This window comes from Musa acuminata, chromosome BXJ2-8, assembly GCF_036884655.1.
Source record: "Musa acuminata AAA Group cultivar baxijiao chromosome BXJ2-8, Cavendish_Baxijiao_AAA, whole genome shotgun sequence".
NCBI classification, from domain to species: domain Eukaryota; kingdom Viridiplantae; phylum Streptophyta; class Magnoliopsida; order Zingiberales; family Musaceae; genus Musa; species Musa acuminata.
The window spans coordinates 4,212,635-4,424,459 of NC_088345.1; the positions used below are offsets into that span (position 1 = coordinate 4,212,635).

The 211,825-nt window shown below is 39.6% G+C and overlaps 21 protein-coding genes, 1 non-coding gene and 1 pseudogene across 59 annotated transcripts; 14 read left to right on the forward strand and 9 right to left on the reverse strand.

Moving 5' to 3' along the window:
• The first annotated feature begins 1,634 nt into the window (after positions 1 to 1,634).
• On the forward strand, positions 1,635 to 3,763 carry LOC103993706 (polygalacturonase At1g48100). Its single transcript, XM_009413877.3, has 6 exons — positions 1,635 to 2,172; positions 2,257 to 2,424; positions 2,498 to 2,542; positions 2,622 to 2,829; positions 2,912 to 2,993; positions 3,067 to 3,763. The coding sequence occupies exons 1-6, from the start codon at positions 1,771 to 1,773 to the stop codon at positions 3,566 to 3,568; spliced, it is 1,407 nt and encodes a 468-aa protein (XP_009412152.2). The 5' UTR covers positions 1,635 to 1,770; the 3' UTR covers positions 3,569 to 3,763.
• Positions 3,764 to 3,944: 181 nt separating this feature from the next.
• Positions 3,945 to 7,056, forward strand: LOC135582099 (uncharacterized). Of its 5 annotated transcripts, none has more exons than XM_065120007.1 (5): positions 3,945 to 4,081; positions 4,271 to 4,334; positions 4,418 to 4,462; positions 6,488 to 6,585; positions 6,680 to 7,056. In XM_065120007.1, the coding sequence occupies exons 2-5, from the start codon at positions 4,281 to 4,283 to the stop codon at positions 6,756 to 6,758; spliced, it is 276 nt and encodes a 91-aa protein (XP_064976079.1). In that variant the 5' UTR covers positions 3,945 to 4,081; positions 4,271 to 4,280; the 3' UTR covers positions 6,759 to 7,056. The 5 variants fall into 5 exon arrangements, with proteins under 5 accessions (XP_064976079.1, XP_064976078.1, XP_064976082.1 ...); XM_065120006.1 differs by having other exon boundaries at positions 3,970 to 4,081; positions 4,264 to 4,334; XM_065120010.1 differs by having other exon boundaries at positions 3,978 to 4,081; positions 4,180 to 4,334.
• Positions 7,057 to 8,162: 1,106 nt separating this feature from the next.
• On the reverse strand, positions 8,163 to 10,483 carry LOC103993704 (GDSL esterase/lipase At1g09390). Its single transcript, XM_009413871.3, has 5 exons — positions 10,102 to 10,483; positions 9,822 to 10,007; positions 9,578 to 9,738; positions 8,962 to 9,232; positions 8,163 to 8,693 (listed from the first exon to the last, which is right to left on the reverse strand). The coding sequence occupies exons 1-5, from the start codon at positions 10,364 to 10,366 to the stop codon at positions 8,461 to 8,463; spliced, it is 1,116 nt and encodes a 371-aa protein (XP_009412146.2). The 5' UTR covers positions 10,367 to 10,483; the 3' UTR covers positions 8,163 to 8,460.
• A 13,546-nt stretch (positions 10,484 to 24,029) lies between these two features.
• LOC103993703 (chloroplast stem-loop binding protein of 41 kDa b, chloroplastic) lies at positions 24,030 to 28,838 on the reverse strand. The gene is made up of 10 exons (XM_009413870.3): positions 28,536 to 28,838; positions 28,326 to 28,460; positions 28,119 to 28,205; positions 27,400 to 27,490; positions 27,193 to 27,247; positions 26,695 to 26,755; positions 26,388 to 26,609; positions 25,275 to 25,391; positions 25,077 to 25,166; positions 24,030 to 24,355 (listed from the first exon to the last, which is right to left on the reverse strand). The coding sequence occupies exons 1-10, from the start codon at positions 28,653 to 28,655 to the stop codon at positions 24,176 to 24,178; spliced, it is 1,158 nt and encodes a 385-aa protein (XP_009412145.2). The 5' UTR covers positions 28,656 to 28,838; the 3' UTR covers positions 24,030 to 24,175.
• A 1,449-nt stretch (positions 28,839 to 30,287) lies between these two features.
• LOC135582107 (protein PELOTA 1-like) lies at positions 30,288 to 44,965 on the forward strand. Of its 2 annotated transcripts, none has more exons than XM_065120012.1 (17): positions 30,288 to 30,427; positions 30,687 to 30,808; positions 30,936 to 31,018; positions 31,413 to 31,488; positions 32,001 to 32,075; positions 32,146 to 32,202; positions 34,807 to 34,852; positions 36,140 to 36,215; positions 37,957 to 38,032; positions 38,115 to 38,147; positions 38,279 to 38,347; positions 40,368 to 40,474; positions 42,152 to 42,224; positions 42,361 to 42,399; positions 42,806 to 42,900; positions 44,349 to 44,455; positions 44,567 to 44,965. In XM_065120012.1, the coding sequence occupies exons 2-17, from the start codon at positions 30,758 to 30,760 to the stop codon at positions 44,638 to 44,640; spliced, it is 1,137 nt and encodes a 378-aa protein (XP_064976084.1). In that variant the 5' UTR covers positions 30,288 to 30,427; positions 30,687 to 30,757; the 3' UTR covers positions 44,641 to 44,965. The 2 variants fall into 2 exon arrangements, with proteins under 2 accessions (XP_064976084.1, XP_064976085.1); XM_065120013.1 differs by having other exon boundaries at positions 30,306 to 30,427; positions 30,748 to 30,808; positions 44,567 to 44,865.
• A 1,950-nt stretch (positions 44,966 to 46,915) lies between these two features.
• On the forward strand, positions 46,916 to 53,538 carry LOC135618784 (uncharacterized). 2 transcript variants are annotated; one of them, XM_065120015.1, is made up of 7 exons: positions 46,916 to 47,093; positions 48,620 to 48,737; positions 48,823 to 50,147; positions 50,235 to 50,352; positions 50,438 to 51,762; positions 51,850 to 51,967; positions 52,053 to 53,538. In XM_065120015.1, exons 1-3 carry the CDS (start codon positions 46,983 to 46,985, stop codon positions 48,840 to 48,842), a joined length of 249 nt encoding a protein of 82 aa, XP_064976087.1. In that variant the 5' UTR covers positions 46,916 to 46,982; the 3' UTR covers positions 48,843 to 50,147; positions 50,235 to 50,352; positions 50,438 to 51,762; positions 51,850 to 51,967; positions 52,053 to 53,538. The 2 variants fall into 2 exon arrangements, with proteins under 2 accessions (XP_064976087.1, XP_064976086.1); XM_065120014.1 differs by having other exon boundaries at positions 46,919 to 47,093; positions 48,608 to 48,737.
• Positions 53,539 to 55,570: 2,032 nt separating this feature from the next.
• LOC135582116 (alkaline/neutral invertase A, mitochondrial-like) lies at positions 55,571 to 60,934 on the forward strand. Its single transcript, XM_065120016.1, has 6 exons — positions 55,571 to 56,395; positions 57,487 to 57,649; positions 57,764 to 57,975; positions 58,608 to 59,101; positions 60,135 to 60,183; positions 60,267 to 60,934. Exons 1-6 carry the CDS (start codon positions 55,718 to 55,720, stop codon positions 60,591 to 60,593), a joined length of 1,923 nt encoding a protein of 640 aa, XP_064976088.1. The 5' UTR covers positions 55,571 to 55,717; the 3' UTR covers positions 60,594 to 60,934.
• A 1,393-nt stretch (positions 60,935 to 62,327) lies between these two features.
• LOC135618786 (F-box protein At5g49610-like) lies at positions 62,328 to 66,493 on the forward strand. 2 transcript variants are annotated; one of them, XR_010489149.1, is made up of 3 exons: positions 62,328 to 63,535; positions 64,331 to 64,449; positions 65,936 to 66,493. XR_010489149.1 is itself a non-coding variant. In XM_065120018.1 (2 exons), the coding sequence occupies exon 1, from the start codon at positions 62,452 to 62,454 to the stop codon at positions 63,532 to 63,534; it is 1,083 nt and encodes a 360-aa protein (XP_064976090.1). In that variant the 5' UTR covers positions 62,328 to 62,451; the 3' UTR covers position 63,535; positions 65,936 to 66,493. The 2 variants fall into 2 exon arrangements, 1 of the variants encoding a protein (XP_064976090.1); XM_065120018.1 differs by lacking the exon at positions 64,331 to 64,449.
• A 254-nt stretch (positions 66,494 to 66,747) lies between these two features.
• Positions 66,748 to 68,674, reverse strand: LOC135618785 (probable glycerol-3-phosphate acyltransferase 3). Its single transcript, XM_065120017.1, has 2 exons — positions 67,935 to 68,674; positions 66,748 to 67,809 (listed from the first exon to the last, which is right to left on the reverse strand). Exons 1-2 carry the CDS (start codon positions 68,616 to 68,618, stop codon positions 66,916 to 66,918), a joined length of 1,578 nt encoding a protein of 525 aa, XP_064976089.1. The 5' UTR covers positions 68,619 to 68,674; the 3' UTR covers positions 66,748 to 66,915.
• Positions 68,675 to 70,958: 2,284 nt separating this feature from the next.
• Positions 70,959 to 87,584, reverse strand: LOC103993696 (protein FAR1-RELATED SEQUENCE 5). 23 transcript variants are annotated; one of them, XR_010489165.1, is made up of 8 exons: positions 87,566 to 87,584; positions 80,346 to 83,017; positions 75,906 to 76,162; positions 74,018 to 74,078; positions 73,831 to 73,931; positions 73,174 to 73,259; positions 73,005 to 73,070; positions 70,959 to 71,956 (listed from the first exon to the last, which is right to left on the reverse strand). XR_010489165.1 is itself a non-coding variant. In XM_009413856.3 (2 exons), the coding sequence occupies exon 2, from the start codon at positions 82,831 to 82,833 to the stop codon at positions 80,506 to 80,508; it is 2,328 nt and encodes a 775-aa protein (XP_009412131.2). In that variant the 5' UTR covers positions 82,834 to 83,017; positions 87,566 to 87,584; the 3' UTR covers positions 80,053 to 80,505. The 23 variants fall into 23 exon arrangements, 1 of the variants encoding a protein (XP_009412131.2); XR_010489163.1 differs by having other exon boundaries at positions 73,005 to 73,083; XR_010489164.1 differs by having other exon boundaries at positions 70,959 to 73,070.
• A 612-nt stretch (positions 87,585 to 88,196) lies between these two features.
• Positions 88,197 to 99,681, reverse strand: LOC103993695 (serine/threonine-protein kinase STY17-like). Of its 2 annotated transcripts, XM_009413855.3 has the most exons (14): positions 98,398 to 99,680; positions 96,552 to 96,966; positions 96,069 to 96,393; positions 95,769 to 95,939; positions 93,493 to 93,533; positions 92,394 to 92,462; positions 91,958 to 92,058; positions 90,963 to 91,041; positions 89,945 to 90,043; positions 89,789 to 89,857; positions 89,640 to 89,689; positions 89,461 to 89,542; positions 88,852 to 88,946; positions 88,197 to 88,748 (listed from the first exon to the last, which is right to left on the reverse strand). In XM_009413855.3, the coding sequence occupies exons 1-14, from the start codon at positions 98,820 to 98,822 to the stop codon at positions 88,586 to 88,588; spliced, it is 2,184 nt and encodes a 727-aa protein (XP_009412130.2). In that variant the 5' UTR covers positions 98,823 to 99,680; the 3' UTR covers positions 88,197 to 88,585. The 2 variants fall into 2 exon arrangements, with proteins under 2 accessions (XP_009412130.2, XP_009412129.2); XM_009413854.3 differs by having other exon boundaries at positions 95,769 to 96,393; positions 98,398 to 99,681.
• A 1,346-nt stretch (positions 99,682 to 101,027) lies between these two features.
• On the forward strand, positions 101,028 to 114,829 carry LOC103993694 (solute carrier family 40 member 2, chloroplastic). 4 transcript variants are annotated; one of them, XM_065120020.1, is made up of 18 exons: positions 101,028 to 101,531; positions 102,534 to 102,744; positions 102,911 to 102,974; positions 105,902 to 106,026; positions 106,097 to 106,186; positions 106,327 to 106,509; positions 106,607 to 106,681; positions 106,772 to 106,873; positions 106,956 to 107,064; positions 107,152 to 107,298; positions 109,956 to 110,062; positions 110,146 to 110,259; positions 110,419 to 110,717; positions 110,835 to 112,203; positions 113,666 to 113,780; positions 113,871 to 113,989; positions 114,115 to 114,415; positions 114,537 to 114,829. In XM_065120020.1, the coding sequence occupies exons 1-13, from the start codon at positions 101,371 to 101,373 to the stop codon at positions 110,710 to 110,712; spliced, it is 1,782 nt and encodes a 593-aa protein (XP_064976092.1). In that variant the 5' UTR covers positions 101,028 to 101,370; the 3' UTR covers positions 110,713 to 110,717; positions 110,835 to 112,203; positions 113,666 to 113,780; positions 113,871 to 113,989; positions 114,115 to 114,415; positions 114,537 to 114,829. The 4 variants fall into 4 exon arrangements, with proteins under 4 accessions (XP_064976092.1, XP_064976093.1, XP_009412126.2 ...); XM_065120021.1 differs by having other exon boundaries at positions 114,115 to 114,406; XM_009413851.3 differs by having other exon boundaries at positions 114,115 to 114,829.
• Positions 114,830 to 115,758: 929 nt separating this feature from the next.
• LOC135619478 (pectinesterase inhibitor 10-like) lies at positions 115,759 to 116,586 on the forward strand. The gene has a single exon (XM_065121523.1). It carries the CDS (start codon positions 115,759 to 115,761, stop codon positions 116,584 to 116,586), a length of 828 nt encoding a protein of 275 aa, XP_064977595.1.
• A 1,359-nt stretch (positions 116,587 to 117,945) lies between these two features.
• Positions 117,946 to 142,076, forward strand: LOC135618788 (vacuolar protein sorting-associated protein 51 homolog). 2 transcript variants are annotated; one of them, XM_065120024.1, is made up of 22 exons: positions 117,946 to 118,171; positions 120,688 to 120,827; positions 121,924 to 121,978; positions 122,058 to 122,165; positions 122,875 to 122,973; positions 123,100 to 123,177; positions 125,478 to 125,555; positions 127,134 to 127,313; positions 128,474 to 128,574; positions 128,711 to 128,778; positions 129,507 to 129,580; positions 130,883 to 130,949; positions 132,050 to 132,165; positions 134,314 to 134,580; positions 134,716 to 134,832; positions 137,902 to 137,973; positions 138,062 to 138,112; positions 139,381 to 139,611; positions 140,158 to 140,334; positions 141,039 to 141,216; positions 141,723 to 141,834; positions 141,922 to 142,076. In XM_065120024.1, exons 1-20 carry the CDS (start codon positions 118,001 to 118,003, stop codon positions 141,162 to 141,164), a joined length of 2,376 nt encoding a protein of 791 aa, XP_064976096.1. In that variant the 5' UTR covers positions 117,946 to 118,000; the 3' UTR covers positions 141,165 to 141,216; positions 141,723 to 141,834; positions 141,922 to 142,076. The 2 variants fall into 2 exon arrangements, with proteins under 2 accessions (XP_064976096.1, XP_064976095.1); XM_065120023.1 differs by having other exon boundaries at positions 141,723 to 142,076.
• Positions 142,077 to 142,933: 857 nt separating this feature from the next.
• On the forward strand, positions 142,934 to 149,505 carry LOC135618790 (pyrophosphate-energized vacuolar membrane proton pump-like; annotated as a pseudogene).
• A 2,337-nt stretch (positions 149,506 to 151,842) lies between these two features.
• Positions 151,843 to 156,051, forward strand: LOC135618791 (pyrophosphate-energized vacuolar membrane proton pump 1-like). The gene is made up of 8 exons (XM_065120025.1): positions 151,843 to 152,129; positions 153,263 to 153,837; positions 153,929 to 154,308; positions 154,390 to 154,476; positions 154,550 to 154,880; positions 154,964 to 155,374; positions 155,465 to 155,524; positions 155,590 to 156,051. The coding sequence occupies exons 1-8, from the start codon at positions 151,886 to 151,888 to the stop codon at positions 155,797 to 155,799; spliced, it is 2,298 nt and encodes a 765-aa protein (XP_064976097.1). The 5' UTR covers positions 151,843 to 151,885; the 3' UTR covers positions 155,800 to 156,051.
• A 1,090-nt stretch (positions 156,052 to 157,141) lies between these two features.
• Positions 157,142 to 160,256, forward strand: LOC103993689 (GTP-binding protein SAR1A). The gene is made up of 3 exons (XM_009413847.3): positions 157,142 to 157,501; positions 157,599 to 157,730; positions 159,672 to 160,256. The coding sequence occupies exons 1-3, from the start codon at positions 157,373 to 157,375 to the stop codon at positions 159,990 to 159,992; spliced, it is 582 nt and encodes a 193-aa protein (XP_009412122.1). The 5' UTR covers positions 157,142 to 157,372; the 3' UTR covers positions 159,993 to 160,256.
• Positions 160,257 to 161,260: 1,004 nt separating this feature from the next.
• On the forward strand, positions 161,261 to 163,710 carry LOC135618792 (uncharacterized). Its single transcript, XM_065120027.1, has 3 exons — positions 161,261 to 161,615; positions 161,760 to 161,979; positions 163,312 to 163,710. The coding sequence occupies exons 1-3, from the start codon at positions 161,416 to 161,418 to the stop codon at positions 163,525 to 163,527; spliced, it is 636 nt and encodes a 211-aa protein (XP_064976099.1). The 5' UTR covers positions 161,261 to 161,415; the 3' UTR covers positions 163,528 to 163,710.
• A 294-nt stretch (positions 163,711 to 164,004) lies between these two features.
• On the reverse strand, positions 164,005 to 175,680 carry LOC103993687 (uncharacterized). Of its 3 annotated transcripts, XM_065120028.1 has the most exons (8): positions 175,306 to 175,680; positions 175,138 to 175,221; positions 175,020 to 175,047; positions 174,837 to 174,919; positions 173,616 to 173,648; positions 165,715 to 165,775; positions 165,459 to 165,535; positions 164,005 to 164,482 (listed from the first exon to the last, which is right to left on the reverse strand). In XM_065120028.1, exons 1-8 carry the CDS (start codon positions 175,324 to 175,326, stop codon positions 164,462 to 164,464), a joined length of 408 nt encoding a protein of 135 aa, XP_064976100.1. In that variant the 5' UTR covers positions 175,327 to 175,680; the 3' UTR covers positions 164,005 to 164,461. The 3 variants fall into 3 exon arrangements, 1 of the variants encoding a protein (XP_064976100.1); XR_010489168.1 differs by lacking the exon at positions 164,005 to 164,482 and adding an exon at positions 166,312 to 166,441 and having other exon boundaries at positions 175,138 to 175,680; XR_010489169.1 differs by lacking the exons at positions 164,005 to 164,482; positions 175,020 to 175,047 and adding an exon at positions 166,312 to 166,441 and having other exon boundaries at positions 175,138 to 175,680.
• Positions 175,681 to 175,789: 109 nt separating this feature from the next.
• On the forward strand, positions 175,790 to 175,861 carry TRNAP-CGG (transfer RNA proline (anticodon CGG)). The gene has a single exon. It is a non-coding gene; the product is annotated as a tRNA-Pro (tRNA).
• A 5,777-nt stretch (positions 175,862 to 181,638) lies between these two features.
• Positions 181,639 to 183,186, reverse strand: LOC135618793 (uncharacterized). The gene has a single exon (XM_065120029.1). It carries the CDS (start codon positions 182,874 to 182,876, stop codon positions 181,755 to 181,757), a length of 1,122 nt encoding a protein of 373 aa, XP_064976101.1. The 5' UTR covers positions 182,877 to 183,186; the 3' UTR covers positions 181,639 to 181,754.
• Positions 183,187 to 184,658: 1,472 nt separating this feature from the next.
• LOC103994312 (uncharacterized) lies at positions 184,659 to 190,929 on the reverse strand. 2 transcript variants are annotated; one of them, XR_001979604.2, is made up of 7 exons: positions 189,792 to 190,929; positions 189,521 to 189,682; positions 187,550 to 187,591; positions 187,383 to 187,434; positions 186,440 to 186,559; positions 184,998 to 185,102; positions 184,659 to 184,903 (listed from the first exon to the last, which is right to left on the reverse strand). XR_001979604.2 is itself a non-coding variant. In XM_009414638.3 (7 exons), the coding sequence occupies exons 1-7, from the start codon at positions 190,866 to 190,868 to the stop codon at positions 184,868 to 184,870; spliced, it is 1,623 nt and encodes a 540-aa protein (XP_009412913.3). In that variant the 5' UTR covers positions 190,869 to 190,929; the 3' UTR covers positions 184,659 to 184,867. The 2 variants fall into 2 exon arrangements, 1 of the variants encoding a protein (XP_009412913.3); XM_009414638.3 differs by having other exon boundaries at positions 187,383 to 187,463.
• A 1,233-nt stretch (positions 190,930 to 192,162) lies between these two features.
• Positions 192,163 to 203,819, reverse strand: LOC135618794 (uncharacterized). Its single transcript, XM_065120030.1, has 6 exons — positions 203,168 to 203,819; positions 202,839 to 203,053; positions 193,958 to 194,192; positions 193,789 to 193,874; positions 193,558 to 193,646; positions 192,163 to 192,658 (listed from the first exon to the last, which is right to left on the reverse strand). Exons 1-6 carry the CDS (start codon positions 203,525 to 203,527, stop codon positions 192,390 to 192,392), a joined length of 1,254 nt encoding a protein of 417 aa, XP_064976102.1. The 5' UTR covers positions 203,528 to 203,819; the 3' UTR covers positions 192,163 to 192,389.
• Positions 203,820 to 211,825: the final 8,006 nt, after the last annotated feature.

A 211,825-nucleotide genomic window follows, 5' to 3' on the forward strand; every position in this document is an offset into this window, starting at 1 on the left:
ATCCACCTTGGCCCAACATTAGAACCTCGAAAACCATCTCCGATACATCAATGCTGTGTCAACCAACCCTAAGGTTGCCATGAGGGTTCCTTAGATGATCTTGCGCCTTTGAAAGAAGACGTTGATTTATGATCGATCGTACTCTAACAAGATATTTAATTATTACATAATTAGTTTGCGGTTGAAAGTAAGAATTTGTAAGAAGTATAGTTGTTCATAAGTCTTTTTTTTTCTTAAATAATCATAATGTTCTTTCTGTCATAAACTTATCTTTTGGATCTTCACATCACTTAATGGAGTTTGTGTGAATCGCCAAGAACGGTGCCGACTGGACTAGGAAAGAAGAGTCATGGAATCTCTGATGATCTGAGACGTAGGATTGCCGACATCAATCAATCCATGATTCCACATCCCAACCACACTGTTCTTGCGCCCCTCTGCTGTCCTTTTGCCTGTCCGTCATCTCGGGGCCATGTATGACGTGCCTTCACTTGATCTCGTGAACCAAAAGGCACTCTGTGAGATCAGCTTGTGTGAAGCATCATGGACGAGAATTTATTGGGAGGAGCGCGAGTGCCACAAAAGACAGGAAGCAGGAGGAGACGACGCATTCCCCCATTAGATCCGATGAGCAACCTTCAACCATGCATTAGACGCTGCAGCATCATTCAGATCTCTGCAGTGCCCGTGACGCTCCTCGACATGGTCTGCAACCCACCGTCTTCGAAATGCAACTGTTGATAGTGATACACATCGATCATCTATTCGAGCTCGGTTGTACCACAGCAGAAGAAGAAGAAGGAAGGAAGGAGGAGCAATGGCCTTGTCAGGCGACTGATCATGGTTTACGTATACTTGTTAGGAGTGTTTTGTTTGATGAGGCACGTTAGGGGAGGCTAATTAAGTAGGCTTCAACCACTCTCTCCTCCATGGGGAGTCTTGAGATGCTGCAGCCCGTGAATGCTAACTTCTGTTGTCTCCTGCTACGGCTCTCTCTCTCTCTTCTTTCTCAGCCACAAAAAGCTAAAGTACAAGGCAAAGTCACGAGCTCTCTGCCTACACCACCGCCGGCCTTTCTGCCTTGAATCCTTCTTTTCTTTCTTCTTTCTTTGATTTCCTTTCTTCTGTTCCGTTTGTTCAAATGACAGCTCTAACCTTGAGACAAGTGAACGATGTACTTCTGACTAGGTTTGAATTGGTGATCTGCAGCCACTGTTACTTCTCAAGTGTGTGTTGAACTTCTCATCCCTGCAACGATTTCTCTCTCAGCTCCATAAAATTTCTGTTCAGTGGCTGCTGGGAAGAAGAGAAGAAGGGCTACAAAGCTCTAGAATCTTCTCATCATTCTCCACAAATGTTCAGAACAGTTCATAGATCCACCAAGCAGGACCCTTTGCCTGTATGTTAAGGCATCGTTCTCATCTCCTTTACTAACACTTGCCGACCTTGCTTTTGTTTGCTTCGTTGGAAGCCAAACAAAGGATCACAGAGAGAGAGAGAGAGAGAGAGAGAGAATGTGTTTAGATTCATGTGAGGAAAGTAAAAGAGTACCAGACAATGATGCCATGATAAATAAGAGAACACCACATGGCAGTGTCTTATGTGAAGCAGCCTTGGCGCTTCATGTGCACCTCCCATCATAAGTAACACACTCCACCTCTAACTGATTCGATCAATGGACGCCAACTGCAATCCTCTTCCCCTTCTTCTTCCTCTCGTTCAGCTCAAACTAAAGTAGCCTTCTCTCTCATCTCCCCTTCTTTCATCTCTATGGCAATTGGTCATCTATCATTGTCCATGTCGATCACAGTCGCAGTTCTTCTTCTAGGCCTTCCGAACTCTGATGGAAGGTCACATTACCACAAGCACAAGAACAGTCACAAGGACCATGGGGGGAACCAGATCTCTGTGCCACCAGAGACCGCCCCTGCCGAACCACCAGGCAGTAGCAACGACGGCGGCGATAATTCGAGCTCAGAACCATGTGTCTTCGACGTGAGATCGTTCGGAGCACTTGGGGACGGATCCAGCGACGACACCCAAGCCTTCCGGGCTGCATGGAAGGCCGCGTGTGCGGCGGAGTCTAGTGTGCTCCTGGTGCCATCGGATGGTGTGTTCATGATCACCTCCACCATTTTCTCGGGCCCATGCAAGCCTGGCTTCGTTCTCCAAGTGAGCTCAGAGGAACTCACCTCGGCCTCTGTCGTTCTTCTTCTTAGATGGGATCGGTTCTTATAGCAGTGCTCTGCTGTGTAGATTGATGGAGTGCTGATGCCCCCAGACGGACCCGACTGCTGGCCGGCATCGGACAGCAAGAAGCAGTGGCTAGTCTTCTATAGAGTCGACGGCATGACTCTGAAGGGAGAAGGAATCATCGAAGGGAACGGCGAGGAATGGTGGAATCTCCCCTGCAAACCTCACCGAGTACGTCGTCCACAATCTATCTTAGTGTATTCAAAGGAAATGAGCTAAATCTGTGGATCTAATTCCATTTCAGGGACCCAAAGGAAGCACATTGCCCGGACCTTGCGACAGTCCTGCGGTAAGCACTCGATTCAGAAACTTGAGACATGTTCTTCTATTCAGCTTGTCTCATCTCATCTTCCTCCTGTTTTCTCCAGTTAATCCGGTTCTTCATGAGCTACAATCTGACCGTGAGAGGCCTGCGCGTCGAGAACAGCCCTCAGTTCCATGTCAAGTTCGACGGCTGCGAAGGGGTACACATCGAGGACCTCTCCATCAGGTCCCCTGCTCTGAGTCCCAACACCGACGGCATCCATATCGAGAACACCAAGTCCGTCGCCATCTACAATTCCGTGATAAGCAATGGTCTCGACTCCACTCGCCCCGTCCCAACCCCGCCCCCTTCTCTTCCAGAAGCACTAATCCTACTGTTTCATGATTCCCGTAGGCGACGACTGCATCTCCATCGGTCCGGGCTGTTCCAACGTCGACATAGCCAATGTTACTTGCGGGCCAAGCCATGGCATCAGGTTCAAAGCTTTCTGCAACCGGAGTAACTCTTATGATTTCGTGATCGCTGAATCTAACGCAGGTGTGACGCAGCATCGGGAGCCTCGGCGTGCACAATTCCCAGGCATGCGTGTCGAACATTACGGTGAGGAACGCGAGGATTAAGAACTCGGACAATGGGGTGCGGATCAAGACATGGCAGGGGGGGACGGGATCGGTGTCCGGCATCAGCTTCGACAACATCTACATGGAGAACGTGAGGAACTGCATCATCATCGACCAGTACTACTGCCTGACGAAGCAGTGCCTGAACCAGACGTCCGCGGTGTGGGTGACCGACGTCGCCTACGCCAACATCAAGGGGACGTACGACGTGCGGAGCCCGCCGATACACTTCGCCTGCAGCGACGCCGTCGCCTGCACCAACATCACCTTGTCCGAGGTGGAGCTCCTGCCCTACGAGGGGGTGCTGGTGGACGACCCATTCTGCTGGAACGCGTACGGGATCATGCAAACGCTCACCATTCCTCCCATGTCCTGCTTGCAGGAGGGGCAGCCACAGTCGCTGCAGGAGAACCCGGTCTTGGGTTGCTGAGAACGCCTTGTTCGAGCTACCATGAGCGATCGAGATGTGATGACAGCTCAGTCAAATTCAATTATTGAATGCTCTTCAGATGTGTTGACCATGTGGCCATGAGTCAATGCTGTGAAGACTCTCTTGTTGCCCACACAATGTTCGAGAATGGAAGAGACAACATACAGTAAAAACTGCATTGCGTTGAACTTATCACGTGTATGTTGTTAAGATGAACTGACATCTTTTGTTTTTGAACCGATATTGTTATCTCCTTTGGTTCATTTGAGTCTAATTCTCAGAATAATCTTCAGAAAATACTCAGGGAATTATATTTAATCAAGCATTTATATTTATATTTTATTGGTCCATGCACGGTTTAGATCATGGGCTATAGCCCATATAACCCATGAAGTAGGACCCGCCCGACTCGACCAACATCAAAACCGCCTTCGCCTCTCTCTCTCTCTCGCTCGGTCGCTCGCTCGCCGCCGCTTCGCGCTTGCTGGCCGACTGCGCACCAAACCATTCAAGGCAAGTCAATCCCGTCTTGTTTTCGCCAAAGCAGATCAAATTTAGGGTTTTACGATCAAATCGTAGAGGTTCAGTTGTACAATGGGTCATTTGCGTAGATTAGGGTTTCGCTCGCCTCTTGCTCGGAGTCTGTTTGATTTCAGCCGACTGTCTGTTGATCTCTCTTAGTGTGTGATTGCAAGGCTCCAGAGAAAAGGCGATGCCGTCGATTCAGACTGCACTGCCTCCCGAGCTTGCTGACAACGTGATCAGGGTAATGACACTACTGTACTTCTCGTTTGCACGGTTCGCTACATTCTTCGATTCCTTAAAATTTGTTCTTCCGATTGATTTTAGTTGTATCGAGAATGCCTGCGGAGGGCGAAATATATTGGCCATCAGGTGTGTGTTAACCCTCTTATAGTGTTTTTGTGACCAAGAACTTTGTTACTGTTTTATATGCTTGATTCTGTGTTCTGATGTCTGTCTTAATCCACCCATCTAGGTAAATCTTGCGTCCATTCTTTCTTGTCGGATCAGATGCTTATGGCATGCTATAATTTTATAACTTATTGAACCCCATCAGGTCTTGTAGTGGCAGGATTTTCTGTTATTGTATATGCCTGAATCCCATCTGCATCACCTATATACCTCTCCTATAACAATTTATCTATTTTATGCTTGTGTGGTTGCCTACTGTGTTCTTGATTGTTAAAAAAATTATTAGTTTATTTTCTATTGGGTTTAACGAAACAATGAAAGCAGTGTAGCATAATTTTTTGGCGTGAAGAGTGCCCTATTCCTCGATTTTAATTGATTATCTCTTAACTTGAGATACAAAAATTTTGATATTCCAGTGCTTTAGTTAATTTGGGCTACATACAAGAAAACAAATCTAAGGAAGTTCTGGGATATTGCTGAAGTATGGAGGGATTAAATGATAATATATTATGAAGATGACACGGGAAGTGGAAATGCAGTTAGAATTTGTGGCTGGATGGGTCATATGGCAAGACAACCCATTTTCAAAGTGCCATGGCATGTTGAACTTTTTCAGTTATTAAGGTCTACTTGTACTGCCTAGTGATATTGATCTTTTTATTCGCTTAAGATAGAAAATTGCCAACTAACATCTCCACTTAGCTAGCGTAAGTTTAGTGCATCTTGATATGGTAAGAGAGAGTGTCACTATGGATGACAGCATCCTGGGCCACACTTACAGGAAAAGTTATGTTGTTGGTTCATGGGAAGCTTGGACTTGGACACAACATGATGCAACCCAGCGGACACATCGAGTTTAGGAAATGACACAGCATTAACAGAGCATGAATAGAGTGCTTATATATGCATACATATATGTATTATTAGTTCACAAGGCTGTAGGACAGTTATCTAGCATGGCCATTGTGAGTTCTGATATATGTCCAACATGGTCACGGCTTTAGATTTGTCACATCTATTCTTCCTAGATTGGTTTATTTCACCACTTCCCAGGTACTATGTATTTCGAGTCAAGGAGACCTGCTATAATAGGTTTTATTATGGTGCTTCACATTAATGATCTCATGTTTGGTTATAGTGCTTTGCACTCTGCATTGAGAGATATGTGTCTGGCATGTCCATTAGGTGTTCTGATATGTGTTGCACAACTTTAGATTTGTAGCATCTGTGCTTTTAGGTGGTTTTTTCCATCACTTTCCAGATCCTAAATACTCTGACGTCAAGAAGCAAGTCCTAGTGTCTAGTATTAAGTATGTTTGATACTAATCATCATAATCTGATTGATAATACCACTGATGTCAACTTGATATGCTTAAAATTGCATGGCCCCAAAACACTTAATCCAAGTAAATGATTTTAGATCCATCTAGCCTATTAGCCAACACAATCCCTTTTTCTACATTCAAAGTGGAATTTATCAAGATGTCACAACTTCTTCCCAATTTAAGGCTTGTCATGCTCATCAAGATGCATGCCAATACATAGCTCAAAATCATACTGTAGTATGTGAGGTCAACCTAGTTGCGGCTCTATGTTATGTTATGAGTAGTCTTTTCCTAGTTGACCCGTCATCATATCTAATATTAAGTTTTGCTTTGACATAAATTATTGCACAGACATCATCTATCATGATCCAATCTGATGGTAATTGACCTATCAACTTGATAGGTGTAAACCACATGACGGAAAATGTTATGCCAAGTGGATGAGTTAGACTGATCTAGCTCTATGTACAATCATGCCTTATTTCCAATCCCATTTCCATCATGGGACTATCAGGGTGTCAAATTATTAGTGCATTTTGTTTGAAAGGCCTTCCGTAAATGTTGTGTATATGCTGATCCTCAGATTGTTTGAAGTTTTTGATGTTGTTGTACCGAAGTTAGCTATATCGAGGGTTTCAGATTACCTGATGCTTTCTTGCAGCGACACAACACTGAGGCTGTTGTTGGAATGGTGAGGCAGCAATTTAGGAAACACATGCACGAAACTGATCCTGAAAAAATACAGAAGCTGAAGGATGAGTAAGCTAGCTACACGAGCTTTTGGCTGTTCTTCTCTTTTATGTTCAGGACTTTGATTCATCACTTAACATTGTGAATGACAATAACTTCGCAGCGCTGCTAGGGGCCTTATCAATCACATGCTCTATGAGGCAGAAAAGATGACAGGTCATAAGTTGGCTGGTTCCAAATGATTTCCCTGATAATATATGTAATAAATCAGTGACCAATTTTGAACTAGCTGCGCTCTGTCTTATTGGCCTCATGCTGTCTTGTTCGATTAGTTTGCTGTAAAAGCACGTTTGGTGCTTAGTCCTTGTATCTCTGATTTTTGGGAGGGTTATTTTTTCAAATAGTGTTGGTGCCACTGGAAATTTGAAGTAATTCCTGTGACCCTATGTTTTTTATCCCCCATACATCAGATATACCTTTAAGAACATCTTAATCATTTTCTTTGGCTAGCTTGAATCAATTTATAATCTGAGACTCCAATGCCTGGTCTGTCATTCATTGCACTTTCAGTCCCATTTCTTTGTTCATACAACATCAAATTGGGTGTTTCCATAGAAAGAGGAATAATTACTCAAGATGATATAGATATGTGCTAAGGATACTTAAAGTGATGTTACACAAATGTTATTGATGTGAGGAGATTAAAGATCTATGAAGATTTTACTAGAAACTATTAAGTAAAGAATACAGATCTAAATAACTTAGTTTGATGAAGAATATTATTTTGCATCTGCTGAATGATGGTAAAAGATGTATAAGTTGATCCCAAATGGTTGGGGCACTGCTGGCTTGTTGGTGTTGTTATTGTTATATCCAAAAGTTCTTGCCGTCAGTTAGTGATTGCATAATGCACCTACTCTTTTGGATAACAACTTTTTAACCTGTTTGCATATACGAGACTATAAAACACTACTAGTAGGAGGTAAATACACGACAGATGCATTTGCCGTTGGTTCTGCAGCAACACCTTTGACATATCTTTCCTGTTTCACTCCATCTTCAGGGACATGTTGGAAGGAAGAATGAGGAGCAACTTTTGCTTTCCAAAGGAATTTGAAATCAGTAAGACTTCATGTCCCTTTCTTTTACCTGATACTTTGTCCTTTGTTCATTGGCTTCTGGCAGTAGATTTCGGTGTCTGGTTCTTTTGGCAACGTGAGTTCGATAAGTTACATTCTTTTATGATTTCATCACACTAGTACGTGGTTCTAAGGATGTGATTTGTAAGGAGACTTGGGGAACAAATGAACAACATAAGTTCACAACAGGATAATCTTAGAGCTAAGAACTATCAAGAAAAATACAAGGGAAACATAGTATAAAACCAGAAGAATACAAATTCAATATTATCTTATATAGATAGGATCAGTGCATCATCATGTGTCTCCAAGAACAAATCGAGTGGATTTCCTATTCTTCCAGCTTTTTGTTAAAACTGCAGCAAACCTCATAAGGCGTGCATGATAATTTAGTACTCCCAGGAATTGATGGTGCGGTTGGGAAGAAAAAGGTGATCCTTGACTGTTTACAGACAATTAAATAGTAGAAAATTGTGATGCACAGGATTTGAAATGCACCATTAAGTATAACTTTCAAGATGAACCATGTAATGTTTGAAACAATAGTGAGTGCATGTCATTCATTAAAGATACAGTTTTTGTGCCAGATGAGCAACCAAAAATGGTTCTTTTTGATGATAAACAATGAGAGTGAACTACAACCTCAACTCTCTAGACAGCAAAGATGCAAGGAAATGTCATCTATTTTGATTTGGTTTCTTTCCCTCGAGGAACGTAGGCTATAGTAATTGTTGTTCCTGGCAACATAAATTTGAACTACTAGCGATCCACTCAAGCTTAACAAGTAAATCTAAAGCATACAAAATCAAGCAGTGCAGAAGTAATCAAAGGCAAGATTGGGTTTTGAATACTTTGTTGTGAGTATTTTGGAAGCCACTATGGCATTGGCAGCCTCTGTGTAATGAACTCCATCCCAACTAATATACTTGGAACCAAGAGGGCAAACTTGGGAGCCGAAAGAACCACACTCCATTGTCTGATTGAAGTTGTATGGAGGTCCACCATAGCCGCAACATGCCATCAATGCAGTCTCAAAGCCTGCAAAAGAGAGGCAATGCAAAGTCGCAGAACTTGTCAATAAGAGGAATTTATACTGTCATATCAAGATTAACATGGTAAGATCATCTGTTCTTGTATACCATCAAGTGCATCAAAAGATAGATAAGCTTTAGAATTTACAAGAAAAATTCCAATTTACTTCCTCTCATGTTATCATCTTTAATATTCGTCTCTTATCTTCCAATTCTCATATTTGATACTGTTGAAATTTTGAAAGAAATATGAACTATGACGATAGATCGCTTACCGTATTTGGTGAAATTAGCAATGAGGTCATATTTGATAGAATAGATATCAGTATAAACAATGGTGGCATTCTTCAACTTTGAATTCAGTTCATCACAAAGTGCACTCAATTGGGCATTGAATTCCTTGGCAGCATTGTTGAAGGGAATCAGACATCCATATGGATCAAGACTGCTGTTATTTTTGTGTGGCAGAGCAAGCTTTTGAGGTAAACATCCTAAGGGGCCAGTGTTGTGTACCCAAAAGTTTTTTCCTCCATTATCATACAAATTCTGCATTCAAGAACATGAAGATTGCACTGTCTCAATGGACATGAGGAAACATAGCTGTCATTACCCACATGAGTAAATCCACAAGAACAGACTATGGACATGAAATGTAGCATCAACCAAACATTTTTGTTCAAATCTATGTTCAGGAACTGGCAAAGATAAAGGTGAACATAAGTCAATGCACTTGACATGGACATGAACAATTCCTTTATGAAAATTAGTGCATCCTAACCAAAGTTAAAATGCGAATCGATCTTAGGAATTGTTGTTGAGAAACTAGTGCAGCACATACCACAAAGAATCAGATTTATAGTGCTTCAAAGATTTGCGATACCCAAGACTTGCCTTGATAGCTTTCTTTATCTCATGGATGACGGATGGAATTTTGCGGATAACCTTAGCATAGGTTAAATTTGCAGAGAAGGCTGCTGCCAGATCGTTCTGCCCTATGTCGATAGCATACAACGCATTCTGGAATCCCTCTGCATCAGTGAGGCCCTTTGCACCTGTGACATTCACCGATGGCTAATGAGTACACGCATCGTTACACAATTGGATCACGAACGCAGGTTGACGAAGAAGATGGAACCTTGAGCAACGAGCTCCAAAGATCGCAACTTGAAACGGAGGAACTGCTGCACTTGGACGGCCAAGGAGAAGGGCACGTTGGGTGGCCGCGTACAGGAGCCGATCACCGCAAAGTTGGCTCCGTTCCTGAAGTCCGACCCCAGCGATTCCATGTACGGGCTCAGATAGCTGGACTTCAAGCTCTCGCCTGGCAACGCGCACCAATTCGATTCAATCTCCTTGCTCGTTGATTGAGCCGAAAAGGTAGCGGAAGACGGCAGAGGGAGGTGGGGGTCACTCACACAGGAAATCGATGACGAGGCGACCGTCGCAGAGGCGGCCGGAGGGGCGGTGGAAGAAGGCGCGACCCTCCTGCTGCGCGAGGAATAAGCCGAGGCCGGCGGCGAGGCCCCCAGTGTCGGAGTTGGAGTCGCCGAAGTTGAAGATTGCGGGGCGCCTGCGCAGGTGCGATTCGTGGGCAGACTCCATCGGCAATGCCGGCAGCAGCAGCAACAGTGTCAGCGGCAAAAGGCCGGTAAGAGGAGGTCGACCCGCGGCACCGCCCATCCCCGCTCCGACTCCTCCTCGGTCGCTGCTGCGAGCTTCGCTGTATCGGGATTCGCCAGTGTCTTATATCGCGTAGTACTCAGATTGGATAAGATCAAGGACACCGATAGGGTGCAGTTTTGTCGGCGTGCTCAGCCCTCTCGCTGGACGCAACTGTGTGGGGTTTGATTGTTTCACGGGTGACAGAGAGTCTGTAATCAAATCTAATTAATTTTTCTTTCCATACTTGTCATTATAATTTAAAAATATTAATTTTTTTTCCTTATTTACCATTATAATTTAGGAACTAATTATAAATATTCCAAATAAAATAAAATTATATTTGTTAAAATGTTAAATAAATATAATATTAAATAAATATTAAATTAAAAGAATTTTCCTTAAAAAGAGAGCTCATCTTCAAGCCTTCCACACCAAGAGAGATAGATTTCTTTATCTATCTTCAAAAATAATATTTTTATTTTAATTTTTTAAATTAAAAATTTATTTAATTTTTTTTAATTTTTAAATATTAAAAATTTTATCAGAGTAAAATATGTTATCTGAAGTTTTAAAGATATTCTTAAATCCCTTTTAAGATTTTAAATTTTATTGTTTGATTAGATTATGTTAAAATTATTCATATAATATTTATTTTTATATTTAAATTAAAAATATTAATTTTATTATATTATATTTTTTTAAATATATTATTATTATTATATTATTATTATAATTTATCTTTTAATTTATTTTTACGTTTTAATATATTATTATTAACAAATATATATTGTCATAATTCAAAATTAATGAGATTGGATAACATTTGAGTTGAAATAGCTCATAAGCCAAGAGGCCCAGCCAACAAGCACATCCCATTGGTCTAAACTGTAGTTCATAGGCTAACGTAGCCCAACTCAACATGGGTAATCATGTGTGACACACATGACTAGGATATGAGCTGACTCAACCTAGTGTTGTGCATGCATAGTCATGTACAATGCACATGACTAGTATATATGTTAGCCCAACCGAGTATAGTAATATGTAATTATTGGATTTGAGCATAGATATTGATTGAACTAAATCAAATTTGATTAGTCTAGATTGATTCGGGATAATTATGAATTGATTTAACTTATTCAAAGTTTATTTAACCTAAATTGAACATAATATAGTTTAAATTGTACCAGTTTATAGTGGTTTAATACCAGTTGAATGAGGATTAGAGATTGGTTCCGTTAGGTTCTAGTTAAATCAAGTTCAATTGGACTGATTAAATTATGGTTTAAGTCATTTGAGGGCTAATTGATATTATTTAACATTAATAATATTTGAAAGAAATATTTTAATATGTTATTTTATCTCGATATAAACATGACCAATATGAGATATGTTATTTTCTTACCGAGGGAAGGTAGGGCGATTCCCTTTGAGGATTAGTAGGCTGTTAAATATGGCGATTGGACGGTTCCTACATCCGCTATTGAGAGGAAAGTGTTCATACTTTGGCGGGTAAGGGATACCACTCCATCCGTTATTGGAAGTGTAATATGGGTTTGTCTTCATTCGTTGTTAGGATAACACAAACTCATCTCGTAGGATAAAGCCTCTTCATCTATTGTCAGGGGAGTACTCATTCAGGTATTCGATATATACCTATGGGATGATTGATTTTTAATCAAGTATTCATTTTCAATTAACTTATAAGGGTTCCAGCTTAGCGTAATTTTTTTTTATTTTTTATTTTCAAAGTAGCTTCCCACTAGCACTAGACCGAATTATAATAAAGAGTATACTTTCCTTTATCACTAGGTAGAGCTACTTGGATGTTTCTTAGAGTTAACATCACTATATTATTCAATAAATATTTTTAATAAATGAAGTATAATAAATGTTTACGAGTTGTGAACAAAGTGATATTTATTTATTTAACTCTGGTTGTACTTGTGGAAAGATATTATAATATTTTTTAAAAAATAGGATATGACATCTTTTTATGGTATCATAGTATTGTCTAAGGTTTGTAGATATTTGAGTCACTTGATTGATTTTGACTAATGATTGTCGTTGATCTATTATAGAAGTAATAAAGTCGATTCAAGAGAACATTGTTGTTATCGCGTTAGGTGCTCGTGGTCGCAATACTATTGGCATACGCACTTGGAGAGGTATTCAAGTAAACAGAAACTTGAAAGTTCCATGCATCATAGAGTAATTTCAGTCATCACATACACTTGTCACTAATTATGTGCCAACGTTTTCGACACCGTAGAATGCACCTCATACCCCAACACTTATTAACGCTTCGAATAATATGCATGGAGTCCTTAATGCTATTAGAGGTTATTTTAAGCATCAAGAGGAATGAGATGGAGCTCCATAGGGTGGAAATCATGCTTTCTTAATGGAGTAGAAATTCTTGAGCATAAAAGTATTGTAAATTCTCTTGAAAAGTGTTGAGTCTCTTCCTCATTGAGTTTAGATATTATACTAAGTTGGTGTGAGGTCATTTGTAAAAGACCTCAAGGGTAGTTTATCTTTGCATGTTGAAAATGTGCAAAATGACCTTAAGGTAAGAGGAATCGGGAGTAGACGTAGGTCAAGACGACTGAACTATTATAAATCGGTTTACATCCTCTTCTTACTTTCCTTATTATTACTTACTACCCTTACTCATATTTTTAGTTAAACAAATTTCGATACGAGTTTTATCAATCAAAAATTTCAAATCGAAACTTTATTTCTAAAAGTAGTTTTTTTTTATTCAATTCATTTTGAAAAGAAATAAGAGTTCTTTAGTATATACCAAGGAAGTAGGCCTTGTTAGGATCAGGAGCACTAAGAGGGGGGGGGTGGGGGTGAATTAGTGTAGCGTAAAACTTTCGACGATTAAAACTGCGTTCGTACGATAAAAGCGATTTCGATAGAAAAGTCGATTCGTAAATCACTTTAACTTGTGATCAAGCGAGATGCAGTTAAAGCGAATCTATGAAGGCAGTTTGTAGTTATGATGGAAATGAGAATGTAAGCACAAACTGAAATATGATGTTCGTACGATAAAACTGATTTACGTCTAAACGCCGATTCAGAAAATACTGAACTTTGAAACACGATCGTAAATGCGCAGAAGACAGTAAGCTATTGAGGAGGTTTGCAGTAAAAATAATATGCTCAAAGTAAAATGCAAACAAAGATTTAGAGTGGTTCGGTCAATCTTAACCTACATCCACTTTTGGCTTTCTCCACCGACGAGGTTACCGACGTTCACTAGAGGCCTTCCTTCAATAGGCGAAAGCCAACCACCCTTTTACAGTTTCACTCCTTTTGACGGGCTTAGGAGACAACCCTTACAAACTTTTCTCTCCTCTCTTGAAAGATCAAAACTTGGAAGAAAAAAGGGAGAAGAACTTCTAGACTTTACAATACTTTTGAGCTCTAAAATCACAGAGTAAGATCAAGCTTTCGGTGCCTTTGGGTTACCCTTTCATTGCTGAAAGGGTGGGGTATTTATAGGCCCCAACCCAATTTGAATTTTGAGCTCAAAACTATCATCTCCCGGAATTCCGGGGTCTGACGGTTGCACCGCCTGGCAGAGCTCGAAGACTGAGCCTCTGGGCGGTGCCACCTCCTGTCAGGGGCGGTTGCACCTCCTGCCAGAGCTTAGAGACCGAGCTCAAGCGGTGCCACCGCTTGACTGGGGCGGTTGCACTGACCAGCCAGAGCTCGGAGACCGAGCTCAGGCGGTGCCACAGTCTGACTGGGGCGGTTGCACCGCCTAGCCAGAGCTCGGAGAACGAGCTCAGGCGGCTGCACCGCCCAACCAGAGCTTGGAGACTGAGCCTTGGGCGGTGCCACCACCGACCCAGGCGGGTGCCTCTTACGCGAAGGGTTGACCATTCCTCTGAATGCTAATTTCAGATGCCAACTCCTCCGAGCGACTCCTTTTCCCTATATCTCCATGCCCGTTTTTCCCCCAAACGGTCGCGCGTGTGCTGACTACCCTCAACGCAGCCCCGCTAGATCCCCCACGTTTGCATGCCAAGTGTTTTTATGAGTACTTATCCCGCTCTGATACCATCTATCATGGACTTAGCTGGTTTTGCTTAAGTCGTGCGGTACCCTTGTGTGTCCGTCTACAAAGGTCAGCCTCCTCGAAGCCTCTCATGGTCCCTTTGGACTCACAAAAGAGAAAACGGGTTAGAGAAAACGCCTCACTCGGGATCCATAAGCAAACATTTCCGAAAACACTTCATAGACAATGCAAATTACAAACAGACTTTACAAGCTCTGAACAGTTACACAACAAAGGGTCAAAATGGTCCATATTGATCGAAAATCTCTCACAAGTGTCCACATGACATAATCTTTATTTATAAGCCTAAAGCGGCTACCAACCCAACTAAAATAAGACTATTAAGCCTTCAGCCATCCCTCTACATGCTGTGCAAAGTATGAACATACCAAAAGACACGGATATACATAAGCATTATATCAAACATCTTGTTTAGAAGTTTGTCCGTGATAATTAGTTGAAAAATCTGATCAAATATTTAGAAATTGTATTATACTATTGAAAGTCATGATTTGCTAGTAGATCTTATTTTTCTAAAGTTTCAAGATTTTGATACTAGCATACCATGCATGTGTCAATTGTTTCTAAAAAACTATTACTTTCTTACTATTAGATCAACCACCCTTTTAGTTTATTGGGATTTAAGAAAGGCTTCCTTTTATTATTTTAGCCTTGAGTGATATCCGATTATTACTAAAAGGATGTTAGGGGTACTTAGCCTTCATTTATGAAGAAGAATATAAGAAGTCAGTATTAAAAAATATCCCTATTGTATGAGATTTTCTAGATGTTTTTTTCTGATGATTTACTTGGATTGCCACCAGATACGCAGGTTGAATTTATAATTGATCTTTGTTGAATCTCGTATTTTGATGATGAAATCAATTGATATGTGTTAATGTTTTAATCTGTGTTTTGAGTGACGTAGGATGCTTCGATCAAGATGAGATAATTAAAGCAGGAAGAACCATTTTGTGCCGGAGGAATATGTCAGAAGATTGGACATCGGGCCGGTGGATCGATCGACATATCGACAAAAGGCTTCGGGTCATAGATTCAGGCATCGGGCCAAGAAGAGAAGATATTGCACAAAGGATATTCGAGTTGCGGAGTCAACTGACCGATTGGGCAATAGACCGCAAGAGAGGACGATGCGCCGAAGAATTGGATGAAGCATCGATGGACCAATGACATGCCGGACAACTTGATTAATGCTTAGTATTAATTGTCTAGATCGAAATGTGTTTTTACATGTGCAGGATTAACTACGATAACAAGGCATGAAGCAAAATGAAGTCCCGGAGTCAAGGACGTGATTATGTTGGGAGTTCGAGAGTTCATCGGAAGTCCGGACGTTCGTTAGAAGTTCTGGAGAAACCAGCCGAGAAGTCTCGGAGCTTGCTAGAGAAGCTCGTCGGAACTCGCCAAGAAGATCGTCGTGAAATCCAGGAGTTCGCTAGAAGCTCGCTGGAAGAATAGACATAGGGACTTGTTTTGCTTAGCAAATGTCTTAGGATTTCGTAGTTAGCACGTAATTGGGCTTGGATTTAAGCCAACCCAATTAGGAGCCAGCTAAGCCCATGTAAGAACTATGTTGGGCCCAATAAAAAGCCCAAACAGTGCCCCAAGAAGTCTCACTATCGTGCCCAAACAGTGCCCCAATTAGCCATACCATAGAGTATGATTATACCCTTAATGATAGATCCTGAGGCTTCGCATCTTGATAGATTAGTGTATAGACCCCCGCTTGACCTCCCTCTCTAAGTCTTGGCAATTACTATTCAGATATTTGGTGTAGAGCTCTACGTTGATATTGCTTTTGTGAATAGTCCTTTGACATGTGCCCTGGTTGTTGATAAGAAAAGCATACATGTTGTCCCATGAGGCATGAGATAGAAATATGATCAATCTTTTTACATAAATAGCATCTAATGAGAACTTAGTTACTATAAGCTCCTACTTATTGATGCCTTAATTATCTATTCTTATTTTTTTTAGGGTCCAATAGTGAAGCACCGATCACTTTTGATCTTTTGCTTATTGCAATTCATTATCCAATTTCTTTACCATTGGAGCTCGATTTAGCACTTCGAACATTTATTGGTAAAATTAATAAAGTAACGGACTTTCTAATTGAAATATATGAATATTCAAATGAATTATATGATAAGTTGATAACACAATTATATTTGGTAGGAAAGATTAAAGAAAGTTTGAAGGAAGATATATATATTTAGATGATAGCTAAAGAGAAAGCTCAAGGATCTAGACCCGAATTCCTCAAAGCTAAAGATGATTTTATTACATTTCACGATCGACTTTGTGTTCCCGAAAGTCATCAAGTAAAGATATAATTATTGGAGGAGGCTCATAGATTAAGGATTAATATTCATCACAAGACTACTAAGATGTATTAGGATTTATGCCAAAACTATATGTGGCATGGTACGAAGAGAGATACAACAGAATTTGTTTCTAAATATCTAATGTGCTAATAAGTGAAGGTAGAACATCAAGTACCTGTATGAAGATTGCAAAGAATTTTAATTCCTAAATAGAAGTGGGAGTGTGTTGGGCTGATGGCCCATATTCAGCCCATGTGGGCTTTATCAGCCCACAGCTCACACCCCCTTTTAACCTAACCCTAATTAAGATTAGGGGGGTGTGGTGGCTGCGTTTTAGAGGCAGATTAAAGCTATAAAAAGGCAGCAACGAGGCAGATCTTTGCAGCGACGAGATTCCAAAGAGAAGAAGGAGAACAAGGCAGAAGAGGAAGAGAAAGAAAGGGAAGAAGACAAGGACAACGCAGAGAGACTGTTCACAATCATCTAGCAGTGTTCTCATCTCAGGTTAGATCAAATCTACAATAGGCTCTTGCTGTGATTACTTGGGAGGTTTTAGATATTGTGGGCAGTAACGTAATCCTTGTATCCCAGTTATTCTCTTGTGGTTGTTGCTTGGGTTTTGAGCAAGAGATTGAGATTTGTATATTCATTATTCTCATAGTGGATTATCTCTAGTTTGCCCCGTGGTTTTTACCCTTCACATTGAAGGGGTTTTCCACGTATATCTTGGTGTTCTGTTTGATTGTGTTTCCATTTTATTCCGCTGCGTATTTTGGTCTTCTAGTATTTGTTCCTATACAAAGGTTATTCCTGTTTATATCCCTATCAACTGGTATCAGAGCGGGGTTTTGGTGATTTAATTTTTGTATTTGAACATGGAGGCCAGTAATATTTCTCGCATGATTAGTTTGAATGGAAATAATTGGATGATATGGAAACCAAGAATGAAAGATCTCTTGTATTGCAAAGATTTGTATGGACCTTTGCAAGGGGATAGTGCAAAACCTACAACTATGATAGATGATGAGTGGAAGAGGTTAGATCGAAAAACAATTGGATTTATTAGACAGTGGCTTGATGATAGTGTATTTCACCATGTTTCTACTGAAATTTCTGTATATTCTCTTTGGAAAAAATTAGAAAGTCTCTATGAAAAAAAAACAGCTGGCAACAAAGCTTTTTTGATCAGAAAACTTGTGAACCTAAAATATAGAGAGGGTGCTTCTATTGCTGAGCATTTGAATGAAATGCAGAGTATTACTAACCAGTTATCCTCTATGAGAATGTCTCTTGATGATGAGTTGCAGGCATTGTTACTTCTCAGTTCATTACCAGAAAGTTGGGAGACACTAGTGGTTTCCCTTAGTAATTCTGCGCCAGATGGTATTGTCACTATGAGTCAAGTAACAAGCAGTTTGTTGAATGAGGAGTTGAGAAGAAAGAGTTCGGCAACATCTCAGAATGATTCACAGGCACTTATCTCAGAGAACAGAGGAAGGTCAAAGTCTAGAAGCAGTTCACGTATGGGTAGGAGCAAGTCAAGATCAAGAAAAGATATTGTTTGCTATAACTGTGGTGAGAAAGGACATTACAAGAACCAATGTAAGCAACCTAAGAAGAACAAGAAAAAGGGAAAAGAAGCGGAGTCTACAGAGTCAAAGGATAATACTACAGTTACAGTGCAGGGTGGTGATTATTTGATTTTGTCTCCTTCTGATGATATTTTTTCTTGTGTGTGTCAGGATCTTGAGTGGGTGATTGACACAGGTGCTTCTTATCATGCTACACCACGGAGGGAGTTTTTTGCTACATACAGGTCTGGAAACTTTGGTGTTGTCAAGATGGGCAACTATGGCACAGCAGACATCATTGGCATGGGTGATATCCATTTAAAGACCAACCTTGGCTGTAAGTTGGTACTTAAGGATGTGAGGCATGTGGTTGACTTGAGGCTAAATTTAATTTCAGTTGGAAGACTAGATGATGAAGAGTATGAAAGCAGATTTCACAGAGGGCAATGGAAGCTCAGTAAGGGTTCTCTTGTTATAGCTAATGGAAAGAAATGTCATACTTTGTACAGGTTGCAGGCTAAAGCTTATGGTGAGCAGTTAAATGCTACAGAGAAAGACTTCAGTATGGAGTTGTGGCATAGGCGATTGTGACACATGAGCGAGAAGGGGCCGCAAGCTCTTTCCAAGATAGAGGTATTACCAGATCTCAGAGGTATACATCTGAACCCTTGTATTGATTGTTTGGCTGGTAAACAACATAGAGTTTCATTTGCTAGTGCTGCTTTGTCTAGAAAAATGCATGCCTTAGATCGTGTTTATACAGATGTATGTGGTCCTTTGAGGACAAAAACTCCTGGTGGATCTGTTGATGTTCTTGGTATAAGTGGTGCACTTTATTTTGTCACTTTTATAGATGATTTTTCCAGGAAAGTTTGGGCTTATGCTTTGAAGACCAAAGATCAGGTTATTAATGTCTTCAAAGAGTTTCATGCCAGGGTTGAAAGGGAGACAGAAAGGAAATTGAAATGCATAAGATCAGATAATGGTGGTGAGTATATGGGATTGTTTAATGACTATTGCAGGTCGCATGAGATCCACCATGAGATGACAGTTCCTGGTACACCTCAGCATAATGCAATTGCAGAGAGGATGAACCGCACCATCATGGAAAAGATCAGATGTATGCTTTCACAGGCCAAGCTACCCAAAAGGTTTTGGGATGAGGCTTTGAGGACTGCAGTTGATGTGATCAACTTATCACCATGTACAGCCCTAGATGGTGATGTTGCAGAGCATGTATGGTCAGGGAAAGATGTTTCCTACAGGCATTTGAGAGTGTTTGGTTGTCGTGCATTTGCACATGTTCCAGATAATGAGAGGTCCAAGCTAGATGGTAAGTCTAAAGAATGTATTTTTCTTGGTTACTCACATGATCAGTTTGGTTACAGGCTTTGGGATCCAGAAAAGCAGAAGGTGTTCAGGAGTAGAGATGTGGTCTTCTTTGAGGATCAAACCTTTGAGGATTTGAAGAAGAAGGCACCAGCCAAGACTTCTGTAGAAGGATTAGCAGATTGTGACCCAGTTATTCCTCCAGTATATCAGGGTGATGGGGGAGATGTGCAGGAAAATAGTGTAGAGCCTGATATTGATTTACCTGCAGGACATGTTGAGCAAGAAGAAGTAGGAGAGCAAGTTCCCGCAGTACCTCAATTGAGAAGATCTTCTAGACAACGTCAACCTTCCAGAAGATACTCTACAGATGAGTATGTGATGCTTACTGATGCAGGTGAACCAGAGAGTTACCAGGAAGCAGTTGAGAGTGAGCAGAAAGAGAAGTGGTTAGTTGCTATGCAGGAAGAGATGGATGCTCTTCAGAAGAACCACACTTATGATTTGGTGCTGCTACCAAATGGAATGAAGGCCTTGAAGAACAAGTGGGTTTTTAGGTTGAAGACTCAAGAATATTGTTCTCAACCAAAGTACAAAGCTAGATTGGTTGTGAAAGGCTTTGGTCAAAAGAAAGGTATTGACTTTGAAGAGATATTTTCTCCTGTTGTTAAAATGTCTTCTATTCGTGTTGCTCTTGGTATTGCTGCTAGCCAGGACTTGGAGGTTGAGCAGTTAGATGTGAAGACAGCTTTCCTTCATGGTGATTTGGAGGAGGAAATTTATATGGAGCAACCAGAAGGCTTCAAAGTCAAAGGTAAAGATAATTTTGTCTGCAAGTTGAAGAAGAGCTTGTATGGGCTAAAGCAAGCTCCAAGACAGTGGTACAGAAAGTTTGATTCATTTATGACAGAAAATGGATACAAAAGAACGGCTTCAGATCATTGTGTGTACATCAAATGGTTTGGTGAGAATTTTATTATTCTCTTACTTTATGTTGATGACATACTTATTCTTGGAAAAGATATGTCTAAAATTGACAGGTTGAAGAATGAACTGAGTGAGTCTTTTGCAATGAAGGACATGGGGCCAGCAAAGCAAATACTAGGCATGCAGATTTCTCGTGACAGGAAAAACAAGAAGATTTGGTTGTCACAGGAGAAATACATCGAGAAGGTATTGGAAAGATTTAGTATGAGCAATGCTAAGCCAGTTGGTTCTCCTCTTGCAGGTCACTTCAAGTTGTGCTCAGAACAGAGTCCGTCAAGTGATGAGGAGAAGGAGAAAATGCAAAAGGTTCCTTATGCTTCAGCAGTTGGAAGTTTAATGTATGCAATGGTATGTACGAGGCCGGACATCGCATATGCAGTGGGTGTTACTAGCAGATTTCTTGCAAATCCAGGCAAAGAGCACTGGGCAGCAGTGAAGTGGATTTTTAGATATCTCAGATGGAGCTCTAAGGTTTGTTTAAGCTTTGGAGGTGGACCACCTGCGTTAACAGGTTACACAGATGCAGATATGGCAAGAGATATAGATACGAGGAAGTCTACTTCAGGTTATGTACTTACTTTTGCAGGGGGAGCTGTGTCATGACAATCCAGGTTACAAAGGTGTATTGCTCTCTCCACCACAGAAGCAGAATATATTGCTGCTACAGAGGTATGCAAAGAAATGTTATGGATGAAAGAATTCTTACAAGAATTGGGGCTGAAACAGGAAAATTATGTGATGCATTGTGATAGCCAGAGTGTCATCCATTTGTGTAAGAATCCAATGTTTCATTCCAAGTCAAAGCATATAGATGTCAGATACCACTGGATTCGAAATGTATTTGAAGAGAAGCAGTTGCAGCTTCAGAAAATTCATACAGATGACAACGGAGCAGACATGTTGACGAAGACCTTAACAAAAGAAAGACAGGAGATATGCCGACAGTTGGTCGGTATGGCTTCACATTGAGGAGTCATGAGACAGCCTCCCTTATGGGCTGAAGGGGGAGGTTGTTGGGCTGATGGCCCATATTCAGCCCATGTGGGCTTTATCAGCCCACAGCTCACACCCCCTTTTAACCTAACCCTAATTAAGATTAGGGGGTGTGGTGGCTGCGTTTTAGAGGCAGATTAAAGCTATAAAAAGGCAGCAACGAGGCAGATCTTTGCAGCGACGAGATTCCAAAGAGAAGAAGGAGAACAAGGCAGAAGAGGAAGAGAAAGAAAGGGAAGAAGACAAGGACAACGCAGAGAGACTGTTCACAATCATCTAGCAGTGTTCTCATCTCAGGTTAGATCAAATCTACAATAGGCTCTTGCTGTGATTACTTGGGAGGTTTTAGATATTGTGGGCAGTAACGTGATCCTTGTATCCCAGTTATTCTCTTGTGGTTGTTGCTTGGGTTTTGGGCAAGAGATTGAGATTTGTATATTCATTATTCTCATAGTGGATTATCTCTAGTTTGCCCCGTGGTTTTTACCCTTCACATTGAAGGGGTTTTCCACGTATATCTTGGTGTTCTGTTTGATTGTGTTTCCATTTTATTCCGCTGCGTATTTTGGTCTTCTAGTATTTGTTCCTATACAAAGGTTATTCCTGTTTATATCCCCATCAGAGTGGGTACTATGAATTTTATGATATAACTACTTAAGACTACAAAATGATAATGGAATTTGGATAGTAATGAATTGACTTACTAAATATGCTCACTTACTTCTTGTTAAAAAGAAGTATTCATTAGATAAATTAACAATCTTATATATTAAGAAGATTATTCGATACCATGGTGTGCTAGTTAGCATTATCTCGGATAGAAGTCTAAGATTCACTTCTAAGTTTTGGAAAAATTCGTAAAAATCTTTGGGTATACAGTTAAAATTTAGTACAACTTTTCACTCCAAAACTGATGGTCAAATTGAAAGAACAATGCAAACTCTTAGAAACTCTTGAAAACTTCTTAAGAGCTTATGTCTTGGACTTTAGTAAAAGTTGAGATATGCACTTGTACATAATTAAGTTTACTTTCAATAATAATTATCACTCTAGTATACTTAATAATTTTGACTTATGATTTGATGAATAAACAAATATAATAAATATGATGTTAATTGTCAAGCCAACAGGCCAAGCCAAACCTACAGATCAACCCAGAGCCTACTAGCTAGGCCTAGTCAATAGACCAGGGTAGGCCTAGCCCGTAGACTAGCTTAGTCCATCTCAATATAGATAGTCATGTGTGATGCATATAATTAATCCACGGGGCTAATCAAACCTGGTGTGATACATGTATATGATGTGACTTAACATAGTCTAGTATTATATAGATTTGTAACATAGTCCAGTATTATATGGATTTAAACTTAGACATTGATTAAATTAAATCAGATTTGATTAATCTAGATTGATTAATCTGAATTGATTTGATTTATTCAAATCTGTTTAATTTAAATTGAACATAATCTACTCTAAATTATACTTATTTATGTTGATTCTATACCAGTTGAATGAAGTAATCTAATCGATCGCCACTGTCTAAGTGTAATAAAACCAATCAAAGTTAAATCTTTTCTAGGATAGATCGATTGCTTTCATGTACCGGACAAGTTTCTGAGCTAGAATGTGGAAAGCTCATCAAAGTTAAATATTTGAATTCGCGTGGTTGGCAGGATGAGCCGAGAGATGCAGTGCTGCTTGTTTCTGCCTACGAACAAGATCTTCCTAATGCGATGAATGCTGCTGAAATGACTGACAAGCTCGGCCTGCACTCACTTCGCCACCGCCACCGCCACCGCCATGCTTCTGATGTATGAAGTCATTGCTGAATCAATATAATCCAACTTGGAATTGGTTTTTTCATGCTGTATCAATTGTATACGTTGGCCCCTCCAGGAATATTCAGAGCACATTGTGCCACATCAGGCAGGAGAAGGATCATACGAGGTCTCGGACTGGCTGTCAAACAACGTAGCGAACAAGGTTTGATTCAACCATGCTTTAGAGTTTTGACGTCGATGGAGATGGCTTCAGTTCTCACCTTGCGCTTGCCTACTATTTTTATTTGCAGGCATAAATATGGAGAACCATTCCTCGTTCGAGCTGAAAGTGTCAAGGTGTTGTAATCCATTTATTTTTAGTTCTTGTGCTTCTAACTTTTAGCCTGCGACATCATTCCTACGTAAATTATTGTATCTGCTCTGAGATTAGGTTTTGATGATCATATTAGCATTGGTGACAGAATGGTTTATTATGCATAGCCTAAGTTTTTAAAGCTCGTTTCTAACGTTGGTTTTGATCACCCATCATGTTTTGAGACTGAAGCAGAGGAGCTGTCCCATTGGCAATCATGCAACAACGGAAATTACCAAATAACAATAGAATAAAGAAAATGAGACACGCTATGATTTCATTTTAAGTTGCAATATATTACTAAAAATTAAGAAAATAGTTTGGCACGAGCTGGGCACGATGAAGGCAGGCTTCGGACGAACTTGCTTCACAGTTCGTCTCCTTGAGGAAAAGTAATTCAGCTTTGCAGGACGAGTGACTTGCCAAGAATCATGTCGTCGGTGGTGAAGTCCGCAGGTTTCCGAAAAGTCCCTCGACCAAAGTCCAGGTTGTATGAATCTGCAAGACCCTCTACCAAGCCAAACTCCGGTGCCCAGCCGAGTTCTCTTTGTGCCTTCTCAATTGATGCAAAGAAATGCTGCAACATGGGAAAATAGTTTATCATGCTTAGAATACACTGCTCATTTCTGCACAAACATTAACTCCTTGATAAGAAAAGGTCCAAAAACATTTTTTATGTAGGAACCCAATTACAGCATTAATACGGTTAAGAATTTTATTGAAAGAATGTGGAAGCACATTCTATATGTGAAAAAAGAAAAAGATTGACAAAACTATGTTTCTATCAGCTACTTGTCCTTGCTACCAAGTTTCCTTGGTTTGGCACATAAAAGATGGGAGCATTTTTAACAAGAACTTCACTAATAGGATTTTGGTTATGTGCAATTTAAAGATTTACATATGGTTCAGCATTATACAAAAATTAAATAGTCTTAAGCATCTTTGCTTTTAAAAAATTACTCATTATGTAATCTTTTTGCTTCACCAGCTTGATCACCAACGCTTTTAATATGAATCAATACTCAACCTAGCTGTTAACTTCGATAATAGTTTCATATATCTTGTCTTTTACTCTCCAGAAATTTAGATTTGCACTATTACACTCTGTTATTGTCTTATTTTATCCTATATTTTGGAACATTTAAGTGGGACTTTTTTCTACAAATTTGTGTTTTGAAGCCCATTGTAGCCCGTTCAGTACTGATAAAGATGCAGTCCATCAGCCTTACATCCTTAAAAGAAGTGTACACTACACTGGATAAATCATAGCTCCTTAAACCATAAGGATTTAAGCTTACCTGATCGCGAAATGGAAAAGCTTTCTTTTTTCCAAAATCAAATTCCTTGGGGTTATAGTGAACAATCTCTGGCTCGGGAAACCCAGCACCCTGCAATTGAATAAACAAACAACAACAACAAAATGAACCCCTAAAGAAACCAATAAAATGAACATGTAACATCAACAGGAAATATTTAATTTCTAAGTTATCAATTACCTTAGCACATGCCCTTGCTAACCCATCAAAGGTTACATATTTAGATCCTGAGATGTTGTAGACTTGCTTGCTTGCTTTTGAATTGCCGAGAACCGTGACAAATGCCCGTGCCAGATCCTGTAATGCAGTTGCTTTATCAAAGGCTGCCAACTAGCTGACTTTGTAAATAATCATTGCCTCTAGGATAACCATACCATATTTCCGAAAAGAAGTGAATATAGCTACATAATAACCACAATGATATAATAGAACCTCGAACATCCTTTGATGAAGAACTGCTCAAAACAGAAGCAGATGCTAAATGAAGAGGCATATGGTGGCAAAAGAACCAGGGACTGATAAGTGGAACTGATACATAGGGTGAGATACAAGAACTTATTGGGTGGAGCTGACATACAAACTTCTTGCAAAAAACCACGCAATAAGCATCATGCTAAATCAAAACCATTAAAGATCGATAGCTGCATATATTTAGCTGTGGATTGGATTGAGGAGTGAGCTTGTAGCATGTGAAATCAAGAGAAGCTGCTTAAATGATGTGATCTTTGCGTGCCATATTACGGTCCCAAGCATGGAACAAGGACTTATTTAAGATCACTTTGAAATGGATAAAATAATTGAGGGAAAATCAATTAAGCAAGTACTAAAATCCAATCTTTTGAACTAAATATGCATCATTGGGTATATAATTAATAAACTAAAAAAATTGGGAAAAAGAAAACCGCGGAACCAAGAATCTTTTGGAACAATTATGTAGGGAGGCATGGATGAAGCATAAGTTTTACCAAAGGAAGAGACTGCAAAAATAGAACTGACTTCTCTAGTGGAGGATATAGCCTTCAACAAATAGGAAATGGGCTTAACCAATTAATATTGACATGGCAAAGTAACAACTCAAAACTTTGTCATTTCAATTACAACAGCAGAGAAAGCAAGCCTGCAATTTCAACCAATCAAATTTATAGGGTAAGCTGGGACAGATGCTAGATAAAGATTGAGCACTCCAGTTTTTATGGTGGCTTGGAGATGTAAAATTATCAGACTTGAAAGGTCCAATTTTTGTTGTGCATCTACAGAGAGATATAAAGTTGTTTTCTGTGCAATTTTACCAACCTTAACATGTCCAAGCTGGGTGATTTGAACCCCAGAATTGGGGACTGGAATTGGCCTTCCAGCCTTCAAACGATGGAAGAACCATTCTTCCACGGGGTTGTAATTCAAGGGTCCATATATGTAGACTGGCCGTATGGAAGTCCAGTTTACACCCCTGGAATCCAGCAAACTCTCTGTTTCAAGCTTCCCTTTGTGCCTGCTCTTTGGGTCAACTGCATCAGTCTATTAATTGCTTTCATGAGAAATTAGTGATGCCAAAATAAAAACCAGAAACTTAATTTCCATAATGTCAGGCCAAAAAAATCACCTCAAAATGTGGCAACAAATCAGATTTAAGATAAACTCCAGCAGATGAGCAATATATGAACCTGCAAAAATTTCCAACAGGCATGCCAAAGGATATAATAGGAGAATATTAAGATAAATTACCATGGTGTTTAAGAGCATACGAATTAAAAAGTAAACCAAGACCACCAATTTCATGAAAATCATGTTAGATTACAACAAATAACTAGCAATGATAAATAGTCCTTAAAGTAAAGTATTTAATGAACATTTAAGAAGAATACAAATAATGTGTTGGATATACTTTTGCTTTACAATGACATACTATTGTTTCAACATTTTACGAATCAGGAGATTTGAAAGTGTATCCAAAGACAGTAGGTTAATCAACATTGTCAAAACCATTTCACAGCATCGATTATCAACTCTACAACAATTTCACTCTTCCATTTCCCAACTTTAAGAAGAAAAATGAGAGAGAGAGAGAGAGAGAGAGAGAGAGAGAGAGAGAGAAGCTTACTGCTCTAGTTTTGGCAGTGCATCCAATATAGGCTCAACCTCAACAGCTTCACGACCTGAAATGTAGGATTAAATTAGGCTCAACCTCAAATATAGTGATGTTCATAATTCAGGTACAAGCATCTTCATCCTTCAGTCAATTATATCTTGCAATAGTACATATGATGAACAAAAGATTAGGAGAACTAAAAATTAATTGAAGGTTCACCATTAATGTCATAAATGACATCAAAGCCCTTAGCTGCAAGGCTCGTCTTCACGAATTCAAAGTCCTTTCTGTCCCCTTTCAGATGCAAGATCTGCAAGCATGGGTAGCCAAGAAGTAACATATCATAATCTAAAACTAAAACACTACACATATTATTAGGTATATAACCAATTTAGTGATAACATGGGTGCTCATAAGATTGAAACACAACATGGGAACTGGCAATACTTGTCTGATTCCACTTACACGATTTTTGATACTCACTCTCAAAGCTTATATTTGTATTGGGTCATTTCCTAATAGCTTAGACTTGGGGATTTCTGGTAACCGAATAAAACATTCATCATAGTATCAGAGAAGTTCATGAGTTCAAATCCCTCTTTCCCTGTGTTTGTTCTTTCTTTGGGCTCACACCAGATATTCCTAAACTGGTTTGCACATGAGAGGATAGGTTAAATCTTACAATTACTAAGTCTTTTCGGATTAATGTGCGTCCGGTAAAATCTTCTTCACTCACAAAAAAGACAGTATTTTCAATCATGTTACTTGAGAAAGTATTAATGAACCATAGAAAGGGCTATATTGGAATGCTAAGTTAAAGATCATCATGAAGTTCTAATATTGCATAAAAAGACTCCATCTTCATGATGCCCAACCAATGTATGCATGTATCAAGCAAATTCAAGAGATCATTTCTCCTAAAAAGATCCAAAACTTGCCTTGGATTTGAAATCCTCATAGTCCTGATCTGACTCACCAGGCAGCTGCTGGGTGATGGGTGCCTTCCCCCGAGTAAACAACGTCACCTACCAACCACAACACCTACCTTCTTCTATTACATGTCCACTGAAATAGAATAACCAAAAGAGCATCCCAGAATTGCTCTTATTGCAGGAGTCAACGTAGAATCAGCAAGAAATCAAAACCTGGTGGCCCTCTTTTACAAGGAGTCTGGACAAGAACACTCCAATGAATCTGGTGCCTCCCATGATGAGGATCTTCTTGGCACCTGATGCAGTGACCTGCAGAGCACCCTTTGGCTGCCATGTTCTCCTCCTCTTCTGCACGACATTGAAGTCGGACAACAGCTTAGCTTAAGAAGGCGTCCCCCAAATGGAAGGGAGATGGGTCCTTACTTGGAGTGAGATGCTGAGGGCCGCCCCGCTGAACTCAGAGAGAGACGAGGGGAGGAGCGGGGAGGATGAGGAGGCCCAAGGAGAGGCCTGCCTTGGTTGCATCGCCACCAGCCTAGCCATGGCCCCTTCTTAGGCGAGCGGAGTCGACGGCCTCGCGAGGTGAGCTGATGCGGGTTAAATTGGTTGCGGAGGTGTTGATGGAAGACATCGGCCGTCCACTCTCGTCCGCTGCCTCACGTTTTGGCGAGGATAAGAGACGAGCCCCCCCACCCCCGCCTTCGCTCGTGTCCACAGCTTTTGGGTGGAGAGACACCTCTAAACCTCTGATCATCTGCACATCTTTTAAAGGTCTGGTATCAACGGTTGGATGAGTAATGGGAACCCCGAGTTTTCTTTTCCACACTAAAGCCCACTGTCGTGAGATGAGACATTGCACGAGTCTTTTTGATCATCTGCACATCTTTTAAAGGTCTGGTATCAACGGTTGGATGAGCAGTGATTCGATGCAGGTACTGTTTTAAGCTCCGTGTCTCCCTCTCTTGCCCAGATACTGTGTTAAACTACTTCCAACACACAAGTAGTGTTTCTATGCTCCAATTTGATCTGCCGCAGTGTCACGGTCTTAGCTGGAATTACCTAAGACGTGAGGTACCCTTGCGGTCAAAGACGCGAACTCAGCTTGCGTTGCCTAAGTTGCGAGTCACCCTTGCGGCAAAGACGCAAACTTTGCTTACGTTGCCTAAGTCGCGCTTCACCCTTGTGATATTGCTCTGCAAGGATCAGCCCACTTGTAACCTCTCGTAGGTCCCGAAGGACCTGTAAAAGAAAAAGTTGATTAGTTCAAAAGAACGAGCAACAGACAAGTCTCGATATCTCACGAAAAGGGGAAGCTTTACAAGTAATTCAGCGAGCACCTTGCGTGCACAAGAGAAAAGAGGGAGAAGGAGAAAACAAGGACTTTAGAAGGTTGAACGAATAACTGCAAGCCCACAAACAGTCGCTCACCTGGTCTCGGGCGCGACAACAAGTTCCCGTAAAGGCCACGTGCGAACTTGTGAAAGAGAGTTCAACGCCCGGTATATAACCGAAGCCCCATCCAGCCCTGTGCCACCCGGGGGGTTCAAATGGGCTGAGATGGCTGACGTTTTGGTGAGCGGAGACAGATTTCAGAAATTAGCTTGCGGCACGTGAAAATGGAGCTGTTTTGGGGCTGTTTTGCTCAGTTCAGTGAGCGATCGCTTTGTAACGCTGCAGGTTGTTCGAACTTACATTTTTACAAGTAAAATGACCCAAAACCAAGAGAAAACATACTGTCAAGCAGCTGTACATATAGGTGTGAGTGACGAACGGTTCGTTGAACGGAGTTGTTACTAGTGCGCGATGACCGTTCGTGACAATGGTCCAAACACAATCACCCTGTTGCAGATTAATTATCCTTTAGGGCATGGATGTCTTGGTATGGAGTTTCAAGTGGACTGATTTCATATAAAGGATTTTGATGCATGACACTGAGTTTTGTCTGAACACTGATTGTTTCATGAAACACTGATTTGGACATCCCCATTTCATGAAACATAATTAATCACAATCTGCCAAATCCTTTGGTCTTTTCACAAATCTATATGGGCCGGCCCACAAATCTATATGGGCCGGTCCACAAATTTTTATGGGCCTGAAACGTTAGATCCGGCTGAAACGGGTCCAACCCGGACCCATCGAACCGGCCCATAAACCGGTGTTGAAGGACCATTAACATTGTCCGCGAGCACTGCCGTGGGACTCGATGGTTCTGCTTCCTCGCATCCACCTCGCGAGAGGGAACACGTAGCGGCTTTCTTGTATCTCAATCCGGGCTTCTTCTCCCCGATCTCCTCGTTCCCCTTCTTTGCAAGGTACTAGGGTTCCTGATCAACCCCTTGTCGCCCTCAAGGAATCCGACATTTCTTTCCCCGATCGAATTCGGCCTTGTTTTCCGTTTCCGTGTCCAATTGGTTTTCGGCGGAAAGACATCACGATTCGGGGCTGTGACTCTCTCTCTCTCTCTCTCGATAAATTCTTTGTGCTGGATGGATGTCAGATGGGTCTCTTGACTATGGTTTCGTGCATCTCTAATTGATTCTCTAAGAGCCTCGTGGTTTGTGTCACGAGCAGTGGGTTTGAGCAAATAGGAGACTGATCGAGCGCCGCTTACCTTCGTCCTCCCCTTTCGCAGTACAAGAGATATGAAGCTCGTCCGCCGCGACCTTGTCCCCAACGGCCCCGGGGGCGTTAATGTTTGTTCTTTTGTTCCTCTCTTATTCTTTCACTAGGGTCTGGAACCCTATATCTCTTTTAGAAACTGAACTTGGATTTCACCTCTAATTTTTTCGCTCTTTGTTACTGGGTTTGCGTCGTCTGCAGCTCGTCCCGGAAGAGGATGATGACATGTGGCACGCGTACAATCTGATTTCTGCAGGAGATACCGTTAAAGCTGCGACCGTCAGGTAATTTTTTCTTTCTTTTCCCTTTTTATTTTGGTTTCTTGGTCCGCTATGTGTAATGAGTATTAAGGATTGCAGCTTATTATTTTCTTGTACTTGTGTCGGTGGCTTGATCCCGTGTTTGCAAGGTTGCCAATTTCTTGTTAAACAGTAGGCTTTTCGTTGATTGTATACGTCAAATTGTTCTTGATGTGATGGGTTTTAGAGAACATTAATTGTTGTGCACCTTGAAATATTAGGTCAATTAGCATTTGAACTTATAACCTCATGCTCCAAGGGCTTACTGATCTACTTCTGTATCATACCATCTCTCATATGATTTGGTTATGCAAATAATGTTCATTCTTAGAAAGCATATTCTGGATTTGCTTGTAACCAACTTTCCACCATGTCACAGGAAGGTCATTCGAGAGATGGGTTCTGGTGAACGCAAGTCTGACCGTGTTAGGTTAAAGCTGGAAATTAAAGTTGAGGTATTATTTGGTTTATCTCTTAATCAAGCATTCAATATATCCTGTTCAAAGCTTATCCTAGATACTGTGCACAAAGTCAGCATGTGGACTGTTGGAAGGTCCCTTGATAGTATTGTGAGTGTTAGGAAAGCAACGGGCGAGTTGATGACCATGATGATGGAAGAATAAGCAGTTTTGTTGGTTCAATCTGTTGTCCTACATTTTGATTTTGAGGATTATATTTGGCATATGAGGGTGTCATCTCATAATGCATGACATCAGCATATGACGCTTCCATGTCCATGATCTCCTTGGTTTTGTATTTATTGAATTTTTTTCTTATTTGCTAATTTCTTCTGTATTTGTTGTTTTTTTTGTCAGATAAATCTTTGCATCATTTATCTTCTCTTTTGTGTACTCGCTTTTAATTTTCTCATTTCTTCTATAAAGTTCAAGTGATCCATGTTGGTTCCTTTGTTATTTGAGTTTATGAATATTTTCCCTAACTTTGAACATTGTGTTTGAATTCATAGGGCACAGATTATGATAAGGAAGGGTCAGTCTTGCGTATAAGGGGAAAGAATGTCCTCGAGAGCGAACATGTTAAGGTAAACTATCCATAATTTTTGTCTTAGTCACCAGCATTCTGGAGTCGCTAACTTGTTTGTACCATGACAGATCGGACAATTTCATACCTTAGTGATTGAGCCACATAGGCCATTTCTGCTAAAAAAGGTATAATCTGAACTATTACCATCTAAATTTTAGCTAATATTTTCTGCATAAGAATGATTAAAACTACTTGTACCTAGATCTTTCATTCTGTGATATGGTTAAGATTTGAATAACCAGTTAATTTATAATGGTCAAATTTTAATTTCTTTTGTTTCCTTTCGTAATCAAATGGGGAAAAGGAAATACAGCAATATTCCTCATGTCATTGCCCTTACTCATCAAAATAAATAGTTTAAGCTTTGTAATGTGTTTGAAATATGACATCTTGTTAACTTAAGCGCCGGTTGATGTATGGTTTAAAAAACTGGTCACAACTGCAATGCTCTGGTTGGTTCTTACTTGTCCAATAAAGCATCATTAGTAGAACCATAAGCTTGGTACTGCCTATTACTACTTCTTTATTATTGTTTTGTGTTATACCATGGTTTCATACTAGTCTAACAGGTAGTTGAAACGAGTATTGGCTTGTATTTAAGACCTTGCAACGTAGACTTCAATTACATGTAGCATATTTGGATATTTCAACTAGTTGAATTCTGGTGTAATTAGGGGTTAGTAAGATACCTACCAAGCCAATTATTTGTTTAGACTTGATAGAGTTCAAGGATTCTCATGTCTAATAGAGTTGTAGCCTGTTCCTTCTTGTTTCCTTATTTGAGTCAATTGAATAACTATACTTTAGTCCATTTTTCATTTTTTATCTAGGTTGAATTTACAGACTTATTTGTTTCAGTCCAAGAGCCAATTTGTGCGTACTGAATATTTCACTATATTCAGTCATTAACATTATTTCGCCATCTTCCAGGTACTAGTGGGACAAACTTGAATAACCGGAAATTTAGCTGATGTGTCGTTTCTGTTTTTATTACAGAAATGTCCTTGATAAAGTAGGATTAACCACCGGTTACTACACTAGTATTTGTAGGAAGGTAGAGAAGAACAGGTCATAGGACCATTATTTCTCTGTTCTCCAATATTTGTGGACTGGATTAGCGACTGGTCACTACACTATTTGAAGTATAAAATCTCTTTTTTCGATCTTTTGGTAGTGTGAGAAAACTGGCTCGACAACCATAATATTTGTAATAATTAAACATTGGGAAGATCTTTTTCTGAAGCTTTAAATTTTTGTGTTTTACTTTCATATATTAGCTGCTGGTTGTAGAACTACAAAAATGCACATTTTATTTTTAGGTCTAAAGACAAAAGAATGTATAAGAATTTATAAATCAATTGACTGTTGAATGTCCATCTGTTTTCTCTCTTCAAGTGAGAATTCAACAACCTTTCCTACTTGTTGGTGGCTATTCACCATTTGTGTGTATTGGTAAAGGCATAAAGCTTTTTGTTGGATGTCAGTTGCCCAGTTGCCATAGCACAATCCTTCTCCTTTCCACTTGACTGTTGACAGAAAGGTTCTAATATTACATGTAGATAGGTAGAATTAAATAATATAGTAGTCCTTAAATTATTTGAGGGTGTTGCCTCAACAAGTTAAAAGGCAGTGGTATCACCGTAGCTGATTCCATAAAGCTACAAATGAAGGCTTTCTTTGATTGTTGTGGGAAGCAGTGATTTAAAAAGCGCTAGGTGCCAAGGTCCAAAAGCGCCTCGCCCAGGCGCTCGTCGGAGCGAAGCGAAGTGCTAAAATATAAAAATATATAATATAATTAATAAATATAATTATTTAAAATTTTAAATAAAAATATGTTATTAAATTAAGAAAATCTAAGATATAAAATCAAAATAATATATTATTAATCTAACAAATACAAATACTATTATTAGTATATTGTTAACGGTATACAGAAGGAGAAGAAGGAAGAGGAGTGTAAGGGGGTGTTGATTGAGAAAAGAGGAAGCGGCAACGGCAGCGGGAGTGTAAGGAGGTAGCGGCAACGGCAGCGGGAGTGTAAGGAGGTAGCGGCAGCGGGAGCGGGAGCGGTGAGCAGCGATAACAGCAGCAGCAGCGAGCAGCAGCGGCGGCGAGCAACGACAGCGGCGAGCAGCGGGAGCGGCAGCGGCAACGAGCAGGGTTAGGGTTAGGCAGCGACAGCTGATATCGGTGCTTTAGTTGGTTCGATTGAACCAACTAAAGCACCGGAGACCAAACCAGACCTAAAACGCTGGTTCGGTCACCTGGTTTAACCCAGGCGCTCGCCTGAAGCGCCCAGCGCCTGGGCTCGGGCGAGCGCCCAGGCGACGCCTCTTTGAAGCGCACCGCCTGGAAGTGAAGCGAGGCGCTCGGGCCTCGCCTCGCCTCGCCCGAGCACCTTTTTAAATTACTGGTGGGAAGTCAGACATAACCATTTTATCTATATGAGTATGTTGTTTCTGTCACCTGCCTGTTATTTCTAGAGTTATAAGTCTTGCCATAATAATTAAGAGGTGGGAGAAGTATCTTGTCTTGTGAAGTTATATCGATAAAGAACGCGTCCTTTGAGTTAGTGTTGGCCATCAAGATAATGTCAATATCTTGACCTTTGCTGTATCACTTTGTATGAAAATAAACTTGTTCATCCTTTTTACATAGGGGATGATTCTGCTTATACTTTGTTTCTTTTTTATTCTTGACAGAGCAGTTGTTTTGGTTTAATAATGTAGGATATTTGGGATTCGGTGGCACTCGATATACTTCACCAAGCATGTGGTATGCTCCCTTTAAATGTATATCTCTCGCAAATAGTTTCAGAACTTTCCACTAATTTGTTGTTTGTCGTGGTTGCTTGCAAAATGTTGATAATCTGGATGTCATTTTAGTCATCCATGAATTGTTTTAAGCATATTACTCTAAATCAGATCATGGAATGTGTATTTACTACTTAGTAAACCATGGATCCTTAAACCTTGTTGTACCTATTCCTTGGTTAACGTTATTGCTTATCAAATTACTTTTGGACATGTAGTTTTAACTTTCTGAATACAAGGCAAGGAAAGGAAAATCATTGTATCTTGGAGTTTGAAAGTAGTGAATTAAGTTTGTTGAAACCTTTACTCATTGTTTATCGTATTTTCTCACATATTGTTGAGACCTTCACCATTACCTTTCCTTCCACCACCATTTCTGGGCACAGAATGTTCACAAAGCATTTCGTTGCCTTGTGAGACTAACTGTTATTTTCTTCTAATCTCTCTTAAACTGCAAGAGTAACTAAGATTCTTAGAAGAACAAATAGTGGTTCATTTCCTGATCTTGTTCATAAGTGATCTTACTTAATCTACTGCTGTTTAAGTCCCATTAGAACTCCTGACAGGTATATGATAGCAATTGTATAAAATAACATTTGGACCAGTACATACCAATCGGTATTCATTAACTTGATGTAGCACCAATTGCATCTCGATACTGCTTGGTATATCAGGCAGTATATGGCGGTTTGTTATCTGGTATCTTATTTTTGTTCCTACCAACAAGTTTTCTATTAATCCCAGACTGGATTTCTGAGAGCTGCTTGTAGCTTACTGAGCACACTGTTTATGCCACTGTAATCTGTGCAGTAATCCATCTTCACATGACCAAACTGATCTTCATCACTATTTTAACATATTGATCAATTCATCATTTTGTATGATTAATTAATTTGTGATGTGAAGTTTATAATATCCTTATTTTTTTGCCAACATTCTTTAATGTTGAGTTATGGATAAACATCTGCTTGTTAATCCATAATCTAGACTAACATGAACTTCGCCTTGTGTTCATCTGGAAATATAGGATTTACATTTGCACTTGATGAACCTCTAATTGATTGATTTCTCAGATACCTATGCTCTGTCTAAAGTGTTTATTAATTCCTTGGAAGGATAAGTATTAGTAAATATTTTTCATCTGGTTTCCCAGTAATTTACACTTAAATGTGTTTGTAATTATTTTTTCCCTTGAAGTTGAGGTGAATATTTTACTTGTAATTTGATACTCATGGTGAATATGTTTCAGATCCTGCTGCAAGTGCCGACCTAGCTGTTTTTCTTATGCAAGAAGGACTAGCCCACTTGTTCCTCATAGGGAAGAGGTAAGTGATACTAAAAGAGAATGAATTGGCCTTAGGACTTCTGTAAATTAATTATTCAGTTTTGTTACTTAAACCACCAGTCAGAATATTTGTTATGAATACCTAAATGTTAGAAGACAACCTTAATTGCTTTTTTGGCAGAAATTTTATAAGATGTTTTTTTCTGAATTACCTTTTTTGTTCTATTTTGTTGCAATTCATTGTTAGTAATTTGAGATGGATAGTGTTGTTACATGAAGCTTCCTTCCTAGTGGCTCATCCTAAATAAAACTATGTGAGCAATGTTTGAAAAGTCACCATGTATATGTGTTTCTTCTGCAGCTACTAAAGACTTTTGAAAATGCACCGTCAGTATTACTTGTATCCTCATGGTTTTAAGCATTTTGAGTAAGTCCACTGAGGCAGTGTTTTTATTGTAATGAGACTTCATATGCTTTTGATTTGTTGAAACCATGATCTATTGTGCCGAGGGCTTTTGCAGCCTAGGATTTTTCAGTCCTTGCTTTTTGTATGGCTGCTGGGGATACAAAACGCATTTGCTTTTTGTATGATAAGTTGGTACGGGACATTGTCTGAGATTGTCTTAAATAAACAAAAAACCAAAGGAAAGGGCGGAAAATCATTGAATAATTGGTATAAACATTAAATCATGCCTGTGGTTTCTTGGTGTATCCTCATTGAGTTGAGAGAGTTCAAACTTCTTGTTATCCTTCTTTTCCTTTTCTTCCCCCCTTTCTCCTTTGTCATGTATCTTGAGGGGGATTTTGCCTCACCCGTTGGGTTGATCATAAATGCAGTGAGCTGTTTGATTGTCATAAATTGTTATTACAGGGACAGTAGGACGAGGATGTTTCATTTAGGTACTATGACATGTGCAAGTAATTATATCTTGGATAAGTTGTGTAAGAATAGTTGTTCTGTATGTTTGTATGATGAAAAATAACATGGGACCTTTTGCTTTGTTATCCTCTTTTTAATAAGTGTGACACCATCAAAGTTGTCAAACAAGAACTGAAAAATCCCATGCCTTTCGAGGGGTTACTCGCCATGACATCTAGGAATTTTTATAACTTTGATGGTTCTGAACTTGTTTTAGGTAGACAGTTCTGGCATCTAAAATATATTGGTATGCACCATTTCCGGCATCTGGCTTGGCAGAGTGCCCTCACAATCATGTGTTGGGGGGAACAATAAATAGAACTTGTAGGTGTTGCAACTAGTATTCACATGGGCTGCAGTATGTTTGATTTTGCACATAGGCTAAAAGTGAAATGCTCAGTGCAAGCAGTACATTGGTGCATGTCTGAGGCATCACTATAATATGATGAAGCTGCATGGGTATTCTTGTCTGTTGTTTGGTCTTTTGCATGTGTGAGGCATCACTATAATGCTTTCTTCTGTACCATTCTTCTAGTTATCCATATTCTTTTCTTTATCCCAAAAAAAAGAAATCTGATTCCCAAATTTTTTAGTTAGTAAACCCAATTGACTGCCAGAACAGGACCAATAAGCTAGAGAGTGGAGAGAGACACTAAGTTATTGATGCTTACACCCAAAGCAATAATCCTTTTGCATAGAACCATATCTTCTGATGTCATCATTAGATTCATGTGTTATTACAAGTTAACAGTGTGCTATTGACTAATGTAGATATATGGCCTCTTTCTCTCTCTCTCTCTGTGCACACGAATTACTCTTGTACCTTTATACCTAACTAACCAGATGATTGATCTCCAAACAGCATAACTACAACTCGAGCTCGAATAGAGACCGCAATTCCTCGTAAGCATGGACCTGCAATTGCTGGTTATGAGTTGGTATGCCGTGTACTATTCAGTATGGTTGTCTGTAATTCGATGTCCATTTGATCAAAATTAAGCAAAATTATCCATTTTGTAGGCTCTGAAGAAGTTTTTCGAGAATGTTCTCCAAGTAAGTTTATTTTGGAAAATATTTTTTTTTGCACTTTTGATATGTGTTCTTAAGCCACAAAAGAGAGAGAATTTCATGTAAAAGTCTAGACATTTAGCTTTTTGGCCTGATAAATTATGCATCTTTTATAGGCTTTTCTGAAGCACATTGACTTTAAAGTTGTTCGATGCGTCGTGATTGCAAGCCCAGGTTTCACAAAGGTCCAATCAACCGACATTTCTAGAAAGAGATTTTTTTACGCAACCTGTTTGTCATATCTGGTTACTTCATAATTCTGTTAAACTTCATTGTTTGTTAGTAATTCCTAGTTCAATTTGGTCTAAATTATATGGTTCTCTTAATAAAAAAAATGTTATCCTCTTCTGGATTATTTTTTTTTTTGGTTGAAAGAAATCGAATGAAAAGATGAGTACAGATGATGGATGTGCTTGTTATATTACATCTTGCTAGTTCTGAAAGTTAATTGGTCACTAAAAAGGAGTTTAATGTGTTCTGCTTTAGTCTCGAGGTTCTTGGACCATCTTATTTGCTATTCTTTAGGTGATATAGTTGCAGAAATTTATTTTTTTGTGACAAGATCAAAGATCTCATCATTCATTATGCCTTGATTATGATGCTTCAAGGTACATGTTTACCTACTTCATCATGTGGAACAAGTACAATATGGATAAGAAAGGAGAAATAGAAAGTACTTTTTCATTTTCTACTATGATGACGGTAGAAAATCCTGACAAATTCATCATGAGATTAATTATTCCAATAAAAAGTAAACTAGTAGGTACTTATTTACCTCATGAATTAGCCTCTTTATCTATTCTTGCATGATCACTCTTGTGTAGGTCTTAACTAACATTTGGTTAGAGAAGTGTTGGACCATTAAGAACCCAATAACTTTTCGTCTAGATGGGTGTTGGTCAGCAATCTTGTATCTCATCAAGTGTTAAGTGGTCATAGAAAGAATGAGTTATTACTTCAATTTTTTGGGCAAAGAATTATTGTGGTTTTCCTTGGTTGTAGACTCCAACAGTAACTGAATCAAATGTGCTTGTGGAGCTGGTAACTGTTTTGTAGCATCTTTTGTGTAACTTTTGTATTTGTCAAATTGATGAAATAAGTATTGATGAGTAGGTTCTCAAGATATCAAAGTAACATTACCTCGAAGGATGTTAACTAGCATGTCATCAGGCACAATCATATTCTTCCTCTCTTGAGAGAGGCCATCCTTTGATGTCATTTATGAGCCTCTCGTTGTAGAGCATTATGCGATGAAGCAAATCCTGTCTTTTTTGGAAGTAACTAATAATGAACGAGTACTGTTTTTTTGCTCATGTTATTAGTGAATGTTCAAAAAAATAATTAAACTCAAACCTATTATCTAGGACTTTACAGGAGTTGTATATTCCCATGTAAGTATCAGTTGAGGTCCAATGAGGATTGTTCATGGTAATTTAGACTAGAATTGGCCCATATGGATCGAGGTCTTATCATACCTTGATATCTTATTACACACAAGTACATTTAACCAAGGTATACAGTTTCGAATGATACCGCCCTGTACGGGCGGTACATATCGGTCCGACAGTAAATCAGTACGCGGACCGCTCGTTATCGAGCGGTATATATATAGAAGCGACGTCGCCCCGCCTGGGGAGAAGAGAGGCGATGTTGCACATTGTTTTTTAAAATTATATATATATATATATATATATATATATATATATATATATATATATATATATATATATCGAACGGTATACCGTTTGGTATACAATATCGTACCGTACCATACCAAGAGAAGATCGAAACTCCGGTACAGTATGATATTTCAATCCTTGCACTCAACTGATACCATAACGAGTGAGATGTGGAATTGTGCCAATGGAGATGGAAGTAGTGTTCATGATAAGTTAAAAATATTATAAGATGTTACCAATCCATTGGAACTAAGGCTTGACACGAACATGTGTTGGGGATAGTCTAGATTATTTAATCATTTAAAGTAGTTGAATCGTGTATCTCTGATTTTCTACGTTTCCTTTTGACTATTGCAAAAGTGAGTATTTTATGTTTGGAGTGTGTGTTCAATGGTTAATGTCAATTCTATAAACAAATTCATTTTTAGTGTTTGAAAATTAGTACTGTTATTCAATCTTTGTAGTTTGTACCAATTTTGTCATTAATATATGTACACTCCAACTCTTGTTGTTGACTGCATTGCAGGATCAGTTCCGTGACTATTTACTTTTAGAAGCAGAAAGAAGAGAGCTAAGACCAATAATAGAGAACAAATCACGCCTAATTCTTGCTCATTCGAACTCTGGATATAAGTGAGTTCCTAATTCTGTCAGCTAGCCTATTATTTATTAGAGTTAACAGATGTTTGAATTGTTTACAGCAATTACGTTGATTTCTTGAATTATTTCATGAGTTCTTATTTTTATTCAGGATTAGTTTCAAGTTTGTGGCATTAGGCTTTTCTGAGAATGTAAGCTGGCTTTTAACCTGGCATGTTAATCTGTTCTTAGTGGAGGCATCATCTTTGCTTTGTAATTGGAGTCATTTGATGCCCATATAAGCAACTTTTCTCAAAATAGCTTGTGCATAATTTTTTTATTACTTTTTTAAGTATCATTTATATGATAGTTCACTTCGCATGGAAACTTACAAACAATAGACCATATAATTGTCTAACAACTGGTTAAACCTTTACTAAATCGCACATACCGTACCACATATGGTTGTTTCCATTATATTTTTGTTTGATAGGCCTTTAGTGATTCTAAATTTGGAAAGATTGAATGTTAAACAGATTTCAGAAACAAGCATGCAACAGAACATGCTAGATGGATTCAATGGGAGCATTATGAACCAGCACTATGCCTGAGTTGAAACAGGAATAGTAGTGACATTCACAGAGCCAGTATGTCCTCCCCTTAGTTGGGCTGCTGGAGCTGGTTTAGGGGTACAATTGGTCTTGAGGCAAGCAATTTATCTCTGCATTTGTGAAGGCCCCACAATGCATGTACTCAACATACTCTGATTGATCAAGGAAAGGAACACTAGGCCATACAACCCTGTTGACAAACTTGTAGCAAGCAACCATAATCTATTGATGCTGATCAGAAGAACAAGTGAAGGCTTCGCATGTGGTGCATCATGGACCAGCTTGAGATGTAACCTTTCCTTGCAAGCTTAGCAAATAATTTGTCTTTGTCCTTCATTGTCCTCAACACAAATTCAATCTTCAATTGTTGCAATCTCCAGCTCTTTCTTCTTCTGTCTCTCTGTTTCTTGGGTATTGATAAACCCATCTAGGGTCTTTGTGCTATTAATCACTAGACATAAGAGCTGTAGTATTGCCAATGAAAAATTGGATAAGAGCTGCTCCTGCATTGTAGTATGTTATTGGTAAGTATTTGGAGTCAAAACTGAGCTGAAGGCTTTTGAGGTTGATACTTTGAGTCTTACAGTGAGTGTAGAGATTGACCATTCACCACCAATGAGCATTGTCCTCATATAGCAACTCATCTTTTTAGAACCGTTGCAGTGCAACATAATGTCCAGGGAAACCTGGGTCACTTGTTGGACGTAGTCCATTTCAGATTTCATATTTAGATCAAATGCCATTTTCATTTGTGTAATTTCAGAGTTGTCAAAATTGAATGATTCTTATCCAAGTGAGAACTAGAAGATTATAGTCGACGTCAATTCAAAATGTAGAGATTGACATTTTAAAGAAGTCAGAGAATTGCATTTTTTTTTTTTCAACAATATTTACATCATCATAAGTTGTAGAATTTCTCAGGTAGCAAATTGTCAACATTTAAGTACAATTGCCTTTCAGGATCTGGTATAGCTTTATTCTTAATTCAAATAAATGATGCTGGATAGAATTGTCATCATTTCAATGCTCTAGTGTAACTATTGCTTCCTTCAACTCTTAAATAAACTGTTTTGGATATTACTTGGTACCTTTACTTATTTTTTTCACCTTTCTGGAGCAGACACAGTTTGAAGGAGGTGTTGGATGCCCCAACCGTAATGTCTTTGATAAAAGACACAAAAGCTGCGCAGGAGGTAATAATGTGTAGAGAACTAGTACTATTTTTTTTTTCACTCTCTCTATTTTCCTGATAAGTGCGCTGTGGTTTTTCAATAAAATTTTCATATTTTTCTTCTTCGAATCTTTTATCGAATTTTTTTAATCTTTCAGGTCCGTGCTTTGAAAGACTTCTTCACTATGCTTTCAAATGTAAGCTTGCCCACTTGACTTATTGCTAGCATGGATATAAATCACTTATTGAAGAATGTCTCTATAGCTACAGGATCAAGGAACAAGGGCTACACAATGGCCTTACAAGGTCTTCAATCATGGAGGGTTTTCCTGTAGATGAACACAATGTTGTCCTTAAAAACTAAGATTTAAAGGAGAAATATTGAGCATCTAACATGATAATTTCTGCTAAATATGTGATTAAAATGTCTATATTTACATGCAGAGTAATTCTATTTATAATCATGCCTTTGACATCCTGATTATGTGGACAAATATTATGCTAAATTTCTAAGCTCAGTAACATGCTTTCTTAATGCTGCTTGCCCTAAATTATAGTTTGATGTTTGTTTTTGGAAGATTATGAAATAACAAGTATATTCAGGATACGGCACGCGCTTGTTATGGGCCAAAGCATGTTGAGGTTGCACATGAGCGGATGGCCATCCAAACTCTTCTGATCACAGATGGCCTTTTTAGGTAAAATTTATTTTCTTTACTCGGTTTACCATTATCCATTGGGACATTATTTCTTGTTGTTATTGGTATTGTTTATCATTATCAACTATTTGTTGGAGTCAATGTCATGTCGGCAATCTATTGATATAGAATTTTATTGGTATTGTTTATCATTATCAACTATTTGTTGGAGTCAGTGTCATGTCGACAATCTATCTATATAGAATTTTATTGGTATTGTTTATCATTATCAACTATTCATTGGAGTCAATGTCATGCCGACAATCTATCGATATAGATTTTTTGTATTATGTAAATTATGATGATCTAAAATCTATCACATTACATGCATATGGTTATTAAATTTATGAAATAATCATTTGATACAGGGCCTTGTCAACTGTTAAGCTAAATAGTGACTTTTTGACAAGCTAATTAAGCAGATATGTGCAGAGCAAGGCAAGATTATTGTTGGGAAAATATTTAAACTATCATCTTTATTAACCATATTTGATAAAAGAATAATATTGTCTTACCTGAGTAAAGAAGTTAAGTTTTTAAATTACTTGCGTTGTTACTCAGAGACAAGCTTGAAGGTTATCAGGTAATTAGTGACTAATCATTTCATCTAAATTTACTGTATGTCCTATAGATGTCAAAGTTTCAGTGGCTTCATTTGGAGTAGTTAGTGTAGCATCACTTTTTTGTGTCATTGACCTTGTTGTGTCGACTGCCAGCTATATAACTTGTTCTATCATGCTGACCCAATCATAGCGATGGCATCAAATAGAAGAAAAAATTATAGAAATATGGAAACAGAAAGGGTAAGGACTGACCTCTTCTCATGAGGGTTTATGCTAGCGGCTGATTCCCAGCTTTTATATTGGTTGGAATTGAGGGAGGTTAGAGATCGAGTCTTGGTTCTGCTTTTGCGCCATGACTTGAGGCAGGAGAGGATTGGCTCAGCTCATGTTTGCAATGAGATGAATTGAGGAAGTTGAGGGGTTCAGGTTTATGTTCAGTATGATATATAACATTAAAAATGTGATATATAACATTAAAAATGCTCTTGAGAACGGGGCTGGCTAAAGTGTTTAGGCATTGGGCCAATATTCAATGTAGTAAATTGTCATATCATATATGTTTATACTCTAGAATAGATCCAACCTAGACCATTGAAGAAGAGATTGCAGGATTTGAATTTGAATCACCTCTGTGGATCGGTCATAAATGAACAATATGTTAGATGGAACAAAACATAATAATCAGGTACTTGAGTGCTTAGGGAACAGAGGAAATAAATAATCAATGGTGATGAAATATATTTAGTAGGCAATTCGATTTGTTTCCCTCTTATTTGATAGTTATTTGAACTTCTATTTTATGTTACTGTATATTGAGTTTGAGATTGCTCAATGTGTTGTATGTTTCTTGCTAAAGGTGCATCTATATAATTTTTTGTTCTCCAGAAATTCTGACATTGCGACGAGGCAAAAGTATGTTAAGTTTGTCGAATCAGTCAAGGATTCAGGTGGCACCGTACATATTTTTTCTTCAATGCATGTATCTGGAGAACGTGAGTAATGATCTTTGTGGATATATGGGCTTTTATTTATTCTGTGCCATATTTCTTCTCTTTTATAAATAGCACTTCATTACATCATTCATCATTTTTGGGCTCATGCAGAACTGGCACAGTTGACGGGAGTTGCAGCTATACTGCGCTTCCCCTTGCCAGACTTGGAGGACATCGAGATGTGAGAGAGGAGCTCCTCGAGAGCATTTTGTTCCAAGGCCGCTCATGTACCAAGGATGCTTCAATTTCCATCAGCTTTCTGCCATAGATTTGCTATTGAACACAGTGGAATCCAAGGTGTATTATTTATTCACCTGATGTATAGGGATGCTGTATTGCCAACGACTAGCTATATAATGTAATGTTTAATTATACAAGCTTAATCATAACCGTGCGGCTTTCTTGATGCATCATTTGGTGGTGATGTTTAAGCTATAAAAAATAGCTGCTTGATCGTGTAAAGAAGAGCTAATCAGTAATTCTTGAGTGTAATTTTTGTTGGACTTTTCAGTTACTTCTCATGAATCCTCTCATTGCCTCTCTTGTCACATTTTTTTTTTTTTTTCTTTCACACGATGATAATATCATCCGGAGTCAAATAAATAAATATTTTTTTTATATAAATTATAAATATTTATTATAATTTATTTATTCATCAAAATAAAATTCAAAAGTGGTCATAAATTTTAATAATATCAATTCAAAAGTAAAATTTAACTAATTTTATCTAAAGATAGAGGATAGTCTGTTCTCTATTTAAATTTGGTACAGTGTTATTATGAAATTATTCTAAAATTTAAAATAAAAAAATTAGTAAAGTTGGGTAGGAATTCTTATAAATCAATTATAAAACAAATATATGTATAAAAGTTTATCATCCAAATTGGTGCATATCAAGTATCTGAAAGAATAATTCTCTCGAGTATCCCTCACTTGCCAAAGTGGGGATATTTCCTTTGACAATATTCATATTATATTCGAGTATATGAAAGAATAAAATCATCTCATATTGACAATATTCATATTAGAATAAAATAATACATTAAAATATTTTAATCTATCTTTAAAATATTATTAATATGAAAATAATATCAATTAGCCTTAATTGACATAAACAATAACTCAATCAATCCAATTGAACCTGACTTAACTAGAATTTAACTAAATTAATCTTTAATCCTTATTTAATTAGTTTCAAACCATCCTATATTTTGAAGAGTTTAATTTATGTTAAACATATTTAAATAAATTAAATCAATTTGAAATCATCTTCGATCGAATCTAAATTGATTAAATTTAATTTGATTCAATCAATATTTGATTTCAAATCAAACGAGATAAAGACAATGTACTAGATCACATAGCGCTGAACTAGGTTGGACTAACCCATATACTAGTGTATTGTTCATGAATAGACTATACACGTATTATACCAAGTTGGGCCAGTCATGACTGGATTGGTTATGTGAATTACATGACCGCATATAATGAGCTGGACTGAGCTAGCTTATGGATTGGGGCTTAGCCTATTGATTAAGCCTAGTTTACGAGCTATAGCTTTACGAATTGATCTCAATCCAATTACGAATCAATTCATTCAAGTCCGAATTATAACATCATCAAATTATAATTAAAACGTATAATCATTAACATTGAGTTATTACATAATAAATAGTAATAAATTATAAAAATAAATATAATATAATAAAAATATATATAATAATTTTAGTCAGCTATTATATAAATTTAATAGAAAATCAAATATTACAACTAGCATCGTACATACATATGCAAGATAAAAATTTTAGAAACTCTATATAGCATAAATAATTATAATCTAAAAATAATTTTTTTAAAAAAATTAGAAACTACATATAGCATGAATAATTATAATATATTTTAATTTAAAAATAAAATTTTAGACTTTTTTTTGAAATGATCAAGATAAAATTTAGAAACTCTATATAGCATAAATAATTATAATATATTTTAATCTAAAAATAAAATTTTAAATACTTAATTTTTTTAATAAAATATAGGAATACCTATCTCTCATCACCAACATACAACTCATCTCGCCACTTAGTAACTAACAAATGAAAAGAAATTCCTCCCCTTAAATTAGGGAAAGTGAACCTAAGGTAATATATATTTTTTTTAATTTTAGTATTTATTTAATATTTATTTTTATTTAATTTATGGACAAAAATAACATCATCCAAATACTTATTTCCTAAATTTTATTTGAAATAAAATAATTTATGCTTAATGTTGATCTCATTAAGGAATTGTCGATTTCGTCCTCAAAAAGTTGCTCGTAATCAGCCCAAAAGAAGGGCTTGGGCTTGTAGTCAGCCCAAAACAAGGGATTGGATTTGGAGCCACGTGTACTGTGAGATGGAAACTTGCGTGGAACGCCGACACATTTACTATATATATATATATAAATAAGGCGTGATGGGTAATAATATTCTTCGTTGAGGAAGAAGGTTGGAGGGGGAAGGAGGGAATTGGATTCTTGAAGGCGATGCAACCGCCTACCCTGCTGTCTCTCACCATCGACTCCGCCCTCCGCCACATCGCCCACATCGCCGATCTATCCGCCATCCCTGACCCCATCGTCCTCGAGCTCTTCTGGGTAACTCTCCTCTCTTTCTTTGCCCCCTCGGCTTCGATTTCATCACTAGGGTTTCTTGATCTGGCCGTCCACTACAGTTTCCCCTCTCTCTCTCTCTCTCTAGATGGATTTAACGATTAGAGTTTCTTGATCTTGCCGGCAGTTGGGGGTTCTCGTAGGCGGATTTGTGTTCGACATACGGAGACCCGAAGACGTGAGATTCCGATGGATGTCGATCTGCTTTTCATGTTTGATTTTGTTGATCTATAGGTTGTTGGGCTACTCCTTAACCAAGTAATAGTTTCTTTTTGCGATCTCGAGTTGACGTTGCAGCGATAGTCCACTCGTACGAACTGGGAGCACGGATCTTGATGCTGTTTGGGTTTCATGGCCATTTCTTGGCATTTTTAGATCGATCTTACCAAGATTTCTGTAATAAGTGGAGATGGACTGAACAACCTGTGCATACTATATTTCCTTCTGAGACCCCTGTGATCACTTGCAAGCTCCTTAGGGTAAGCCTGTCTCTGTTGACCCTTTCTTGACCCTTATTGGTGGGAGCGTCGTCCACTGGGCTGCCTTTAATTTTCTTTTATGATAGATTCCTCCTAATACTGTAGTTTCATTAGTTAGCTTTCTTGTAAAGAGGCTTTTACATGAGAGTGTTGAGGGTGATGGATGGGCACTAATTCAATACGTCAGTGTTTTCAGTTCCTTTATTTATCAAGGGAAAGAAAAAGGATGAGAACAAGAAATGGTTATTATAAAGAACAAAAAATAACACTGTAGTTCATCAGTTCTTTCTGTGTTGGAATTTTCGAGTTGTGAGCATCATATGATTGTTGGTTACAAAGACATTTAGGAGAGTTCACTAGAGGAGGGGGGCCAACATCCAACTTGATCTAAATTGGAAGTTGAGGTGGGAACTAGGAGGAAGAGAAGGAAAAATGAAGATGACAGTGGGGAGAGATAATGATTAAGAAGAGGGTATAAAAGCTTCGGACTTGATTTCCATGACTCGAGTAATAGATTCCAACACAGTATTTCACAGTTGGTTTGTACCACTGGTAATTGGGTGGCTCAAACCTGTATGTACCTCTGACTCGCAAGTGCAATGTCAATATTAATGTTCATCTTTGAAAACTTCCTTTCCTTAGGTTGATTGGATGTCACTTGATAAAATTATGACACTATCACTCTGACCCGCAGCCATGCAATTTATTGACCGATAACCTTGTAATATCATAGGGTTTTCTTTGTATACTGTTCATGTCCTAGTTCTATGTTTTTATGATTTTATTCAAGTAAAACTAGCATTCCTTAGATTAAAGTTAAAAGACAAAAAGATGAAAGATGCTAAACCAAACTTGTTATTTTGTGCCCACAAGTGCAATGTCATGCACACATCTTTTGTCCTATTACTATTGAATTAGTTTGTTTAATCTTTTAACGCAAACCATTTAGCTCAGATGATTCATGCATCTTTGCCTCTTTAAGCATGTACACATCTGACATGACCAATTTTAATTGGACAGAAAACCTTGCAGGCAGGAAAGTTGACAGAGAAGGTGTTGAAGCTATTCATGGCAACTGGCAATGAAGATATTCTATCCTTTGTTCATCGCCTTAATATTAAACCAACCCTTACCCCCGTCCTTCCGACCAGTAAGAATCATGCAATTTACTTTCGGTTTATGCCTGAATTGTAAAAGATAATAAGCATTTCACTTTCATAATTCATATGTCACAGGGTGCTCCGAGAAATTCTAGATCACACAGTGTTCTTTTTTTGCATTTAGATTTTTTCATCGTGTCCTAAAAGAGTTGATGTTCACATGGTGATTGCTGGCGCTTCAACCTAACCTCACTGCTTCTCTGATAATGTAAGGGAGGTTATGCTCGTTTTCTCTTGAGCATTATAGAAGATCCCGACATGGATGGCCAAAAAATCTTCACTGCTTTTCTGGTGATAATTATCAAGGTCTTGCTCATTCCTTTTGATGACTATAGAAGACCCTGACAAGGAATGCCTCCAAATCCCAAGGTGCTACACCGGTTCTGACATGGAACAATTGCACTTGTCACTGTAAAGAATTGTCTATCGGCAATTGTCTTTCGGCACAGCACACAGCCAATGTACAGACATCCACCACATAATTCTTGTGCAACACAGTCTATGAGCCATATCTGAAGATTTTCTCTGTGGATATCATTCAGTTGGGGGATATCTGAATGCTTGGTATCCTGCAGAGTGGACTTGAATGTTATCGAAAATGGTGCCCCAACTAAGATTGTGACTATGGTGTCCTGCGGCTTGTGGCTTGGGATGCCATGTTGACTGTTTCACAGAGGGTGATGGTGCCAGTTTCATGGCATCAATGTTGCTCAACAGTAAGGTCATGGGGCCTGCATTGTTTCCGGAACTGTGTTTGACAGGCATAGGAAGGAAGCTGGCACAAGACCGCGGAGAATATATGATGGGCATAGCAGCTTAAGGTGATCTTCATTTGGAACTTGAAATGAAGAGTTAGATGCCATAAGGGGGTTGACACATGGAGTTTGGAAGATATAATGGGAAGGGCTGAAGCCAATAAATGAGGTTGTGTGGCTTATTCCAATCAGTGAGGCTCCACAGGATGTCAGTCACAGCATATCTTTTATTGTTATCGCTATGATGGTTTAGCTGCAGAGGTGGTGGAAATGTTGCAAGCTCCGGATCTCAACTGTCAAGGGTCATAAGGTCGATTGGGCACCTTCCTCTCTCCTCTTCTGAGTTATCTGCTGGTCTTTTTACTGCCACAAAATGAATATGGTTGTGTTCTCTAAGAACACTTCAAGTTACTCGAGAATGGATTTATGAAGTAGATTATTGATTTGCATTAGCAACACCGGCATGTCGCTGGAATTCACTGCAAGTCATGAATGGCCAACTGTGCCAAAGCTATTATTGTCCCTTTGGGGGGGTTCGCATGCATTGTCCGCTCCACAAGCTTGGTTTATTTTTGGTTCTTGTGTTTACCAGAATGAGGCTAGTACTATATTTTTTTTGGAGTCTCCCACCAATTAAAAGTGCAGGTCAGTGCATATGATGTGTGTGTGTAGTCTTTGTTACATATTGTGATCAATTGATCATGAATAAGCCAACACAGGTAAACCTTGCAGGCAGGAAAGTTGACAGAGAAGGTGTTGAAGCTATTCATGGCAACTGGCAATGAAGATATTCTATCCTTTGTTCATCGCCTTAATATTAAACCAACCCTTACCCCCGTCCTTCCGACCAGTAAGAATCATGCAATTTACTTTCGGTTTATGCCTGAATTGTAAAAGATAATAAGCATTTCACTTTCATAATTCATATGTCACAGGGTGCTCCGAGAAATTCTAGATCACACAGTGTTCTTTTTTTGCATTTAGATTTTTTCATCGTGTCCTAAAAGAGTTGATGTTCACATGGTGATTGCTGGCGCTTCAACCTAACCTCACTGCTTCTCTGATAATGTAAGGGAGGTTATGCTCGTTTTCTCTTGAGCATTATAGAAGATCCCGACATGGATGGCCAAAAAATCTTCACTGCTTTTCTGGTGATAATTATCAAGGTCTTGCTCATTCCTTTTGATGACTATAGAAGACCCTGACAAGGAATGCCTCCAAATCCCAAGGTGCTACACCGGTTCTGACATGGAACAATTGCACTTGTCACTGTAAAGAATTGTCTATCGGCAATTGTCTTTCGGCACAGCACACAGCCAATGTACAGACATCCACCACATAATTCTTGTGCAACACAGTCTATGAGCCATATCTGAAGATTTTCTCTGTGGATATCATTCAGTTGGGGGATATCTGAATGCTTGGTATCCTGCAGAGTGGACTTGAATGTTATCGAAAATGGTGCCCCAACTAAGATTGTGACTATGGTGTCCTGCGGCTTGTGGCTTGGGATGCCATGTTGACTGTTTCACAGAGGGTGATGGTGCCAGTTTCATGGCATCAATGTTGCTCAACAGTAAGGTCATGGGGCCTGCATTGTTTCCGGAACTGTGTTTGACAGGCATAGGAAGGAAGCTGGCACAAGACCGCGGAGAATATATGATGGGCATAGCAGCTTAAGGTGATCTTCATTTGGAACTTGAAATGAAGAGTTAGATGCCATAAGGGGGTTGACACATGGAGTTTGGAAGATATAATGGGAAGGGCTGAAGCCAATAAATGAGGTTGTGTGGCTTATTCCAATCAGTGAGGCTCCACAGGATGTCAGTCACAGCATATCTTTTATTGTTATCGCTATGATGGTTTAGCTGCAGAGGTGGTGGAAATGTTGCAAGCTCCGGATCTCAACTGTCAAGGGTCATAAGGTCGATTGGGCACCTTCCTCTCTCCTCTTCTGAGTTATCTGCTGGTCTTTTTACTGCCACAAAATGAATATGGTTGTGTTCTCTAAGAACACTTCAAGTTACTCGAGAATGGATTTATGAAGTAGATTATTGATTTGCATTAGCAACACCGGCATGTCGCTGGAATTCACTGCAAGTCATGAATGGCCAACTGTGCCAAAGCTATTATTGTCCCTTTGGGGGGGTTCGCATGCATTGTCCGCTCCACAAGCTTGGTTTATTTTTGGTTCTTGTGTTTACCAGAATGAGGCTAGTACTATATTTTTTTTGGAGTCTCCCACCAATTAAAAGTGCAGGTCAGTGCATATGATGTGTGTGTGTAGTCTTTGTTACATATTGTGATCAATTGATCATGAATAAGCCAACACAGGTAAACCTTGCAGGCAGGAAAGTTGACAGAGAAGGTGTTGAAGCTATTCATGGCAACTGGCAATGAAGATATTCTATCCTTTGTTCATCGCCTTAATATTAAACCAACCCTTACCCCCGTCCTTCCGACCAGTAAGAATCATGCAATTTACTTTCGGTTTATGCCTGAATTGTAAAAGATAATAAGCATTTCACTTTCATAATTCATATGTCACAGGGTGCTCCGAGAAATTCTAGATCACACAGTGTTCTTTTTTTGCATTTAGATTTTTTCATCGTGTCCTAAAAGAGTTGATGTTCACATGGTGATTGCTGGCGCTTCAACCTAACCTCACTGCTTCTCTGATAATGTAAGGGAGGTTATGCTCGTTTTCTCTTGAGCATTATAGAAGATCCCGACATGGATGGCCAAAAAATCTTCACTGCTTTTCTGGTGATAATTATCAAGGTCTTGCTCATTCCTTTTGATGACTATAGAAGACCCTGACAAGGAATGCCTCCAAATCCCAAGGTGCTACACCGGTTCTGACATGGAACAATTGCACTTGTCACTGTAAAGAATTGTCTATCGGCAATTGTCTTTCGGCACAGCACACAGCCAATGTACAGACATCCACCACATAATTCTTGTGCAACACAGTCTATGAGCCATATCTGAAGATTTTCTCTGTGGATATCATTCAGTTGGGGGATATCTGAATGCTTGGTATCCTGCAGAGTGGACTTGAATGTTATCGAAAATGGTGCCCCAACTAAGATTGTGACTATGGTGTCCTGCGGCTTGTGGCTTGGGATGCCATGTTGACTGTTTCACAGAGGGTGATGGTGCCAGTTTCATGGCATCAATGTTGCTCAACAGTAAGGTCATGGGGCCTGCATTGTTTCCGGAACTGTGTTTGACAGGCATAGGAAGGAAGCTGGCACAAGACCGCGGAGAATATATGATGGGCATAGCAGCTTAAGGTGATCTTCATTTGGAACTTGAAATGAAGAGTTAGATGCCATAAGGGGGTTGACACATGGAGTTTGGAAGATATAATGGGAAGGGCTGAAGCCAATAAATGAGGTTGTGTGGCTTATTCCAATCAGTGAGGCTCCACAGGATGTCAGTCACAGCATATCTTTTATTGTTATCGCTATGATGGTTTAGCTGCAGAGGTGGTGGAAATGTTGCAAGCTCCGGATCTCAACTGTCAAGGGTCATAAGGTCGATTGGGCACCTTCCTCTCTCCTCTTCTGAGTTATCTGCTGGTCTTTTTACTGCCACAAAATGAATATGGTTGTGTTCTCTAAGAACACTTCAAGTTACTCGAGAATGGATTTATGAAGTAGATTATTGATTTGCATTAGCAACACCGGCATGTCGCTGGAATTCACTGCAAGTCATGAATGGCCAACTGTGCCAAAGCTATTATTGTCCCTTTGGGGGGGTTCGCATGCATTGTCCGCTCCACAAGCTTGGTTTATTTTTGGTTCTTGTGTTTACCAGAATGAGGCTAGTACTATATTTTTTTTGGAGTCTCCCACCAATTAAAAGTGCAGGTCAGTGCATATGATGTGTGTGTGTAGTCTTTGTTACATATTGTGATCAATTGATCATGAATAAGCCAACACAGGTGGTGCAACAACACGGTAGCTATATAGTGTTTTCATGAAATCAGGGTTCGTTTTAATGCTATTTATCATGTTATTTTCTTTTTTAATGGTTCCATGGAATTAGGGCTTTGATGTAATTTATATTGTGAACGGTAAATTTATATTGTGAAAAGAGAGAGAGAGAGAGAGAGAGAGAGAGAGAGAGAGAGAGAGAGAGAGCTGTGTGCGTGACATCCTCTTTCGCCCTAAAGCACATCTGCAACCAACCACAAGTGTAACTCGCCAAGTTCCATATTTTGTAAGCCCAATACAAGTGTAAATTTGCGAACAAAACGGTTTAAAACTCCTATCAAGAGTTCCAAAGACAAAGCATTACTACTCTATTGATCAACCACAAGGATTTCTCGAGCAATGGAGTCCTCACCATTTTATGGTGTGAAGTCTCTACTGAAGTTTCATTTTCATTGGGCCAAATTACATGTGCCTGATGCAGGTTGGAGATACGGAGAAGCTAGGGATATCAGAGTCCTTGGAAGTAAAGCAAGCTGTGGTTTTGTCGGCAACTGCGATGATCTCATATTACTTGTGCTCCACGGAAAAGAGAGGATAGAATGTGATCTTCACGCACTTTCTTTAGCTGAGTTTTTAGATCAGTATGCATCAACTGCCATTCCAAGTGGCACTTTTGTTATCTATGTATGTTCTTAGGCTGCATTATCCGATCTGTCAGGGAATGAGTAAGTAAAGGCAACAATCTTTCTCCAGTTTCCACATTTTGTGACGTTGAGTTTTTACAGATAGGATTAGCGATTGAATTGTTGGAGGTGGACCAGTTAATCTGGAAAAGATCTTTTTTTAGTCTGTTCAGTGACTTGCACTATGAAACTTGAGATTTTGTGACATGCAATTCTTGTTGGCTATGAAAAGTTCACGCAGCCGAGACGAGTATGTCACACCTAACAAGCAAAAGTTTCCTTGGATGAACCGTTCGTTCGAGCTGCACCAATTGTGCTATCACGCTTACATTCCACAAATGTGGTCGGTGCATGATTTCTTACTGCTTCTTTTATGAATTCTGCATCATTATTCCGTACATTATCCTCACATTTTTATGGAAATTACTTGACGACTTCGACTTCGGAATGAATGAAACCTTGGTTTGGACAAGTCCTCGACTTGCAGAAAATGGAAACACACACTGATGCTTCTTCTCTTTCCCTTCTTTCTTTTGATTATAGAATCAGTCATGCAGTTTTTATCCACACCGCACACAATTTTTCTGGCTTTCCTCAGCGGTAGATCTTTCTTCTTCATCCGCTTAGATATTTTGTCAGAGAGAGAGACATCAACAAGTTAGAAAGATTGGTATTGTCTAACTTTGACCGGCTTCTCGTTGGTAGATCTTTCTGTGGTTTCTTGGATATTTATCTATAAGAAATTGATGGAAAAGTTGGAAAGGTAGATGTTTGTCTAATTCCTCCCTCATCCGAATCCAATTCCACGGTGAAAAGTTATGATGGTGATGCAATATTCCCCATCCCATTCAATCCATTCGTCATAAAATTTTATCTTATTTATTTTCTGATCCTAATATTTTTGAAAAAAATATTAAGTCACATCATGAATTTTTGTGATAATGTATTTCTACTTTCTTCCAAATCCACTAATAGAACACATGTAGAATTTATTTTTATAATATTTATTATTTTTATTGAATATTAAAAAATTATATATATATATATAGTGATTTTACAAAAAATCTGTATTGTTCTACACGATCATAATAATATTTTAAAGGCGAAGAGGGATATAATGTCTAAAATTTTAGGTTATAGAAAAAGAATAATAGTATATATATATATATATATATATATATATATATATATATATTCGTCACGTCAACGGTTTATCCAACGGAAAAAAGATCATCTGCCCCGGTATCCGTGATCGCCTTGGATCGGACGGTCGGCGCTGGTGCAGTGGATATCGCCTCCGACCATACCGGAACGTGCCGTTCCCGTGGGCGGTGCTCCACGTGATCTATTGCCCTTTTTTGTCCTCTTTTGACCACATTTTTTAACTTCTTTTTTATTTCCTTTTTATTTTTAAGGTAAAGGCTGCCCCCTTCCTTCGCACTTCCACGCGCGCCACCGCCCCTCTTAAAATGGCTACCTTTCGCTCTCTCTCTTCCTTCTCCGCTATATTTATTCCCCTTCCTTGCTCTGTAAAGCGATCGCTGCTGTTTTAGCTTGGCGTTTCTTCTTTGGTGCCTCGGCTGTGTGTGTCATGAATGCAACGGGTTCAATGGGGCTGGCCGTCGCCGTGAGGCCCTGCTGCCGCCTAATCGCCGCCCAGATCCTCCCGAGATGCCCCCACCGACACGGCCGCCGTATCGCCGCCCTCCCCTTCTTCCTCAGATGCTCCCGCGGCCGCCGCCACTTCTCCCGGTGCCCCTGCGCCCTCCCGCCCCGCCGATCGGCCGCTGCGTGGGTCCGCGCCGCCGTCGCCCCCGCGAGGGACGGGGCCGCGGTCTCCGACCCCCGCCGCCTCTCCACCTCGGTAGGGCCCGTGCCCCGGCCCGGCGGGGACAAGGACTTCGGACGGATCTTCGTCCAGGGCCTCGCGGCCGTGAAGCCCCTCGTGATCGACAGCGTGGAGCAGCCACCTGCGGTGGGGGGGGAGAAGACGAAGAAGGAAGCGGTGGAGGAGGAGGACCGGTCGGAGGTGGCTAAGGGGCGGTTACAGTCGGAGTCGGAGAAGGAGGCGTGGAGGCTGTTGAAGAATGCGGTGGTGACGTACTGTGGGAGCCCTGTGGGGACGTTGGCTGCGATCGATCCCGCAGTGGAGCCACTCAATTACGACCAGGTCTTCATCCGCGACTTTGTGCCCTCGGCCCTCGCCTTCCTCCTCAAGGGGGAGATGGAGATCGTGCGGAATTTCCTCCTCCACACCTTGCATTTGCAGGTAACGCGGATCAAAATCTCATCGTTCTTCTGTTGTCTATTATCAATTGCTTTGTAGATCTCTTGGTGGAAATCTATTACATTCCAACAAGTTTCTTGGTGATTTCGGATAATAACCAGTTTCATGGCTCTTTACGTCTGGCTTCATCAGAAGCTGCCTCACGAATTATGGAAATGGTTAATGTTGATGCTGGTTCTTAGTTGATTGATTTTGTTTTTTGGCACCTCCAAAACATCGCTCCTTTAGTAACATGCTTTTTTTTTTGGCTGCAATCTGTTGATGGAATCTACTGAATTTTGGAGTGTTTTTGGATGTTTACTATTGGATCTGTTGGCGTTGTTTGATGTGCTGGTTTGGTTGATGATGTTCCGACCATAATTTATATGTCCTACCTATGCTTTAGATCTGAGTATCCTTTATTTTCAGCTATCATAAATCTTCTTTGGGTATAATTTCATTAATATTGCTTTAACAAAATTGATCTCAAGTTCACCACTCGCTCAAAAGAAGAAAAACTTCAAATTTGTCGAGGGTTTCATTATCGTAATGGCTGGGCAATTTAGTGTTTTATTTGGATTTACTTTGTACCTTTTTTACATATTTTTACTAATCAGAAGCATCAGATGTACAAGACAAAAAATAACTGTTACTGCAATTGTAGATTTTTTTTTTCTGGTCTAAAAAATCGATTCATCCTACCAGAGGTTCTTCTGGTCATTCATGCATTTCGCAGATGCTTTTCCATGAGAATCATGAGCCTTTGTGATAAATATTTTGATTCGTTGTCTCGTCAATACCAACTGTGCTGATTGGCTTTGGTTTATTTTCCAGACTAAATCAAGTCAATGTTCTTCCAATTTCACATCGATGAAAATTTAATGAAACAAAAGTTATATGACAAAATGATGACAGAAAGATTCTTCTATAGGCTTCTTGAAGCATACAACTTGTGGTTCATTGCCTAAATAAATATAGGCAATGCTTTCTGATTAAAATTTTAATGCAATGATCTTACATAAATTTATTACTATCTCTTTCGTCAATTGAATGCTACATGAAGTAATTTTGGTTCTTTCTTTTTTGATGTGCAGAGTTGGGAAAAGACTGTGGATTGCTACAGCCCTGGACAAGGGTTGATGCCGGCAAGCTTCAAGGTTAGAAGTGTTCCTCAGGGAAGCAATGGTGAAGTTGAGGAGTTCTTGGACCCTGATTTTGGTGAATCGGCCATCGGACGTGTTGCTCCAGTAGATTCTGGTGGGCATCTTATTTAGATTTCTGGAGTTGTTTGTTTTCTCATTGAAGTTGTTTTAGGAATGGGTCTAATAGTGACTATTGGTAGGGTGTCTAATTCATGCCTTTCTTTGGCAGGATTATGGTGGATCATCTTGCTAAGAGCTTATGGAAAGATTAGTGGTGACTATGCATTGCAAGAGAGAATCGATGTGCAAACTGGAATCAAACTGATATTGAACTTATGCTTGTCTGATGGGTTTGACATGTTCCCTACACTGCTTGTCACTGATGGCTCTTGCATGATAGATCGAAGAATGGGTATCCATGGGCATCCTCTTGAGATCCAAGTAAGCGGAGTCTGATGCGACATTTTTTCTTTAAGAATAGTTTAGTGCTTACACATTTGTTGCTTAAAGCTGTTATATGCTGTATTATCTGAGCAAGTTGGAGGCTCACTTTCAAGTTGCCTATCAGATTTAGGTTTTTAATAGTTAATTGTCGTATTTGTGGTATCCTAGTTGACATGGGTAGGGTAGCTACACATAGGATGCATTTTATCCTGAATGCTATTCCTGGACTTGCTTTGTAGGTTTGTTTGAGAGGCAAATTTATGTTGTGCTCTTCCTGACACTCGGTATTTTCTTTCTTGTTTTGAATTCCACTATCAAAACCAAGATACTATAACAAACTGGATTTTATTGTTCATTTGTACTTTAATCTCTGAAAGATGCTTGTAAATAGCAAAACAATTAATGTTTAATCCTCCTATGATCACTTGCATGCAAGTATTCAAGTGATTACCATTCTGAATTCTTATTAGGTTTCAAAATTTTGCCTTAGTTTTACTTGTTTGCTGGTCGAGTTGTTCTCTGAGCTGGAGCATTTCTGGACATTCAATGAATCAAATTGTTTGATATGATTACTATTTATTTACATCAGAAAGAGATCTATCATGTGTTTAACAAGTTACGGTATACAGGCTCTATTCTACTGTGCTCTGCGTTGCTCACGTGAAATGATTGTTGCCAATGATGGATCAAAAAATGTATTGCGTGCTATCAATAACAGACTGAGTGCATTATCATTCCACATCAGAGAGTACTATTGGGCGGATATGAAGAAGGTCAATGAGATTTATCGTTATAAGACTGAAGAATATTCTCAAGACGCTATTAACAAGTTCAACATCTATCCTGAGCAAATTCCTGGTTGGCTGGTGGACTGGATTCCTGAAAAAGGTGGCTACTTTATTGGGAACCTTCAACCAGCTCACATGGATTTTAGGTTCTTTTCGCTTGGTAATTTATGGGCCATCATTTCATCTTTAGCCACTCCAAAACAAGCTGAGGGCATTCTTGATCTCATTGAAGACAAATGGGATGAGCTTGTTGGGAATATGCCTTTGAAGATATGTTATCCTGCCTTAGAAAACGAAGAATGGCGCATAACTACTGGAAGTGATCCGAAGAATACGTAAGTATTTACACTCAGCATGGTGTTTTTTAATATTAATAATGTGATATTAGTAGGTGTTTATGTTGAGTCAACTATAGAAGTCCATCCACAATGTGAAGTAAAATTTCCACATCAGCTAAAACTATTTTAGAATTAAGTTATGGTCCTTGCTTTTTTTTTTGGCAATTTCCCCCCTATCATCTGAGAAATTGAGATGAATCTTTTGTGTTGACCATGATAAATAATATAACCAAAGATAGCATGATATTTTCTTATGGAATTACTGCTTTCACCTTTTGGCTTTTTCTGTTTGTCAGGCAGCTGTCTCTAATTCCTCGTCTCATGTAATATATAACTAAAGATAGCATGATATTGATAATTGTTTTTGTTGCATTTTCTGTTCTGAGAAATTTCCTATTGAAGTTACGACTGTGGAAGTCAATTCAGTGATTGCTAATTAATAAGCATTTGCACTACCTCGAACCGTGTTTTATAACATGTCATCCCACTCTGAGGTTTGAGCTTAACCTTTTATTTAATTTCTTTTAAACCATGCACCATCTTGGAAAGATGTTGCAATCTTATTTTGTGGAAAGCCATACACTAGTGAACATATTGTTACTCAAACTGGCACATGATGACTTTGAGGGATTTGGATGTATGCTAATAGATCAATTAGCGGCAGTAATCATGTGGGTTTTCTTGCCATGCTTACCTACCTAGGCTACGCCGCTATGGTACTGGATAGTTTGGAAATATGTACTTTTTATCAATGAACAATATTTTGTGATATTTATGGAGAACAATATGAAATATTGGCTAACATATCTAAACCAGACACACATTAAACTGTTTGCATATCTGGATAATCTATATTGTTGAACTCAAGATAAATATGTTACCCTCATGGGAAGATAACCTAAGATATATCTGCAAGTTAGTTGGCTGTGACTTGTCTCTTTTCTATTGGCTAACAAGAAAAAAAGAACAGAAAGTTGTAGGTTTCTTTTTGTCAAGTCCCTCTTTGTAACAATAATAACTTGTTTTGCAGGCCTTGGTCATATCATAATGGTGGATCATGGCCTACTCTGTTATGGCAGGTATTATAGCCTTAACACGGAGCACTCTCAGACTCTCTATTCCTTCCAAGCATTTTACTTAACCAAATATTCTGATGTTTCAGTTCACGCTGGCTTGCATCAAAATGGGTCGACCTGAATCTGCCCGAAAGGCAATTGCCATAGCTGAGAACCACCTTTCAAATGACAGGTGGCCTGAATATTATGATACCCCAAGTGGAAGATTTATTGGAAAGCAGTCTCGGCTCTATCAGACATGGACAATTGCTGGGTTCCTGGCATCAAAGTTGCTGCTGGAGAATCCAGAGCTGGCTTCCATACTAACATTTGAGGAAGACCTCGAGCTTCTGGAGGGCTGTGCATGCAGCCTGGCTAAGAGTCCTCGTATCAAATGCTCCCGCCGTGCTGCCAAATCACACATCTTCGTATAACTACATCAAGATTTTTTTTTCTTCATTTTTTTTAATCACCATACTGTATGTGTAGAAAGAAATAATAAATGGAAGGGATCGTCGTCCGCACTTGGAGAGATTGGAGCCCTTCTTGTTTAGATAAAGACATTATTTATTTGCCCACTTGTCCCATGGGGTATGCTCATTATTTTTGTTGAGCTAGCACTGATGGTGACAGTGTGGCCTAATGGTACCCAATGTTGGGCTATGTAACAGGAAGTCAACATGTATATTATTGGTGACACATTGATTCACCACTGCTACCTGACATCAAATTAGATGGTGATTAAGATTTGTTTCTAACAGCATAGTGTTGTTTATTGCGTGGTTTCAACTTGAAATTTGTGGTTGTGTGCTTATATACCCCTTAACTAATCCTGCAAAGTAGGTTTGTGACTCCTACCATGAAATGATAGAACAGGTTCTGAACTATGAAATCCATTGGAATGATACAGAGAGGATAGCTGAGTTGTGCAGCTCTTTCTGTTGTTTCAGATGATTCTACATGAACTCGTTGCTGATGCACAACTACTTATTTTCTACTTGAGTATTGTCTACATGTATAAAATGGGCATGCAATTAAGTTCAAATATTTTCGGTAAATCCCTGTCCTCTGTGTATGCCAACTTACTAAGTGGCTCATATGAAGTACATGCAATCCACCCAACTTAAACATCTAACTTGATTGAACAGCATGAGCTATCCCAAGAAGAAGAGTGCTAAAACAGAAGCAGCAGCATCAACCAGAAAAAGGACCTATAGCCATGATAAAAAGACTTATTTCTCATATATATATGTTTGGAATGACATTGTCTTGTTCCAGAGGTAAACTATGAATCCCACTTTACCCCAGCTTGATATTATCAAGCACTTTTGACAAAAGTTTACTGCCCAAAAACAAGGCTTCATTCCTCCTATCAGTGAGCAAATCTCACTACGCTCAGTAGGTTTGGCGATTTGCTTACTAGGAGGAATGAGTCCATGATGCCATTTTTGTTCTAAGAGGATAATCAATGACTAAACGAGGTGGTTTTACTATAAAAAAAATTATTATTGGAGGTTGTTTTAGATCTTGATAGTGAATTTGCTATGTCATCATTAATAGGAAGTACATTGTCGGCTAATTATCATTCGTATTGTCATCATCATGTGATGTCTAAAGAAGAAGAAGAAGATGAAGGTCACTATTCCATTCATCTATCCACATGAACAAAGATTCAAAACAATTAATTGTAAGCTTTATTCTTATCCTTTACGATTAGGTATAGAAATTTATTTTTAACATAGAGAAGGAAAGAATTTATTTTTACTACGACATCCGCACAAGTCTCGAGTTACTAATTTGGACATGAATGAAATAAATTTCTTTTGATATCGATCTTCACGTAGATGACACATAGAAAATTTAACGTTTTTACCTTAGAGACACTTCAGATAATCTGAATATTAATGATATTTTTTCGATCGTCGTTAAAAGATAAATAGGGAAGAGGAAAGCTTAATTCGGTTTAATTTAATTTTAGATTAATTCGGGTTGATTTTAAACTATTTGGTTTGGTTAGAAAATTTTATTCTAAAACCGAACCTAAAGCCGAATTGAACCGGGAAGTGGGAACTAAGCCGAACCGCTTTCTCTCACGTGGATCGAAGGCCTACGTGTCACCATTGCGGCCTATTAAGTTCGCCTGTTTCGTATGCGCCTCTTTTAGGGTTCCATCTCGCCTGCCTTCGGAGCGTTCGCGATCGAGATTGCGATCGTCAGCAGTGGCGGAGAGCCCCTCTCGAGTCCCCTCGCAGTCGGAATCGAAGCTTTATGGTGGATTCCCTGGCGAATTAGATGAGCTCGTCAGAATCCCCTTATGGAGTCCTCCCGACCGACATCGTCACACAGATCCTCGCGCGGCTGCCCGTCTATTCCCTCTTCCGATGCAGGTCCGTCTGCAAGCTGTGGAACCGATTGCCCTTTGAGAAGCACTTCGTCGACCTCTACTTCCGGATCGGCCCCAAAGACCCCATCTTGCTGTTGGAATTCCCCGAGTCCAGCGCCTTCCTCTCGGTCGACCGATTTCGGGGGGTCTCGGCCTTCTCCCTGGGATTCTTGAACGATAAGGTCAAGATCAGGGCCTCCTGCAATGGCTTGCTGTGCTGCTCCAGCGTTCGGAATCGTGGCGTTTACTACGTCTGCAATCCGGTCACCCGAGAGTTCCGTGTGCTGCCGAGAGCGAGGGAGAGGCCCCTCACTCGGTGCCAACCGGAGTACGAGGCTACCCTCGTCGGCTTGGCGTTTGATCCCGTCTCTTGGAAGTTTAATGTTGTTCTTGCTGGATTCCATCGTTTTTTTGGTCACCGGCCTCATGGCGAGTTCGTCTCCCTGGTGTTCGATTCGGAAACCAATTCTTGGAGTCGATCGGTTTCGTTGATGCACGACGAGTTCACCCACATGAATCGCTGCCAAGTTGTGTTTTCTTGTGGCTTACTGCATTGGTTGACGCATAGCTGTTCTTATGTGCTTGCTTTTGATTTGAAAAGTGGAGTTTGGGGGAAAATCTTGCTGCCGGATGAAGTGCTGACGACAAGGTCTGGATCCAGGGTTTACCTTCTGGAGCTGGAAGGATCGGTGTCGGTCGTTCAGATAACTGGGGTTTGGATGAGCATATGGGTTTTAAGAAATCATGACACTGAGCAATGGACTTTGGTTGATAGAGTGCATCTCCGGTGCATCAGTGCGTTTGCTGCAAGCATATTTCCTGTGAGCCAGTCGAGAGATGTCGCCTTCATGGCGACGCAGAAGAAGATTTTGATATACAACTTGAAGGGCAAGGTGTGGAAGGAGGTATACGGTGCAAATGGAACTGTGACATATCCACTGTGGTTTTCATCTTATGGTTTCAGGAGCACACTTTTTCCTTGTCATCTTTAAGGTTTGGAGTATTCTCAAAGTGGTTTACATGAGTTGTAATTTCCTTTTGATTCAACTGTATGTTGTGTACATAAAAGAAAGACAAGTCCTAAAAGGTTTGATGTGTATAAATAATTGCTGAATTGTTTGTCTTTGTTATGCATGTTTATCATCTTCCTAATAAATTTTAGCTCTACACGTTCTCCGGATAGTTCATGATGAGATTGGTTTTTCTACCTAATACTCGAATCAACCAACTTGCGAGGTCCATCCAGATTTTATAAATTTAGGATAACCATTATTTTAACAATCTGCTGTCATTTGGTGTTTGTTCATCAAATATTTTCCTAAGTTTCCTTCGTAGGATCATCTGACTTATATGTATATGTATATGTATATGTATATACATATATGTATGTATATGTGTATATATATATATATGTATATATATGTATATGTATATATAATAAGAAATTTATTTTTTAAGAAATATGCCAACATATTGTTTATTCTTTATTTCTTCATATTGCATTTGTCAGCTCACCTGTGTTAATTATTTGTTTCTCACTCACGTATCTTGTTTTGCCTATCAAGAACATTGGAGAAAATGATTTAGCTTGAATATAATGAATAATTAAAAGGCATTTCTGAGTTGTTTTTAGGTCTTTCCTGGTGCTAGAAGTACATAAGATCCTTATCGTGCATATAAAATTTGCGACTAGCACACAGAAAACTTTTATCTCTATTGTTGCAGTATCAACAAATGTCTCTTTCTTGAATTATTAACAAGTTTGAGCGTCTTTTGTTGTGTAATCAGCGACCAGATTATGCCATGCGCTTGGTCAATATTGAGTTTCTCTAACTAATCAACAAGTGATATGCATGACATATTATTGCCCAGAGATTGTCACACAAGGCATAGTCATCATCCATATGGTATTGCTCTTCGTCATTGATATTTAAGATTCTGTATAGCCATTATATTGACTTCATCTTTTTCTTACATTGCTTGTGCTTCATCATGTTTAAAAAGCTTGTGTTCATCGAAATGGATGTGTGCGGTTATAGGAATAGAATAAGGATTTCATTTGGCATAACTCTAAGAATGGATAAAATGAGCTCGGTGTCTAAGATGATATAAATATGTTTGAATGAGACATATATCTGTTGTTATATTGTGGTTCAATATAACTTAGTAATAGTGGTACAAGAAGTCAGACTTGAAAAGATCTTGTTATAAATTATAAATAAGCATAAAATATTCTTGATTTATTTAAGGATATTGCATTGTATAGAATTCAATAGTAGGAAATCATCCATGTAGCTGACCCCAATATTTAGGACATTATGACTTGGTAGTATACACTGCTCCTCTTGCATTCATAGATACTCTTACATTACCTTTCTAAGCATAGGTGAACATTTGGGCCCATGTAAATTTCAAACTATAAAGCATTTCGTGTTCAATTTTGCGAATTTTAAGTTCATGCACACTCGACTTGGGGCCATGCGGATGACTATTTTTAGTTCCGTTTCTTAGGGTTACAATTTGAATGTTCTATTTTAAAATCTTTGCTAAGGGAATTTTTTGTCTACAGACTGAAAAGATTGTTAGAGTACATTTGTAGATAAACATAGGATTTTATATATTATTTTCAACCTTAGTAGTATGTATTAACCTATTAATCTTCTAGCTAGCGTAACTTTGGAAGGTTATACAAGCAAACTCGTCCGCTGGAAATTTTGAGAATTCCCAAATCTTCCCTAAACTCAGAATGGTTGGTATGTGGAATCTCCATATATGTTTGTTGTATTTTAATAATAACACTGATCTTTTTGTACATCAGAATCTTCACAGTTTTCTCTAAGATTCTTCCTTCCACTTCTTCTAATTGCGGATGTTGGTTGAGTGCAAAATTCTTATATGCAGAATTATATCCGAGCTATGATGGAAAAACTTTATTATAAACAAAGCAACTTATCCAGTGGATATGATTCTTGCAAGGTTCATCTTCCTGAGCTATGATTTGTATAATTGTATTGTGTCGTGTGTGCTTCTGACCTGGGTTTTTTGGAAGAAGAATATGTGGGACGAAAAGACTAGGAAGTTTGTGAAGGTGCAAGATGAAAATTAGTGAATTTGTTGAAACTACCACATATAGTTTGCTAAAAGCATTTTTAATAAAGCTTTATGATAAATTTCCTTTGCTTGATTAAATTTAGAATTTTCAGACAACCACCTCGGAATTTAATAGCATTGTATCATTAACACTGCTACTCTTTCCATGTTTGCAGCCCTTTCTTCTTACTTCGATAATTACATAAATTACAGCAATAATGATGCATGATAAAGATTATCTTTATTGTAGTCAATAATTTTGCTAGGTTATCCACTCAGAAACAGATCCTCATGTTGTTTCAGGGAATAAGCAGTCTGTCCTGCTGATGCGGCCGTGACAGTGGAGGAGTTCTTCGAGTGGTTGCAGAATGCAATGCAGTCCGGCATGTTTGAAGCCAACAGCCAACAGCATAGCAAATGAGAGCCCTTCTCCCAGAATTGGCAGTTGCTTCAAGAACAACCTCTAACAAGAAGAAAGGTCCTATGAAACCCTGTAAAAAACATGACCACCTTATCCTATTAGCCATAACAACACTCCTAATCCTGCTTGAACAGATGATTACTTCGACCGGAGTCGCATCATCTGCAGTCACTGATGCTAAACTATGCTAGTGTGGAAATCCAATCCAGCAAGATTTTGACTTTATGCAAGTCTAGTGGTTGAAGATTTATACTTATGTTGTAAGGTACTGTTGAGAATCATTTTCTGGCTGTGCAACAAAGGATGTCAAAGCATCATGAGACACTTTTCAGTGTTAGACAGTATACATGAAAGTTGATCTGTGTCAGACTAATGAGTTGGCTTTGTTTCTTTTTGAAGTCTGTATTCAGAGCAAGTTGAAATGTATGGTCATTGTAGACTTTGCCTGTGGTGATGATGGAATAAACAATGAAGTAATAGAGTGCAGTGAGATCAGCTGCAAACAAGTGTGTTTTGTTGTCAAAGAGCACAGAAATCCATCAAGATGCAAATGTTTTTTTGGTTTTGATTTCATGTACAAATAAATCCAAGCTGTAGGTAGGTTTTCACTGAACTTAAATTTAAATACATGAGAAATGTAGCACTCCACTATGCATCAACAAATGCCAAATCATTAGAAGCACACTCTTTGGAATGCTGTCAAATCACTACAACCTTCTTTCGGTACTTATTTATTAGTTTCTCGCGTTAAAGAATACTTGCAGCACTTAACTAAGCATCCGAGTAAAGAGAGAAAGAGAGAGAGAGAGAGAGAGAGAGAGAGAGAGTTGTCGGCATTCTCTGTGCATGATGATGTACATCATCACCGGCCCTTGTCATCTGCCTCGACGACGCCTGCGGTGCCTGCGAGCATCAAGTACTTGTCTTTCCGGGTGAGGCTGGTGCAGTGGAAGCCCAGAAGCCGTCCGATCTCGCCTTGCAGATGGTTGGCCATCTGGTAGCTGCTGCAGACCTCACCGGCGATGGAGCTGGTGGGCACCCTCCCCATGAACTCCACCTCGTAGCACGGGAAGGGGTTCATGAGGAAGAACAAGGGGTCCAGGAACTTGAGCTTGTTGGTGCTGGTGCCGTAGAACATGGTGACCGAGGTCTCCGACGCCACCGGCGTGACCTCCCGGCTCACCTCCGTGAACAGTGGGCTGAACCGGAGCAGGTACGGCTCGCGGCACGTTGTCCCCTCGGGGCACACCACGACGAGTTCCCCTTCCTCGAGCAGCTGCTTCATCCTCCTCTTGTCCTCCTCCCTGTTCCTCGTCAGCCGGACGGTCCTGATGGGGGAGATCCACTCGCTGATGCGGCTGACGCTGTAGGTGGTGGCGGTGACGTTGCGACGGAGGGCGGCGGCGATGACGAGGGGGTCGAGGAGGGTGCGGTGGTTGGTGATGTAGAGCCGGCTGCTCCTGCCCTCCTCCTCCTCCTCCTTGCGGGGGGGAGGAGAGGAGGTGACGACCCGGCTGCGCATGCCAAGGAAGGCGAGCAAAGGGATGGAGAGAACGTAGGGGAGGAGGATGAAGCCGAGGGCGCGGGCAGAGGCGAGGAGGAAGCCTAGGGGGAGCCACACGAACATGCACAGTGCGGCGACGGGGGTCGGCCTGAAGGCGATTCTGCCGTCGTGGAACACCAGCGGCTTCGGGTACTTGGAGCTTGGCAGCGGATGCCACCTTCTCTTCTCGGCTTCGCTCACCGAGTACACTTCCTGAGACCAAACCCCAAGTCATGAAACGAGCACGTTTCGCTCGAGCCATTTATCTTACTATAAATTGGGTGCTTTTTATCTTATATAATGTGTTGCTATGGATAGCATAGATTTTGTTGACCGACCTCACAGTGGGAGAAGAGATGCTGCTTGCGAAGAGAAGTGGGATAGCTTCCGAATCCAACAGCCCCGCCTTTCCCCACCTTCTCATCTCCGAGCAGCTCCTCCAAAGCCAAGCTTGCCTTCGTCTCCTCCTCCTCCTCCTCCACCATCAACCCGGTGTAGTACCCGCCGAACACCTTCAACTCCCTCCCCAACACCACCTCCACGTCCAAATACCCCTGCAGAAACTCTTCCACCATTACGGTTGGCATGGAGCTGACACACACCCTCCTCCCTCCTCTCCTCACCACCTCAAACCCTTCCAAACCAACCTCCTCCAGGAAGAACTTGGGCAGCACAGCTCTGCCAACCCTAAATTTGTCCTTCCTCAGTCCTAGGAAACACACCATGACCATGACCCTCAGCCCCACCTCATGGCTCAGGCAAGAGATCAGAGGGCACAGAATCAAGAGAAGCAGCCCCCTCAATAGCCCTCCTGCCTCCAGTGCCACCAGCATGAAGTATGGGAAGGTGGAGGATGTCCTGAGGAGCCCTCCCTCCATATCACAAACTATGGTTTTGCCGGACAGCTTTTCCGGCGGAGGATGCTTCTGTGTCCTCCCATAGCTTGCGTAGGAAGTCCTCAGCCTCCTTATCGAGAACTTGTAGATCAAGTAAAGGGACTTCAACAAGGACTTTGAATTCATCCTCTCTCTCTCTCTCTCTCTCTCTCTCTCTCTCTCTCTCTGGTAGTAGTACTAGTAGTAGTCGTATGGATAAATATATATAAGAGTGAGCGAGAGAGAGAGAGAGAGAGAGATTGGCTGGTGAGGGAAAGTGACAAAAGATGAACACTCCCCGGAAGCAGTCTTCTCAGGGGCTTTGGCCAACGCAGCCTACGGTTGGAGCATAAGTACGCATCCGTCATTAGAGGGTGAAGGTGAACCGGCTCAACCTCTGTGTCGTTTGGCCATGGCCACGGATCCTGGAAGGACAGAAAGAGCACAACCGGTGGCACCACAGAGGCCATGCATTCGGTGGATCAATCGACTGCGACGGGGGCATTAACCAGCAGCGCCCGCCAACCGATCCGAAGCCCTTTCAAGCACGCACAGAATGTGGTTGCTTGCCTCCATCGACAATTCAAGTTCATTCAGTTGTCTTGTTCTTCTGTATCGAGCCATCCTAATCGAGATGGAGGCCCCATGCAAGCGAATGTGAACCGGGCGGCACCGTCGTTCTTTCGATTCCCATTCCCATTCGTTGATGCCAATCTTAGTCGTCAATCTAACGTGTAAAAGATGACCCAACTTGATCAGCCCTGAACTCGAAGAAAAGTATTCTCCCGGCTTTGGATCTCTGACTCGAGCGAGACAATACAGTGGAATTCCCACGAGATTAGAATCGAGAATGCGTCTTATGAAACGCTCCATACGAGAAGAGAATAAGATAAAAACAATATAATAGAATATATTTACCGTAAAGATGATTAGGTTGTTCACATGTCGAATCGATTGATTGATGAAAAATACATGTCATATCACCTTCAAGGATTTCGAAGATAAGATTTTTTTTAACTATACAAAGAAATCTCTTATTCTGTTGATCTATTCTATCGAGGAAAATCCTTTGAGGAAATTCCTCTCTCCTAATCCCGAGAGGGACATGTTAATGTATTCAAGTTAAAATTACTTCAATAAAGTTTCTTCAATAATTATTCTTATCTTCTATTATTTATATCAACCACCACATATGGATTGACAGTCGTATCACATAAAATCATTACATGCAAAAATATGACTACCTAGAAGAATATGTAGACCAAAAAATTAGGATCATTTTCTTCCACATACCACACAACTTTCAGCGAAAAAAAAAAAGAAAAAAAGGAGAAGGAAAACCTATCACTTAGTGTTTGATGCCTCTGTTTCTAAGAGTAGCTCCATTGTTGCAGTAGTCAGTCCATCAGCTACTGCTGATGGCCTCTGAGCTGATCTCAGAAAACTACAACCATCTGCCATCTTAAAACCCTCTCACATCATTCCGGACGGTAAGACTGACTTTACCCTAATTAATTACAAGGAAAAGGATAGTCAATGTACTACTGCTCTCATTAATATGATCAACCGCGACTCCACTGCTCATAAATTCGTTTGCTTGTTTCTCTCATGAACATGTTTGGTTCTGTGGTATCTACATGATCAAACATCCATCAAAGCCTTGGGGGGGGTGTGCACGACAGCGTATGGTAGCGTGGCATGCCAAGCATCCTTTTCCAGAAGCATTCCTTGTCCCCTGAAGTGGGCGACTCTACTCCACAGACAGATGTAGGAGAACATTTGTACCCTACAAATGTATGCTAAAACGTGTGGGTGAAGGAGGTCCCTCAGCTTAAAAAACTCATATAATGGAACATGTACATTTGCTAATTTTGACTCTCTCTCTCTCGCTCTATATATATATATATATATATATATGTACATGAAAGAGACATGGAGTGGTCAACCATCCTATCAATCAATCTCATTGTCTGACCTTTCTCTTTCATGATTTAGATATCACAGCGTTTTTGTTATGCATCATTCTCAGACGATTAATCATACACCTATTATTTTGTCGGATCGATGTGGTATGAAACGATTCCGGGGGATTGCTTGCGTCGTCACCGAGGAGACGTTCTAATAGTTGGCGCATTAAGTGGAAAAGGTGCGAAGTTAATGCCTATAACGCCTCACCAGTTCCATCCTCCTAACAATTATCTTACATGATTTAAACATCGTTAGCACCTTAGTTATCCGTCACGTTCACACAATTTAGTTGTACTTAGGCCTTTGTTTGTGGTTGGGTACGTTAACAGTTTGAATTGGAACCGCTTGAAATCGGAATAGTTACTTTCGAAACCATGATCAGGTCTATATATAAGGATGCAATTCCAACTATGTCATACAACACCTAGCAATAACACAAGGTTACCTACTCAGGAAATGAAATTTCTCAAATATTTCCTACACGTGCAAGGAAAGCAACATTTCATCCTATACATTAAATGAGCTAAATAAATAAATTAAAAAAATTGAAATTTCTCAAATATTTATATTCTATTGACACTCGATTATCACAAGGGATTGATTATATCTCATTCGAGTGGACCAAAAAGTATAAAAGAGTTATAAAACAACAAAGGTTACTGTAACAAAGGGTCCTAACATATCATCAATGTCATTTCTTCACCCAGAGAGAACTATCTAGGTTGAACAAAGCATTGGAACTTTTAGAACCTCTTCATTCCAAGAAGATCAAGAAGAAATCTACCATTGGACAAAGACCTATTGGTAAACAAAACAATTAGTTAACATGTGTGTGTTGAGAAACCAATATACCTTCAACTGTATGTAAAGAATATATGATCTGATTTAATAGGCAGGAGGTATCAATCACTTGTACCTGGGTAGCACCATGAATACCCCCAGTCAAGGAAATGGCAAACCCAACTGATGTGGCCGTCAGAGGTTGGTTCTCAGCAGTAAAGCACTGTATAAGTGAAGTGCCACGGATATTAAGCCAATTAATGGGTTTGGTTGGGCACAAGTTGGCCCTCCTGCCTGTAGTATCTCAGCAATAGTTCTAACGAAACATGTAGAGTTGCTTTGAAGGAGCCTTCCTTTCTTTCTCAGAAATATGTAAGCAACTACACCTACACGCACCATTTTTGGCTGTAGATGAGTTGACTGTGTCGCCGCCCTATTGGCTCAATTATCCAATGAAAGGTGGGGTAAACCTATCACTTCATTACATAAATAATGTACAAGATCAAGAAACGAAAAGAAAGACAAAGTCTGCATAGTGCAACTTAACCACACAAATTTGATTGCCAGCAAAACTAAACCTGACATCAAGGAGGGACAAGTGTATGGAGGACTGATTGCTAATTGAATTTGTTGTTCCAATAAATCCTTTCAACTTTACTATGAAGCAGATTTCCAGAGAATAATTGACATATGGCAGAGAATTAGACACTGTATTCTGACACTGATCAGTATATCACCTGTATCAGTAGTAGGAAACAAGTATCATCACAACAGAACCATAATTATCAGAACTGGACATAAACATGGTTTCATCCGACTGAAAAAGCTGGGAACCGCATCCTCAGCTAAGAGCCAATCCCGTTCAGATATGGTATTGTACATGAAACCAAAATATCAGCCCAGTCCAACCAGACCATGTTGGTTCCAAAATGCCACCAGAATAACTAGAACAAATAGTTTTCTTGATTATGAAGAAAAGTAATCTACATTTTTCAAGATTCCCCCTCAGCCAACCAATCTTTTACCTATTGAAGTCAGAGTTTAAATTATTCTACAATTTTTTTGTAAATTAAGCATACAATCTGATCGATTTATCCACCAGTCCAACCAAAAACCCTAAGTTTGATGACTACTGGCAGGTCCAGTTCTAGTTATGATGACTACCAATAAGGTGTCATGACTATGTGATGATTAAGTTGGACCAACTATAGCAAATTGTGGTTGGTGGAAGTTGAAAAAATGATGGTTGACCAGAGGGCCAAATGTATGCTTTGTTGACTAAGCTAGCAGTTTAAAGAAAAATATACAACAACAGTTGGTGGAAGCAGCAATTTACAGCCAGAGTATGGCAAGTTTTGCCGGCATGGTTTCCCAATGACTCGGGTACTAAACCATAAGAATTTGTGAGACACTGTGAGGGATGAGTATGTGACGCTTCTTCATCAGCACAAATGAAGCAGGGGGCGCACAGCAAAGAAATGAGACCAAACATATATTATTCAATTACACAATCTTTTAATTATGAGCCTAAGTTATCATTGGTGTTCACCATATCAAACGAGAAACCAATTTACCAAAAGGAAACTTCGATGTTGGTCCAACATTTCTTACAATGACTCTTTTCAGTTCATTGACGATAATTAGGAAAGTGTTGCAGTAATTTGACAATCAAATCCAATTGAATTTATTGATCATGCATAAGATGTGAGGATGGCTAATAAACAGCAGTCAACAATTCTTCTAATTACATAAGCACACACTTGTTTTACCTTTGGAAGTTCTTACCAAGAACAGCCATGATGTCAATTGTTGCTGTCCAGACAAATGCTGCAGAGCTTGACAGACCAGAAGCTACATGGGAGTACTGCAAATAATATTAACCCACTAGAGCACAGATACAACCATTGAAGACAAAACTATGACACTTCAGATAAAAGTTGACGAGGAATGGCACCTGCAGGAGTAAAACCACCAATAAGGCCGAATGGTAGACCGATATCTGCTAACTATGACTTAGCAAGTTAATAAATCCCTTTGTACCTGCAAGATATATCTAGTCAAGGAATTGAACCAAGTCCTAAAGTAACATTGACAAAACCGAAGCATCACCTTGTAGTTTTATGAAGATTAAATATCGATGGTGCACAAAAACTGTAGCAAAGATTTGGATTGCGTGCACATGTGATGAAACAAATAATTGATGCCAGCTAAATCTCATCCAATAGACCATTCAACCAAAATGCAAGATGCAATAGACATCCAACATCTTAACATAACCATATTTGTACAAGCCTCGTACCACCTATTTGGGACTGGTTGTGAATCCTAACAGTTGATTACATACGTGCAGAAATGTATCTGTGAATTTACAGCCTAGTATACTGTTCTATCGTTGGATATTTCCATCAAGTATCCTTTTATATCTGCTTGCAACATCAAATAGTGGTACAAGATTAGTGTCAACAAGAATACATGCAGGATCCTACACACCATTGCACTTTTGCCAAGTTGTACAACAAAAATACAGGGTACCAAAACTGATGGATCATAATGCAAAACTGCAAGGACAACATAACAAGATGGCTTGCAAGTTCAAATAAAATGGCATCACCTTTGGATGGACCATGACGGACATGAATCAAGTTGAATAGAGAAAGAATCGTAAACTTTTGACTGCTTCCTCCAATAGCAACCCACATATAAGACACCTTCCTATTAATATCCCAAAGTTCAGTTGCAATCAAGCAACCAAAGTGATCTTATCAAATTTACCTTTAAAGAAAATTATTGACCCTTACTTGAACTCACAATATTTGCTACATGTTTTTGCATATCTGCAACAGCAATGTTCCACTCTTCCTTGAAGGAAAAAAAAAAAGATTTAACCATTAATGGTCAAGCATTGAAGTCAAACAGAAAGCATAGTGCAAGAAAAAGAAGAGGTAATGAGTTTCTCAATGTATAAGGGATGATTGGTCAGCCTCAAACAGAAAGCACACAATACCTTATCCTTGCAAAACAGTTGGTAAATACTAAATACTTCACTTGAATACATTCAGATACTTCACTTGCATACATTATCGATACGATGAAAATTTCCTATTATTTTTATTATATAACCTAGAAAATTAGTATGAAAAGCTGCACTAGAAAAACCATAGTCCAAGCAACTTAAAGCTTGGACCACATTTGCAAATATTAACCTCAAATATATCAAGGCCAGGAGCCAGCAAAGAAGATATAAGCAAAAGACAGCAAGAAAACTACTATTGAAAGATGATAATGCCACAAATATAGTGACAAGTGCAAGAATGGAGAGAAATATAGTAATAGGATTGATGATCTTACATTTCATTGGCGGAAGAAGGAAAAGAATGAAACAGGAGAATGACATGTCTGGATCTCAGTTCTCATGCTAAGGCTATATTACCTTGACTCCTTTCATTCAGATAGACTGAAGCAAAAAATATGAAATTGCCCCCCACAAGGGAAGGTAGCAAAAGGTTAAAAGAAATAATTTAACCAAAGGTGTAGAAGATACTAACATGATTGTCAATGATGATTACCCAAAGGCATGAACTCCCACCAAGAGAATTACCTAAGCTAAACAAAGTATCGGGACCTAGAACCTCTAAGAAAAGATAAAGACAACAAGGAACCACTAGGATGAGGCACTGTTGATAAGAATTTTTAGAACATTATAGTAAATAAGCGAGACCTCCAAAGCTTCAAAACCAGCAGTCTATCCTATGACTAAGTTATAAGCAGTCTATCCTCAGACTAGGAATCCATTAAAGCAAATTCCTAGCATTCTAAGCAAAATTGACATCTTATGTCAGACAGGTACAAAATGCATGTTCTTCTGTTAAAATACATACTATCTTGGCAACTATTTATAGACTAAAAATCATGATTCGCCTTATCGGTCCGTACCGGTGTACCGATCAGCTGTTGGTATGGTACGTACCGAGCTATACAGAGCTGTACCAAACATACCAACACATGGTACATGGGGGTGTACCAATGTATCGCCCATACCAATCCCCTATCGGACTAGTATATACCGCCCATATCGAACGGTACACCATGGTACGATGAACCTTGCTAAAAATAACATGATAGTTTTTTCTATAAGCAAAGTTGTCCATTCCAGAATTCAGGATTCTCAATCTGCAATAATATCAGTCTTTCCAACATTGTCAGAGAGGCAAGTCATTACATCTAAACCTGCATATTGGTTTTTCTAAGTTTAACCGGAACAGAGATAAATTCACAAGAGAAACAGATTGCTTAAATACATGGCAAAGTCAACCATTGATGCCTTCAGATATATTCTTCAAATCTGACAAAACAAGCATACTCTCAATTTTGTTAAGAAGCAAATCATGAACCATGAAAGCTATATGCAGCTTTTTTTTTATACTCATCTGGATGATGCAATTAACCAAAGATATTTGTGATGATGGGATTGAAGGCAAACGATCAATTCAAGAGGAGAATTCAGTGCACAAAGCACATTGATGAGTGAGATCAATTTTTTAGTACATACAAAACAACCAAAATATGTTGATATAAGTTCCAAATACATGTTCGATCTTACCAAGATGGCCATTGATTTTTTCCAAAATATGTTGAAAAGTATACCTATAGCAATGGACAAAATGATTAGAACTACTGGTTTCTTACTCTGCAGATGTGCTGCTTATAAAAACCACACTCACTCAAGTATTTGTGCAGCATACCCCAATCATCTTGAGCAGGATACATATACGAGAGAGAATTTCTTCAAAGGGTGTTACAGAACCCATCCAAAAACTGTAAAAGAAAAACTGAAGAACATCTCCCGTAGCTCCTGGAAGCAACACATCCAACATAAATCCATGCATCCAAAACAAATCCATGGTCAACATTTTTCTTAAACTGATTCTGAGGGGAGTCGCATACTGCAACACAAATCATCCATCAGCTATCACAAAGAATAACAAAAAATTTCATAGTTATCAGTATTTTAGACCACAAATAAACATCAAGTGAAATACACCATTGTTTTTTAGGCCAAATTTCAATTAAGTGCCTAATGTCATTTTGTTTCCAAAGGAATTCCTAAATTCAATTTATGTTTTCAAACAAATCCTGCCATACATGTACTCAAAGACCTTGACGGAAAGCTAATCTGGTTGTGCGATAGGATTATACTTGCCAACCCTGATGAAAACACCTGTGTGAAACATTTTCAACAGACCCTATATGATGAAAACACTGATGAAATAAAAGGGCACATCACAATTGCCCTTATATGTAAACTGTGAACTACTATGGGTATATTGTAACTACATCAGCTTTCTGTCAAGGTCTATGGATGAAAGTTGACTGATGGACTGAATTAAAACATCAACTGAAATTTAATGAATCAGTTGAGAATAAATTGATGACTTAGTTAGGTGCCAACTTCATCCCCGAAAACTGCAACTCCTGATGTCTTTTGGATAGGTACCACACCAACTGATGTTTTGTATGAAGTATGAACTGTCTATGATTTAATACTGCTTCCATAAAAATATCAGGAATTAATTGAAGTTTAAAAGCCCAATTGAAATTTTCTCCAAAGTTCAAGGATCAGTAGTGTAGGTTACCTACATATCCACAAAATACAATACTATTCTCTCTTAGGTACTAAATACATCCCACCTAGCATTACTTATAAACCCAACAAACCAATAAAAAATCTCCAAACACAAAGATATCAAAATTTTTGAAGGCAAACCATGAACAAAGAAAAGAGATGTTACAAGTTGACCAATTTTATCCTTATCAATGACATTGCTTGATAAACTTGAATATGGGGTTCTCCTATAAACTCTTACAACCTCATAGCCCTGAGGTTTTGGTCATGTTACAAAGGAAATGCTCCTCTGAGTTTTTCTTGTAGCATTAAAATCCAAATTCCTGTTCAGTTCTCTTAGATATATACAGACATTCATTCTGTTGACCATTCCTAAATTTACACTATTGACTAACTTTACAAAATAATCACCAAACATCACCGGATCATAGATTGTGTAAGTATGCATTTCAGGGCGTGGAAAAGACAAATAATGTCCCAGAAGTTTTAATACACGTTACTTGCTTTGCCGTAAGCAATCCAGGAGTCAACCCTAGAATGAAAATGAATGTGTATGTGTGTGTCATATGAACTTGTATATTTCAGCTAATCCATATAGGTCATATAGATACTAACATTGGATGCAAGTATAAACAAGAACAAAGAATAGAAGTATATAATCTATAATAAATTAGAGAAAGAAAATTCCTGTCGTAGTACCATAATTTCTTCAGGAAGGAGGAAGCCATAAATCAACAATATGCAGGTTCAAACTATGTAAAAAGTAAAAGGTCAAATGCCCATGAGATAGCCGAGGGTAAAGTGCTTATGATGCTATGTCACCGGCGTTTACCTCAAGAAATGGTCTAAATACCAGGTGTACCACTAACTATGACCCAATATTTACGAATTAGATGAAGGACCAACACATGGGCCAGTCGACCTCCATATCATTTTGCATTTCTCTACAATATTATGTTTTGCTATTCTAAATGGTTATTTTAAACTACCTGTCGGCAGTTGTTGGCAATCAACAAGTTCAAGATGGTAAAATAATTAAAAAACAACAGGGACGACACCATCACCGCTGCCACAACCTCCACCTCCTCTCTTTTTCCTGCACTTCACCTCCACCCACATCGTCATAGCCTTGGATCCACATCCTGCCATCGCCACCGCTACCTCCTCTTTGTGTGGTCATCACTGCCAAGGTTTAAAAAGCTGCCAAGAACAATATGAATGGAGCAGTAAGTACTAGTCCGATAGAGAATCGGATCACGACCAGCCCATTTCAAGCGATGCAGGCCAGTTCAAGAGTTTTTTAATTAAAAAGCCACCTTCTCTCAATCACTACACCAAACTCTGTGTCCCTCGCTCATAGCTGCACCTGTGCCCTAGGTCACCCTTCGCCAACCCATGGTATGCAATTTCGAATGGTACCACCCGGTATGGGCGGTACATACCGGTCCGACGATATACCGATACGTGAACCGCTAATGTGCTATAGTGCTACAGTAGAGAGAAAGAAATATTTAAAATTAGGTGTACCGCTAGATACGCTCTGGTGTACCGCTCGGTATACGATACCATACCATACCGAACCAACCTTGAAATACTGGTACGGTACGGTATTACATACCTTGCGCCAACCCATAGGTCAAGACTCCTACACATCCTCTTCGTTTTCTTATTCCTCTGTTACTCTCCTCCTCTTTCGCCTCCCCCTTTGGTGGTAGCATGTATCTGTGTACCATGTGCTAGTACATCAGTAGGAACAAGAACCATACCAGTTTGGCCAATGACCAGTATGGATCCAATACTAGATATTTTAAACCATGGTCACTGTCACCCCCTTCAACGGCACGCACAGCCATCTTCTCAGCTTCCTCCAACCTTCTCCTTCTCTTCCTCTTCTTCTCCTCTCGTCCTCTCTTCTCTCCTTCATTCTCTTTGATCCCTGCCAGCCAATAAGGGACCATACCATGCATCAGCATGCCCCCATACCAGGACTGACTGGACAAGGGTCACAGATCTGAACTTGAAACCTTAACCTCAAGTAGTGATTTCTTTGATCACCTGATATGAAGCATGTACACAATGACATGATATAGACAAGCCAACACAGCAAAACTAGTAAAAGACATGACAAAGCACGGACATAGCCATTAACACAGATTTTACATGTTATATTTTTTTACACAAGTAAAACAAAATCAATGATATACAAAATTTATAGAAGGCACAACAACAATTTATATGGTTTATCAAATTTCACCAAAAAAACTTCCAATGTGTATATGAAACATTGTAGCAAGTACACATCCTAGTCTATGAACATTTTATTGTGTTGAAGACTTTTATAGATTGATATAAACATCCTACATACATGCAAAACATAAAGAAAATATGAGTTACACATGAGTCCTAATATGTTTTGAAGTATTTGAACTTTGAAGCATGTCGAGAGGTGTCTGACAAGTCTCAAAATGGCATAGCAAGTATTTTGAATTGTTCATGCTTCATAGATCACCTACCAACTAGTTGGTCGCACTCTATTATATACTGCACAAACACTAAATCTAACTATGAATCAAGATAGCACAGTTGGTTCAATAAATATCAAACAGACAAGAAAATAAAAGGTCTACATCTAGGACAATTTGTTTAACATCATCAATGTGAAACTACAGCTTTTTAGATCACAAAAAAATAAAAAACAGCTGCCCCACAATGTGTAACATATCAAAACTTAAAGTGTTTAATTACTAGAGAAATAATGTAACTATTTAATGCATTTCAAATCATACAAACACAAAACTCAGCTAATCCGTGCCAGTTTAGGTTAAGATAGGATTCCTTGCAAAGTAGTGTTATTCCACCTTGCAAAGTAGTGTTATTCCTTTTCCTTTGCCCATAAAGGATAGGATTCCTACCACATTTAGAAAATCAGGAAAAAAATCAGGAAATATAGAAAACTGATATTGGTTTCTGTTTCCCGTAAATCACAAAATGCTCAAGAGTGTTCAACAATCACAAAGAAAAGAACTCTTTCTTCAAGCCCTTTTAGCTAAGAAGGATAAAACAAAAAAGTACTCATTCTCAGCAAGTCTATCAATTTGCCCACAAGACACTTTTGGTAGCACACAGTAAATTCACATTCGCTTTAACTCAAAAGGAAACTGAACTTCAATTTTTCTAGTAAAGAAAAGCGGCTAAACATGAAGTCCAAACTCAGGAAAAACTATAGGAACTTGTTAAGGCCTATCCATGTCGAATGCCAAAATGGGAAAGATTTACAAAAGCAGTCTACAGTTGTCAATTTACAAATTACAGCCCCTCAAAGTGTGGTAGTATATTAAAAGAGCCCAACAGTTAAATCTTAGATTTTACAGATATACTCTGCAAACTGATGTTCATTAATAAGAACCTATCTTAGTTCACCAAAGTATCTGCATCTAAGAAAATAACAGAATCACAGGCATAAGGACAAGTCAAAGCATGCGCTTGGTGAAATAGCGGTAAACCTCTAGTTGCACTGCATGTGAGACCATGTGAAGAGTACTTCAACAGGCACTTGAAAAAGGCATACATTCACCAAGTGGTAAACCTCTAGTTGCACTGCATGTGAGACCATGTGAAGAGTACTTCAACAGGCACTTGAAAAAGGCATACAACAATCTAAGCTCATCTCGCAGCAAACTCAAAACCATCGAAACAAATCCCACTTGTTTCTAATGTAGTATGCTGCATAGCATCATCGACATTCACATCTTGTGTTTGTTTGGTCCAAGGAGCACCATGAAACATATTCTCCATTTCAGCAATGAATCGGTCAAGCCCATGTTCAAGAATTTCAAGGGATTCTTTTGACAGTGCACTTTTTACCGCAACAGATACTGCTTTATGACAAATGCGACTGTATCGTGAGATCAATGACTCTTGGGCACTGGAATCAGCTGCCAAATGAGGTCCACAGTATAATGTCCCATCTTTTGCATACTTTGTCCATCTCTTCAAAATGTACTGAGGAGGGAGATAGAGAATGTTATTATTGTTAAGAACTTTTAATGCATGCATACACAAGATGCCCATTGATTCAAATTTTTTACAGCTACATTTAATTGTAATATTGGATGGATTAAACTCAACAAGCCCAGTGCATTTTTGAGGAATAGAAACTCTAAAAGTATAAACTGTCCCATCCATAGCAATAGTTTCACATAGGCAAGCAAGTTGGCTCTTGTACTCGTATTCAAAATCCACATATATTGTCCTTGTATATGATTCTGCTGCTTCAGCTAGAACAGGTATATCAACCAACAAAACAGGTTTAGTTTGCCTAGATTCATAATCTTCAAAAAGTTCCTTTTCACGTAGTTGAACTAATGCCTTGAAATATTGTGCAATAAATTTGGGCAGAGGCAGTTTCCTGTAGAAATGAATCTTGAAGAGATTGTCCATGCCTTCAGCCCATTGTTTTGTTGTCATGGTAGCACAAAATGAATTAAGGTAAGCAAGAGCCCATTTTTCTGTGGCTGCATATAGGTCCTTCAACCATGCACTATTTCCAAGACAATGTTTAGAAATCAAGCTATCCCATAATTTACATAAAATTTCTTCAGAACTACTTCCAAATATGCAATCCTCAAAATCTTTTTGGAAGTTGGATTCACGGTTGGACACACCATGAAAATGCTTTGGAACATTTTGAAGTATGTGCCATAAACAAAGTCGATGGCATGTATCAGGAAAAGTCATAGTAATCACTTTTGACATTTCAGCACAGCGATCTGTAAAGATTGTCTTTGGCTGTCTACCAGACATAGCAGCCATAAAAGTTCTAAATAACCAAATGAATGATTCTATAGATTCATCCAACAGCAATGCAGCACCAAATATAACAATTTGCTTATGATGATTTACGCCAATAAATGGTGCAAATGGTATGTCAAACCTGCTCGTTCGATAGGTTGTGTCAAACAAGACTGAATCACCAAAGTAGGCATAATCATTTATTGACCGTGCATCCGCCCAAAAGAAGTTGGTCATGCGTTCCTTTTCATCTATTTGTACCGCATAAAAAAATGACGGATCTTCAGACTGTTTATTTTTCAGAATATCTAAAAGGAACTGTGCATCTCCCTTTTCAAGATCCCGTAGCCTTGTAGCACTCAAACAGCTGTTTTGGTTCTTCACAAGCAATTCTCCATCTCCCATACTCTGTACCTCCTCTGACTGAGAATCATACATCAGAGAAGGTTTTACCCCATAATAGTAATCTGCTTCAGTAAAGATTGCACGTTCAACAGGCAATTTCTTTCTATGTGACCGCAACATGTGAATCTTATTTGGGCTTGCAAGCAGATGATTGTGCTCTTCAATGAGCTTATTTACTACCCATACATTGCTACGATTCACTTTGAACTCAATACGAGCCAAACATTTTGTTCTCTCCAGTGGACGTGGTTTCTTAGTTACATGAGTGCGATGCTCTTGACGAGTACCTTCATTGCTACAGACATAGTGCCTATCTCGTATGCTATTATCTCTTCTTCGGGAAAGATGCCCCTTGCGCACACTGAATCCCTTTCTCTTGGCATATGAATTATAGAATTCATATGCTTCCTCTTCCGAATGAAAAACCATACCAACCTTAGGTTCTAACTGTAAATTTTCAGTTGCCTCAGGAGCAACAGTCACTAATTCATCCACATTGCCAGTATTTAAAGATCCATCCAAATGAGTTATACTTCCTGATGCATCTCTGTCATCAACATTTCCCACTGAACTATTGATGTTACTGGAAATTTCCACTGCTCCAACAAGGCCATTGTCATTTTCTACTGGTCCACTAGTCATAGTGGCTTTTCTCATTGATCCATCCATTTCATTGGTACCTTCTCCAGACACATCAGCAGCCACACCCACACTTCCTTCTAGTGATATATTTATGGCCTTGGTGCTCCCAACAGATGCATCCACTGTTTTGATATTTTCTAGGGACCCATCCATGGTGGTTTAATTTTCTACAGTTCCACCAGCATAAGACTCATTAATAGTTGACTATGCCTTCAAGAAAGAATACTCATCATAACAATATACCTTCAAAGCAGGTGTTCTGTCTACAACTTCTTCAACTTTATCTTTGCCGTAGATGTGTCCCTTATGACTCCCAGGGAAAAATAGAAACCCTTGTCTGAAATTGTATCAGTAGAAAGCAAGCAAAGGTCAGTGATATAATTAAGAACTCAAATTAAGCAGCTAAAGGAAACAAGTTGGTATGGTAACTGTAGCCAAAGGCTTGAAAGTTGCAGCGTTTTTGTAGGTCACTTAATTAGCAAAACAAGCATTAATAAAAATCATATTTATGGCAAAGGCAATGTGAATTGAAGAATCATCAAATGATTTTCTGTAAAATCACATATAAAAATAAATCTACAAAAAAATTAGGCAAACAAAAGGTAGAAAAGTTGTTGAACATTCACAACAACAACTAACAACTTAACAGCAGAGCAATTCTGTCAAAATCAAGGTCATATTTTCGTTTGTCAATAATGTACCAATCACGTCTCAAACCAGTACTGTATCTGTCCATACCAGTGTACTGTACCAGTTCTGAGTTTCAAAAAAAAAAAAATTTAAAAGTTGAAAAAATAAGCATCCAGTACAGAGCCTATACACCCCGTACCAGGTGGAACTGACTCTATAACAAGCGGACCAGGTAGTATCGCCCGATATAAGTCTAGTATGGACATAATGACCAGTTTGCCTTGGTTAACCTATCAAACTGATGAATATCATATGTACCAAACCGTACTAAATGTATTGTGAATCTTGGTCAAAAGCAAGGTTTGTTGTACCGATACATACCGCTCGGTACAGGCGATACATACTAGTCCGATAGGGTACCGGTACGTGGACCGCCATCTATTGAGCAGTATCGGTCACTTGGCCCCGTATCAGGCAATACGGGGTCTGTACTGGGCGGTAACGATCGAAATCCGAACGTTACCGACATGTACCGGCCAGTACTCTCGGATTTTGATCATTACCGACCTGTACCGGGTGGTAACGATCGAAAATTGATTGTTGCTAGTCAAGGGCTGAGATTGCCCTATTTCAAATGGTTAATTTAATCGTTTGGGACTTAGAAATGGGTTTTAAAACCCTTTTCTCTCTCCAATTTCAACTTATTTCACTCTCTCAAACTCTTTTTCACTCACATCTCTCTTATTTTCTCATTTTTCATTCTCTTAAATTTAACAAAGCTACGATTTGTGGATTGGATCAAATTTAGGAGGCTAATTTATGAGGATTAAGAGGAAGAATACTCTAATCAAGAGGTATGTGTTCTCTTTCTAGAGGAAAAACACTCTAATTTGTGGATTGAATCATCGTATTCACAGCCGTCGTATTATGGAGAATCTTACGACCAACAACAGTACAGTGACAGTTAGCCATACTTCTTCGAACAACAGTACGATAATCGATTTTACGATACGAAGCAACAGATCAATAGCGAAAGTAGAAATTCTGACATTCTCTATGCTCCACACTAACACATGCCACATTTATCCTTGCCTCAAGAGCCGCCTCGGATACATGTGGTTCACGACAATCAGATTACGACCATCACTACATTGATGCACCAATGACATACGGTGTACCAGTACACCATATCGTGAGATCAATTTCAGAATTAAGTCTGACAAACATATCATATTAATATACAGATACATAGGATAGAGGATCCCGATCCACCACCCGTGGAGTCCCGTCGTTTTTTTTTTTTGGTAGAACCAAGTATATCTATCGATTGATTACTTAAATTCATTTGAATATTGAAGTTAAGTTGTATAAAAAAATACCATAAAACTACTCAAAGCTTGAAAAAGATATGTGATACTATTCTTTCCTAATTTACATTATTTTGTTAAAATTACACTAAATTTATATTTATTTTTAATTTAAAAATCTTAATCTAACTTTTTTTTCTATTTTTAGGCTTTTTTAGAGGTTTTTTTTATGATTTTGAGCGTACCGACGGGTACCATCAGTATACCTCGATACGTACCATACCGAGTAGGGCTCAGTACACTAGTACAGACCGAAATTGCAATCTTTGATCAAAAGACTCAAAACCTCCATTCAAGATTTGTTAAAACAAAATTTAACCACATATTCCATCATGATGGACATGGACATTGACATCAAATCAAGAATCAGTTACATCACAAATACAAGGTCAGATTAGTACATGGAGGAAAAGGACTTAAGAAAAGGAAGAAAATAGACTTAAGATGAAGTGTAAAACATTTGATTTCAAATAATAGCTACATCTCTGCTGTAGCAAAATGGTCATTCTCTTCTTTTAATTTTCTCTTTCTTAAAAAGGGAATGAGGATTAGACATGCACTTGAACCACTAAAGCTGCAAAAAATACTGAGTTTGGTCATGCATATCATCCATCATGTGGGCTTACAAAAGAATTGAATAATGGGTGCATTTTTAGGATCAATTACGCTTACCAATTTATAGTCCTTTATCTGGAAGGTAAATCAAGTCTTTAGATGTGGTCAGCTAACAAGTCAACTACATGATAGAAATGCCAGCAAATGACTTCTTTTTTACTTGTCGATTGAAGAATATAACTTTTCTTGTAATAAAGTGCACCAACAAATTATGCAAGAGGACCGCACAATTTGCATAACTGCGACTTGAGATCACATCATGTATACATCATTTGTCAGTACGTCATTACATACTAGACTCATACTAGTCAGACCAAGGACTAGTACAATTCACACAACTGACATTTTGAAACATGCCTATTACCATTAAAAATTTGAGCAAACCAAACTCTGTATTGAAAATAAATTAATAAAACATGATCTTAAATGTCCTCTCGGGACAAAAAGGATCTAAGGGCTGAGAAATTGTTAAGGAGCAAATCGGACCTAACACTTAAATGATTTTGAACAGTTTGATTCTTGATCCGATGGCAATGAAGACCAGTATATTATTTAGGGAAGTAAATGTCTCTAGTTCTAGCATGACAAATATGCAATCCTAATTGGACAGGATTTTAAGAATCTAACAATTAGGTCAATAGTAGAGAAGACAACGGCCAGCTTATAGATGGGTTTCACAAGTCAAAGTAGGAGAAGACAAGGAGGGTGGTATCATAGTAGGTAAGACATGATGTCCTACATTCAAGTGGAGATGCTAACCCCACTCAGCAATGTAAAAGAGAGTGTACACATTCATTTCTTATCCAGGAGCATCATATTAACCAACTTATAGGTTCTTATGTCTGTACCTAAAAATATATGTATATAATGACAATTATGTACATTCAAAGGCAATTAGCAAGCACAGATGGTTGCAGATATTGATATTTGAAACAGACTAAAACAAAAAACATATTTATCATGATAACAAACAGCACTTTCCAAGTCAGAACAAAAAGTCAAAAGTTAACAAGTTCAGAGTCCACTTTCACAACTGATCAATTTGGCTCGATGTCAATTTGTGGCATGAGACAACACACCATTCATTTCATGATAGAACCTTCCCATACTTCAGAGAACACAGAAATTAAGTTCAGGCACTCCACACAGAGTTCACGACAATCCATATCAACACATTTGATACAAATAAAACCTGTTCACAATTTATGGTTACACAATATATGCATTTTGTTCAACAACCATCACATATTAAATTGTGTCCTGTTCCTGGACAATCCAGATCAACTTATCAGACATGCATTACCTTGTTCCTAGATCACAACAATCCATCAGCAAATTTGACACAATCAGAACTTGCTAATGGTTGAAAATAATCCAAATTCCATAAAAAACATTGGACACATATCATGAAAAAAACCAGTAACTTGAGCGATTGAAAAACATCTATGATCCAACAAGATGCATGTACATCATACAGCAACCACCATGGTTTAAGAACGAGAATTGAAAAGATATATATAATGAGAATCCAATATCACACGACATTTATGAAAAAGTTCAGCACAAAAAATAATTGATATAGTCAGAAAAAGGAATCTATGTTTCAAAATTATGCAATACGTAAGGCATCATCTAAACAAAAATCAGCTGATCAAGACTAAGACAAGATGTTGATAATTTGACCACAATTCAAAAGCAGAAAAAAATATTTGGCTTCGCATGTATCATACACAGTAACCATATATATAATCACTAATTCTGCACGAGGAAGATGTTTAGAACAATCATGCGGCAATTACACGACGTGAAAGAAACTTGGTTTTGGTATCAATAGATCGTCGTCACGATTTAAAACCAATCATCAATAACTAAAGCATGATTTCAGCACCGAAATTGTGCATCCCACACAAAACCTAAAACTCACTTCAGAATAACAATCACTAAATTTATCAAAATTATAAATAGCACGAGGCCAGGGACGAGGAAGGGTTTCAGGAAACGGCTGCAATAGGTCGGGGAAGCGGAATGCTTCGGGGAACGGCTGCAAGAGGCGCGAGAGGAGTAAGGGTTTCGGGAGACGGCTGCTAGAGGTCGGGTTAGAGGAGGGGTTTCGGGTGACTTCTTGCAGCAGGTGGCAATTGAAAGATACCGAAACGGGAAAGCGTTTCCAGGAGCTTCGCACAGGTCGCAGAGCAGCGGAGACGAGAAGGGAGAGGGGGAATGGAGGGAGGAGGGAGAGGAAAAGAGAGAGCTAGAGAGAAGAGGGAGAATACCTCGCTCGGTGCGGGATGGCGATGTCACGGTCGGCTTCTTGGAAGACGGTTCGGTTAAATACCCGTTAGGGCCGGAATCGGACTGCGGCCTACCCACTGCTCAAATCGGATCTGGGTTGGACTGCTACGACGCAATGCCCGCGGCCCAGCCACTTTCCTCGAACCGGATCCGGTTACAGAACCTATCTTGTTAGAACCGAATCAGGTTCCAGAACCGACGGTTCCGATTTTGTCAAATTTAGAACCCTTCAGATTTGTTTCGAATCGGAGCCATCCATTTAATTTTTTTGCTTTTTTCCCAAAATATTCCTTCGATTATCAGTTTATTAACTTGTTAAAAATGATAAATTCATTATTTGGAAAGCATTTGATCATTTAGATTTTTCTTTTATTTTTCTATCCATGTCGAAAGAATAAAAATTATTTAGTGTATATCGGTTGTGCATACACACACTACAAAGCATGTAATTTTCCAGCCTCGGATCTGATTTCAAATGATGTTAGCAGCTGCAAGACAGGTCAAAGTTCTTTTGATCAGTGTTGTCATGTAAGATCTGCAAATGCAAAATACCATCACTGATCTCTTTTTTCTCTTATTTTCTTTGTGTCGGTGCGAAAAGATGAAGGCAGATACAAAAAGTGTTCTTTGTAGAGTTATAGAAACAGTCACAAACAAGGAAAACAATCCCTACAAACTTTCAAGCTCAAAACACAACTCAGCAAAATATTACAGGTTTCTATATAGCCTCACAAAACCTTGGATTTTCCTCGTCCTATCGATAGGTGAAACCTTAATCCTGTTATCTATCAAACAAAAGAACCTCAGATCGTAGGCATGAAGTGAAAATTTCCGAGATCATAAAATCATACGGTGACTGATCAGAATACCATGCAGCTAGCTACACTCTACTTGGAGTCTGCGGCCAATGGCTAATCCCGTGACAGAACAAAGTGTTCTTCTAGAGAGATAAAGCTTGATGCGTGTTGTTCGCAGCTGGTTTGAAAATGTCGCCTAGCAGTTCATTCGGGCTTGTTCCTGTCCTTTGATCTCACTTTTGCAGCATTTTGCATGGTATCGCTGGGTGGTGCAGGCCGCTGAATCTGAGGCTGGGTGATGTACTGCCTCTGCAAATCTTTAAAGCTTTCTATGAGTTCATGGAAACTCGGTCGATGTTTTGGTTCACTGCAAGGGAGAGAAAAAAAGAAAAAAGAGACGGTTAGTGGAGGCTAATTAAGAAAAATGCAGGAGAAATTGTATTTAAGATATTTATGGGCAAAAAAACAACCTGCGCCAACAACTCTCGATTATGAATGCCCATTGTGGATCCAAATCTTTCGGAAGATCCAATCTCTGATTCAAGAATCCAACAGCTGCGATGACCTGGATTGAGAAAAACTAAAGTGTGATAGAAATTCAATTCAAAATTTGAGCCAAACTTGTTAGAAATGGTGAAACAATCAACCAAACAAGCATCTCCCAGTATCAGTGTTTGATGGCATGAAATGAATGACTGAGACTATTAACAACTGGAGAAATAGTATGATACTACACAAAAGCATCAGACCAAAATGAATCTGTTCTATGTTTCCGCTATCAACCAAGAACGTGTTTGGATGACAATAGAACACGGGCTTTCCAGAGTTGGAATAATAATTTATGATAAACATACGATGGACTAAAATAACTTTAAATTCATTTTGATAGCAAAAAATGAAGATGTGGTTCATCCGGTAATCACACTAGTTATGTTAGTTTAGCTTTCATGCATTGAACATCATTAAAAAGCAATAGAAAAGTTATATGCCATGATCATACATCACGATCAAAGGTATGAAGAACTTCTATAATAATGTAGACTGTCAACAAACGGAAACTACTAAAATGTAATAATAACCTGCATTGAGTTGAGATTACACCAGGGAACTTCCTCAGTGACAAGTTCCCACAAGATCACTCCATAGCTGTACACATCCGACCTATTTTTTTCACAGACCAAAAATACAAGATCACTGAAGCAGCATGTTGATTACCAAAATAAAATATACACTAAGCCAAATTAACATCTGAACTTACTTCTCATCTGAAGGTTCGTTTCGAAGGACTTCTGGAGCCATCCATTGAGGCTAAAAACCAGGAACATAATTCAACATCACGAATAATTAAATGCACAGAAACCATCATCAGCAGGAATGCATTATAAGCTTTGTCAGCAATATCAATACCGTTCCTCTCCCAGTTTTGGTGGTCAAGAAAGTCTCATACTTCAAACGCGAAAGACCAAAATCACCAACCTGTTTTCCATAAACAAGTTAATAGAGGATAAGGTGTTTCTGTCATTATGAGAGAGACCAATGATACATGCAAGGCAAAAAGCCAACCTTAACGGTCCAATTCTTATCGACCAACAAATTTGATGACTTTAAATCACGGTGGATGATAGGAGGATTGCAGTGATGAAGATAATTCATCCCCCTTGCCTGTCAGAAAGTAAGACTTTTAATGATGAGCCAAACTCATCTGCAACATGTGGAAATGAACAATTTCTACAAAAAAAATAGCAGATTTAAATATCTTGCTAACAGACAAATAACTTTATCGGAAATCAAACAGAATATACATCTGGACTTGGATGCAAGAATTTTTCTATGCAACTGCTATTAAAATTTCTGAGGAATATGCATGCATTACATTCATTTTTAAGGTTACATGCACGAAAAGTTACAACATGAATTAACAAGTAAATGCTGAGATCATCTTTCATCAACATTCTTCCCTTTGATATTCACTTGGAGGCATGACCCAAGTCCCACCAACTCCTATCTTCTCTATGGCCTTTGTTAGAACTTGGAAGACAAACACCTTCTCGAGCCCCATAGTACAAACACCTCCCATAATGACATTATAATTCCAAGAAACATATGGTTTCTCCTGGTGCTTAAAACATAGCCGTTCACCAAAGCTTCTTCTTACTTTTCCAATCTTTCAGCTCCTCAACTCTGCCACCTATTTTCTCCCTCTAGCTTGTTCCTTCTGCTCCATCCTGTCCTCACTACTCACCTTTAATCTGGAAGTCCCACCACCTACGAAAATGTTTGCCCTAATTTCCCAATTCCCATACTATCTGGGAAATCCAAAGTCAGGACTGGTTGGGGAATTTTCTTTTTTTTTTATTGAATTCAGAAACAAATTAAAATAGTTAACCATATGGATCTGGATGCTGCATCATTTACTGGCTCTGAAATGACACCTATACCACCCTTTTTAATGTCCATATGCATGCATATAGTAAATTGCGGTGCCTGTGATATCTTGCATTATTTAATGTGAATGCAATTAGACTTAAACAGGGATACAAAATCAAAACATGTACATCTTCAAATAAGGAACTACGCTTACAATATCTAGAGCCATGAGAATGCGCCGTCTCCAGTCCAACTTTGTTGTATTTCTTTGCAGTAAACGGAACAAACTCCCACTACATTTAAAATGGAAGAAAAATGTAAGATTGGATGCTGATTAATATGTTTATTCCAATATTATGTCTCTGTCTAAAGTAATGAACATCTGAAAAGATTCAGAACTGTAAATCACAATCCTGTGTAGATAAAAATGGGACGAGTTAACTAGGGCTGATAGTTGCATCCAATTGTTGAATTTCCTAATATGTAGTAACAAACTAAATTAATGACACTATCATCAACTTAAAACTATTATATGTGCCTTTACAAATTTCATTTACAGCATAGGATATAGGGTTGTGTTTCACTACAACCTGACACTGAAGAAAGCTTTTTTTTTTTAGCTTGAGGCAATTATGATATCGCTACCATGTTCATGGCCATACAATTATTGCAAAAGTCAGGAAATGACAAAGAAAACATATATACAAAGTTATAAACACCAACTACAATCATGATTACCTACAAATAAAATTCTAATTATCAACTTTACAGGGGTTTTGTTATGTTCTTGGCATGATATGACCAAGAAACCCCATGTGCTGGCCAAAGCTGGCCTGGTCATACTACAGAATAGTTGACACTGGCATGACTTAACAAAACCCCCTGGTGCCATACGACAATCTCACAAGAATACCACAATGACACCACTTGGTGTACGCTGACTTTCTGTGGATTGGGAGCTCTCTGTTGAATAACTTGCTACTAGAAATTTGAGGTAAGATCATTTGGTTTCCTGATTATAAAGGACAGACATCATGTTGCCTAATTTCCTATATATGTAAGATCATTCTATGAATATTAGAATTGAATTCCTGTTAGGAAAAAGCTGGAATATATGCACATTTTTGGGTAAAAGAAGCTAACATTCACAAAAAAATAATGTTTACATTGTTTTTGTTCGACTTTAGAAAGAAAAGGTTGAGTACTAACCGTGGAAGAAACTCTGTCACAATACAAAGACGATGTGGAGAAGTAACCGCACCCATAAAAAGCAGTATATTTGGATGCCGTAGCTTCTTCATAAGTGACACCTTAAAAAACAAAGCATCGTTTGGACTTTGGATTGCAATGGGAAAGGGAGACATTCATCACTAAATTCAGAGAACCACAATGGACCATAAAGTTCATAACACCATGACAAGCATATATGAATACTAAAAGCAGCAGATATTTGGAGATCTAAAATACAATCTGGAAAAGGATTCCTTAATTCATTTCAACATTGAGACATTTTAGATTGCATGCTATTAAGTTAGAGCAACCGATGACTAAAAAATTATAAAGTTTTCTTATCTTTCCAAGTTTTCATCTTACAACATACACCAAAAGAAAAAAAGAAAAAAAAAACAAAGTTTCAACATTCTACCTCTTGTCTAAAGGAAAGCATCACTTCATCAGAAAGTTCCTGCATTGAGAATAATTTAACTGCCACATCCTGCAAGAAGCACGATACAAAATTTTAATCCATAACAAGAGGCACATAGCAGTTTGAACATCATAACTATTAACGATATGTCCAAGTCATCATTTAACAAAAGACCTACTTAAGAAGTCGAAAGGTTCGTACTCAAAAATAAAAAAGATAAAATTATGCTTGACTTTGACCATACTTTTCAATGGTACCTTCTTGGGAGAGGACAAATTATATAAAACATGCCAGAGGCTGCTAAGCTGGGAATTAGCAAATCTTTCATCTTTGTGCAACTTGCTGGCCACTTGATTTCTATTACTAAATTGGTGTGGATACATCATGAACACTTGGATAATGTGTATAAATGTTATCCACTAAACTAATGTTGAAATATATATTGACCACCAAAAATAAAAACCTATAACCACCAGCATTAGGAAAATATCATATGTCTAGAAAGTATCTTTTCGGAAGCTTATAGAGATCAACAAGTTAAAATCATTACTTATCAAAGAGAAAAATGCATGGTTGATTGAGATGAAATGATACAAATATTCTAGTTTGTTTTCTTTGGAAAAAGCATATCCCATAATACATTGAATATCAGAAGAACTTGGTTCTAAGAAAACATGAGTTCCTAACCTGAAAATAAAAAGCTCTAAGCATTCCAAAACATGGTACTCCCCTTGAAAGAAAGTCATCAGGTTATTGAAGCAAAATTAACACTCAGCCAGTCAGATAGGAATCATGTCTTTTACCATGAAAGAGTTCATAAAGACCCATAGACATGGAATAATATGTATATCACTTATAATACTCATCTCTAACTTGAAACATTTGTTATATGTCTAACCCATCATTCCTGAGCATCAAATCACCAGCAGTATGCACAAAACATCTACGTGGTTGAAAAACAAAGTACAGACAAAGTTCAGCTGCATCTAGAGAACTCGCAAACAGTTTATTTAGAGGAAACCAATTGAAAAAAAAAAAAAAGCAATACTAGAAACCTTTTTTTGGAGTTGACTTATATGAAAGAACAGGAGAAGCTTACCGAGCCATACCACTGAGCATGATATACAGTTCCACAAGAACCTGCAGAAACAGAGGATATTTACAGTGAGAAGCAGTAATGGACAACAATGATGACAGCATTATTCTCTTAACTAAGTCAGTTCTATTGGTTCGATCATTCAGCAACAACACAAGTTAGGCAATAAATAGATGATTAATTCTAACAGATGTAGGTGTTAAAATAATTACTTGGTAGCAAGCATCCACCAAAAAGATGATCATTGCATGAGGACATTCAACCGAGGAATGTTGCAGAATTTTGTTTTTATCTTTTCCATAAGCCACATCCTAAAGAGGTAAGACCAGACAATCACTACTTTTGTTTGTGATGAACAACCAAACTTCATCATTACAAGTCTCGACTCATTACAAAAAATAGGAGTCCTTTAAAGGGGGTAATACGAGATTCAAGTTTCAAACACAGTGAGTCAAAGAGTGCCAGAATCAAATTTCTAACAAGTTGAACTCTGTCACTAGCAAAAAAAGTCAAACTCTGGCATTCATCAGTAACAATCAGATAAGAATTGCAATTGGAAGATGAAGAGACTGTACTGGTCTAATAGTCACATGGTTGGAGAAAGAAAGGAGATCAACAAGGAACTGTAGGAAGTATGCTTCTATGAATATAAGCCCCCATAAAACCCTCTTGGAACAGTAGGAAGTATGTTTCTATAAATATAAGTCCCTTAGATCTATGTGTCTATGATTATACACCCCTTAGATCTATGTTTCTATGAAATATGAATATAAGCCCCTTAGATCCCTCTCCATTTTTTGGAGCAATATAGTTACACTCCACAAAATAATTATTGAACAAAGATGAAGACATTCAAGGTTCAAATGTTCTATCTAGCTCAAATTCCTAAAATTCATTGCTAGTTTCTGCAAATTTAATTTTTTGGGCGGACAACATGATATTCATCTCATGGAAAAACCAATAATAGAAATGGAACAAAACACAGGACAGATTTTTTTATATTACAAGATAGGACTTTCCCCAAGCCTAAATTATGCAACCATGGTTCCAAACAGTTTATAAACTGTACAAGAACCCTTTATTATGTAATAAATTTGTATCGAGCAACAGATGTTCTTAAAGTGTAAACTAGATCTATTAACATAAAAATAATTTGAATGGCCAGATTAAGAAATTCATTTTTAAATAAGTTCTAAATCTATATGAAATACCAGGAAACTGAGGCCTCCTTTACTAGCCAAGGGCAGCTTGATTTATGTATAGAACAAGCAGCACATTATTAATTGTCCAACTCTCTTATAGAAGCACAACAAACTGTCTTGGTACTATGAACATACAACACTAGCATAATATGTCAGGTGATGTCTCTCACTATATGTCTTATCCTATGCAATGCACTAATTTAACAGCCCAAGCACATAATGTTCAAATAGCAAACAATCAGGATTTGAATTTGGAATATCAGTGATAGCTATAAGCAAGGTTCGCCGTACCGTACCGTACCGGCGTTTCGACTCATGCTCGGTACGGTACGGTACGGGTGTACTGACCGGTATACCGAGGTGTACCGAGCACTGTAGCACTGCTACAGTGCGCTACAGTGTTACTGTAGCGCTGCTACAGTGCGGACCGGTACAGGGCGGTCCGCGTACCGACAACTTGTCGGACCGGTACGTACCGCCCGTACCGGGCGGTACGGCTCGGTATGGCAAACCCTGGCTATAAGAAACATCTCACCAATTCTCTGCATAATCACAGGACAATTATAACGTGATGCACAAGCCTTACAAACTAATGGAGCACCTGATAACATAGATTTAAGACAAGACATTGTGTTTTATAAATGCTAGTAATTTTTTTCTACAAAATTCCTGCAACTGTGGGGTATACCTCAAGGAATTGATTAATAAACGAGGCTGCAAGTTAATGGCTACTGGATGATGAGAATAAAAGTGAGATGTCATATGTACTGATGTCCGTGAGAAAGGCAACCATTTTTTTGTCTCAGGAGATGCTAGCAAAAGAACTGGTGAAAAATTCCTTCGAAACATTAAGAGCAGCATATAATTGTTCAAGATACATGGGACAATAAGCAATGAATTTAGTCTGACTGCTGGCAATTGTCTAGACGATAGCCAGCAACCAAAAGAATGAAGATATAAAAGAAGCTGGAATTGGAATTCAATGATTCAATTGTTCTTATCAGCATGTTTGCATTAGAGTTTAGAACAACTTCTGAAGCAAATATAATCATGTTATTGCAAGAAGACGATGATTACCTTGTCCAATATGTTCTCCAATTTTAAGGTCTTCCCATAAGATCTCATAATCTAAGCAGTCAGTATCCATATCCACTTTCTGAACAGTACTGCTGCCAGTGCTCCCACAGCTGCTAACACTACTTAAGCTCGCATTATGAGAAGAACAAGATCCAGAAGCCTCTTTATTGCCTGTCAGATTGATTTCAGTCAATTGATTTTCTGTTCTTGTACCAGATTCAGATGGTTTTTGAAGATTGTAATCATTTTCTTGATTATCATGCAACCATGGCCAGACAAAGAGATTCTTTGCATCATTACCGTCTTGCTCATGCCCTTTCCAAGGCCATGATATCCCCTTTTTGGCAAATAATGCTTCTGTCTTACTGATGATCTTGTGAATGCCTGTTTTTCCTTCATCTTCATCATTATTTACTTTGGTTATTTTGCCAGGAGATTTCTCCTCCACTACAGCAGAGACCTCTGTTCTAGGTGTGCTAACTCCACTTGAAGTACCATCCTCCTTATGGTCTGAGGAAAGTGCTTCATGATCAGAAGACTGACTATATCTGGTTCCAATTTCACGTTCCAAATTGGTTTCGCCTGCCCTTATTCGAGAACGAACTTTGCAAGTAACTTTAGAAGCCTGTTTCATTGATTTTAAAAATAAAAAAAAGAATAAACTAGAAAAAAATTAACAATATATGCCAGATTCTATAATGAAGAATGATCCCAAGTGATCCTATGACATATGATGTCTATTGAACTATTTTGCTTCATGAAATTGCAACGTTTTACACTCACCAGGTTTGTGATTTTGGATGCAATAGAAACTTGGAAGGGTTGCTGATCCGAACCAAGCTTATTTATTAAATTTATTCTTGGTCGACTTGCATTGCTGCAGACAGATGCTCGTGGCTTGATAGAGATTGGAGGGGATCCCACGTCCTGAAAGGACCTTGAATCACTAGAAACACAAATTATGCCAACCAAACTATCATCATCATCATAAAAGGGGGTGTTGGTGGCAATAGCTAGAAAACGTTCTCCAGATTTGTTCTTCACAGGAAACTTCCCTGTCCAGCTCTCCCCCATGGTTGTACGGTGAACCATGTTACTAGCAATGTTGAAATCACACACATCAACAAGCAGCTCAATTGCATCCCGACCAAGAGCTTCAGACGAAGAATAACCATAAAGACTTTCTGCTGATCGATTCCTACAAAAATAAATAAGATAATCTTTGAAGAAGACCCTTTATGGATTCCTAGCTTAACATTTCAAAGACAAAAGGATCACACACTTGTGTGTTGATCAAAACACAAACCTAACAGCAAAATATTATTAGCAACAGCACAGCATAAGTTGCAAAATACTGGAAACATTTTAAATGCCACAAGAAGAATATGCAGCATTGTTCATGATATAGAATGGGCAAAACAATTGTTGCACCATGGAATACAAAATGACAAAGAAAAGTTTCAATTAGAATGACAACATCAGATCCATGTTTGAAAATTTTAATATCACAAAAATGCCATTGTATGCATTAACTCTCCACAAACACAAAATTCATGTATACCCATGTTATAACACCCCCAATCTTAATCTCACTTCCAATGGGGGAAGATATAAATTAACCTATGAGGACTTGATAGATGTACTATTATTAATTTGGTCTTAATCATTTTCAATCAATGGTTCAGACTCATGCAAGGTTAATGAGGCACTTATCCTATTGGACCATATCGTGACACTTGCAAACCTCAAGAAAACCCTTACATATCCCTGATTTTAAACCCTGATTGATGCCAATACCAGATTTTATTCTCAACTCGATCTAAGATAGATGGGCCATGATGCAATCTAATCAGGTCTATTATCAGCTGCATGTCTCATAAATATTTGCTATTTTTTAGTGGGACATAGAATATCAGAGTGCTTTGCAGCTATACCCCAGAAATTTTCCCTTTCCAGCCTATAAATTCAGCACACCAGAGGACAAGCAGAAGATACAACAGGTCAGGGTAGAAAGAAGAGGAGCATGTGAGGTTGCAGATTCTAACAAGTGTCCAATCCAGGTATTGACGACCTTAGTCTGCAAGCAACTATCACGCTTGACAATGATTGGCAAAGGATTTAAAGCTGCAAGCAGCAGTTTCCATTCCTTTCTTCTCTAAGACTCCATGCATATTATTTTCCTCATCAGCTATTTCTCCAACAGAACTAGACAATGTGGAAATCACACATGAATGAAATGTTCAGTAACCGAAGTTGTACGTCATAAGTAGAAACACAAGGTATATGCTGATTGTTCCACCACAATCATGGCAGAAGACAACATGCTCAATTCTAGTAAAGCTACTGATATTGATCAAATAATCCCAGCATATCAGGTGAAAACTAAGCATAGTGCTTTTTACAGTTGCTTGAACAGTCCCATACACTGGTGGATCTTGAACACTACCTCTCCTTGCTACCAATTATACTTGCAATTCTCATGCAATTTAATAGAACATCATAGGCTAAACGATACTTTTTAAGTACCCGCAATAAGGAATCATATGAAACTTGATTGATCTAGGATGGATAAAGAGCAGGAAGAGGAGATCAAAGAGCTCATAGAGGAAAGCAAGTATGCACAGCTCACCAATAAATTATCCTGCCCTCAAGATCGAATATATGAACCGACTGCCCCATCGACTGCAAAATGTTCAGGTACTGCCTTTCCGAGAGAAGCATGTCAGCCGGACCGTCGCTGGAGCCGCTCGTCCCCCGGACCTCTCGCTGTAGACTCGACGAGTGCCCCGAGGAGCTCGATCCCTTCTCCCAGGCAGGACTGGCCTCCTCGAGACCTCCACTGTTCCGCCTCTGAACCAGTACCTTCGTCCGCTCCGGCAACACAGACACGGAGCGGGACCGGCCACGGTCCGACAGGCGCCCGCCGCCGCGGTCCGACAGGCGCCCGCCGCCGCCGTCCACATGCATCATCTTCGACATCTCATGCTTCAACCGGGCATGCACCACCTCCAGCTCCTGGATCTTCTTGAGCAGCTCTTCTGCCGGGGATTCCATGCCCCAAAAGCGGCTCCTTTTCGCTTCAAAAAAGGAAGTGGAAGAGGCAACGGTGGCAGGGGTGAGCGAGGGCGAGGGTTCATCGGCTGCTCTTGAATCTCGGAGGCGGTGGAGAGTGGGTCTTCTGCTCCAAGCCTCCTTTTCTTCTGCACCTCTCCATTTTCTCTTCTTAGAAGGGTAATCACCTGCTCTTTCCTTTCTATAATCTGAACTCTTTCCTTAGCTTGTAAGTTTGCTGCCGCTAGGAATGCATGTTCAGGGGGGCTGCTCCCTTTGCTGAGTTCCAAAAGCCACATTTTTCCCCCTTAACTCTTCTTGCCTTGCTATGTATGCCAGTTCATGGCCTAATCTTTTCCGTCTCAGCAACTGGAGTTGGAGGCAACCGAGCTTGTCGGGTCGTTGTGTTGTTCTTATCCGCTCAATTGCCGGCCTGGATACTTCCGACGCAACGTTTCATTCTTGGGAATCTAAACATTGTTGCTGTTGCGGTGCAGTTCATTTCCCATGACTGCCCTTCTTTTGCCTTCCTTGTCGGCGCTCGCTTCCAGTTGTTTCGACTGCCTCTTGCAGTCCATGTTGCTGCTCCAGTTCTCACTTTCATGCTTGTCATTTCCCTCGAAAGAGAGCAATCTTAACACCACGAATCTTCCATCACGACCTTATCTTCCTTAGGATTTAGTCCTCCACCAACCTCATCCTCGGGGTTGTGTTTTGCTTGCAAGCATGTTGGCTGGCTTCTGGCTCACCTTTCGGTCGACCCGTAGAGATTCAATAAGCTTTGTGAAGCTTCACATGGCTGCATCTTCTTCTGTGATTCAACTGCATTCCTTCCAAACAGAGAAGAAAAGAAACTCCAATTATCTGCCTCTCTTATTTGTGTTGATGGAAGATCAACTGATCGAGGATAAAAATTGTACATTGATTGCATCAGCTTCACTTGTGCTCATAAATGCTTCAGTAGATCATCAGTGTCAACATCAGCATCAATAATGTGTCAGGAAAATTGATTGCACGGAAGCAGCCATCCACGGAAGACGACAACTACAAAGGTGCAGATAGTGAGGCATCAAATTGCTGATGTTTCAGAGCAATTGCCCTAAAAAATAATCTTCCAAAGATGCTACTTGCTTGCTCATCCGCGGACAGATTAAATGTCACATACAAATATGTACGAATCATACTAGATTGATTTCTCTCTCTTATTATATATCATGGGCCCAATTCTTAAAAAAAATAATTTTTTATTATTTATGATAGATCATTTTTTTTATTTTATTCTCGCGTAACATACCTCTTAATCATCTTTATCATTTTACCTTTGGGCTTTCAACATCGTCGTAACTATCTTCAGTCTCATCGTGAATGTCTCTGCTGTGTCACACTATGGGTTACTGTGTTTGTTTTTCAAAAATCACCCTATGGTGATACTATCACTTCATTCATCTCTACCTTGTTCCACCGTGATAATTACTTATAAAACCCTAAAATTCTTAACTCTCCCGACGTATTCCTATCCATGCCTCCACGAGGGAGTCAGGAGAGAGAGGTCTAAAGACATTTTTCTCCTTCATCCTATTATGGCCACCTTCGTCTCTACACAAGACTTTTCCTAACTTTATATAGTCGCCTTCACTCTATCGAAAAAGTAAATTCTCTTTTTCCCTTTCTCAATGCTCTTATCATCTAAAAGATTTCTTCATTATTCATTTTAAATAATGATATTATACCTGAGAAAGTAGACAGTTGAGTCTTATGGTATAATGACTTTTATCTTTAGGCACAATGAAATAATATAACGAAAATGATCACTATAAGACAAAAACGATGATCATGGATGCCCACCTAAAAAAATGAAGAATGTGATGACGTAAATGTTATATTATTTTTTTTAAAAAAATAAAAATATCTAAAAAAAAGAAAACTCTAAACTCGAGGAATATGCGATAAGTACTTGTTTGAATATATAAAAAAATACAAGAAAATTATGGTAAACACTGAGAATGGGAATTGTGACGGCAAGGCTGCGAAGTTTCGCATGAAATGTCCCTTTCTTTTTGGTAATTACAAAAATCCATCTTATACGGTGCACGCCGGAGGGGTTTTTCCCGTCGAAAAATAAAAGAAAAATCGATCAAAAAATTCAAAAAAGGGGCACAAACCATTTTTATACGGTGTATGATCGACACGCCCAAACTCGCGGATAGCCCCCCGAAATAGGCCAACTTGATCAAGACGCCCAAACTTCGCCACGCAAAACCTTTGCCCCCCTGCCAGCCGTCCATCCTTGATCAGACGGTCGACGACCCCGAAAGTACTGCGAACTTACAGAGCCCTTCTTCCTCGCCTCCACGGTTTCTCCATGGTGCCGCCCCTTCCATCGTATGCGGATGAGCCGAGGACGCGAGAGAGAGAGAGAGAGAGAGAGAGAGCCTAACGGTGGATTTTGCTTTTGAGACCCTAGAATCCTCTTCGATCTCGACAGGCGAGGCTGCATGAGTAGGAGGGGAGAGGACGGTCGCGGCGTCAGACGAAGGTTCTTGAAGCACTCATGGCGCCGTTCATCGTCTCCTCCCCGTGGACGCTGCCTCCGCCTCCTCCCGGCTGCGGAGTTTCGTCTCTCATCCGGGGTTCTGCGAAGCCGAACCCCCGCCGATGCGTTGGCCACCTTCGACGGTTGAGGCTGAGGCCCTCCGGCTGCCCCATTCGCAGGTGATTCATTCGGGTCTCCGATGGGTAGCGTATTTATGGAATTGGTGAAGTTGCTTCTGTAGGAGATAGTTGTAGCGGAAAATTGAACTTAGATCGCACTGGAAGCTTGGATTATCTTGGATGAAATCCTTGGAGATCCGTAGTTTTAGCTTGCGGCAGCCCCGCTGTTTCTGGGTCAATTAGGCTTCTTCGTGACAAGGTGAACGTGCTGTTAGTAACGTATAAGTTGGATTAAACATCCATACAGCAGATTGTCTGTCGTGCGTTATGGATTCAATCGAGGTTTTACTAGTTATTGGAAGGCCTTGATCATAGTTTAATTGATTTATGGTATTTTTATTGCGACATCTGTGTTTGTTGTAGAACAATGTCTTTTGACAATCTCCAACAGTAAGCATTTCGCCTCTGTGGTTAGTGACATATGGAGATGATGAAATCAATGAGCACGATGGTTTTAGAACCACAGTAAATGGACAATCTTGGGGAATAAGGGAAATGATACATGGATATGCTACTAGCAATGTAGGGTCTTATGGTGGAGTGTAAAGTTCTTACATTCCTGATGCTCATGAAATAAGGAAGGTTCTTATTGATTTTAGTTCAATTACTAGAGTGTTTGTAACTGTAGATGAGCTAAATTACTAATTAAATAGCTATGGACATGACTGCAGAAATTTTGGAAGTGGAAATAATTCAAAATTTGATTGTGATATATCTCTCCAGAAAATAGAGGATGTTCTGGTGGTTGGTGAATTATCTCATGACATAAACTGCGCATGGTTGCATAGTTGATGTCGTGTACCTAATCTCCTTCTTAGTATTTAGATGAACAGGACCCAACAGAGCATATATATATATATATATACATACATACATTACTGAATTCATGTTCCATGCACATATGGGAAGATTAAAAGCATATCATATGAAGACTTTGTGGGCATCATTATAATCTGATTTATTAACCACTGGATATGATGAACATTGGAATTATTGTATCAGGTTGGATGTATTCACTTCAAAATGCTTTGCTACAAACACTGATGTTGATGGTGACAATGTAGCAGCTGAGAATACAGTTGCAGAAAATCCTAGGCCTCTTTCATCCAGTTGCTCAATATCAGTTCATCTGAAATCTGATATTCTTGATTCTATACCTTTAGATTTGTCGAGCAAAAAGACAGATGCAAACCATGTCTTCACAAACCTACATGTATAGTCTCTCTCTCTCTCTCTCTCTCTCTCTCATTCTGTGTGTTTATCTGTACATCTGCTTACATCAATTACATATTTTAATGCCCTGGCACTATTTGATTATGCTTGTCGGTTATTCATCTTCAGTATTTATTAGCTTGAAACTTTTGGAACCTCACTTTCAGGTTTTATCTAAAAGAGAGCAAGATGCTCTAGCAGCTACTCCAACACATCCTGCAAGTTTATATGGTAGGTTCAATCTTCAATTAAAGAAAAAATGCTAAATGTCATTTCTTTCATGATAGGATAGAATTTGAAGTTTTGCACCTTATATATCCATCTTTATCTGAGAACAATATATACAGATTATGTTATTTTTTGTTACAATCAATAATCTCGTTGTTGGTAAAGATCCATTTGTTGGTATTTTTATATTGGAGTCAAATTTTAAATCTATGCTATGTTGACATGTAGTTTTTAAATGATCCTACAGGATTTAATTTAAAGTAGAAACTGGAATATGTGTGAACTTTTATATTCTAAAAGGCAAAGTCTGATTACATCATAGTGTTTATTACAAACAGACCTATATCGAGGATACAACCGCTACTATCAATCTAACACAGGTTGAACAGTTCCACTAGAAAATCATAAAATTACTGAACCTTCCCTCTGTTCACAATATCCCATTTTGGTAACCAATCAGCAAGATGGTTTCCTTCTCTCAAAATGTGTGTGATCTTAACATGAGCAAACTCTTTTAGGGACAGATGTGTTTTGAAGCTAAACACATTTAGTCATGTCAATCCTCTCCTCTGAACTCCTTCAAAATTGACCATTGGAAAACGCTCTTCAGGGGAAGGTCGCCAGGAGAAAATAGAAGAATTCTGATGTTCTGATACTTTCCAAGTTGTTCCATTTTCCTTCAGGTATTGACTTAATGTCAAAATATTCTTTAGCATGACTGCATGCGTAACAGCAAGAGAGTGTGCCTGATCAAGGGAAATAAACTTTCTTCCATATATTAGAACATTCTTCGCTCTTCAAATACCTCGAAGAAGACATGCAGAGGCCATTTTTGTTTGACATGAAGCAAAACAATGAGCAAGTATTTATATCCATGGCATTAAAAGGCACACCATGGATACTCATGAACCTTTTGATAGTGCTCAGCAAATGGCAATTGAACTTTGGGATAAAGTGCGACCAACTGGTTCCTCCTCACTTACACCTTAGGCTTAAACCATTCACATTCAGCCAAGTAGGTGAAAGGTATTTCCATGTTAGGATCCTCTCCCAACTAGCCTTCCAATAAATGATCTCGTATGGTTAGCTTATTTATATCCATTTCTAAGGTAAGGAACCCTCCACCTAAGCACCCAAGGAAACAAACTGCTACATATAAGTCTCTGCCACACTTTTGCATGTTATGCATGCTGCAGCCTGATCTATCGAAATATCATGCATAGTCAGAGGTATGTTGAAAATCCTCATATATTTTGGATGAGCCAACCTTGTTCGTGTAGTAAGTTCACCAACTTCCAATCAGAGAAATGAACTAGGTTCTTGTGATAGAGAATTCAAAATCAAACATATAATTGACTCCCAGATATTCCTTATCACTGGAGTGTTTGGTAACCAAGGGTGTCCTGGTTTATCTGCCTTTCCAGTATCAATTGAAATACAAGGAGAATCACTGTTACACCCAAGCATAATGATAGGGCTGCCAAGATTCTTTGCTTTTATGCTTGGCTGATACATAGCTGTTCCAGAGACTGAGGATCTAATACAAGTTTTGCAGACAGCATTTCTCATCGGTTTAAGCTGTGAAATTCAGAGTCCCTCAAAATCCTTTTTGCAATTCCCAGATTTGAAAAATTAGACCATTAACATTTTCCCCTCCGCAAGAGATAACCTTCGTGCTTCTTTCCAAGTTCATAGGAGATTGTTTGGAGAAAAACAGGATGCAGAGGATACCAAAAAATGATAAGAATATAATATTCATGCAGTAAATTTGTTGTTGAACTTATTAGATATTCCAATCATCTGATTAGATAAAGGCCAACATCTGGGCTAATTTTCTTAGCTTAGCAGATGTGCCAGTTGGAACCCATCTCCTTTAATATGACCTTCCCTCTTGTAGCTCTCTATTTATTAACCTAGAGAGTGATTGGATTCCCAGTAAACAAATAAAAGAAATACAGGATTTTAATGATGGAGACATCTTTTGAGCATGACATTGTGCGGAGGAAATACACTCCAAAAACCAGTAACTTCGAACATTACCCCATATCACTTAGTATCTTATTAGAGAGCCTGGATGCTTCCTATCATAAGCTATCTCCACGTCAAGATTTTCCAAGTACATTATTTTAAAAACACTATCATGCTTCAGAGAATGAAGACCTGAAGTGCTAAAAAGCTATAATCACTTGTACATATTTCAGAAATAAATGCTCTATGTTTAATTGAGACCATCTTAGGAAGAACAGGTGTATCATGGTAGCCAATCATTTTGTAGAAATTGTTGCACAAGTCGATAGCCTATTAATTTTTGTCTTGGATGTATTTTCAATCTTTAGAAATAGAAATCAGCTTTGAATGAACATTTGCATGCTCATGGCATATGTGGCATATGAATAGTAGTGAATAAGCATTTAATGCCAGAACATTTCTTACTCTTAATGGTAGGCCAAAAAGCCTTGTGAAACAAACCTTTGCAAAACACTCGGTGTTTGGATAAGGTGAGTTTTAGCGAGATATCTTTGTGAATCTTGTAAACCTAGATCAAGCCATCACAAGATGTCTGAGACTTCAATATTACATATCACATGCTACAGAAGTAAGTTCTTGAAAACTACAATGACATTAACCCATCTACAAAACAAAACCCTCAATACGAATAGTCCAAATAGTAGTGATTCAGTTTCAGAGAATATATACAAGTTATTGAACAAAGGAATATGTGATTCATGTAGTAAGCCGATATCTCTAGTATATGCAGGCAGTCTAGGCAAATATTAAAAGAAATTGCAATGCAGTCATTGAATTTTGTCTTTGAATTGAGCAACATAATTCTTTATGCAACTTACCAAAAGAACATAATATTTTTATGTTGGCAGCAATTTTGTCAGCATTGATATTAAGATTTAGTTGTTTATGACTCTAAAGTGCAGTTCTATATGCTATCTCCTTGGTGGGAAATTTAGTCGAACAACTCTGGAACTTCGTTTGGCCTGCTGCTGTTGCAATTGTTCATCCGAGTCTTCTGCCTGTGGCTGTTGTGGGTTTCTTCACAAAGGTATTGAAAATTTTGACTTTTCCTTGAATATTCAAAGAAGGTTGTGACTGACACATTTCATTATACACAGCTAGCCATTTTTGTTGGGGGCCCATTGGTTGGTAAACTTATGGATTGTTTCCCTAGAGTTCCTGCATATCATAGCCTAAATGTTATTCAGGTATTTAGGTGTCCTTGTTACCTTTGTTATGCTTTAGATCTTCTCCTTTGGCTAGTAATAACTATGAGCCAGGGAATTTTTCCTTTGAACTTTATGGTTCCTTGTTTTTAAACTTTTTGTCAATGATCTTATTATGTCAGACAGCTGCTCAGTTGTTATCAGCTAGTATGATCATATATGCACTAAATAATACCGTAAAGCAAAGCTCTACATCTTCTGTAATTCTCCAACCTTGGTTCATGGTACTCGTTGTGGCTGGGGCAATTGAAAGGCTTGCAGGCTTAGCATTGGGGGTCACGATGGAGCGTGATTGGGTTGTTATGGTAATTTGGATGATTTGCACTTGTTGATTTAACAAAATTGTGAAAATCATATAAGCTAAATTTCTTCTTTGTTTCCCCTGCTTTGCTTCCCTGGAAGTTAGCAGGCAGAAACAGGCCAGTTGCACTTGCCCAAGCAAATTCTGTACTTAGTCGAGTTGATCTTCTTTGTGAGGTAAACATTACTACTGTCATGTAAAATCAAAGATTCCAATTCTACAAAATTTTCATGATTTTTTTTTTCTCATATATAGACTGTCTGCAGATAGCTGGTGCTTCACTCTTCGGCATTTTGTTGTCAAAGTACAATCCAGTGACATGCTTAAAACTTGCTTGTGGTTTAACAATATCTGTGCAACCTATTCTGGTAAGTTTTCCGTATCCTTTTATGAGTATATTAATTGCTGATTAGAATTCCTTCTTTCACTCATTTTGTGTTTATTTTGCAGGTTATCCTGGGTCATGTTATCAATTCACTTTCCAGTGGTGTTCTTGATTGCTCAAGATCTGGCGTTAAACCTGTTGGTTCATCTTCTTTGTTTGATGCCAGGAAGATCGGTTGGACTACTCAAACTCTATGACAACTATTTCTCATATCTCAAAGGTTATATTTATGGATATGTCTAACACTTAGAAAATATGCAGTTGAAAATGGACTAGATGCGTTTGGACATGGCTGGAAGGAATATAAGCATCAGCCTGTGCTTCCTGCAAGTTTGGCATATGTGCTTCTTTACTTCAATATTGCTTTAGCACCTGGTGCCATAATGACTGCATTCCTAGTACATCATGGTAATTATAACTCTTTATTAAGAACCCTACACTTCTGGTGGAGATCCAACTTTCACATGATTTTTGAACCCAACATTTTTTTACACAATTAGATTCTTATATGTTATTTAGTCTTAGTTTTAAAATTTAAATTATTATTGTCTGAATTCTATCACCATTATATAACACATCTGTGTCTAGATAAGACATTCTATTAATTAACAATGTAAGATCTGAAAGTAGGAACCACTGCTACATTCACAAACAAATAGCCTCCTAAAAGGGCATGGTAAATCATTATAAGCTACACTAACTAGACATTCACATAGAAATAAATCGGTTTTGCTGCATCGAGTGCTAGCTTTTGGAGGTTATGGTTGTGCTTGTCATTAATGTGACCAGAAAATTTGTGCTCATTCAGAAGCTGTAAACAGCCTATGTATAATGTATTTGCACTCACTTGAATGAATGTGACCCATGAAGTAAGAACGTCTATGATGGTTGAGTTGAATCTCTAATTCAGAAGCAAAAATGTTGTCACAGCAACAAAGATAGTGTCCCAACTATTTGGGTTCTGCCACACCTTTTGGTGAATGCATCTGCCTCCACAACTCTGCTGACAAGGTTGCAAATAAAGTCCTTGTCTGAGGGTCTAGAGAAGCTATTAGGAATGCAATAACTTTTCTAAATAAAGTTCGCCTTATTTTCTTCAAATTACAATGACACAAGGGTTTATGTTCTCATTCATTTAGTTGAAGATGTCTAAAAACTCCCAATAGTCACACCCAGTGATGATCATGACCAAAGAGCCTCCTCCTGGCTACTAATAAAGTTACTTTTATCTATAGATAGGTTATTGTCTTTTTGTCTCTTGATGAAGTCAGCTTTTATGTGTTCATATTTAACCCACCAAATGAATCTATTGACTCATCTCCTGTCTGAAAGACTCTTAATACCTACTAAAATTTAATCTGGGTATAAAAATCCTACTCTTATTGTTCATAACAAGAAAAACTTATAAGTTAGGAGACATAGGGAAGTTTCACATGGTTCAAGTTTGCCAACTTTAGAAGCGATCAGTCTCTAACAATGATTGAGAGGGAGAGAGAGAGAGAGAGAGAGAGAGAGAGAGAGAGAGAGAGAGAGAGGCATGGAGGAGGACAGGGTGGTTGAGGAGGTGGAGCTGAAGGTTGAGGACTGGTGCCATGTTGTGTGGCAAAGGAGGTAGTGACCTGGGCAAACAGCAAAAGGAGAAGAACCAGCAGCACAAACAGAAAAGAGAAGAAAAAAAGGTTTAAAGGTACAGCAGGTTACCAACCGATACAGCTCAATATCAATCATCTTATTACCTGGTAAGCTTGCCTTTGGACAATACAGGGCCAATCTGTACATTGGTCAGCCATTTGACCGGTTAGAGCCAGTCCAAATCTAGTGGTATGGTTGAAACATTAATCCTTGGTGTCGAAACCATCCGTAGGCTAAAAGCCCTCTATGGTTGCACCTATGAGATAGTCTGACTTGAGAACATTAATGTGGCTGCGGTCGTAAGTCACCTTCTCTTGAGGTTAGCAAAATTAATAACTTGAAATGGAATTACTAAATCACCTACTTAGGGATAAAGTTGGATTTTTTTTCTAAATGTTTGGATACCAAATGCAGGAATTTATGGTTGTCCTATATCATTGGGATTTTTTTTCCAAATGTTTGGATGCCAAATGCAGGAATTTATGGTTGTGTTATAGGCATTCACTGGGATGATTGCTGAGCCATCTATGACTGCAAACTGTGTCTGGATACCAAACACAGGAATCTTTTGGTTCTGCTATAGACATTCATTGGGATGATTGCTGACCCTGTTTGTGGTTGAAAACATATTTGGAGGGATACTGAGATAAGGAGGCCATTTATAAGCTACAGTTTATTACCAAGGGATAAAGCTGATTTGCCGACTGGAAGTTAACTATTGGTGTTGATAGTTGCAATCACCGAGATGAATGCCTATGATGGCCATCTACTCATGCTTAATCATATGAACTTGCTGAAAACAACCTTTTTAAGTCCGTAAAATGATGCTTCTCTTATTTCGAAGATTGAAATGCTATGGTAAATTATGGCCTACACTTTAAGATAGTCAATTTTGCTGTATTTGGAAGCCCCTGAGAGCTAGGAATTGTCATGGCAAGGTATTATCTACTGAGATTCATTTTGGGATAATGTTGCTCTTGAATTTAGTAGTAACAGTCAGACAGATAATTGTGACTGAGAGTGAATCATGCTTGCTCAATTGAATGTAAGGATACATGATAGATGAGTTGGGTCAGATCTGTTTGCTGTTTAAATCGCAGTTTTGAGAAACTTTTGCTTGGCATGAAACAAACTGCCTCGCCATGGATGAAGGCTTTACCGTGCAACTAACTAAATGGATCCTAATTTGAAGGTCAAGCTAAGTGATCCATATATTCAGATTGTTGTGGCTCCTTTTATATTTTTTTTCCTTGCTTCAGCATTGGTTACTCATATTCTACTCAGTCATTAAGACCTTGTTCTTGCTACTGTGACTTATTTTTGGTTTTGTAGAGAACTTAAGATATAGCAACTGCTAAGCTTATATGTCTGGGCTTTTGGTCAGATATTTTGATTATATGCATTTACCACAGTTGCATCCATGGTTTTTGCAGGGATAAATCCATCAATTATTGGTGGATTCAGTGGATTATGCTCTATCATGGGTTTTGCTGCGACGTTCATGTCTGCAAGTCTAGTAAGACAGCTCGGCATATTAAAGGTTGCAATTTCTTCTATGGTATTTTGATTGCTTTCAGACCTCTTTTCTGGGAACACCATCTAAAAATGTATCTCTTGTACCAGGCAGGAGCTGCTGGATTGATTTTTCATGCTTTTTTGCTCACATTAGCTGTTTCTGTGTATTGGGCCGGTTCTATTACTCAGCAAGCTAGACTACTAATTTTTCTCTCCTTGATTGTAAGCATCATAGTATCTTTTCCCTTGGTAACTCGTAAAATTACATAGCGTAATGATATATGGTTCTGCCATGTTTGTTTTTTGTTCAGTTAGATTTAACCTTTTGCAGGGAACAAGGATTTTACTGCATGGTGTTTTTTTTATCTTTGTTTTCAACAGGTAGTGTCACGATTGGGCCATATGTCATATGATGTTGTGGGGACACAGATTCTTCAAACGGGAATTCCTACTGCCAAAGCAAATTTGATAGGGATAACAGAAGTTTCAATGGCCAGCCTAGCTGAACTTCTGATGTTTGGTGTAGCAATAATTGCAAATGACGTTTCACATTTTGGTTTTCTGGCTACACTATCTGTGTCCTCGGTTGCAGTAGCTGCCTTGATTTTTTGCTGGTGGTTAGCTAATCCAACAGATGGTCAGAAAAAGCTCTTCAAGTTTGATGCTCCACTTTAATGCATGTGAGTTCTCTGTCACATTTTTGTTATCTCAACTTCATTGAGCATTGTTCTCTTTTACTTGTGTGGCTCTGTCTGTTCCTACTGGTTAAATATGGATTGAAGATTCTCTGAATGCAGATTGTAGCAGAGTTATGTTGGAGTCTGTAAGGCAGCAAGCTTTCTTCCTGCCTCTGATCTCCAGTCTGGCATTTAGTTATCACCTGGAGAATTTTTTAGGTGCTTCAGCTGGGAATGAAATGACTGGGCATAAATTTGGCTATGGAGCTCCTAGACAAACATCAACCAAACACTTCCAATAGCTGGAAATACACAAGCCTAAATGCTGCTTCACATTCTACTGAGTACTACTATTTGAGTTCTTGAGATTAAACTTAATCATGTGTTTGTTCAATGATTTCAATCTTGATTTCATAGAGTTTTTTCTTTTGAAAAAAATTAACACATTTTGTTATCACAATTGGCCATGTATATATAACAACCAGAGTAAAGTCTTTGGTGACCAAAATAAATACACAACATGTCTCACTCTCCATAGAAATTGGAGCAGTTTGACCAAAAATTTGCTAGAATATATGCTATGTTAACATGTGGAAGTAGAAAACAGAACAGAAAAAAAATTCAACTAGTGATCTTGTTTTTAAGTTGTACTGATATCAGAAAATTGTGATTAATCTTGTGCACTTGATTAATTTTGTGGAAAGGGATCCAAACTTTGTCATGTGTAAATTCTCAGTATGATTTTTAAACTTTGAATTGTTTCTGATGCTGTTGGGCTCTTTCTTGGTTAAACTACTTTTTCTCTTGAGCTGTTCTGTGCTAGAAACTACTGGAGGATTTCATATCTTCACAAGCTGTAAGTTATTTCATTGTCTGATAAATGTTGCTAATGTTGACATGATTTTTTTCTGTGACTTGAATAACCAATGTGAATAAGGCTGATACAATTTTATTCTCGTAAATAAGAAAAAGTATTTCTAGGAGCAATTGTTGATTTAAACGCAGTGGTGACATAATTTTATTTTTACCAATAAAATATATTACATTTTTATTCAAAAATAATATAGCATAATGTTATCCTATGGGCTGTGCTATGACATAATGCTATTGTCGAGGTTGGCCACAAACGATATGTATCGTGGCTTCCGATGAGCTGTCCCTCTTTTATTGGGTGACAAAAGCTGTTTTCTCTGTGGCAAGCAACGCCCTTTTTCTGTTATTTACACGCGGATGTCCGATGTTCGTCAATATATAGGCACGAAAAAAGAAGGGGTGCCTTTATCATCACCACGCTGGTTATTTGGGCCGCCTCGTCGTTTCTCTGCTCGCACAGCTCTCTTTCATCGCTTCGAGGAGTGAGGAAGGCGGCCGATCGGCGCGGTTCTCGCCGTGCAGCGGTGTGATGGCGACCATCTCATCCTCGTCAACGTCCAGAAGGAGGGCCACTACGAAGAGGGCGAGATGCAGATGCAGGAGACCACCGGATCTCGTATGGATCACATTCTCCCCGAGTTCTTTTCTCCCCATCCTTTCGCGTCCCTCTTTCTTCCTCTTGGTTTCATTGGTTCCATCTGTGCTAGTCGCGAGAAACTTTTTCATTTTAACGCCTCCTCGGTGTTAACCCGATCGGGATAAATCGTGGATAGCCTTAGTTGGGCTGCACGGAAGAAACCCCAGCTGGAACGAATTGTTGGATCGGGCGCTTAGAGAATGATGGTTGAACTGGAAAATCATTTTGTTCTTTCAAGAAAATTGACCAAATTATAATGGGTTAAGAGATTCAGAACTGAAAACCCTCAGGTGCTACTAAAGTGTTTGAATTGTTTGCGTTTTAGCCTTTTCTAGATTCTACCTCTAGGAGTTTCCTTCCGTGCGGTTCATTTCTCGTGATTGTTATCACACTTTCATTCTATGGTGTCGGCCATAACCCTCTACCTGTTTCAGCAAGTATTCAAATCTCTGTATTTAGTTGGTGTTAAATGAAGAGTTGGCTCTAAATGCTAAAAGGTTAGTGACACTGATAAGATTATATTTAGTTTCATCGGTTGAAGAATTGGTGAATGCTTAATAAAAAGTTCAAATTTGACTCCTCTCCCATATGCGCCCATGTATGACTGCTTTCTGTCATGCACATTTTGCGGAACCCACACTAGAGAAGACAATTCTTCAGGGCTAATTCTCAGAGAAATAATGATTTGTGTGGACCTTATCAAATGACATCTACCGTGAGCCAGGAGGAACTGTCCATGGGGAGAAGTGTCATTGCTTCTAGGTGGACCTCGCGTGGTTTTGCTAAAAAAGGTAGACCGAGGAAATGAATTGCATTTGGTCTTTTATTAGGTCTTGGTTCTCCAACTATCCTAGAACTGAATATGGTTTTATTACACAAAGCTTTAGACACTAAACTCTCAGCTTAATACTAATGCAAATCAAAATGTTTATTTATCATATATTTGTCTTCAATATATTTTTTTTCTTTTCATGTAAATTTGTGAGCTGTCTAGTTTAAGTTAGCAATCTTGGATCCACAAAAATTTAAGAAAACCAACTTTTTTGAAAATTAAAACTCTATACAATTTTGATTTGCTGATTTCGAGATGGCGAAATAAATGCACACAGGATCTTTACCGTGTATATGTATCCACATTTTTGGAGGGTGCTAAAGCATTTTTGTTCTTTTAATTGCCCTTGGTGCACATTTTCTTTCACTTGGTTCATTGTTTACATACTGAACAAGGAAAAGGTTGTGACATACTAAGCATATATTGAAAATGATTGTCTCAGGCTAATGGATCTCACTTTCCAATTTGCTTTATCTTTTTTCATATCTTTATAACTTTTGAAGTTGAACACATAGTGTAAAATATATGGTACTGGTTGTGGCAGTAATCTCACTACTAATCCATAGAAATCTTTAGCTGGTTTGGTAATGGTTTTATTTGGCTCTGCAGAAGCATTTGTCCACACTAACAGAGTTATCTGACCCTGGTACCGCAAAGAAATATGGGGTGAAGCCTGATGCTGAAAACTTGGGACATACTCAGCACTCTATCCAGGCAAAAGGAGGTGATCTATTTCTGAGTTTTTTTCAAACCTGTTAATAGAAAGATGATTCTTTGCTAAAAGTCAAGAGACTTACTGCTTGTAACTTTTCAGATTGTTATTGTGATGAAGATCCACAGGGGAGAGGCTGGTGAAAAGATATATGAAGCTATCGATAGTATTCCTCTAAGCTGTTTGGTCACTGGGAATAGAGGGTTTGACAGGATCAAGAGGTCAACAAGATGTCCTTTTGCTACTAACATTTTGTTTGTCCAAGTGGTTAATGAGTATAGCAACTGTCCATTTACTGAATCATTTGAGAGTAATTAGTAATCCTCCAATTTTTTTCTGTCCTCAGGGTGATTTTGGGTAGCTTAACTACATGGTGAATAATGCTACTTGCCCAGTCACAGTTGCAAGGAGTGCTGATCCTGAAAGTTAAACTCATCTGTTTTGATCTTCTGCAGCAACCTTGCCGGTTCCCTTTGATAGCAGATAAAGATTTCCTCAACTGTACGAGGAAATTTTTCCTCAACTAGTTGAGGAAATCTTTATCTGCTATCACCCTTGGGCGCATATTTCATGCAGAGCTCAAGATCACCTTCCCCCAAATAAGAAACTTGGTTGTTCACGTAAACTTGTTTGACAAGGTTGTACTTGTAAGTTATGATGTATATATACTAATTTCAACAGATTTGCTATGTTCATTTCTATCATTGCATGTTAAATCTCTTCCTCCCTCATTGTTCGAATCCTATGTTTATAGAACTTCTTATACAGGTGTTGTTGGTGGCCAAAGTGTGAGATGCGGAACATGAAGATTCAAGCTGAGCATGTGAGCTTAATTTCTATGCCATGTTCTATTTCTTTGTTTCATCAGTGTTCTACTCAATGTTGCAGCATAAGATTCTGTAGTTTCCGCATTGCATGTTCTGTGCCAAATGTCCAACTCCCATGTTTTTTTTCGTGCCAAATGTTTCTTATATTTACAATATTTTTTCCCCATGTTTCATACCTTATCAGGGAATTCACTATGAACAACATATAAGAACATTTTCCTGCCATTAGCTCCATGTCTTGCTTGTAAGGGTGAACCATGTCATTCAGCTCAGACCGAGCAAATGTGTTGTGGTTTCCTGAGAGAAATTGGGCCTTTTATCTTTCAGACTGAGGATTACAGTTCCCTTCTTATATTTCCTAATATTCTTTAAGTTAGATCAAAATATTTTCTAAACCGGATCTAATACACCAATTTTTTTCTATTTGATTATCGTTGGGGGTTTAAAAGGCTAATTATAGTTTCTCTTATGTAATTAATTATCTTTAGTATCTTCATTTATACATTTTTACAAGTTATATTGGGATCCATATTTGATAAATCAATGTGAGATAGAGATTATGATATTTCTATTAATAGAATCGGTGATGATATTTCTATTAATAGAATCGGTGATGATGTGAGGAGAAACATGATTAAATATTTTATTTTCATAAATATAAGGATCTTAATATAATTTTTGTAAGTATAACGATCGAAATGTTAAAGATAATTAATTACAGAAGATATTCTATAATTAGCTTGAGTTTAATTATATAAATAGATACCTTAATAATTATGTTATATCTACCGACATTATTTACATCCAAAATCTATATAATCCTGCGGGGTTCTAATGAGGACTTTCGATGTCTATTTTTAACCCTAAAAAAAATGCCCCCTTTGTTTTCAGGGATAATCTATATCAAGTAAACAAAGTGCAAGGAAAAAGGAGAGCCGGTCAAAAGCGTAAGAAGCGAAGAAGAAGAAGCGGGGCCCATAGGCAGAGAGTCCATTTCGAGACCTCTCTTACCTACCAACGGCTACCATTCACCGTGCGGATCCTGTTTCCGTGGACGAGCAACGACTCCTCCCTCCAATCTCGTCCATTCCCGCCTGTTCTTATTCCTTCTCCGCCCCCTCCCCCAACACTGCTCTCCATTCTTCCTTCAGCAGCTCCTCACGATGAAGCCAGCACTGGCGCTTCTCCTCCCTCTCTCCCTCCTCCTCCTCCATGCCTTCCCCCGTCCTGCCACCGCCCTCTGCGTCCCTCGCGACTCTTCCAACCCGGTCAACCTCGCGGCCCTCCCGCCACCTTCCTTCACTACCACCTCAAGCCCCGCGACGCCCTCACCAGCCCTGAAATCGCCTTCATCGCCCTCAAATCCGTCACAGCTGCCGCCTTCCAATACCACCCCAACCCCTGCGACACCCTCACCACCCTTGCAATCGTCGTCACAGCCGTCGCAGCTGACACCCTCACCACCTGCCTTTTCGCAGTCCGCGGCCGCGGTCTCCACCCAATTATCCGCCCACCACCCGCTTCTCAACCTGCTCCCCTTCGCCGGCGCCGTCAGCGCGCTGTGCGGCCACACGGACTACCCCGACGTGTGCGCCTCGTCGATCCAGCCCCTCCCGCACCCGCCCGGCCTCGCCGGCCCCGCCGCCCTCCTGAAGCTGCAGCTGCAGGCGTGCCGGGCGCAGGCGGAGAAGGCGCAGGCGCACATCGCGGCACTCGTCAGCCTCCCCAGCACGAAGGCGCGGGATGCGAGCAGCCTCCAGGACTGCGACGACAACTACGACGACGTGATCGACAACCTCGACGAAGCCGCGGCTGCCTTGGCGTCCAGGGACAAGGGTACGCTCAAAACCATGCTCAGCGCCCTCGTCACCGACTTCTCCACCTGCGACGACGGGTTCGCGGAGATTGCCAAGGTCTCGCCGCTGGCGGTCATCGACGAGATGCTCACCAAGTTGGCAAGCAATTGCCTGGCGATCGCGGCCTTGGTCTGAGCGGACCTCCCTGCTTCGGAGTCTTCTTCTTGCTCGTTCTCGTCAGTCCGTGCGTGCGCACGCGCAGTTCCATTAGTTCCGAGTAGTGAGTGCATGGAGAAGAGCTGAGCCCCGATGAAGATGATGAAGCCTCTTCGCTGTTGTAATTGCGTAGTGGGCTTTTGTTGCTCTCGTTTCATGAGGGCTACCTGCGGATGGTAACATGTTTTGTCACAATACAATCGTAGTTGATCTAAAGAGCGAGTAATTATATGCATACAATATTTTTATTTTCTTCATTTAACGAATATCAATATTCTTTTTTAAAAAATTATTTAGTAATGACATAAAAAATAAAAGCCTATACCTTATTGTCATACAGCCGATACCTTATCGTCGTTTAGATGATATGATAATTAATTTAGACTCACAAAATTACTTACATAAACTTATATTTTTTAGATTCAAAAAGGCTTAGCAAGTACGCCTCAAACTCCTCTTCATCCAATATCACTCTACTCATAAATATACATATATATATGTTACTTTTTTTAAGAAAAGTCTCTAAGCTTGAATTTTTTTCACAGTGCTCTCCAACTTTGAATAATTATCAAATATATTATTTTTTAATCAAAATAATTATTTTACCTTTATTAACCATTACTATCTATCATGTTAATCACTCTCTCTTGATTATCTATGTCTTTTATGCACGGGCTGAAGATGCTTGCCCCTTTATATACGGGCTAATCTCATCGATTAATCCTCTCCATACACATAATACCTTTGAGATTTGGTGAGAACGATTAGAGTTAGCATGAGTGCTTATGCCTATGTCCACATCCACAATACTCCGAGGTTTAACAAGGATATAAGGGCAACGGTTGAGGCAACATAGTGAAGAGGAGGTTACGATTTATTCAATAAAAGTACGAGTAAAACGATATTTTCATGTGACTATAGGCGCTCTGTAAAAATTTTCAAAGTTAGAACTTTCTATAAAAAAAATTAAATTTAAGAGCTATATATATTTATATGTATATATATATATATATACATGCATATATACCCTTAAATTTAAATAAATAAATAAATAAATAAATAAATAAATAAATAAATAAATAAATAAATAAATAAATATATATATATATATATATATATATATATATATATATATATATATATATATATATATATATATATATATAAGGCTTTAATCGGGTTTCGGATCCGGGACGGGTTAACTGATAGGAATAGAACGGGATGGGTTAAACGGACCAGTTTGGGCCGGGTCGACACAAAGGGAGCTGGTCTACACTCGGCCCTCCCTGACTGGGCGGCTCTCCCTTCGCCAAACTATAACAATGGCACAAAGAGTTGGACGCCTGACCACAACCGTGGAGGAGAAGAGGTGGCCACGGACGGTGTTTTCCCGATGGACGAAAAGGCGAAGAGGACACGAGAGCTGCTCGCCAGCTTCTACTCCACCGACCCCTCCGCCGGCGGTGGCGCTGGCGTCGGCTCCGCCGCCTCACCCCGGAAGATGGCCTCCCCCGACTCCATCAATTCCCCCTCCTTCGATCCCGACGTTTACATGAGCCTCCTGGTACCGGATCCTTTTTCCGCTTCTCTTCTCCCTCTCTCTTTGGGTTCTTTGGTTCCTCATCCTGTCTGGATCTGATGTCGCGAACGTATCAAAAATCTTGGGCTCTTATTGCGGTATTTGAGTTGTTTGACTCGTATTCCTTTCTGGATCTAATGGCGCTTGAATGCTGTGGAATCCTTTGATTTCTCTTAGATTTCCCCGAGAATTTTGAACTCTCCCATACGACTTTAGGTTCTTTGACTCGTATTCCTCTCAGGATCTAATGGCGTCGTAATGCTTCGGAGCCCTTCGATTTATTGTAGATTTTCCATCGAAGTCGTTAGGGATGTTGGAATTGTAATTGATGTATGGCTTATGGTGGTGGTGTCGGAGCCGCCTCTGCCCCTGAAAAGACTGCCTCCCTAAACTCCGTGAACTCCTTCGATCCCAGCAGTTACATGAGCCTTAGGCACCGGATCTCTCTACCTTTGCGGGATTACGGTCTACTTCTCGTCCTCTGGATCTAATGGCGTCATTATGCATTGGAACACCAGATTTCCCGTTTTGGAACCGTGATAAGGTTGTGAATCCGAATTTTTTTACGGGATTCAAAAGATCTTCATATAGTGGATTTGATTTTCTTGATTCTTGCCCTCATGTCAGGCTCACTAGCATTCAGCAGAGTTCAAATTGTCAGTGAACCTCTCCTAAGGAGTTCTATTAGGCCTCTTGTTGGTCCTAAGAGTATTCCTTCAAGATGTTCTGAACCATCATGCTGTTCTTAGAGTCGATATGTTCATCATGGAGCGTTTGGTCTTGACTTTTCAGCTAATACATTGTGACTCTTTAAGCAAGCCGCTTTTGTCAGAAAACCGACACAACCTTTTTCTGTTTTTGCATTTGGAAAGGCCACTTAATTTTGTCCATGTTAAGAGATACATAGACTGGGACAGACAGAAGTTTACAAACTATCGAAAGACATACAGCTTCGAGTTTTCTCTTTTTATAAACATCAGAACATAATATTTTTTATTTCCATTTTGTAACACTTTATGTTTTAGTCAATTAATTATTCACATTTTGAGTGAAGAGTAATATTGTTGGTCTAAGGTTGATCATGATTGTGTTTTTTTCAAGTTTTAGGTTCTTTGAGGTATATGATACCACTCAAGTTAGATAATCCCAAAAGATTTCCTAAGCAACTGGATTATCGATGAAAGATCTTGCTATTGAAATGCTTTTGATGGAATAAACTAATTGCTATAATTTCAACGAACAGACTATGATTTCAGTGCCATTCATAGGATGCTTTTAAGTAAGAGAAGCTTTGTGTATTAGTTAGTCCATCAACTAAGAGAAGCATTATTATGCTTAACAAAGCTCATTGGATCAAGAACCGACAGAGCCGGGCAATTGTTACCTGGAAATATAGCTGAGTAATTTGTTTGGAATGCTGCTGCATACTATTGTTTGATATGTTAGTAGGACAAGAGTGTTTCATCGTAATCCAGGATGATTTCTCAGATTGGTGACTGTTTTTGATATTCAACGCATACTCTTTGTGGGTCCTTATAAATGCAAGTGATAGGATTTTGTGTATAAAAGCATAACATAAGATTGAGCTTACAGATATTTATATATAATATATATAACTCTCATACTGCAGGAGAAGTAAAATGCGAAGCTAAAATTAAAGGTTTCAAATATAATCTAATGGACAATTTGCTTAGATCATGATCTGTGTGCTCTCTATACGAAATAATGTCCCTAGTAATGTTGACATCTTAGAAAATATGCACCGTGTGAAAAAAGTGCAAGAGAAGAACAGGGGAAGAAAGCCTACGAAACAATAGAAAACAACAAATCCAGCCATCAGGGGATGTGGGCACATGAATGACACTAGAAAAGGAAAGAGAAAGAGAACCATGGAATCAGGTCAAACCAGGTGAAGTGATAAGTAATTTTTATCTCCCTAACTGACACAAGGTCATGCATGTAGGCAAGTATTACTGGATTGGTAAGAGGATAACCTGAATCATGATATTCTCAAAATTGATGGCATTTTATTTTGTCATAAAGCTCAATGTGTTCTAAATCCTCGGATTCAGGAATTCAATCGTTCACCTTTTCAAGAGTATGGTAAAGCTTGTCTCATCATGTATGTGGACTCAATTTAAAAAGTGATGGCCACTACAAGTGAACATAAGATGATTGCTACATACTCAGGTGTTATGTTTAACAAAAGGATGAAATTGTGTAGGCAATCAGCTTTAGTTTAGTGGTAACTGGTGTTGCATGATTTGAGTGAACAAGTATATGTGGTCTATGGTGGAGGAATCATGGTGGAGGAATGTGATTAAATTCAACATTTGCACTCTTGATGACAGAGATAAATTGATTTGTTGTGCAAAATGCAACACCACTGTTGCAACTTCATTCACTAGTTGCATAATGATGCTGATTTGATGGTACTTAAATTTTGCAATATGATATCATATGATGAATGACTTCTATGATTTCCTTTGTGCTTTCTGTAGGTTCAAAAGTTAAACTTGGAGGGACTTCTTCAGAAGCATGTTGAGATGGCAGCTGAAATCAAGAATCTTGATACTGATCTGCAAATGTTAGTTTATGAGAATTATAACAAATTCATTAATGCCACTGACACTATAAAAAGGTAATGTTACTCATTCGCTTACCATAATCTTGGTGTTACTGTTATATGGAGTTACTATATGTCCATTTCTTATATTTTTTGCTGAGATGGCTTATTTAAGTTTTATCCTTCCATGAGAATCATGTTAAGCACACCTGGAATACTTTTTTACTGAATTGTGGTATGCCTAAAAGGACAAAATTGAAGCACCCAACTGGAAAAAGAAAGTTTATACCAAGCTTCTAGTTGGTGCCGAAGCAAAAATTTCATGGTTATGGTTGTCCATTTGCTAGTTAAATGTAAAATTTCATTTCTTTGAAGACTGAATAGAGGTGCAGTCGTACAAATTATAAACTATTTTGAAGGTTACTGATGCTAGTTCAAAATTTAGAGGGTGTATGTGTAACATCTTTTTGGGGCATAAAGAATATTGATTGAGTGTATGATTTCCTTACCAAATTTATTGAACTTGTGTTCTAATCCAAACAATATTAGTAATATTCAGCACATAAAACACATGCAAACAATTATGGGCCAAGCTAGTTTTGGCATAAATTTGTATTTACCTATTAATGTGAGTTTACAGAAGGCGAAGAAGGAATCTGAGTGTATATTGGTGTGCCTATAAATGTAGTTTTATGCCAGCTCAATATTTAAGAGTTAATAGTTGCGGTCAAACATACAGGATCTGAAAAATAAAAAGAAAAAAAAGGAAAAAAAGAAAAAGAAGAAAGAGAAGAAAGAGAAAAAAAAAAATGCAGGATCTAAATCACTACTGCACTTTGGAAGTCCGGTTCTTATGCCCCCTTTCGTTGACAAGTTGTCTTCACACACAATCTTTTGTGGCTTCTTGTAGTTTTAGCAGACATGTGAAGTCAACTTGATTTGGATATTGCATCAACTTTTCCATTGTCTGTTTCTCCTTTCTCATATATTTTATTTTCTTTACATCATTTATTGGATTCTGAAGCAACACGAATAGGAAGCTTGATCAGTCTCATATTTTGTGGGTTTACTTTAGTTGTTTACTTGTTTTTGTGTAGTTACTGCTATATATAAACTACTGTGCATTTGGAAACAATAATGCTGCACACTAGCTTACTAAAGTTACTTGTAGAATGAAAAATAACATTGTTGGCATGGAGGCAAATATGGAGCAACTCCTTGCTAAGGTATGCCTTTGTTGAAATTTGGGCTGAATGATGACTTTCCATTTATCCAAAAGAGCTGATTTATTCCTTTTTGCTGCAGATTACGTCGGTTCAATCCAAGAGTGATTTGGTGAATACATCTCTTTTTGAGAAGAGGGAACATATAGAGAAATTGCACCGTACTCGGAATCTTCTTAGAAAAGTTCAAGTATGTTTTTGAAGCTATTAACTTTTACTAGTAGTTTGAAATTAATTTTCTTGGCTTGGAACTAGAAGTTCTTAAATGTATTGGCTATATAAAATTTTCTTGCACTTGATAATTTCATATTTGAGTGGTTAAGGTGTTAAGTGATAAAAGTATTCAATGATATATCTTGCTTGATGTATTTTTTTTGCTAACCAACTTATGCACTATGGATACAGTAAATTCAATGAATTTCTTTGCTTTTTCTTTGTGTCATCTTTTGCTTGAATAAGGTTTCTGATAATGGTCATACAATTTATTTCATCATCACTGACTTGTTAAAATCTGTAGCTTTCCTTGGTATATCTGCATAAATTCTTTGGCCTCTTTTAACTTATGTGTAGCTCATAATAGTAAACCAAGCAAGAATTATGTTTTTTGGTGTATATTGTCTCTTTCTTTATAATTGTTCCATCATTCCATGTTGAAAAAAAAAGTGATGAATTATGTATAGTTGATGAATTGCTTTTATTGTTTGAGGCTTTAAGTTTTGCTTATCGTAACATAGAGTGCTTAGGTTACAGATATCTACATATAGAAAATGAGATTAGCTTGTGCAAGTATCTTACCAGGTGCATGAACACATCCATAGCTTGAACATTTGTAATTCATAATTGACCTGCTTGAGGTGTTTGAGAACATGTTCATGTATGTTTGTTTTCTATAATTGCAGTTCATTTATGATCTTCCAACTCGACTTGCAAAATGTATCAAGGCAGAAGCTTATGCAGATGCAGTGAGGTTTTTCATTGGATCTAAGCCTATATTTGAGGTAGAATTTAATCTTTCAATTAATTCATATCATTTACTGTTTACTAATATTGCGTTATTTATTGTCATTAACTTTGGTTGATATTGTTTATGGCTGATGTTGTTGCAATTGTTTCTGGTTTACTAGGCATATGGGGATTCATCCTTCCAAGATTGTAAGAGAGCATCTGAAGAGGCAATAGATTTGGTTATTAAGAACCTTCAGGTAACGCTATGGACTTTATGTTTACATTGTTAAACTGAATTAGTATACGGATCTATCAAGGGACCATTTTCTTTTAGTACCATTCATCTATATTTTCTATGTGAAATATTGTGCAACCAAGGCCTGTCCCCGTCTCAAATTGGAATCTGAATTTTTCAGTGGAAACCATAATAGTGTGTAAAGGCTCAGTGTCATTAACTAACTGAAAGTGACCAATCATTTCATTGATAACAGAAGAAAAATCACTGTGGATGGTCTATTGCTGCAGCTTTCTGTAACTTAACCTTTTTCTTCCAATTCTCTGTCACAAAATTTCCTAGAGAACAACAGATTCAAGGGAAAATAAATAGTTAAAATCTAGTGCCTAGTTTGTACCACTTAATTGGTTATTCATCAATTTTTCTCCCTCCTTTGGGTTAATTGCATGTACCTATACTGGCTAATCCAAGCTAAAATGGTGGTCTGTAATTGTTTAAAAACCATGCATCATGTCTGTGATTTTGATACCAGGAGTTCTTTATGAGTAGGTCGTACATTTCAGTAAGGTTTCAAGTTACTTCTTCACTAGTGTTGCTTTGAATCCAATGTTCCACATTTCTTTAGAGTTTAGACAAATGAAAAATGTGCACAATATGACTAAGAGACCTCCAGAGCTTGGTATCCAATTTATCATCAAGGGTATAACTTCCTAGTGGTGTGCTCTACCTTTATAATCTGGTCATTTGACTCTCCTTAACTCTCCTTTTGTTTTGGTGCTTATACATACAAATTAGTCCATAAGAGATCTATAGATGCACTGGTAAAATGATATGAATCGACAAGGATTAAAGGTGTGAATCAAGTTAAAGTAAGATCACCTCAGAACTAGTTCAACTGGGCTTGATGGTTGGAAAAGGTCCATCTGATTGTTGTATGTTTACTGATTGAATGGATGATGTTAAAGACTAATCTTGTTTTTTGTTTTTCATCAGATTCCGCCCTATTTGGTGGATGAAATTTTTTCCACAAAACGTTTGTCGAGCTTTTAAATTTCAAAATATTCTCTTCCTTTATAATCAGTATTCAAAGTTTATAGACAGCATAAATATTGCTATGGAAAACATTAACAACCTATAGGGAAAACATTAACAACCTATAGTTCCTTGCATTTCGGAGGAGTGAGGTGGAGTATACTCTGAAAAACTACAGAAAATCACTTTAAAATCTGCTGGTTGTCAAATGTTATCTGTCAGCATGAATAAAGTATTACAAAGTAGAAAAAACTTGAATTGGATAAAAAAATTGTGATTTTTTTTCAATCTACATGCAATAGTTGTTTTGGGAATTAGAGTTAAAGATATGTTAAAAAGTTTTCAGTGAGAGCAAGTATTTTTGCTCTTTCCTCTAAAGGTCTCTAAATAATCATTTTTGATGCTAATGCAAGTTTATCATCTGAGGCTATGAACTTAATACATCGGAATGGTTATGCTGCTAGTAGAAGCTATCTGTTTAATTTGGTTCATGTTTAGCATCCATAGCTTCTTGACTGCTTATGTATTGCCCTTATAAAGGATGAAAAAAGCCTGAGCAAGCTTTAACGTCATAGGAACTTGCATTGTTTATAAGTATTGACATTTTAATTTCTGAGGCACATGAATTTTTCTGGGTCTATGTGCAATTCTGTGTTTAGAATGGCAATGATGATTTCTGTGCAACTCTTCTTTTAAAGTATAAGGTCTGTCTTCCCTGTGCTTAGGCATACTTGGTCTTTGCTTTTCTCGCAAGTGTCAGTATATTAAACAAAAGATCTTCCAGTGAAGGATGTTAGTGGCTTCATATTGGAAACCTTAAGCTAATAAAAAACCATTCTGTCTTTTGAACCACTGCATCAATTTAACTGGAGATATTTTTTTTCACATGGTACCTACCTAGATAATTAGACAACTAGTCTAAAAGGTTTTTCAATCTGTGTATAGGAAATTGAAGTTTAGAAGTTTTGGAATTTTACCTACAAAATTTGCACATGTATCATTTATTACTTGCTTTTGAGGGAATGCCCTTCATGAATTGCTTAGATTACTTGTTATCAAGCAATCTCATTTTTTTAAATTCAACCTCTTCTTTGCCTCCTGACTCTTGTGTAGCTTTTGACTCGTTTTAGAATTATCTTTTTTGTCAGTATCTCTGGATTCAATGTTTTGATTTGCAAGACATGGAGTCATAGTGATGCATGCTAACAGTCTTTGATCTTCATAAAAAATGTGTTGCAATTTTCATAAGATATTTTTGGATTTGTGAATTCTGAAGACAAGTAATTTCAGGCAAAAATATACTCGGATTCTGAGCCTATTGAAGCAAGAGCTGAAGCTGTTGTGCTTCTAAAGCAGCTGAACTTCCCTGTTGGTATTTCTCCCTTTTTCTTACCTGTCTTCAAGTGTTATTTCTTTCCTTTTTCTCCAGTTATGCTATTGCCTTTTGGTTTTCATTCATGATTGATCTGTTCATTGTATCTATGATTACTCATGTCCCCATAGGAGTTGGTCTTGAGTGGATCACAACACTTGTGGTTTTTTTCCTTTTACATTTTCATCGAGGAACCTGGGTTGGTCACACGTCACAGAATAAGATGCACTTAATGCTTTATGTGTTAGTTGATTATATGCTGTATACTGTTATAAATTGGCTAATTGAGCTCTCTATTTTCTTAGGATAACAACATCCTGATAATATAGCAGCTAATCTGTTTATTATTGTTTCTGATTATTTTAATGTCATGCTACCAGCTATTAGATATGTTGTGGCTAAGGATTGGCATTCCGTGTACAAAGCTTTATATGACTGTGTTCATGTGTGGGTCATAATGTACCTTTCCGATAGGGTACTGATATGAGCATGGCATGATGCTCATGTCACAACATGTGCCATGCTGATTGGTGTCGGGCATGCCAACCCCTGGCAACAAAACTAATTTTATAGGAAAGAGTGATATAAAAAGAAAATGTGATGAATAATGGTCAGATTTGTGTAACATGACAAATTTACCAAAGCAGAAGCATGAACCCTGCTGACCTATGAAGTATGAACAAAGGGCATCAAAATTTACGACAAGCTCATCTCTAATAACAAATATATGACACAAATTCGGATTTACCAAGGGTTTTCTTTTGTCACAAGCAGTTTGAAATCATAATCCATTATACTCTTGATTCTCTAAGTGCATAGTCTGAAATGTACAAGTAAAGTCACTGCTTGAAGAAATAAGAACTAGAAATCTAGGAGTTTAAGATGAATGGAAACTACTTTGTCAAATTAGTTTGTCTTATGTTTAATTCTTATAGTCTTATGTTGTTTTTTGTGTCAGGAATCCACTATATGCAATCCTTTTTCTATTATATTTTTTGCAACTTTAGTATGTTGAATAAAGTTGTTGAGATAGGAACATTGAGGTGATTGTGTTGAGGAGGTGTAATGAACATGTGCTAGTGAGATAGCGGGAGACAAATACTATCGGTGGTACTAGGAGATAGAGGGAGACATGAGAAACTTTACTAAAAACTATAAATAAAGATTTAAATGCTCTTAGTTTAATTAAGGATTTTGTTTTTTACAAAAGTCATTGGGCATATCTTTTCAAAGATACAATAACCTACGGCCCAAATAGTTGGGACATTGAAGCTTGTTGTTGGTGTAGTACCTCGGATAAAAGGGATCATAAATGTGGATATTTGGAGTTTCTGGGATGATGAGACCTCCCCCCACCCCCCCAGTAATGAATGAATATGTAATGTCTTTTTTCTTGGCACAATGTGTTCACATGCATTAGATTCTTTACCCTCAGAACAATGTTTATTCTATGTTTACCTGGACCTGTGGTTGATATCATCTTAGCATAAATAATGCATAATTATCATCTTAAAAGTGCAGTAGATGATCTGAATCCAATTTTGATTGCCAACAATTTTGTTACATCTTGCCAGGTGGATAGCTTAAAGACAAAGCTACTTGAGAAATTAGAGGACTATCTCATGACACTTCAGGATGAACATAAGGAGACAGGGGCTTCAGCATTGGACACCTTGGAGACTAGTGAACCATCTGATATAGGAAAATTATCAGACACAATACTTTCTTTAGAAACACCAACAGGCACACACATGGTAGCTTCCATCTGTTATTCTTCTTCTATTGAAATTTGTCTTGTTCTTTAATTTTTGTTTCATAGAACTGGTATTGGTTCCTTGAATTGGTATTATGCAGCAGCACATCTATGTTTCTTTTGTTTCTTTCGGAGTAACTAGTGCAGTTGTTATACAGATCTAGTGCTCGTGCCTTCCTGGAATTCCCCATCTAGGATTGTATTTTGGAAGATCTTTCCCTTTACATTTGGGATGTGATATATTGTCGAAGGTTACCTATTCATTAGAAACATTGGCTAAGAATTATATAATTTAAGATTCTCCTAGAAAAATGTTAATAAAGATGAATGATTCATCATTGTCAAGAAAGCGTAGATCAGATCTTCCAAAAACACTAGAAATATGCAGTGCTGTGGATTCCCAGTTTTTTGGCTTTGGTTAGTTACTTAGTTATACTAAATTAAATGATCTCAGGGCTGCAGAAATTGAGTTTTAGAGACCATCAGTTTTGAGCTATGTTTAATACATATTTATACAACATGAATTCAGTGAGTTCTTGATTTTAACTTAAAAATGTGACATAAACATAGGTGTCCACAAGTGTTTGTGAGCTTGTATTTTCTCATTTGTTGATCTGATGGAGGTTACTAAAATCTTCATAACTCTTCTTTACTTTTTTCTGATTAATGAAAATTTTAATTAATATACTTTTGGCATTAACAGTTAGTTCCAATGGGTTATGATAATAAAGGCGTTGTTGTTGAATTATCTCATTTTACTAGTTATTTAGTTATCTGAACCAGTTGAGTTTGGTACATGTTAGGGTTTTTTCAGTTTTTGAATTAATTACGTCAACCAAAGTAAAATGAAGGTTTTCACAAAGCTGGAAGGTTTGTTCACAATTATTTTTGCTTTAGAGGGATCATGTACAAAATTTTAGTGACTTGTAGTGAATAGAAGGCTGCTCTAGTTTTTTAAGTGGGTTGCCTTGTTTGTGCAAAGAACTTATTGTGTTTGCTTGTAGCTCCATTTTCCACATATGACTACTAGATTTTCTTGTTATCCTTGTTGAAGTATGGTGATTCCCTTGTCATTCAAGTTATTAGTTATTTTCTTGTTTGTTATCTGTTGGGTTCAGGTGATAACAATCTTTGATCTTTTATACAACCTTCATTACCTAGGTTTCTGTTGGTGAGGTCTCCAAGATTATCCGTGCCTATCTTATTATATTTCCTGATTCGGAAAGACGACTCATTGAACTTATACAGGAGTTGTTTACCAAGTAAGTTTTTAGTTCTGTGATTGATAAGTTGAGTCTTCTTTTTAAATGTGTTTGTATTTTGTTTCTCAGCCTAAATAATTTTGAGAAGCTTTTGAAGTCATTTGTACTTATGACTTATTCATTGTTGTACTTGAAGGCGTTATGGAATTATTGAACGACGAGTAAAAGAAAGGATGACATCTGCAGATATACTGAAAATGATACGTAAGGACTTTAGCTATGAATTTATGCTGTATGTGGATCACCATTACTCTGATGTTCTCTGAATTTTGTTGTTAATTTGCTTTTAAAATGCAGCTGCATATCTTTTCTAAATTTCAGTAACACTTTTCACTTGGTAAGCATCTACATGTGTGCATCCTGATGTTAACCTTTATATATTTAAATTTCTTTTGGCAAGACATATAGGTCTAACACAATAATATTATCTCATCCACTATCAGGACTTTGATTTACAATTTATTTGTGTCCATGGGCATCATATCTGATAATGTTTCTACTTAAGTCTGTATGATACAACCCATCCAGGTCTTTTTTGTTTGCAATCTTCTGGACATTTAAGATGCCTTCTCATATTGGTGAACTATAACCTACATCACACACAACCAATCTGAGTTGCTTGAACTATCATTACCTATTTGTGCCACAAATTAATTGCTTCGGTGTCTTTTGATGCCAAGCATTTTGTAATATTTACCAATTCAACAGTTGTAGTCAGTGACAAATATCTTAACTCTTAGGTTTCTATAATGGCTTGTGACCAATAACATGCCGATTCCTAATGGAACATCCACCATGTAAAATAGATAAATTTTCATTTCTAAAGCTGTTCATACTTTGTCTTTTGTAGATTGTTCTATAATGGGACAAACAATTTTGCAGCTTGTAAGAGCTATATATTTCCTACTTAATATTCCATTGACATAATGCAGGAGTTATTTGGGAAGATGTGACACTGATGGATGAAGTATTGGCTGAGGCTGCTCTTCCTGCTTTTTCTTTAGAGGTTTTTCTGTTACTCTTTAATAATTTTGACATGAATATTGATCACTACTATGTTGTGCCTTAAACATTTTCAAAGAATTGTGCTTCTGCTCACGGAAACAGAAAATGTACTATATTTTTTTTCATCATTTCAGTACATAAGTTGATCTTGCATACATTTCTGTTTGTTTATAAAAGTTCATAAAACTTCAAGTTGAAAAAGTTTAATCCGTCATGCACTAAGAACAGTAGATGAACTAGACTAATTTGTTGAAACCAATTCAGTTTGGTATATTTTAAGAGACTAATTATCTCGAGTCTAAACATTTGAATTTATCATCATTTAGGAGCATCACTGTGCATTGTTATCTATTTTTGTTGAGGATAATAGGACTTAGATTAATAATTATAAACCATATACCAAGGTTTGAAGTTCTTGTGGAACTGGAATGAAACACGCTGTGTTTAAACTGTGCCATATTGAACAAAACATGCTGTATTTAAGCTTGTGCCACATGGCACCGCCTTTTGTGGCAACAGCAGAAAAAATGTAAAGAAATAATTAAAGAAAATGTAAAATTATACATATAAACTTTATAAGAATAGATAAAATGAAAAAAAAGAAAAACTTGGGTAAAATAACTGTACTTGCATTGTATAGTACCAGTGAGTCCAAAACTGGTTCTCATTTGAGACATGCATCTTAGGTTAGTTGATCAGTTGTTTCCAGTGTATCTGCCCTTCCAGAGGTCTTTTAAAATAAGCTCAGATCATGCACATGATGTGAGCACATGATGTGAGCTCAGATCATCTTAGGTTAGTTGATCAGTTGTTTCCAGTGTACCTGCCCTTCCACAGCGTGTTTCATTCCAGTATAGCACATGATGTATGTCTGAAAGAGAGCCAAAAGACATGGGTGGGATCTAAGTTTATAACAATGACTTTAATATTTCTCTATATAGTGGGACAGAGGAAAGGAACACCAAAAGGAACGCAAGAAGTTTCTCTTGTAATTCTTATATCACTCCTTAGCTCTGGTGGCGTGAAATTTGGTTGCCTCTAGTATTTGCTGTGAGAGTTTTGAAATTGAAGCCTTATGGTTTATTTATCAGAATTATTTTTTAAAGCATGATTAATATCCTCAGATACATTGTAGGTTATGTTGAAATGTTTTTGTTCTTCATGATAGTTTAGTTTGTGATGTTCCTCTGCATGATTCACATCCTTGGATACATTGTAGGTTACCTTGAAATGTTTTTCTTCTTCATGATAGTTTAGTTTGTGATGTTCCTCTGCTTATGGGTCTTATTCAACTTTATTTTAGGCTGCTAGGAGTATCATCAGACAATTTATCTCGACTTCCTTCTCCCATCTTCTTCTTGAAGTTTCAGGTGATACTCTTGCTGCTAATGGTGATCCTTTGTAATTTGTGAAAGCATCTTTGTTGACATGACATTGTCAGAAACTTTCAACTTGAGGAAATATTACTTGCTCACCTTTGCACTTAGTAGGTGGTACAAACATATATATGCAATGGGAATAAGGAGCACTTCTGATGTCATGTCTGGAAGAAATATTTAGACTTCCAGATTCAGAATTAAGAAATATGACTCCAGCCACTGTGGGGGAAATCGAAGTCATGAAACAATGGAATATGTGAATTGATAATAGATTGCCTAATAGTCTCTTGACTGCATTTCTTATCAATATTCATGTATCAACTATTTATTACAAGAACTTAATATGTCAAGTATAAAGTGGTAAGAGTTTCCTTGATAATTAACTGCAAGTCTTATTAACTTTTAACTGTCACAAATAAATAAATATGCCAATTGCTGTAGATTTAACTCAAGAGCCAAGTCTGGAAGCGACTAGTAAGTTTGTTATTCTGTCTATTATAAGTGTTTATCTAGCAGTAATAAAGCCAATGCATAGATTTCTCTGTAGCTCTGAATGTGGATATACAAATATCAATGTTCTTCAGAATTAGATTTATAGGTTGTCAATTTACAGGTTATATGGCCTAAAATATGTGGCCAAAATGATGTAGAAGAAGTCAAACATAAGAAGGTCATGTGGAAAGAAAGCAAGTTACATCTGAAAGAGAGGATTTTGTGTTAATATGAGATGAGAATTTCTTTCCTGCTAGCATATGGTTGTAGATCCACAGTTTTCTCTATTCTGGTATCATTTCTATGATTTAACTCTAAGATAGTGGGGTTATTTCATTATAATTCATATGTACTTTTGGAAACATTTGATTTTATTTTTTGCTTTAATATTTCTACCATTATAGACACAGTGCAACCTTATTCTCTCCTTGTTCAGTTGTATAAACAGTATATAATGAAGTCATTCATTTTCAGCGCTTATATCCTTGATGGAGGAAATAATTTCACAACAATCATCTGGATTTGAATGTGTTGTGAATATTAGTGAAGAAATTAGTTATTTTACTTATAGGAAAACACTTCTTTTCTTAATTTGGCAGAAGCACTTACCAAAAGCCAACCTATGCCAAAGAAAGGGTCAGAAGAGTCTTCATTGCAAAATGCACTGGAAGACAGCAAAAAGGTTGTGATACAGGGTAGTTTGGATCTCTTATTGGTAAGGCTTGTAGTTCAGTGAGATGATTATTAAATTTTATCTTCATCTAAGGATGTGAACTACATAATAATAGTTTCTCTTTTGTTTGGTACAAAGATGCAGAGTTGAATTAGTATTTGACTAATTCTCATACCAGTGCACTGAATGAAATTGTACACCTGAGGATTATACTGTTTCTTTAAATGACAATTCATGTTTTTGAAAAATTAGATTGATGTAAATTGAATATCAATTGTTTGTTCTTGTCTTATTAACCTTCTGCTGGAATGTAATTCTTGATTGTTTTAGACAAATTACGAGTCATTTCTTTGATGTATGATAGATTACCTCTCTTTGTAAATTATACTTTTTTATGGAGTATGTCTCTTATTTGAATTATGGTGATGGTTAAATTCTGCTATTTACATGATTGGTCTCTTGTGCATCTCTCTCAGTGAAATTCTGAGGAAGGTTCCGTGTCTTAGGAAGTACAAATTAATGCTCTTTGGTAGCATTACAATGCTTATGAAGAACTAACATGTCTATACTATTTACAAGAACTTATATGCATGAGTTGGCATCTCTAAGGTGTCTATATTTAAGAGAAAAGGTGTCTAGACTTTGAGTAGCATATGCAAGAAGTGATAAGTGGTCAATCAACAAGCAAACCGGTTGCAATTGTGAACGAAGATAAGAGGGGATCATGTGATGATGGATCTTTTATTTCTTGGCCTATGCTATGATGTTTTTGTGATACCAACTAATAAAGGATCCCATTATTTTTTTTCTCTGAGAACATGGCATGAAACTAAAAAGTATAAATCAAAGATGTAGAGGATGCATAATACTAGCTAAGTTTCTAGATTACATATGTTTGTATTCTGATGTTTCACCATATCTGTCTTCATTGCATCTTTTTCTTTTTCTCACTGCCTATTGGTGTTTGAATGTGAAGAGGGGAAAAGTGGAACCTTCACTGACAAATATAACTGATTGCGCAGCTGGTTATCATCAGCTTCGTGTTGATGCTTTTTACCAATGAAGTGCTCTTTGTATTAGTGTTGAGAGATCATTTCATCTTTTGATGCATATCTTTATTGTCAATCCGTAATGGTCAAGATTTTTACAATTATTAAAAGGTCAATGTTATTGACATTGTCTTACCAGATTCCCTCTATAAATGACTTTATTGTTCTCTTTATTTCTTAATAAAGTATTCAAGTCTGCTTGAGGTAGCTTTGTTCATCACTCGAAGGTCATTTTGCTCAACTGCCTGCCATGAATGAAGGATTGTACAGTAGGCTTTAGCCTTACTAAGAAGCCAAAGTATAGGCAACATTCTGGAGTGCAAAAGTTATCTATTTTATCTTATAAGCTGTTTCATCATCATTAGTGATACTTATGTAGTTTATATTATAGATCTTGGTATGAACCTAGGCCAATGGGTGTTGTTCAGATTTCACCCTATAGGACCTATAGTTTATATTCTAGATCTTGGTATGAACCTAGGCCAATGACTTTATATTTCCTGTGTTTAGGTACACCCAATGTGGACAACATAATAAATATTTAAAATTGCTGATAAGTACAAACTCTAAAAATGCAAAGACAGAAGAAAGTGCTGCTTTGGGTTATTTGATTTAATATTCTTGGAGATAATGCAATATGATTGGATCTTGACTGACATAGGATATTATTCATCTTTAATAGGATCAATTTTAAAAAAAAATAGCTACATCTCTATGGACTTTATTTTCTTGTTGGTAATACAAGATTTTCTCATTGATGGAAAGAAAACCCTTGGGGCTCTTCATATGTATATCATAAAAAAATTTCCTCTGGATTGAAGTAATTTTTGTTGGATTACCAACTGTGGGTTCCCGTAGATGACATCAGGCACCAAAAATATGGACTGACAATTTGAGTTGTCTGATGTATGGTATATTTTTTGACCAAATCCAGCGGGCCATACAATTTTGTTGCATAAATGTTCCTCATTTGAGAGAGGATCAACCCTTGTTTAACCTTATTCAAGACTCCTTGATATGTGATGTTTAGTCCCCTTCCTTATTTGTACCATGACAAATTAGCATATTTTAATTTAGTTTTTGTTAAATTTATCTGGTGTGATTGGTGTAATTATGTAATTATGCAATCCATTAAATGCAGGAATTCCGTCAGCTTCTTGATGATAATTTGGAGTTGCTAGCAAAGCTGAGAGACCTAATAGTTGATTGGGTGCAAGAAGGTTTCCAAGGATTCTTTCAGAAACTCGATGAGCGGTTTCTTGCGCTTTGTGGAAGAGGTTATATCGCAAATCCTGATCCAAGTGTAATAGATGCAATACAAGTGGACAAAGTGCAGACAGGACTTGTTCTTGTGCTGGCTCAACTTTCTGTCTTCATAGAGCAGATTGCAATACCCAAAATTATGGAGGTAGAGCTAATGCCTTATCTTTTATTTTCTGTACTACATGCTTTGAATGACAAAATTCTACTGTATGTTGTCTTAATTATGGCTAGTTTTATAACAGTCAAGTGATATTATGATTCTTTATAATATACTTCTTAGGAAATAGCTGCTTCCTTTTCTGGAGGTGGTGCCCGTGGCTATGAACATGGACCAGCTTTTGTACCTGGTGAGATCTGCAGAATATTCCGTTCAGCTGGTGAAAGGTTCTTGCTTCTTGTAAGAATTTCTCTCTATTTATTGCTCTGGTTATCCAATGAGAGTGTTGAATTAAGCATGCAGCATACAGTGAATTTGTTAAATCTATGCCATTGACAAAATTGAGACCATAACTGTATCGATTCATAGACAAGGAGGTATTTTCTGATTGCTGCTTCAGTTGCAATATATTGACCATGTAGCCTATTAATGTATTGCAAAAGTAATGCATGCTGATTACTCTGCTGAACCAAGATGTGATCTCTGTAAGGTTGTTGTCACAGTTTAAAGTGTAATTTGTCTAGATTAGTTAACTTAATGAGATTGAAATTGACCATTTTTTTTTAGTTCAGATTGTCATTATGGAGACTCTGTTGACTGGAATAATCAAGGAAATCATACATTCTATTTTATGATATAGCTAACGTTAAAAAATTTGGGGTATCATCTCTTCTAGATTAAGATATAGGTTGACTAATTGAACTCAACATATTAAGCCTTTCTCACTGTCGTTTTTATCCTTTACTGCATTTTAGTACTGATACTTTAGTTTGTGATGCAACAACATCTGCATACTGATCTTGATAGTAATACCTTGTAGTAGCTTAACTCATTGCCATGCTTATGTACCTCTCATGATACATTTTTTCTTTATCTGATCTGCAGTTTATTGTGCATAGACCAGCAAAAAAGTACATGAACCTTTATGATGCTACAATAAGCACGGATAACAGATGTGATTAGTGCTTTTGCTCTGTTCTAGGACAAAATACTGCAGCTAAAATGGCCATGGACTGCAGAAACAGTGGATTTGCTTCAGTATTGCATTCTCATAGAGAGAGCAGGTGGTAGATGGAAAAAGAAATATCTTCTTGTGGCTCAGATTTGCCAATGCCTTTCAGGGATGGCACAGTACCATGTTATTCCGATCATAACATCCCTGTTCCTGCTAGTACAAGCCAAAAGATGGTCTAGCCATGTTTTGGCATGGCTCAACAGTGCACTTGCCAGTACCTTTCTGGCTTATCTAACTTAGACCTATTATGGCTCAAGGTTAATCAGGACCTAAATAATAGCTTTTTGCCAAAACCCAGTGAACTTAGACTAACCAAAGCTGTTGGTTAAACATTTGAATGTATTAGTTGCATCTCATTAATTATGATTTAAACTTCAGTTTTGTGTGTGTATGTGTGTGTGTGTGTGTGTATATATATGTATTGGAAGTTCACTGGTGTTAAAGTTTCAACATAGAAATGAGTAAGGCTATGAAACTGTGGTTTTTGTTGATATGCAGATAGTTGACTATGAATGAACTAAACTGTTTGAGTGGAGTAGGCTACTTTTTGTGGCTTGCAAGATAGACTTGGTAACTAGAGCGACCATGTGCTACACATTGGAAAGTTAAAGTGGTTTCCATTTCTGTAGGAAATTAGTGAGATCATTTTGTGTCTCAGACTCTCAATATGACTAGTGAGGCTGTGTGGGTTCATGGTAAATATTCACTTACAAGGTTAAAGAGCATAATTTAACCACTTCCTTATATGCCATGGTAACTTGCTAGATGTTGAAAATGAAGATGGAAAAATAAGTTTATTCTTTTCATTAAAGAGGAATGTTACCTGTGTTGCATGTTTGTACGCAAGGCAGAATGGTATACTAATGATTATCACTTCAACTTGCAGTGAATTTTCTAGTTATTTTTGTTCTATTGACATACATGAGAGAAATATTTTCTAATGTCTTACTAAATGAATGAAGTCAATGGATCAAGGATTGCAATTTCGGTCCATACTGGTGTCCCTAGCCCTACTTGGTATAGTACGTACTGATTAGGGTTTTTAAATTAGAAATAAATATAAATTTAGTATAATTTTAGCAAAAATAATGTAAATTAGGAAAGAATAATGTCATATCTTTTTCGACTTTTGAGAAGTAGCTTTGTGGTATGCTAGGGATCGTCCTTCCATTAATATTAAATTATCTACAAAAAAATATTTGAATTGTTAGATTATTTTTTATACAATTTAAACTTTAAGATTCAAATAAATTAAGTAATCAATCGATGGATATACATGGTTTTGCCACCAAAAAGAATGACGGGACTCTACGAGTGATTGATCGGGGCCCTCGATCCTATGTATTTGTATATTAATATACTATGTTTGTCAGACCCAATCTTGAAATTGATCCCACAACATAGTATACTGATACATCATATGTCATTGGTGCATCAATGTGGTGATGGTCGTAGTCTGATCGTCGTGAACCACATGTGTCTGAGGCGGCTCCTAATGCAAGGACGAATATGACATATATTGGTGCGGAGTATAGAGAATGTTAGAACTTCTACTTTTGCTATTGATTTACTGCTTCATATCGTAAGATCGATTATCGTACTGTTGCTCAGAGAAGTATGACCAACTATCACCATACTTTTGTTGGTCGTAAGATTCTCCATAATACGACGGTTATGAATATAATAAGCTTCATTCTATGTTTACGTCGTGTATGTTCTATCGCATCTGCCCAAAATCATCCATTAGCCTCCCCTTCCCCTTCCGTGCATAAACTTAAAATGAGTTGAAAGAGGCGGGAGGAAAGGGTTTAAAAACTTTTTTCTAAGCCTCAAACGGTCAAATTAATTGTTTGAAATAGGGCAATCTCAGCCCTTGATCGGTAACGGCCGAAATCCGATCGTTACCGATCGGTACAGGATGGAAACAATCGGATTTCAATCATGACTGCCCGGTACTGACCTCGTATCACCCAATATAGGGTCAAATGATTGGTATCGTCTGATAGAGGACAGTCTGCATACCGGTATCCTGTCAGACTGGTATGTACTACCCGTACTAGGCGGTATGCATCAGTACAGCAAACCCTGCAATGGACTGACCTTGCTACGACTACGAGGGTTCTGTTATGATCAATTTAATTGGGTATGATTATAGCTATTATTTTGATGCATTTACAAAAACCAAAGAGATTATTGCTTTATTTTTATTGTGAAAGAGTTGTTTTCTTTTACCTACCTATTTTATGGTCTTGAAATCTCTCTATGGTCACAGCTAATTAATTTCTTTTTTGCAGTATATAAATATGAAAACCCAAAAGATATCTATCCTTCTGAAAAAGAGGTTCACCACACCTAACTGGATCAAGGTGAATGTTGGGTTGATGGCTAGTTTGTCTTCATTGTATTACTTAAATACACTTTTCCACTTGATGTTTATGCTGAATATTTTGACAGCACAAGGAACCACGAGAAGTTCACATGTTTGTTGACCTGCTGCTTCAAGAGGTCTGTCAGCTTTCTATGTGATCCATTTCTTCATTTTTTTGTTCTGTGCAATTTTCTGTCGACTTTCTATATGTGCAGATTGTTCTGACCATCGAACCAGTGAAGATATTTCATTTGAAGTTACTTTTAAATATCTGATGTTTCTGTGAGATTTTGTACTGCTGGAACACGGTTTAAGTTACTGTATCTGAAGGATGATTGATGTTCTTGCAAACAGTTGTCATAGAATAAGGTTTACCTATTTGTTTATGATAGCAACAGAAGATAGATTAATTTTGGGTTGCAAATGTTTATCTTTTTCATAGCCTTAATGATGCTTGCAACAGGAACAGTGGGATGTACAAAAGAACTTGTTTATCAAACTAGCACTGGAGGCTTGCTGATACTAAGCTGAGCTCCTTGATTAAGACACTACTTTTTAAAGATGCATTCATCGTTATTCTTTCTTTGTATTCAGATGGAGAGGATAGAGGGTAAATTTTATAATCCAAATTGGCAGTTTGTTTACACTCCAAAGTTGACACTAAGAAGATTAGTGCTTCCTACGGTTCATAATTTTTTTTTTGATGTGGGTTGAGTTGCCAGACCACCTACAAGTAATTTAAATATAAGATTTTGGTCATTCTAGCTTTATATGCTAGTTCTAGCTTTTTATTTTAAATAAAAAAAGGGATATATATATATATATATATATATATATATATATATATATATATATATATATATATATATATATATATATATACACATATTAAGAGGAAATAATTGGTGTTAACATGCTAAAAATAAAAAAATACATGAGCATACACATGTATTTAGAATAGTTGAGGGATGTAAATTACCCTTGTCCATGAGAAATTGTGATCTTCTTGGGATTAGTGGATCTGAAGCCACAAGCTCCTACAACTCGTGATTTTAGGTATGTCAGCAATCATATGTTTGATGACTTCATTGAACCGAAGAGCCCCCTGAATTCCATATTATTTCACTTCACCAAATGCATAGAAAAACTTCACAAAGCTATGACAGGTTGCACTCTTTTTGTGACATCTGGAGTTGCTGAATGCAGTTTCTGTTGTTAATGAAGTCTGTTGGAGCTATGTTTAAGTATTGGTTATTGTATTAGTATTTGTTAAATCTTCTTGGAAAGGCTTCATGGTTATCATGGGGCAAGGTCAATTTCTTTTTAATGTTTTGATAGCCCATCGACATGAGTCCTGTTATGTTTTTAACAAGGATTGATTTAACTAGTCTCTATTTCCTTGCAGTTGGAAGCTGTAGGAATTGAAGTCCGACAGATCTTACCTCAAGGACTGGTTCGGCGGCATCGCCATTCTGACAGTACAGGGAGTACTAATTCTTCTCGTAGCAACCCAACACGTGAAGATAAGTTAACCCGAACAAATACACAGCGAGTGAGAAGCCAATTTTTAGAAAGTCATCTTGCCAAGTTATTTGAACAAAAGATGGAGATATTTACTAAAGTTCAGTACACACAGGTGAGAACTGGTTGAAACTTTGTAACATAGCTAGACTTCATTAGTGTTCAAGAGTCCTGTCTTTCGGTTGGCTATGATGGTAATCAAGTAGGTCATAATTGTTTATGTGCCAACATTTTCTTTAAAAAAAGTAGTATAATAAGGTGGTTATGTTAAAACTGTAATAACTATATACTGTCAAGAATGAACTACTTGTAATGAATCATTCTTTCCTTCAATTGAATGAAACTGACTGAGGTACCAAAGAAGTCAAGTATTCGGCCAGCAATAGTTGATGCTTGTTGATATAGAAGTTTGGTGGTTCTAATATTGTGAGGCTTTAGTTAGTGTCATACTGTTTTCTCAGTTGGCCTGTAGTAGCTATTCTTAATTGGAAGGTTAGTAATAACTAATAAGAGACTTCGGAATTTCCATATACTGGCTTTAACTCTTTTTTAGCAATTGCGAGCTATAAAATCATGGCCAGTATCTGTAACATAGTATCGCTGGATAGTAAATTGTCTGTTTAGTGAACCATAATGCACCTAATATATCGATAATTTGCAGGAGTCAGTTATATCGACCATAATAAAATTTTGCCTGAAGAGCTTACAAGAGTTTGTGCGACTCCAGACATTCAATCGTAGTGGATTTCAGCAGATTCAGTTGGATATTGAATTTCTGAAGAATCCACTGAAAGAGTTTGTAGACGATGATGCAGCAATTGATTTCCTGCTAAAAGAGGTAATCACATGTCATCAGTGCATAAGGCTTTTGTCATTTAAGATAATTGAAAGTTTCATGGTGGCTTGTCTTTTCTGCAATTTAATCAATATTCATTTAATACAGAAGATACACTTTATTTGTCTTCTTATTATGGTATACCGAAGAATTGAAATTTCAAATATGTTGATGTCCTGCCCTTTCAGCAGGTATCTAGATAGTGCATCATTGTGTTGAAGGATTAATTTATTTGATATGTTAATGTCGTAGTGGATCCATAACAACACTGCGTTCAGGTCTGATATAGTGAGTAATCCTAGGTCCTAGTGTCAATTTAACTAGTTTGCTGAATTACTAGTAAGATATGAGCTTCACAACCAAAAACCAGTTCCACTGTGTTCTGGCGGAACTCGCAAGACTTACATTTTAGTTATTTAAGAAACCTTAGAGGGATTATAGTAAATTACACTGCAGTTGCTCCTTCAATGTACTACTTAACCTTAAAAAGTTAAAAGAACCTATCTATGTTCCTTCTAAGGTTTCATAAACTTTCATAAATATGACTCGTTGGTGTCCGAGTTGGCTTATGATTCTTGCCTAATTATGACAGTCATGATAGTCACTTTTAACTCCCATATTTGTGTTTAAATGATCCAGCATTGACCAAGAAAATGCAACATTTATAGCTTCTGTTATTGATTAATTTCTGAAATTTCGTGTTGTAGGTGATTGGTGCTGCTCATGAAAGGTGTCTTGACCCAATCCCCCTCGAGGCTCCCATTTTAGACAAACTCATAAGCACAAAGATATCCAAGAGCAGGGAGGAGAACCAAAGTTCCTCTTTGGCGTAGAAAATGGAGAACTTCGGAGAATCTATCTCCAACTCTGTTTAAAGTTTAATGTGTAATTTTCTCACCTTCGGTCAATTCATTTCAAGCTTAGGGGGTATAACATAGGTTCTTTATCAGGTTGAATTCATTTCAAGCTTAGGGGGTATAACATAGGTTCTTTATTAGGTTGTACATAGTGTTTAGACCTCCAGATGACACATCAGGTTCACCAGCACAAACAGTAGAATTATATTTCTTATCTTCTCCCTCTTAGCAGCTATGCAGTCATCAGAAAGTTCAAAATCCAGAACTATGAAAAGAACCAAAAAAATTTTTGGAAACCAAACACTAATCATCTTCATGGGCCACCAGGAGTCATGGTACATTAGTTTCGCGTTCTGCAAGTTTTTTCTTGATATGAAAATGGTGTTCCTTGGCCCAAAAGATGTCCAATCTTAGCTTAGACGTACCTTAGTAGTGATAACATCGTCTAGTTCATGGCTCTCTGGAACATACGGGAACCTGAATTGTCAAAGGAACAAAACATTGATTGTTATTTTTCTCCCCATTTCCTTGCAGGATACAAGAATCTGACAAAGCCCAAGTTGCTTTTTGTTTTTTCCGAGAGAAGGCTTTGACGAGCACAACTCCACAGAAGATCCATTGCCAGCGTTCTTCATGTCATGTCTTGGTATCTTCTTACTTGTTCGAGCACGGCCGGATTCTTAAGCTTGTAAGAGGAGAATGTTATTGAATTTGATTGGCTTTCCTTTTGCAGGGAAGCAACCCCTACTTGGTATTCGAACTCTCATGACAATGCTTTTGTCCATAGTTTGATGAACAGTTGTTTTGGATAGCTCGTTTATGTATGTAGTAGATTTCTGTTATAGTTACGAACGTCGATATAAGATTAATCTCCGATATTAACATTGATTATTGCGGTTTCTAGGCGCAAACCTGGTGAGAATTTGGCTTCATGTGCATGACTTATATATATCCTATCATGAAAACCTTGTGGTTCTCACTTATTACTTGCATGGTTCTCTCTGCAAGAGGTCCTTTATTACAAACATCGCACAGCAACATTTCTACTTTTTGGTGGGGAAAAGAGGTCATAACATGTTTTAGTCCTTCCAGTGCTAGTCCTTCAAGGAATGCACTTACCTGTCTTCAAACTGCCCAGTATACAGGAATAGAGATATAATTGAAGCTTATGGATGCATTTGAGTGAAAAATTTGAAGATTTTTATCCATTATAGTGAAGTTTTCCTTTTCCTTTTGTTCTAATTCAGGTTTTGACTTTTAGCATCCTAAAAACTACAGCTAAAAATACATCATAATTGTGTATACGACAGGTTATAATCAATTGATTAATTTGGTTATTTAATCTATTTTATACTAATTATTGATTACTTTTGTTATAAATAGTTATTTACGCACGAAGTTAGTACATAATTCTAATCGTCTCTTCTCGAAAGCTGAAAGGACTGAAATGACTATGTAGAGGTGTCCAGAAATCAATGTAACGGCTGTTACATTAGAACTCGTTATAAGCACGCGTCACACTCTTCGCCTTTACTTCTTCAAAACGCGGGGCACAGACCCCGGCCCTCGAACAAGCCAGCGGTTGTCTCTAGCAGCGTCTGCCTCCACCTCTGCGTCGAAGGCCATGGGATCGATGGGACGGACGTCGACTCTGGTGCCCGTAACTGCGGCGGCGGTCGACGAGATCGGGTTTGCTCTTCTTCGGTGGTTTTTGGTGTCGAGGGTCGAGGTATCGAGCGATTCGGAGGAGAGCCATGAGTTTTCTGGAAAATCTCTTCGAGGAAGAGGGGGCGGGGGATGGATTGGACCGCGCCTCCGTCGCTGCCATGTGTGCGGAAAACCACAGGATGTCGCTCTGTTTGGTGATTCTGATCCGTATGAAAAACTTCGAACTTCAATTTAAATTTTCGGATTTTATTCCCTTTTATATATTTCTTCTTTATTATTTTCGTTTCTTCTGTGCTTTTCTGTTATTTGGTTCTACAAACTTTGCTGCTTTAACACACAGATCTCACCTTTTTCCTTTTTCGGTTGTTGGTTTTGCTTATGTTGAAGGTTAAATCGCATGAAATATACTCCATCATGGATTTTTCTCCTTATGAATGAGCTCATCCAAAAACTTCGGAGCAAGCCATATGGTTGTGGTCATACGGAAGTCTAATAATAAGTCACTTATAGCATCCTCACTTTTTTTTTTCTGCTTCTGATTTTTCTGAATCTTTTTGCTATAACGTCCTAGTCATCTACTTGATAATGTATATTTTGGGTCTTGGCCACACGTAACAGTCAACGCCACGCCACGCCACCGCCAGATCAGCAAGAGGAACACTCCCATGTGCCGAGCCAGAATTCGTACTAAGGCGTTCCTTGGTACGTCCCATCCTGAAAAGCTCGAGACGGCACCGTTCTGCGCGTCCCAGGACGACGGCCGCACAAAGGTACCATCTCGCCCCTCGAGGATCGGTCGCCACGCCAAACCTGCGTATGACCGACCCTCGTATAGTAGTATAAAAACCTATGGCCGGCATCCGGCCATGGGAGAGGCAAAAACAGAGAACAAAACACTAACTTATTCGTTGAGGGGCCAAAGTCGGGAACCATCCGACGAGGGTCTTTCGTGCAGGAGAGCGGCCACCCCCCTCGAGGCGCCACTATCCCGATCGAGAGGCGTCTTTCTCCGGACGGATCCGACGTCCCGACCGACGCTCAGGGCTTTTCGTCCAAGAGAGCAGACACCCCCGAGGCATGACCGTCCCGACCGAGGGATGCCAACCAACATTCCGGCGCCAGCACCCCGTCTTGAGAGCGTGATCAACCTCGGCAACCAGCTCAGCCGACCGAAGACTCCCGATATCGACCTGTGGACCAGGTCGTGCTGACTCATCAGCCACGGCGCATCAGTTCATCAATATTTTTGACGCTAGAAGGAGGGCCTTTCGTGTAGGAGAGCGGCCACCTCCCCTGAGGCGCCACCATCTCGATCGAGAGGCGTCTTCCTCCGGATGGATCCGACTTCCCGACCGACGCTCAGGGCTTTCAATCCAAGAGAGCGGACACCCCCGAGGCACGACCGTCCCGACCAAGGGACGCCAACCAACATTCCGGTGCTAGCACCCCGTCTTAAGGGTGTGATCGACTTCGGCAACTAGCTCAGCCGACCGAAGACTCCCGACATCGACCTGTGGACCAGGCCGTGCTGACTCATCAGCCACAGCGCATTAGTTCATCAACATCCGATTAGTTCTTGGCTTGGCTTTTAGTAATACTAGATGTGATGCCCCGATTAGTTCCGCATTGGAATGTAAGATTAGACGAACCTGTTATTAGTAACATCGGCATCCGAGATTACGATGTTAATAACTGTTATTAGTAATCATTATGACTCACCTGTTCTACACCTTATAAGCTCAGATGTTCTTCTACAAGTAACCTGAGCATGCCATTTCGTGCCATGGGTTATATGAGTCTGATAATAGTAATTTGGTCTGAAGTATATTGCACCACGACTTAGAAACTCATTCTATCGTGGTTATCAGGTTGGCTTACATATTGGATTGAATTGTGAAAATAAGAGGGATTCAACATTTCTCTATTGAGAAAGAACTTCTTCCATTTAAGGCCTTGGTTTTGATCTTGAAATTGCCAATCCAGTTTGAAGCATGATGGCCATAGATCACATGGTGGAGTCGTTGTAGTGTGAAGTAGAGAATCCAAGTGCGAATATGCCTTGCTTTAAATGCACAAGGAAAATTACGTTGTGTTCTATGGATCAGATTTTTTGCTACTCTTGTTAATGTGCTTCTCTTTGTTGCATAATAGTCTTCGCACTCACTCCTTATTGCCCATCGTGCTACATTTTCTTTTTCGTTTGTTCTTTCATTGTAAGATTTGTAAGGATTATCTTCAGTAAATATATGATTTTACTGGGCAAACTTTTACTATCAGGGGCAACATCTTTTCTGTTTACCAAGTACAAGTATCTTGGTATTTTCATGGTGTTTTGTGGTGTTGGTATCGTTCTCTTCCTTGGATCAGTTGAAGGCTTCAATAAAGACAGTGAAGAAAAATTTTGCAAGCTAGTCTTGTCAAATGCTGTTTTCGGTACAGTATCCTTCCTGATCGGAGCACTTCTTTTTATTCTGGTTTTCTTGGAATGAAGATTGCGACTTTGGCTAATGCTAGGACAACTTTGGAAGCCAGAAAAGGTGTTGGAATGGCTTTTGTTACAGCTTTTAGGTCTGGTGCTGTGATGGGTTTTCTTAAAGCTGCCAATGGTCTGTTTGTTCTCTACATTTCTATCATTCTAGTTGGCCTAAACTGTGGAGATGATTGGGAAGGCCTCTATGAGTCAATGACAAGCTATGATTTTGGTGGTTCTTTAATGCCACTTTTTGGAAGAGTTGGAGGAGGTATATATACAAAAGCAGCAGATGTTGGTGCTTTTCTTGTTGGAAAAGTAGAAAGGAATATACTTGCAGTTTGCCAAGAAACCCTGTGGTAATTTGTTTTAAAAGAGACCTTTATTTATCCTAGTCGCTCATGTCAACTTTCGTATGGTTGTCATCCTTATATTAATGTGAATTTTATGAAATCATGCAAATAATCGCATGTCAGTGATACTGAGGTAGATACTGCTGGAGTGGGTTCTGATCTTTTTGCATCTTATGCTGAATCCTCTTGTGCAGCATTATCTATTGCCTGAATATCTTCCTTTGGTATCAATCATGATATATCAGCAATGTTGTATCCTCTCCTTATGAACTCACTGGGTATTGTTGTTATGGTGCCCACCCTCCTTGCTGCTGAATCTTCTGATGTTAAAACTGTGCCTGATGTTCAACCTTCACTAAAGTGGCAACTTCTCATTTCAACTCTTCTCCTGTATCCATCTCAAATAGATAGTTTTCTTCCCCTCATTTTGACTGCAGAAGGCATGTTCATTAGCACTATGATGCTTGACTTCTAAAATTTGTTGAATCTTGCAGTCCTGTGCAAGATGTTGCAAAGTCTTGTAGAACATGTGTGGCAACTAATGTTATATTTAGATTCGTCTTGGGATAAAACCTGTTATCATTCCCATATTTGCTGTCGCAATAACTATCTATCTTAAGCTCCAGCTTGGCTGGTATGTATGGTATTGCTCTTGCTGCCTCAGGAATGCTTGGCACTATAGCCACTTATCTGGCAAGTGATAATGCTGCTGGAATTGCTGAGATGGCTGGAATGGTCTGCAAACTCTGTGAGATAACAGATGCTTTAGATGCAAGAATGGGTAGCAGCAACATGGTCAAAAACAGAAGAGGAGAACTATGAGTGCTTGATTATTTGTGATTATGCCTTTTATAAGTTCATCATTTGAGGTACTTGGGTACATCATTAGGGAGCCAACATGGATCTTCCTCATCATTGGTTTTCTTTTCCATCTTGAAGAGATTCTGGGTCTGAAATCTTGTGGAGGTGGTGTCTAAGTATATTTGACTCAGATAATACTCTTGTGTTATTCTTGAAAAACACACTGTTATTGGCAAGTGTTTAGCTGTACTGCCTTATTCCTTGCTCTTCTTGCGGCATATCTTTCCGATTGTTAAGGTACATCTGTATCTAATTCCATTTAAACAATGAAGTATGGTCATACTTTTTCCCTTCTCCAACCTTCTTGTTGGGTTTCCGGTGCACTTAATTTAGTTAACATGGGTGTTTTTGATCATTCATCTCGACTTGTGCAATATGACACACTAATGTCTGTGTTGGGGATTTTCTTGTTATTGGATCAGCAGCTCTCCTCTCTGTTGCTTTATTTGGTGCATTCATAAGCAGGGCCAGAATCATGGCTGTTAATGTGTCAAGTCCAAAAGTCTTTATTGGATTAATTGTGAAGCTATGCTGCCTGCCTTATTGCTTTTCTACCATGGCCATGACAGGTGTTGGTAAAGCGGCCTTGAAGACGGTCGAGGAAGTTCAAAGGCACTTTAATACGAATCCTGGACTCAGAGATGGAAGGACAAAGCCAGAGTATGCAACCTCCTGTGTCAAGATGACAAGATGTCCACAGATGCCTCATTGAAGAAGATGATTCCAACTGATGCTCTTGTTATTCTCACTCCTCTGGTTGTTGGGAACTTCTTTGGGGTGCACACTTGTTCTTCTTGCTGGCTCACTGGTTTCTGCTGTGCAGGTACACTATACCTATATCATTAGAGCTTTTTTGCTTCAACTGTCTTAATTAGCCATTGTCAAGTGTCCTACTCTTCATATATCTTCTGTTGAACTCATAGATATTCGATTTGATCTCTCTGTAGGTTGCTATCTCATCTTCGAACACAGGTGGGGCTTAGTTAGGATAATGCAAAGAAATACATGGAGGCAAGTTAAGTTCAAAATGAAAATGCTCTTTAGCAAACTGTGATCCACAAAGTCCATCTGATTCGTCACAGTGGTATGGTGTTAATCTTTTGTTAAATCTATCGCCTCCTTTCATGGCTTTGAGAACATATCAAAGACATAATGATAATAATATTGGATTTTAGAGATCAAGTTTAATGGAGTCCATCTGTCTTGTTATCTTCTAATGCAGTTAGTATATATGTATCTATCTGATGGGTAATTAACCATCAGTTGTTGAATCCAAGACACTCATGTCAAACTCAATCTTATGGGTAGTCTCTGTGCAGGCTGGTGCTTGTGAATCTGCCAGGTCACCAGGGCCAAAGGGGATCTTCACAAAGCCGCTGTGATCAGTGCCACTGTTGGCGTTCCTCTTAAGGACACATCTGGACCATCTCTCAACGTCTTGAGCAAGCTGATGGCTGTTGAGTCACTAATGTTTGCCCCCTTCTTTGCAGCTCATGGTGGATTGCTTCTCAAACTGCTCTGATATATTGCTTCCAGGGTTGTATTCTTTGTCATCACCTCAAATAGATCTTACCATGGAGAGAGATGGCTGGAGTCTGTCTGCATTTATGTCAGCAAACATGATCAAACTGTGCATGCTGCTGAACATTTCCTGCCAAAGTGACCAAATGACACACTGCTATATATTGTCAGCTGATCGGCCAGGTGAATGGTTTATCTCGTCCTCTAAACCATGCTTTTCAAATCAAGGAGGCTGTGTGTGTGCTTGACCATGTTTCGTCTGGGAACAAAGTGAGCATGTTACTCCAATGCATGGAATCAGATGCACCCAAGAAAGTGGCAGAGAAAAGAAGAGAGAAAGAAGCTCTCAGCCATTTGCATTGATCTCAAATGAAGTGGAATCATACTGGCAACTGAAACTACACTCGCTGGGGAGAAAGAGAGAATAAAAGAAATAGCAGGACATCATCGAGTTACTGGAATAGGATTAATGATCAGTGTCTATTGTGTCACTACAGAATTAAGAAAGATTGTGATGCCCCAGGTGGGTGGGAACTATATGCAAAGGAGCACTACCATTTGATGGCAAAGCACACTACATTTGGGGCAGTAAGATTGCCACACTTGACATCAGTTTGGCAGATGATTGATGCCACTGAAGATAATCTCACAGAAACTTTCATATAATATATGTACCAAGATTAAAGAAGGAACGAAAGAAGAATGTAAAGGGAGCACCAAAGGACTAAACAAGAGCCAGAACAATGTTGGAGTTCCTTTTCACTACAATAAAGAAGGTGTAGTGATATGCTTGTATACGAAACCACTCATTGGATTCCTGGTATAAACTGGGACTTCAAAGGAGATGCCTCTTCATCAAATTCATGTATTACACCTTATCATTCCACGACAAACTAGCATTTTGAAACCAGGACTAGAATTGGCTATGCTGGCATTTATATGAAGACTATCATGAAGAGTTGTTTAGCTCATGGATTCTAAATCCTCAGAATATTCAGATAGGAAAATAATTTCTTTGAGTGCCCTTTGATTGGAATACAATGAAAAGCAAAGATCACATTTGTTATTATGATGGGAGCCATGCATGAAAGCACAAAAGAGATGATAGGCATCAACTTGGCCATCTTTATTCACAGGTCATGATTTCTTCAAACTCAACATGCTTATCTCCTAAGCCAATATGATCATAATGTTCAACAAGTGTTAGCTTACAAAGGTATCTTTATTAAAGTTGATGCATCTGTTAATATATACTTGTGTTTTAACAAGTGTTGAGTGTCTTTATTAAAGTAGATGCATCTGTTATGTACCAGCAGCCATCATGCTTACATTGTAAGCTTTGGTTTAATTCCCTGCCTAATATTTAAGGTAGATGTGAACATTATGGTAAGATCATGATGATTGCAGCTTTGTTTATTCTTGTTTAGATCACTAATGTTTTGTATATCTCTTGAATTTTCACAATTAAATCTCATCTCTTCCACTAAATTGCACAATTAAGTCATGAAACATCCTACTACCACTAGGCAATCAAATCTGATCAGGAGATATCATATTATGATTATGATGATACAATCGAATCTGGTCATCGAGCATCCTACTATGATGGTTTGACTAAATTTCCTTGTAATGCAACTAACTCTATCATAAAATAGTGTCCAAATCTTACCGAATGAAAGCAAATGAAATGTTGCTCGAAGATGATGCAATTATTTTCGGTCTTAGAGCAACCACTAAACAACCTATGACCAACGTATATAGTTACATAATGAGACACATAATTAGTAGTCTGTCGTAGAAGACATGAATGATATGAGAAGTTTGACACACAAGCATTCTCATGTTACATCACACCCATTCGATCAATGTGCCACAACCCGTACCCAATGTATATAGTTGTATAACGAGAGACATGATCAACAACCTATTGAATAAGACATCGTCTCTCGACCCTTTTAAAGTGTCAAAACATGATGATAGAGACAAATGACATAAGAAGTTTGAAACATAAAGCATTTTGATGATCCATCACACCCATCCGATCTGACATGAGAAGTTTGAAACATAAAGCACCCTTTCGCGAGGGCACGACCACCTCTTCATTCAGTTCAGTTGACAGAAGGCTCTCGACATTGATCCGTGGACCAAGCCGTACTGAATCATCAGTCATGGTACATTTGTTCACCAACACGATCAACATGTCAATCGGGTTACGATCTATAGTCAACATATATAGTTACATAACGAAACATGATCGGTAGCCTACTATTTTCAAGTGCCAAAACACAATGAAGATAAATGATATAAGAAGTTTATGTAAGTATTTTGGTTACACATTACACTTATCTGATCGACGTGTTAGTCAGGCCTTTGGTCTATAGGAACAATGACTCGACACCGATGGGGTGGTCTAGTATGCTAAAATGACAATTGGTGACGCCGATATTAATATGAGTCACTACTTCTTAGTAGTAATGCACGATGTTTTGACATATGATCCAATAATGACCGAATGAGTAATATAATTGTTTCCAACAGTAATCTCTACCTTAATTTAATAGTTATCCTGGTAGATTAAAAGAGACTCTAAAGTGCATGCTTGAGACTCTCTAAGAAATTGTAGTTCTCATAATTTCTAAACCGCATAAATCCTCACTACTTTGAACTTATGTAAGAATGTAAATTTTTATGGAGTCATCTATCAAATTTATCATCTTCTCAACACCTCTTCTTGTGATGAAGTGTGGAATTAGATCTCCGTTGAATTTGAATCTTCTTCACGAAGAACCTATACCTAACTCATCAAGTACTAAGAAAAAAAATTTGATCATATTATTAGTAATCCTAAAAATTTAAAAATATAATACATTTATAAACTTGTAAATTTATAATCATAATTTGACTTGCAAAATTCTTTCCTTCACTCTTCTTGCAAAGTTTATAATCATAATCTCATTCTCACATACTATCTATCTATCTATCATCTTCTTTCTCGTTCTTCACCGATGAAACCAAATTACATAAACTGTATGGAATGTGCACAAAAGGCTCAGAGCAAAAGATTCTTATCTCTTGTTTTATTTATCTTTCTTCAGGAATAAGCACCTTAACTTTTATCATGTGTTGTCGTAATTTTACTCGCTTATTGATACCTAAATGAAGTGAACTTTACCTCTCTTTTCTTTGCCTTAGGAATGATGTCACTTCCTATATCGTCGAGATAGCATTAGCACATTCTAATCTTTATTTTCTTCATTACAATGTCTATGTTGGGATTTAAAGTAGGAGATGAGAATTGGAAGACCCCTAACATTCATTATCTTAGTGTAAGCATATCATTGATGGTAATAAGAATATTCACACATCTCCCTCACAACTTTATATCATCAAATCTTTATCGTATTTTAATATAAATCTAGAAATAATTTACTTTTCTATTATTTTTATCAGAGTATTCTTGTGATTATTGTATTGCTACGTAATTTACAGGTCTCATATTTGTGCCCCTATAAAAGTGATTTATAAAAGCTTATTATTAGGCCAAATATTTCACTTATTTTTAAGAATAATAATAATAATACATACAAATCTATAAATAATCCAAATTTCTTATTTCTATAGTAATGAAAGGAAAATACAAAGATATTTATTATTTCTAAGTCAAATAGTAAAATTGGAAGCCACTTGGCTTGTCTTTCCCTCCCAAACCCGCACGCGGTGAGTGGGGCTCTACGGGAAACCGCCTTTAAATAGCCCTCAGCCGGTCAGCCTCTGTCTCCCATCTCTGGTGTTCGTCGTCGTCGTCGTCGTCGGGGAAAGGGAAGATGGCGAAGCTGGGAGAGGCCTTGACGGAGGTGCTGATACCCCTCGCGGCGGTGATCGGCATCGGCTTCGCGGTGCTGCAGTGGATCCTGGTGTCCCGAATCAGGCTCTCGAGCGGGCCGGTGGAGAAGAACGGGCGGCCCGAGAACCTCGTGGGGGGGGAGCCGGAGGAGGACGAGGAGGAGGGCGTCGATGGCCCGGCCTCCGTCATCAAGTGCGCGGAGATCCAGAGCGCCATCTCCATTGGTGGGTGTGCTTCCTCTTCTCTTTGGTGCCCTTTCCTTCAAAAAAGCTTCCGCTTTCGACTGCAAGTTGTGATTTTTCTGTGGTTCTCTATCTACATGTATAGATTAAGCTCGCTTTTCTGGTGATCACTCTGAACTCTGATTGTTTTTAGTCTGATATTGCGTGGAATGGTTGATCATGCGAAGATTATGGTGCTCGATTTGATTGATTTGGCCTTCTACGGATGTCTACGAACTTAGTCTTTCTCTTCCTCTTAATCTTTCTGTTCTTCTTGAGCTTTCTGTTCCTCTTAATCTTTCTGTTCTTCTGGATCCTTTACCATTTAGTACTCCCTCTCATCGTTTGCCGTTTCTCATCTGTATTTAGCATCATTAAATATTTGTATTGCATAATCATAAAATTGTTTTTCTGATTCTGAGGAGGAAAAAAAGCTTCCCTTTTTGTTATCTTCTTCAGTTTATCTCTGCTCTGATACTATGTGTTACGATGACATCAATCTGCTGAATCTCAACAACATAGCTCGAACTACAGTGATAGATCCATTTAGACTCATACAATCACATTTTGAAGATACATATGTGCATACCTTTTTGATAGATCAGTGCAACAAAAGATATTTGTGCTATCATTTCTTTTTCTTGTTAGAGTTAAAATAAGAATTTGAACAGTATCTGGAATACTTTGATTTGGCACATCACCATCCTTTATGTTGATTTCATCAGCAATAGGAGGGTCATCTGGTTATGCAGAGAATGCTTGCTGATATTTTTCTTCCACCAGTCTGCAGGTAAAAAGTCCAAATGCTGAGAACAAATCCTTTTCTTGTCTTTGATGATTATTTGTAATTTCTGGATTTCTCTTCAAGCTTAATGCAAGTATCTCCTTTTTTTGTGAAAATTGAATTCGCTTTTGAATGATTCGGCCGACATCTCCAACATCTGTGGGAATTCTCTGCTGGATTTCTCTCTTATTAGTAAATATCTCTTTCTTCTTTTCATTATCAGAGAATATTTATTTATGGTTCTCCATTGCGCATGATTAAGATCTTCACAGAAGCTTTTGGCAGTAAACCGCTACCACATATATGTACATAGATTGTCTCTGACATATAGCTAGTGACACTGTTCTTTCAGGGGCCACATCATTCCTCATCACCGAGTACAAGTATCTTGCAGTTTTCATGGTGATCTTTGGTGTGATCATCTTTCTCTTCCTTGGATCAGTAAAAGGCTTCAGCAAAGACAGCCAACCTTGCACCTACAGCAAGGACAGAATGTGCAAGCCGGCCGTGGCAAATGCTGCTTTCAGCACGCTGGCTTTCCTGCTCGGCTCGCTCACCTCCGTTCTCTCTGGTTTTCTTGGCATGAAAATTGCAACCTATGCTAACGCCAGAACAACTGTGGAAGCAAGAAAAGGTGTTGGAAGAGCTTTCATCGCGGCTTTCAGGTCTGGTGCTGTCATGGGCTTCCTTCTTGCTGCCAATGGCCTACTTGTTCTGTACATATCCATCAATTTGTTCAAGATATACTACGGAGATGATTGGGAAGGTCTGTACGAGTCCATCACAGGTTATGGCCTCGGTGGTTCCTCAATGGCGCTCTTTGGCAGAGTTGGAGGTGGTATATACACCAAAGCCGCCGACGTCGGTGCTGATCTCGTCGGCAAAGTCGAAAGAAACATACCTGAAGATGACCCACGCAACCCGGCGGTAATCTCCTAAGCCGACATCATGCATCAAATATGTCTTCCTCGGCCTAAATTTGGTGCAGTTTTGATCGGTTTCTCTGCGAAAAGTGCAGGTGATCGCTGACAACGTCGGAGACAATGTTGGAGATATCGCCGGAATGGGCTCGGACTTGTTCGGATCATACGCTGAATCTTCCTGTGCTGCGTTGTTCGTGGGCTCGATCTCTTCGTTTGGCATCGACCATAACTTCTCGGCCATGTCTTATCCTCTGTTGATAAGTTCCATGGGGATCATCGTTTGCTTGTTCACCACCTTGGTTGCCACTGACTTCTTCGAGATCAAAAGCGTCAAACAGATCGAACCTTCCTTGAAGTGGCAACTAGTGATCTCCACAGTCCTCATGACCGGGGGAATCGCCATCGTCAGCTTTGTTGCCCTGCCATCCAAATTCACTCTCTTCAACTTCGGAGAGGACAAGACCGTCAAGAACTGGTAAGCTTCTTTGTGGATTCTCATTATGTCTGTCCGAGCTCGAGAGCTCAGCCGTGCACTACTGTTCTTACATGACGACAGGCACCTCTTCTTCTGTGTTTCCGTCGGGTTATGGGCGGGGCTCATCATCGGCTACGTCACCGAGTACTTCACGAGTAACGCCTACAGGTGAGGAGGCATTTCACCATGGCCATCACCCATGACACCATGCTTCGCACTAAAGCTCGTCGAACCTTTGCAGGCCAGTTCAAGCTGTTGCAGATTCCTGTAGAACGGGTGCAGCCACTAATGTCATCTTTGGACTGGCTCTCGGATACAAATCAGTCATCGTTCCAATATTTGCCATAGCTATAGCCATTTACGTCAGCTTCAGCCTGGCTTCCATGTACGGGATTGCTGTCGCAGCTCTGGGAATGCTTAGTACGATAGCCACCGGCCTTTCCATCGATGCGTACGGACCCATAAGCGACAACGCCGGTGGGATCGCCGAGATGGCCGGAATGAGTCGCAAGATCCGCGAAAGGACTGATGCTTTGGACTCTGCAGGCAACACCACCGCTGCCATCGGCAAGGTTCTTCTTTTACACCATGAATAGCAGGAAACAGAGTGTCGATGCTCTTCCTTTGTTTGACATCGCTGATGTTTGCGCATCAGGGTTTCGCTATTGGATCGGCAGCTCTGGTCTCCCTTGCCTTGTTTGGAGCCTTCGTGAGCAGAGCAGGCATCGACTTCGTCAACGTGCTGTCTCCCAAGGTTTTCATCGGATTGATGGTGGGAGCCATGCTTCCGTACTGGTTCTCTGCCATGACCATGAGGAGCGTCGGCAGCGCGGCGCTGAAGATGGTGGAGGAGGTCCGGCGGCAATTCAACACCATTCCTGGCCTCATGGAAGGCACCACGAAGCCGGACTACGCGACCTGCGTCAAGATCTCCACGGACGCGTCGCTGAGGAAGATGATCCCGCCGGGCGCTCTCGTCATGCTCACCCCCCTGATCGCCGGCACGTTCTTTGGGGTGGAAACTCTCGCCGGGGTCCTCGCCGGTGCGCTGGTTTCCGGCGTGCAGGTATGGTGCCAAGATCGTCTTCTTCTTCTTCTTCTTCTTGCCTGTTGCAGCTGCCATGTCGCATTCCCAACGGTGTTCCCGTCCATGTAGGTCGCTATCTCAGCTTCCAACACTGGTGGTGCATGGGACAACGCAAAGAAGTACATAGAGGTAGATCGATCTTGAATCTCCCATTGCAATCTGTTCTTGTGTTTGATGCGTGGGCTCGATGACAGGCAGGTGTTTCCGAGCACGCCAAGACACTGGGTCCCAAGGGGTCGGACCCGCACAAGGCCGCGGTGGTCGGTGACACCATAGGGGACCCGCTGAAGGACACGTCGGGGCCCTCCCTCAACATCTTGGTGAAGCTCATGGCGGTGGAGTCGCTGGTGCTCGCTCCCTTCTTTGCCGCCCATGGCGGACTGCTCTTCAAGTGGTTCCGGTAAAAGAACGCGTGCATGGGTTGGTGGCAAACGAGGAGGAGAGCTTGTTGTGTTCCATTAAAGGCTTCGAGAACAGGAGGACTCCTGTGGCAATCGCCTTCTCTTTCTTTCTCTCGCTGTCGTTGGTGTTGTTGTGGTCTTTTACGTTGAACCCGAATCAATACAATGCTAATAGCATTGACGGCTTCACTTTTTAATTATCTTGTTTTTTTTTTTCTTCTGTGTTTTATTCTAAATAAAAATATATTTATGTCAGACGTAAATCCTGATTTAAAATATAATAATAATATATTAAATTTGGATAAAGACTCAACTCGGAAAAAGATAAAAGCTCATCAGTTTCTATTATTTAGATTAGGGAATTAATCAATTCTCGTTTAGTATAATACAGAAGACAATCACAAACTACTTTCATATACGAAGATAATAATCCTAAACTTTATCACTTCTTTTATGACAATGACGATGAAGGTAATTCTAAACCCTCTTCTTTTTTTTAATGATAATAAAATCACAAACTTTCTTCTCGAAGTATAAAAATATATCCTAAATAAAAAATAAATAAAGGATTTAATCCTTTTGAAATACTTAAACCCATATTTAGGGACTTTGGTTACTAACTTGAGCATTGAAGAGACTAGATCGAGAAATCTTTTTGTATATCGATCTTAGTGTATGTGGTGCTTCGCAGAGTTTGATATCTTAGATCCACCTCAAAGTCACTTTGGAGTCATCTTGGATCCACCTTAGATCTATCTAGGAAAAATCTCAAATATATCTTAGTAGAACGATATTTTCTTCTTAGAGGCATATAAAATATTTTTACATACATAGATCTAGATCACGTTAAGCTGACCAAGATGTCAACAAAATTTTTTCCTAAGAGACTCTTCTCCCATTATGATTGTTCGTGATTTTAGATTTTATAATCTATTTTGGATCCACCTTGAAGCTATCTTGAATGCATTTCAGAAATACAATATTTTCTTTTCTGAGACATTTCGAATATTTTTTAGTACACAGGTCTAAACCATATCGAGCCGACCAAGATGTAAACAATATTTTTTCCTAACATACTCTACTTTCATTATCGTTATTCGTAATTTTATAATTTTTAATAGAAATAAAAATAAGAGAAGATAAATAAAAATGATCATAGAAAAAATATTGTTTATATCTTGGTCGGGTCGATATGGTTTAGACCTGTATACTAAAAAATATTCGAAATGTCTCAGAAAAGAAAAATATTCTATGATCATAGAAAAAAAAAGTTCGTGTAGTTGGTCGTGTTGTCCGTTTTATACAGCGAAACGAAACGATGCGCGGACGGGTCGATCCCTCACCAAACACCCCAACTGCGCAAATGACCGCTATAAATATGCCATTTAATTGCCGTGCGACAATAACCTTCTTCGTTCCTCCAATTCCTAGCTGTTTCCTCTCTCTCTCTCTTCCTCATTGCTGTAGGTAGGGTTTCGCTTCGTCCCATCGAGGGGATTCCAGGCGGATTCCGGCGAGATCGTTCGTTGATTCGATCGATCCGGTCGTCCATCTCGTCGGACCCCCGCCCGCCGCGATGTTCCTGGTGGATTGGTTCTACGGGGTCCTTGCTTCCTTGGGCCTGTGGCAGAAGGAGGCCAAGATCTTGTTCTTGGGGCTTGACAATGCCGGAAAGACCACGCTGCTTCATATGCTCAAGGAGGAGGTCCCCCCTCGTTATTGTTCTCCTTTGTTGGGTTTCCTTTTGGGTGCTTCATCTGTCTGGCTTATTTTGGTTGTTGGATATGTTTGTTTGAATACAGAGACTAGTTCAGCACCAGCCGACTCAGTACCCGACATCGGAGGAGCTGAGCATCGGGAAGATCAAGTTCAAGGCCTTTGATTTGGGGGGCCATCAGATCGCACGACGTGTCTGGAAGGATTACTACGCAAAGGTCTGCTATTTTTCTGCGACCTGCTTGTTAGAATTGGTCTTCTTGATTATGATTGTGTTCTAATTTCACATATCTTTTATATTCAGCTCCTTAAATTGTTTGGCAACCGTGTTCAGTTAATAGGCAATTGACTCTTTTCCAATTAGATTAGACCAAGTTTAAAACCAAAACCAAGTGGCTAATCCTTATTAATCTAGTTAACATACCCAATTAGTCTCCTAAGTGCTGATTAACATGAAAATGCCATCCAATGGATGGCATCAGCCTATGTTCCAACAACCAGTGCTGGGATCTAATTTACAGAGTCATTATATGACTTGTAGTAGCCATCTTTGGGGCTATTGGGATATCACTGGTTTGCAGGGCTTCCAGATCTGGTCTGCTCATCAATGCCAGGAAGCAAGAATAATCAGCATATTCACAGATGAATGCCATAAAACTTGGACTCTAGTACTGCTCTGCACACTAATAGTCACCTTCAGTTTAGAGAATACACGAATCATCATCAAAGGGCTTCTTCATTCATTACGGGTTGTATCTTGTGGACTTAGTTTACTTTGAACGAATCAACCCTCTTATAGGTGTCTCCTACCTGTTCTACTTGGTGTGGCACTTCATATAATTGGTTGTTACATTCTTCGGTTATTCTCTTTCCTTATTGTCTATGAACGTATATCTTGAGTATTAAAATAGTGTTATCAGAAATGGACCATCCCAGTCGGTGACATCAGAAAGCCAGGATCCAGATTGTGCAACTCATCTCATTGTGCCCATTGCTCATTGTTGCTGTCAAAAAAATAAAATTATCATGGGAGGGTTGCTATTTGGTTTACTTCATCGCAGATAGACTTCAAGAATGTCATATATATGACCTTCATGAATGATCTCAAGTGAACCATGGTCAAATATAGCAATCCAACTAAGGCTATTCCCTCATACAATGTAACCAGAAAAGTCTTGTACCATGTTCGGTGACCCAAAAAACAACCATGTTGATTATGTACTTCAGACAAAATGGTGAAAACTAGACCAAACTGCTCGTTCATTTCTCTTTGACAATGCTAATCCATAACATCTCTTTACCAATGCCCATTAGCTTTGTCTTTGCACATCCATTTGGGATACAACAATCTAGATCAGTATTACTGAAAAAGAATGAGGGAAGACATTCAAGGAGGAGCGAATGTCAAGAAGAGAGAAAAAAAGAGCAAGAGGAGAAAGGAAGGAAGAAAGAAGAAAGACAAAAAAGCAAAAGATGAAAGGACAATTTTGTCTTTTTATTATTTTTTTTCTTTTTCTAAACCTGTGGTGTAACCATTTACCCACTGATTTAACAGGAACTAAACACTCAGGACTTGGTTGGGTCGACTTTGCTGACACTAGGAAAAAATATATTTACGCTTGATGTCCCAAATCCAAAACATCAAAATTTTGTTGTCGTGTATCAATTTGCCAATCTATTGAAGCCAACTAAACATGCTGCTTGCATTTCATTTCTATTGTAGCTAATACTACAAAAAAAGGGCAGCTCAGTGAGAGAGGCTCGCACCAACTGGAACTGTAGGATAGAACCTCACCACTGCATCCCTATTGTTGGCATTGCAGCCATTATTAAATTACTGAACTATTACAGACCTCGTTCCCTGTTGTGTTTGTCAGTAACTCTAGCTAACTTCCTTTTTGACAGTTATACAAAATATTTACTGGTGATAAGAGTGTGAAAAATTTTGTAAACTTTCCAAGAAATCGTTCATTGTTTATCTAAACTGATATAGCTTTGGGCTATTATTCACTGATAGATCACATGCTACATTTCTTCTTATGATCTTGATTAAATTAGTCAGTGCATGCTTTCTAGATTTTGTGACATTGTATCCCTCTGTATAGTAGATGTGATCTTTTACTCTTTTAATATGCTGGGTATGGCTACTGTCTAAATAGGTGGATGCGGTGGTATACCTAGTGGATGCATACGACAAGGAGAGGTTTGCAGAGTCAAAGAAGGAACTAGATGCACTTTTGTCTGATGATGCCCTTGCCAATGTCCCATTCCTCATTTTGGGGAACAAGATTGACATCCCATATGCAGCATCGGAGGATGAGTTGCGCTACCATCTGGGTCTGAACAACTTCACAACCGGCAAGGGCAATGTGAATCTTAACGACTCCAATGTCCGTCCCCTTGAGGTCTTCATGTGCAGTATTGTGCGTAAGATGGGCTATGGTGATGGCTTCAAGTGGCTTTCGCAATACATTAAGTAGGGGTGAGCCTTTGGTGCTTTCTGGCCTAAACTCAAAAACTTTTGCTAAACCATGGTCCTTGGTCGTTGTTTGCGTGATGGACGACACATTGTGATTTCTCATTGGGTCTAGACTCGACTCTTCTTTTTTGGACCATGGAAACCATGCTTGTAGTGTCAACATCTGGTTTGAGTTCGGAAGTGGATCGAGGCCATGCTGCTTCCATCCAGATATTTATTTGTTTCACATAGTAAGTACTCATAGAAACAGGAATTAGTGGTTTCAGTTGTGTTCTGCTTCCATCCAATCATTTATTTGTTTCACTCAGGATTTAGAAAAGCAGGAATCATGTTTCACAGAGCACATCGTTTTTCATATGGCATGATCTTGTACTCGCTGTCCGAGCTTGTGATTCATGGTGATATATCATAGAACTGTCATGCCGAATTGCTACATCTCTTGGTGACACAAAGAATTCGAAGGTTCATGAATGGGTCCTCTGTTCCTTCCTCATTAGACTTGCCTACTTCAGCAAACTAATATTTGGAATTGATGCTGCTCCGTATTTTTGTTCCGATTTGATCCTTGGCGCTGTCGAATTTGGCCGTCAAAGAATGGATGCAGTTGTCCCACCGTGTCTGAGATGATAAACAAAGTTGATGGCATCCATTTATGTTTCCTAGCATCGACTTACGATTGATCATGAACGAAGGACGCTGAGCTCGTGACTGTTTCCTCTCCGCAGGTTTACTATATATGTTTTGGTCAATGAGGTTTGACTTCTTCGTTTACCATATATGTTCTGCTTCCCTGCTCTGTTTTGCTTGTATAGCTGCCATCCTTCTCATGTTGGGAGTCGCCGTTGTTAGAACATTATTAATCGATCTAAAAAATTCATGTATGACATAATGATTCACCCGATTACAACTTTCCATCAGCTCGAATCTCAACAACTCGTCTGCGAGTGTTGAAAAGTCAAAATTGATCGTTAAACGTTCCTCTTCGAATTATTATTGGCAATCGTGCCAAGAATATTCCTCGAAGCTACTATATACGATACATCGCACAATCACCAATAGATTCAAGTGTGACTGTCAGCACGCCATCTAAAAGATTACTTGCCGTTGGTCATTATTTTCTATATTCTTTTAATACATGGGACCAGCAGAGAATCAAAATACCTATAATACCCTCAATTTCCAGAAGCAAGACGGCTATAATCCCGTGCATCACAGGGGTATGATTGGAAAGGAAGGTATTAACCTCACACGTTCCCACCTACCTCTCGGATGCATCAGCCTGCCTCCATTGATTCGTCGAGAACTCCGGGCGACACTTACCGTCGTCGTCGTTTTCTTCTTCCTCGGCCACCCACGCGCTCGCCTACCGAAACCTTAACCTTAGATTTCTCTCCCTCTCTCTCGCGTTCTCGCCCGGCGCTCCGATGGCGTGGTCGACCCGGTTCCTCACGGCGGTGGCGTTCCTCGCGGTCGGCGTCGTCTTCGCGCCGGACGTCCTCGGATCGGGGCCGGAATCCCCCGCGGCCGCCGTCTCCGCCGCCAAGCTGTGCCACCTCCTCGCCTTCGCCACCGCCTGGGGTGCCGCCCTCTGGGTCACCTTCATCGGCGGCATCATCATGTTCAAGTAACCCCTATTCTCCCCCCCCCCCCCAAACATCCCAACTTTGGTAATCGTTGCTATCGTCGTACTAGAATCGATTCAGGCATAGAGGTAAAGGTTCATTTGCTAGTGATAGCTAGAATTTCGCAAAGTGTATAAATCTTGCAGATATTTGCCGAGGCATCAATTCGGCAATCTCCAGCGCAAGATGTTCCCGGCGTACTTCATGGTGGTGTCCGTGTGCGCGGCGGTTTCGGTGGCAGCGTTTGCCTACCTCCATCCGTGGAGGTCAGCCTCATCCATCGAAAGGTATCAGCTTGGGTTTCTGCTCTCTGCGCTCGGCTTCGACCTTTCCAACCTCCTCGTCTTCACGCCAATGACCATCGAGGTGATTCAGTCGACTCATCCAAGATCTTGAAATCTATAGGCTCAATTAGAAATCCATAATTGTTGTGTTCTTTATCATAGTAGTAAGAAAAGATGCAATAGCTATTCCTTTTGACCAGTAATATTGTTCTTAGTATAGCTCAATGTTATCATTGATTCTCCTCTACATACAGAGGAGGTAAGACTGCATACGTTGATCCTTCCCGAACCAACGCAAGTCTCATGAATTGGGTTCATCCCTTTTATGTAGCTCTTCTTGTGATATGACGATCATGAGTAAGTTTAAGACATCATGTTATGGGTTTCTTATTTTAAGTGCTTAGATCACCTTAAAATGTATTATTAGCTAAAAATTTCCTAACTGTTAAAATTGTGATTGGATTCGAAAAGGTAAATCTTTGAACTTGTACAAGTTTCTTTGGCAAATTTCTACAGCTTGGGTTATATATTATGTTTGTTTAGCAAGTTCTTATATAGGAGAAAAAGTTCCATTGCAGCCTCGTCTCTTTTCCTTCAAAATTTTGAAGGAGGTCAAAAGGACAAAAAATTCATATGTTGATCGTTTCATGAGTCTGCACAACCCCCAGTATCTTCGCTAATTCTATTAAACCTCCATGGAGTTGACCATGAATGGCTAGATCTTCTGGGAGTTAATATAAAGAAATATGAATTTTCGAGGGGGATATAAGCAAATACTTCTTTTAAGGCTATTCATGCAAAAGTCAACTTAGGGGCATATATGTAGAATACTAAATATGTTGGATAGTATACTAGCAAAAATACACGTAAAGACCCATACTTATAGTGGATATACATGCAAAAATACTTTCTTATATTAGAACATGTCTCTGTTATAGTATGTGATTCAATCATTTTGTCGTGATCCAAATAAACCTGAATCTTGTCCATACTTTATGTGGAGTCTAGTTGGGATTTGGGTTTATGTTCAAGTATTTCGAGAGTGCAAACTATTTGTGAAGAATCAGTAGAGTACTTGACAAGTTTAAACATCACTCTGCACCTCCTCAGAATTTTGGCATAGTCCAAAATATTTTGTAATTGATGTCTCATTTTGTCGGATGTAAAGTTACTCTACATTTCATGAAGGATTTGGTGTTGTGAATAGGTTGACTATTTATGCTAGAAACAACAAAGATTTCTTGCTAATTGGTTAACTTTTTGTTTGTTCTGATGCAAACAGTCTTGTATCTTCTCATTATAGTTAGTTAGGGCTAACTTTCTTTGCAAAAAACTATATAACTAGAGAAATTGTGATGCTCATAAAAAAAAGTTAATTATCTTTTTTACTCTTTGCATCTTCGTGTTGGAGCAGATGATGAAGAAGAGGCACAAGATCGAGAGAGAACTGAACATTGGCCAGGAAGTTGGAGGGGCAAAGAATAAGGAAGCCGCAAAGACCAACCCGCAACTCGCTGCGATGAACAAGAAATTCGGTATGATCCATGGTTTCTCTTCGCTTGCCAACATCACGGCATTCGGCAGCCTCGCGATGCATTCGTGGTATCTAGCAGGGAAGCTTCACTTCTGAACGAAGGCAACACTGACGCCGTCTGAGAGTTTCTCATATCTGCTCACCCATGTTGTTTAGATGGTCTTGAATTATATTAAGTGTGGAGATTTCTTTTACCTTCTAATGGTTTAGACACTTATTCGGCAGTGTGTCGATGATGACCACTATTATAATGGATTGAAAGAAGACTCTTGTTGTGTTCGCCTTGGAGTTGTTGTACTGCCAGTGAAGAAACATCAAGCCATAGCGTGATCATTTGTGCCTAAACTAGCGCAAGCTCAGAGTAAGTAAACAGGTAGCTTTTGACACAGTTGGAGCTAAAATTTTGATGCATAGCCTTTCTCCTCTCTTTCTTGGTAATATAACAATATTGGCTCATCACAAATTCATAGCAGCATCATAACAATGTGAAGAACCTTTAGTTTTTTCACACCGAAATTGAACTTTTTTGCTTGCTGATTAATATGCTGACAAATGTTTTAAAGAACAGTAAAATGAATGTAAATTTAAATCAAGATTATGCAATTGGATGTCATATCAAATCTATGATCCACAGGAACAGTAGTCAAGACACATTTTGTTTCTTTCTCCATGTTTAGTCCTCAGATTGAGTGATGTATGAGAATTACTTACAGAAACTACTTTTAGCTTTTGGTAGTTCAACCCAACAAGATGAGCATTCTGTTCTTCACCATTAAGCTTTTCAATAAACTCAAGCATCATCACCACCCAGGTTCCCACAGCAACATTGTGCCTGCCTATCTCCTGAATTGCTCTAATAATCTAAGCTAACACCGGAAAGTCTCGGCTATGCGGGCTAAAGCCATTGAAGAGCATCAAATTGGAAGATCCATGCAGCTATTGCTCATAATATCACTTCTTCGATGACCGATGACCGGAAACCTCCAAATCCCATCATAGCCGCCACATCGGGGTCGACATCCTCTGTTTCTTAATGTAAAGCCTTCTCTTTCTGAGATCCAAAAATTTTAACTCATAAGTAAACAAAGTAGGAAGAAATAAATGTAGGGCATATTTGTTACACAGAAGAAAAATGCTTCTCATCATCAAACATGTGGGCAGCACACCATACATTGAAGAATATATACCATCTCTAATGTCATAATTACCAAGTGAATAATGCTTCTTACAGGTTGACATGAAAATTTTGAGAAGTCCTAATGTAGTGAGCCAAATCATTTATCACAGAACTGATGGTCGTATACGCAAGAGAAATTTATAGCAAGTCCTAATATAATGATTTACTTTACTCTCGAATGTTTTCCATCTTTTCATGTCACCATATACCGATCGTTGCGAAGAAATATGTGAGCAACTAATTTGTACATGTACTTTCTCAATGGTTAATACCCTTATAGGCAATTTAAATCAGTCGAGATAATGCAAGAGCAAGAAATCGTTTCACTTATGACTCGCTATAGGATATTTATATCTTCAATGTTCTTTTCACATTTGCATGACACTACGACTGTCAAATTAAGTACAACCATTCAAATGTATCATTTGATTTTCTAGGCTCCTCATATTGCAGACAGCTATTGAATATGCCATACTTGGATGGACTCAGATGAAGTGGCATCTGTATGTCTTGTTCCCAAAAAATATATGATCTCTCGGCGGTTCATGCCCTAACCTATTAACGGTAACCAAAATTGCAATGCTTAACATACTGGAACCAATTCTTCATATTGGTTGCCACTCTCTCAACAAAAGGTCTTGTTTAAAACAAATTGAAAACCGATGCGTCCATAGTCAAGTTGCAAAACAAGATCACACATGCAACCAATGTATTCACATCTCTAAGCACAAAGTCATGGTCTTTACCGAGTTAAAAAAAAAATTGATAAGACCATTAAAAAAAATAGTGGACAGTAGCAAAGGTAAAGAGACTGCAGTCCAAACCAACAACCCTTATGAAAACTGCTCACCTTCTTCTCCTTCTTTCTTTCACGACCCAGACGCTCCTCCTCCTCTACCTGCTGTTTTCTTAGTCTCTCATCCAAATCTGTGGCAAACAAATAAAAAAGGACATACACCATTATATAGAGCGAGAGCCAGCCGTTTATTCTAGTTCATTTCCACAAAACAGGGGAAGCAAAACTGCAAAACTGTATAATGAATCATAGACCAGCATTAAACAACTAATGAATTTGTACGCTAAGAAAGTTCACTCGATTTCCTTACCTTGCTCAGAAAAGCTCTCCGGAGCTTTTCGCTTCTTAAGCATTTCAAATCGTTCTTGAACCTGTAAAAAGAAGAAAACACTTGAGTATAAGAATGATAACAAAGAAATCAAGAAGTACAGATAAAAGTTGCAGCATGACAGTTGAAGCAATCATTTTATATCAGCACAAGAAACAGACTGATCCTAGTGTAGTGGCATGCTGAAGTTAATAGTGAAAACTGCGATCAAGCTGCATAATGAAGAAAATAACATACTAAATGCTTCAGACACTGCACCTGCTGTTCCTAACTAACCATTTTTCTTCTGATCACATATACTTGCTAAAATTACCACAAGAAGGTTTACTATATCATACAGCATAGATCAATGAAACTTTACAGGTAAATAAACATGGGTTTTACGAAGAATAATTTAGATTAATCCTTTCAATATATTTGATTATGTTGTTAAATGGCCATAAATAGTCAATTATTTTTGTTCTTAGAACAACCAAGCATAAAATTCCTGTTGAAGAGTTGCCCTCTCCACCCTCATAGACATGCCTAGAGCTCTCTGATCTGAATAGAATCAAGACCAATGATATTAGTGCAACTTACAAGAAACAACTCGTCCAACAATTGTAAAAACAAAAATTGCATGGGACACCCACGCTTCTTCCCATTGATGTGGTCCACGTAATTGGCAGTCTTTTACAACTCATTCACAGACTGAACAGTAGTATCCAGCCTGCAAAATACAAATTCATAGACTGAATGTTGACTTCATTACTAACCTTTAAATTGAAAGAGTCGCTTCAAAAGTACAAAACTCACATTTATAGCATCTGTGTTACCATGACTCATGAGAAAAATTTTCACTAGAAAAGTGGATTCCTGATATCATTGCCTTCATGTGTGCAGATGTGTGTGTTATCTTATTTTGCAGGAAATAATATTTTAGCTGGTAAAATCATGATGGACATGATGTACCAAATCTTAATTGATGTGGGACACAGAAATAAGACAGCCTAGAAATGGCCTGCATACCAGTCATCTGCCATCCTGTCACGGACAAACTTCTAAACAAGATGTTTGATGTAATGCTCATGTATGTCCGTGTCTTTTGGCATGTTCATGCCTTGTACAGCACGTAGAGGGGCGGCCGAAGGCTTAATAGTCCCATTTTAGTTGGGTTGGTGGCCTCTTTAGGCTTGTAAATAAAGGTTGTGTCATGTGGACACGTGCGAGAGATTTTCGGTCTGTAATGGACCATTTTACCCTTTGTTGTGCCACTGTTCAGAGCTTGTAAAGTCTGTTTGTAACTTGCATTGTCTATGAAGTGTTTTTCGGAAATGTTTGCTTGTGGATCCCGATTGAGACGTTCCCTCTAACCCGTTCTCTCTTTTGGTGGTCCTAAGGGACAATGGGAGGCTTCGGGGAGGCTGACCTTTGCGGACGGACACGCAAGGGTGCCGCACGACTTAGGCAAAACCAGCTAAGTCCGTGACACATGGTATCAGAGCGGGACAAGCACTCATAGAAACACTTAGCATGCAAACGTGGGGGACCTAGCGGGGCTGCGTTGAGGGCAGTCAGCACACGCGTGACCGTTTGGGGGAAAACGGGCATAGAGATGTAGGGAAAAGGAGTCGCTCGGAAGAGCGGGCATTTGAGATTGACATTCAGAGGAATGGCCAACCCTTCGCGCAAGAGGCACCACGAGAACAGACAAGCTTGGAAGAATGTGGAGCGCACAAAGGTTGGGATGGCTGAGTTTGAGCTACGGCTCAACGTTGACAACTATACTTGATGGTGCTCAAGACAAGCGAGGCGCTTGGTAATGGATGAGACCATCCAAGGTGGAATGAGTTGCTCAACGACCAAAAAGAGTTATGCAAAGCTCGCAGAGGTGAGGGGAATTGCTAACTCGAAGAATTTGGTACTCATGCAAGGGCTTGTATACGGACGATGGAATGTTCGTGGCCATCCCAAGGCGATCGAAACTCGGTGCCATGGAGCATTGAAACTTTCTCTTCGGCATGTGAAGGATACGTCCGTAGGAGGCTGAAGCGTGCAACGAGTTCAGCATGTTGCTAGGCCTTGAGGGGTGCAGTGGGGACTGTATTGACGGGGAGTCGCAATCTAGCAAGTGCGTTTGCAGGAGGCTGAACAATGCACAGTTTGTTCAGCAGATCGGAGTAGTTCAAGGGGATGGTGGTCTCCGAAACGAAGAGATGTGTTGCTCCAACGGGATAGTTATCCAGGAGGGATAAGTCCCGGCTCTCCAGAGGGAGAATCATGTGAGACGGACCTTACATGTTGAGGAGGAGTACCTCAACAAACAACAACTCCACGAAGCTCGATGGACTGAGCAAGCGACGAGGAGTCATCGCATGATCTCGCTTGAGAGAATGCATTGGTGGATGCATTGCGAGATCAAGTGGGGGAGCGACCCAAAGCAACTTAAATGAGGGCACACTTGGAGTCGATGTGGAGATCGGACTCAAGGGAGGGCTGACCCGTAGAATGGTGGGCGCGAGGGCCACCATCAACTCAATGTGAAAACGAGGAGCGGAGCAACTTGGGTGTAACTTGGCGAAGTACTCAAGCCGCATGAAGGGAGCCAGCATAGAAGTTGGAACGTGGAGCAGAGGCTCAGTGCTTTCCTTAGACAGAGGTCAAGGACATGAACTCTTGCAGAGGCAAGAGTAGGATCATGTTGTTCCATGGGTCCTTCATTCTGACGGAGCGGACTCATCTTGCATGGTGCCAAAGACGAAGGGAGCTTCGGGGCACATGCACCTTATCTCGGAGAAGCATTTGATGGAGGAACTAAGGTGACTCAATTTGCGGAGGTGAAGTTGGGTACAGAAGGCCTTAGCACGGGGCAAGAGGACGCAGAGGCGGGTACTCTTGAAGAATATTGCCACAGTGTTGCCATTCGAGTTGCTATGAAGGAAGCGGTGCGCAGCGGAGATTATGCTGGTAGGGGCAGAGGCCCAGGATCCAGACAATAGTGCACAAATTACAGTGAAGTTGGTGGACTTCGGGAGCTACTAGGCGACGGACTGTCCTAGAGCGGTGCTTCATCTAGGTGTGACCCAAGAGTGGGTGGATAAAGGTCGATTGCCAAAGGAGCGAACAAAATCGAAGGTGGAGGAGACCCTGCGATGTATTGGCAGAGGCCACACATGGAGGGTTCAGAATTCGAGTTTATTCCACAAGGATCAGAATGCAATGGAGATGTCAGCAGGAGGCGACATGGTGCAGCGGATCGTGGTGGAACAGTTCGTGGCAATGCGATACACACGACATAGTCCCGGGAGGGATTGGATCATATGGAGGTATGATCGAGAGCTACTGGAAGCTCCACTTCGGTGAACAACACGACGGCAAGAAGGGCTATGGATTCAAGGAGTGAAGGTCATGGTACCGCAGAGGCGGGTCTTTCGGGCGTGCATCGAATTTTGCATCGGATGAAAACCTTGGTCATCAGCATATGGGGGCTGTGTTCCACTAAGGGAAAAGTTCGAATGCAAGTACCAGTGAGTTCCATGGGAGGGACTTGATCATGCAGAGGTATGATCGAAGCAGCTGGAGAGTTGGACTGCTCCAGAGCTCATATTCGCTTAAGGGAGCCCGGCAAGTCAGAGGACAAGGCCGAGTAAGCGAACGTTGCTATCAAGGAAGCTAAGGAAAATAGAATCGGTGCAAACCCTACAACGTGATGGCAGAGGCCATGCATGGGAGTTGTAGTCTGTCTTTCCATCGACTAAACGAACTGCTTGGAGAACACAGAGGTGTTGAAGCAGGGGGTCGAAAGGGGCGAGGAAGCGACGACGAGTCCAGAGGGACTTAGTTACCCAAAATCAAGTATCAGTTAGAATGGAGGTGGACTCAGAGGAGTGCCACAGAGACATATCTACTGATCGTGAAGAAAAGGGATGCAGATGCGAGGCGACGGATAGTAGGGCCATGGGCATGGCAGCGCCATGGTACCGCAGAGGCGAGACTTCCGTGAAAGTCATTGATCCCTTGCTCTCATGGAGGGAGAGCGCTTGGTCGTGAAAGGGGTCGAGGAGGCGGAGAATGCAGAGGCAATCTCTAAGTACCTAGACAAGGCTGAAGGGCAGAGGCCGAAGAACTTCGTAAGACCGGTGTCAATGTGCTTCTCATCAAGATAGCCGAAAGTGAAGGACTTCGGGTCATGCAAGAGTGCATAACCAAGGAACGAAGCAGGCAGTACGCGGTGCTATACCTTTGCTACTCAATGGAGTAGGCGGCAGGGTTGATGGAGAAGACGGTACAATCCCAGAGGCGACCAAACCTATGAGCGAATTACTCCAAGTTGGGGTGAAAACTTCCTACATTCCAGAAGTTCGATGGCATTGAGAAGGTGAATCACAGTAGCTAACTCAACGCAAGGAGTGCAAACACTTCAAGTGCTTCAGAAGTGTGAGCAAAGAGCAGGCGAAGGCCAGTAACTAGCTCGATGCATGAAGTACAACCTCGAGGAGGCGGGCGAAGTCAAGTAACCTTTGCCTTCTCAACTTTTAAGAGAATGGACGAAACCGAGTACCCCAATTCTCTTATCTATCCAGCAGAGGAGCTCTGCACAAGTTCAAAGACCCTTCAAAGATAATGGAAGACAATAGTTGTCAAATCCTCACCAACGGTGATCAGTGCTACTGAGAGTAGATTGTCCGCTTCATTTCCTAACGAAATGCCAATCGAAAGCGGAAGTGATGCGAACCTACTTGGATGTGACAACTAAGTGAAAGAAGAGTCAATGAGCAAATTTTGTGGAGGAAGGACCCAAAACTTCAGAAGTTTGCGAGACGATGCTTGTTAAAGCTCCAACAAGCATCCACCCAATTCAAGCAGCATGAGGAATTTGAGAGACTGGCGCAGGAAGGATGGTCTTTTCCTTCATTTGGGGGATCCGCAGGAATCAACAAGGATCAACACAACTCAGCCAACCCCACACCAGAGTCAGAGTCATTGGTGAGTTGAAGCAGCATGGCGGATCAAAGGTTCGACTACTCAAAAACAACAGCGGAGAGCAGCAAGGAGCCAAGAGGCGCATTGTAGCTGGAGCAGAAGATTGAAGACTCAGCAAAGGCGAGGAGTTGCAGTGTCGACAAAGGCTTCAACGAGGACGTCGAAGGAATAAGTGGGCGAGAATGTCACGGACAAACTTCTAAACAAGATGTTTGATGTAATGCTCATGTATGTCCGTGTCTTTTGGCATGTTCATGCCTTGTACAGCACGTAGAGGGGCGGCCGAAGGCTTAATAGTCCCATTTTAGTTGGGTTGGTGGCCTCTTTAGGCTTGTAAATAAAGGTTGTGTCATGTGGACACGTGCGAGAGATTTTCGGTCTGTAATGGACCATTTTACCCTTTGTTGTGCCACTGTTCAGAGCTTGTAAAGTCTGTTTGTAACTTGCATTGTCTATGAAGTGTTTTTCGGAAATGTTTGCTTGTGGATCCCGATTGAGGCGTTCCCTCTAACCCGTTCTCTCTTTTGGTGGTCCTAAGGGACAATGGGAGGCTTCGGGGAGGCTGACCTTTGCGGACGGATACGCAAGGGTGCCGCACGACTTAGGCAAAACCAGCTAAGTCCGTGACAATCCGATACAGATCATTCGCAACGACCAGCCATGATATAACAATGACAAGCATTTGTGTGGCAATATAAACATAAAAGGGCTGCCAGTACCTGGACTTAACCAACGCGATAAAAGACTAGCTAAATTGATAAATTTCAAATTAACCAATGATAAATCTCAAATTAACTTAGTAATATCATAATCATGGGCTAATTACATATTACCTTATGTATTTGGACCTTTTAGCATCGTGAACACTGAACTTTCAAAATTTATATTGGGATTCTCATGGTTATGAAAGTGAAATAATTCATCTTATTTTCCCTAACACTGTCGGCTGTCCTAACAGAATACATAGCAAGTGACATCATGTGTTGGATTGATATGAAACCAATGAGCAAAAAAATAATTTCAACGGCGATAGGGCGATTTCTTTTACGACGATGATCGCCCCGTCGACACCGCTGCCGTTGCGATTGTTGTGGTGTCGGAACTTGTTGACGAGGGACTTGGGTGCTCCTTTGTCTATGTCGGCCCTGACATGCCCCACCTCGCTAGCTCCGACACCAACGCCTCCTCCTCCTGCATCCACCAATATGATGTGGGTGTTTCCATAGGCACCACTATGTTTCAATCCATCCGTCGAAAATAGTAGTGGCATAATTGACCATGATAGTATCTTTCGAAACACCGAGGAGATCGAAGACAAAGCAGCCACTGCAAACATCAAGGTGACGATGGTGGAGAGCCACAGAAACCTCAAGGTGCTCACGAGGCGGCGGCTGAAGCAGCTGCTCAAGTTGGTGGTCAGGCTACAGAGCTTGCGGCTCCTGCCGCTGCACTTCAATGTCACCTCCGTCGACCAGATGGTCATGTACTCCTTTAGTTACAAGGTACGCCGGACTCCACCTCCTTCCTCTCTGCATCAGTTGCCAACCTCATGGAGTTTGCGTGCTCACCTTAGTGACGCCTGCCTTTGATTCGCAGGTGGAAGATGACTGCCAGCACATGTCGGTGGATGAGATTGCAGCAGCAGTGTATCAAATGTTAGGCAGGATTCAAGAGGAGGCTAATATGTAGAATCTCTGTTTTGTTCTTGTAGTATAAAAAAGTCTGCTGATTGCATAAAATAATCTGGCCTTGTGATGTGCAGTAGCAGAACTCCTGTTCACCAGGATAGCTGCTATTGATGATCACCTGAGTATGCTCTCTGCTTGGCCAAAAAAACTCTTCAAACAGTCTCACTAAGAACACCCAACACAACAAGAACTGGGTTAAAAGCTACGGAACAGAGGATCTTTGCATCTGAACATGAACTTTCAGAATTTTCCTTGGATTTCTTTTCCTTCAATCTATCTACTTTTACTTTCTGGGTTGCCACCAAAACCACAACAGATCCAATTAGCTACCTTACTGGTCAATTTTTCTAGCTAGATAGATTCACATAAATCCTAAGATACACGGATGCACCAGAGATGGATCGGAACATGGTGGTGCTTGTGACAACGCCGTCATCAGAGTGGGATATATTGACGTAGACAAAGGAGTGCCCAAGGTCCTCGTGGACAGGGTCCAATGCCACAACGGCTGCAGTGACAGCAGTGCCCGATATGGCGGCCATCACCGTTGAAGCGATCGCCCTGTCGCTGTTGAAATTATCTTTTTGCCCATCCATTTCGCATCAATCTAGCACATGATATCACGTGTTGTATTTTCCGTTACGGCAGCCGACTGCGTTAGGGAAAATAGGATGAATTGCTTCACTTTCATAACTATGAGGATCCCAACATAAATTTTTAAAGTACAGAGACCACGATGTTGAGAGGGTCCAAGTACAGGAGGTAATATGTAATTAGCCTCATAATCACTAGAATCCTTAAGGCACCACCGCACATCTCCCATTCCTTAGTAAGGAAACCTGTATCATACATCCATATCCTTGGGATAATAATAAGCATATAACCCACTTGCCACTTCATTTTTGTCAATATTTTCTGTTTCAGTAACACTTACTAGTCAAGAGCGCAAATATGAGAGGTCTATCCTCATTAATGTTCTATAATTCAAACTAAATACTTGGCTGATCTAACCTATGACTCAAGTTTTAGACTCACTTCTCCAGATCAGATATAAACATAATTTCTCATTAAAAAAGAAAAGAAAAAGTTCTGCCTTCTAACATCAAAATTGCGCAATCAGCTAAAAGAAGGCCATAGATTCCTTAGAAAGCAAAGCTGCCATGAAGACCATCCCCTAAGGATACGTAGATCCAAAACAGTTCCTCAACAGCTAAAGTATGACATAGAACATACCTGTTGGCTTAGTAATGCAATGGGGGTAACAACCTGCAAAAAGAAACGAATGTAACCCATGAGAAACAAGTAATCATATATCAAATTTTAATTTATTTGAACCATCTAAGCAATCAAGAACCATTCTATCAAGTTATATTAATTACTATATCAACACTAGCAATAAGTCAAATAAATAAATCATGAATGCTTGGCCATGAGTATTCTGTAAATAATTTAGCTTGGGATACAAAAATAGTGATAACAACAAGAATAATGTATTTATTTGAAAATAATAGGACAAATGATGTTAAGGGAGCTCTTGAGATAATCAACATGGGTAAAGAGTACTCGTAATCGTAACCCAATTGGAGTATGGAGAAATTTTTTGAGATAAGGGGATGGTTTCTTTATATTTTTCAATATTCAAGATACTCAAAGGTTGTTTAATAATTGAAGAAGTTCTTTGATATTATTATAGGAGTAATGATTGGAGAAGTTCTTTGATATCCAACTCCTCCCTCGAACTCCTGCACCACAAGACCCATCTCTATCAACAACTATGCATATTTCAAACCACAGACCTAAAGCTACGGAAGAATTTCATTCAGCAAGATAGCCAACAGTGGAGAGGAGAGGATGAACCAGTAAGTTCAACCTGAAAAGATGGAAAAATAGTCGCAGTTTGTTTCTGCAGGAAATTAAAAATCCATCTCTATCAAGTTCAAACCAATATTGCCATGGAAACAAATTCAAGTCCAGATAAAAAAAAAAAGTGAAATAGTGGAGGGTAAAATGAAAGTTTCATGATCATTAATTGGTGAGCTCCAATTGTGGTTAGGGCTCAATTTGTGGAATAGAGAACACCTATAATAACAAGGACGTCAATTTGAATGTGTCTAAAAATTACAAAGTTTTAAAGATGACTTCATAGTGAAAATACGGCTTAAAGGTTTTTACATTCACATTGAATCCCCTTGGTTAAAGAGGTAAGAGATGAATGGAGTAAAAACATGCAACATTGACATTGATGGCTACACTATCCTAGACAATAAACAAGAAGTTGCATGTCTTCAGAGCAGCAGAGAATACCAAAAGAAGAATAAAAACTCTTACAGTTGAGCATCCTTTGTAACACAAATGTAAATATAAATCTACAAGTATGAGTATTTATTGTTTAACAATCATAAATTTCTAACAAAAAAGGATTATCCTAAGCAACTAAACTTTGTTATGACAAACCTGAGTTTTCCCCAAGCGGGATTCGAGGTCAACTTCATAGTTCCTGTGCTTCAAGGGTTTCCTTTGAACAAGAGGAGCTTTTTCTGAGATTTTAAGCAACAAATTAGGGCATGAGCAACTATAAAAAGTCATTGATATAAAGCAACGAATCAATCTGGAAGATCTGCACATTTTATAACTTACCTTTGGATTTGAATTTGGACTCCTCATCCTTGTTACAGAAAAAAACATAAGGATTGAATGAACATGCCAACTAGTTTAATATAAGCTTAATAAATGTATCTCTGGTCAGTGCATTCACCTCTTGCCTTTCTCGTTCTCGCGTTCTCTGAAGAAACTCTTCACGGTCCCATTTCCTACGAAAAGTGTTGTCTACTCCAACAGCCTATGCATACAACAGGTAGCAGACATGTAAATTGCAACTTAACAGCACTTTCATCATAATGCAACTTCCCAAAATCGAAGTCACTTTAGTGCGAGGTTGAGCCATTAGAATCTGCTGTCAAGACGGCTCTTTCAGCAAGGGAAGCAACAAAAGCTCCTCAACCTCCAGTTCCAATATCAACAATGACAGAAAGAACAAAGAGAGAGATCAACAATCGATCGAAGGGCTAAGATTCCACGCAGTTAATCCAAACCTTGACGATCGCATAGCACTAAAGACCGCAAACAAAAATCCGATATTTGATTCCGAAAAGAATCAGCAATCGAGCAAAGATTTTGACCTAATTATGGAACGACCGTGGATTTCTTATCGGAAAGATTAGAAGGGGATCACGACCAGGGGTCGTCGCGACCAAACTGTGCCGTATGTTGGCTGACGATGGAACTCGTAGCAGCGAGAGGAGAGGATAAAGAATGGATGAAGGATCGAAACGCGCGGACTCCGCGGCAGACAAGGCAAAGACTTCTTCAATATATTTATATAAAGTTTACCAAATACTTACCAATTCGGGCGTTTGGTCTAGTGGCATGATTCTCGCTTCGGGTGCGAGGGGTCGCGAGTTCGATTCTCGCAACGCCCCGTTTCGAAAATATGCGGTCTTTTGGATCGTTGATCGAACCTTACGTCGTTCTTTCCCAATTTTATTGTTGATTGGCCGGTTCGATTAGTAACTCGACCGCTTCAAGGTCGATCATTGACCGGTTCGATTCTTCCTGACTTCTATAAAAGGGTTGGTTGGCTGATTCAATAGCCGGTTCAATTAATACCTCGTCCAGAATTTTATCACCCTTTATTTTTCAGTGTCCGGTTCGATTAATAATTCTACCGGTTCAGCGGCCATCACAAACAATATAAATCGAGCCGATTCCATTAACAACTCGACCGATGAAGGGCTGATCTAATGGTCGGTTTGATTAGTAAATCGACCGGTCTAGATTCAAGGCGGGCTCAGAGAGCGGCTCCTTCAAGATTTAAGTGGAAGGCGCGATGAGCAGAGCCCATAAATATCCCTCCGTCGTTGGAAGGGGCGATCGAGAAGGGCGAGAAGAAGAGCTCGCGGGTTCCTTCGAAGCTCGATTCGAGGATCGTTAGGCCTTTCGTGAGGGCGATCGACATCAACGCCATGACCCAGAGAGTGGAGATCGGCAATCGCATCTCCCCTCACCCTTCTACCACCGTATCGCGGGTAATCTCCTTAAGCAGGATCCCAAGTCTTATGTCCCTTTTTCTTGATCTCGAACGGTTTCTTATTCCGATGTCCCCAGATAGAAGCTGTTTGGGTTCCATGGGACTAGAGATGACGGTGATGGTTCAATGTGAGTTTTCCGGTTGGATACGTGGGAAGGAACCATCAAGGATCAACATCCTCTTTTCTCTCCCATCCACCCAGAATTGAATCCTCTACCAGTCACAAATCAGGTAGTAACAAATCAGGATCAACATCAGTCTAATCCCCATAATGTTGCAGGTTAGAATCATAGCATTACTGAGAAGTGGAGAGTGGATCATGAAATGTTTGAGGAAATAGTGATGGAGAGGTCGCAAGTGGTATGAACTTACTCCTTGCGTGTTTACTTTAGCTTGTATACTTGCGTTCTTTACAGGTAAGCATTGTCATGAACTTGGTATCATCATTCAAGACTTCTCTTACCAATATGAGCCGATCAACTATTAGAGGAACCCAAAATCGAGAAGTTCCCTTGAAATTTTTCGTAAAAGCTTATTATCTATCTGTTGCCAACACTCTAAATCTTGTGCCAGAATACAAGACAAACCAAATTTTAGATGAGATTTGAACTAGAGTTCATTGACTACACTCAGACCTGGCATTGGCTCGAGTTCAGAATTCTCTTGCAGACTAATACCTTTTTTCTTTCACTAATATCTGGTGTTTAACGCTTTGACCATATGGAACACAATTTCGTAACTCAAGTGCTTTCTTTAGGCTCGAATTTATAGGGAGGAGAAAAAAACTCATTGATCTGTACATCATACTTCTCAAAATGTGAAGGTAATATGTGCTGTCAAGTAGATAGCACTTTGTTTTATGCTTGTTTTATTTTCACTGAAGTTTACATGCAGCTATATGTATTTTATCTCTCTCCATCCCCTAGTTTGGTGCCTGTTGCAGATATTTCTGTGCTATTTCTATCAGAACATATGCTCAGAACTGTGGTTTATGATGTTAATTCTAAAATTATCTCTATGGCTGCAGTCTGTTGTGTGAAACAATACTCAGATCATGACTCTCTATAGGCCATACCAATTTCCATGCAGCTCAGGCACATGCTTTAGTTGTGCAGTATCTTGTATCTGGAGACCCATGCTTAGTTCATGTCGTGGCATGTGTGGCACTTATCAATTGGCGAGGGTGTAGCATGTCACCTTGGTCGATTAGGTTGACCTTAAAGACACTTGTTTGCGTGGGGGAAAAATGCAGCCTTTTCAAGTCAATGGCTACTCTTTCCTGATATAATGAGCTAACTAATATGTCCAACATAATCTCGTCTGTGCGACTGGTTATTGATAGTAATGTCCAGAAAATACTATGTTCTCAGGAAAGTGATTGATTTTATAGAGACTAGATAAGTGGAATGTCTGAAACTCAATCCGAATGTTGAGCCACATGGACTGGTAATATATTAAATGTCAGATTTCTTTGATATGAAAATGCATTTATAATATGGCAATATGGCTCGATGACATATTTTATTTCTGTTATCATTAGTTTTTCTTTGGCCTGAGTGGCATTTCTTCGCTCTCTTCTTTTACGGAGGTTATCCTGCAAGATCTTGGCCTTGTGACTTTTTTATAGGAGAGATTAGTTCCTATAAAGTAGAAGACCAGAGGTCACAAGCTTCACAAAATGTTAGGAGTTTAATCTGGTAGGATTTCTAAGATGTAGGCTTTAGTTAGATAAGGGAGAGTTATGTTCCTGTAGCATTCTTTAGGGTTTGATTGATCATCAAGACACCTTTAGAGATTCTAAAGGAGGGAACAGTCGTCTGGTTCATTGATCTCTAAAGTCGGCAGCAAGTACCTTCCCAAGCAGTGAGTAGGTTTTCCAGTAGTCTGCTTCTAGTGCTTGCCAAAGACAATTATGTTGTCACAACCATTGCACTGCGAGAACTATTGAAAACTTATGCAATTCAATTAGATGTGCTTTGCCATTGTTCATCTATCAAGAAAATTCAAGGAAGGTTGACGAGAATTATTGGTGAGGAAATATAATGCCTAATTTTCATTTCTGGTGAATATTATGATGCCATTCCATTTCATCTGCATTAACGGTATTCATTCTTTTCAAACTAGACTTGCTTCATGTTATCTATTAATCACCATACTCATTGATAATACCATGTCTATTTTAGTTAATTCATGTCAAAGTGGTTGTTTTCAAGTTGAACCAAACTATTTGTCAACTTTATTTAATTCAACCTCGATTTATTACTGAATGAAATGTTGGGTTGCCTTTGATTTTTAATTAATTTCTGCAAAAAACATGTACTATCACGTAGTCTTTGCCATTAGCACAAACAAGATCATCTTTTCTAGCTAATTAGACTTTTGCCGTTTCATATCAATTATGTACTGGTTCCTGTTTTTTTTTCTTTTCTTTTCCTGTTCCTATTTTTTATATGAATATTTTCTTTAATAGATAGCAAATTTTGTCATGGAAGTCTTTTCATACTTTGTAAGCAATAAATTTGTATTACTATAAATTTTGAAGTAATATTTTCTTAAATAGATCGTTAATTTTGTCATAGAGGGCGAGCCTAGACACAATATTCAAGGTTGCCTCTTTGTGATTTAGAAGATTAGGGTTGGAGTGACGAAAATAATATCTTTAAATATTTAAAAATAAAAAAAATATTAAATAATTAAAAGTAAAGTTATATGTATTGATCCTCCCTAAAGCTCGTATTTGGAGAGTCTTATGCGCTGGATATATATATGTTCTTTTATATTTATATACCCAATCAGCCTATATAGACTATTTAGGTGTTGCTTGTCAGAAGGTTTTTGATTCAAGTTCCTTTTAGGTTACGGATATACTTTCTATTTCAGGCAATATCGTAGGGATATACGTTATCCTTTAGCTAAGACAGCTACCTTAGATCTTTGAATAAAATGAATGCAAGACTAATCTAATGCTTGATGAACATAGGTTCATCAAAGGAAGGAGGTAGAAGGCAGTCTAGGGAAACTTAAGCAAAAAAGTTGACGCCCAAGACGGGCCTACCTTTAGCTTTTGAGGCACACGGGTTCGCCACATACAGCTGGATTCTGACGCCTCATTGGAATATGTTGGCCCACTTGGATCCCTATATCTCCCATTTGTTGGGAACTAGAGAAATTTTGGTATATCTTCTTTTGCGACGAACATTGATTTTTTAAGAGCAACTACTGTTCTCTCTCCATTTATTTCCTCTCCTTTTTTTCGTTTTCTAATGCTGCTTTCTTTTCCTTCTTTCGACTTCTGATTTGTTGTTATATTAAAGTGTTCATCGTTTTAGTGACGTGTGCGCCTAAGCTCTAGGAGAACTTAACACCTTGATGTGCCTCGAATCTTTTTATAACATCATTTATTCTGATTAAATATGTCACCGTCTAGATGCTTCTTAAATTGAATGCATATATATATATATATATATATATATATATATATATATATATATATATATATATATATATATATATATATATATATGATATCTTTTGGTAGGATTATGGTTGTAGGAATTGGCTGGACATTGTCAAGAATATTGTTTGCTTACAGCATTTGATGGTTTATGATATAACTTTCATCCTTGTAAATTGCCGCATGCTGCTTAATTGGTGCATGCAATTTGCGAAGATTGGCATGCGGGCCATACTGCCTCCCGTTCCATTATGTATCCGAATCATCTTGGCTGGGATGCCATTCATGCAGCAGTAAGAAGTGAAATCGCGCTCTTATGATGCTATTGTAAATAAATGATTCTAAACACCTGTGTATTTTTAGGGCGAACGTAGACACCACACTTACAGTTTCCTTTACATGCACCATGGTTGATCAATGATCAGATCTCTTGTCCACTACAAGTAGCTTCCATCCAAGGGCAAGGCTACTGCAACGCGCTAACAATATTGCTGGTCTAGTTTTAGCCTATTGCTGCCGATTATGTCCATGTGTATGCACCATTTCAAGAGACTTAGCTAATCTTCTCCATGCATGTGGTCCATGGCATCTCGGGGGCTTCACCAACTAAGCCCACCCACCACAGCGTCTAAGAGGTTAAAAAAGGAGTTCATCTACAGTGATATCCATCCACTTTGCCTTTTGTCTTCTTTCTCGGGGCGTGTATGAAGGTGAAAAGAAAAAGAGAAGGGGACGAGTCTTTTTCTGGTTTCATAACAGCCCCTGCCACTTGGTAGATTCCCGTTTTCACATGCACAACAGCACTTGGTGTTGGGATGCATGAAAGCCCTCACCTTCCCTTCCCTTCCCCCTTTAGGTTTTCACGCTTCCATCTCTAGCAGCATAGGAACCAACTTCCTTTCTTCGTGTGTGTGTATATATATATATAATGCTGGAATACTGCTCCATGACATCTTGCTTTCGCTGTTAGCCAGTAACTAATATTTAAGGCCACCTTCCCTGCTTCCCACGTGGTCCAAAGCCCTAATCTCAGCTGTGATGCCAAAGGAGTGTCTTAATTAACTGCCGGTGGCATTAAACTATTGTCCATTCTTAACTACGCATGTGGATGATAGAATGAAAACAGTAGCGAGCTACTATTCCTAGATGCCGTGTGTCGTAAGTGGGTGCAATTTAGGCATACAGTTAATCTAGCCTTTGCGATGACTCCAGATGCAGGTTGGGTTTGCACTTGCGATGGGAATCACCCGCACATTGAACCGAATCTAATCTAGCACCGACGATCAAAAAAGGAAGGAGAATATGGATCAAGCTTCCATAGTCTTGGGGATTGGACCTACTGCCTATTATGCATAGCATTACTCTTTACACAAGAACACGATGTGTTGTTCTCTGATAAGATGGTAATGCCTATCAATCAATGGACGGTTATGTGGTCTTGACACCAACTGAGGCTGTACCAAGGGATGTGGACATGTGATGAACCGGCAACACATGAATCACACCCACATCTCCATCCTTGAGTGCGTCCAAAAAGAACTGGAAGCTGTATGTTGATGCATCGAAGCACCGTGGAGAACAGCGGAAGACGGAAGACGATGCCTGTAACTTAACAGACGGTGTCTCACGCTCTTCGTTAGATAGGACAAGCAAGCATGGACTTAGTGGACGAAAGCAAGAGGTAATGAAGAAGAATGCAACCGCAAACATGAACGAAACGCGAAACAAGAAAGCCTCGATCCCTCATACACTAACAGAGATTTGATGTACTGTACAGAACTCGATTTGCTAGTTTTCTTGGGTAGTAATAATGCGGAGGAGGTGGAGCGGGTTACCTCGAGGGGACGGGATTGAAGGACCGGGCGAAGCCATTGATGGCGCCGTAGCTCTTGGAGCTGAACCACAGGCACCCGAGGAGGCCCTGCCGGTAGGGCAGGAAGGTCCGCCGCCTCATCTCCTCCGCCTGCGCCCGGTTTGTGGTGTAGTGCCGCTCGTGAGCCGATGGCGCCGCCCTCCTCCGTCTCCTGATCCCATTCGCCGGTCTGGGCTGCGGCGCATCGCGCTGCGTCGGGGCCGCGGCTGGCAGCTTCGTCTCCGGGTTCGAGCTCGCAGTGGGTTTCGGCTTGTCCTTGGACCCCGAGAAGGAGATCCCGTGCCAGAACTTGTCCTTTCCGTGGTCGCTCCCCTCGCTCTTGCTCCGGTGGAGGAGACCCTTGAGAAAGATCCACCGCTTCGAACTCCGTCCCGACGAGGAAGACGAGGACGTCGACGACGAAGATGAGGAGCGGGAGGACGCCGACACGGGCGGCGCCGGTGCCTCCTCCGCCTCGATCTGCGTCAGATCTGGGGGCTTCTCGAGATCCTTGCCCCTCTCCTCCCGATCCGTGCCCTGCATCCGCCAACGGAACGGCAGGTTCCTAAGCGGGGAAAGCGATCTGGCCCTCCGATGGACGGACCGGCTCCGGAGCTTCAGGTCCCGCCCTCGGACGCCGATCTCCAGCCCCTCGCGGTTGTACCTCGGGCCATCCTTCTCGTCATCATCCTCCTCTTCGGCGAGATCTGGGAGCGGGGCGAGAGCTTGTGGGCGCTGGAGGTGGGAGGATAGCTTCATGGGGCGGATCTGGCCATTAAGGAAGAGCTCGTCGGCGGAGGCCGCGGTGGAATGGGCGGGGAAGCGGGCGGAGAACTCGAACTCGAAGGAGAAGTCGGTGGAGGCCGGATCCGAGGGCGAGTCGGTGACGGAGTAGGGAGAGGAGAGGACATAATGCATCGGGCTGGAGGGGGCGCTAAAGAAGAAGAGGCCACCGCCGCCGCCGTAACCGCCGCGGCCGGGGCTAGAGGGGGCACTGGCGAAGGGGGTGGAGCAGGCGCTCTCGAACTCGTCGCCGTGCCCCTGGCTCGTGGGATCGAGGGAGCCATCGGGCTCGCCATTGCTAGGGTTTTCTGGTTCCATATCGCACAGAGGAGAGGAAACAGTCACGAGGAGGAAGAGAGAACAGACGGTAGGCGTCGGCGTCTTCTCCGACACGCAATCATGGAGGAAGGCGGGGACGGGAGCCTTTTAAAGTCCTCAACAGGCAAGATTGAAGAGCTTTCCCGTGAATGTCCTCCCTACGCCGCCCAAACTCCGAAAGTGCCACTGCCAACACTTCTTTGATAGTAGTAACGCTAAAATAAACCAACAATTCTGTTGCCGCCCTCGGATTCTCTCACTTGCCATAAGATTCGTGCGCATTCCTAAGCGACCGCATCGCGTCGTGCGAATATTCTCACCCACACCTAATCCTTATTTTTCGCTTAAAGGTATATATCACATGAAACGTGAGGGAGGGGGAGGGGAAGTTGGCCGATTGGTGAGAAGAACATCGGCGGTCCCACGACGAAGGACCACTCGCTGGTATGGGACCGGCAGTGCCAGCCAATAGCTGAGCCGCGGCATCTCGCCACGTGTCCAGGGATCACGTGATCGGTCCGGGAGCGGGACCACCGGCCGTCCCTGGTCCCTCCGTCCGATCGCCAACGTACGGCCAATCTTCCCCGTATCTCACCGGTGACGACAGTTGCTCTCGAGTTGCGCCGAAGCTACGTAGGGCTTCTTCGTGGAGACGACTCACGAGAGCGCTGGGACAATGTGGGTGCGATTACCGCAGGGGTGGGGCGGGCAGTTTCGGTAGAGACGATGTTTGGTGTCAGGGAACGTGGGGTGGTGTCCATTTTCCCAGGCCGTGCCAGGGGCGCATGATGCTGACCTTTTCGTGCTGTGCTGTGCTGCTCTCGATGCAGCGCCTTCACCGTGTTGGTTAATGAACACACAACTACATGTTCTACATATTGTTGACGCCTTTTGACCTGAGCCACCGTCGCACAGGTCGGCTACGTTTCGTTACGATCCGCTTGAAGCGGTCGTAGCGGCAGCGGAGTAGGGGAACTAGGCGTAGCAGAGTGACACTGACGTGTTTGAACTTTGAATCAGTTAGGCGTATTATGGTTGAGCTGCATACATGAGACAGTTGTTCGGCTAGTGGACTGAGAAGAGTACCAGCCAATGGGAAGATGATGGTCGTCAAAGAAACAACCTGCAACAAAGACGTCATAGGGTGAAGGGAGGAGGGAATAAGGTCCAATCAAGAGGGAAGGATAATGATGGCGTCAGCTAGGGAGGGGCGCCTCGCTACCTTCGCATGGGGAACTAGCGATTTGCATCGAGATTCGTGCATACCTAAACCTTCCTGCTGTCCTTGATCGGACCTCTACCCGACCTACTAACGGATCAATTCTTTCCCAAACCCGCTAAAGCCTACCAACCGAATGGATCAAGAGAAGGGGAGTAATACCTAAACCGTCCTGCTGTCCTTAATCGGACGTCTACCCGACCTACTAACGGATCAAGTCTTTCTCAAACCCGCTAAAGCCTACCAACCCAATGGATCAACAGAAGGGGAGTAATACCTAAACCGTCCTGCTGTCCTTAATCGGACGTCTACCCGACCTACTAACGGATCAAGTCTTTCCCAAACCCGCTAAAGCCTACCAACCGAATGGATCAACAGAAGGGGAGTAATACTTAAACCGTCCTGCTGTCCTTAATCGGACGTCTACCCGACCTACTAACGGATCAAGTCTTTCCCAAACCCGCTAAAGCCAACCAACCCAATGGATCAACAGAAGGGGAAAAATGGCCCATCCGATCCACTGGGTCGAGGTAAAAACATGGAATACAGACACTAGTCAACGGTAGAACAACAAAACAGATGATGGCTTCTTTCATCTTCTTCTTCTTCTTCTTCTTTTTAATGTTTTTATTGCCAATAAACAGAAAAAAGAAGAAGCCTAAGATCGAGTTTATCTAATGCAGCTTAGAATAGTTTATATGATGATCAACAAGTTATGGATACAGAATTCAGCATAAACACATGAGGTTTAAAGGTACCTCTTTCTGCAACCTCAAGGGACTGAAACTGACATTTTCTGCTGGAACACCTGGATGGACAATTGAAGAAACCTCAAATTCACCAAAATAGGTGTTTGTACTTTGTTTTTGTGTACTAATTCATCAAAACAGAATAATCCATACCTCTTCGAAATGATCTAATTCAGGTCTTAGTTCTTCCTCAATGATGGCTGATGTCAGTTCGATCCCATGGGAACCTTGCAGATGGTCCTTCAAGCTACCAAGAACCTGAGACATTACAAGTGTTCTTCAGCATACAAGATGGGACATTCTGCTATTGCTACCTTATCCTGTACGAAAGAAGTTGCTGAAAATGATAAGATAATCTAGGAAGAGAGATTCATGGCAATCTAAATTGTCGAGTGTGATAAATTTGAGTCTATTTTCTTTATCTGCAATCAAGAACAATATGCACAACATAAACTAAATCCGATGAAGAAACATATGTACAATACAAACTATATCAAAGAACCATAAGAAAGCAAACTTGAAGGAAATGTTTCTGCGTAAACTTAAAGCCAGTAACTCATCGTCAGAATAATTGGCAAATTTGCTTATGCCTACCAAAAATGGATTCAAAAGAAGAAAAGGCTACAAACCAAAGACATTCTTAGCGATGATGGAACTCTATGCACCAATAAGGAAATAAGATTGGCACCCTCGGTGACAATACTACAAGCTGCAGAGTCCTTAATCCATGGATAGGTGTTCACTGTGCAAGAAAGGTATCTTATATCATGATGAAGTGTGTTATTGGGAGGAAGAAAGCATATCAGATGGTGGAATATGAACTAATAAAGTACACGACAGTCCAATGTTCGCCATTTCGCCCAGACCGATACAAAATGGGTGACACACATTGATCTGAGCGCTAACCGGTATGCGGACCCACCCCGGTCCGGTCCAACATATAAAGGGAACTAGTTTCCCACTTCTCACGTGACCGCTGCCTCCGCAGCACTCGCAGGCATCCTCTCCGCTTTCGCAGGGCTCACGAGCATCACCTCTGATGCTGCGATCGATGGTGACCTCCGCTTGCCATGACCTCACTGCACCGCCACGTCTCAGGTAAGGTCTCTCCTCTTCCTCTTCCTCTTCTTTCTTCCTTCTTCCTCCTTTGCCACTTCCTCTTCTTCCCTCTTTCTTTCTCATTCCTCTTCCTTTTTTCTTACTCTCCGAAACACTGGTACTTACCAGTGTACCATGTGTCAATACACCAATAAAGATCATGCTGTGTCGTCAGTCGACCGACACGCCAGCTCCGACTGGTAAGGCGAACCTTGCATGACACAATGTGTCAAGTGACATTCACAACATGTGTAGCCTTCAGTAATACATGAATCCAAAAGCACAAGTGTAAATGCTTCTAGCTGACTAATATAGTTGGAGAAATTGTGGATATATGTCAGCATTGTTGTCAGTCAAGATCACATTTTAGAAAAAGGACACACATGCTATTTCTCTTTTCTGGTCAAGTTCCGCAAAAGAAAGATATACAATTAAGTCATGCACAATACTCTCAATAAATGGCACAAAGTAAATATATGTTAGTGGTTAATGCGCACCATTTCAAAACCTTCTTCAGTAGGAAAAACTTCAAGTCTTTGGGAAGTCACACACTGACATTTTTGTAGTCTCAAAGAAATTCGTGTGATTACACAAAGAACTCTAAATTTCTGCCTCATCTGAAAGTATGAAACAAATTAAGCATCAGCAATGAAGCATAAAAAGCATAATAATGGAGGCTTTTTAGAAAGGTTAGGGTGCTCATGTTTGTAATGTTGAAAACCTACAATTCAATGCTATTCTAAGCATGTCTAATTATCTAGAAGTACCTGACTGATCCCACAAACCTTTTGCCACAATACTTGATCAGAAAATCCTTCTCACACAATAAATAACTAAAATCTTTGCCCTTTGTAGTATGCAAAGAAGTCAAATGTAACTTGATGCATTATTTAGTCCATAAGTATGATATCCGGCTTCAACATTGATTTGAATGGAGATGCACCAATCAATTAAAAGGCTCTGTAAAAGGTTCCTTAGGTACCAGTGACAGTATTCATCAGTGTTCCATCTCAAGTTGAACATTTTATGAAATCAAATGTAGCATATATGGCCAAAATCTGGCATGAAAAGCAGCATATGAACCACAGAATTTAATGTTGTGACACAAAACAAATAGAAATATCATAAAAAATTATGTCAGCATCTCATTCTAGAAATAGCAACATCAGAAAACCACTAGAATTTGAGACCTAAAATTAGCAGGACGAAAGAAGCCAGTTGAGGAGCTGGCGTATCAATATCTATGAACATCACTAGGAAATATATTCTGCAGCAAACATAGAGTTGCGGCATAGACACACGAGGAACCTGCAATAAGCTTTCATTTCTCCAGGCCCACATGTACAAAAAATAGAGACATACAAGCAGGATATAGAAGCTGTGATCTGACAACTTTGAATGGCGACTATAGTGATCTAAGAAAGCAATATATGGCAATACCTCAGCTGAAAGTTCTTTTAAATGATCATTCTGGTATCTTGGAAACTTTTTCCTGTGAAATCTCACAAGTAGAGCAACAAGCTACAAGATTACAGTCAGGTAATAGCATTAAGGGATATTGACGAATTAAATAAACTAAAAAAGAAAAAGGGTCCAAAAGAAAGTACCTCTATCTCTTCAGAACTGTAACCATGAAGATGCCCACAATTCTGTAGCACATATGAGAAATTTTAGGTGGCAGACTCCTCAAGTGTGAATTAAGAACCAATTTAGATAAAAGAAACCTCCTGTTCATGAAAGAATCATCAAAAGCAAAACAATAGTTAAAAGATGTTAGTTCGGCAGCATCACCAACCATTGAGGTTTTTTTTGTTACGGGAAGCTTTGGAGTTAACTTTACGTAAATACTGTGAAAGATGTCGGCATATATATGATTGCTTAATGGTAGGTTCCTTGCTCCATAGCTCCAATTATCCTAACTAAACCGAGCAAGATAGAGGCTTCTCATCTTTGCCGCAACTTTTTTTCATCTGAATACCTTAGATCAACCAGGGTCTCAAGTTAGGTCAACCAACGGATCAGCAGACATGGAATATTGATGTGACCCAGGCTGAAGTTCTATTAGATGAGGATCTACATGACTGCTACCAGCAAGCTATCATAGTTAAGAATAGCCTCGCCAAAAGAGACTGTTGCACATCCAACGTGCATCTGACATGTATACAACTTACCATGACAAACAACATACTAGACATGGTACAAAGTTATACTAATCCTGGTCGAGATGGATAAGGAAACTGAATAACTATTTTAGATCAATGTGTATTTTATTAGCAGTTACCTGAACTTCTAAAACATCATGGGTGACAATTGTAATTCACTTTGGTAAAGTTTGCATTCACACCACTCTTATCTCCACGTTATTTTCTGTGCTTCTCCCCAATATAAGTACCATGGAAGATGACATATATATGTACTCTAGCGCATACAACCACTCATAGTCAAAAAACTTGTTGCAAAACCTTGATCTAATTAGTCCTACATCGTCTCTGGGCTAGATGGCTAGACCATGATTAGTACATGAGTTACAACTCTTGAGACCTCCTTGTTGGAAGAAATGGTCCCCATGGTTCTGGTTCATGTTTGGATGAGTATGGTATCAGATTACAATACCCTAATTAATTAGTCCAACATTGGTCATAGGCTAGGCTTTGATTAGTACATGAGTTACAACTCATACCTCTCTTAGGGTACTCCTTTTGGAAGCACAGCCCACCGCGTTTTGGGCTCAAGTTGTAAAACTTATTTAGTGAAGATTTTATCAATTGCTTTTGAACCTTGCCATGCCACGTCTACCATATCCTCACACTCATGCTGCATCAGTGAATAGTCAATTTTTAGACTCTAGTAAGCATATGATGGAATTCGTCCCTTATCAATCTTTTTATAGTGTTTCTCAGCATGCCTTGAAAAATGAATGGAGTATATGAATACAAGTCTGAGTACTATAAGATATTTGCAGGTACTCAAGTTATATATCCTTCTAAGTTCAAAGCAAGGCCCTTCATAAATTTAATCACCTATGATCCTTCCAGCCATGCTAAATGGAAACTTTCTGTCACATGAAACCAGAAATTAATACATGGAAGCATGTATAGTGTAAGATTCTAAATGATGCACCTCCTAATTTGTTAATTACTATTATTGTTGGATTTGCAAGTTGCTCAGAACTTGGCTAACTTTGCAAGTCTACTAGATTGAGTTGACTTTCAAATCCAGTTGGATTTTTCGGATTTACAGTCCTAATATGTCCTTTGTTTGAATAGAACAAATTCATCCAGTCCTTGTGTAGAATGAAAAAGGCTCAAAAGATATTCTGGACCTCTAGTTAGCTCAGTAAGAAGCCAACAGAACAAGGTTGAGCCCCTTTAACTCTGCAAGCCTTTACAAAAGCTTATTAAGAAGCAAATTGTTTTGTTCCCATATTTTCTGTGATATTTTGACAAAGTAACACTATCCATCTTAAGTTCAAGTTCCAAAGTATGATTTTAAGCAACAAAATAACACCATTATGTGTTGTTAACTCACTAACATAGGACAGGAACTTATAAGAGAAAATGAGGTCTCAAGGAAAGTACCTTGATTATCTTGTACGAACGTTTGTGGTATCCTTTCATGCCCATTAATAATCCTATATTATGAAGCAATAAAGCTGCTTCCATATACTCAAAATCTTTTTCACGCAACCGTGCATTGCCATCAACGAGCTCGTCCGATCTTCTAATGCCATCAAAAAGTCCCTATTATATGGCATAAAAACCACAAGCATGCAGATTATTGCCAACAAAATCACAGTGACTATATAAATTATTGCATTAGACCAAATATCAGCTAAGGGATGGATGATACCTTGGCGATGCCAACACAATGTAAAGCAGATTTCATCCTGTTGTCCCCATCGAATCTCATGGCTAGGCTTACTACTGACCGCCATCGAGCATTCATACCAATATCATAGTCCATCCGATCATTTGTGAGCATCTCAGAAATGACCCCTTCACTGAGAGCATACCCAGAGACCTCAATGTTGTCAATTCCAAGAGTCTCAAAGATCTCCAATAACAGCACAGCACCCGCAACTATAAACTCTCTTCTCCTCTTTCGAAATCCCAATCTTTTTGCTCTCTCTACCTCACTAGGATTCGGACTAGCAAGCTTTTCAACAAGAAGCCCCAATTCATCTCTACTGAACCTCCACTCCCTGCCAAAGTCTCTTCTCATAGATTCATCAAAGCCATCAAGAAATATGGACCTTTCGATCGAACGGATTGTTCCTGATGAACCGACAGCAATCTCAAACCCTAGTTCCTTGACCTTGTCCACCAATGGCGATTGGTTGAGAACGGAACGGATGTAGCTGCGGAGATGTCCAAAGTTTCCATGTCTCTCGTGGAATTCGGTCAAGGAAACGTGTCCGAGATCAAGAGAGGTAGCGTAGAGGACTTTCCCCTTGTTCGCCACCACGAATTCGGTGGAACCCCCACCGACATCGACGACGAGAATGGTTCTATGGAAGAGGGGAAGGAACTGGAGGACGCCGAGGTAGACGAGCCGGGCCTCCTCCTCACCGGAGAGGACGTCGACCTGGAAGCCAAGCTCGGCGCTGACGGCGGTAACGAGGTCGTCGCGGTTGGGGGCGGAGCGGAGCGCGGCGGTGGCGACGACACGGGCGAGGCGGACGTCGAGGGCGCGGAGGGCGAGGGAGAAAGAGCGGAGGGCGGCGACGGCACGTAGGCGGGCATCGGGGGCAACGGAGCCATCGGCGGCGCGGCCGCGGCCGAGGAGGACGGGCTCCTTGAGGCGGGCGAGGGCGAGGAGGTGGCCGCGGGGGAGGACACGAGCCACCAGGAGCTTAAAGGAGTTTGTGCCCATGTCGATGGCAGCGACGAGGGTTTGCTGCCGCGGCGGCACCGGAGGGCCCTCCATCGGCGTCGGTTATCGAACAAGATTGAAGGCATAGGCGCGGCGCGGCGCGTCGCGTCAGTTGGTTATCATACTGATCGTCAACTCTTGTTGACCACGTGGCAGCCTTCCAATAGTGAGCTGACTGGGTCCCCACAAGCGTACCCAAACCTTCACTTCTCGCTCATGTTTGGCTCGAGGACTAATGATTCACGGACCAAATCAAGTTCATTTAAGAAATTAGGTGGTCCGATTCCATTATAAATCTGACACTCTTTTTTCTGAGATTCCAATATTCTTGACGAATGAGATTCCAATATTCTTTATTTTCTTCGTCCTGTTGTGAATATCTTTCGCCTCGTTATTTTACCTTCATCCCATCGTGTTATCGTTTTCCTTCACCTCCTACGATCACCCCCTTTATCGCATCCTCGTGGAGACCACTAAGGCCCTCAAGCACGCTCTCGACCTTGTTCGTTATTGTCATCACATCAACCTCCTTCGTCTCCTACGATCACCCCCTTTATCGCATCCTCGTGGAGACCACTAAGACCCTCAAGCACGCTCTCGACCTTGTTTGTTATTGTCATCACATCAACCTCCTTCGTCATGTCGCGCCAATAGCCAAGAGATCAAGATCACACGTACCATCGCGTGATTGCCACTAGTCACAGGAGTACCCTTTGCAAACAAGTTCGTGTGGATCCACACATTGTCTATGATGATCCACACATTGCCTATGACACCCTCTCCCCCTATCGCTAGCATCGACCTGGCGTGGCATTCTCAAAGAGGGCAGCATGGACCTGCATAACCTCGTCCATGGAGGTGCCCTTGCAGTTAGTGGCAACCAAACAACAATGGAGGGAGGCTTTTACCAGTGGACGTCAAAAAAATGTGTGACACAACAACAATAACGAATAACATTAACGGACGTCAAAGCGACCTCCGTGAGAGCACAACGGTCGTGGGGTGGAGACATCGCAATGGGGTGAAAGCGATGAACGACAAATAACCACGATACGACGAAAGCTAAAAGTAAAATGAAAAAATGGCTAGGAAGGATGTTATGAATTAATAAAGTAAGAAAAGAGATTGCTCTAAAAATATTAATAAAAACTTATTAACATTTTTGAAGAATTTACCCATCTAAAATTGGATTGAATTCTAACAAAAACTCTAAAGCAAATCAAGCATAAACTACGAGCCACAGAGATAGAATTGTCAAAGGGTGCCTGTCAGAATCATCCACCAACATGCATCACGATCCTGTTAAAGGATGATAATAAATCCAACACGCTGACACAACCCCAAAGTCTAGTAGAAGTTACAAAAATTGTTTTCTAATAATTAATTTTCTTTCCTATGATATAGTTACATGCGTCCATGTGCCGCTCCAAAAGAAACATACTAATTTGTGGGATAAGAAACAACACGATACATTGAGCAAAATCTGTGCTATGGGTGTTTTTGAGTCCCAGATCGGAACAGAGACTCGGATTGATGCACATTAAATTAGAAAGAGACATCGATGTTAATATAAGATCACCTCCTAAATGTGTTGGAGTGGGAGAGAAAGAATCGGTAGTCGGGATGATCGACTTGCAGATGGCGAAGCCAGTCGTCCGCAGCCTGCGATAGTGAGCTTGCTAGCTGCTGCTCTTGCAGACCAGTGGATGTCCAAATAGACCCCCTGAATTTATATGAGGCCAGTCCAAAGACTGGCAAACACAAATTCACAGGCCGGTCATTGGAGTTCTTGCCATTCCGACTTGTACAAGAGTGAAGAACCTCCGAAGGTGGACTGGCGTTATCTGTCAGAAATGAGCACACTATTAGAAGGGGGAAAGAGAACCCATAGCACTTGCAGTAGCATCTCTATGCAAATTTCTGCAATGTAGCGATGTAATAATAGAAGTGCTTGATGGACGGGCTGACATATCCCCTCAACTGCTAATACATTCTTGTTAATTATAGTTCCCAAAATTCTACTATTAAGGGATGGGATACAGCACATGGAAGAAAAATATGATAGAGAAGCCTCTAGCCAAAAATTATGACAGCCTCTAATTATGAGTCCCGACATTCTTTAAATCTTGAAAGAAAAATATGATGCTACCAAAACACTTGTAATACATGCCATTTCTTGAAAAAAAAAAAAAATCAAACAGAGACAACATAATGCAAGGAAGATATGCTCAAGTTATCTTAATCCAATGCCAAGAAAAGTTATCTTATTCCAAGCTATGAACAACAACATGAATGTATCTATATAGATCAATATATCTTTTCATTTATTTGGCATACGAAAAGTTGTAATAGTGACTCTGATGGTATGTCCTAACATCCTTGACAACTGTTTACCTACTGCTAGCAATGGCAGTAATGAACTGTAGCCCAATCCTGCACTATTTCAGGGGATGGTTCTTAACATATTATATGAAGTTCTCTTGGCACCAAGGTTTAATAAATAAAAAAGTGCATTCGTGTACAGTCCTTTATACAAAACAAGTCGAATAACTTGAAATACTTCAAACAGAAATCACTCCTGTATATACCAACTTCAGATTTCAGTGTTCATTTGACTCTCTCTCTCTCTCTCTCTCTATCTCTGTGATGCTATATGGTTCTCCAATTTAATTTCTTTGATAAATATGAAACAACGATGTGCTTCTACTTGTGCAAATGCATTAAGTAGCTATCAGATGCTTACCGCTAGGAGTAGCCAGTGAGTGGAATGTCAAAAAGCAAGCATCTAAGTCCTTTAATGTGGGTCCCATTGGTATCCTATATATTGGATACCTGCAGCAAAAACATCATAAAAAAAATAATGTATTTTATTGGAAGGAGGTTAATGAAACATCTCCAAGCATATAGCTTCCACAAAAATTGGCAGTTGAAGAAACATGATTAACAGTGATCCCAAAATTCACTGAAACAATACCAGGCAACAGACATCCAGCTTAATGGCAGCATATCACAGCTCTTGTATGTTTTCAGGTCAGGAAATTTATTTGCAAGAACTGATATCTACAGCCACATATCAGCAAAAAAGAATAAATATTTGATGTACATGATATTTCAAAATGTTAACGAAAGAAGACCAAACTTACCTTGTCAGCTAATGGTTCTCTTCCATACGGTGTATCCTTCTCAAAGTACTCAAATATCGGAAGTGTTGGCTTGGGGCAAACCTCAGTATTATCATTTACAAAGCCTCCTTGGCCAATGTGATTGGCAGTGCCCACGGATGAGCTTCTTTCTCTTGATTGGTTCTCTTCACTCCCACTGCTGCCCTCACTGCTGGTATCCAGGTAACAATTCCCATCGCTTTCTTCAGCAGATCGCCTTACAAAAAGCAAAAGAGTCAACTAAAATCTATAATGACCGTTTGACAAGATATCAGTGTTTAAGTGGCAGAGCAATACCATGAAATATTTTACCGTCTAACGTCGGTATGATCTATAAACAAGAGAGATCTGTTTTATAATACTGGAAACATGTAATAACTGAGCTCAGGGAATAGTAAAGTAAAAAATAGCTGTAACAAAAGCGTTGTAAAGGAAAACATAGAAATATTTTCTTCGTCTAATTCTTATGATTGTCTGCTCAAACAAAATAACAGACATATATTACCTTCACAATTATCATAAGCAGGCTTATGACCTAGTGGCTTGAAGTAGATCATTAAGCATTCATTCTTCTCTGATATGACATAAAAATCAGCTGCTAAAAATAGCCAAAGTAAGCTCCAGATTCATGTTCAACTATCTCAAGTAACTGAACTCTATTTTGGCTGCATTTTTTAAACCAGATTACAAATCCGACACTTCCCTATATTCTTTCAGTGACAGTTTCATTTCTTCAATCACGACTAAAAACGTATTGGTCACTAACATGAAAAGATTAACACTCAAGTTTAACAAGTACAATCATTTTGGTTATCAATGTTCAGAAATACTGTACCTCTAAAATAGAGATTCTCATCCATTTTCTAGGAAAGACTTGATTTTTGGCTCCTGCCAAAAATAAAGATAATTACAAATCCTTCCTAACTAGTGTTCAACACAAATCCTTCCTAACTAACGTTCAACATTTTAAGGGTTATCCACATCTGAGAGACAATTGGAAGCTTCATCATGACAAAATATGCAAAACTTATCATACGAAGCCTAGGAGAACATGTACAACACACCTGAGAACATTTACATGTTTTGTTATCCCTAGGGAGATTAATGACACTACAGAATTCTCTAATATCATTTTTTGTAGAATGACCAAAACACCAAAACCATGCAAGACAAAGAGCATTGTAAATTATCCATTGTATTGTGTGGTTCTTGCTGAAGGCACTGACAATATTAGGGGATTATGAAGATCCCTCCAATCTCAATTCTGTAGAATGATCAAAGCAGCAAAAACAATGCAAGACCAAAAGAGCATTGTAAATTGCCCAGTGTCTGCTGTGATTCTTGCTGAAGGAACCGAAGACTATTCACTAACCATATAACCTAGAGATCAAGCGGCCCCAACAAAACTTGAAGAAAGAAATGTGTCAATTATCTGACTACATGACCAACAATAGATGTGCCATTAATAGGCCAGAAAATTATATTTATCATTATTATGATGAGTTGATGATCATTTGGGCTCCTGTGCAAGTGCCCATGTACTAAAAAAGCTTCAAAAACTATAGGCTACACTTGCCTAGAGCATCACATACCTTGGTGACCTGGATTGGTAAGTGTTTAAATATATGAATAAAAAAGATCTTAACAGAATAAACCAAATCCGAAACCGAGACTCACTTATCATTTAATAATCTTCAAATGTAATTTTGGCTAAGTAGCTCAAATGGCACCTGCAAAAGTGGAGGAACAGATCCTGCTTCACTTATACCCGAGAGTTAAAAATAAATCTACTCTGCATCACGTAGTAGTTAGGTTGAAATACAGACATCTAAGTCATTATACTTAATTAGAATTAATTCAAGTGCTATTTTAATTTAAACATAAGCACCATCTCCAAATCCATTTAATAACAGAATACTTAACATGGTCATGCGGCTCAACAATAAACTCAATAACCAACATTCTGGATACTTTTCAAGCCATTTAGCTCCATCAAGAATAAGGTCGTTGTCATGCACTTCTCCACTATTTTTTACCAAGCTTTTTTGGTCTTCCTATTCCTCCATTAGGATTACTAATTTAAATTGCTTCAATTTTGTTTAATACGAGACTTGAATGTTATCTAGACATGTCCGGATCACGTTAGGCAACTTTCAAGTATTGTCCTTCAGTAACTTATTGTTGCTTTTTTATTTCTTCTTTGCAACATCAGTTATAACAACAAAAGGATTGTGCTAGCGAGGTGACTTTCTTTGAGTGGACATGACCCAAAATGATTAACCTATTACAAATTATAGACTATTTAGCTCTCCTATCAAAGTCCATCCTTTTATATTATTCTGACACGGGACCATCGGATTAATATAATATAACCCACTAAAATCTCAGTGTCTGCACCAGGACACAGCCAATAATCTTCCACCGTGTTGTCACGGACAAACTTCTAAACAAGGTGTTTGATGTAATGCTTATGTATGTCCGTGTCTTTTGGCATGTTCATGCCTTGTACAGAATGTAAAGGGGCGGCCGAAGGCTTAATAGTCCCATTTTAGTTGGGTTGGTGGCCTCTTTAGGCTTGTAAATAAAGATTGTGTCATGTGGACACGCTCGAGAGCTTTTCGATCTGTAATGGACCATTTTACCCTTTGTTGTGCCACTGTTCAGAGCTTGTAAAGTCTGTTTGTAATTTGCTTTGTCTATGAAGTGTTTTTCGGACATGTTTGCTTGTGGATCCCGTTTGAGGCGTTCTCTTTAACCCGTTCTCTCTTTTGTTGGTCCTAAGGGACAATGGGAGGCTTCGGGGAGGCTGACCTTTGCGGACGGACGCGCAAGGGTGCCGCACGACTTAGGCAAAACCAGCTAAGTCCGTGTCATATGGTATCAGAGCGGGACAAGCACTCATAGAAACACTTGACATGCAAACGTGGGGGACCTAGCGGGGCTGCGTTGAGGGCAGTCAGCAACGCGCGACCGTTTGAGGGAAAACGGGCATGGAGATGTAGGGAAAGGAGTCGCTCAGAGGAGCGGGCATCTGAAATTGGCATTCAGAGGATTGGCCAACCCTTCGCGCAAGAGGCACCACGAGAACAGGCAAGCTTGGAAAAATTTGGAGCGCACAAAGGTTGGGATGGCTGAGTTTGAGCTACGGCTCAACGTTGACAACTATACTTGATGGTGCTCTAGGCAAGCGAGGCGCTTGGCAAGAATGAGACCATGCAAGGTGGAATGAGTTGCGCAACGACCAAAAGAGTTATGCAAAGCTCACAGAGGTGAGGGGAATTGCTAACTCGAAGAATTTGGTACTCATGCATGGGCTTGTATGCGGACGACGGAATGTTCGTGGCCATCCCAAGGCGACCGAGACTCGGCGCCATGGAGCATTGAAACTTTCTCTTTGGCAAGCGAAGGATACGTCCGTAGGAGGCTGAAGTGTGCAATGAGTTCAGCATGTTGCTAGGCCTTGAGGGGTGCAGTGGGGGCTGTATTGACGTGGAGTCGCAATCTAGCAAGTGCGTTTGCAAGAGGCAGAACAATGCACAGTTTGTTCAGCAGATCGGAGTAGTCCAAGGGGATGGTGGTCTCCGAAACGAAGAGAGATGTTGCTCAAATGGGATAGTTATCCAGGAGGGATAAGTCCCGGCTCTCCAGAGGGAGAATCATGTGCGACGGACTGCACATGTTGAGGAGGAGTACCTCAACAAAACAACAACTCCACGAAGCTCGATGGACTGAGCAAGCGGCGAGGAGTCGTCGCATGATCTCGCTTGAGAGAATGCATTGGTGGATGCATTGCGAGATCAAGTGGGGGAGCGACCCAAAGCAACTTAAATGAAGGCACACTTGAAGTCGATGTGGAGATCGGACTCAAGGTAGGGCTGACCCGTGGAATGGTGGGCACGAGGGCCACCATCGACTCAATGCAAAAACGAGGAGCGGAGCAACTTGGGTGTAACTTGGTGAAGTACCCAAGCCGCATGAAGGGAGCCAGCAGAGAAGTTGGAACATGGAGCAGAAGCACAGTGCTTTCCTTAGATAGAGGTCAAAGACATGAACTCTTGCAGAGGCAAGAGTAGGATCATGTTGTTCCATGGGTCCTTCATTCTGACGGAGCGGACTCATCTTGCATGGTGCCAAAGACGAAGGGAGCTTCTAGGCACATGCACCTTATCTCGGAGGAGCATTTGATGGAGGAACTAAGGCGACTCAATTTGCGGAGGCGAAGTTGGGTTCAGAAGGCCTTAGCACGGGGCAAGAGGACGCAGAGGCGGGTACTCTTGAAGAATATGCCATAGTGTTGCCATTCAAGTTGCCATGAAGGAAGCGGTGTGCAGCGGAGATTGTGCTGGTAGGGGCAGAGGCCCAGGATCCAGACAATGGTGCACAAATTACGGTAAAGTCGGTGGACTTCGGGAGCTACTAGGCGACGGACTGTCCTAGAGCGGTGCTTCATCTAGGTGTGACCCAAGAGTGGGTGGATGAAGGTCGATTGCCAAAGGAGCGAACAAAATCGAAGGTGGAGGAGACCCTGCGATGTATTGGCAGAGGCCACACATGGAGGGTTCAAAATTCGAGTTTATTCCACAAGGATCAGAATGCAATGGAGATGTCACCAGGAGGCGACATGGTGCAGCGGATCGTGGTGGAACAGTTCGTGGCAATGCGACACACACGACATAGTCCCGGGAGGGACTAGATCATATGGAGGTATGATCGGGAGCTACTGGGAGCTCCGCTTTGGTGAACAACACGACGGCAAGAAGGCTATGGATTCAAGGAGTGAAGGCCATGGTACCGCAGAGGCGGGTCTTCCGGGCGTGCACCGAATTTTGCATCGGATGAAAACCTTGGTCATCAGCATATGGGGGCTGGGTTCCACCAAGGGAAAAGTTCGAATGCAAGTACCAGTGAGTCCCATGAGAGGGACTTGATCATGCAGAGGTATGATCGAAGCAGCTGGAGAGTTGGACTGCTCCAGAGCTCATATTCGCTTAAGGGAGCCCGACAGGTCAGAGGACAAGGTCGAGTAAGCGAACGTTGCTACCAAGGAAGCTAAGGAGAACAGAATCGGTGCAAACCCTACAATGTGATGGCAGAGGCCATGCATGGGAGTTGCAGTCTGTCTTTCCATCGACCAAACAGACTGCTTGGAGAACACAGATGTGTTGAAGCAGGAGGTCGAAAGGGGCGAGGAAGCGACGACAAGTCCAGAGGGACTTAGCTACCCAAAATCAAGCAATCAGTGAGAATGGAGGTGGACTCAGAGGAGTGTCACGAAGGCATATCTACTGATTGTGAAGAAAAGGGATGTAGATGCGAGACGACGGATAGTAGGGCCATGGGCATGGCAGCGCCATGGTACCGCAGAGGCGGGACTTCCGTCAAAGTCATTGATCCCTTGCTCTCACGGAGGGAGAGCGCTTGGTCGTGAAAGGGGCCGAGGAGGTGGAGCATGCAGAGGCAATCTCCAAGTACCGAGACAAGGCTGAAGGGCAGAGGCCAAGAAACTTCGTAAGACCGGTGTCAACAAGTTTCTCATCAAGATAGCCGTAAGTGAAGGACTTCGGGTCATGCAAGAGTGCACGACCAAGGAACGAAGCAGGCAGTACGTGGTGCTGTACCTTTGCTACTCAGTGGAGTAGGCGGCAGGGTTGATGGAGAAGACGGTACAATCCCAGAGGCGACCTCATCTATCAGAGAATTACTCCAAGTTGGGGTGAAAACTTCCTGCATTCCAGAAGTTCAATGGCATTGAGAAGGTGAATCATAGTAGCTAACTCAACGCAAGGAGTGCAAACACTTCAAGTGCTTCAGAAGTGTGAGCAAAGAGCAGGCGAAGGCCAGTAACCAGCTCGATGCATGAAGTACAACCTCGAGGAGGCGGGCGAAGTCAAGTAACCTTTGCCTTCTCAACTCTTAAGAGAATGGGCGAAACCGAGTACCCCAGTTCTCTTATCTATCCAGCAGAGGAGCTCTGCACAAGTTCAAAGACCCTTCGAAGATAATGGAAGACAATAGTTGTCAAATCCTCACCAACGGTGATCAGTGCTACTGAGAGTAGATTGTCCGCTTCATTTCCCAACGAAATGCCAATCGAAAGCGGAAGTGATGCGAACCTACTTGGATGTGACAACTAACTGAAAGAAGAGTCAATGAGCAGATTTTGTGGAGGAAGGACCCAAAACTTCAGAAGTTTGCGAGGCGATGCTCGTTAAAGCTCCAACAAGCATCCACCCAGTTCAAGCAGCATGTGGAAATTTTGAGAAACTGGCGCAGTAAGAATGGTCTTTTCCTTCATTTGGTGGATCCGCAGGAATCAACGAGGATCAACACAACTCAGCCAACCCCACACCAGAGTCAGAGTCATTGGCGAGTTGAAGCAGCATGGCGGATCAAAGGTTCGACTACTCAAAAACAGCAGCGGAGAGCAGCTGGGAGCCAGGAGGCGCATTGCAGCTGGAGCAGAAGATTGAAGACTTAGCAAAGGCGAAGAGTTGCAGTGTTCACAAAGGCTTCGACGAGGACGTCGAAGGGATAAGTGGGGGAGAATGTCACGGACAAACTTCTAAACAAGGTGTTTGATGTAATGCTTATGTATGTCCGTGTCTTTTGGCATGTTCATGCCTTGTACAGAATGTAAAGGGGCGGCCGAAGGCTTAATAGTCCCATTTTAGTTGGGTTGGTGGCCTCTTTAGGCTTGTAAATAAAGATTGTGTCATGTGGACACGCTCGAGAGCTTTTCGATCTGTAATGGACCATTTTACCCTTTGTTGTGCCACTGTTCAGAGCTTGTAAAGTCTGTTTGTAATTTGCTTTGTCTATGAAGTGTTTTTCGGACATGTTTGCTTGTGGATCCCGTTTGAGGCGTTCTCTTTAACCCGTTCTCTCTTTTGTTGGTCCTAAGGGACAATGGGAGGCTTCGGGGAGGCTGACCTTTGCGGACGGACGCGCAAGGGTGCCGCACGACTTAGGCAAAACCAGCTAAGTCCGTGTCAGTGTGGTGACAAGGGATGAATATGATATCACACAAGAAATGCCATCTCAATTCATTACTGCGATGTTGACAGTGCTATCCCGCAGAGACGTTAGCTGGTATAATTTGTAAGGGTCTAAGAATAGTCCTAGCAATTGGTCTCTTAACTATGAATCCCACAAGAGGCAAATATAAGCAATCCTGGTGTTGCTTTCCAAAACAAGGTGTTAGTCTTGAATGAATCATGAATCATGTTTCCATCTAAAGGTCACAAAACCATAATAAAACAATACCCAAATTCCTAATTATTGTCTGTAAGCCATTTAGTAATTGGTTCAGCACATACTGTCTGTCTCCTTTATGTTTATGACAGGAACATACATGGACCATTTATAGAGGCTAGACATGCAACATGCGAACATCACAGAATGCGCAAGCATAGTACACCACTCCGGTGCCAACGCAGTGGCATATTATTGGCACCTCAATTCTTGGTGATCTCAGAAGGCATCAAAAAAACACTCATTTGTAGTAACACCACAAAGCTACACCTCATTAGGTCACTCAAAAGCCCTTGTAACTAAGCATGACATACTCAAGGAAATAATAAAACATTTAAATGAACAATGAATTTTATAACAATTAAGTCATAAGAAAGGGTTATAGACCTGAGTTATTGCTGGCCTATCTCAATTAGTAGATCAATAGATGATGCTTAGTATAAAATAGTATATACATCCATAAAATCATCAGAGATATACATAAACAACTATAAACAACCTCTTCCCAGGAACTCCAATAAATAAAAGCCAAAATTTTAAAAGATGCGCCCACCATCTATAGGTAGATTTGGACTCCATAATAATGAAAATTCATTTCCCATTAGGGGAACAACTTGGGCCAACACACTTAAAATAACAAGAAACATGACCAAATCACAATAAACCAGATTGGGAAATCCAATCCAACTAGGGTAAGTAGGGCTTATGAACTGCCAAGCTACCTGCTTAGCTAAACAGTTGGCATATATTTTTGTGCAGGTTGCTCCATAGGATCAGAAACAATATGATATAGCAAATATAACAGCTTTTCACCTAGTTATTCAAACATCAGGCTTCAAAAAATTATGTGACGTGTCCTTTTTCACATATTTACATTTTTTCTATATAATCATCACTTCCCAAACAATATAGTATGAAAGGGAAACAAAACCAAAAATGCATCATTTGATGCAATTAGAAGTCTCCTTTTAAGAAAAATTATACCATAGTTACATGAATACAAGCCTTTTCTAATTCTCACCAGAATAAGAGAATGCAGACTGACAAGAAAGAGCTGGCTTACGATAAGATGTTATGTCTGGTCTTTCTAACTTGCATAAGAAAAAAATAGGCTAGACACAGAGCTCTGAGGTGTCTTGCCTATTTGTTGAAAGACTCCACTCCTTGAAATGTCTGGTCTCGAGGTGTCTTTGCAACAACTATGTCTAATTATCGACGGTATAGGTGCCAAGAATTACAGTTCACATCCACAACAAACAGAGAGAAGGAATGGAGGTCTGAAAACAATTTATCATAAGACTGCTTGAATAGACACAAGTGCCAATGGTTAGAAACATCAAATCATTAAGGAGTACCCTAATGCAAACAAAAGGAAACCCTTAACATTGTTTCACCACGGACTATAGCAGTCGTAAGCACACAGGCATTGATTATAACCTCCCTTGTCATGGAAATTTGCACTTTGCTCTCAGCTCAGTGCAAAATTGCAGCAAAATCCTTATCTTTGCTTATAATTAAACAACTAAACAGTATAGATACTAACCCAAACTTCTAAATTATGAGAAAAGAGCACCAAGCTTTTTATAGGGCATAGTAGTTAGTAGATCCATACCCCGAACTTGATGTGGCCGCAGAGGTATCCACATACAGCTGAATGGCGGAGAGGAACGGCACATAGTATTGAACAACAGTATCACTCCCGTCCAGCACCAATGGAACCCCCGCCCCGTAAGCACTCCACTCCTTGAAAGACTCCCAAAGATCTCCGACGCAAAAGTAGGGCTGAGATTTCACCTCGTCGCCATTCCTCCATCGCCTCGAACTAGCCTGTCAGTGGTCAAGAACTCAGAATCACTCATCCGAACCAATTAATATGCGGGATCGATAGAAGCTAGAGAAACAAGAAAGATGGCTCCTTTCGACCTAAACCTACTTCCGAACCTTGGAGAAGTACCGGGCGGGTACGACGGGTGTGGTGGACTCGAGCAACCGGTAAAGGTTTCCAACCGAAGACGCCGGTAGCGGTGGCGGAGTAGGAGAAGGAGAAAGTGAGGGAGAAGTTGACGAAGAGAGAGACCGTTTCGAGGAAGCATCATCCCGCTCAAATCTTTCCTTGGCCACCATGACCTCGGCCACGGCCTCCGTCGTCGCCACCGGGGACGGCCGGGTCCTCAGCGTCGCCTCCTCCTGCTGCTGCCGCTGCTGCTTCTGCAGCTCGAGCTGCCTCCTGACTGCCGGAGGGTTGTAGAAGCGGTCAACGCCGCTGACGCGAGCCGACGAGGAACCGCCGGAGCCGGCCATACCGGCGGGGCAAGGGAACGGAACCCGACGGGCTGTGGATCCAGGGGGAGCGTTCCGAACCCTAAATTTGTCGGTGAAGGTCCCTCCCCAGTCCCCAATTCAACGTCGTCAACGGCGATCCGTGTTTGTTAGGGTGTGCAGTAAGGCGGCTTTAGAGCGGAGGGTAACGGCGGTGAGAGGTCGACTGTGGTACTCCGCCTCCCTGATCTGGCGTTTGCCCTATTTTATCTCTCCCTTTCGCCCTTTGCGCAGAGGTCCCGCCACCGTCGGCAATTCCCACCCTCCAGTGGCAGGTCCCGCAGTCGACGTCCCATAGACGAAGGCAATATTGGTCGCTCATCTACGGACGAGCTCCTAAAATGCTTTATACGATAGGATTATGTCAGCCGCCCGATCTGTCCTCCGAATTGATCACACCCGTTCGGATGACCCAACGGGAACGGTGTGGTGATTTGGCATTCCAAAACTAGTGGTCCGTCGTAGTGTCGCATATATTAAATATGCGTCCAATCGTAGAATTATGTTTTGGAGGTATGCACTCATCATTTCATGTACGCGTCAGGTTGACTCGATTCGAGGGGAAGTCAAGCGAGTGGACCGAATTACCCAAAATAGCCGTCACTGGAACACGAAATGACAAGAATATACGGAGAATAAGCGCTGGGGATTCCGCACGTTGACGCGCAGGATAACCCTCGAGATTCGTGTCTCCGAGTGGATCGGACGGTAAATAGAGAAAGGCTTCCGTTTTAAGGTTGATGTTAGGTGGATGTTTTTGTTTATGTCAACAAAAACAAATACAAGAAATAATAATCATTGGGTATGGTTGCATGAAAAAATCAATATCTGATTATTTTATAAATTATCTCAAGGTTTCAGTTGTCCCATAAATTAAAAAGTATAAAAATATTTAATATCTATGTAAGAGAGTACATAAATTATTAAATAATTTTATCCCTCAAAACCTCTAGTATTAGGTTTTTATCACATTGTCCCTCTCTAATTGATTTTTATGATTTATATGAATGAGTATTTTTTAAAATAAGTATGATAATACCTTTGAATGTCATAGATCCATGACCAATTCGATTTGATTTACTTTTCATGGTTCATGTAAGACCAATTGGAATCAGATCAAATCAAATTTTGTTGAATTTGTGAACAAGTATAATATGATTGTAACTCAAGTATAATCATGATATTTTTATTAAACTAATCTAAATTTTTTTTAGAACTACTATCACATGATTCTAAGATTTTTAATATTATTTTTTTATAATTTTACGATGAACAAATTTTTTAAACTAATATTTTTAGATTAAATCTATAATCGAGTGTAGCTCGTTCAATTTTTACCAAATCCCTAAACTTCTTTAGAATTACTTAGTGAGATGATAATATATTCAGAATCACTTTTTCTATTTTTATATGAATTTAGGATATTTAATTTTTAAAATATATAATATTTTTTATTTAAATATATGATCGAGTATAATATGAGTGTAACTCTTTAAAATTTTACTAAATCTATCCAAACTTTTTAAAACTATTGGGATAAAATGTAATATGCTTAATATTTTTTTATTTTTTTGTATGAATTTATGATGATTAATTTTTAAAATAATTTTTATGTTGAATTTATGATGAGTGTAACTTTTCTTAAAGTAAATCGTGAGAAAGCAAATGAGGGTAAGAGGGACGAAGATGAGAAAGAGGGAGAGGAGGCGGCTAGAGTAGAAGGATAAGGAGTTGAAGGAGATGAAAGTAATTCCAAAAAATCAAGAAAAAATCTAGATTTTAATTAAATCAATTAAATAGTTAAGATTGAGTTAAATCGATCTAGCTCAATTCAATAAATTTATTTTAATTAAAAAATTAAGTTAAACATAGTCAAAAGATAATCATTATTTTTTTATATTTTTGTTAAGAGTGTTAGGGGAAAATATCATTGACGTCTTAGTCATCTTGATGTGGTCCGAACCCGTATATGTAGGGTTATTTGAGGTATCCTCAAGGTGAAAATGTTGAGCTCCTTAGGAATCATCTATATGAAGATCGAGGTCAGAAGAGGCTTCCCAACTCAATCACTCCGACACTCAAGTTAGTAACCCGAGATATATAAGTGCAGACATAAGTAGTCAAAGGAAGTCTCTGTTCCCTATGTTAAATATGAGCTTTTATACTTGGTCGTAAAAGATAAAAAGAAAACTTTTAATTGTCATTCTAATCATAAATGGTATGAAGCTTGTGATTACCTTTCTAATCATAAATGACAAGAAAGAAGCTTCATCTTCTCCTCCCTCTTTGCATATCACGGGACAATAGCATAACGGATGATCACCCGATAATATATCTCTTATCATTTGTCTCCTAGAAGGTGTATTTCGAGGCTCACGGTAGTAGCACATTTTGTTTTACATTTCCACTATGATCGATTTCTCTTTATATGGATTATATTTTTCCAATGCACATACCTTGGGTACATTTTTCCTTGTGCCTCAGTCATGACAGATTTTTTTTGCATGGGTTAGGTTTTTTCAACTCACGTGCCTCGGGCACATTTTATCTTGTGCCTCCGTCATGATGATTTTTTTTTTCACATAAGTCAAAATTTTCTGACTCACATTTTAGGCACATTTTACCTTATGTTTTTACCATAGCGAATTTCTATTCATGCGGATTAGGTTTTCCCGACTCATGTGCCTCGGGCACATTTTACCTAGTACCTCCGTCATGACGAATTTCTCTTCGTGTAGGTCAGGTTTTCCTAATTCACGTACCTCTAACACATTTTACCTTATGTCTTCGTCATAACAAATTTTTCTTCATACAAGTTGGGTTTTCTCGACCATGCACCTCGAGCACATTTCACCTTATGCTTCTACTATGATGGATTTGTCTTCATAGGGGTTGGGTTTTCTCAGCTCACACGTGTCGAGTATATTTCACCTTATACTTCCGTCGTGATAGATTTCTCTTCACGTGGGTCAGGTTTTTCCAACCCATCCACCTCGGGCACATTTTACCTTGTGCCTTTGTCATTGTGGATTTCTCTTCATGAAGGTCATATTTTTCTAACTCACGTATCTCAAGCACATTTTATCTTGTGTCTCCATTGTGGTAGGTTTTTTTTTCATGCAGATCAGGTTTTCTCGACTCACAGACCTTAGGCATATTTTACCTTATGTATCTGCTAAGATGGATTTCTCTTTATGCAGATTAGGTTTTCCCAACTCATGCATCTTGGGCATATTTTACCTTATGCCTCTGCCATGACGAATTTTTCTTCATGTGAGTCAAGTTTTCCTAACTCATACGCCTCAAGTACATTTGGTCTTATGCCTCCATCATAGCATAATTTGGATCCTTTATCTGACATATTTTGAATCCTTTATCTAATGCTTTTTGAGTCTTTAATTCATGGATGTATCGTTAAAAGTGTCATGAAGGGACACTTGCGCAGGAGGAGAGAGATCATGTCCTTCTTTATAAAGACATCCTCACCTCATAAGGGAGGCTCATTCTTCCATTCAAGTCTCCTTAGAAATCTTATTTGTTTTATCCGGGTTTCGTGTAAGACGAGTAGGTCATTGAGTCTCTCCTAGTCCTGACGTCGATACAACAATAGATCAATCTTTTACAATATTACTCTTCATCTCCTCAGGTCGGGATGTCTCTCTTTTTTCACATAAGTTCCTCTCGATCTATTGGCCACCAAATGGTTAAGGTTCATACTGTTGGGCTGATGGCCCATATTCAGCCCATGTGGGCTTTATCAGCCCACAGCTCACACCCCCTCTTAACCTAACCCTAATTAAGATTAGGGGGGTGTGGTGGCTGCGTTTTAGAGGCAGATTAAAGCTATAAAAAGGCAGCAACGAGGCAGATCTTTGTAGCGACGAGATTCCAAAGAGAAGAAGGAGAACAAGGCAGAAGAGGAAGAGAAAGAAAGGGAAGAAGACAAGGACAACGCAGAGAGACTGTTCACAATCATCTAGCAGTGTTCTCATCTCAGGTTAGATCAAATCTACAGTAGGCTCTAGCTGTGATTACTTGGGAGGTTTTAGATATTGTGGGCAGTAACGTGATCCTTGTATCCCAGTTATTCTCTTGTGGTTGTTGCTTGGGTTTTGGGCAAGAGATTGAGATTTGTATATTCATTATTCTCATAGTGGATTATCTCTAGTTTGCCCCGTGGTTTTTACCCTTCACATTGATGGGGTTTTCCACGTATATCTTGGTGTTCTGTTTGATTGTGTTTCCATTTTATTCCGCTGCGTATTTTGGTCTTCTAGTATTTGTTCCTATACAAAGGTTATTCCTGTTTATATCCCCATCACATACTTCATCTTTAGATAACCCAAAGGTGGAGGAAGTCTCGACCTCTCCTTTGTCGGGGAGGTAATCTCTGAAAGCTCAAAAGTTTTTCAAGACATAGAGTTCATGAAAGGCACGCATGAGTATGATTCAATGGTGAGTGCACAACTTTTAGATTACCTACGAGTTAAGTATTTCATCGCGATCGAGTTTGACTTGGAAGTCTTCCGATCCGATCAGTGTCCATTTGACCCCACATCGGGGTCTTTTTGCTTAACTTGTGATGCCGTCGAGGTAAGACTTGGACTTTCTATACAATTGTGGGAGATATCACCTTCTCAAATATTGCACAACTTGTAGCACTATCTAATAATGTTTACAGAGGAATGCTAGTGTGTCGACATTATTCCGACCCATAAATTTTTTAAGGCTTATTTTTTATGTAATGGAAAAAGTGGCTATTACTTGGCCACTTGAGGGGGTTTTAAAGCTAGTGGAGCCCTTTCCAACCATAAGAGTTGGAAGGAATGCTTTTTCTTCATAGGTTCAAGTCAAAATTAAGGATTTGATCCCACTTGATCAACACACTACATAGACAACACCCCCCCTTTCTTATCAAACGAGGAGGCAAGTTAAGTGCTTCGGCTGAGAGATATACTCTCTTCCTTCGAGGTCCTCCGAAAGATAAATGAAGACTAGGTAATCGAAGTATGTCTTAGCTCAGCTCCTCGAGGCACGACTCAAACCTTTACAACCTTATGATTGTGATGCTTTACATACATGAATTTTCATTCCTTGAAGAGACAAGTGCCTAGCTCCTGTTCTTGCACTACAATGGCCTCTTCGACTCCATCCACCATTCGTAAGTTGTTGCTCGAGGTGTCGGGCCTAACCGATCTGGCCACCATGCTAACACCAATAAGCTGAGAAAAAAACATATGATTATTGTGAGGAAGGTGCCTCTATAAGTGATTCCACCAATTTTGCATGCAAGAAGGATATGGCAAAACTTTGGGGGTCCATAAGCAAAGTCTTGGATTGTGTCTTCTTCAGTAAAGAGACCACCATAAGATAACATTAGTATAACTCTCTTAGGTTGTTTCTTAGCTTTCTAATGCTAGTCTTTGTCAAGAACTTGATCACTATATGGTAGGTTGACACCATCGCTCTTAACTTGTTTAGTATGGGCTGACTTATGATTATGCTATATGCTAAGGGGATAACGACCACCATGAATCCGGTTATCAATATTTTGAAATATGACTTATCTCCAAACGTGAAATGTAGGTTCACAATCCTAAGTGAGGTGATCGAGTCACAGATAAACCCTGTCAATGAAGAAGTCATAAGGGGTGAGGTCATTTATCGTGAGCCCAAAATTTTGAAAAGATTATAGTATAGAATATCAGCATAGCTCTTTGTATCAATCACGATCCTCTTCACTCGAGCACTAATAATCCTTACGGGGATTACAAATGCATAATCGTGGTTTAAGTCGAGGTACTTCATCTCTTCCTCTTTGAAGATGATTTATGGGTCATCTCCTATCTATGGCCACTTTTCAATGGTAGCTTGAGCGTAAGCTTTACAATCCAAACAATTATTTCCTCTCGATATAGGTCCATCAATGATATCGTTGATCTGTCTTTCTGTCAGCCCCTGAGGTAGGGTGAAGGTTCCTAGTACTTTTAAACGAACTGCCTAAGGTGTCCTTGATGAATGAGTTCTTTAATCTATTTTTCAAGTCATGACAATTTTCCGTGGCATTGTCGTAATCTCGGTGGAAGCGATAATACTTGGATCTATCTCTCTTTGCCAACAAAATCTTTATCGGTTGAGGGTTTTTTAAGAGTCTCTTGTATTTTATATATAAAAGGACTTCAGTTCTAATCATATTCAAGAGGGTTGACTCGAGCCTAGAGAGAGGCAACTTGGGTTGGTCACTTCTTCGCTACGATGACTTTGGGGTCGGCGAAGATTGTATTTGATCCTATCTCGACCTTTTGTATGTCTCTTTATATTTATCCGAGACTATGCCTTTGCAGCGAAGTATTGATTAGCCTGATTGAGTATCTAAGGTATCATCACTAGTGGCCTCTCTACCAACAATTCGAAAAGACAAGAGAGAATAAGTCTTATCATGAAGGTTTGTATTACAAGTGAAGGATGAACATCTTACATGCCTCGGATCTCGTTGATAAATAGAGCGACGAAGTCCGAGAGCATCTCATCCTCCCCTTACCTAAGTTAAAGAAGCATTACCACCGATGACTTCAGGCATATATTCTTGAGAAAGTGAACTTTGAATTCTCTGGTGAGCTGAATGAAGAAACCGATAGAGAGTAACTTTAGATGGGTGTATCATTCTCATGTTGGGCCTCTTAACGTAGTTGGGAAAGCATGATATATTAGAGCATCCAAAGTATGCATCCAAAGTATCGTAGAATAACATTTGAGCACAAAAGGCAGTGATATGCTCTAGTGGGTCAGTATTACCATCAAAGATCCAATGATAGGAGATGAAAGGTGGTCACGATTGGCTCATCTTGGATGTCGTTGGTGAAGGACAACCGAACCGCGATGGGGTTAGTCGACCCTTCTTCTCTAGATTGTTGGAATTATCCTCGTATTTCTTTTAAGCATTGGTCCATTTATCATAGTTGAATACTCATGGAATCATTCGTCGAATCTATTGAATGAGTTTGAGATTCAAGTGGAACAAAATGGTGGTGTGGCGACTTGTTGAATTCCATAGTTAAGGAATGAGGTGCTTGCTTGACTGGTGGCTCGATAAGCCTCAAGCGCTCTTGAGATATTGGTTTAACATCGAGTGGGGGAACCCCAACGAGCAATGGTGCTTGTGTCGGTTGAGTTGTTGACTGTGGCTGAAGTGGTGGCGTCACTTGTTGGGTTAGTTGGGGCAAGAGCGAAGCAACGACTTGCATCGTACCCATTAGCATTTGCACATGGTATGTGAGGTTTAAGAATGCTTTAACAGGGACGATCAGGTGACTCAAAGTCATCCTTAGGTAATTGAGCAAATGCTAGTATCGCATCGATGTTGGCACTGAGATGGATGCATTCACATGTATAAAGGGTAATTATTGTCGCTCTTAAGTGAAAGTAGGTCGAGGGCAGAGCCTTCTCACTTAAGCATTCATCATAAAAGGTGGTAGGTGGACGTTCCTGTAATATCGGGCCCTCCTTCTAGTGGGAAAATATTATAGAAAAATATCGTTCACATCTTAATTAGTACGATCTGATCCAAACTCATATATGTAGGGTTGTCCAAGGTGAAAACATCGAGCTTTTTCGACACCGTATGTATGAAGATCTAGGTCAAAAGATATTTTTCGATCTAGTCCCTTCGACGCTCAAGTTAGTAACCCAAAATATGTCAGTACAAACACGAGTAGTCAAAGGAAATGCTTTTTTTTTTGTTAAATGTGAGTCTTTATACTTAGTCATAAGGGCAAGAAGAAAGCTTGTGATTGTCTTTCTATAAATGATATAAATAATGCTTGAGATTGCTTTTTTGATCATAAATAATAAGAAGGAAGCTTGGTCTTCTTCTCGCTCTCTGACAGTGACGTGTCGGCGCATCATGTGATAGTGACGTGTTAGATGATTAACTGATAATATATCCTATATCAACTATGAACTCCCGTCGGAAACAATTAAGACAATTCCCTTTGGAGATTAACAAGCCATTAGATGTTGGTTAGATGATTCCTATATCTATTGTTAAGAGGAATATATTTACACTAGGTAGATGAGAATTTATATCCCGTAAAATATGTTTTTTTATTTGATTGATGTATGATTTTATTTACTATATAAATTTTTTTATTAATTTTTGATAAAAGTGTTTCATGTTATCATTTTTTTATTGAATTATTAATATTTATATACATAAATATTAAAAATTATTTGTATAATTTTCTAAAGATTCTTGTCAATATATACGATTACATGTGTTTT

What these genes read in the sequence shown, in the direction of transcription:
- LOC103993706 (XM_009413877.3), top strand. Translation starts at nt 1,771, where the DNA reads ATGGCAATTGGTCATCTATCATTGTCCATGTCGATCACAGTCGCAGTT. An exon ending in GACCTTGCGACAGTCCTGCG is followed by an intron (nt 2,543 to 2,621) that starts GTAAGCACTCGA and finishes TGTTTTCTCCAG; the next exon opens with TTAATCCGGTTCTTCATGAG. An exon ending in CAATTCCGTGATAAGCAATG is followed by an intron (nt 2,830 to 2,911) that starts GTCTCGACTCCA and finishes TGATTCCCGTAG; the next exon opens with GCGACGACTGCATCTCCATC.
- LOC135582099 (XM_065120007.1), top strand. Translation starts at nt 4,281, where the DNA reads ATGCCGTCGATTCAGACTGCACTGCCTCCCGAGCTTGCTGACAACGTG. An exon ending in TTGCTGACAACGTGATCAGG is followed by an intron (nt 4,335 to 4,417) that starts GTAATGACACTA and finishes GATTGATTTTAG; the next exon opens with TTGTATCGAGAATGCCTGCG. An exon ending in ATACAGAAGCTGAAGGATGA is followed by an intron (nt 6,586 to 6,679) that starts GTAAGCTAGCTA and finishes ATAACTTCGCAG; the next exon opens with CGCTGCTAGGGGCCTTATCA.
- LOC103993704 (XM_009413871.3), bottom strand. Translation starts at nt 10,366, where the DNA reads ATGGGCGGTGCCGCGGGTCGACCTCCTCTTACCGGCCTTTTGCCGCTG. An exon ending in TTTGGAGCTCGTTGCTCAAG is followed by an intron (nt 9,739 to 9,821) that starts GTTCCATCTTCT and finishes TGAATGTCACAG; the next exon opens with GTGCAAAGGGCCTCACTGAT. An exon ending in AGATAAAGAAAGCTATCAAG is followed by an intron (nt 9,233 to 9,577) that starts GCAAGTCTTGGG and finishes TCTTGAATGCAG; the next exon opens with AATTTGTATGATAATGGAGG.
- LOC103993703 (XM_009413870.3), bottom strand. Translation starts at nt 28,655, where the DNA reads ATGGCTAGGCTGGTGGCGATGCAACCAAGGCAGGCCTCTCCTTGGGCC. An exon ending in CCCTCAGCATCTCACTCCAA is followed by an intron (nt 28,461 to 28,535) that starts GTAAGGACCCAT and finishes AATGTCGTGCAG; the next exon opens with AAGAGGAGGAGAACATGGCA. An exon ending in TAGCAAGGGCATGTGCTAAG is followed by an intron (nt 25,167 to 25,274) that starts GTAATTGATAAC and finishes ATTCAATTGCAG; the next exon opens with GGTGCTGGGTTTCCCGAGCC.
- LOC135582107 (XM_065120012.1), top strand. Translation starts at nt 30,758, where the DNA reads ATGAAGCTCGTCCGCCGCGACCTTGTCCCCAACGGCCCCGGGGGCGTT. An exon ending in AGCTGGAAATTAAAGTTGAG is followed by an intron (nt 31,489 to 32,000) that starts GTATTATTTGGT and finishes TTGAATTCATAG; the next exon opens with GGCACAGATTATGATAAGGA. An exon ending in ACACAAAAGCTGCGCAGGAG is followed by an intron (nt 42,225 to 42,360) that starts GTAATAATGTGT and finishes TTAATCTTTCAG; the next exon opens with GTCCGTGCTTTGAAAGACTT.
- LOC135618784 (XM_065120014.1), top strand. Translation starts at nt 46,983, where the DNA reads ATGCAACCGCCTACCCTGCTGTCTCTCACCATCGACTCCGCCCTCCGC. An exon ending in TCGTCCTCGAGCTCTTCTGG is followed by an intron (nt 47,094 to 48,607) that starts GTAACTCTCCTC and finishes TTAATTGGACAG; the next exon opens with AAAACCTTGCAGGCAGGAAA. An exon ending in TACCCCCGTCCTTCCGACCA is followed by an intron (nt 48,738 to 48,822) that starts GTAAGAATCATG and finishes CATATGTCACAG; the next exon opens with GGTGCTCCGAGAAATTCTAG.
- LOC135582116 (XM_065120016.1), top strand. Translation starts at nt 55,718, where the DNA reads ATGAATGCAACGGGTTCAATGGGGCTGGCCGTCGCCGTGAGGCCCTGC. An exon ending in TCCACACCTTGCATTTGCAG is followed by an intron (nt 56,396 to 57,486) that starts GTAACGCGGATC and finishes TTTGATGTGCAG; the next exon opens with AGTTGGGAAAAGACTGTGGA. An exon ending in TGTTGCTCCAGTAGATTCTG is followed by an intron (nt 57,650 to 57,763) that starts GTGGGCATCTTA and finishes TTTCTTTGGCAG; the next exon opens with GATTATGGTGGATCATCTTG.
- LOC135618786 (XM_065120018.1), top strand. Translation starts at nt 62,452, where the DNA reads ATGAGCTCGTCAGAATCCCCTTATGGAGTCCTCCCGACCGACATCGTC.
- LOC135618785 (XM_065120017.1), bottom strand. Translation starts at nt 68,618, where the DNA reads ATGAATTCAAAGTCCTTGTTGAAGTCCCTTTACTTGATCTACAAGTTC. An exon ending in ATCTCTTCTCCCACTGTGAG is followed by an intron (nt 67,810 to 67,934) that starts GTCGGTCAACAA and finishes GTTTGGTCTCAG; the next exon opens with GAAGTGTACTCGGTGAGCGA.
- LOC103993696 (XM_009413856.3), bottom strand. Translation starts at nt 82,833, where the DNA reads ATGGATGGGTCCCTAGAAAATATCAAAACAGTGGATGCATCTGTTGGG.
- LOC103993695 (XM_009413854.3), bottom strand. Translation starts at nt 98,822, where the DNA reads ATGGAATCCCCGGCAGAAGAGCTGCTCAAGAAGATCCAGGAGCTGGAG. An exon ending in CATCCAAAATCACAAACCTG is followed by an intron (nt 96,394 to 96,551) that starts GTGAGTGTAAAA and finishes TCAATGAAACAG; the next exon opens with GCTTCTAAAGTTACTTGCAA. An exon ending in GTGACAGAGTTTCTTCCACG is followed by an intron (nt 91,042 to 91,957) that starts GTTAGTACTCAA and finishes TTTTAAATGTAG; the next exon opens with TGGGAGTTTGTTCCGTTTAC.
- LOC103993694 (XM_009413851.3), top strand. Translation starts at nt 101,371, where the DNA reads ATGGCGCCGTTCATCGTCTCCTCCCCGTGGACGCTGCCTCCGCCTCCT. An exon ending in TTGTGGGTTTCTTCACAAAG is followed by an intron (nt 106,027 to 106,096) that starts GTATTGAAAATT and finishes CATTATACACAG; the next exon opens with CTAGCCATTTTTGTTGGGGG. An exon ending in GACAGCTCGGCATATTAAAG is followed by an intron (nt 110,063 to 110,145) that starts GTTGCAATTTCT and finishes CTCTTGTACCAG; the next exon opens with GCAGGAGCTGCTGGATTGAT.
- LOC135619478 (XM_065121523.1), top strand. Translation starts at nt 115,759, where the DNA reads ATGAAGCCAGCACTGGCGCTTCTCCTCCCTCTCTCCCTCCTCCTCCTC.
- LOC135618788 (XM_065120023.1), top strand. Translation starts at nt 118,001, where the DNA reads ATGGACGAAAAGGCGAAGAGGACACGAGAGCTGCTCGCCAGCTTCTAC. An exon ending in TAAAGCAGCTGAACTTCCCT is followed by an intron (nt 125,556 to 127,133) that starts GTTGGTATTTCT and finishes ACATCTTGCCAG; the next exon opens with GTGGATAGCTTAAAGACAAA. An exon ending in CACCAACAGGCACACACATG is followed by an intron (nt 127,314 to 128,473) that starts GTAGCTTCCATC and finishes TTCATTACCTAG; the next exon opens with GTTTCTGTTGGTGAGGTCTC.
- LOC135618791 (XM_065120025.1), top strand. Translation starts at nt 151,886, where the DNA reads ATGGCGAAGCTGGGAGAGGCCTTGACGGAGGTGCTGATACCCCTCGCG. An exon ending in ATGACCCACGCAACCCGGCG is followed by an intron (nt 153,838 to 153,928) that starts GTAATCTCCTAA and finishes CGAAAAGTGCAG; the next exon opens with GTGATCGCTGACAACGTCGG. An exon ending in ACGCAAAGAAGTACATAGAG is followed by an intron (nt 155,525 to 155,589) that starts GTAGATCGATCT and finishes GCTCGATGACAG; the next exon opens with GCAGGTGTTTCCGAGCACGC.
- LOC103993689 (XM_009413847.3), top strand. Translation starts at nt 157,373, where the DNA reads ATGTTCCTGGTGGATTGGTTCTACGGGGTCCTTGCTTCCTTGGGCCTG. An exon ending in TTCATATGCTCAAGGAGGAG is followed by an intron (nt 157,502 to 157,598) that starts GTCCCCCCTCGT and finishes GTTTGAATACAG; the next exon opens with AGACTAGTTCAGCACCAGCC. An exon ending in GGAAGGATTACTACGCAAAG is followed by an intron (nt 157,731 to 159,671) that starts GTCTGCTATTTT and finishes CTGTCTAAATAG; the next exon opens with GTGGATGCGGTGGTATACCT.
- LOC135618792 (XM_065120027.1), top strand. Translation starts at nt 161,416, where the DNA reads ATGGCGTGGTCGACCCGGTTCCTCACGGCGGTGGCGTTCCTCGCGGTC. An exon ending in GGCGGCATCATCATGTTCAA is followed by an intron (nt 161,616 to 161,759) that starts GTAACCCCTATT and finishes TAAATCTTGCAG; the next exon opens with ATATTTGCCGAGGCATCAAT. An exon ending in TCACGCCAATGACCATCGAG is followed by an intron (nt 161,980 to 163,311) that starts GTGATTCAGTCG and finishes GTGTTGGAGCAG; the next exon opens with ATGATGAAGAAGAGGCACAA.
- LOC103993687 (XM_065120028.1), bottom strand. Translation starts at nt 175,326, where the DNA reads ATGGCTCAACCTCGCACTAAA. An exon ending in TGGCTCAACCTCGCACTAAA is followed by an intron (nt 175,222 to 175,305) that starts GTGACTTCGATT and finishes TTGTATGCATAG; the next exon opens with GCTGTTGGAGTAGACAACAC. An exon ending in TTGCATTACTAAGCCAACAG is followed by an intron (nt 165,776 to 173,615) that starts GTATGTTCTATG and finishes TTCTTTTTACAG; the next exon opens with GTTCAAGAACGATTTGAAAT.
- LOC135618793 (XM_065120029.1), bottom strand. Translation starts at nt 182,876, where the DNA reads ATGGAACCAGAAAACCCTAGCAATGGCGAGCCCGATGGCTCCCTCGAT.
- LOC103994312 (XM_009414638.3), bottom strand. Translation starts at nt 190,868, where the DNA reads ATGGAGGGCCCTCCGGTGCCGCCGCGGCAGCAAACCCTCGTCGCTGCC. An exon ending in GTTCGTACAAGATAATCAAG is followed by an intron (nt 187,592 to 189,520) that starts GTACTTTCCTTG and finishes TATGTGCTACAG; the next exon opens with AATTGTGGGCATCTTCATGG. An exon ending in CTGAAGAAGGTTTTGAAATG is followed by an intron (nt 185,103 to 186,439) that starts GTGCGCATTAAC and finishes GTAATGTCTCAG; the next exon opens with GTTCTTGGTAGCTTGAAGGA.
- LOC135618794 (XM_065120030.1), bottom strand. Translation starts at nt 203,527, where the DNA reads ATGGCCGGCTCCGGCGGTTCCTCGTCGGCTCGCGTCAGCGGCGTTGAC. An exon ending in AGCTGGATGTCTGTTGCCTG is followed by an intron (nt 193,647 to 193,788) that starts GTATTGTTTCAG and finishes TTTTTGCTGCAG; the next exon opens with GTATCCAATATATAGGATAC. An exon ending in CTCACTGGCTACTCCTAGCG is followed by an intron (nt 192,659 to 193,557) that starts GTAAGCATCTGA and finishes CATTTCTGACAG; the next exon opens with ATAACGCCAGTCCACCTTCG.